This window comes from Gasterosteus aculeatus, chromosome Y, assembly GCF_964276395.1.
Source record: "Gasterosteus aculeatus chromosome Y, fGasAcu3.hap1.1, whole genome shotgun sequence".
Classification (NCBI taxonomy): domain Eukaryota; kingdom Metazoa; phylum Chordata; class Actinopteri; order Perciformes; family Gasterosteidae; genus Gasterosteus; species Gasterosteus aculeatus.
In genome coordinates this window covers 5,457,449-5,683,756 of record NC_135709.1, presented here as the reverse complement: position 1 = coordinate 5,683,756, position 226,308 = coordinate 5,457,449, and the positions used below count along the sequence as shown (strand labels likewise).

Sequence of the window (226,308 nt, the reverse complement as noted above, 5' to 3'; positions counted from 1 at the left end):
GGCGTTTCTGAGGCGTCCCCCACTCCATTTTGCCCGTCAGAGACGCCGGAGAAGACGCGGTAAACGCGGAGGCCTCTGGGTTAGACTGGAGGCCTATTTTAGGTCTGCTCGTGTGTTGGATTATGGCACTAATCTACACTTTCTGGATATTTCCCCTGCCCTGCGACTGCGACCGAGGAGGATTAGAATTCGATGGATCCGGCCGGTGCTCCCGTGCGTTGGCGTCTCTGACAGCGTCAGCTGTTCGGCGGACTCCGACCAGCTGTTGCTGCTTCCTACCAGCTGGCGTTTTCGGACCGGAAGTCGCGGCGTGGACCCTCGGAACCCCCGCACAATGGAACGTGCTTCACCTTCGAACACTTTTTTCCTCAAGTTGGCTTTGTTGAATGTGAGATCTGTCACCAACAAGACTTTTTTACTAAATGACTTTTTTACCTCACGCAAATTGGATTTTATGTTCTTAACTGAAAGCTGGCCCGCGAAGGTGATGCTTGCTCCTTTTTCGGAGCTCCTCCCTCCAGGATGTAGATTTTTTTAATCTAATTAAATGACTTAATCTCATGCAGTCTGTTTCGGAACCGACGCACGAAAAAGGCCATATTTTGGATCTTGTACTGTCATATGGACTGGATGTACAAATAACTGAAATATGCCACATTCCTCTTTCCGACCATCTACTTGTTTTATTTTCCCTCTCAATACCTGCGCCCCCCACCACAGACACTGCGCCCGCTCGCTGTCGCCGTGCTTTTAACTCCTCGACTCCTCTGCAGTTTTCTGCTGCCTGGGAAAACTATTCTCTAGAGGACTTTGCTGACTTCAATGTGGATGTTTGTATGAAGTTGTTTGATTCTCTCTGCACTAAGATCCTGGACTCCATTGCGCCTATGAGTTTAATGCGCTTTAAGCCACAGACTGAGCCTTGGCTGAATGAGTCCACTCGTGCACTCAGACGCGCATGCAGACAGGCAGAGAGGAAGTGGAAAAAAGACAATCTCCAGATATCTCGGGATCTCCTACGTGATCGCCTTTTTAATTGTCAACAGGCTGTTCAAGCTGCTAAAGCTGAATATTTTTCCTCACTTGTCTCCAAAAACGCTCACAAACCTCAGGTTCTTTTTAACGTATTTGACTCACTAGTGAACCCTAGTGACGCTGTCTCTGTTGAACCGTCTGCTTCTCTGTGTGAGGACTTTTTGCAATTCTTTGTCACTAAAATTTCTGCCCTTAGATCCTCACACCCCCAGCATGTGCAGGACCCCGCTAATCCTACAGCAAGCTCAGCTGTTTTTCACCAGTTTGAGCCTGTCTCACTTTCTGCACTTACTGAAATAGTTAATCACTTACGCCCTGCTAACTGCCCATCGGACAGCATTCCATCCCACTTGCTTAAGCAGGTCTTCAGCTCAGTTGGGCCTTTTATTTTGTTTCTTATAAATCTGTGTCTCAGCTCTGGACGTGTCCCAGCCTCCTTCAAACATGCCACAGTGCAGCCTCTTTTAAAAAGGAAAAATTTGGATCCTTTGGTTCTTTCTAATTTCAGGCCAATCTCTAAACTCTCGTTTATCTCCAAAGTCTTGAAGAAAGCTGTTTTTAACCAATTGCAATAATTCCTAGGTCGTGCAAACATTGGTGAACAGTTTCAGTCTGGTTTTAAGCCTCTTCACAGCACCGAAACAGCTCTTTTAAAAGTTTTTAATGATCTTCTTTTAAACCTTGATTCTGGTAACTGTGTGATGAGTTTTTTTAATGCTATTAGATCTCACAGCAGCATTCGACACAGTAGATCATAATATCCTCTTGTCCCGCCTCGAGCACTGTGTGGGCATTAGAGGTTCTGCTCTAGAGTGGTTTAAATCCTACCTTGCAGATAGATCCTTCTGTGTACAATTGGGGAAGTTTTTCTCCTCAGTGGCTCCTCTGACCTGCGGAGTCCCCCAGGGGTCAGTTCTAGGCCCTCTAGTGTTCTCCTTGTATATGCTACCCCTGGGATCGATATTTACGAAGCATTGAATCCCTTTGGTCGCCCTGACTTGGCCCAGGTCCTTGCCAGGTCCCTTGGCCCACTAGCACCTTACATAGGTTCCCAGGCCAGAAACCATGGTGTGATTATTGATGGGGCGTTTAAATTAGACAAGCAGGTCAGCTCTGTGGTTAAGGCTAGCTTCTTCCAGCTTCGGCTTCTAGCCAAAGTCAAACCCTATCTAAACAGGGCTGACCTCGAAAAAGTCATGCATGCTTTCATATCTTCGCACTTGGACTATTGCAACTCCCTGTATGTCGGTATTGGCAGATCAGAACTCAACCGCCTACAGCTTGTGCAGAATGCAGCAGCCCGTCTCCTAATCGGAACAAAGAAGCATGAGCACATAACGCCAGTGCTTTCCTCTCTCCACTGGCTTCCGGTTAGGTTCAGAATTGATTTTAAGAGATTAAGATTTTAATTGCTTTTATTTCTTTTTAAGTCTCTGCATGGACTGGTCCCAGAATATTTATCCAGCCTTATTAATGTGCATCAACCCTCCAGAGCCCTGAGGTCAGCTGACCAGCTGCTTCTGAACATTGGTCGTTCCTTAAAACAAAAGGAGATCGAGCCTTCGCAGTAGCGGCTCCCAGACTGTGGAATGCTTTGCCGTTTTCTGTGCGGTCAGCGACGAGCCTTTCCACTTTTAAAACTCGCCTTAAGACTCACTTGTTCACATTGGCCTTTGGCTGAGTTAAGTCACCTGCATTGATCTTTTATGTGTTTGCCTTTTACTGTTTTACTGTTTATTTTATTTTTTGCTTGCTTGTTTGTTTTACGTTTGCTTGTATTGTTTTTATCCTGTAAAGCACTTTGGCTGGCCACTGGCCTTTAAAAGTGCTGTATAAATAAAATTGACATTGACATTGTACAGCTGCATCTCCTGTCACCAGTCCGTCAAGCTCCTGAAGGGTCAACCACCCTCATTGGACTGATCTCCGGTGGGGATGAGTCCGCCTACACATGGGAGTCTGACCATCTGGTGTCGTTGTGCAGCCAGAATAACCTGGAGCTCAACGCTCTAAAGACAGTGGAGATGGTTGTGAATTTCCGGAGGAACAGAGCCCCACCTTCCCCCATTACTCTGCGACTCCCCGTCACTATTCCGTTCCGTTTCCTGGGCACCATCGTCAACCAGGACCTAAAGTTAAAAATGTTCTTATGGATGTCAACGGGGTGAGAAGTTCATACTATATGAGAAATATAGAGCAGATTAGATAAAGTATGGTCGAGTTAAAATATTACATTACATGTCATTTAGCTGACGCTTTTATCCAAAGCGACGTACAATAAGTGCATTCAACCATAGGGTACAAACTCAGGAGAACAAGAAACAAGAAAGTGCAATTTCCTCAAATAAGCCAATTTACAATTTGCTATAGATGAGTGACGTTACAAGTACAATTTAAGTGCTACAATTTGTTAGTCTTTAGTCGAGGTAGAGTCTGAAGAGGTGTGTCTTTAGTTTGCGGCGGAAGATGTGAAGGCTCTCTGCGGTCCTGATGTCTTCAGAGAGCTCGTTCCACCATTTCAGCGCAAGGACAGCGAAGAGTCGAGACCTAGTCGAGTGTTTTGCTCTCAGTGAGGGAGGGACGAGTAGTTTTGCAGATGCAGAGCGGAGAGTGCGGGTTGGGATGTAGGGTTTGACCATGTCCTGGATGTAAGCTGGACCCGATCCATTCACAGCATGGTACGTGAGCACCAATGTTTTGAACTGGATGCGGGCGGCCACCGGTAGCCAGTGAAGAGAGCAGAGGAGTGGAGTAGTGTGGGAGAATTTCGGAAGGTTGAAGACCAGTCGAGATGCTGCATTCTGAATGAGCTGCAGAGGTCGAATGGCGGTGGCAGGGAGACCAGCCAGGAGGGAGTTGCAGTAGTACAGGCGTGAGATGACAAGAGCCTGAATCAGTACCTGCGCTGCCTTCTGAGTGAGAAGGGGACGTATTCTCCTGATGTTGTAGAGCGTGTATCTGCAGGATCGCGTTGTCGCGGCGATGTTGGGAGTCAGGGAGAGTTGGCTGTCGAGTGTGACGCCGAGGTTCTTAGCGGTCAAAGTGGGCGTTAGTACGGAGTTCCCAAAGTTGACTGTCAGGTCCTGGGTAAGCGAATCTTTTCCGGGAAAGAGAAGTAGTTCAGTCTTGTCTGGGTTGATTTTCAGATGGTGGGTGGACATCCACTGAGAGATGTCAGTTAGACAGGCAGAGATCCGAGCCGCCACCTGGGTGTCCGAGTGAGGGAAGGAGAGAATTAGTTGGGTGTCATCGGCATAGCTGTGGTAAGAGAAGCCATGCGAGCGAATGACAGCGCCAAGAGAGTTGGTGTAAAGCGAAAACAGGAGGGGACCCAGCACGGAACCCTGAGGAACTCCAGTAGTAAGAGGACAAGGTTCCGACACAGATCCTCGCCAGGTTACCCGGTAGGTGCGGCCGTCGTGGTAGGACGAGAGAAGGGAGAGAGCAGAGCCTGTGACACCAAGTTCCTGAAGGGAGGAAATAAGGATCTGGTGGTTGACCGTGTCAAATGCAGCAGAGAGGTCCAGAAGGATGAGGACAGAGGAGAGAGAGGCGGCTCTAGCAGTGTGGAGTTGCTCTGAGACAGCAAGGAGAGCAGTCTCTGTGGAGTGGCCTGACTGGTGGAGGTCAAGGAGGTTGTTACAGTGGAGATAAGAGGAGAGTTGATTAAAGATAGCACGTTCAAGGGTTTTGGACAAAAAGGGAAGAAGAGAGACCGGTCTGTAGTTGTTTTCTTCAGAAGGGTTGAGGGTGGGTTTCTTCAGGAGAGGGTTGACTCTTGCCTCCTTCAGAGAATTGGGAAAACAGCCAGATGACAGAGCATTGTTGATGAGAAAGGTGAGGAACGGAAGAAGGTCAGGTGCGATAGATTGTAGAAGATGTGATGGAATGGGGTCAAGAGGGCAGGTGGTCGGACGGGCAGAGGTTACTAGGGTAAGAATTTGGTTAGGAGAGAGGGCGTTGAAAGAGGAAAGTGAGGGCGAAAGAGGTGAGGTCGGTGGGACGCGAGAAGTAGGAGGTGGGTTTGAGAAGGAGGAGCGTATGTCAGCTATTTTCTTGGTGAAGTAGTTGACAAAGTCTGCCGGAAGAAGGGGGGAGGGGGGAGGAGGGGTAGGAGGTTCGAGGAGATTGGAGAAGATCGAGAAGAGTTTTTTGGGGTTAGAGAATGAGGATTTGATTTTGGATTGGTAGAAAGAGCTTTTGGCAGCAGAGATAGAAGCAGAAAACGAGGAGAGGAGAGATTGAAATTCAAGCAGGTCGTCAGGTCGTTTATATTTACGCCATCTCCTTTCCGACGCTCGCATGGTGGCTCTCATGGCACGGACCGGTTGAGACAGCCACGGAGCCGGAGGGGATTTGCCAGTCCGTCGTGTCGTAAGAGGGCAGAGAGAGTCTAGAGAGGAGGAAAGAGTTGAGAGGAGAGTCTCTGCAGCAGCGTTCGGATGCAAGAGTGAGAAGGAGTCAGTTGAAGGGAGAGCTGATAGAACAGAGGATGCCAGCGAGGAGGGAGAGAGGGAGCGAATATTGCGACGAGCCGGTATAGAGTTAGTCAATGAGGGAGGTTTGTTAGTTATAGAGAGTGGAAGGGAGTAAGAGATGAAGAAGTGATCAGACACATGAAGTGGAGTTACAGAGAGGTTAGTGGTAGAGCAGTTTCTAGTAAAGATGTAGTCAAGGTGATTGCCGGCTTTGTGAGTAGGAGGAGAGGGACTGAGTGACAGAGCGAAGGAAGAAAGTAGGTGTAAGAGGTCAGATGACTTCTCTGTCTGGATGTTGTAGTCACCCAGGAGGATGAGCGGAAGTCCATTTTCGGGGAAATTAGACAGGAGAATGTCCAGTTCTTCCAAGAAATGACCTAAGGAGTCTGGCGGACGGTAGAGGACGATGATGGTTAATTGTACCGGGTGAGTGATTGTTACAGCATGGAATTCAAAGGACAATGGGGTGGATGGTGGTAGAGGGTAGAGAGAAAAGCTCCATTTGGGTGAAATGAGTAGACCTGTGCCACCACCTCTACCAGTGGGCCTGGGAGTGTGGCTGAAGGAGAAGGCGGAGGAGAGAGCGGCTGGGGTGGATGTGTTCTCAGGTGTGATCCAGGTCTCGGTGAGAGCGAGGAAGTCGAGTGACTGCTGGATCGCAAAGCCGGAGATGAAGTCAGCCTTGCGAGTCGCTGACTGGCAGTTCCAGAGACCTCCTGTGACGAGGTGCTGGACAAGTGTGGAGCGGGTGGGATAGGTGAGAGAGGAGAGGTTACGATAGAGAGCAGATCTAGCCCGAGGCCTGTAGTATCTGCGGGAAGAGATTTGAACAGGCACGGGTAAAGGGGTCAAACACATTATTAAAAATAGCAGAAGAAGGCGCCGCATTCAGCCGCCCCGAAGACTGCCACGAAAGACTCCCTTGTCTTTGTTCTGCTCGTCTTCGTGCTGCGAGGACAAGCTAACGCTGAAGCTAACGCTTCCCACGATTTCTAGTTAAATACTCCCTCGTTAGTGGAAGTCGGCTGCGGCTGCGCTGGCCACTCCCCCGTCGTTTAGGAGACAAAAGGTCGTTTGGCCTCGACAGAAACTCCTCAAAATGCAAAGCACCAATAGCTTGACACCCTAATCAGTGAACAAACACCATGTGGTGTTTTGACAAAATGAGAGTTTAAGGATACGAGTCTTATTTGCTTCAGAAAACAAGGCAAAAACAGACTTAGATCAGGTCAAAACCTAGCAGAGTTAGGAGGGCACACTGGCAGTTAACTTCATAGTAGAATCTAGAACACAAACTGGCACTAAAAGACTGAAAGAGCTTGAGCAAACTAGCAACCAAGATAACTTCAAACAAAGAGAACTGGTCGTGAGACGACAAAAACTAAAGCAAATCAGCAATCAAATTAACTTAAGACACTAGAATCAACAGCAAATTTAGCAGACTAGCTTGGTTTAAAGAAAGAGATACTTAGTCCGATTTCAGGTCGCCTGGATGTCTGGTGGCCTTGTAGAAGAGATGCACACTGGAAATACGGGCATGGGTTGGATCATGGGGAGCTTCTCTCTTCAAGGGACTGCTATGAGTGTTAGGGGGGGATCATTCTGTCTGTAATTGTTATAACCCTAATTGTAACTGTTTTTAAGATCTGTTTAAGGAAGGTTGTTAAGTTCAACACCAAAGTACCATTATGCAGTATCCGGTTCAGAAATGGACTCCACCTAGCTATCTGGATAGCCTTGACAATGACGACGAATGTGAAGATTGTGTGTAACTGAACAATATTTGATGTGTTGGTGGTTAGTAAATGTTCTCATGTACTTAGAGTTAATGATGTATGTTCTACGATTTTTTATGTTTAATTTTCATTCTTGGTTTTGATTGTTGTTTAGAGTTTCTGAAGTCGATTTCTTAGTTGTCCAAAATGACAAAAAGACAGGGATGTCGGGGGAGAATTTGTTGGGCTGCGCATTGTGAGTCTTTCACTGAATTCGTATGTGACCTTACTTCAGAAACTCGTGACCTAACCAAGTCCACGATGGCATCTGGTGGCCTTGTAGAAGAGATGCACACTGGCTAGTTCAGGTCTGGGAAGGGGAATTTAACCTCTGAACGGCTGCGCTGGCCGCTCCCCCGTCGTTTAGTCCACGATGGCATCGTGTTTGCCAGACAGGTGCCTGGACTGACCCATATCCTGTTCTTCTCTTCTTCCATCCATTTAGTCTGTCAAATATGATTGACTAGGTCCCATTAAGAGTTTACCACTAATCTGCCCTTGTAGGGGGCTGCTCGGGGGGCCTTCTGTTTTCCTCTTCCTCGATCCGCTCAGAGATGTATAAATGCTCCTGTACTCCCCCAGAAACTTGGTCGGATCTTCTAGCTCCTCTTGGGAGAAAGAACCAGCAAGGGTTTAGCCCTTGTGAGAAATCCACAATTTCCAGCACAGTTATGACTCTGCAAGCGTTCATTATTCAAGGATGTGCCTTGAAATGTGGCTCCACAGTCAAACACCACCCGGAGCGATCCCTTCCTCGGATGGTAAACGCCATGATGGGGAATGTACCACACCTTCCCTTTGCCACAATGCAATTGTTGCTGAGGTACTTGCTTTGCGTAGGCATTACTGATAAGTTTGTTCATGTACCCTACATACTACTGGTGAAAACGTGTGTTGTTAAGAAACCTTTTTCTCAAACTCTGAATTCTTTTTTGAGCCACAGCAATGTTATTGGGCAGACGGACCTCTTGATTCCTGAAGGGCAACTTCAGACAATTTTTCCCATCCTGAAGTACTGCTGAGCCCTCCATGATTTCCAAAAACATGGACATTTCCTTCTCAGTTTTTTCGTTGAACTCATGATTGTACTGGTTTGCCAGCATATTTTCTAATTTGCACACAGAGATTCTGTTCACTGTAGCAGAGGAAACCTCTGTTCTTGAAGAATCACTGGTTTTATTCAGCGGACCATTAACAACCCATCTCAACACTGTCCTGATAGCATATGGGCCATTCCCACGGCTATGAATGACCTCCCAAGGTTCTGTTGTGTTCAAAAACGAAGAAACGCCGGACGGACAGAGGTCATCGCTGATCAAAAGGTTCAAATCAAATGTATTTAATAAAGGAGATGGCGTTGTGGTAAAAAGAACATCTCAGCTGAGGAGCCACTGGTCTCAGCGACCAACAGGCCCCAGGTCAGTCCTTTTGACCATCCCTAGTGCCCGTCTGTCGCCTCCACCAGCGAACTCGAGAAACATGGTTCCTAAAGGTATTTATAACAATGCTTAAAAGGTGTGAAAGTCAGTGTCCACACCTCTGGGAGTGGTCTTCTGGTGAGTTCAATGTAACTCGGGATTTCGAATGGCCCATAGTCAATATCGGTTGTTGTGCAAGTACTACATGCATGCATTCCAGTTGATTACATTACATCAAATACAATCATAACTGCATTGGTATTATTCTATTACAGTTGCAGAATTACAGTGGTTTTACAATATTGTCATTACTTTATTGATTACAGTTTCAGAATCATGGCTGTATTCTGGTGTACACTATATGCATTTTTATTAATTTTATGAACCGGGTCGTCAATTTGTTTCTAATATCCTACAGTTCCAATATTTTAGGAGCATCGGTTCCAATCAACAGGTCCACGTTTGCCTCAATCTTTGAGATGTGTACTTTTGACAAATACGGCCAATTAGTGAGATCTTCCGGTGTCATGTCATCAGCAGTGACTGGCATTTTCTTATGCGCGAGCACATCGGGTAATGTATAAAATTGTTTGCTGTCTATGCCAGATATCTCCAAACCAGCCAACGCATATGCTGGCAGAACAGCTTCCTGTCCCATAGTCTGCAACAAGATGTTGGTTCTTTTGCCTGTAATATGCAGATTCTGCATTAGGTGTTCTGAGCAGAATGTGGCAGAACTACCGGGATCCAGGAAGGCGTATGTTTGGATGATGTGATTTCCTTTAGCAGCTTTCACCTTGACAGGGACGGTTGATAGAACAGAGCGGTCCTTACCGGCCCCTGTATGTCCACATGTTTCCAGTGAAGTCGGATGGTCATTATATGGTTCCTTAAACTGTTCCAGCGAAGATAACTGCCTCTCAATATGAAGCACAGTGGGGTGACCTTTACCACAAACTTTGCAAGACAAGCGCCTTTCACAGTCCCGACTCATATGACCAACACATAAACATGCAAAGCACACTCCTTGTTCCCTCAGGAAGTTTTTCCTTGTGGTTCCTTTTTCTCAGCCTTTCTATTTTCTGGTACTGTAAGAATACGTGTTCAAGAATTGGAGCCTGGTCGGGGTTATCAAAAATTCAGCCGAACGACTTCTCTCGTTCTGGGAAATTTATTTGTCAGATCACAGCTCAAGTATCAGCGCTGCGTTTGCAAAGGCAGGAGCAGTTCAGGCAGCACATGGGCCGGAAGAACAACTCACTAACATCAGCAAGAACATCATGTTTTATAACCCTTGAAAGACAGAGAAGGAAAGATTTCTATTGGCCCTAAACTGGCGTAGAGGAGGACCTTCCACCCCCAGCATCTAAAGATCCGGTCACATCCAATGTCCAGACTCCTGACTTAACGTAAACATCAGCAAACAGAGTGTGTATGTTGAATAGTGTTGGTGTGTCTCTAAACCCCCCTTTGGCTGGTAAATCTGCTAGTTGACCCGCAGACCTTGCATTCCTCAGCAAAGGACATAAACTGACTCCCCATCCTGTCAGACTCGTGTCTGCTTGCTCGGCACATCCTGCTTCCCCCCTTACCTAACTCTTAAATCAAGACAAGACAGCGAACACCCAACTAAGCCCATGAAAAGAACTTTTGATTATCACTCGTAACTGGCACTAAGAACTGTCTTCAAGTGTATAAAAACTCAGCGTTTTTACTGCTCGGAGACGCCATTCCCCAGAAAGCTGGAATACGTGCTGGTGTGTTTGACCTCCTGCTTGGAAGCAATAATTAGAGCTAGATATCTGCAGAGAATTGCTCATGTAATTTTTTTCTCTTCTAAATAAATGTTAACTTTTTAACTTTATTTGATCAACGTGCTGGATCATTCTCATCAACCTACTCGGGGGGATCGGAGACACACGCAAGAAAAGGGTATAGGCCTGAAGCGCTTTAACATCCTCCAATTTTATCATTTGCCATGCTAAAGCCTTTTCCATATATGCAGCTGCAATCTTATACTGGTTTCCAAAGTGTTCCTGTAGAAATCCCTTAGCAACTGCATAGCCACAGTCCGGATCCATATGCTGGCAACTTCGCACCAACTCTTTGGGCTGTCCAGCTGTAAACCGTTATAATATTAAAGCCAATCTACTCTTCCTGCCTTTGCCTCAACCCCTTGTTCAAAGGCCTTGTTAAACGCTCTGTACTGAAAAGGGTCTCCTTCAAATACAGGAATTTCACATGGAGGCAGAGATGATGAGTGCTGTTGATGCACAAAAGTATCAGTTATTTCATTTTGCCTGTGCATGATGGCAAGTATGTCTCCAGATGCGTCTAGATTGTTTCGATTGTAGGTTGTATAATGCCTTTCTTCCTCCTTTAACTGCAGAGTCCCTGATTGGTACTGCCCATGCTGCATTCCCAATATACTGTTCTCCTGCTGTTGGTCATTGGGGCTGCACTGATGTTGCGAAGAAGGTTTCAACCATTGCTCCGTTTCCTTTAGTCGGACATCCATAGACTGGTTTATCGGGTGGTACCAGGTATTTTGTAAAGTGGTGTTGTTTCTTATCCTCTTCTTTCTCTCTGCCATAGGGTTTAAGCAGTCCAATGATTGCCCTTCCCTTCCTTCAAAATAGGAAGCCATGCCATCTGTGGGTCCGTGTGAAACACTTCTTTGGTCTGAGGCCTGTAATACTGCCAGCATAGCGGTTGAAGCGGCTAATTCGGTATCCAGATCGAGCTGCTCTCTTTTTATCCTCAGCTGTTGCTCCTGCTCCCCCAAAGCATGCCTTTCCTTTAAGAATGATGCACGTACAACAAGTGCAGCTCTTTTTGCCTCCACCCTTAACTGTACAGAGGAGGTAATACTTGATTTACCGTGTCCAATTTAGCAGCAAGCACCTTTTCCGTTGGCTTAACCACCCGTTTCTGCGTTTCAACACCAGCAGACACTGCGGTCAACTCAGCCGACACTCGGATTTCCGTGGTCAACTCAAACGACGCTGGAATTTTAGTGCACTTGTATGCTGATATTTACGGTATTGAACAAGTAATCGGAATAAAAGCTGTTTAATCAAATATTCTAGACAATGACTAAAGTATGTGTGTTCATGACCATTCTGACTACTATTGTACAAAAAAAGAATACAACTACCGACAACTACCATGCTGAATTTGAAGCATTTTTACTGTGCAGTTTTGGCGATTTCTGCAAAGTAAAAGCCCTATTTTTGCTCGTTCAAAAACACTGAACTGCAACAAAAACAGATTGATCAATAGTTCCAGGCCAAGACCAATGTACCTGTGTTAAGGACCTCTCAGACTACTACCATGCTGAATTTGAAGCATTTTACTGTCCAGTTTCGAAGATTTCTGCAAAGTAAAAGCCCTACTTTTGCTTGTTCAAAAATAACAGTTTCTCCATGTTTGGACTGCCATAAAAAGAAACTTTTCAATAGTCCCAGGCCAAGACCAATGTACCTGTGTTAATGACCTCTCAGACTACTACCATGCTTAATTAAAAACATTTTTACTTTATAGTTTTGGAGATTTCTGCAAGGTAAAAGCCCTACTTTTGCTCGTTGAAAAACACCATTTCTCAAAGTTTGAACTGCAATAAAACAGATTGATCAATAGTTCCAGGCCAAGACCAATGCACCTATGTTGAGGACCTCTCTGACTACTAGCATGCTCAATTTGAAACATTTTACTGTTCAGATTTGGAGATTTCTGCAAAGTAAAAGCCCTAAAATTGCACATTCAAAAACACCATGTTTGAGCTGCAATACACCACATTTCCCAATACCTCCAGATAGGTCAATATCTGTTTCTATCTTACATTACATATTTTAAATTTGTATTTTTCAAATTAAATATTTTAGGTCCTGGAAATGTTATCATAAAAACAAATTGTTTGACGCAAAATAAAAAACAAAGATTTTGTCATGGATTTTTGCAAATCGGGTCGTCGGTAATCACCTACGTCCAAATGCCAGCACGACCAGGGTAAGTGTTTTGAGATTTATTAGATAAACAGCTTCATAAAGATGCCTCTGTATCAGTGTATTTGTAGAAAGTTACCACAATTATATAATGTTATTAATTATTATATTATTTAATCAGTTGTTGAATCGTTGCGGTCAACTCAGCGTGTAATATACGTTATGAAACGTGTATTACATTTTTACTTTTTAATCAATCCATTCAAAATTGAAGAAGAATGAAAGTCACTATCTGCCAACTACACATGATATTCTAATTAGGACTGGTCACGTCAATGAATTGTAAATATGTATCAATCTGTAAACTTTGAGCACTTTTCAATAATCAACGTTTGATTTTGAATCTCTACCAGACGCCGTAGTTGATAAAAGCTGAACTATTTGTAACCTTGCGAAGAAAAATTAACTTATGAATTCACGTGCAATCTCTGTCCGCATGACGCTTTTACCAGCGGACCGAGCGAGTGCGACCCCACCATCGCCGTATTATGGTGCGGGAAACACTGCACTCAAAGGCGTTACACAGCATTGACGCAGCCAACTAGCTAGCCAAACAAACACGTGAAGCCAAACATCGGCTGACTACTTTGGATGCGGTGTGCGAGAGAATTGTCGACAAACCATGTTAAAAGTTTATTTTGTCCTTGTATAACATCATCACTGAAAGTGTTTTTTTGTCTTTGAATGATATTCTCCAAAAGAAATCCACAGGCTTTACAGAGTAAAACTCCCCTGCACAGTAAATTCCAACTGTGCACCTACTTTTATGTGGTAGACCAATTCAGCTCACTCTAACAGGGACCCTTACTATTACAGAAATTGTTCATTCTGTTCCCTGATATAAGACCAATGTTTGTACCTGTTCAGAAAGAAAAATAAAACAGATTCATATACTGTATGTGAACTTGTTGTTCCTGCAAAAGTGCCTGTTATATTCTTCTCATTAAAAGTGTGGCATAACCTAATTTATAATTATTGAACTTTACGCATAATTCAAAATTATCACTGTTAATCACAGAACAATCATGGGATTAATAGAGTTACATTTTGCAATCCTTGCCCTGCACTTGTTATAATGTCAATCTCCTAAACCGTTACTGAATGCATTTAAAAATTAACTAATGTAAAAAAATGTGAAAGTGAAGGAAGTTGCATGAACAAATTTTTTATTCAAACAAAGATTGTATGTTTTATACAAGCAATGAATCCTCTAAACTCGAAGATGTTTTTTTTTTCGTGTTTTGGTCACTGTAGGGTCTTTGTTTTCCCTACCTTTGGAAAGGTGAGTGTTTTCTCACTATAATGAATTATAAATGTCATTTTTTTTACATGTCATGAAATGTGTTTTTGAAAAAGCTAATGAAACTTGTTTCGTTTTAAGTCCAGAACTATTTCAATAACAGCTGAAGATATTGTGCTGGTCATCGAGAAGTTTCATGCCTCAGCTTAACTCCATGCTACTACCACTGAAGAAAGTAATGATGACTCAACCTTTTGGGGTGAGGCGTGCCAGCATCTGGGCATTAATAATGTCAGTCTCAATAGGAAGAGGCTTAAAAGTGCCTTTAAGCGACACAAAAAGGTAACAATTTTAATTTTACCATCTTCATACAGCATATCTATTTAATGTAATTTAAAAATGTATAATTCTTCTGATGAGCAGATGAAAATTCAGAAGACGCCTCAAAAAGGACCAGCGCACCCACATTCTGACCGCCCGGCGACAACATCTCCGGCGGAAACCCCAGAGGTAAATATTGTAATAGATAACAAATAATACGGTAAATGTTTGCTAAATTAATGTTTCTTAGAAGTAGTAAAAAACCACAAGAGCTATAGTCTTCCAAAACAGCAAGAGTTATAAAATACAGTTTAACACAAAACAAATAAATGCATGTGTTGAGGTAAACGTTACATAAAATATGACCCGTGAAAACAGTTAAGATGCAAACAGTGGTATCGGGCAACTTGGAGAACTGTGCTCTCCAATGCAGATTATGTTTAATTTGGTTTTGCAGTTCCATTGTACTTCACCCCAAAATGACTCTGCATCATCATCATCGTCATCGTCATCGCCATCACCAGATGATGAGGAATACAAGGAACAATACTTCACCTACAAATTACCTGACCAACCCTGTTTTTTTTTCATTCTGGAAAATGACTGGAAGAAACTCAGGAAGACCCAACACAAACGGCAATTAAAAACACTGGACTGGAAAGCATCATTGCTAAAGGAATCCGGACTATCCATCCACATTGTAGCTTTGCTTTTAAGCACCACACTTTACAATCAATTGGGTCCACAAGGAGTTCATCATTATTTTTTGTAAAGGCTACTCGTCCTTTTGATGACTGCCCTGTCACAGTTACGGTCAAAGTCAGTGATGAGTGCTCACTCAAGGCATCAGTGACTTTTGGTGGAGACAGAGCGTGGCATCATTGTGAACAACTTAGAAGAAGGCCTGTGCGTGCTAGTGAAAGGGATGGGATAGCAGATGTCCTCACCACCAAACTTCCGCGGAGTCTATTCTTGGAGAACCTGGATAAGCTTGAAGAGAGTGTTGTGGCATCGGGATGCAGAGACGAAGTTCCGACAACCGGTGTCATGAAAACCATCACATACAACAGTCGGAAAAAAAGAAGACGGCACAAAAATGAAATGACAAGTCTCCAAATCACGCTGCAGGAAGAACAAGGGTCGGAGGATGCAGTAATCCAAAAAATAATAATGCACCTGTAGGATATTAGAAACAATATACGACCCGGTTCATAAAATTAATAAAAATGCATATAGTGTACACCAAAATACAGCCATAATTCTGAAACTGTGTAATCAATAAAGTAATGACAATATTGTAAAACCACTGTAATTCTGAAACTGTACTAGAATAATACCAATGTACAGGTATGATTGTATTTAATGTAATGTAATCAACTGGAATGCATGCATGTAATACTTGAACAACAACTGATATTGACTAAGGATCATTCGAAATCCGAGTTACATTGAACCGGTGAGAAGACCGGAAGTGGTCTTCTCACCAGAAGACCACTCCCAGAGGTGTGGACACTAACTTTCACACCTTTAAGCATTGTTATAAATACCTGTAGGAACCATTGTTCTCGAGTTCGCTGGTGGAGGCAACAGACGGGCACTAGGGATGGTCAAAAGGACTGACCTGGGGCCTGTTGGTCGCTGAGACCAGCGGCTCCTCAGCTGAGATGTTCTTTTTACCACAACGCCATCTCCTTTATTAAATAAAAAGAAATAAATCCGTCCGGCGTTTCTTCATTTTTGAACACAACAATTTGGTGACCCCGACGTGATGGAGAGCAACGTGATGGAGAGCACAACACACCCCAAAGGCGTTATGCTTTGGTGTGAAAAGACTTCAAACCTTTTCTATGAGCGATGCAAGGACGACATTGTCTACTTGGATGCGACTGGAAGTATTGTTCAGAAAGCAAAAGGACAAACAGCACCATTTTAAGTTTACGAAATGGTTGTAAGACATCCCTTGAAAGGCCACATACATTACATTACATTACATTACAGGTCATTTAGCAGATGCTTTTTATCCAAAGCGACTTACATTACACTTTAAACCCATGGCTTTTTCACATTTTTGCCTGGGGAGCAATTAGGGGTTAGGTGTCTTGCTCAGGGACACTTCAACATGGAACATGGGGCAGCCTGGAATCAATCCACCAACCTTGTGCTTCCCAGCACACCTTCTCTAACCCCTGCGCCACGACGACCCGACATACGTCACTATTGACCACACCACAGCATTTGCGTCGTATTTCTTGGGGGCATTCGTAACAGATTTAACTAGACTCCACGGACGACGAGTCAAGAAAAGACCATGTCCTTTTGCAATCGTTGTCCTACAATTTCTGTCGAATGAGCCTTCAGGAGCTGCTCTGCAGATATTATAATATTGTGGTTGGACAAGCACAGCAAGACTCCACTGGGATAACAATTCTGCATCGCTGCTTGAGCCATGTGATGAAGAACGCAAAAGACCTTTGTCGAAAACAGTGAGTACTTTCTGTTCTCAATGAACTTTTCCGATCTCTATAACAAGTTAAGTCTTTGTCATTCTAATTTTAAAAAATCTTGCAGTGCCTCTGGACACTACCACCTGGCCATGCATGTGCCTGGTCTGATGACACAGGCAACACCACTGAAAGGTTTGGACGAAGTTTTGAACAGTGCTGCTTGGGTTTTCTCCAGTTCCCACAGTGGCACTACTGTTGAAAAACATTTCCAAAATCTTCAACAATTGTTAACAAAAACGAAAACCTTTGGACATTGTGAGATGCATGTACTGCTAAAATATATTATAACATTGTTTTGTGCTAAAGCCGTGTCTCAAGTGTCCTGTATTTGACCCTGATGTGCAAAGAGCAGCATGATACAAAATGTTGCTTTGCACAGCTGTGTCCTGAGAAGGGAGGGCGGTCAACTCAAGCTCATAGACGCTTCAAAACAAAGGACTTCTGTTCATGGCCTTGGTTTATATCTTATTCGGTATGAAAGTTCCGGATCCACATTTTTTGCTCTATGTCAATTAATTATGAATTGCACCGGCCACTGAGGAGGATCTTGTGTGTGTGTGTGTGTGTGTGTGCTACCCTCAGCTTCACCTGGGTTCTTATCTCAACCTGCTTTGTAGCTTCTCATAACTGGCACTGCATGAAAAGTGAGATTTTCGTCCCCGTAAACGCCCGGAAATCTCCCTAATTTCTGACAATTTGCAACCCGCACACGTCGCGTTTGTCTGTGCCACAAATTGTCGGAAACGAACCATGACGTAGGTGGAGAGCTGGCGGAGGTGCGAATGGCGCAAATTACTATATGAATGCAGCGAAAGCGCGGGTGGCCGCGCCGAGCGGGCTTGAATATCCTTACTCCTTACTGGATGAAACCACAACTTACTAACAAATAAAATCACTCGTGATTGGCAGCAAAACCACACCTGGGCAAACCAGGCTCGAGTTTTCTTGATCATGATTGGATGAAACCACAACTTTCAGTCACTCGTGATTGGTTGGCAGATCTGTCGCTATTGGTCACCCGCCTCCTTTTATTTATATATATTTATATATTCTTATTATGCTGTATATTCATTTAATGGTTATCCTATGTAGGCTACTACACTATTATTAGGATACCAACCAGGACATCAATGAATTTATAGAGAAAATGAACATTTGCCACATGTTTATGCAAAGAAAGAGCTTTATTAACAACACACAAACAACAACTACATACAAAGTGAGGATCTGCCCACACTTCGGTAAAGGCGGTTTAAAAACTACAGCTCAGTAAACTGTCCGTTTGCCTCCTCGGGGTTGTAGACCGTCACTGGCACCGTGTTTTCCGAGGCAGGTCTGTTGTGCAGGCGCCTCATGTGCGGGGCGACCGTACAATCCACCCCGAGACCCCGCCAACAACGCCGTCCCCTCCGTCCGACGTGAGCTCTACGGTGGCGGATTTCCAGAGTTCCACCTCGTCATCAGTCAGCAGCTGTAAAAACAATAATGTATCAGTACTGTGCGATGCGTACGGACACAACACATCGATCAATGCACCTGAAAAAAGTCAGCAAATAAACTCTGACCCTCTTTCTTCTCGCTCGACTCTGCGCTGAATCCTTCGCAGCTTCTGCCCGCAATGAGTGTTCCGGCTGGAAAACCTGAAGCTCCTGCGCACCGCCTCAAAATATGTCTTACAAGCGTCTGGAAAACAATTAAATGAGTGTGATATGAATTTTAAAAAATCAAACGCAAGTCACAGTAACATTTAACAAGGAAGGAGAAACAGTAAACAGTGTTACTTACACACAATGACGTCGTCTAAATCTGGACTTTTCCCGGAGCAAATACGAGGTTACCGCCTCATTATGAGGCGAGATTAGTCTGTGAAAACAAAATGTACAGTTTTAATCGGTATCTATACGTATATATTTCCTTATACCGCAGAATGAAAGCATATTCTTTAAATCTTACCCTTGCTCTGGTTCGTGGCGCCTGTAGTTCGTCTCGGAGTTGTGAAGACGGCGCACCGCTTCCTGTAAACGACACGGCAAAGAAAACACACTTTAATAAAGCTGTTTCTGCTCACTTGTAAGGCTACTAGGCTACTCTTAGCTTTCGTTTGAGGCTATGCTACTTTTAGCTTAGCTTGCAGTCATCGAACGTATTCTTACCGCTATCTTGGGATTGTGCGCCCGTCTCCTCTTGTTTGAGTCAGTTCCTCTCCTCTATGGACAGAAACCCACAGAGTCCCGAACGCTCCAGTGGAGCGAACCGCTCGTTGATATCGGCAGTTTGTTGTTGGAGTGACGAGACGATCCACTGAGAGCATTCAGCAGCTTCTTCTCGTCTGTCTGCGGACTGGCCGAAAGTTGGTGACCGCGGAGAGGAGTTGAAGGCGAGTTGAAGGCGAGACGTCGTCCAGCCATTATTCACGAACCAGCAAAAACCAAACAAAGGAACTGGAGATACAGTTCTTCTGAATATAGTAACACACACGTGTCTGTTTGTATGCTCGTCTTGCAAGTACTGCTGTATCAGTCATGCCTATGACCTCACACGTGATTGGACGAGGAGTCTAAGGGTCCTCCAATCACATACAAGGTTATTGTTATACGGAAGGACCAGTATTTTAGGAAGACAAATGGTTGGGACTTTGAAACAGCTGATATGCTTTATGTAAATCAGTGTTTTGGTGTCAGCAGAATGACTTTCCCTAGAAAACTGTACAGTGGTGCCTCTTTCTCCATTCCACCAGACAATCTTGAGTCTGACATACATGCAATGTTGACAATGTATCATCAGATGTACCCTTGTGTCACTGAGGTTGAATGTTTTGCCATGACATTAAACGGGTAACATATATGAATGTAACTTACTCAATCGATAGATGCAGAGCATAAAGGTCAGCATATGTTCATGCTAAGTGGTGTGGAAACACTAACAGTTTTGAGGAACCCGTCCTTGACCCTCTAGCAGAACTACAACCAGCCATTATAAAGCAGTTTATAGTTGTTAATGTTGTGTCAAAGGGTACGGCATTTAAACATGTTCTTGCACAAGTTTCCTGGCTTCATCCCCACCCGGACAGACATTTTTATGGAAAGCCAATAGAAGTTTGGGGCTTGCAGGGAACAGACACGTCATACCCAGCATCATTTCTGCCAGTTGAGCGCATTGCTAGAAGATGTGTAGTTAATACATCCTCTGTGCATTTAAGTAAGACCAAAGAAAAGGTCACTGTAGTCCTGCCACTATGCACTGTAGTTGAGCTCTAGGAGACTGTGATCTCTGCAGACCATCATTCTGATTCAAAAGTTGTTTGCTCATTTTACCAAGTTATTTTGTGTATCTTTTTTACATAACATTTGCCATTGCTAATGGCGTACACAGTAATCTAGCATATTTGAATTAAATAAATCAATTCAAGCTCAAATGTAAGAGTCTATAATTAGGCTACTGAGCCTGATTTATTTGTACCAGAGATTTTCTTACCTTTTAAAAAAATGTCACCTGGGCTAAAACTCCCTCTGCGATCCTGATTTGCATTTGTATAGCTCACAGCATTTTCATTTACATGTCAAAGCCTCCCCTAGAATTAGGAGGAGGGTGGTCATGGGGGGACAACTGCCAAGGGAGGCCCACATCAATTTCTGACAATTTACGGCAGTTTTCGGCGTTGCCCGCAAATTGCCGCAAACCTGAAATTCCACGACAATTTACAGTGCCGCATACTGCCGAAAATCCCACTTTTCATGCAGTGTGGCATGGAGAATGTCCTTCACATGTGTATAAAAACTCAGCGTTTTTACTGCTCGGGGACGTCATTACACCGAGCGCTGAGATACGTGCTGGTGTGTTGGACCTCCTGCTTGCAAGCAATAGTTAGAGCCAGATATCTGCTGAGAATTGCTCATGTAATCTTTTTTTCTTCTAAATAAATGTTAACTTTTTGACTTTAATTGATCAACGTGCCGCGATTCTTCTCATCAACCAACTCGGGGGGATTGGAGATCCTGACAACATCAATGACCCAAACATTGTGGAGCAGGACTTTGTGGTATGTACCCTAATCATTGTGTAAAATGAAATATGTTTCTTATAATTATGAATGTACAACAATCCATAAGTGGTTACAGAGTTTACATTTGACATATAAGAATTAGGAAATAAAACAATAAACTTTTTTTAACGCTAGAACGATGTGGGACCAACACCATTTCAAGAACATTTTGGGGATATCCTGCAGCAGCAGGAGTTCGAGAAAACTGGGGATCCCAATGCATACTTCAGTCCCACATTTCTTCCACAGTTGTTGAAGTACTTTCTACCTCAAGCTGCTCTGTGGTCTGGCTTACTCTTGGGTTGGTCCCATTTTATGACTTTTGCTTCCATTGGCATTTCTTTTCTAACCTATTTCAGTAAATTAGAGAAAAATGTATCTTTTTGCAGGTGACCTGGGACGCCACGGTACAGGTCCTGTGTATGACAAACTTTCACGGATGTTCAAAAGAGCGGTATGTAAACCCACACAGGTATCATAAACTCATAATCTGGTACAAAACCACTAAAATTGCATTAATCCATCCTGGATATGACCGATATCAATCGCATTCAGGTTAATGAAGAACTGTTGTACATGTTTAACTCTGTTTAAGAATTACACGCAAGACAACAAAGCACGAGGAATTATGGAGAAAAGCCAGTGGGACATGAAAAAGATCCGCTTTCAACGGAGACAACTCACTAGGCTCGACGACTTTTTCTACACCTTCAAGACAACAGTGAACGCCTTTCTAAGAGAGTACAGTGACTCTCTGAAGGGGAAGTGTTACGGCCACAGCCTTCTGAGTTTGTTTTTGTGATTATTAATTGGTTTGGCCCTTCTGAGTGCAGGCTCCGCCCCTGCGCACCTGAGAGCGGTTGCGGTGATGGCTCAGGCTGAGCATATAGAGGGGAGAGCGACTGAGCGCCGGAAAAAGGAGGAGACCTGCGAGAGCGCCAGGCCCCGGCCTCAACACCAGGAGACCAGTGTTTTGTGTTCGAGCTACTATTGTGATATATTAATGTGTAAAACGGAGAGGCTGGAGGTTGGAAAACTATAAAAAGAACTTTGCATCGCTTCCTGCCTATCGCGTTTCTTTATGTGGCTGACCCCTCGGCTGAACGAGCCGTCACCTTATCGAGGGGTCCGTAACATAAATGGGGGCTCGTCCGGGATATCTGTGTCCGGATAGTAGCTAAGGAATTCGAGTGATCTAATTTAATTCGGGTGATCCACGTTCTCTGGTTAGACAGAGTAAGCCAGCGGGGCTGTGCTTAGCGCCAGTCCTGACAACGGTTTACTGTTTATTATTTTGCCTTTCTTATTTTAGTTTGTTATTTTTGGAGGTACTCCGGGGGAGAGAGCGATCTCTTAATCGGTACCCTCTGAAGACTAGAGAGGAAAAGTTAGCTTTATGGGTTAGGTAAGTAGGCCCAGAGAATGTTGGATTATCCTGATTATTTCTGCATATTGTTGTTTAAAAATGGCAACGTTTGAGTTAAGCCGATTTATAGATCAACCAAATGTTGAAGTTTTAGGGACATGTCGAAAAAGTGATTTGTCTCTTATTGCTCAACATTATGGGATTCCTTTTTCTAGAACACTAAGAAAAGCAGAGTTAAAAGATTGTTTAGTGGCTGGCTTGGTTAATAAAGGTGTTTTTTCGGCCATGGAGTCTAGTCCCACTGTAGCGGCGGAGTTGGAGGCACCAGCTGCTGCGGGAACTTCGCCTTTACGCGTATCGCGTGGTGGTCCAGTAACTCCCTTGGTGGGGGTTGGTGCGGAGGAAGGTTTAGCCTACTCGATGCCTAAATTTGAGCCTCTTTCTCTTTCCACAGAATCAACAGGGAGTCGCTCAGATGCACGTCTAAAACTACGTTTAGCACGGCTGCAGTTGGAGACCCAGGACCGAGCTCAGGCAAGGCAAGATGACTTGAAGCGTCAGATCGAAATGTATCGAATTGATGCTGATACCAAAGTACGACTGCGGGAGTTGGAGTTACAGGCTGCGCCCGAGGTACCAAAGAAATCTACTGTCAAAACATCTCTGGTCGAAGGTGATCCCGTTACGTCGCCTGGTCCATCACCGTCGGGAGGCGTTGACGAACCAGTTGGTACTGGTGGTGATTCGGTAGCGCCGTTTTCAACACATTTTGACGTGGCTAAAAACATCTCGATCGTTCCACCCTTCCGGGAAAAGGAAGTGGAAGCTTATTTTCAAGCTTTTGAACGAGTGGCGTTAGCTTTAGGATGGCCAAACGCGGTTTGGGCACTAATGTTGCAATGTAAACTCTCAGGTAAGGCGCAGGAGGTATGTGCATCTCTCTCGTTAGAGGAAAGCGTACAGTATGAAGCCGTGAAAGCTGCAATTTTACGGGCATACGAACTTGTTCCTGAGCATTACCGACAACGGTTCCGTACCTCGAAAAGGGGCACGTCGCAAACGTATGTTGAATTCGCTCGGGAAAAAGGCATCTTATTCGATCGCTGGACCAAGGCGTGCAAGGTAACTGACTATAACTCTTTGCGAGAGCTGTTGCTGATCGAAGAATTTAAGAACTGTGTTCCTGAACGTACTGCATTGTATCTGAACGAACAAAAAGTCAGCACTGTTCAGCAGGCTGCGGTGTTAGCTGACGAGTATGCTTTAATGCACAAAACGGTGTTTTATAAGCGTCCGTCTGATTCTGGGGGTTCCGCCGTGAAGGAGAACGAAAATCTTTCCGACTCGAGAAGTAAATGGAGTCCTCCCAGTCCGAAATCTAATCGAGAATGCAGTTACTGTCACAAAATGGGTCATAGTATGGCTGAGTGTCGTACGTTGAAACGTAAACAAGAACGACAAGATTCTTCATCTTTTCAACCGCGAGGCTCGGTGTTGGTGAAAACTTTGTCTCCGGCGGTTGCAGTGTCCCCCACGACCCCAGACAGCTGTTTCAAGCCGTTCATATTCCGCGGTTTTGTTTCAGTAGGTGAGAGGGGCGAGGATCGAAAACCGGTAAGAATTCTCCGGGATACAGGGGGGTCTCAGTCCTTCATATTAGCAGATGTTCTGGATTTTGGTGTTGATTCCGCGTGTAATACCAGCACGGTGGTGCAGGGTATTGAAATGGGTTTTGTGACTGTCCCGTTGCATCGGGTGCACGTTTCGTCTGAGTTGGCGTCTGGATGTTTTGAGGTGGCAGTGCGTCCCTCGCTACCTGTGAGAGGCGTTGACTTTATCATGGGTAACGATATAGCTGGGGGTAAAGTCATGCCGGTGGTGCAAGTGGTCGACGTCCCGCACAACGACTCTCAGGCGGATGTGCTTGCTAGAAACCTGCCAGGGGTGTTTAGCGCCGTGGTGACACGAGCCCAAGCAAAACATGACCTTCAGGAAAGTAATATACTCTGCGATTCTGTGTTTCCCAAGATTCTGGGAACTGACGTGCTGGCTGATCCTCCAGAGCCGCCCAAAACGACTCCAGGGTCAGCTAGGAGCTTTGATCTCATTACTAATTTGCTTGTTTCGCGCGAAACTCTGATTGAAGCGCAGCGAGAAGATTTATCTTTAACTCCATGTCGGGCGAGTGCTGAAAAGGGGAAAATATCGCTGCGTAATCACCAGTTTTACTGGCACGATAAGGTGCTAATGCGTCACTGGAGTCGATCGCTAAATCCTGGGCAGCAAGACGATTGGAATGTGGTGCATCAAATTGTGGTGCCCTCGAAGTTTCGATCACAGGTCTTAGAACTGGCCCATGACCATCCTTGGTCCGGACACCTCGGTATCACTAAAACCTATAACCGGGTGCTCCAGCATTTCTTTTGGCCAGGTTTAAAAACTGATGTTGCACAATACTGCAAAACCTGTCACATCTGTCAGGTCAATGGGAAGCCTAATCAAGTTGTGCCGCCGGCTCCCCTCTGTCCTATTCCTGCCGTCGGCGAACCATTCGAGCGCGTGCTAGTTGATTGTGTCGGTCCACTCCCTCGTGCTAAGTCCGGGTGCCAATACTTGTTAACAATCATGTGCGTCGCGACACGCTTTCCGGAAGCCATCCCGTTACGTAACATCACGGCCAAGACGGTAACTAAGGCACTAACAAAATTCTTTACCACCTTTGGGTTGCCGAAAACGGTCCAAACCGATCAGGGTTCAAACTTTATGTCTCGCGTTTTCCGTACGTCCTTAAAGGCTCTTGGAGTGGCTCATGTCGTCGCAAGTGCCTACCACCCTGAGTCGCAAGGAGCTTTAGAACGGTGGCATCAGACGTTAAAATCCGCACTTCGCAAGTATTGCACCGAGACTGGAAAGGAATGGGATGATGGGGTCCCGTTAGTTTTATTTGCAGTGCGTGAGGCAAGACAGGACTCTCTCGGGTTCAGTCCGGCTGAGCTCGTGTTCGGGCATGATGTCCGGGGTCCTTTAAAAATGCTAAAGGAAGAGTTTCTCGATAGAGGTTTGTCCGCGAAAACAAACGTTCTCGAGTTGGTCTCACGTACTCGGGAACGTTTGCGAGACGCCTGTAATACGGCGAAGGAAGCGCTTTCATTGTCGCAAAAGAAGATGAAGAAACGCTTTGATACAAAAGCGGTGGTGCGTCGTTTCCTGCCTGGAGATAAAGTTCTCGTGTTGTTCCCCATTCATGGGACCACTCTCTCGGCCCGTTTTTCGGGTCCGTACGTGATCAAGGGTAAGTGAATGAAACTAACTATATCTTGTACACTCCAGAACGGAGGCGAAAAACACGTGTATGTCACATAAATATGTTGAAACCCTATTTATGTCGTGTTGAACCGAAAGCGACCACCCCTGACGATCCGGTAGCTAAGGTACCCACCGAGCAGGTCTCATTGGTAACTTATGCTTTACCTGCCGACACTGAGGATGATGGGTTGCATGTCTCTATGGAAGTTTTAAACGGGGGGTGTTTCAAAAATTCGGAAGTCTTAACTTCACTCCCTTCTCAACTGGCCTATTTATCTCGCGAACAGCAACGGTACGTAATGGACCTGATAAAGGAGTTCCCAAATCTGTTCAATGACGTACCTCCCGGAACTAATGTCATCCAGCATGACATCGAAGTTGGCCGTGCAGGACCTTTCAAGCAACATGCTTACCGCTGTCCATTAACTAAGAGAGAGGCAATGAAAGCTGAGGTGCAATATTTACTAGAGAATGGGTTCGCTGTTCCGAGCAGTAGCCCCTGGAGCTCGCCGTGCATTCTGGTGCCGAAGGCTGATGGGTCCCTTCGTTTTTGTACCGATTTCCGAAAGGTCAATTCCGTCACCGTGGCGGATGCTTTTCCCTTACCACGTGTGGACGATTGTGTGGATAGTCTTGGGGGTGCAAACTACATCACCAAATTGGACCTATTGAAAGGTTATTGGCAGGTGCCCCTCACCGAGCGGGCTTCTAAAATCTCTGCGTTTGTAACCCCCGACGCTTTTCTGCAGTATACGCGTATGGCCTTCGGTCTCCGAAACGCGCCCGCAACATTTCAGCGGTTAATGTCCACAGTCTTAGGGGGGGTTCCTAACTGTACTGTTTATTTAGACGATGTTGTCGTTTACTCGTCTACGTGGGAGGAACACACGTTAACGTTGCATGACGTGTTTGGCCGATTGTCCGCTGCTTCCTTAACGTTAAATCTAAAAAAATGTGAATTTGTAAAAGCTTCTGTAACGTATCTAGGGAAGCAGGTGGGAAATGGTCAAGTGCGACCACGGGACGGAAAGGTGGCTGCTGTGCTCAACTACCCAACACCTACTACGAGGAGAGAACTACGTAGGTTCCTGGGAATGGTGGGGTACTATCGTTGTTTTTGCAAGAACTTCTCGACTGTTGTTGCGCCGTTAACAACACTGTGTAGTCCAAAAGTGGGTTTTCTTTGGACTAACGAATGCGAGCAGGCATTCCTGTCGGCAAAATCTCTCCTTTGCAGTGCACCGGTGCTGTCCGCCCCAGACCTGACTCGTCCGTTCCAGCTGGAGGTGGACGCCAGCGCGGTTGGAGTGGGAGCTGTCCTTCTCCAGGAGGGTGCTGACAACCTAGGCCACCCCGTATCATACTTCTCAGCTAAGTTCAACAGTCATCAGTTGAATTATTCAACCATTGAAAAAGAGACCTTAGCTCTGTTGCTAGCATTACAACAGTTTAACGTTTACGTGGGGGCTAGTGCGTCTCCTGTCGTTGTTTATACAGATCATAATCCACTTGTTTTTCTGAGCAAAATGTATAACCAAAATCAACGACTCATGCGTTGGGCCTTAATGGTTCAGCCGTACAATCTTGAGATCCGTCATAAAAGAGGCTCTGACAACGTAGTTGCAGATGCGTTGTCTCGCGGATTAATTTAGGAACAGGATTTTCTGTATGAACCCATGCAGAATCAGTTTTTCTTTTTCCCTCTAAGGAAGGAGGAAAAGAAAAAAAAAAAAAAATGATTCTTCCTCTAGGGGGGGAAGTGTTACGGCCACAGCCTTCTGAGTTTGTTTTTGTGATTATTAATTGGTTTGGCCCTTCTGAGTGCAGGCTCCGCCCCTGCGCACCTGAGAGCGGTTGCGGTGATGGCTCAGGCTGAGCATATAGAGGGGAGAGCGACTGAGCGCCGGAAAAAGGAGGAGACCTGCGAGAGCGCCAGGCCCCGGCCTCAACACCAGGAGACCAGTGTTTTGTGTTCGAGCTACTATTGTGATATATTAATGTGTAAAACGGAGAGGCTGGAGGTTGGAAAACTATAAAAAGAACTTTGCATCGCTTCCTGCCTATCGCGTTTCTTTATGTGGCTGACCCCTCGGCTGAACGAGCCGTCACCTTATCGAGGGGTCCGTAACAGGAAGGAAAAGAAGAAGGTAAACATTTTAAATTTGACATGAAATATTTAGTTGGTTGTATTGATGAATATTTTTTTGCGGTTAACCTAGCATTGCACACTGAGAAACAGAATTTTTTTTAACCATTACGGTTGTTGTTAAATTGCTTAGATGGATTTCCCCACAAAATGTATTTAATCGTATTACTCTTTTGATTTACTGTAGCCACATCTGGTTGATGTTGAGCGGTGGAAGCAAAGAAAGCAGAACAAGCGAGTGTGTCACCCCTAACCAAGCCATTTGCTTTCAAAAAGCACAACAAACAGGTAAAGTTTTTTTTTATAGATAATTGTTTTTCAATATGTGTAATTAACATAAAATGTAATAGATAACATGTTTGCTTTACATATTGTTCATTTTGAGCACACATATCAACATCGCACGAAAAAGCTCAAACCACACAAAATTAGTGGTGCAACGGATCATCATTGATCCGTGATCCTTTCGGATCAAAATCTTCGGTTCGGCACACAAGTGATCCGCGGATTGATTTCTGAAAAAAAAAAAAGTTGTGCGCATGTTCAGTCCACACGCAGTGTGGTCATGGCGAGCGGAGGAATGGAGGAGCTTGAACGCCCTGCGTCATTTAAATCCCCTGTATGGGAGCATTTTGGCTTCCCTGTCAAATATAATGATGAAGGAAAGAGGTTAGTGGATAAAACCGTGACATGACCCCGGTGTTTCACTGACAAGAGTGAAAACTAAAGCTGCTCAACAACCGCTTATTACCGCGGCCTTTAAGCAGCCCCTTGCTGCACAATCAGACCGGGCTAAAGCCATCACAAGCGCTATCGGTGTGTTTATAGGTGCAGACATGAGGCCATATTCGGTTGTGCAAAACGAGGGCTTTAAACACATGCTGAAAGTGCTTGAGCCACATTACGACATCCCGTCGCGCACCCACTTCAGCGAAAAGATTGTGCCAGATCTTTATGAGCAGGAGAAGAAAAAAGTTGTGGATGAACTATCCCGAGCATCCTCTGTTGCGCTCACGACAGACGGGTGAACGTCCAGGGGAACGGAGATCAATGTGACGATAACCGCTCACTTCATCACAGCAGACTGGGAGATGAGAACTCCGGTGCTGCAGACACGCCCCCTCTACGAGTCACACAAGCACTCGTCTTGCGCAGGTTCTGACACAAGCAGTGGAGGAATGGAAGATAAAGAGGCCCAGTACTAGTAATATCCCAGTCACAACTGATAATGCCAAAAATCAAATAAATGCAGTGAATGAGGCAGGACTGGGCCCACAGATTGGGTGCTTGGCACATGTAGTGAATTTGGCATCACAGAAGGCACTCATAAGCTCATACATGATGTCCCAACAAGGTGGAACTCCACTTATGATATGTTGGAGCGTTATCTGGAGCAGCAGGCAGCTATATACTCTGCAATGACCAAGAAGACCCTGAAGAAAAATGTCAAAGACATCATCACCCTGTCTGATGATGACATGAGAGTGGCAAATGAGGTCCTCCAGGTGCTTAAACCACTCAAAACTGTTACATCTCTGCTGAGCATTGAAACTTCACCATCTGTGTCAATGATCTGAAAACAAGGATTCTACAATCCATGGCTCCAAGTGTGGAAGACCGCACCATCACTCGAGATGTCAAGACTGCCATTAGAGAGGACCTGCAGGCCAGATACACTTCACCCCCTACTCTACAGGACTACCTTCACAGATCTACTGCCCTGGATCGGAGGTTCAGGTCCCTGTCTCACATGGACCCTGCCCTACGCCAGAGGACATACAGTGACTTCACCACTGAGATTGTGAGCAGTCTGGGCACTGAAGACTGTGATGAGGTAAAGAAAAATTATATTATTTAAAAATTATACATTTAAATCTAAATATTTTTTTTATTTTCAGTAATAATGGCTTTTATTAAATGTTATTGCCACATTTTTCATGTCTATGAAACATGAAAATAAATAATAGGTTTAATTAATCAACTAATTTTTTTCTGCAGGGTCAAGCTGCAGAGCCAACGGGAGCAAACTTGGACACATCTCCTCCACAAAAGAAGTCAGCGATGGCAGAGCTTTTAGGAGAGACCTTTGCCAGCAAAGACATGGACAGCATGACTCCTGCTGACATCATCAAAGAGGAGGTGGCTACCTGGTAGCAAGCAGCATTACTATACTATACAGTACAATTTGTACTATACAAATTACAGTGGATGGTGATCCACTGACATGATGGAAAAGCAATAAGTGTAAATACCCTCATATTGCCAAGATGGCAAGATGCTATCTCGCTGTGCCAGGCTCTTCAGTTCCTTCCGAGAGTGTTCTCAACAGCAGGGGACATAGTGACTGCAAAGAGGTCCACACTCTCCCCAGACAATGTAGACATCCTTGTCTTTTTGAAAAATAATTTGAAATTATAAACTCAGGTATGCTTTGCTTTCTTTCTTTCTTTTATTCTTCTGTGATGATGTGATTGTGGACATAGGCTTTATTTCACTATCCATGTTTTAAGGAAGATGATGTGCCTTATGTTGCACTTTAAGTTGTTTTTTATTAATGGTGGTCATTGGTCCATGTTTAAAGGAAGGAGATATGCCTTTTATGTTGCACTTTGTTGTTTTTCAATAATTATGTTAAAAAGAAGATACTATGCCTTGTGCACTTTAAGTTGATTTTATATACTGTATTTTAATTGAATAATTTAAAAGTCTTAATAAACAAAAAGACAAAACTTTTGTTTATTTGTCTTGTCTTTTTTTTTTTGCTGATCCGAAAAATGATCCGATCCGTGACTCTGATCCGAGAAACGATCCGAACAGTGAGTTTTTTGATCCGTTGCACCCCTACACATAATAATACTGACATTCAGGACAAGGCTGTTAAAGGGGTGTCAATAAGCTCTCAAGATCATGCGCCTTCTCAGGTAATCGTTATGGCATGATTACACAAAAGCTTGACCAGAACACTTATGTGTAGACCTATAAAGCAGAAAACTATTGTTGCATTTTGTTCGTAATACACTTGCATGATTTATGGAATTTACATAAAATACAATTTCCAATACATATTGGACAATGTCATTAGTATGACAATAAATGATTAAAAGCTTTACTGCAATTTCTATATCTAGAACACAACAGAGGACGATAAGGACGCACAGGAAAGCACAGTCGATGCTACATCACTGGTGAAGTTATTCATGTTTTGAGCAATACATCCAATGCAATTAATTTATCGATTATGAAAAAAATTAACCCAGGATCAATAAAGGATCTGTGTTTAAGAAAATGAATTAACATTAAATTCTAAGTGTATTAGTAAATCTAACCAAGGTACGGATTGTAAATATAAACAGCAAGGACACAAATTGTAAAATATTGAGAAAAACATGTTCAGGTTTGGAAGGAGTGATTGAATGATCACCTCAAAAATCATTTAAATGTTGTTTCCCATGTTTATGTCATAATGTGTTTAGTATTCTGTATTTATCTAAAAATAACATTACTTGTATGACCCTCAGCTCATGGAACTGTGGAAAAAAAGTGACACCGAAGTGGTTGTGTCTGTCATACCCTCGCAGATAAGAGGAAACAGCTTCATCATTCACCACAGTGAGCTACGAACACTTCAACCTCACAACTGGCTTGCAGGCGAGGTATGCATGTAGTTGTAAAGTAGAACAGATGAAAACATCAGAAAAACAAAACAATAAGGCAAACAAATGGCTCCACTACAAATTTACCCTTTTCATGCTGCTTTCATTGACCACTATAAATCAGGAATCAAGAAACATTTATTAGCCAAAATATGTCAAACATACAAGGAATTTGTCTTGGCGGTTAGTGCGCGACAGTAGACAGACAAGACAACAGTGCACAAGTAATAAAATAAAGTGGAATGAAATGCTAATGCAATGGGTTAGTAGAATAAGGCTAAGGCTATGGGTTAGTATAAAAGGGAATAAAGTTAAAAAATGTTAAATATTAAAAAGTTAAAAAGAAAAATATTAAGCATAAAGTGCAACGAACAAGTAACAGACAAGAGACAAAGTGACAAGTGACAAAGTGATGAATTGCAGTTAAAGTGGCATGTGCAGTATGAGGGGGAGTGACCGGTGGAATGTTATAGTCAGTCAGTGGGGGACCGGGCTCTGTTGATGAGCCCGACTGCCGACGGGAAGAAACTGTTCGTGTGGCGGGAGGTCTTAGTCCTGATGGACCTCAGCCTCCTGCCAGATGGAAGGGGCACAAACAGGACCAGATGGATTGTTGATTTCTTCAAATTATTGACGATTAGGTGGCTGTTTCAATGTATTGAAATTTGATCCATTTGATCAAGTAATACAGTACTTTTGAAAATGTAATTCCAAACTTGTGAACTTCTAAACCTGTGACAGACTATTTTGTTAATCTACTCTTTAAACAACAAACGTATAGTAAGCCATTCAATTGAGATTCTCTAAAACGTGACTTTTATTAATGGTGTTTAATAGACTCTCAATCTCTTAAGGTCATCAAGTGTCTCTTGCATCAGACTCTGAATGAGCTACATTTGGGGAGTTCTATTCTACCACGACCGGTATGATGCTCTTTGGGAAGAGAGATCTGGTCGAGAGGAACAGTTTGTCAAAGGTAACTTGCGAATCTGCCAGTGAGCCAATCAAAGGTTTGATAGCTGTTTATATGTTAGCTGTTTACTTGTCTATTACTGTGTTAATTTCAATGAAGCAGATTCAGTTTATTAGATCAACCTTTTTAACCATAAGAAAAAATGTATATGTATTTTTTGAACGTGTTACAGAACAACTTTGACGACTATGAAGCAATTGTGTCTTTTGTAAACATACAAAATACACACTGGAAGTTTCTGGTTAGTAGTGACTACATTTATTGTTATGGTCTTCCTTTCTTTGGGGATGTCATAAATATCTTTCTCAACCAGTGTTAATTTCGTCGACGAAAACTATGATTAAAAATTTTCGTTAACAACCTTTTTTTCCATGACTAAGACGAGACTAAGACGTGACAAAAACTATCTTAAAAAATAAAAACTATGACTAAATCTATTCTAACTAACGAGACAAACATGTTGGTGGTTGACGAAGTCACAATACTTTTCCCCCCTAAATTCTCACGCAGCTGACAGGCAAAGTACGGCGGATATTAACGCGTCATGATGACGTCATCCACGAACCCAGAACGCGCGCAGCGGTGGTTCTTGTGCACCGACTACGGACCGCGACGACTATTTTACGCTTCGGCGAGTTTGAACGTGGCTTCGTTAGTTTAGCTCAGCTGTCTCTGTTTAGCTGACTGTTAGCAGGCTGAAGCCGCGGTGCTTCACAGAAACACGAAGACCCGTTTAACAGCTCGAGGCTTTTAACACGTCTAACATAATAAACTCATTGCAGGTTCTGAAGCCTCAGGCATTTCAACAATAGTTCACACGCCACGTCGTGAGAAGACGCTGTTAAACCGTCTCGGCCACCGTACGCTCGTTACAAAGCAACATAGAGGCGTGCACATGTAACACCCTCAAAGACTGCACGTGGTATTTTCCTTGATCCACATTTATTTATTCGTGAAGGTCACTGCAAAACATGAAAACACACTCGTCAGGACAACAGTGCCAACCGTAGGTTTTTCTCCTGCTGAGAACTGGCTTAATCCCGTATTTGATCGGTCTGTAAAACAATACCCTCTGTGGTCACGTGACCGAACGCCGAGGGAAATACTATGAGCTAACGTTAATCACACTGGAACACAAGCTGGTTAGCTAACATACAGAGAACCTATTTTAAACCCATTGTCGCATCAAAGCTCACATTCTACGACACATAACATGTTATTTTAGGTTCATACACACATCTAATTACTACTGACACCAGCTCACCTGCAAAACATGAAAACACACTCGTCAGGACAACAGCGCCAACCGTAGCTTTTTCTCCTGCTGAGAACTGGCTTAATCCAGTTCCGGGCGCTGTCTTAGATAGAGCCGCCACCACTCGTAGCGCGCTGTTGCCGCCTAGTGGTAAAACTGGTGTACTGATCGTGAACGCTTCTCAACACGTTCTTCCCTTTCAGTCAATAATCTTGCGCTGAGGGCGCAACACTCAGGTGACAGGTGGATCCTTTTGATAGAACTGCGCAGTGCAGGTGAAGGACATGGCGGCACAGAGCAGGTGGAGGAAAACCCGCAGGACACAAGAGAGAAAATAAATAAATAAAATGGGACTAAAACTAATTACATTTTAGTCTAGTTTTTGTCGACTAAAACTAGACTAAAATTTTTTGAGTTTTTGTCGACGAAAACTAAACTAAAACTAAGAAGGATTAAAATGACTAAATGTGACTAAAACTAATATGCATTTTTCGTCTAAAGACTAAGACTAAATCAAAAATAGCTGCCAAAATTAACACTGTTCTCAACTTATGTATTTCTTCTATTTTCAGTACATCAGTGCTGCACAAAGTACCGTTTATTTGGTTGACCCAATTCCCACATCGACAGAGCTCGAAGACTCCAAACATGCAGCCAAAAAGTGGAGGTACTGATGAAATTTAAGCTTTTATGAAGAAATACATAAATTACATTCAGTCATATTTATCATTTAATTTACTAATTGTGGTCCAATCAATAAAAGAAACTCAAATGTGGTGGTGGTCTATGACGAATCGGCATGAAGTGAGACAACTCAAATTCATTTAAAATTGAATTGAACTAACAATTAAAAAAATGATGCTCAGGTTGTCTTTTGATACTTCTCTATGCACTGTTTTTATTGCAGTTCAAACTTGGAGAAATGGTATTTTTGAACTTGCAGAAATAGGGCTTTACTTTGCAGAAATCTCCAAAACTGTACAGTACAAATCCTCAAATTCAGCATGGTAGTAGTCAGAGAGGTCCCTAACACACGTGCATTGGTCTTGGCCTGGACCAATTGAGAAATTTCTTTTTATGGCAGTCCAAACATGGAGAAACTGTCTTTTTGAACAAGCAAAAGTAGGGCTTTTACTTTGCAGAAATCTCCAAAACTGTACAGTAAAAATGCTTCAAATGCTAGTATTCAGAGAAGTCCTTAACACACCTGCATTGGTCTTGGTCTGGAACCATTGATCAATCTGTTTTTATTGCAGTTCAAACTTTGAGAAATGGTATTTTTGAACAAGCAGAAATAGGGCTTTTACTTTGCAGAAATCTCCAAAACTGTAGAGTAAAAATCCTTTAAATTCAGCATGGTAGTAGTCTGAGAGGTCCTACTACCCATACCTCGTCGCGTCAGGCGCCGTGCGTTGGTCTGGGTCCGATGATTTACTGCGGTAGTATCAGTGACGTAGCTGCATCCTCCAAACTTGCCAAAAATCCAAACAGCTCGCGGCAGCTCTCCTCCGTTACTTTCCAAACGTGCCGAAGTTTCTCCCACGAAGTTCCAACTGGAGCAGCTGGGTTTTGACTAATGTTAAAGGAGCCTGGTCCCTTTACCTGGGCTACTGTGGTGCTGGATTACCCCGGATTAGTCTGTATGACGCGCAGTTCTTCCAGCCTTAATCACCCCTGCGTTCTCCTACTTGCAGACATAATCCACGACACGTTCTGAGTGTTGTTGATCTTTGTTTTATTTCTCCCATATAATTTCTGTTCCCAATGGAACCAACTCTCTCGTGTCGCGACAGCCATCAAAACCCTTTCGCTCTCCGGGTCCAACACCTGATATCAATTGTTACCTAATCAATTATATAGGTGCACACAGGACCAGTGGCGGATTTAAGAAATTTGGGGCCCAAGGCAAAGGCAGGCATGGGGCCCTCTGAAATGACATATCGTCTCTCTGCATTTGTATCGAATTAGATAACCCGTATAAATGAAATGAGAAGATTTTGGTTCATCTGATCGATAGCCGTCTGTGTCTGTACTTTCTGCAATAGGTTGCGCCAAGCATCCATATTTGCAATGTGCTTAGCAGACTTTTCATGCTGTCTCAGGCGGGATGAAATATTTTTCCAATCATTAAATCCATCCTCACTCAGCTGATTGCTCGTTTCTCTGTTTCCAAATAGGCGGCAGCAAAAACAAATAACACAGTCCTTCTTTTCACTGTAAACAAGCCATGATCTGCATATCTGTTCTCCATTTTTCATCTGCATGTAGTTGCTGCTGGTAATTCTGTGCCCGTCTTCATTCCTCGGGAAGATCCTGTCCTTCACCTGAAGTGGTCCTCTCTCCACTATTGAGCAGCGCGCACTATCTGACAGCTGTTTTGGCCAGAGTGCTGGATCATTTTAGATGTACAGTGGATGATGCTGGAGAGCTCTCACAGCCCATCCCTGTCTCATTCTGAAAACAAATACAAAACACAGCATAAGGCTTTTCCTAAGTGGTGAAATGTACAGTATATTTACTAATGTAGACATTTGAGGAATTCATGCAACTTCATTTTGTCTGCTCTGCTGTATCTCAGAGGCAAACACTGTACTTTAAACTCCACTACAGTACATTAAATGAAATGGCTGGTTACATATTTCAAACCTTTCCTGCCTCGTGAAAACCATGTATCCTCCAAATTAAATCCGATTTAATGCTAATATTTGTGATAAACTGAAAGGGTCTTCCTTTGTGGGGTGACTTTTAAAGTAAAAACTCAGTACATGAATTCATTCAAAATTAGCTCAATCTTAAATATCTACAGCAGTAAATGATAACACGCATTAAAACTATATTAATATGAAGTTATAACACTGAGGGATCATTTTTTTAATGCAGAGTGATAGTTTTTAATAACATACATAGTTTCTGATGTTTTTAATGCATAACTTTACACATTCAGGACGAAATCACCCGTGGACAGTTTTGATACTCACTTGTTCATTTGCACACGACGGAGCCTCCTCAACAGGTGTCCACGTCGGTTGAGCAGGTTGTGGGTTGCTGCTGCTGGCCGCTGCCGCAGGAGCAGTGAAGAAACTTGTCACTTTCTGCAACTTTGACGTAAATGTTTGGTTTTCTTCCTTCTTCCTCCTCTTTCAGCACCGCTGGGGTAGCTTCGCTTCATCCATGTGATACTCTCCTCTTACTGTCTTTTGCCACTTCGCGCCGTTAGGTTTTCGTTTTGGCCGTTTCTTGGATCCGTTCTGCACATGCGCAGTAAAGATGGACTGATCCAATGTAGTGGACACAGAAGAGGGGGCCGGCACACACATAATACTATACGCATTCCGCTGGCATTTTAGCGAGAGAATTTTAATCATAAATATAATTAATATGCCTAAATAAGTAATAACTTTATCAACCAGAAGTGTATGAGGATTTTTACGGGGCCCCTCAGGACCTTGGGGCCCTAGGCAACCTCCTAGTTTCGCCTAATGGTAAGTCCGCCCCTGCACAGGACCCAAGAACAGCGCCACCCAGTGTACAGAATAAAATAGACAATTGACGTAAACATTTGGCTCCTACAACCTTCAAAAATAAGTCTCAACATTATGTAAAATACACTATTTTTCTCCCGTGAACTATGAAAAGGTTGTCTGAGAACCCCTGTGGTGTATTGGATCTAGCACTCGGTGCTTGATTGTGTTTGACTGTCACTACGACGGAGTTCTGTGATTGTTTGTTCACGCCTGACAGTTGTTTGATTTGAGCCCCAGTAAATTACCTAACTTGTACTGCATCCTCGTCTCCGTGCATTTGTACCGAATTAGATAACCCACGTATAGTATACGACTATAACAGTGATTATATATGTAGCATAAAGTCACAACAACCCCCCTCCCGACAAAACCCATACGTTGAAAAGACGTTGCAAAATGGTTTAAAAGTGAATGTTTTTTCAACTTCTATCCGTAAACGTTGAAAAGACGTTCACGTTTACATCCGTTTTCAACGTGATTTTTTGATATCGGTGGTAAACTAAACAAATGTGGACGTTGTAAAAAATGTTAAAAAGACGTCTAATGTTTTGACAGTTCAACGTTATTTTTTTATAGGGTATTGTTTTATTGTCTACGTTGTGCTATATCATTATTTTAGAGGTTTAAGAGGAAACAACGTCCCCATTTGTTTAGTTAAACCATTTTGCAATGTCTTTCCAACGTCTGGCCATAGATGTCTTTTCAACCAAAAAATGCTCGCTGGGGCCATTTAAGAAGTAACTATAGACAAACTGTAGACGTCCTAAACAGATGCTACAACCGAGCCCCGTCCAAATTAATCGGTCCCTCCTCCTCCCAGTCGCTCCCCTCTAGAGTACACACACACTCTCTCTCTCCCCCCTACCTCACGCGCACACACGGACGCCTGGACGCTGCAGCGTTTTTTAACAGTGTTTCGAGCCCTGGATAGGAGGAAGGAGGAAAGAAGGCAAGGAGGAAGGCGACAATGTCCGAATCCTGACCGTATTAAAAAAAGAAACAGAAGCGAAACACAAGAAAGAGACGTATGCAAACCGGATGGATCGGCGCTAGAGCAGAGTGTCATGGGTCCTCGCGGTCTGCTCCTCGGGGACTGTTTCCTCTGTCGGTCCTTCGGTGCCGGGAATGGCGCTGTAATGCTGAGCGCGGAAGACGCAGCGGCCAGGGAATAAAGAAATATATGATCATCTGTGCTTTTCTTTGGGTTGGATTTTTAGTAGCGGTGGACAGTACCATGGTGAATTACCAGAAATACATTACTGTTATGCAGCTGGCTCTGGGGGTGACCGCCTCCAACAAAGAACACTGTCTCCCACCCAGGAAGCGTATGTGGTGAGTATGAATCTTGCTGCGGACGACGATGATGATGATGATGATGATGCAGGTTGGGAGAAAAAAAGGGGGGTGGAGGGCGCTACGATGAGCCGAGTGGTCGCCTCCCACATCTTGTCAAAGCCCCGGTGCGCCCGCACACTCTCAGAAAACAGTGTACAACATATAACATACATAACATCCCGTCCGGCCACCGCAGTTAGTCTGCACCATGGTCCGAGCATCACAACCCGGCCGTGGTTGATGCACTGCAATGTTAAATGTTAACTCAACATCAGCGATTCCCAAAGTGTGGGCCGCGAAGGTACTGCAGGTGGGCCGCGAGAGCTCACACTGCATGAAAAGTGAGATTTTCGTCCCCGTAAACGCCCAGAAATCTCCCTAATTTCCGACAGTTTCCGACAATTTGCAACCCGCGCACGTCGCGTTTGTCTGTGCCACAAATTGTCGGAAACGAACCATGACGTAGGTGGAGAGCTGAGCCGAGCGGGCTTGAATATCCTTACTCCTTATTGGATGAAACCACAACTTTCAAAAGTAAAATCACTCGTGATTGGCAGCAAAACCACACCTGGGCAGACCAGGCTTGAGTTTCCTTGTTCATGATTGGATGAAACCACAACTTTCCATCACTCGTGATTGGTTGGCAGATCTGTCGCTATTGGTCACCCGCCTCATTTTATTTATATATTTATATATTCATATTACGCTGTATATTAATTTCATTGTTATCCTATGTAGGCTACTACACTATTATTAGGATACCAACCAGGACATCAATGAATTTATAGAGAAAATGAACATTTGCCACATGTTTATGCAAAGAAAGAGCTTTATTAACAACACACAAACAACAACTACATACAAAGTGAGGATCTGCCCACACTTGGGTAACGCCGGTTTAAAAACTACAGCTCAGTAAACTGTCCGTTTGCCTCCTCGGGGTTGTAGACCGTCACTGGCGGCGTGTTTTCCGATGCAGGTCTGTTGTGCAGGCGCCTAGTGTGCGGGGCGACCGTACAATCCACCCCGAGACCCCGGCAACAACGCCGTCCCCTCCGTCCGACGTGAGCTCTACGGTGGCGGATATCCAGAGTTCCACCTCGTCATCAGCCAGCACACTTTGTCTCGATTCCAGCAGCTGTAAAAACAACAATGAATCAGTACTGTGCGATGCGTACGGACACAACACATCTATCAATGCACCTGAAACAAGTCAGCAAATAAACTCTGACCCTCTTTCTTCTCGCTCGACTCCGCGCTGAATCCTTCGCAGCTTCCGCCCGCAATGAGTGTTCCGGCTGGGAAAACCTGAAGCTCCTGCGCACCGTCTCACAATACGTCTCACAGGCGGCTGGAAAACAATTAACTGAGTGTGATATGAATTTTAAAAAATCAAACGCAAGTCACAGTAACATTTAACAAGGAAGAAGAAACAGTAAACAGGTCTAAATCTGGACCTTTCCCGGAGCAAATACGAGGTCACCGCCTCATTATGAGGCGAGATTAGTCTGTGAAAACAAAATGTACAGTTATGATCGGTATCCATCCTATGGTATCTATACGTATATATTTCCTTATACCGCAGAATGAAAGCATATTCTTTAAATCTTACCCTTGCTCCGGTTCGTGGCGCCTGTAGTTCGTCTCGGAGTTGTGAAGACGGCGCACCGCTTCCTGTAAACGACACGGCAAAGACTTTAATAAAGCTGTTTCTGCTCACTTGTAAGGCTACTAGGCTACTCTTAGCTTTCGTTGTAGGCTACGCTACTTTTAGCTTAGCTTGCAGTCATTGAACATATTCTTACCGCTATCTTGGGATTGTGCGACCGTCTCCTCTTCTTTGAGTCGGTTCCTCCAGAGCCGCCAACCTCTCCTCTATGGACAGAAACCTGGAGAGTCCCGAACGCTCCAGTGGAGCGAACCGCTCGTTGATATCGGCAGTTTGTTGTTGGAGTTGACGAGACGATCCACTGAGAGCTTTCAGCAGCTTCTTCTCGTCTGTCTGCGGACTGGCCGAAAGTTGGTGACCGCGGAGAGGAGTTGAAGGCGAGTTGAACGCGAGACGTCGTCCAGCCATTATTCACAAACCAGCAAAAACCAAACTAAGGAACTGGAGATACAGTTCTTCTGAATATAGTAACACACACGTGTCTGTGTGTATGCTCGTCTTGCAAGTACTGCTGTCTGAGTCATGCCTATGACCTCACACGTGATTGGACGAGGAGGAGTCTAAGGGTCCTCCAATCACATACGAGGTTATTGTTATACGGAAGGCCCAGTATTTTTGGAAGACAAATGGTTGGAACTTTGAAACAGATGATATGCTTTATGTAAAGCAGTGTTTTGGTCTCGACTTTCCCTAGAAAACTGTACAGTGGTGCCTCTTTCTCCATTCCACCAGATAATCTTGGATGAGTCTGACATACATGCAATGTTGACAATGTATCATCAGATGTACCCTTGTGTCACTGAGGTTGAGTGTTTTGCCATGACATGTAAACGGGTAACATATATGAATGTAACTTACTCAATCGATAGATGCAGAGCATAAAGGTCAGCATATGTTTATGCAAAACTTAGACACACTGCTAATCTAACAAATCTCATTCCTATTCTCTCCAGCTCAAAGTCAACTCCAAAGCCTGTGAATAACACCATCAGGATGGCTCTGCTTAATGTTAGGTCTCTTAATAACAAATTGTTTTTAGTCAATGATTTTATTACCACTTCTAAACTTGATTTTATGTTTTTAACTGAAATATCGCTAGAACAAAATAACAGTGCAAACATTCTGATTGAGGCAGCACCCCCCAACTATAACTATTGATGTATGTAGATCTGGAAAAAGAGGTGGAGGGGTTGCTGCTATATTTAAAAATATATTTCAGGGGAAACAGATGTCACTTAGTGATTTTCCATCATTCGAATATCTTTGTGTTGTATTGAAAGGTTCTCCCATATTCTCCCAGGTTTGCGTTCTTATTATACTGATAAAATTGAAGGCATCAGACGCGCCATTAATATCTCAAACAAAAATGTTGGATCAACACCCTATTTAGGCAAAAGTAACACAGCAATGATGACAAGCTTTAATGCCATAGACTCTCAAACTCTAGTGGAAACGGTGACAAATTTAAAACCATCCACCTGCTGTCTTGATGCTCTACCTACCAACTTCTTTAAGAATGTTTTTGACTGCCTAGCAACAGACGTATTGCAAATAGTTAATAACTCTATTCAGACAGGCCATTTCCCAAAAGCTTTCAAAACTGCAGTTATTAAACCTCTCCTAAAAAAGCAGAGCCTAGATGCTTCTATTATCAACAACTACAGACCAATTTCAAATCTACCTTTCATAAGTAAAATAATTGAGAAAGTTGTGCTACAACAACTTAATCACTTCCTGGCTTCAACTGGCTGCCACGACAATTTCCAGTCAGGATTTCGACCTCTTCATAGCACCGAGACGGCCCTTATTAAAGTTGTAAATGACATCCGTCTTAACACAGACTCTGGCAAAACTTCAATAGACCTCAGTGCTGCATTTGATACTGTCAACCACTCAATACTTTTGGACAGGTTGGAAAACTGGGTGGGGCTCTCAGGCACAGTCTTAAGCTGGTTCAGGTCATATCTAGAAGACAGGAACTATTTTGTTTCCATTGGTGACTTCGTATCAGAAACAACCGACGTAACGTGTGGAGTCCCCCAAGGTTCGATCTTAGGGCCGACTTTATTCAACATCTACATGCTCCCACTAGGACAAATCATGCAAAAAAATAAAATTGACCACCATTGCTATGCTGATGACACCCAAATCTATGTAGCGCTATCGCCAAACGACTATCGCCCCATAGATCTTCTGTGCCAGTGCATTGAGCAAATCAAAGACTGGATGTGTCAAAATTTCCTACAACTAAATGAAGACAAAACTGAGATCATTGTATTTGGTGCTAAAAAAGAAAGGTTTAAAGTAACCCAACACCTTCACTCTCTGTCCCTGAAAACATAAAAAAGCCAGAAATCTGGGGGTTATTATGGATTCAGATTTACACTTGGAGAGTCACATCAAATCAGTAACAAAATCGGCCTACTACCACCTCAAAAATGTAGCACGACTTAGAGGGCTCATGTCAGCTCAAGACTTAGAAACACTTGTACATGCTGTTATAACTAGTAGGCTAGACTATTGTAATGGTCTCCTTGCAGGACTCTGTCAGGCAGCTCCAGCTTGTTCAGAACGCTGCTGCTAGAGTTCTAACAAAGACCAAAAAATGTGAGCACATTACACCAATTCTTAAATCCTTACATTGGCTCCCAGTATGTCAGAGAAGTAATTTCAAAATCCTACTGCTCACATATAAATCACTACATGGTTTAGGGCCAACGTATATCACTGATATGCTTCCACTACATAAGCCTTCAAGATCACTAAGATCTTCTGACACCAATCTGTTAGTGATTCCCAGAGTAAATACAAATCATGGGAAAGCATCATTTAGTTACTACGCAACAAACAGCTGGAATAAACTTCCTGAAGATTTAAGACTTGCCCCAACTTTGACCACGTTTAAAACAAGACTGAAAACTTTTATGTTCAGCTTCGCCTTCTGCAAAATTTTACCTACATTGCACTTTTAACCTCTGCCTTTAATTAAACAATTTAATTTATAATTGTATTTGCTGTTTCAAATTGTCTTTTAATTCCTGCATTTTATTTCACTTTATTGTATGAAATATTATGATGCGAAGCACTTTGAGTCTGCCTTGTGTATGAAAAGCGCAATACAAATAAAATTGCCTTGCCCTTGCCTTGCCTAAGTGGTGTGGAAACACTAACAGTTTTGAGGAACCCGTCCTTGACCCTCTAGCAGAACTACGACCAGCCATTATAAAGCAGTTTATAGTTGTTAATGTTGTGTCAAAGGGTACTGCATTTAAACATGTTCTTGCACAAGTTTCCTGGCTTCATCCCCACCCGGACAGACATTTTTATGGAAAGCCAATAGAAGTTTGGGGCTTGCAGGGAACAAATACGCCATACCCAGCATAATTTCTGCCAATTGACCGCATTGCTAGAAGATGTGTGGTTAATACATCCTCTGTGCATTTAAGTAAGACCAAAGAAAAGGTCACTGTAGTCCTGCCACTATGCACTGTAGTGGAGCTCAAGGAGACTGTGATCTCTACAGACCCCTCATTCTGATTCAAATGTTGTTTGCATGGAATGCTCATTTTACCTTGATTAAAACTCATTTTTTAAAGAAGTAATTTTGTGTATCTTTTTTACATAACATTTGACATTGCTAATGGCATACACAGTAATCTAGCATATTTGAATTAAATGAATCAATTCAAGCTAAAATGTAAGAGTCTATAATTAGGCTACTGAGCCTGATCTATTTGTACCAGAGATTTTTTTTACCTTTTAAACAAATGTCACCTGGGCTAAAACTCCCTCTGCGACCCTGTTTTGCATTTGTATAGCTCACAGCATTTTCATTTACATGTCAAAGCCTCCCCTAGAATTAGGAAGAGGGGGGTCATGGGGGAACAACTGCCAAGGGAGGCCCACATCAATTTCTGACAATTTACGGCAGTTTTCGGCGTTGCCCGCAAATTGCCGTGAACAGCCGTAAACCTGAAATTCCACGACAATCTACAGTGCCGCATACTGACGAAAATCCCACTTTTCATGCAGTGTCATTTAAAATAAATAAATAAAATGGTTTTAATTTTCAATTTTGAAACGTTTGAAATTGATATAAAAATATTTAAATTATTTGAACAATTCTAGCTGCACATTAGTCATGTGAAACATTAATTGATGAAGCAAAAACAATTTAAACGAACAGATCAATAAAACAATGAGGCTCTCGCTCGAAACGGCTGCTCTTGTCTGCCTGTCGTTAGTCATCAAAAGGCGCCGCCAAACAAAACAAATGGGGCGCCGTCTTGTAGTATTAAAGTCAATAGATATGAGCTCCAGAGAAAATGGTATAACATACATTGTCGGTTAATACCTTTTTAATCGGTTAAATTCTTTTATTTCATTTAATCATCCCTGGTTTATGTTTTGATCAGAGTTGTGATTAAAGGTTTGGGTGGGCCACAAAAGATTTTCAGATTTCAAATTGGGCCGCGGCATTCTTTGGGAACTGCTGCTCTACATATCAGACTTGACGACTGAACATTACAATATTTAGAATATTTACGGTAATTCACCCAAGGCAAGCTGGCAAGTCAAAATGAATTAGCTCTTGTTACAGAGCAGGGGTGTCAAACTCATTTTAAGAGCCATCGCCGAGGATATGACCGCAACGGTGAAGCGGGAGGGGGGGGCACGGGCGCGGATGGGGGGGGGACATTTACATTTATATTTATACTTAACATTAATATTTACATTTAACATTTATATTATTTAACAACTTTGTGTTACTGCCAAACATTATCCTTGGAAAAGTTATTGCATAAATTTATGCAATAATATAATTTTATGAATTTCTCTCAAAATGTTTGAAAAAGTGACATATGAATATTGTCGTGCTTTTTTGTTCATATGATAATGCTAAATGTAGCAAAACTGCGCAGGATTTTAGAACGTGCGACATTTTACAAACGGCACCCCATAGTTAGTTCACACAAGATCAGGTTGTCTACCCAGAGCACTGCAGAAAGTACCGAGACATATAGGGAAAGTGACCAAATGACAAACAAACAAAAATTAAAGTAGTTAGTCCGCTCTTACATCTGTATCATACAGGGAACAAAATACAATGGACCAGGAATGTACTAACTACGGAAAACAAAATCAAAACTAATAAAGGCCAGCAGGTAGCGGGATGATGACTACAACACAAGGACTCTTCCCGATCCTGCCATGCAAAGTACTTTAAAATATGCAACCGTTCTGCAACACTCTGGCCACCCAACAGGAAACTGGCATTCCCTTCCCCTTTCATAGGGGCCCAGCCTTGAATTGAGAGCGCCACCCCATGGTGCCACCTGCTACATGTGCAAAGACCGGGAGAGAAAGTCGAGACGTTTATCAGGGCCTTGTACGAGCTAGCAGAGCATTGTGAGTTTGGCGCGAGCAGAGACGAAAATATCCGCGACCGGGTCGTGGTCGGTATACTCAACAAAGATGTCTCACAGAAGTTGCAGCTGACAAGGGACCTGATGCTAGCGCTGACATAGAGACGGTCAGGCAGTTGGAGGAGGTTGCTTCGCAAGTCAGCATGCACGGAGAGAAAGATTGATACAGGAAGTTTCGCACGAGCGCAGCAAATACCACTATGGTAAGCCAAAAGAGGGAAATAAAGGACAATGTGGACAGTGAGGAAAGCGTGGCACAGTAAAGATGAAAATTGCCCTGACAGAAAGTCCTCATGCAATACATGCAACAAAGTTGGTCATTGGAGCAGAGTGTGTAGGAGCAGGAGGGCAGTGAGTGAGTTGACCAAGCAAACAGAGCAGCAGCAATCATACTTTTTTGGGGCAGTGAGTAAAGCAGACGGGTCACCAGAGCAATGGGCTGTCGAGTTGCTGGTGGGCTCTACAGCAGTTGACTTCAAAATTGACACACGGACGGATGTTAGCATCATTCGTGAAGAGACTTACCACTCACTTATTCCCAAAAGACCACTGGAGCCAGCAGATATGCCATTAGAAAGCCCCGGCAGTGCATAAGACTGGTCCAGAGCACTGTGGCCTGAACACACAAGCAATGTCCCAATGGATGCGGTACGTCCAAGTGAAATCTGAGCTATCAGAACACAATAGTCTTGTCCTCATCGGAAACAGGATTGTTGTGCCTAGGGCGCTGAGAGGTGAGATCCTCCAGAAGATCCATGAAGGTCAAGTGTAGAGAGAGAGACTGTGCTCCTCTGTGTGGTGGCCCGGACTCTCTATGGAGATAAACAAACTTGTTACGTTCTGTCAGATGTGTCATAGCCTCATTATTGTCTTCTTGCCTCAAATTTCATGTGCCCCGACGTAGTATTGTGTCCTCCGCTGCTGCTGTCACCAAAAATGTCACCATCAAACTATCCATGTGGTCAAAGATCATCCTGCATCCTCAAATCCCTCTTTTAAACCCACTGCTGTGTGGTAATTAATTAATAAAATATGAAGCACGAAACATGATCCCCAGCTGTTTGTATTTCATGTGCTGCATCCTGGCATCTGTATACCTCTCATTGCCATGTTTATTAAACATTTTCAACCCATACTCTGGTCTCAGCATGTGTTTGTGTCTTGTATCCACCTCCTCTGTGTCGTCATTACTCTGTGTTTCTGTGTACTATACAGTACATTGCAGTGTCCAGCTGTCATTGTCTCTTTTTTTCTCCCCCGCCGGCCTCCCTCATTGGTTTACTCTAAGACAGACGGCCGTTTTATATCATATCGACCTCACACGTAACATGGTGATAGCAGAAAAATATCTAAAATACAAAATCTGGTTATATGGTATTAAGTTCATCCAGTTTGTGATCCACTGCTTTATAATTGTCAATAATACTGTGGGTAAAATGAATAGTTGTAGTTTTGGTTGTACTGTTAACAGTCATAGCTTCTACAGAATGTGGCTATATCTGAGTCAGTGATATTACATGTCTTTCTCATCCCTCTCAGCTGAATATTATACAAGGAAATTTGACTAAACACGAAATAGATATGCTCTAATGCAGCGATTCCCAAAGTGTGGAAGGTACTGCAGGTGGGCCGCGAGAGGTCATTTACAATAAATAAATAAACTGTTTTTAATTTTCAATTTTGAAAAGTGGGGGGGGGGGCGGGGGGAGCGGACGCACCTCGCTGCATCGATCGGACCATGAAAGCACCGTCTCCATCCATTATGTTGTATATCTAAAATAGGTCATTCATTGAAGGTGCGCCTTATTGTGCAGAAAACACGGCACATGAGCTCCGGAGAAAATGCTATACAAAACATACATTGTCGGTTAATAGATTTTTAGTCAGTTAAATTTTTAAGGTCATCCCTAGTTTATGTTTTGATCAGAGTTGTGATTAAAGGTTTGGGTGGGCCGCAAAAGATTTTCAGATTTCAAATTGGGCCGCGGCATTCTTGAGTTTGGGAACCGCTGTTCAAATACAATGGTATGTGGCAGAACGTGTCCTCATTTAATAGGCTTTGTTTTTTTGGACTTTTCCGTGCACATCAAAAAATACAGTATAGTGATGTTGTATCGTTATGTTAACACCTGTTTAATCATAAACACAAGGATAATAAGTAAATTTCAAGTTCCTTTCTTCTAATCAGACAAGTAATTAATGTCAAGCCACAACATTTTATAACGGTAAATAAACCGACAGCCCTGGGTTGCATCACTTTGCAGTGATTTTGAGCTTGAACTTTTGAACTACACATTGTTTATATACTTAAAAAATATATATAATAATAATAATCTATGGAAGTTATGATATTTGGAGAATTTCTTTCAAATCTTATGTTAAAGCTCCAAAATTATGTACACTCCAAAATTAGAGAATCTGCAGGTTTTGTCTTTAATGTTATTGTAAAATTAGTTAAAGTTGAATACATGTTTTTGAGCTCTGGTAACTTACAATAACCACTTATTCTTATTTTTTTTGCTTTCTAGAGCAAAGAAGAGTGTACACATCCCCAGGGTGTCACTCGGTGAGCAAAGAAACAATTATAAACGAGCAGCGTTGGACGGGTCCTCGCAACTCTGCACGTCGGGGCACAGGCCGGACGGCTAGATAAGCAGCCAAGAACTCCTGCGGCCGCCGGACAAAGCATACAAGAGTCAGTTGTCGTTAACCGCGTGGAGCAACGCGAAATGTCATAGATCACCAAACCTTCTCTTAAATCTCATTCACCAGCCTTAAAATCAATTTCAGATGGTATTTAAAAAGGAAACGACCAATAGCTACATGATAACTCCACTTTAGGTTCATAGTGCACATCCCTAAGGTGTCAATCAGGGATAAGCAAGACATTCTGATGTAATGAAAGCCTCTCAAAATACCATACATGAGCCAATTTCTTTCAAAATCCTTCATGAGACTACTTCTTGTCAAATTCGGGTTAAAAGCAAAAGGACACTATGAATAGTTACATGATTATTTCACTTCAGACTAATAGTACACATCCCCAGGGTGTCTGTTGTGTTTTCTGTGGAGTTTTTAATTCATGACGTTTTGTTATTTCGGATTTACATGTGTGATCAAATGTTTACCTGCCAGAGCTATATATGTAAATGCCAGTATTATATGGAGAAACTTTGAGGTAGCAGGGCAATAGTGTAGTGTCCCTTTAAGAGAGGAGTGTGCTGTGAGGTCACGTGACCAGTGTTTACTGAGTGAAAAGGAAGCGCGATTCACTTAGTTGGTAACGACTTCCAACCCGGTGTGCAGCCACTTGGTAAGCTCTCTTGATTTTCAATGTTGTCTTGTCTCCTTTATAATGTACGCTTCATGTTGTCTGATGTCACCTTAAATGTGTTGCTGCTGTGTTTACTTTCTTTGTGTTTCATACTTTAAACATATAAGCCAGACTGCTATGTGACGTGGGTACTTCCTGGTTTGCCGTGGGGCATTTTGGGAATTGTAGTTTCCTGCTAAGAAAAGACTGCATGCATGTGAATGTGGTGCATAATGATTGAATGTGTACATGCAAATAACGAAACTGATGATGGTGGATTATAGTATATTAATAATGTTTATTTGTATTTTTGAATAATGTTATTAAGATAAAGAACTGGGGAGCTGTGTTGGTTGTGGTGTGCACATGGACATTTAAGTATTGCATTTCTTATTATTCCAGGTTTTTTACCTGGTTCCCCTTTTAAGAAATAAACAAACAAATGAGGAATCTTGAGTAAAGTCCTATGTGTGCCGGGTTGCCCTTTCCGTGGGGAGAAAACGGAACAGTAAAAAACCAACGGTTCTGAGCACGTCAAGCTAAGTCCGCAACCGCCCTAGCAGCATTGACCAGCGAAGAAACTCCAAAGGAAGAGGAAAAGGCCGAATAGACCCCTCTGTGGAGCAGCGCCTCGGTCAGTGTCGGGAAAGGAAGATGGATTCAGCGGAATTAGTGGCTCTAAAAGGAAAGCGCTCAACAGCACAGGCGTGTTTCACCAAGAGAGCCAAAAAGCTGTCCCTCACTGAAGACCTCCTAGAAAAAAGGGTGCTGATCGACGAGATCAGAGCACTTGGTGTGGACTTTGGAAAGTTCCACGACACTGGTCTCGAATATGTTGATGCCCTAGGAGAAGTGGAAGGCGACGAAGAAAAATCAAGCAGAGAAGTGGCTCACGTAGAGGAGAAGATGGCGACGTGCCTTGCCACCTATACAGAAACGCTCCAGCTCGCGAAGGAGACATTATGGAACAAATTTGCTTATGTTGACCTTAAATTGTATGCTGATGGTGCAGAGGAGAAATGTGCTGAAATGGAGAACATTGAGGTGAAAGAGTTGCCGGAGGAAGACTTTCAAGTCCTGAGGGAGGGTCTGCTGGAGAGGATCAAAATGCTTGAGCTAAAAGCGCTTGAATGGGAAAGTCTTGTCTCTGGAGCCAAGATAACACTCTACAAGCAGCAGCTATACAAGCTGGTCAACAGACTACATGACTGGGCGCGGAGCTGGGAAAAGATGAAGCGGAAGGAAGAGGTTGAAGAAGGGAGTTCTGATGAAGAACGTAGCAAGTCCGGCACGCACCCCCAAAAGACCCCAAAAGCCCCCGAAGACCCCACTGTAACGCATGTGCCCACCAGAGCTCCTGTGGTTTCAAATGCTCCTCCACAAAGCACCCTTGGCGTGCATCCCGGGGCTTATGGCTTCAGACCACAGATCAGTCTTGAAAGAACGCGCCTGCCCACGTTCTCGGGAGACATGACTGACTATTATCGGTGGAAGGCTGAGTGGGAAGAGCTCGAACAGCTGGGGAACCCACAGAGGACTGCTGGTGTTACAAGGTTCCACCTCCTAGCAAGTCTCAGCGACAGGGTGAAGAGAGACTTGGTTCTGTCCAGCTGTGCGTCGGCAGATGAAATGTTCAGGCGCCTCGACAACCGCTTTGGGAACAAGCCGAAAATCGTTCTGAAGATCTCAGAAGAGGTTCAGGGCCTAACCCCTGTGAAGGGAGATAATCCTAGAAAAGCGATCGAGCTGATCCAAGCAGTGGAGCGGGCTCTTAGTAACCTTGTGATCCTGGGAGAAGAGGAGGTTCTAAGGAACCATTGGGTGGCACAGTCACTTGAAAGCAAGCTACCAAGCTGTCTGAAGGAGAAATGGATTAAGCACAAGACCAAGCCTGTGAGCAGTTTCGCTCCACATAACCACTTTGACTGCTTACTGCGCTTCCTGAAGAAGCAGGAAGCAATCCTGGAGGAGCTGGATCAGCTGGAGCCAAACCCAAGAGAAGGAAGCTCTTCAGTTAAAGGCCCAGCAGACAAGCCAGAAAGAGGAGTTAAGAAAGCATTCTCCAAAGCTACCTCAGGCCAAAGGGCGTCGTCTCAGTTAAAACCACGCTTGGACTCGTGTACAGCCTGTGCCGATGAGACACACGCTGGCAGGCTGTTTGCCTGCAAAGTCTTCAGGGAAATGGATCTCCAGAAGAGGAAAGCCCATCTGAAGACCCATGGAATATGCAATCGGTGCCTGTGCTTCCACTGGAAGGATGGCCGTTGCAACCCAAAGTTCCTCTGCAGTAAAATGGACTGCCGTAAAGAAGAGCCTCACCACTATCTGCTCTGCCCCAAGTGCATCGCTCAAGAAAAAGACGCTGGCCACGAGGAGCAAGGTACCAGAAGGATGGAGAGGAAAAGCCTCGGGCTGACCAGCAAGCAAGAGGAGCTCCTGGCGAAAGTCACTCCGGAACTAAGAGCAGAATTCAGGAAGGCATTTTCCAACAAAGCCTCAACCATAATCTGCACTGCTGGAGGTGGACTGAAAGAGTACCCAGTTATAATGATGTTACTGGAAGTGACGACGAACTCAGGCCAGCTAATAGGCACTCTTATCGACCTTGCCTCTGACACCAACTACATAACAAACAACGCTGCCCAGCGCCTTGGACTAATTGGTGAGAGCATCAAATTAATTGTCCACGGAATAGGAGGAATGACAACGACAGTCACAACCAAGAACTACTCTGCTACGGCCTAGAAAGTATTGCAGAGATAAGTCAGCCGGTCACTCCACAACAGCTGCAAAGGATCTTTCCTGACATCGCTGCAGAAGAGCTGGTCCGCCCTGAGCACATCGATCTTCTAATCAGCCACAGGGAAGGTCGTTTAGTTCCACAGCCGTTCAAGTTGGAGGGAGATCTAGTCCTCTGGGACGGCCCTTTGGGCAAAGCTGTTGGTGGTACTCACCCTGATCTCTTCGAGGTAGTAGACCTAACGCTGCATCAGTCGGAAACTCACTTCGCAAGATCTATGAGAACATCCTCAATGGTGTACAAGGAGGTTCTTGTGAACACCAAAGACCTGAGTGAGGACCCAATGAGGATGGGAGAAGTTACCCTCAGCAAAACCACCGCTACGAACAAGGAGGTGTTTGAGTGGTTTAAGTGGGATAGTATCGGGGCAGCGTGTGACCCAAAATGCGGGAGCTGCAAGTGCAGCAAGTGCCCTCCGGGAGGCAGAGAGATGACCCTTGGAGAAGAAAGGGACTTAGAAAAGATAAAGGACTGCCTCTCTTATGTGCTAGCGGACAAACACAGTGACGCCCCACACTGGGATGCGGCCTACCCGTGGAAAGTGAACCCTGCAATTCTGCCAGATAACCGCCGAGCAGTGGAGGCCACCTTCCGGAACACCGAGGCTCGGCTAGCAAGAGAACCTGTGTGGAAAGTGGCATATGGAGTGCAGATCCGCGAGATGGTATCAAGAGGGGCAGCCATCAAGCTCACAGAGGAAGAGATCAAACGGTGGGATGGCCCAATCTGGTACATCAGCCATTTGGTTGCCCCAAATCCTCATTCTAGCTCTACGCCAGTGAGGATAGTCTGGAACAGTAGCCAGGAGTTTAAAGGGTTGAGCCTGAATAACCTCCTGCAAAAAGGCCCTGATGTCCTCAACCCAATTCGAGGTGTCCTGCTAAGATTTAGGAGCAGACTGTATGCTGCTCTTGGCGATGTGAAGAAAATGTATAATTCTGTGTGGCTGAAGGACGAAGAGGTCCACCTCCATCGATTCCTCTGGAGGGATAACCCCGAAGATGAAATTGGTGTGTTTGCCATTGTCCGGGTCAACATCGGCGACAAGCCTGCTGGGTGCATCGCTCAGGTTGCCATGAGAGAAACGACAAACCTGCCCCAGTTTTCATCCATGGTTGAAGAGCGCCGAATCTTGACAGAGGACTGCTATGTGGACGATGTTCTAACATCGCATAATGATCTCCAAACTCTGGTTAGGATGACCGAAGGAGTGGAAGAAATCCTAAGAGCAGGTGGTTTCTCCCTCAAGCCCTGGGTCCTGACAGGCCAAAGTGGGAGGAGTGAGAAACCCACTGACCCCAGCAATGTCAGGTCAACAGAGCCCAAGACCCTGATACTACCCAACCAGATGCGGGATGAGGAGAATAAGGCATTGGGATTGGGATATGAACCTGAATCTGACAAACTCTGTGTGCTGACGTCTGTGAACTTCTCAAGGAGACGAGGAAAGATGAGGACCGGTCTGGATCTACGAGAGGATGAGGTCAGAGGCGGCACCCCCGACCCTCTCACTCGACGCATGCTGCTGAGTCAGATCGCGGGGCTCTATGACCCCATCGGCCTGGCTTCACCCGCCAAGCAACGAGGAGTGATGCTCGTAAGAGAATCCTTTCAGGAAGCAGGAATTGACCGTCAGTCCAAGGACACCTGGGACGACCCTCTTTCGCCACGTCTTCGAGAAGCTGCAATAAAACTTTTTGAGCAGAATGTGAGGCTTGGCCAACTCCGATTCAACAGGAGTCTCACACCTCATGGAGCCATAGGCCGGCCAATGGGAATCACATTTTCCGATGGTAGTGAAGCTTCCTACGGCGCCGTTCTTTATCTACGGTGGGAGACAGAAGATGCAGTCGCAGTTAAGCTGGTTGAATCAAAGGGCAAGCTCACTCTTCTAGACCAGAAAGGTGATGTCATTAAAGCAGAACTCTGCGGGGCTGTCTTTGCATCCCGCCTGAAGACATACTTCGAGAAGCACTGCTACATTAAGGTCGATCAGTGGATTCATTTTGTTGACAGTCAGACAATTTTGGGAGCTATCCAGAAGGATAGCTATGGCTATCAGACATTTTTTGCAAACCGGATTGGAGAAATCCAAAAGGCTGGATCAGTAGATAGCTGGAGGTGGGTCGAAGGTAGACTGAACATCGCCGACCTCATCACAAGGGGGGCATCCCCGGAGGAGCTTGCTGAAGGATCTGTCTGGCAGGAAGGCCCAGAATTTTTGAAGTTGCCTGAGTCAGAATGGCCGGTGAAAACTGCTAGAGAGATCAATCCCTTGGTTGCTGAGATCGGGGGACTTCGGAGGAAGGCATTCACAGGACTGGTCACAGTAGAAGCCCTGCCCAGGAAAGGGTCAGGCCCAACCAGTGTTGCAGTTGTCCGCCTTGTGGACCCCCAGCGGTTCAGCTCACTTGCACGGTTGTGTGGGACCATCGCCTGGGTGAGACAAGCAGTAGGAATCTGGCTGGGTAACAGCCAGGCTCCAGTTCGGTCAAAGTGGGAGGCAAGACCATGTCTGTCTGTGGAAGAACGAGTAACAGCTTTCAAAGATCTAGCTCTCGAAGCTCAGTGTGGGGTTGAGTTCCGCGACGCAACCCTGGATCGCCTGGTTGTCCAGGAAGAGGAAAAAACAGGACTCTTGCTCTGCGGAGGGAGAATCCAATGCTGGGATGAAGATCGAGTGGCTATACCGCTGATCCCATGCCAGTCGTGGCTTGCAACCCTACTGGCCAGGGAGGCACATGAAGAAAACCATGAAGGTGTTGCCTCTACCCTTCTACGGACAAGGAGGAAAGCCTGGATCATGCAGGGACGGAGAACAGTTAAGAAGGTGCTGAACAACTGTGTCACCTGCAGAAAGAAACGAGCAAAGACGTGTCAGCAAGTAATGAGTGATCTCCCTCAAGAGCGTACCAGTAGGGCAAGCCCGTTCGAAAATGCGACCCTCGACCTTTTTGGCCCCTTCGAGGTGAAAGACGCGGTTAAAAGAAGGACCAGCAAGAAGGTCTGGGGCATTGTTTTCTGTTGTATGGCCTCGAGAGCCGTCCATGCGGACCTCACCGATGACCAGTCGGCAGAAAGTTTCCTCCAAGCATACTCCCGCTTTGTTGCTCTGAGGGGGCATCCAGGAAAACTATGGTCCGACAGAGGCACCAACTTTATTGGGGCCAAGTCGGCTCTGCATGAGCTGCATAAACATCTGGCTTGCTTGCAGGCTGCGTCTATAGAAGATGTGGCTGCTAAGAACGGGACTGAATGGAAGTGGGATTTTCACCCTGCAGATGCACCCCACAGGAATGGAGCTGCGGAGGCAGCTGTGAAGCTTTTAAAGAAGGCGCTGATAAGCCTAGGAGGAACTACAGGGTCCCTCACATGGGGGGAGCTCCAAACTCTGTTCTATCAGGCAGCCAACCTGACAAACGAACGCCCAATTGATGCCAGAGCTCAAGAACAGGAGGACTCTGTTGAGTACTTAACGCCTAACTCCCTCATACTGGGTCGAGCATCGCTTGGAGGAGACACCAGCGGGCTGGACCTAGACACTCATCCCTGGCGTCGTCTGAGGGCTATTCAAATCGGAGTGGACCGGTTTTGGGCAAAGTGGAGGGAACTAGCTGGCCCAAATCTGTTCATTCGACACAAGTGGCACCGGACGGAGAGGAACGTCAAAGTCGGCGACCTCGTCTGGATTGCTGACCCAAATGCTTTGAGAGGGCAGTTTCGCCTGGGCCGGATTCTGACAGTTTATCCTGACAGTAAAGGGATTGTTAGGGACGCTGACATTGCAACGTGCGCTGGAATTCCTGTATCCCTGGCGGGTGGCCAAAAGAAGAGGAGTTCTTCGCTGCCCATGACGGTTATCAGGAGAGACGTGAGAAGACTGGTGGTCCTTCTCCCAGTGGAGGACAAAACTCATCCACCCAAACCGCCATGACATCGGCATCGTCCCAAACCCCTCTCATTCACCGGCCAAGCCCCTGTCACCCTGTTACCATCTTAGCCCTGTTGGCTGCGTGGTGCAAGCCTAGCGCTGCCACCAGGCCAATTACGTTGCACACACATGAAGAAGAGCACTCACATTCCATACCTCGCATACCCGGGCAGTACACTGCATACCTGCCAAAGGGATGTAATTGACTTGGACAGTGGACTAAACTGTTCCCCCGTCAGTCGTGCCTTCATCGGACGCTTACACATAGACATTGTGCACATTTAAGGGTTCTAGAAAAAATAAAAAATAAATAAATAAATAAATAAATAAAAAGGGTCTTTTTAAGTGAGTTAGTAAGTTCCCTGGATAACATCAGGAACTTAAGTGGGAGGTGTTGTGTTTTCTGTGGAGTTTTTAATTCATGACGTTTTGTTATTTCGGATTTATATGTGTGATCAAATGTTTACCTGCCAGAGCTATATATGTAAATGCCAGTATTATATGGAGAAACTTTGAGGTAGCAGGGCAATAGTGTAGTGTCCCTTTAAGAGAGGAGTGTGCTGTGAGGTCACGTGACCAGTGTTTACTGAGTGAAAAGGAAGCGCGATTCACTTAGTTGGTAACGACTTCCAACCCGGTGTGCAGCCACTTGGTAAGCTCTCTTGATTTTCAATGTTGTCTTGTCTCCTTTATAATGTACGCTTCATGTTGTCTGATGTCACCTTAAATGTGTTGCTGCTGTGTTTACTTTCTTTGTGTTTCATACTTTAAACATATAAGCCAGACTGCTATGTGACGTGGGTACTTCCTGGTTTGCCGTGGGGCATTTTGGGAATTGTAGTTTCCTGCTAAGAAAAGACTGCATGCATGTGAATGTGGTGCATAATGATTGAATGTGTACATGCAAATAACGAAACTGATGATGGTGGATTATAGTATATTAATAATGTTTATTTGTATTTTTGAATAATGTTATTAAGATAAAGAACTGGGGAGCTGTGTTGGTTGTGGTGTGCACATGGACATTTAAGTATTGCATTTCTTATTATTCCAGGTTTTTTACCTGGTTCCCCTTTTAAGAAATAAACAAACAAATGAGGAATCTTGAGTAAAGTCCTATGTGTGCCGGGTTGCCCTTTCCGTGGGGAGAAAACGGAACAGTGTCACTCTGTGACAACCAGGACATTCTGATGTACTTTTCCAAAATGAAAGCATCTCTTCAGGCCCAGAGTCTCATCAAACATGTGAAAATTGGAAAGAATCTGATGATGTGGAGTAGAGTTACAACGGTTTAGTTGTTCTTGGCAAAGGATCAACTTTGCCGATGCACCATCTCGCCGCCGGTAATCAGATTCTTATAATATTCACAGTGAAGAAATTTTGAGAGGAATCACATTAACCTTTGAGGAGCATAAGTGTAGAATAAAAAACATTAATCTTCCTGTTTTCCCCAGGTGGCGCTATGACTAAGGTTAAAAATGATCTCATGGATGTCTACAGGGTGAGAAGTTCATGCTTTATGAGAAATATGGAGCAGATTAGATAAAGTATGGTCAAGTTAAAATAACTTCAATTTTAATGGCGAATGGTGTTTTTCTGAAAATGCTCCCTACACAGAGTTTTGAATTTCTTCCGCCAAAATGCAATTTTTAGATCTTAGGTCCTTAAGATCAAAATGCACGAATTTGAAAAGATCTGGGTTTAATCCCTGGGAGGACTTCGGTCTTTTACAACTCAAGAAATCATGAAAATAGGTCAAAAATAGGCCAAAAAGGCAGATTTTCAACAATTAATAGCAGCGAACCTATTCTTCAAATATTCTCAAAAAATCAGGGTGTGCTCAGGGGTTCAACGTTCACATGTGGAACAAGTTTGGTAAGGGCAGGCCAAATTATCTGGAAGTTATGAGTCTTGCCAGATCAGGCCACACCCCTTGCAAAGTTCATTAGCCCATATCTTCTCAAAACCAGAAGATATTCAAAGATTCAAAGATTTTTATTGTCACTTACACAGGCCCTGTGTATTGAAATTCTTGTGCTTGCCTTTCCGGAAAGACGACCAATTTTAAAATTAAAATACAATATTTACATAGATGTACATGAAATAAAAAATAAAAATAAGGTACGGAGGAGGAAAAGTGCAAAACTGAGCAGGTTGTAAAAGAAAAAACTTAAATTAAATGAATGAGTGCAATATAAATTAACAGTACAGTAACAGTAAGTGAAATTCTAACAAACTAAAGTGCAGACCAGTTGTGAATTTGGTTATAGGTTATAGTCCTCTCTGCTGTTGATGGCTCTAATGGCAGTGGGGAAAAAAGAGTTTTTCAGTCTGGTGGTCCTGCATTTGGCACTTCTGTACCTCCTGCCTGAGGGTAGAAGCTTGAACAGTCCATGTTGGGTGTGGGTGGGATCTTTGAGAATGGAGGCCGCTCTCCTGTGAACCCTGCGGTGGCAGATGCTCTGCAGAGAGGGCAGTGGGGTCTTGATGATCTTTTCTGCTGTCCTCACCACTCTCTGCAGGCGTTTGCGGTCCATGGTGGATGTGCTGCCGTACTACACGGTGATGCAGCTGTAGAAGTTGCTGAGGATCTTGGGACATCCGAAACTTCCTCAGCCTCCTCAGGAAGTACAGCCGCTGTTGAGCCACAACATATCAACACGATTTCTATGGATCAGGGGCGCATAGACCCAATAAGTATCCACGGAAAATCTAGTTAGGTGCATTTGCATACCATGATTGACTTTTTTTTTTGCATGTCCAAGTGCACACGTGTGCCAAATTTCAAGTCAATTGGGATCGGGGGGGACATCTGGCCTATTATGGCCCTTTAGGGGGTGCTATAGGGACATTTCTGGGACATGATGCTCAAATGCGAGACCCCAAAATTATCAAATTTTTCACTAGTTCTGATATGCATGCCAAATTTAACAACTTTTTGAATATGATAAAGGCCTCAAAAAGGGAAAATTCCTTAGAGAAAATAATAATAATTCCATGAAATACAAAAGATTCCTCTACGACTAGTCGTAGCGAGGACCCTAACTACATTAGCAAAAATAAACACCTCAATAAAATCTACAGCTCACACAAAAAAACGGTGTATTTTGTATTGATTATTTATTAAATAACTATTTCATTAATTGTATTCCTTCTAAGGAACAACAAGTTTAAAAAAATGAACGGTATTGACCAAAAATGTTGTTTAGTGTTGGATGAAAATTAACCATGTGTGTAAGTGTGATATAATTTTAAAAAATCTATATTATAATAATATATTTGATAAAAATATTGTTTTAGCAGCAATTTGGCCCAAAGAATGATACATTTAAAATTTGGAATGTTTACTTGTTACACTCACAACACACCATACTACCGATAACACTGATATTGATACCGGACACCCATACCCCCTCAATAGGATAATTTCTCTCCAGTGAGGATGTGGAAACTGTTTATGTGTTTTCCAAGTTTAGTAAAGATTGGAGCATATTTACTCCCTCAAAAGCACCTTCATTTCGAATATGAATAACCAGTTGTCATGGAAACAGCGTAACACAAAAACAAAAAGGTTTTAATAACTTAATCACCGTGGGACCGTTTTGTCCAAATTTGAAAAGGATGTGACCAAGTCCCAGATAAATAATTCCTTGAAAAATAAGATTCTTCTACGACTAGTTGTAGCGAGGACCTCAACAAAAGCGAACAGATGGTGGGGTCACTGTGTAGCCATAACTCATTCAAGGTTTGCATTAATTTTGAATTTGTTTTATCGTGTCTCTACGTGATTCTGGCCAAGACCTCTGTCCTTGTTACTAAGTAATAGGCAAGATGGGAGGAATGAAGCGTAACATTGCCTATTGACCTGTTGATTAAGCAGTAGCCGTTATTGGTCAATCTAATCGTACTTGATGGCTCGAGGCCGACAGGGAACCGAGGAACAACATAATGTCCTGCGACTGATGTGTGTCTTCCTCATCCTTTCCTTTTAAAAGCATCAGGCATTTGCTCAATCTTCCCTTATCTGTGACCCAAAATTATTTTTCCTAATCCGGTCGGCTTTCCAGAAAAGGCAAGCATAAGAATTTCAATACACAGGGCGTGTGTATTTGACAATAAAAGTCTTTGAATCTTGAATCAAAGCTGCATCATGAACTGATCCACAACTAATTTTTATTTTATTAATCAACCATTTCTAAAGTAGTTATTTACAAACTTACAACTTTGTGTTTTGAAGCATCGGTGCTTCCTAAAGTGGCAACCAGCCCCCCTACAGGACCTTTGTGACATTAAATCCAATTATAGATTTCTTTAATTCCATTTTATCTAGCTGGGGGTGCTGGGCCTTTTTGCGAGCAGAAATGTGACCACTGTGTTCCTCCTCCTCCTCTTCAGTGGCACTGTCCTGCTGTGATACAGCCATGCTGGATTTGTACTTACTTGCCCTAATGTGGTGTCGTTGTTTTTCTTTGTCCTTCTTCCTCCCGCTTCACCTTTGCTGACCTCAGGATACACCCCAGCCCGACCGCTGGCTCCATCACAGCAGCCTCCTCAGTGAGCACCATTCAGGGCAAACCGTCACTCCGCCGCATCAAGGGCCGCATTTGCAGGAGCAAGAGCCTGGACAGCATTGATCTGCTTGACTCCAATGTAAGTGAAGCTGAATCACACAACCATAAACACTGTAACGTGTGAACAAAATATGCAGAAAAAATGAGTCACCATCCTGACATTGGGGAGATAAGCATGCCCTTCATGAATGTGTTTCAGTTGTCTCTTAGGACCTATTCAATTATTGTGCAGCTAAATTGACGTGTCTTTATCTGTGTATGATAAAGTGACTGAAAGAAACCACAGACAATGCATTGTTGAAATATATTCAACCTTACATTTAAATTTAACATCAAAAACCATTACCAATATAAACCAAGAATATATTTGTCTTGATTAAAAACATAAACACAAGGAAATAAACAACACTCAGAACACATACACATCACAAATGGTGTCAAATTTCACTAGTGATCGTCTGTTGCAACATTCATTGAGTCCTAATGAGCAGTTACATTCTCGTTGGCTGCAGCCGCAGAGTTTGTTTTGATGAGTGAAATGTGTCAACATCAAAGCAACAATACATTTACAGGTTCAAAATGATGGCAGTTCGCTTCCTTGCTGTTTGAAGCTGTCCTGAAATGCTTTAGTTGATTCTGTTGCACCGAATATGATTGATATTTGAGTTGTAGGAATCTGGTATCTACCTTGCTTGTTTTGTCATATGAATACGTTCCCTTAATTGTTGGAATGCGTTAAGCATTTCAAGTATTGTTCTTCTATTCTTTATTAGTTGGAATGCATTGAGATGCATTCCAAGTATTGTTCTTCGAATCTTTATTCTTCAACTTCATCTTCTTCTTCTATTTCTTCCGCGGCACCTTTCAACTCCTTCACACTTTCAGCTATTAAAACCGTTCAAATATTAAAATGTTCAGCTCCTTTCTGGCTTGAGGGCTATGACTTTTCAGCTTTCTACCTCTTATGCTTGAATTTATATAAATCAATAATCATTAATATTTTAACATGGTTTTCAAATGGAGTTTGCTTTCAAATCCTCCTAAACTTCTTCAACTTTCAGATTTTTCAGCTTTGCAAATCTTTCAGCTACAGACACCATTTCAACTCTCAAATGTTCACACAAGTCTCAACTATTTTATGAAAAAAACTGCTTCTTGATATCTATTGTACTTTTTTCATAATCACTGATTATGTTTCACTAGTTCTTCGCTCCGTTTCTGACTTTTACATGAGTGTGTATTGCGTCTGCTAGAGTGGAGAGCTCGAGGCTAGAGTGTGGGGCATCGCAGGAATCTGGTTAAAAAAATATGGAACTTTTGTCCTTGCAGCCAAAGTATACACTCTAGAGGCTTCATTTCTTCAGATTAATGAGGGTATGGTTGTGTTGATTGGATTAATGTGTTCATGGAATCCCAGAGTTCTTTAGTTTTGGCGCAAGGTGTGTTTGAGTGACACAACCTCTGCCAAAAGCCCCATAGGCTCCAATACAAATCTGCCGACATATTTCTCACAAAAATCCACAAGGTACACGTTTTGTCAACGGCCATAGGAGCCGTATTTATTACCGGACAGACATAAAAACACATCCACGCGTTCGGTAGAGTCTTGGGTCTCATACAAACGCCGTATTTTTTAGATAGCTGTTATAGTTTTGCGCTGGTTCCCATTTGTTTGAGGTGTGGATTCTGTGTAACTTGCTGCCATGTCTCTGTCTTTTGCAGCAGATCGTTAATGATCACAGGTGCGCCGTTGTCGTGGTTACGAGCACTCACATGCTGCAGGATCTGTCTGTGACTCACAGCTGCTCCTTGTGACCTGATTAGTGGAGTCACATGACGCAGCTATGCTTTCTGTCAACAGACCAATATGATAAAGACACTGCCCCCCCCTCCCCCCTCCACCCTGACCTCTGCTCACTGTTAATCACTCTCAGTCAGTATGTCTGTCTATTTCTCCTCTCCCTCTCTCTCCCTCTATCTCTTCCTCACCACCCCTCCCTTCCTCACCCTCTCACCCTCCCTCCCTCTATCTACTCCCCCCCACCCCACCCAATCCAATAATTTCAAAATAAAAGCCCCATGGAGGGAATTTTTACTGTAATGTCTGTGATGAGGCCTATTAATTAAAAACTTTTAAGTGTGAATAACAAACATTCTGTCTCCCACTACGAATATTACTCGTACTTCTAGTACTACAACTGATACTTCTACTACCATACTACTAGTATTTCTACTGCTATTAATACTACAACTACTACTAATGTTATTACAAATACTACTATGGCTAATAGTATTCCAGCTGTTTCTACTGCTATTGATACTAAACCTACTATTACTGCTTATACTGCTAGTACTACTAATACCACAATTATAACTAATACTACTACTAATATTACTACAAACAATTTTAAACAAATTTAAGCTCCTGCAACTTCTGTTTTTAGAAAATCTATTGAAATTCAGCTTCCCCACTTCCTGTATTTTCAGCAGTTCTTTAAAATAATTTCAGCTATTCTTATGCCTCTATCAACAGCAATTTTTTAATATTCATTTCTGTATTTTTTTGCAATATTTCAAATTTATTTCAGCTGTTTTCATTTCTGCTTTTTCAGCAAATCTATTGAAATTCCTTTCAGCTTCTCCCATTTCTGTATTTTCAGCAATTTCAAATTAATTTCAGCTTTTCTAATATCTGTAAGTTCAGATGTATTCAAATTCCCTTCAACTTTCTGTATTTTCAGCTATTTTTAAATATTCATTTCAGCTTTCAGCTTTTTGCATTCCAACGCATTTTCAGCAGGAAATGCATTTTCTAGTTTCAACTTATTCTTTTTGTTGGAATGCATTAAGCATTCCAAGTATTGTTCTTCTTTTCTTTATTGGAATGCATTTAGATGCATTCCAAGTATTGTTCTTCGAATCTTTAATCAACTTATTGTTGGAATGCATTAACGATGCATTCCAAGTATTGTTCTTCGAATCTTTATTTCAACTTCTTCTATTTCTTCCGCGGCACCTTTCAACTCCTTCACACTTTCAGCTATTAAAACCGTTCAAATATTAAAATGTTCAGCTCCTTTCTGGCTTGAGGGCTATGACTTTTCAGCTTTCTACCTCTTATGCTTGAATTTATATAAATCAATAATCATTAATATTTTAACATGGTTTTCAAATGGAGTTTGTATTCAAATCCTCCTAAACTTCTTCAACTTTCAGATTTTTCAGCTTCGCAAATCTTTCAGCTACAGACACCATTTAAACTTTCAAATGTTGACACAAGTCTTAACTATTTTATGAAAAAAACTGCTTCTTGATATCTATTGTACTTTTTTCATAATCACTGATTATGTTTCACTAGTTCTTCGCTCCGTTTCTGACTTTTACATGAGTGTGTATTGCGTCTGCTAGAGTGGAGAGCTCGACGGCTAGAGTGTGGGGCATCGCAGGAATCTGGTTAAAAAAAGATGGAACTTCTGTCCTTGCAGCCAAAGTATACACTCTAGAGGCTTCATTTCTTCAGATTAATGAGGGTATGGTTGTGCTGATTGGATTAATGTGTTCATGGAATCCCAGAGTTCTTTAGTTTTGGCGCAAGGAGTGTTTGAGTGACACAACCTCTGCCAAAAGCCCCATAGGCTCCAATACAAATCTGCCGACATATTTCTCACAAAAATCCACAAGGTACACGTTTTGTGAACGGCCATAGGAGCCGTATTTATTACCGGACAGACATAAAACACACATCCACGCGTTCGGTAGAGTCTTGGGTCTCATACAAACGTAGTATTTTTTAGATAGCTGTTATAGTTTTGCGCTGGTTCCCATTTGTTTGAGGTGTGGATTCTGTGTAACTCGCTGTCCTGTGTCTGCACTTTTGCAGCCGCACAGGTGCGCCGTTGTCGTGGTTACGAGCACTCACATGCTGCAGGATCTGTCTGTGGCTCACAGCTGCTCGCTCCTATGACCTGATTAGTGGAGTCACATGACGCAGCTATGCTTTCTGTCAACAGACCAATATGATAAAGACACTCGCCCCCCTCCCCCCTCCACCCTGACCTCTACTTACTGTTAATCACTGTCAGTCAGTCAGTCAGTCTAATTCTCCTCCCCTCTCCCTCTCTTCCTCACCACCATTCCCTTCCTCACCCTCTCACCCTCCCTCCCTCTATCTACACCCCCCCACCCCACCCAATCCAATAGGTGCGCCGTTGCCGTGGTTACTCGTAAACACGCTGCAGTATCTCTGTGTGACTCACAGCTGCTCCAATGACGTAATTAGTGGAGTCACATGACGCAGCTATGCTTTCTGTCAACAGACCAATATGATAAAGACACTAGCCCCCCCTCCCCCCTCCCCCCTGACCTCTACTTACTGTTAATCACTCTCAGTCAGTCAGTCAGTCTAATTCTCCTCCCCTCTCCCTCTCTTCCTCACCACCATTCCCTTCCTCACCCTCTCACCCTCCCTCCCTCTATCTACACCCCCCCACCCCACCCAATGCAATAGGTGCGCCGTTGCCGTGGTTACTCGTAAACACGCTGCAGTATCTCTGTGTGTGACTCACAGCTGCTCCAATGACGTGATTAGTGGAGTCACATGACGCAGCTATGCTTTCTGTCAACAGACCAATATGATAAAGACACTCGCCCCCCCTCCCCCCTCCACCCTGACCTCTTCTCACTGTTAATCACTCAGTCAGTCAGTATGTCTGTCTATTTCTCCTCCTCTCTCTCTCCCTCTATCTCTTCCTCACCACCCCTCCCTTCCTCACCCTCTCACCCTCCCTCCCTCTATCTACACCCCCCCAACCCACCCAATCCAATAATTTCAAAATAAAAGCCACATGGAGGGAATTTTTACTGTAATGTTTGTGATGAGGCCTATTAATTAAAAACTTCTTAGTTTGAATAACAAACATTCTGTCTCCCACTACAAATATTACTCGTACTTCTAGTACTACAACTGATACTTCTACTACCATACTACTAGTATTTCTACTGCTATTAATACTACAACTACTACTAATGTTATTACAAATACGACTATGGCTAATAGTATTACAGCTGTTTCTACTGCTATTGATACTAAACCTACTATTACTGCTAGTACTACTAATACCACAATTATAACTAATACTACTGCTAATATTACTACAAACAATTTTAAACAAATTTAAGCTCCTGCAACTTCTGTTTTTAGAAAATCTATTGAAATTCAGCTTCCCCACTTCCTGTATTTTCAGCAGTTCTTTAAAATAATTTCAGCTATTCTTATGCCTCTATCAACAGCAATTTTTCAATATTCATTTCTGTATTTTTTTGCAATATTTCAAATTTATTTCAGCTGTTTTCATTTCTGCTTTTTCAGCAAATCTATTGAAATTCCTTTCAGCTTCTCCCATTTCTGTATTTTCAGCAATTTCAAATTCATTTCAGCTTTTCTAATATCTATAATTTCAGCAAATGTATTCAAATTCCCTTCAACTTTCTGTATTTTCAGCTATTTTAAAAAGTTCATTTCAGCTTTCAGCTTTTTGCATTCCAACGCATTTTCAGCAGGAAATGCCTTTTCTAGTTCTTCTATTTCTTCCGTGGCACCTTTCAACTCCTTCACACTTTCAGCTATTAAAATCCTTCAAATATTAAAATGTTCAGCTCCTTTCTGGCTTGAGGGCTATGACTTTTCAGCTTTCTACCTCTTAAGCTTGAATTTATATAAATCAATAATTATTCATATTTTAACATGGTTTTCAAATGGAGTTTGTTTTCAAATCCTCCTAAACTTCTTCAACTTTCAGATGTTTCAGCTTCGCCAATCTTTCAGCTACAGACACCATTTAAACTTTCAAATGTTGACACAAGTCTCAACTATTTTATGAAAAAAACTGCTTGTTGATATCTATTGTACTTTTTTCATAATCACTGATTATGTTTCACTAGTTCTTCGCTCCGTTTCTGACTTTTACATGAGTGTGTATTGCGTCTGCTAGAGTGGGGACCTCGAGGGCTAGAGTGTGGGGCAGCGCCAGAATCTGGTTAAAAAAATATGGACCTTCTGTCCTTGCAGCCAAAGTATACACTCTAGAGGCTTCATTTCTTCAGATTAATGAGGGCATGGTTGTGCTGATTGGATTAATGCGTTCATGGAATCCCAGAGTTCTTTAGTTTTTGCTTAAGGAGTGTTAGAGTGACACAACCACTGCCAAAAGCCCCATAGGCTCCAATACAAATCTGCAGACATATTTCTCAAAAAATCAAGAAGGTACACGTTTTGTCAACGGCCATAGGAGCCGTATTTATTACCGGACAGACATAAAAAGCACATCCATGCGTTTGGTAGAGTCTTGGGTCTCGTCAAAACGCCGTATTTTTTAGATAGCTGTTATAGTTTTGCGCTGAATGTCATTTGTTTGAGGTGTGGATTCTGTGTAACTCGCTGTCCTGTCTCTGCCCTTTGCAGCAGCTCGTTAATGAGCACAGGTGCGTCGTTGTCGTGGTTACTCGCTCACACGCTGCAGGATCTGTCTGTGACTCACAGCTGCTCCTATGACCTGATTAGTGGAGTCACATGACGCAGCTATGCTTTCTGTCAACAGACCAATATGATAAAGAGACTCGCCCCCCCTCCCCCCTCCACCCTGACCTCTACTCACTGTTAATCACTCACTCAGTCAGTCTGTCTGTCTATTTCTCCTCCTCTCTCTCTCCCTCTATCTCTTTCTCACCACCCCTCTCTTCCTCACCCTCTCACCCTCCCTCCCTCTATCTACACCACCCCACCCCACCCAATCCAATACTTTCAAAATAAAAGCCCCATGGAGGGAATTTTTACTGTAATGTTTGTGATGAGGCCTATTAATTAAAAACTTTTAAGTGTGAATAACAAACATTCTGTCTCCCACTACGAATATTATTCGTACTTCTAGTACTACAACTGATACTTCTACTACCATACTACTAGTATTTCTACTGCTATTAATACTACAACTACTACTAATGTTATTACAAATACTACTATAGCCAATAGTATCAGTATTCCTGCTGTTTCTACTGCTATTGATACTAAACCAACTTCTACTGCTAGTACTACTAATACCACAATTACAACTATAACTAATACTACTACTACTATTACTACAAACAATTTTAAACCTCTTTTTATTCATCTCAGCTTTTGTTATTTCTGTACTTTTTAAAATTCATTTAAGCTCCTGCAACTTCTGTTTTGTTTTGCAATATTTCAATTTATTTCAGCTGTTTTCATTTCTGCTTTTTGAGCAAATCTATTGAAATTCCTTTCAGCTTCTCCCATTTCTGTATTTTCAGCAATTTCAAATTCATTTCAGCTTTTCTAATATCTTTTATTTCAGCAAATGTATTCAAATTCCCTTCAACTTTCAGTATTTTCAGCTATTTTAAAAAGTTAATTTCAGCTTTCAGTTTTTTGCATTCCAACGCATTTTCAGCAGGAAATGCATTTTCTAGTTCCGCATCTTCTTCTATTTCTTCCACTGCACCTTTCAACTCCTTCACACTTTCAGCTATTAAAACCGTTCAAATATTAAAATGTTCAGCTCATTCAGGAGAGGGGGGCTATGACTTTTCAGCTTTCTACCTTTTATGCTTGAATTTATATAAATCAATAATCATTCATATTTTAACATGGTTTTCCAATGGAGATCGTTTTTCAAATCCCCTTCAACTTCTTCAACTTTCAGATTCTTCAGCTTTGCCAATCTTTCAGCTACAGACACCATTTAAACTTTCAAATGTTGTCACAAATCTCAACTATTTTATAAAAGAAACTGCTTGTAGATATCTATTCTACTTTTTTCATAATCACTGATTATGTTTCACTAGTTCTTCGCTCCGTTGCGTTTCTTAGAGTGAGACCTGGAGATGCTAGAGTGTGGGGCAGCGTCAGAATCTGGTTAAAAAAATATGGAACTTCGGTCCTCAGAGCCAAAGTATACACTTTTGAGGCGTCATTTTTAGTTTAACGTGATGGCATGGTTGTTCTGCTTGTAGTCATGTGGCTATGGAATCCCAGAGTTCTTTAGTTTTTGCCTACGGAGACCAACAGTCACACAACCTCTGCTAAAAGCCCCATTAGGCTCCAATACAAATCTGCCGACATATTTCTCAAAAAATCCAGAAGGTACACGTTTTGTAAACTGCGTCAGGAGCCGTATTTATTACCGGACAGACATAAAAAAAACCGCATCCATGCGTTCGGTAGAGTCTTGGGTCTCGTAAAAACGTCGTATTTTTCAGATAGCTGTTATAGTTTTGCACTGGTGGACACTTGTTTGAGGTGTGGATTCTGTGTAACTCGCTGTCCTGTCTCTGCCCTTTGCAGCAGCTCGTTAATGAACCCAGGTGCGCCGTTGCCGTGGTTACTCACACACACGCTGCAGTATCTGTGACTCATAGCTGCTCCTATTATCTGATTAGTGGAGTAACATGACGCAGCTATGCTTTCGGTCAACAGACCAATATGATAAAGACACTTGCCCCCCCTACTCCCTCCCCACTGTTCACTGTTCTCAATCACTCACTCAGTCAGTCTGTTTGTCTATTTCTCCTCCCCTCTCCCTCTCTATCTCTTCCTCACCGCCCCTCCCTTCCTCACCCTCTCACCCTCCCTCCCTCTATCTACACCCCCCTACCCCACCTAATCCAATAGGTGCGCCGTTGCCGTGGATACTCACACACACGCTGCAGTATCTCTGTCTGTGACTCACAGCTGCTCCTATTACCTCATTAGTGGAGTCACATGACGCAACTATGCCTTCTGTCAACAGACCAACATGATAAAGACACTCGCCCCCCCTCCCCCCTCCACCCTGACCTCTTCTCACTGTTAATCACTCACTCAGTCAGTCTGTCTGTCTATTTCTCATCCTCTCTCTCTCCCTCTATCTCTTCCTCACCACCCCTCCCTTCCTCACCCTCCCTCTCTCTATCTACACCACCCCATCCAATCCAATAATTTCAAAATAAAAGCCCCATGGAGGGAATTCTTACTGTTATGTTTGTGATGAGGCCTATTCATTAAAAACTTCTTAGTTTGAATAACAAACATTCTGTCTCCCAACCCCCCCTCACCCAATTCCATCATTACAAAATAAAATGCCTCAATGATTATCTGTACCTTAATCATGAAGCTCAGAATGAAGCGGTTTCATTGAAATACGTATTGCTTTCGAATAGTACTACAACCACTACGAATATTACTAGTACTTCTAGTACTACAACTGATTCTTCTACCATACTACTAGTATTTCTACTGCTATTAATACTACAACTACTACTAATGTTATTACAAATACTATGGCTAATAGTGTTAGTATGACAGCTGTTTCTACTGCTATTGATACTAAACCTACTATTACTTCTTCTACTGCTAGTACTACGAATACCACAATTACAACTGTAACTAATACTACTACTAATATTACTACAAACAATTTAAAACCTCTTTTTATTCATCTCAGCTTTTTTTCAAGCTCCTGCAACTTCTGTATTTTTTAGAAAATCTATTGAAATTCTGCTTTCGCACTTCCTGTATTTTCAGCAGTTCTTTTTTATGCCTGTATTAACAGCAATGTTTTAATATTGATTTCTGTATTCTTATTTTGCAATATTTTACATTCATTTCAGCTGTTTTCATTTCTGCTTTTTCAGCAAATTTATTAAATCCTTTCAGCTTCTCCCATTTCTGTATTTTCAGCAATTTCAAATTAATTTCAGCTTTTCTAATATCTGTAATTTCAGCAAATGTATTAAAATTCCCTTCAACTTTCTGTATTTTCAGCAATTTTCTGAAGTTCATTTCAGCTTTCAGCTTTTTGCATTCCAACGCATTTTCAGCAGGAAATGCATTTTCTAGTTGAAACTAAAATCCTTTAAATAGCAAGCTACAGTCATTTTTCTAAATACAACAATATATGTACAATGGGTTAATTGGGAACTTAGAGGAACTGGAGGGCTGATTTTGTTCTGGTATTTTGCAAAATGTCGAACCATTCCTTTAGGGTGGGAAAAAGAAGTGTCACATTTAAATCAGGGTGGAACTCCTCTATTTTATCTCCCTGTAGGTTTGACTTGTCAACTGTTTCTAATCTGTTTTATTATTAACGCTTATTGTCAGTTGTATTATATTGACATATTTTTAAAATTCAAATTTTTATGTATTGTTTTCCAAAAACACATTTGGTTTGAGCCTCAAGGTTGCTATTTTATTCACAGACACACACACGCAAGCGCACGCACACACACACACACACACACACACCGTTCATCCATATCCACATTTAGAAAACAGGTGCCTCAATCTCTCAGCGGATCAAAATGTTCCCAACTGCTGGAGGTGAAACTCTTTGTTGTCTATTCTCACTAAATTATCATGAGTGTTAATGAAACAAAAGAAATGTTAATTCACAAATCAGTGTTTCAAGTTTCAGAGATCTGACGTGCTTGGATCGAAGCGGACGCAATTTGTATAAACACACACGTACTTTGTTGTTTCCAGGCAGAGCACACTGCTGGAGAGCCTCAGCCTGCACGGTTTTATTGTGTTGACAGCTTAGCTATGAGCCGACGGTGAATTCAGCCCAAACGCTCATATCTCTATGAAGGATGTCACAGAATGTTAGCTGCTTGAGTTATTGACATGGGCTTTCGAAAACTTGTTCACTCATTTAGCGCTCTATGACATCTGTTGATTTTTTTTTACATATATATATATATTTATATATATATGTGTATTACAGACTAAAATGATATAACTAAAGCCATGCAACTAGAAAGGCTCAACAAAATATAACAATTTGCATTGTTTCTTTAAAAAAAAAAAAAAAAATCAGCATTCAGTTCCCACCAGTACAATGGACAGTGGATACTTTTAGTATTAGTGGCCACACACAGCAATCTTTTATCTGAATGTTAATAGACAGTGCATAGGGTCCCTGGATTCTCATCTGCTCTGTTGCTCTGTATGTCACAGAGCGACTTACCACAACGGTGACATTTGTCTTAATGGCATGCCACTCGGAGGACACGTCACACCGCTCAAGAGGCCACTATCTCAACGGAGCGGGCATGCACAGCTAAGGGCTCTTGGCCTTTCCACTGTATATTTCTTTTGTGCTGGCTGTGTATGCAGTAGAGGAAAAATTTGCTGACTTGCTCGAACTCAAACGCCATACGGTGAGTGATGAGACTGCAGAATGCTGAGCTGAGGAGCAGTTTCCATTGCATCCTACTAAAATGTCAGACACGACGGTGCCTCTGAGCCATCGGGTGATCTGCGGTCATTCTCAAACAAAGAAATCATGCCTGATCGGCTGTTTCAACAGAAAACTGAAGCTATTGATCAAATGAGTGTAGAGCAAAATAATCAATAGAGTTTAAGACTATGTATATATCAATTGTTTCTTTTGATTGCCTTTCTCTCTTGATAGTCAGGGGAAGACTTTGGCGTGTTGCCCACTCCCACTGTCATTTGTGTTGGCAAGCATTGCACTTCACGGAAAGCTTGAATCAGATTTTAGTGCTACATTGGCAGAAAGCACCACAGGTATGGAGAGGAGGGGGGAAACTAAAGTATTTTATGCGCTTGTGTGTAAAGCGGGAGTAATTTTTCTCTGTTCATCAACGACACCTCATTCCATTTCATAGCAGCAGCGTTTTCAACATTTCTTGATGCTTTAGAGAAGCGCAACGGTTCATCTGTTGTAGTACCGAATTGTATTATCTTAATTTATCAAAACGACTAATAATATCCTGCTGTTCGATAAAAGACAGAAATTAAACTGTTACTGTTTATAAAGATCAATGTTAACTTGATTCCGAGCAAGCTGTTTATTTCATTAGGACAATGAGAAGAAAAAAAATGTTTTATACACAGAACCTACAGTAGTGTCCTTGGTGCAATGTAAAATGCTAAATGCTGCAAATGCTTGTTTCTGTTTCATGTGCCTCGATATATCATATAATATCTGTTTTTTCCTGCTCTCTCAGCTGTAGTTGAAGGATTATTTGCTGCAGAGACTATACAGGTGCGTTGCAGGCAAAGTAAAAGGTTATCAGCAAAAGCAGATGCAAGCACGTCGAAGATGAAAAGCTCAATTAAACGAATTACTCCATAACAAATCAAGATCAATCACCAACTGGCCCTTGAGCTTTGCAATAGTCAAAGTCATAATATCTTATTAGTTTTGCTCTCCCCATTCCACTTCTATAATCTCATCCTTGCCCGCAGTCTACCGTGGACAGAGACACTCCCCCCTAACCACCACCAAAAAGAAGCCCCAACGTAAGCGTTTATGGGCTGCTCAGTCTTTGTAAAGTGCTTGCAGATGCATTTATGGTGGGAGCAACTGCAGCGGAATTAACCTGCATCTGCATATTCAGTGCCTGTTAGAGGGAGATTGCTCCTGTGTGTTGAAGGCGTGGAGGTGGGAGTTGGCCGACTGAAAGTCAGGCGAAAGCCCTATTGTGTTTCGAAGAATTATTAGGGTCCTCGCAATGACTAGTCGTAGAGGAACCTATTGTATTTCAAGGAAATATTGAGTGTGGCCAGCGAAGCTGAGCCAAACTCCTTGTAATCTTCCATACTTATTGTTATGCTATATTATTCTCCTTCCGTACAAGAGTTTGGCACGCATCTCCTCCCACACCGTTGGTCGGAATTGCCTCAAAATAGTCTCAAACTGTCGGTACTGATCGGGAATCGTGTGCTATTATCTGAATAAGAGAATAGACTAAGAAAAGTCTCCATAGCGCCCCCTAGGAAGTTGAAAAGTATCACACTAGGCCAGTGTTTTCCCCCAATGCAACCCAATGATCGACTTGAAATTTGGCACACATGTGCTCTTGGACATGCTCTACAAAAAAGTCAATCATGGTATGCAAATGCACCTAACTATGTTCGATTGTCACGAAATATTCTGTGGATACTTATTGGGTCAATGCCCCCACGGATCCATAGAAATGGTGTTGATATATTCTTGTTTTGAGAAGATATGAGCTAATGAACGTCGCAAGGGGTGTGGCTTAATATAGTTAAGATAGTTTCGGCCTGCCCTCACCAAACTTGCTCCACATGTGAACATTGAACCCTGACCACACCCTGATTTTTTGAGAATATTTGAAGAATAGGGGGCGCTGCAATTAATCGTTGAATATCTGCCTTTTTTGGCCTATTTTCGTGATTTCCTAGAGTTGTAAAAGACCGAACTCCTCCCAGGGATTAAACCCGATTCTTTTCAAATTAGGTCAATGTGATCTCGAGGACCTTAGCTCTAAAAATTGCATTTTGCCGGAAGAAATTCCAAACTATGTGTGTAGGGAGCGTTTTCAAAAAATCACCATTCGGCATGAAAATCCAAGTTGTTTTAACTCGACAATACTTTATCTAATCTGCTCCATATTTCTCAAATAGCATGAACTTCTCACCCTGTAGACATCCATGAGATCAAGTCATAGCGCCACTTGGGAAAAACAGGAAGTTGAATGCTTTTTTATTTTACACCCTGCTCCTCACAGGATATGCCTCTCAGAGGTTAATCTGATTCCTCTCAAAATTTCCTAGCAGAAAGGTAAGACCTTAATAATGCTTCACTGTGAATATTATGAGAATCCGATAATCATTGGCGAGAGGGTGCATCGGCAAAGCTGATCATTCGCCTAGAAGCACTAAACCGTCGTAACTCTACTCCACATCATCGTATTTTTTCCAATTCACACAAAAAGTATAAAATGTTATAACTCCAAGCAACATTTTTATTTCTGGCCAAAGTTCCTCATTCATGATGCTACTAAAGACCTTCCATGCAGTGATTTTCAAAAAATTATAGCGCCACCTATTGGCAAAGGGAAATGAAAGGTTTTACACTTTGATAAGCTACTCCTAGCCCTTTCATCTAATCAACCTCAACCTTCTGCAGATAAGCCTAAGACTTTATTAATTGTTCATGGTGAATATTGGGAGTTTTTGATCAAATTTGTTGCTGTGAAAACACGGTCTTTGCATGATTGTTTAAGCAAACATTTGGGTGCCTTGGCAAACTCAAAAACTCTTGAAATGTTATGTCAGTGTCCTAGGTAATACAATTACTGTGCTGATGTGGAGTTTTGGAGCCCCCAGTGCCCTGTTTGACCTACATGAATGACGATTTTTGGACATATGTATAATAGGGAGACGTAAAGTCTCTTGGGACCATGCTCTAAAATGAATAGAAACTATTTTTGTGAATATTCCCCCTATTTTTTGCACTTTCTAGACGCTACAGCTCTTCCAAATGTCATTTTTGCTCGATAGTGCCCCCTACACATATTTATTTAAGCAGCTCCAGCAACTGTTTTGATCTAGGTTCACTCACCTGGAGGCCACAGCTTTGATACACCTGTGCCGATTCCTCCTGCATACCCCGACATGATTGGACCTCTGTCCATATCCTCACTGGAGAAAAAATATCCCATTGAGGGGGTATGGTGAGGTGTCCTGTAAACGCTGTGTCAGATTGAGACGAAATTTTCTGTGGATCATTATTCGTTCTATGCCCCCCCGATCCCTAAAAATTGTGTTGATATATTATAGTTGTGAGAAGATATGCGCTAATTAACTTTTCAAGGGGTGTGAAACAACAACTCCAAACACTCTGGCTTGGCACAGCCATTTAACCCCATGCCGATCAGCTGCAGGACACATACACACACACACATACACAGGCAAACACAAACACGGCACAAAACGCAGTATTCACCTTCTCCGTCACCAATACCTTTACCCCACGTTTGTTCAGGTCCCATGCGGCTTCATCGGCGCTCTCGTAAATCCGTAGTCCGCCGTCCCAGTACACTCGCATCTTAGTACAGGGCGTCTGGAACCGAATCCCTTTCTCCTTCACTGCCGCCTTGATGGGCCCGTACGCTTTGCATCTTTCCATTATGTCAGCTGCATAGTCGTTGTCGAAGAGCAGTCGTTTGCCTTCCAGTTCAATCTTCTGCTGCCACGCTTTCTTGAGTATCAGTTCTTTAACGCTAGGAAGTTGACTATTATTGATCTCGTGGTCGAGGTCGTAGCTGGCTTTGGGATCGGGGCTCTGTAGTCCGGCTGGACGAGGAGATCCATGTCGTCGGGAAGCGCAACATGACTTTTAAATAGCTCCGTTACAAAGTCGGAGACTGATACTCCTTCTTTACCTTCTGGGATCCCATATATACAAAGATTATTTCTCCCGGATCGGCTCTCCAGATCAACAATTTTGTTTGGAGTTTTGTTTCACTACAGTTAGTAGTGTGTCTTTAATCTCTAGGCAAGCGGATTCTAGGTTTGCTACACGGGTTTGTGCCTCAGCGATGTTTGCATGCTGATGTATAATTTTAGCTCTATTGTTTTCAGCAATATAATCCTCTAATATCTTTTATTCATTGCCATGTGATAAAGCCTGTTATTGGTATCAAATAGCAGAATACTGGTTTGATCAATTTATATTAGCTCAATTTATGGTCAAAGAAAACCCCTTTTTTAATCCTCATTTTTGACATGAAGCCAAAATGACTGTGTTTGAGAATGCATGAAAAGAAGTGTGTGTGCGTTGTGTATTTAGAAGTGTCAGTGGTATGTGTGTGTATCTGTGTGTGTGTGTGTGTGTGTACCACGCAGCCTGCTGTGTTGCTGGACATGTCTAATATGTGTGGATGCCCAGGGAGGCACCATATGCTATGTAGACTCAGGAGCACGCCATCAGGGCAGACACGTGGGTGAACAACCCCAGCTCCCTTTTAGTGTCTCCCTCCATCAGCTCACGCAAGTGTGACCAGGGCAACTGATGTGCCCGGCCGCAATGAAACAACGCCACTCAGGGACTTTCACCCAGAGAATACCACAAATGAATATTAGGTTCTTATATGTTTAAGAAAGGGAGCAGAGAGGTGAATTTCTAGTTTTCTTTTTAACAATGTCCAGTGTTATTTATAGATAGGCTTCATGTTGGTTAACAGTCTGTTTAAAAATATCTTCTATGCTAAAAAATGTCACTACACTGAGGTAGTGAACCACGACCTATAGACCTATGACCAGCCCACCTGTAATGACATTGAGGACCCCAGAGTAGGACCCACTCCAGTTGGTTTACTAGGGAAAAGAACAAAGAAACAACTAAACACCAACTTGTCTGGAGAGAAAACAAATTAACTAACAATGCATAATCAAAATACTGGATAAAACAAAGTAACCAGAAACCAGTTTCTTTGAGTTTGTTTATGACATGCCCATCTCAGGTGGGAAGAGATCAAAAGTTGTGGAACTTATTGCAAAGCTCCAGGCAGTGTTGTAAGTTGTGCCACCATGTACAGTTGTCCCAAATGCAAGAAATCCATTTCGAAACAAGTCAGGACACTTATTAGACATCTTAGGCAAGTTCATGCAATTTCAGATGGACAGGATTGTACAATTGTATGTAGTCAGAACCACTGTCAAAGAACTTACCATAACTTTAATTCTTATGCCAGACATCTAAACAGGGAACACACTCTGAACAAATTTTGAACAAATGGTCAATTTTGGTAATGGGTCAGAAGACGTTTCTACGTCATGCTCCAACGCAATGGACACTCTACAAACAGATTCGGAAACTTCAATGGATTGTCATGTTTCAGACCATCGTGAGACTGCAGCTTCATTTGTTGCCAAAATGTACTGTGCATCAAATGCCACCCTAACCGGTGTGCGAAAAAGCTTTGCTTGCACTAAAGAGCTACTGGACAAGACATTGGACGATTTAAAGGATAAAACTGCATCTGTAATTGATTGTTACTCTTTGTCAAAAGATGACGCTGTCAAATCTTTAATGCAGGATTTTGAAAATGCACGAAACATGTTTTCCGAGGTGGATACTCCCTACAAAATGTGCAAATATTTTTCTGAAAAACACTCTCTGGTGAAGGCCACAGAAATTTTCTTAGGGTACAGAGGCAACACGGCAAGAAAGCAGGGGAAATTGACTCAAGTACTGGCTGCAGACACTGCAGAGACTCTCTCAGCAATCTAAAAAAGGTGTTGATGGTAAAATGCATTATTATTGTTATGGCACACAGTTTGCACATCATGCATTACACAATAGATATCCTAATGCCCTACAAATCCAACTTTATTTTGATGACTTGGAAACGACTAATCCTTTAGGTTCAAAAACCAAAGTTCACAAAATGGGAGCAGTTTACTTTTGCCCGTGCAATTCAACTCATCCCTTGCAAACATTCACCTTTGTCTACTCTTCAATGCTATAGACAGAGAGGTATATGGCTTTGGCAAAATACTAGAGCCTTTGTTAGATGACATTCGATTTCTTGAAACAGAAGGGGTAGAGGTTGGAATTGCGGGTAAAGGTTCTAGGCTCCATGGTTCTATCTGCCTCTTGACTGCAGATCATCTTGCTTGCCATTCAATTGGAGGTTTTTTAGAAAGCTTTTCGGCCAACTAATTTTGCCATTTCTGTCTTACCAACAAACAAGCTGCCCAGAATGTGTTTGATAATGATCACCAGGAGTTTCGTAACAAAGTAAACTATAGAGAACATGTAATGATGGACAATCCAACCTTAACTGGAATCAAAGACGATTCCTGTTTAAACTCGCTCAACTACTTTCATGTGACCGAAAACATTTGTGTAGACATAATGCATGATCTTTTGGAGGGTGTGGCTCTAGTTGAAGTGAAATTGATGTTCAAACATTTCATCTATTTTGAAAAGCTTTTCACCTTAGAGCAATTCAATGACAGACTGTTAAGCTTTGATTACGGTTTTGTAAATGAGAAAAACAAACCTAGTCTTATTCTTGTATGTATTTACTGCATTTTGTCTATAAAAATGTTAGTTTGGAGTGGTCATTTGGGAAAAAATTCCGTGAACATCCGTCTAATGTTTTAATATGAAACTAATGAAATAAAATTGTGACCTAAATGTCTTACAGTTGTTTATTGTGAGTGTTTTAGATTTGTTTTAGCATATTTACAATGGAAAAATTACAAAAATGACATGCTTTTTAGAAAAAGTATAAATCTTATTTTTAACACATCTTTTGTGTTAAAATAACACATCCTTTTGGGTTATTTTAACACATTGTTATGTTGAAATATAGAACAAACAACGTGTGTTAAATTTGCTGACACACTGGCTGTGTTAAAAGCAACACAAAATGTGTTGTCCTTAACACAGATGTCTTAAAAAATAACACATGATGTGTTATTTTTAACACATCTGTTTTGAGAGTTTGTATAATCATGGTTATACAAATGTAATTGTAGTTACTAAGAGACATTTAAATAAGAAGTGGCAGAATTGTTGCTGTGATGACTCTTGACACGGATAATGTGGTCGGTGAAGTCAAGTAGGAAAACAAGGTTTAACCCCACACTCAATTAATGTACTACACCTTGCATTGCACTGTTCTCTCTGTTAAAAGAAAAATAACAGTTTTTTAAACCGTTTTATCAATGAGCCCCCTTGTAGTTGGGATGAAAATGTATTTCCAGTTGAATTAACATGAGTACGATTTATGGCATTGCCTGACTTCTTTTCCGCAGTGCGGTAAATTAAATATAAATAATGGTTGATAACATGTTTTAGAGAAGTGAGTCTCCAGTGACTTATGTGAGAAAAGCTGCGCAGCATTTGTGGTTAATTGCATATAATTAATCTGCCGTCAACATTTCCAGCTTTCACCAAAATCAAAATTGCATTGATCATTGAGTTCAGCTTCATGATCTAACACTGCGATTTGATTTTGTGTCTCCATGAGGAAAAATAACTCCTAATTGCCCTTTTTTTGTTGAAGACCTCTCTGTCATAGACATTAACTGATCGTTTGTCTTTATTGGCATTAGTGGTCCCCTCTTGAAATAAACATACTTACGTGATTGCTTCATCGCAACTGTACATGAGGCTGAAGTTTGATCCACAGAGGATTTGGATGTCAGTGGCCTGTTGTCACATGATCACCAGAGCCGGGAATTTCAAGTCACCTGAGTTCTCGACTGTTGGTGGGAAAAAATGGTATGGAGATTATAGGTTAATTTCGTAAATCTTGAAAATTATGTATTTCTTCCCTATACATGGGTTCTAATTTTATTTTATGAAGATATCAGTAATTCCAGATCAGTGCTTTCTCAATCACATTCTGTCCGCCCACAGTGTCACAGGACATTTGTCTCCTTTTGTTACTGCCTGTAGCTGCCTGTAACACCCACTTTTCATAAAACATCTACCTTGCAGCTTTTTTTACTGCAGCTAGAGTAGCACAGAGAGGCTGCAGCCAAAGTCTGTCTCCTGGCCGGTTCAGCTGCATTTTACTGCTGTGAATCCTCCACTGTGCCTCAGTGAGCTCAGGCCAAACTCCTCTATAAAGCAACTTCTGATAAGTGCCTTTTTTTCTAACTGCTGACTTTACAAAATATCTCATGGGTGCTACATCAGGGATCCCTGCTTCACCGCGAAATTGGAAGGTTTATTGACACCATTGGAAATAATTTATTTCCTGAACAAATGGGTTGGCTGTCAAGTCAGTGTACTGTATTCTCACGTTGGAGGTCAGCGATATAGAGGACAACGCGGACATCTCAGAAATACAAGCCTGTGTGCAGAAGCCGGCCTTACGAGATTATCTTGATGTACTCGAATTTGTAAAACTGAAGACTGAACAACAAGATGAGACACACAACATTTTGGGTATCATTTGCCAAAGCGGCAAGATGATGATACCCACGGCGTCACATAATATCATTCGTTCTTTCCCATTGAAGAAATGCATCTACTTCCCTCTGCTGCAGGGCTATGTTTAACGTCTGTCATGCCATTTGATAGCTGCAGTCATTAAAGTTCATGGATAACCACGACAACATTTGCTTAGTAGGCGTTTTCCCTGACCTGTGCAGCTGAGAGATGACTAACTCACCATCAGGAGCAGTGCAATCTAAAAGCCAACCTGCTGTGAATTTGTCATTTGCTTTCCCCCCCGCAGTTATACACTGGTTTGAATCCTGTCTATGTGCCTAAATGCGCTGATGGAGAGAGGGGCTGCATAATTCTGTTGCACGGCATCTGAAGCTCCCTCTGTGCTGTTTTAGCTGATGAAAACACTGTTGTAGCATTAACAGAGGGTATTTCAAGGGCTTCAACAGAGATTCATTATACAGCATAAGCTGACATTCAAGTCAATTCCAACACATGCAGAAAATGTTTACATGCATGCATTTCCGGAAGGGTTTCATAGCTTGAATATATTTCTGTTGCAATGCTTCAGCTAGTCTAAATCCATAGTGCATGATGGTGACTACTGATGGTGTCATCTAACTGTCATTCATGCTCAGTGAGTAGATGATGGTGGTACACTGCCAAAGGTTTGCATCCAAACACTATCAATTTGTATTTTACTATTACTATTCTTAGTTTTTGAGCAGTTTCTTTTGTAAGGTACTGTTAATCATATTTTGTTTTTCTACCGGCTATAAATGACTGCCCTTGCTTATTTAATTCTCCTGACCTTGTCCAACTTGCATTCTTCCATTCAAGATGCACCCGACCCCCCCTCCCGTCTCCTTCAAATCCTCCAATGGTATCTGCGGCAAGTCTCCCTACGTCAGCAACATTGCAGGACCTCTGTGTTCCTACAGCATTTCATTCAGGCTCTATCTTACTCATTAGTGCCAGAGGTAGAGGTGAAAAGAACGGTCATGTCATCTCAAAGTGATTAAATGCAAGACACAAGACAGAAGGTGCTGCAGAAAATTTGATAATTCTGGACAAGCCAGCACAAAACCCAGTGCATGCAATGAAGTCTCAAGAGTGGAGTTTGGTGCAGTGCACAATTTACATTCTACTGTATATTGATTAAATCTGTAAACCCCATGGGAAGGAGTATTGAGCATCGTGACTGTAGGTTAGATTTCAGTTCTATCCTCTGCATTTTAAATGGCTTTATGCAGCATGTCATTACTACTTAAGAAGCCTGCCTCAGCTTTCCCTGTGAAGACTTTATGTTTGCGGTAGTTAAAAGTGATATCCAAATGGATTCTTTCATAACGTTTTACGCATTCAAAATATGACATCAAAGTGAAATACATTCAACATTAAGGACCTCCAATCTCCATCCCCTGCAGCATATTTACGGAAAGCTATCATTCCAAAATAAATAGCCGTTATTCCTGACTTTGCATCAAACACAGACACACAAAAACCTGCATGCACACACTCACACAGACACACACAACCACACATTAAGTGACATGAGGGATTAACCATTTTGTCCTTGTCCAGTCCTTTGTTTCAAAAGATCAATCAAACCACCGGTTATTTCAAATTACATTTGTCCAATCAATCAGGCCTGCTTAACATAAGAAAATAATTTCATTCATTGGCATATTTGATATGAATCTGGAATTTAAGGTCTAGGTATATAGATTATAAAAGTAACAGGATAACTGTTAAATGATATACCAGACATAAAAAAGAAGTTGATTCACAGTTTTGAAACACAGCTCAGCAGCTGGTTGAACGGTATTGTGTCGTTAAGTTAGTTAGTTAGTTAGTTCAAATCAAGCTAGAATTATAATATGGTGGACAGTTTAAAACACGTTTCTCTCAAAGTGCCTGAGGGCAAATCAATCCTACGGAGAACAAAGCTCTCCATATCTCTCTCGTCTCACGCCGATTTGCGCTTTGTTTGATTAGGATGCTTTTTAAAAGCTCTTTAGGATAAATGATAATCCCCTAGTCACATGCGGCTGAGGAAAAACTTACAATGTTTTGTGTGCAAAAAGGTCCGTTAGGGGTTAGGGAAATAATATTACCTTTAAAAGAAAATGTATTTCAGTAGCTTAAGTTGAGTTAAGTTGAAACAGTGAATACGCGCTGCTGCAGAACCAGGTCCTCCAACCTTTAATATTTCTATTTTGTTAAACACGTACTCAAGACATTTTATCGCCTAAGTAAAATCAAAACTATTTTTGGAGATTTAGTTTTCTCATCTCATTCATTTAGAGGTTGTTATTGTCATGATTTGAATGACAGTTGTATAAAAAAATAAAGTAATTATACCCTGTAAAGCAGGGGTTCCCAAACTCAAGAATGCCGCGGCCCACTTTGAAATCTGAAAATCTTGTGCGGCCCACCCAAACCTTTAATCACAACTCTGATCAAAACATAATCATTAAATGACCTTAAGAATTTAACCAAAATCAAACATCCGCGAGCAAAAGTCTGTCTCGCGCGAGCAAAAGTTCGTCTCCGCGAGGTATTTGCTCGGTGACCCTTTACGCCTTAAATCTTCGGCTGCTTTTAGAATAACCTATTTTCCCCGTTAAGATGGTTGAGCTACTGTAGAGAAAAGGGCGCCGTCTCTCGCTCTTTAATCTCATGAAGTGCTCGGCGAGAACGACAGCTTTGTTTCTCCGACGCGCCCTGAAACAAGCTCCATATCTCGCCGTCGTAGACCGAGCTTTGGCATGTTTGGCAGAGCGCCTTGAGCGCCGCTCAGCATCTCGCCGTCGTAGACCGAGCTTTGGCATGTTTGGCGGAGCGCCTTGAGCGCCGCTCAGCATCTCGCCGTCGTAGACCGAGCTTTGGCATGTTTGGCAGAGCGCCTTGAGCGCCGTGAACAACCAGTATGGATCAACCGATTAACCAATTGATCCATATATATAAGGCGCTCCGGATTATAAGGCACTGTAATTTTTTGAGGAAATTAAAGCCTTTTACGTGCGCCTTGGAGTGCGGAAAATGCGGTATATTTACTTTACTACAAGAGGGCTCCCCGTTTGTTGAACAACGACAGGCGGACAAGAGCAGCCGTTTCGAGCGAGAGCCTTATTGTTTTATTAATCTGTCCTGTTGTAAAATGGTGCGGCCCCTTTAAGAGCAGCACGTAGCCTACGGAGTGGGTATGAGCGAGCAAGCGAGAGAGAAGGAGCGGGTTTTTGTTTATGTTTTGTGTGGACGTAGTGACCGGAGAAACCCATGTACCGTAACGGTGTTACTCAGTGTTACTCAGTGTTCATCAATAAAATCCTCAAAGAAAGCATGCAGCGCGCCTTTATTCACTAACCGGCAGGAGGAACGAAAGTGAAGGGAATTAACCCCAAAGTTACCAACAGGCAATACTTTGGCCCTGGAGCAGAGAACGAAGTCTCCCCTGCAGTCTCCAACTACGGTCAGAGACGGACAGGCAGGAAAGGTTAACACTGGCGACCACGAAGGGACTCAGAAATACAACAATATCCGCTGTGGTAAGCCCACTGAGAGATAACCGATAAACCGGAGCAGTTAGCAAAACAGTACTGTTTCCCATTTTATCTTAACGTTAGCCAAGATGGCTGCCTCCAGTCAGCACCCCCGTGGCCGAACGTACAACAAAGTGGAGAAGGGACCAGCCACTCCACCCGTCCGATGTCATTCACTTCAATAGAGGAAGTTAAAATAAAAACAGACTGTTTGCACTTGAGAAACGGATATGACTGGCTTGAGAAGCTTTTATCATGCGATGGACAGACCGATACCGTTTAAAGCTGACGTGGATAAAAACTTTGGGACTGATGTGAGATGTAAAGAACCACGTTCACACATTCATAAACATAGGGGTGACTCCCCAGCAGTGCCATTAATTGCCACTATTGCAACTCCCAACACTAACCCCTTTTCCGCAGCATAGGTCACATGCACGCCGGCCCCATTCCATACGCCACCAGGTTTCTTCGGAGAGTGAGGATGAGTATGACTCCAGGGAAAGAATACCCATCCTGCGTCCCGGCCAGTATGATGGCACTACCCCGTGGAGAGAATTCTTGCACCGGTTTGAGAGCTGTGCGAAGGCGAACCGCTGGACTGAAGAGACCAAGGGCATTCAGTTAAAATTCTGCCTGGTGGGTGCGGCAGGAGCCATTGTCCACAGGAACCCACGGCCAGTTCAGTGGGATTACGACCGCCTGATGGGGGAAGTCGAAATGGCCTATGGTCCATCCTCGGAACATGCCGCTGCAGTGGCTGTTGAGTTGAGACAGCGTGTCCGCAAACCAGGTGAATCTCTCCACCTGTTACGGGATGACATATATGAAAGAGTGTCTGTGGTCTACAGTGACAGGACTGAAAAAGAGCAAGATGCCATAGGTGTAGAGGTTTTCACTCATGCTATTGGGGATACACAGATTGTACAGAAGTTGTTGGAGAAGCGCCCCCACACACTAGCCCATGCCTACGACATTGCCCGCCATTATGAAACCACCAAGCGGGCAGCGTCACAGGTAACCAGCTTCACGTACACAGGGATACGTGGTTTGTCTGAGCAAAAGCCTCTTACAGCTGTGGTGAGGGAAAGAGTGGACGTGGATGTTGTAGAGGCTGCTCCGGAAGAGAGTTTCAAATCAGCCACGCCGGAACGCCAGCGTGTGCTGGTTGCCCGCGTTCTAGTGAATGTCCACCCCCCCCCAAAGGTGTGCCCCTCCTACCAATATCCTACCAATATCACAGCCGATGCCAAACCGTTGGAACACCCTATTGTTCCCCAGCACCTGCGAGAGCTGTACGATCAGAGTGCAGTTGAGCTTAACCAAGACAAACAGCTTCAGCTAGCTCAACTGTTGTACACCTATGGCAATGCTTTCTCCACTGGACCAGGGGATCCACACTAGCATGGTGCAACATGACATCATGACCCAGCCAGGAGCTCCAATCAAGCAACCTCCACGTCGGATGACACGAGAGAAGCAGCGGGATGCTGACCAAGTGCAGCAGAGCCTGGAAGTCGGGTTGGCCCGTTGCTCCAATAGCAGCTGGGCCTCGCCCATAGTGATGGTGCGTAAAAAGAATGTCGCTGACCGTCTCTGTGTGGATTACCATGCCCTGAATGACTGCACCATCAAGGACGCCTATCCATTGCCCCGAATCCAAGACACACTTGACACTCTCTCCAATGCTAAATGGTTCAGCACGCTGGACCTTGCCTCAGGATGTTGGCAGGTTGAACTGACCCCGCGGGCCCGTCGGGCAGCAGCTTTTTGCACTAGGAATGGCCTCTTTGAATGGAACGTCATGCCATTCGTTCTGTGCAACGCACCAGCGACGTTTCAAAGGCTGATGGACCGGGTGTTAGCCGGTCTGCAGTGGGAGACGTGCCTTGTGTACCTGGATGACATAATTGTGCTGAGCCATGATGTGCCAGAGATGTTGCATCGTCTAGGGCAGGGGTGTCAAAGTCAAATGGACGGAGGGCCAAATAAAAAATTTAGCTACAAGCCGAGGGCCGGACTGTTCGAATGTTCATTGAAAATTTTTTAAATGACGCATATAGTCTAGTGAACCTAATTGAACCTACTGAAAACCTAACAAATATATTCCAATATGATCAGATAAATAAAGCAATATTTTCTTATGGCTCTGTCAGTAATCTTTAATTTTCAACAGACACAAAAGACAAATTTCCTTTATATAAAAATCCCCATAACATGAACATTAAATGAAAGAAACCGGTATTCAAGGCACCATCAGTAGCCTATATTTTCTATTTTAGCAAAAGTGGGCTAAATTTACTTCAAAGAAAAAAACAATAATAGCAATTTTCTATCATCCACTCAACTGAAATATTTTTAAAATATAATTGGATTGAAATACAATAAAATAAAGTGCAAAAATCTATTAATCAAAAACAACACTTTGTTTAAGGAGAAGTAACATGCAGTGAAAACAAATATTAAACTTTAACTTTTAAACTTGAACTGAGTAAAAACTCTAAATATGTGATTGCACAGTAATGTTCACTTGTTTGAGGTTGAGGGTGATACTTGGTGGTGTCCCATCTTTTCCACAAGTTCATCAATGTTCGGGGTAAGGCTCTGAGCTGAGGAAATCCTCAGAATTGAGTGGAGGTGTTCAGCAGTAAGTCGACTTCTGTGTGATGTTTTGTTCAAGTTCATCAAAGAAAACAGTTGTTCACACAGGTATGTGCTGCCAAACATAGACAACGTTTGAGCAGCCTGGATGCGCAGCTGGGGCATTGTGTCGGGGAGGAAACGGGCGAACTCCGCAGCACCCACTGCCGCATATTTTGCCCTCAGTGCATCATTGCATTGGAGGTCAATCAACTCCATTTGGAGGTTTGGTGGTGAGCTTTCCACGTCAACAGCAAATGGGTTACCGAGCAGTTCCAACCTGCTTTTTTGTGCTTCAAAGTCAGCAAATCGGCGTCGAAAGTCAGCGGCAAGCATACCTATTTTATCAGCCAACTGTGTGCTCGGGAACGCACTGGTAGAGAGCTTCTCTTTCATGGTCTGGCAGCTGGGAAAGTGGCTCAAATTTTCTTTCCGCATCTGCGTCTCCCACAGAGTCAGTTTGGTTTTAAATGCCTTCACTGTACTGTACATATCAGAGATGACACGATCCCGACCCTGCAGCTGCAAGTTCATTGCATTCAGATGACTCGTAATGTCACACAGAAAAGCCATTTCACACAGAAACATTTCGTCTCGGAGTTGTGTTGTGTCTTTCCCTTTGCTGTCCAAGAACAGACAAATCTCCTCACGAAGCTCGAAACATCTTTGAAGCACCTTTCCCTGGCTTAGCCATCGCACCTCTGTGTGATAAGGCAAATCACCATGCTCCGTTTCTAACTCCGTCAGAAATGCCTTGAACTGGCGGTGATTCAAACCTTTGGCTCTGATAAAGTTAACTGTGCGCGTGATGATGCTCATTACATGCTCCATTTTCAAGGCTTTACCGCACAACGCTTCCTGGTGTATGATACAATGATAAGCTGTCAGCTCACCTGTCGCGTTTTCCTCTTGCATCTTTTCCCGTATCTTCGCCACCAGTCCGCTCCTGTGTCCACACATCGCAGGTGCTCCGTCGGTTGTCAAACCCACGAGTTTTTCCCAAGGCAGCTCCATCTCATTTACACATCTTGACACCTCTTCATACAAATCATGCCCCGTAGTTGTGCCATGCATAGGACGTAAAGCCAAAAACTCCTCTGTCACGCTTAGGCTGGAGTCCACTCCGCGGATGAAAATTGACAACTGGGCAATGTCAGAAATGTCGGTGCTCTCATCCACAGCCAAGGAATATGCAATGAAATCTTTTCCCTTTTTCACAAGCTGCTCTTTTAGATTGATGGACAACTGGTCTACTCTCTCGGCAATGGTGTTTCTGCTCAGACTCACATTTAAAAAGAGTTGCCTTTTTTCTGGGCAAACTTCGTCACAAACTTTAATCATGCAGTTTTTGATGAAATCCCCCTCCGTAAATGGCCGGGCTGATTTAGCGATCTCTTCTGCCAAAATAAAACTGGCCTTGACAGCAGCCTGGCCTTGTGATTTGGCTTTTTTGAACAGAGCCTGTCGAGATTTGAGGCCTCGTTTTAATTCCTCTGCCTTTTGTAGCCTTTGTTCCATGTCCATATTCTTGTTTTTGTCCGCGTGTTTCGTTTCATAATGTCGTCTCAGATTATACTCTTTCAGTACCGCCACACTTTCTCCACACAGAAGACACACAGGTTTTCCAGCTACCTCCGTGAACAAATACTCCGACTCCCACCTTGTTTGAAACCCCCGGTTCTCAGTGTCCACCTTCCGTTTTGCCATTTTTGATGGGTATCTGAAAGTTAATTTTACTGTGATGCTGACAACTGCTGTGCCAATAAATATTGAAATGAAGCAGCCTACTGCTCGGTGCGTCACCGTTGCATTGTGGGAAATGTAGTATTGGTGCGTGTAAAAGATCTGCGGGCTGCCGGCTTGCTGCGGTCTGCGGGCCGGTTCTAATAATAAATCAAGATCATCCCAGGGGCCGTAAAAAACCTTCTCGCGGGCCGGATGTGGCCCGCGGGCCTTGACTCTGACATATGTGGTCTAGGGGATGTTTTCAGTAGGTTGCAAATGCCAACCTAAAATTGAAGCCGGCAAAATGCTACCTTTTCCGCCGTCAGGTGGCCTATCTAGGCCACGTTGTCTCAGAGCGAGGAGTGACCACAGACCCTGCTAAAATACAGAAAGTGCAGGATTGGCCTACACCTACATCTATCCAGGAGGTCCGTCAGTTCATTGGTCTGGCCTCGTACTATCGACGATTTGTGAAAGACTTCGCCACAGTAGCTGAACCCCTCCACAACCTCACCAAGAAGTATGCCTGGTTCCAGTGGACCTCAGAATGCCAATAGGCGTTTGATGAGCTGAAACAAAGACTGATCACCACACCAGTCCTGGGATACCCATTGGATGCGGGAAACATGATACTGGACACTGATGCAAGCGACACAGGCATTGGAGCCGTGCTGTCCCAGGTTCACCAGGGCAAAGAGCGCGTATTGGCGTATGGAAGCCGTAAACTGTCCAAAACTGAACAGAATTATTGCACCACACGGCGAGAACTGCTGGCCGTAGTGGAGTTTGTGTCACAGTTCCGACAGTACCTCCTGGGACTGCATTTTACTGTGTGCACTGATCACAGCAGTCTCCGTTGGCTAACAAGAATGCGGGAACCAGAGGGTCAGCTTGCTAGGTGGCTGGAGAAGCTTGGTGAGTACGACTTTGAGATAATCCATCGACCAGGCCGGCTTCACAACAATGCCGACAGCCTCTCTAGACAGCCTTGTCGCAATCCTGCCCTTGTAGGCTTCCTGGCCCCGCCCCCACGCCTGGGAGTGTCTGTCACCAAGCTGTGCAGTGTGATTTGGACTCTGTTATCGGTGAGGAAACACTGAGTCCAGTGGGGATAGAGGTACAACTAGACCCAACAGTGGTATGTCCAGTGGGGGTAGCTCAGGAACAAATTCTTGTGGCTAAGACCGATGAACACGCACTTTTCTGTGGCTGGTCTCCAGAGGAATTACAGGAGGCCCAGAAGGCTGATATGGACATCACGCCGGGCATGGATGGAGGCCAGTGAAGAACGGCCCACGTGGACTACTGTTGCCCCATACAGTCCAGCCACAAAGACATACTGGAGCCAGTGGAGACGGCTCTACATCCGAGATGGTGTCCTGGTCAGACGGTTCTATTGTCTGGATGACATTCAGTATTATCCACAAATTGTGCTACCCCACGCCCATCAGCCTGCAGTCATGAAACAGATGCATGACGGACCAATCGGTGGACGTTTTGGAGTTGAGCGCACAGTGGCACGGCTCCAGACTAGATACTACTGGTACAGAATGAGAGAGAGTGTCGCCCTCTGGTTCAAACCTGCATTAGCTGTGCTTCCAAAGCCAGGCCCCGCAAGACTCCACAGGCACCGATGGGAACAGTCAGGGTGGGAGCCCCTATGGAGCGTGTCGCATTGGATATTATGGGGCAACTCAATGAGACAGAGAGACATAAGTCTTACATAATTGTGATACAGGACTACTTCACCAAATGGGTGGAAGCCTTTCCCTTGGCCAATGAAAAAGCGGAAACCGTGGCTGAAGTGCTTGCCTCAGAGTGGGTGTGTTGTTACGGGTCCCCGCAGGTCCTGCACAGCGACCAAGGCCGCAATTTTGAGTCTGAAGTCTTCCAGAAAATGTGCTCAATATTCGGCATCGAAAAGACACACAGCACATCATTCCGACCACAGTCGGACGGCCAAGTGGAACGATGCAATTCCACCTTGAAACAGATCCTCGCCACAACGGCTGAACGTTGCCACTGGGACTGGGATTTTATGATTCCTTACGCAGTCAGGGCCTACAGAGCAACCAGACACAGTGCTACTCACCTCTCCCCTAATTATATGATGTTCGGCCGGGAAGTAAGCAAGCCGGTCGACCTGGTGGCTGGCCTACCCCCTGACTCTGACACAGTCCCTACTGCACCGGAGTACGTCCAAAACCTCCGTCAACGGCTGGAGTTGGCACATCAGATAGCTGGAAACGTGCTTGGGAGTCGGTGAAACGTGCAAAGAGACAGTACGACAAGAATTGCTGCCGTACACAGTTCGAAGTTGGAGGGCACGCGGAAAGTCAAGAACAAAGTCAGGAAATTTCTTCCATCATATGAGGGGCCATTCTTCATCCTGGGAAAACTGGATAACCTGGTGTATCGGATCCAAAAAGGCCCAAAGACCAAAACAAAAGTGGTCCATCACGATCAGTTGAAGCCCTATCGCAGCCGTTAACCACTGGCTAAAACCTGGGCCATGGAGCTGGCCAGGGCCTGGGCACCGGCGGAGGTGCCAAACCCAGGACTCTGCAGACTTGGGGCTGTCTGGCCTGTTCTCCAGCACAGGCGGGGAAGGACCGGCTAGCGATTCTCCAGAGCCAGCAGGGGGCGCTACTGCTGCTGAAACCTTGCTTCCCCTCATTTCGCCTGAAATGTATTCCTCTTCTACTGAGGGCGCTCAGGACAGTGGGGGTGGCATGACAGAACAACCTCACCAGAGTTGTCATAGGCCGGGCCGCAGACCTAGACCTCCAGACAGGTTTGGTGAATGGGTGGCTCACTGAGTCCATTAGATTCATGGACTGTTCCAGTTAAGCCACGTATACAAGACACAGGTTAGCGTTATTTTTCTGTCGAGTTGTTCCAAAAAAAAAAATTGAGGGTTGTAAAAATGATGATTTTGGGGAATGTTTTCCTGTAAACTGGGATATTTTAGTTTGAGTTGCTCTTACATACTCTGGTTGAATAGGTGGTATTGTGACTAGTAAAGAACTTGTGTAATACATGGATGTCCTGCCAAGGATTGTAATGCCCCACGTTCTGTGCGCCCCGCACAACGGCCTGCAAATGTTCAATGTATAACGACTGTTGTACCCTCTGATAGACTGTGGAAGACGGTTGCCCAGACCACCTTTCCTTTCACTGCAAATGTGTGCTATCAAAAAAGAAGAGGGGCAAGGCTGAATTACATGCTGTTGTATGTTTGCTGGAGTGGCATTAAGTTAGGTAATTGCCATCCAGAGTGGGGGTAGTGTTGTAAAATGGTGCGGACCCTTTAAGAGCAGCACGTACGGAGCGGGTATGAGCGAGCGAGCGAGAGAGAAGGAGCAGGTTTTTGTTTATCTTTTGTGTGGATGTAGCGACCGGAGAAACCCATGGACTGTAACGGTGTTACTCAGTGTTCATCAATAAAATCCTCAAAGAAAGCATGCAGAGGGCCTTTATTCACTAACCGGCAGGAAGAACGAAAGTGAAGGGAATTAACCCCAAAGTTACCAACAGGCAATACTTTGGCCCCGGAGCAGAGAATGAAGTCTCCCCTGCAGTCTCCAACTACGGTCAGAGACTGACAGGCAGGAAAGGTTAACAGTCCGTTTAAATTGTTTGTGCTTCATCAACTAATGGTTTTACATAATTAATGTGCCGCATCATAAATAATTTTATATTAATTTCAAACTTGAAAATTGAAAATTAAAAAACTTTATTTATTTATTGTAAATGACCTCTCGCGGCCCACCTGCAGTACCTTCGCGGCCCACACTATGGGAATCGCTGCTGTAAAGGTAACCGTTGGTCTAAAAAAGTGTTTTTTAGAATGCCATTGGGACCTCGTATTGTTTTTGTTGATGTGGTTTTCGGGGTAAATTCCTAATAAATTGACGAGTCGCATCAAGGGCAACAGTTAAAGGAGGCATCGCATTGTTCACGTTCAACCCTCATCGACAACCGCTTTCTCTCACGCTGGCCAGCCTCTCTGCATCCCCATCCCACCCCCCTCGGACAAATCGGAATGGTTTCTTCCAGGCAAACACGTCACTGTCACCGCGGTGGTGACGGCAGCCGAAGTGAGCGAACAGAGAGCGGGGGGGGGGGGGCATTGGAGTGCGGCGGCTGCTGCTCTGGAGCCACACCGGGAAGACCTTCCCATTCATTTTCTGTACGACTTCCACAAGCCCGCAGTGAGGACCAATTGCTTTACCGAAAGGTGAATGTTTTTTTCTCCTTCCGTCCGTGAATGAGTTATTCGGAGGGGTGGGGGTGGGGAGTATTTCGCCGTAGCCGTGGGAGGGGACTGAATGTGTGTGCGCGCGCTCGCGTGTGTGTGTCCCTCTGCGGGCACCAGCGAACGATATAACGGTGCAAGCCGAGGTACCTCTCTGCTAGCGAACTGTATCTACGCACTATGCTAAGCGGTTAGCTTGTTGCCCAACGCGCTAACATTATCTTCCAGCGTGAATAACGGTGTCCACTGTCCCATTGCTGTGTGTGAGCTTGTATAACCCATAACGGCGAGCGACGAACCGCCTCGCGGTGGAGCTGTCATCGGACGGGCGGGCAGCTCGGGAGTCGAGCGCGCGCAGCGTCCAGGTAACGCTAGCTGATGGTCTAGCATAGCTGCCGGAACAAAATGTCGGCCAGCTCGGGGTTGATCTGACCAAGACGGTATAAAGGGGGCGCACAGGATTAATGAAGCGCTGAACTGCTAAATGCAAGTAGGGAGTGACAGCGTGAGGGCCGCCGTCGCAACCGTGACATCGGGTCTTCCGCTTGAAACGGAAGGTCACGCGGCGGCTCACCTTGTTGCGATGGGTCTTTGGTGAAGCTAGGTAGCAGTTTGCTCTCGATTTTTGGCTAGCTCATCTAACTGTTTACATTTCCACAACAAGGGGACAGCCTACTGCTAACATGATTCGAAGCACCACTTCTCAGCTACTGGATATTATAGATGCTGGACTGTTGACTGTAGTCATGACCGCAGCTTAAGCCAACATGGCCAACATATGTCCCAACTTCTAAAATGTTTGTAAACATCATTAATAGTGGCAAACCTTTATGTTGTCATTGTCGCCTACCACCTTTGGAGTATTCCCTTACCTTGTAGGCTGTGTGGGTAGATCGGTTGGTCCTGTCACAGAATATAGTTGTCTGATTTGGCTTTTTGTATAATGGATAACAGACTTTGGATTTAAAGCGAGGCTGTCAAAAGACTATTTACAGCATGCAGTAATATAACATTTCTTGCCGTACTATAATACATGTAGATTACCATCTCTAATTAGAATATCCATCGATGGGAGTGATTCATTACTGCACATCTGCGTGTATAGATGTCTACATGAAATAGCCGATCGGCAAGTCAATAGATTTTTAAACTGAAATGGGTGAGGCAGAGCACAGATGATATTTGTGGCAGCCATTAGATGTTTTATTGCCTAGTTAAACAGTTTTTATGGATACATTGGTGGTGTTATGTAAAGGATGATTTTGGCAAACTAGGAAGTAGAGAACATCCTGCTCCTCAAGGGCAGCCATACATGTTTGCCCTGTAAATCTTGTTGACCTAAGCCATATATGTCAAACTCATATCTGGCCCGGCATGCAATTATATCTGTCCCGCGAGATCATTTTATATTATTGTTACTAATGGCCCGACGATATGAAGCGCTGATAACAAAATAAACTACAGATCCCATAATGCAGCGCTTCAGCTCCCTTGCCGAGCGCTTTCAGTGGCGTTTCTGGCTGACATAACCGCACGTCTCAATGCCTTAAACCTCCAGCTCCATGGACGTGACCGCATGATCACTGACATGTATGACGCAGTGAAGGAATTTCAAGTGAAGCTGATTTTATGGGAGACACAAATGCACCAGTGCAACTTGCCCCACTTTCCCTGTTGCCAAGTAATGCGGCACAAAGGTGTTCCAAAATACGCACTTTGCTGATAAACTGAGCGCACTGCGCACAGAGTTCGCACGGCGCTTTGGTGATTTTGAGGAACAAAAAAATCATTTTGAGTTTTTTCGCAACCCATTACCCGTCGACGTGGAAACTGCACCTGTGCAGATTCAGATGGAGCTGATTGAGCTGCAGTGTAATGGGACACTAAAGACAAAGTACGACACTGTTTATTCACTCCATTCCCGCAGCAATGTCCCAGCTCCGTCTACATGCGGCTCGAACCTTGGTAGCACATATCTGTGTGAGAAGCTGTTCTCAGTGAAGACAAACAAAACAGCACACAGGAGTCGTCTCACTGATGAGCCCCTTCAGTCCATCCTGAGAGTCTCCACAACACGGGACCTCACGCCAAACATAAACCAACTTGATGCCAAAACAAGATGCCAAGCATCCAGCTCTGATGAAATGGCATAAGAGCAAAGAAAACTGAATGTTTTGCATCGTTATTTGTTATTTCTGAAAAGCACAAATTTTATTTATATTTCCAGGTTTTGTTTTGTTTTGCAGCATGTTCATATTTCTAACTTGTATAATTTTGACAGGAGATATTTTTATGGAGAGTAAAATCATTTGTGATATTTAAAATCTAAGGTTTTTTTTATATAAAATGACATAAGCAAAGAAACTCAAATGTTTTGATTTGTTATTTTAATGTTTACTTAAAGCACAAGCTGTCACAATTTTTATTTATTTTTTCAGGTTTTTTTGCAGCATGTTCATATTTCTAACTTGTATAATTTTGACTGGATATATTTAAGATATTTTAAGTTATTTGAAGTTTAAGTTTATTTATTGCAGAATAACATTCCTGTCTGTTTGTATTTATATTTATGTTAAAAGAAACATTTAGTTTTAGTGTGTTCAATAAATGTTTATTCTGTTCGGCCCGCGCGACCTGAAGTGTGTTTTGAATTTTGGCCCCCTGTGCAATTGAGTTTGACACCCCTGACCTAAGCTGTCATGGAAGCAGTAGTCATCTGAGTCATTGGGGTTTGGAACGATAGATGTATGTGATTTTTTTGTTTACCACCGTTAAGTTTTGTAGTGATTTTTATTGGACAGAGGTGGAAAGAGTACTGAAAATTTGTACTCAAGTACAAGTACTGTTACATTGCTTAAATTGTACTCACAAGTAAAATTACTATATTATTGCTTATATTACATCTTAGAATAATTGGCGCTGGCGCGATCTGACAGCCAATAAGGATGTGCACTAAAAAAAAAAATCTGACGGTTTGAATATTATTTTAAATTCTGGGCATACTCAACAGTAGGGCTGCAACTAACAATTATTTTGATAATCGATTAATTGGTCGATTATTTCTTCAACTTATCGATGAATCGGATAAAAAAAAGCATTAAAAAGCTTTAATTTCCAACCCTTTATCCTAAAACAGATGCAAAAATACTTCAGAAAGTACGAGTTGGTCCTTGAACATAATAATTTATGAAAAAATAAAGAAAATATCCATCAGAAAATGTAACAGGATATGTTTTAACAAACATGTTAGGGTCCTCGCTACAAGTAGAGGAACGTATTGTATTTCATAGAATTCTTATTAGGGCCTGAGCCAACTGAAAGTTGGGCGAAAGCCCTATTGTGTTTCGAAGAATTATTAGGGTCCTCGCAACGACCTTATTGTATTTCAAGGAATTCTTATTCTTATTATTTTTTTCTCGAAGGAATTTTCCCTTTTTGAGGCCTTTATCATATTCAAAAAGTTGTTCAATTTGGCATGCATATCAGAACTTGTGGTGAATTTGATATTTTGGGGGTTTCGCATTTGGGTACGAAGAAATGTGTCCATAGCGCCCCCTAGAAAGGTAAAAAAGTACCCCACTAGGCCAGTTTTCCCCCTCGATGTCCGATTGACTTGAGATTTGTCACACATGTGCTCTTGGACATGCTCTACAAAAAAGTCAATCATGGTATGCAAATGTGCCTAACTAGATTTTCCGCCATTTTGAATTTATTGAAAAACACGTTTTTTACCATTTCACCTATGTGATTTTCACAACATTTTCTGTGGATACTTATTGGGTATATGCCCCCCTGATCCATATAAATGGTGTTTTTATCTTCTTGTTTTAAAAATATATGGGCTAATTAACTTTGCAAGGGGTGTGGTTTGATCTGGCAAGACTCATAACTTCCAAATAATTGTTGGAATGCTTTAGGCAATCCAAGTATTGTTCTTCTATTCTTTTTCTATTTCTTCCGTGCAACCTTTCAACTCCTTCACACTTTCAGCTATTAAAACCGTTCAAATTTTAAAATATTCAGCTCATTCATGGGAGGGGGGCTATGACTTTTCAGCTTTCTACCTCTTATGCTTGAATTTATATAAATCAATAATCATGAATATTTCTTCTAATGGTTTTCCAATGGAGATTGTGTTCAAATCCTCTTAAACTTCTTCAACTTTCAGAATTTTCAGCTCCACCAATTTTTCAGCTACAGACACCATTTCAACTTTGAAATGTTGACACAAGTCACAAGTTTTATGAAAAAACTGCTGGTTGATATCTATTTTTCATAATCACTGATTATGTTTTACTAGTTCTTCGCTCCTTTTCCGAGTATTACATAAGTGCGTAATGCGTTTCTTAGAGTGAGTCCTGAAGGGCTAGAGTGTGGGGCAGCATCAGAATCTGGTTAAAAAAATATGGAACTTCTGTCCCTACAGCCAAAATATACACTTTTGAGGCTTCATTTTAGGTGAAAGTGATGGCTTGGTTGTGCTGCTTGTAGTCATGTGGCTATGGAATCCCAGAGTTTATAACCGGACAGACATAAAAACCACATGATGGCGTTTGGTAGAGTCTTGGGTCTCTCACAAACTTCTTATTTTCTAGATAGCTGTTATAGTTTTGTGCTAGAGGACACTTGTTTGAGGTGTGGTTTCTTGGTAAAATCCATTTACTCTGCGCGGCCTGTGATCCGCCCGTGAAAACAGCAGCTGCGCCGTCTCCATGACGACCACACAGGGTCGTTGACAGCACTCACTCTCCCTTCCCTACATAGTCTGACAGACACATAGACCTACATGGGTAGGAACGCTGACATGGCGCTAGCTAACATTGCACAATCAATAACAGTACCAAACGGTTGACAAGTGGCTCAAACAGCCAGTGAAAATCTCTCATGTCTTTAGATAGCTAGCTAGGCTGTCTTTGATTGCCTTTGTGGCACTGACTCATGCAGACATAATACTACTGGTATTTCTACTGCTATTAATACCTCAACAACTACTAATTTTACTACTACAACTAGTAGTACTACTACAAATGATACTATTTCTGTTGAAAGAAAGATTACCAAGAAAAGCTGGTCACTTTCCACGCATACTGCAGAAGAAGATCACTGAAAAGAAGATCCGGCAAGAGCACATCACCAACATGGACGAGGTTCCACTCACCTTTGATTTTGTGAACCGCACTGTGGAGAAAACGGGGAGCAGCTCGGTGTCTGTACGCACCACGGAATGAGAAGTCATCCTTTACTGTAGTTCTCGCCTGCCAGGCTAATGGCCAGAAACTTCCACCCATGGTTATTTTCAAGAGGAAGACCTTGCCAAAAGAAAACTTTCCAGCCAGCGTCATCATCAAAGTTAACCCGAAGGGATGGATAGATGAGGAAAAGATGAGTGAGTGAGTGAATGAGTGAGTGAAGAGAAATTTACGTCAAGAGACTGGGTGGCTTTTTCCACACAGCTCCGTCCCTATTGATCTACACCTCCATGCGCACCCATATCACCGATGCTGTCAAAAATTAGGTGAAGCAAACTAATTCGGAGCTTGCCGTCATTCCAGGTGGATTAACTAAAGAACTCCAGCCGTCAACAGGGCGTTCAAAGCTAGACTGCGAGCTGCGTGGGAGCAGTGGATGACAGAAGGTAAACACACGTTCACCAAGACGTGGGGGGAAAGCGCCGGGCGACTTACGCCACTATCTGCCAATAGATTGTGGATGCCTGGGCTGATATATCAGTCTCAACTGGGATTCGAGCTTTCACGAACTGTCAGGCAACAGCAGCGACACTGACTCGGATGATGACGAGAGGGAGCGGGGCAGGTTGGATGCCGTAGTCGCCCAACTGTTCAATTCGGCCACTAAAGAAGAAGAATTCGAGGGATTCGTGGATGGGGAATGAACTGAAAAAAGTGAGCTTTACATGTTGTACGTAACTGAACAATGTTGAGTATGCACTAACGTTTGATTCAGTGGTATCAGACTGTTTCTTTTACTACATGTTTACTGAATTAGGGAAAAGTTCCCCTCCATGTTTGGGAGAAGAGTGAGCAAGACTGGGAGATATTGTTAATATGCACATTAACGTTTGAACAACGTTACCATGGATGTGAGTTGTGAGTTGTCAGAACGCTTAATAAAGTTTGACTTTATCTGTCTGTTTTGTTGACATTCCCTTTAGCACATCTAGTGGATGCATAATGCAAACCCAGTCAAACGTTTTACTGCAGTATCTTATGCGCCTTATAATCCGGTGCGCCCTATATATGAAAAATGTTCTAAAATAGGTAATTCATTGAAGTCGCGCCTTATAATTCGGAGCGCCTTATAGTGCGGAAAATACGGTAGTTGAAGTTGTTGAACTATTTTCACCCTTGGCGGTCAGTTATTGTCTATGGGAGGCCACTGAGCACTCATACATAATTTAAACTCTCATTGCAGCACACCTGGGTGAGAAGGGCGTAACAATGTTCCACGTGCAAAGACAATTGATGAAAGTCCTATTCACTGCGGATGGATGTTCGTTGGTACAGAAGAGCCCTGTGTTGTAGTGGGACTGCAGATCCCACACAGATCGCTGCCAAGCCAAAGGAGATTTGCTTGGATCCCGAGCGTGTCATAGAGGAGCGTTGGACATTGCACAAACATTTGGAAGAGAGATGTTTATAAGAAAGCAGACCTTTCTATGGGCCCGAGGAAAGGGTAAGGTGCAGCTGTTGGGTGTGTTTCGATGATGTAACGGCAGTTAAGTTTTAGTTTCAGAACTGATGGGGCTCGTCTGGTCGCCTTCTTGTGCTGGTCGCTGGTCGCCATCACTTGTGCATTGCTGCGTCTCTCCCGTTATCCACGGACCAGTGTAACTATGTTGCATGGGCTCTTATCTCTCAGGGGGGATCCAACTGGTGCTACGGGCATGGGCCTTCATTAGCATTTGAATGTGTTCTCCGAAAGAGGGGAGATTTAGCAGTTGTCAGGACTCCCCAGAACATTGTTTTTAATTTCGAGACACACACGCACACACACACACACACACACACACACACACACACACAGCTGTATTACTGCACTGATGTGTGGATCTGTAGTTGTTGCTAATTTGGATAAGGATCTGAAGAGTGGTGACTTATCTCAAACTAACACAAGTAATAGAATTAATGAATATAAGCTGAATGGATGAAATGTAATGCACCGATTTTCCCATTTCAAGTTATTGAAAAGGGATTTTCCAAAGTTGGTTTTGTTTTAGCTAATCATCAGAATGTAGGGTTGTAACGATTCATTCACTGAAACGATTAATCGATTTATATTCCTGCGATCCAACTGAATCGATCTGTGCTCCGCAAATCGGCATTCCGGACGACATAAATTGATTACAAATCGATTGAAACTCCACATTGGATTTAAGCACAAAAACGGTGTGGATGCGTGTGTGTTTGTTTTTTAGCACTTTAGACACGTTAAACGTTACTTGATTCAGTCTGCCTGTCGGTGACGTCATCAATACGCGGCGGCAGCTGCGCGAAACTTTGAACAACAACAAAACACAGCGTGGAGGAGACGACTGCGAGCGAGACATTTACAAACCAACTTATCGATCCAGCGTGTGGAAACATTTTAGCTTTTGCAAACACGGAGGTGTTCTACATAAGTCGGTCGCTGTTTGTAGAATATGTAGAAGCCAAATAAAAAAACACGGAAACACGACGAATCTTTCCAGCCATCTACTAAGGCGCCGTGGGATTAAACAACGCCGACAGTCAGGCGCCTCTAGCAGCGTTACCGCTGCAGCAGCAGGAGGTAACTCCAGCTCTGCAGACACCTCAGGCCTCGCCAGCACCAAACTCAACATCATAGTAACAATTGCCAAGTTTATCTGTAAAGACATGCGACCCTACAATGAGGTTGAAAATCCGTAATATCCATAATTAATTAGAAACAACAGGGATCTCAGAAACTTTGCCATCACTGTCCAGTAAAGTTACTGAATCGATTTTAAGTCACTGAATCTAATCGAATCGTTCTAAATTAACCATGATCGTCCATGAATCGAATCGGCAACCATGAATCGCGATTTGAATCGAATCGTTGTTAAAATGAATCGTTACACCCCTATCAGAATGCAATGTTAAATTGGATGTGTTGTACCTGGTTGTATATCGTGAGTATCCAAGCATCAGTGTTAAACCTTCTGTATTCTAGCATCTCATTTGAATACCCACATCTTTCACGGCACCGTCAGCTAAGGGCTTTGTAAACATGATCTACCTCTTTTTTTTCCTCAGAGAGAGATAGTGAATGTGTTTTATGTCCTGTAATGCAGTGGTCCCCAACCTTTTTTACCTCACGGACCGGTTTCATGTCAGACAATATTTCGCGGACCGGTCGAGAAGGTCCGACGGGGGGGGTAGTAGTCGCCCGCTCTGTGTTCGCTGGCCGTGCACGGTAAAAGGACAAGAAAAACGCCTGGTGACGCGTTGGGAATATGTCAGAGGGTCGAGCGCACATAATTAGGAGAAAATCCGGTCAATTTTCAAAATAAAACCTTTTTCAGAAAAAAAAATATATAAGCTTTCTGTGGTGCGGCCCGGTACCAAACGGCCCACTGACCGGTACCGGTCCGCGGCCCGGTGGGTGGGGACCACTGCTGTAATGCATCACTTGCTCCAGTAAGTCCTTGGTATTTAAAACAACAGGAGGTTATGTTCTCCAGTGTTTTGTGCTGCTTTAAGTCAACAGAGTAATTTAAGTTTCCCTTAAATTACTCTGTTGCAGCATCACAACGGCAGAATTAATGAGGGTTATTTTTAGCCACTCTTGTCCCAGAGCGGTCAAACTTGAATACGGGTCTGCCTCACCTCCTAAACTACAGCACAAAATCTATTCTGAGTCAGATAATTGAACACCCCACCACATTGCCTCCATTCCCTCTTTGTAAGAAATATCATTTTGTTTTTCTGCTGATTAGTGAGTAGGGGAGCGAGCACTCATTCATTTAAATAACACCCCAAAGTGAATACTAAATGACTCCATCTTAGCTTCAAGGGTATGTTGAGGACTTGCTTGATTCGAGGATTCTTGTGTCCATGTCCATCTTCTTATTTTGTTTTGGTGCAGATCCTGTACATTATACAGAGGAGGGAATAATAAACTGAATGACTACTGTTAGGGTTCGGAAAGCCCTCGAGGGAGGCCGCACTCCTTTGTTCTCGTCCCGGCCGGAAACGAAGAATCAAAAGAGTCAATTTACTCAAATTTAAAAATCCAAAAAGTATTTAATAACTAAACAACGTTATAAGGAATACAATTACAAAGTGAGATAACAACAACATTAGGAGAAAGATGGCGAACGGAGAGCAAGGTGAAGCTACATCCCTCTACTATTTGTGCATGATGTTATTAGGAGTACAGCGAATGCGAATGGTGCTATTGGCTGATTTGATAACGGAGAGAAGACGCTGTCGCCGAAGGTACATGGAGAATTTAATTCTGACCAACAATATATTGTTGAACTCTGCCATTTTACCGCAAAGGTCTCGAAGAGCACTCTGGATGAAGAGCAGAAACAAAGTCTTCTGGGAGAGATGTTTTGACCGTATTTGATGACGAGGACCGGAAAGCGAACTTTCGCATGACTCTCTCCTTTCCACAAGTTGTGTGGAATTATGGAAGTAGTCATGAAGCCCGCAGAGGTGACTGTTCGAGCACCAATACCGTTGTCCTCCAAGGCGTAGTGGACGACATGTATCGGTAAGTTTGGGCCAAATACATTTAGTTGTCTGCACTGTGCAACGTGAATGCTTACTGATATGTTCAATTCACCGCGACCTCAGGCCTGCGTGTGCGTGTTTGTGTGTGTGTCCTGTGTCGCCTACATATATTCACGTGTGTGTTACAGTGTGTTGTGTGTGCCATTAAAACCTGACAAATTGTTCTCTTTAAGCTTCTGGAGCTTCAGCTGTAAGATGCTGTAATGCTAACGTGCTGAGGCAATCAACGTTGTTCAGCCAGGCACACCTGTTACCAAAAGTAAGTCGTACTCTGAGACATATTAATGTATGGATAAAATCAATAAGATCAATAAATGAGTTAAGCTACTGAAAGTTATTCATGCAGAAACTAGTGGAGCTACCACCAAGCTATTGAGATTTCTAGGTATGTTACAAGCTTAAAGTAGTATGTTTTATAGAGGCTTTATTATGTTTTTATGTATACTATGTTTTATTTATGCTGGGCCATTTAGTAAGCAAGTCCAACACTGGTAACCATTTCTGTTTCTCCTCCCAGGAACCAAGAGAAATCGATGATGTCTCAATCGGTCACTTCCTGTTGGGAGATCCAGCGTATCCTCTCATGGACTGGATCATGAAAGGCTACACTCATTCCCCAAACATCACCCCTGAGCAAGAGTTCTTCAATGTCTACTTAAGCTCTGCAAGGACCACGGTGGAGATTGCATTTGGGAGACTGAAGTCACGCTGGAGAGTTTTTATGAAGCGTAGTGACTTCCACTTTACATTCACCCCTTAAGTGATTGCTACCTGTTGTGCATTGCACAATTTCTGTGAGAATGAGAAGGAAGTTGTGAATCCCAACTGGTCAGTGGAAGCGGCTACACTTGCATCGAACCTGCCACAGCCAGGTGGTCGTGCCAACAATCACGCAGACGACACAAATGGACAGAGGATCAGAGCCGCCCTCACAGATTACCAGAGTGCAAACTTCCCCCTGAGCAGACCATACCTTTAGACGTACTCATTACATAATAGCCAGTTTGTCATAGGTTTGTAAATACAATTCTTGTACAGTTCATGCGTGTTTCATTCCACAAATAAAGAAACTCACAGAAGTTTTAGTTAAGTGTTTTATTTATAAGAAATATTAAGAAAAGTGAAACAAGGTATAAGAGCACACAAGAAAAACAAGGTATAAAAGCACACAAGTATAAAAGGTAAAACTTTAAATGTCACAAAAAAACAAATCTATATATATAAATTCTGATTGTGTAGGTGTATATATATATATATATATATATATATATATATATACACACACACACTGAGGTAGAGTGTAGAAATTGTGCTGTTTGAACGGTAAGGTGCTTTTCAGGCGGTAGTGCAAATAAGTAAGGCATTCATAACCATAATACGCATCTTGCGGTGGTTGATGTTGTGGTGGTGGTGAGAATGTGTTTGGTTGAGGTTGAATGTTATCCATTCTCTGCATCAGCTTCTCAACCATACTGTCAGTGCGGAGGATGCTGGCGATCAACAGTTCCTCCCGGGCCTCACTTCTTGCCATGTCCTCCTTCCATTGTTGAGACTTGCATCTGGTTTACCAGCACATCAACGTCTCTCATTTGCCTTGTTTGCTGGGTCCTTGTTCCTTTAAGAAATGGCAGGTATAAAGTCAGTTGTATTCCTACCGATTAGGCATGTGGTAGTAACCATCTTGACATCAGCTCTTTGTTAGACTACACAGGATGAGTGAAAGCATGGCATGAAGATTCTTTGTGATGCCCATATGTTGATGCAGTTATAATATTGCAGAACTTACCAGGTAGATCATCGGTAATTGTAGCACGCAGTGGAGTAGTTGAAGGTGGTGGAGTGAAGCTAGAGTCGACCTAACTGAGGAGGTAGCACGCAGTGGAGTAGAAGGTGGTGGAGTTGATTTAGGTGAGGAGGTTCCAGATGAGCCTCCGAGCAGCGTCTCTTCCGGGTCCATTGTAGTATCTATAAGATGGTACAGCACAAATAATAATAAAACGTTATTTATATAGCACCTTTGTGCACCTATGTGCAATAACGTGCACAAAGAAATTACATGCACATAAAAATAGACAAAGAAACATAAAAACTCATCTAGTGCAAAAACAAATGTAGAAAGTACAGTTTATGTAATGTACACTTTATTACGTTTGTAACTAGCTTTCATCCTAAATTGAATTCCTTGTTAGTGGGAAGGTCTACACGTTTCTCAAAGACTAAGGGCTAGCTAGCAAGTGGCACCCATGTTAGCTTCGAAAGTTACGGTTATCAAGTGGGACCCAGGTTAGCCTTACGTTTTATGATTGTACATTGTTTTCATTGTCGATTTAATTCCTCGCAAGTTAAGGGAAGGTACACATTTTTCAACACATATTAGCACTGCTAACACATCTCACGAACAGCATCAGCTAGCATCTGGAATCTAGCACTTGTTTTAGTGTGATGCAACTGAAATTAACTTACCCATGGTAGTTGGCAACTGCACACCCGAATCTACGCCGTTGTGCTCTACTATAGGGACTCTTGTGTTGTCCATAGCGTTGTTTGTTTGTTTTCTGCCAGCCAGGCTCCCAGCAGTCTCTTTCGACTTCCGGGAGGGAGGAGGGCGGCGGGATCTCAAGCATGCGCAAAGTCCAGTTCCTTATCCGATTCACCGTTACATGCCCGAATAGTCGGACTATCAACTGGATCGGATCAAGTTATCCAGGGGTGTTAATCGGATCGTAGTCGGACCGCACATAGTCGGACAAAGGCGTTTGCATGAAACGGATAATTCGATTTCAGTCCGACTAAGCCAGTTATTCGAATCCATGTAACCATGCTGAGTGTCTCCTCCTGGATTGTCCCTTTCACATCGAGGTGTGAAGCTGCAGCTGTAACCTGAAACCTTTCTGTCCTACACATTCAATGTAGATACATTTGGCTTTATGCCTCAGACCCCATGCAGACGGACTCTAGTTTGCCTGAACCCGGTGAACCTGTCTCCGGATAGCCCTATTGTGCAGACGAACGCACTGTATCCGCTCTCACTCGAATCGGGGGTCCAAAGTGAGTAAACAGCTGTTGGTGTTGGTCTGCACGCTATCCGCATACCTAATCGGATTGCCCCACGTGATTGCATGCAATCCAACCCGGTCGTCGTCTTCTTCTTCTGTGGAGTTTTTGTTTGTATACGGCGCGCATGTCTTATACGCATGCTCCTGTCTTCTCCTTCCGTTTTCTTCAGTTGTCTGTAGCACCTTAAAGCACCACCAACAGGCATGGGGGATGCACTACAGCGGAGTCAATCGGATTCACTGGGTTCATGTGCACGCGATTTAAAAAGTGGGTAGGTGTGAAAAATGAACCCGGGTTCAGGCCAACTAGAGTCCGACTGCACGGGGTCTAAATGAGTGAATATAACAAAGCATGCATAGTTTAAGTCTTCATCTTCTAACTAGTACACTTTAATTACAACACATCATTAATGATCACAGTTCATCACACTACTTCATGAGATCTAAAACAGTTCATGTGGTCCGATTCTCAAGACATTTGCCTCAGTCGTCTGTCTTACATTCGGTTGCTCATCTACTACCTGACAGGAGAAAAAACTCCCAAAAAACCCTCTTTGGGGATAAAATTGGGAGAAATCCATAAAGGACGGCAATTAGCATCCGTCCCCAGGTTTTAACATCACATTGTGACAGAATGTTAATGTGTACAGTGTTTATATGATTAACATGACTATAACTTGTGTTTGATTTATATTGTATTCACTTCATCTAACATGCTAATGTAATAACTAATATCTAATAACACACAAACTACAATTCTAATACTAAACATTATTACCCCCTTTATAATTTCCACCACTAGGGGTGCACTTCTTGCTTAAATCCCTAACACTACTTTTAACATAGCAAAGCAGTTGCCACCAGTTATTTTGAGGTGGGGTTTTCTGTTTTTGTGGAAGCTACAGTACATAATCTGTAAAGAAAAGGAATAGATGCACTGAAAAGAGAGCATGATAACCCATTTGTTCCAATGTCTTATTTCATATAGTTGTTAACTGAACATATTGAAGTTTGAGCTGTTGGAAAAAATTGTAGATCACTAGATCATTAGATTTCAGACCAAATTATTAATGGAGTTAGGGTCTAAGCAATAATTATATTAAGTTTTTAAGAAATATTGTCTTTTTGCAAACCCTCTAGTGAAAAAGCCAACAGTGTTTAGTTTGCCGTCATACACAGGACTTATTTACACCTCAGCCAACTTTTGGGCGAAACATAACATAACATAACTCATCAAACTCAATAAATTTCAATTGATTGAATATTTGATACGGATTCTACTCCGCAATAAAATAAAATCACCAGGCGAAGCCCTAAATTGACTCTCGTGCTGATATTTGAAGGCATAGCTCAAGGTCTATTAAATAATTGTGCCGTTTACCCTTTACATATTGACATAGTCCATCTTGCCCTCAGCTCTTCTTTCTCCACTCTGCTGTGTGTGATCCATCTGTGTTGGAGTGCTAGATCTCAAATTGCCTTGTTGTAATCCCCCAAGCCTGGCCCAACCAACTGGTGCGGCTGTCAGCTCTGGCTTGTGGCTACAAGCTTCTCTTGGCACCAGTTGTTTGTGGCCGTAGGACGCACACAGCGGTGCCACAAAAACGCATCAGTCACTGGACACTGAAGAAATTTTAGTAAAAAGATTGTACACAGGAGGCATGGAGAGTCCACTCAAACATTTCCCTTCTTGTACTTTTAGGTTTACTTGAACCTTTGAGATTAGTGTCTCTGCCTCAGAATTGGGACCTGAGATGTTCAGTTTTGAGATACAGAATGCCATGAAGTGGCTTTGGGTTTTATTGGACTCCACGTTTGAGGGAACAAGTCTGTTATCAGTTAAGAGTGTTGAGAGACACTAGCAATTTTATTAAATTCAGCGGTTTCTTTTTTTAAAACCTCCCACAGTTCAGAGGAACCTTCAGACACGGTCTGAAAATGTCAAGCCACTTCACTTATAGTGCGCTCACCTGTGCCCAGGTGAGCGCACTATAAGTGTCAGAGGTGTCAAAGAAACTACCGGCAAAGCAGGATGAAAAATGTGTGATGGTCTCACCTATTACGGCCACACTCTTTGGATCAATTTACATGACGAATAGGGGTTACTACATTAGGCGCTGCGATGTAGGTTGTCATTTGCCCCAAATGGTTGAACCTTGCAGCTGCCGTGAGGAGGTTTTGGGAGCCAGTAAAGAAGGAGCCATATGCCGTACTCGTCTTCCTTTTGGAGATGGTTTTCAGTTACCTTGTGTTTTCCTTCATTTAATATCCTTTTTTTGCCGTTGGTCCAGATCTCCCAAGTTTATTATTTTAACTTGTTTACGTCCTCCACCCCTAGACTCTTTAGGGACGTAGCAAGGTGAGTGTGTGGATGTGCCTGGTCTGTTTAGCAGTGTGCGAGTGCACTCCAGACACAACACGGTTCTAGCTGCACCACTGTAAATGTAACATTTAAGCAAACTCAAGAGCCTGCTGGCTACAGCCCTGTGTGTTTAGTATGTTCTGTTTGTATCACTATTAGATTTTGCCTATAAAGAGCCCACTGAGACGGCTTCCCTCTTTTACTAGAAAACTGTACACATGGAGGGCCTGAAGTGGAAATGGACTTTAGTCAAATGCTATTAGTGTATTTTATAATGGACTTTTGTCCTCTGAATTTGCCAATTGGATGCTAGTATTGTTCGGTTCTTTTTTTATGCAACAAATTCTACTGTAGGCTATTTATTTTCTCAACTGAAGATTATGATAAGTATTTTTTTATCTTGGAGCTAAAGGATACACATGTGACAATAGTTAGCTAAATTGTGCTGATAACAGCCATATTATTCCAAAGAAAGAAAAAAAGAGCAAATTTTGTGACTTTTTTTGTGAAAAATCCGGATGTGGTCTGCTGATGGCTTAATGAAACATTTAGATTTCTCCCTTTCTTTTGACTTTCTGTGGGTGTGTGTTGTGTACTAAGATGATCAAGCTAACAACAGCGTTGTGTTTCTGTCTTCCAGAGTGCCGCGATGGAGGAAACTGTCATCTGGGAACAGCACACAGTAACACTGCACAGGGTAGGTACCTGTTATCCCCCCTCACATGTTTTTTTTATCTTTGCCTCCCATAGCTGCTTTTTCTTCCCTCGTATTTCCAGGATTACATCATGTAGAAAGTATGCTTACTGTGTACACAGTTGCAGGTGCAACAAAAAAAACATCACAGGGATTTTCTTCTGCCTAATACTCTCACACATTTTTGGCCACAGAGCCGGAATACCACTCACTAAACTGCCTTCTTTTTGAATGCTTTTGCATGCTGATGTATGTTGTTTGTATGTTGATGTGCTTGCTGTCAGTGAAAAATATCTATAATATGTCCTTTTTTTGATGATGTAGATTAGGTTTACCGTCTAATAAAACCGTTCAGGGGCATATGTTAATATATACTTTTTGCAAATGTACATATATGCATTTGTCAGCTCTTCCTATCTTTATCCAGACTTTTACATCATGTTCAGTATTTTCGTCTACACAGAACGCTAAACTCACATCCTAATCTGTATTTCTCTGTATGCAGGCACCAGGGTTTGGCTTCGGAATAGCCATTTCAGGAGGTCGGGATAACCCTCATTTTCAGAGTGGCGAGACCTCCATTGTCATCTCGGATGTATTGAAAGGAGGCCCAGCAGAAAGCCTACTGCGGTAGGTACTTGTTCTGTCTTTGGCATCCAATGCAAACTGCAAATAATTAGTATTAAATGACCCATCTTCCTACAGGGAGACTTCAGCATGTCTCATATCTTTGTGCCCCCTCTCTAGGGAAAATGACAGAGTTGTTATGGTCAATGCTGTCTCCATGGACAATGTGGAGCACGCGTACGCCGTTCAGCAGCTTCGTAAAAGTGGGAAAATTGCCAAAATTGTGAGTCAACAGCCCATTATGAATTCTATCTGAAAAATGTTTATATTATATCAATATTTGTTTAATCAATTTGTCTGTCATTGAGATATGTTGTGGATTTTTCAATTGACCGCTAGGAGAAATGCACACAATCGAGGGATTCATTGAGTCATCTTACTCCAACTGATCGTATTTCCTTTTCCCAGACAATCAGACGGAAGAGAAAGGTGCATGTCCCTATGGGCCGCCTAGGGGAGAGGGAAACTATGTCGGAGCATGACGAGGAGGAGGACAGTTACGACGAAGAGATCTACGAGACACAAAGCGGACGCAGCCCCACTTACAGCGGTGTGGGCGGGGCCATGGGCAGGCGCAGTGGCCGGAGCAGCATGCAAAAGGACAGGCAACGCGAACGCAGTGGCTCGCGGGAAAGAAGTCTCTCACCGCGTTCAGACCGCCGCTCACACAACCTGCCCCCACGTCCCGCAAAAGTCACGCTTGTCAAATCCCGCAAAAATGAAGGTGAGACTCACAAAGTCAGGGATGAAAAAAAGGAGGACAGAAAGAGAGAGTTTTGTCAAGTAATCCAGGAAATCGGCTGTCAATGTATTCATCTAACTATTAATTGCCAGACTTCAAGAAGAGAATAAGACCTCCAAATCAGCACTGGTCAACTACCAGAGTAAAAAAAAACAACTTGCCAGATGCAGCAAAATCCAAGTTCACCAGTTCCGTAAATCTAAGTAAAAGAGGAATTAATCTTCTTTAATCAGTACTGTTAATCCCAGCGGGAGCGGCGGCTTGACTGCAGAGTGCGTTCTGTGCAGTGTGGCCACGTGCTAACGTGCTCTGTGTTGCTGTCGTTCACTTTGGAAGCAGAATATGGCCTTCGTCTGGCCAGCCACATCTTTGTCAAGGACATTTCCCCCGAGAGCCTGGCAGCTAGAGACGGCAACATCCAGGAAGGAGATGTTGTTCTAAAGGTGAGGCATACGACCTCATGAAGCCTGGTGAACGTTTGATGGTGATGTAATCTTGATTACACACATTGTTCGGATGGAAAGAAGGATTAATACTGTGCTTTAATTGCCCAGTACTCTGTACTGCTGTATTGGTTTCTTTTTCTATATACCTAGAGTTGCATATCAGCATTGGCAGTTGCGGCTTACTCTGCATGATGTTATATCATTTTCACTACACATATTTAAGAAATAAATTTAAAAAAAGTTCCACATGCAAAACAGGTGCTTTTTAACTGTAGCTGTTCTGAATTTATTGCCTCTCACATTCAGACTCCACTTTAGTCTTTTTGAATGCTAGCACTTGAAACCAATGAAAGATTCATGAAATAATTAGGGAAAGAAAAAGGAATTGTCAAAGTAATTGTAATCCTAGTTAATACCACATAGCCCAAAATGTAGACAATGATTTGACCCTGACAAACATAATTTGTGTTGCACCTAATCTGCCTCCAATTTTGTGCCTTTTTTTAGACGATGCAATTGTAACCTGAACTTAGCTTTTCATGTGATAACTGTACTGTAAAAGGAAAAGGATGAAAAAAAGACTCTTTATTACATTTTTTTCTATACTTTGACGTCGCGGCTAATCGCTTCCCTCCCTGATTTTCCACAGATCAATGGCACAGTGACAGAAAACCTCTCCTTGATAGACGCCAAGAAGCTGATAGAAAGGTCAAAGGGCAAGCTAAAAATGGTTGTGCAGAGGGACGACAGGGCGACCCTGCTGAATATCCCTGACCTCGATGACAGCATTCCTTCAGCCAACGCCTCCGACCGAGATGGTGAGGCCGGTGTAAAGTGTCGGATTCGGCTGAAACGCGGCGCAGCTGAAAAGAGAGACGCGTTCTTGTGTGTTTCAGACGGTCGTTGAACAGTCGCTTTTGTTTTAATCAGATATCCATTCTATGGGATCCGACCATTCCAATCGATCGCATGGCAGACATCGTAGCAGCCGCTCGCGCTCTCCGGACAGGATATCTGAACCCTCAGACCACTCCAGACACTTTCCCCTGCAATCCAGCAATGGCAGGTAAAGACCCCCCATCCACAGCTTTGTATTTTTTACTTTAAACGAAACATTGACGCCATAACTTGCCATTATCATACAGCTTCAGTTTTCTACTTTTATTTCTCTCTCCGGTTGTAAAACTGCAGAAGCAGTAGCAACGATACTTGCGGTTAATAAAATAATACGTAATAATAGCAGTGACTTATTGCATCTAAATGCAGATCTGAAACAATAAATCCATTAGTCCTCAACAGAAAAATAATATCTGTTAGTTTGAGTATTTTCTTTTCAAACATTTTTTTCAAACAACATTTGCTCCAGCTTCTCAACTCATTTTTGTTGTCCAATTAGATAGTAAATCGATTATTTAGAGGCTTTTTTGTGTTTTTTAGGTCTAGTAATAAAAGCAATTCAATGACATCACCATAGGATTTTAGAAAAGTGTAGTAATGCCCAGTGTTTAGTTTAGAAAATAATGGGCATGTTAATCAATAGTCAAAACAATAATTCAGCCCTGTATTCATATGTAGAAAGTGCTTATGTAACTAATTAACTTTCATCTGTCAATATTTATTAAAACAGACTTGTTTGTTCATTGGTTTTGTTGGCTGTGAAGGACTCTCGATTTTTTGTTTGAGTTAATACCAGCATCAAGCCATTCAGCACTTGTGACTGTAACCTTGTTTGAAAGTACCTCAATAACTTTCGACTCAATAGAGCACCAGAGTTCCCCTTTCACATTGCTTATTGACCTGAGGACTTGAGGGAAGTCAACCGTTACGCTACAGAAGAGAAGAATAGTAGAAATGTTAGTTTTCTGTATGATTTACTTATGCAGATAAGCCTTAGGACTTTGATGATTGTTCACGGTGAATATTGGTTTTTGAAAAGCTTTGTTGCCGTGAGAACAAGGTCTTCAAGGTCAAAACAGAGGTGCTTTTGACTAAATATTCTCCAATCTTAACTAAACTAGGCACACACATTTACAGTTAAAGGTGTCGTTACTTCATATGATTTGGAAAATATATTTGCCAGACCTCTACTCAATCAGAAAGGTGTGTGGTTCACAGGATAATACTTCTCTGTGGAGCAGAAGTTGTGTGATTTTCACCCGTTCTTTCCCATAACTGAATAGAGGTGATCCTACATATTTTACGGACTTTTTTGTTGTGTTAGTACATCAGGGCCAGTGGACTCGTGGTTAGGTCTTTTGGTTATCAAGCCAGAGACTGAAGTTTTAGTATGTGATTGACTGAGTTTCTTCGGCAGTTTTGGTGGCAGGGAGGCTACGGTTTGAGCATACTCTTCTCAAGGCAGTCTATTCCTTTTCTTTAAATCACAGTATTTGCAGGAAACGAGCCATCACATAAATATGTGGAAACGAAAGGGCAGAAACTCTCCAGGGTGAGAGTGCTCCTGCTCTCCACATCCTCACTCAAGAGAAATTATCCTTTCAATAAAAGCAGAGGTCTTTGCTGTTACTTGACCACAGATCTGCTCTCTTCAGAAAGCCGCCCACCTTGTCATACATTGTGTGTAGTTCACAAGTTATTATATCCATGTTGTCCTATTAGTTTAAATATTGGTAACTGCATTCTGCAGAGACATATTCAGTGTGTTAAGTTCGTAACATATATCTACCAGACCTCTACTAAATCACAAAGGTGTGTGGTTGAAGTTAATACCTCTTTGTGGATCAGAAGTTGTGGGATTAGCCCCTGTTCTCTGCCTTGACTGAATAGAGGTGATCCTAAATATTTTATTTAAGTTTTGAATAGCAGGGTCGGTATTCCAGAGGTAATGCACTGCAGTTACAACACTGGAGACCTGGGTTCAAAACCCACATGTGCCAATTTTTCTTTCTTCTTTTTTCTTTTTTATTGCAAGTCTACTTCTACTTAATGAGAATGGTGTGTGTCACATGTAAATTTCTAAAATCCAGTTGAGAATTCTCCCTAGAGGAGTAGCACATTTCTATCTCCACCAGAAGATACGTGTGATCAGCTCTTGTTTTCTGCCATGACTGTATGGATGACATCTTAAATTATTTAAGAAAGGGTGTGGGGGTTCTGGGTTCAAATCCCATCGTCAACAAACTTTTTTTTTTAAATGTGCTTTTTCATTACGACACCGTGTCCGTCCGTCCGTCCTAACTAGATTTTCCGCCATTTTGAATTTTGTCCAAAACACGTTTTTGACCATTTCTCCTAAATTCTGTGGCTGATTGTCACAAAATATTCTGTGAATTGTTATTGGTTCAATGTCCCCCTGATCCATAACATTTGTGTTGATCTTATTGTTTTGAGAACATATGGGCTAATGAACTTTGCAAGGGGTGTGGCTTAATATGGCAAGACTCAAAACTTCCATAAAATTATTACATATGTAAACATTGAACCCATGAACACACCCTACTTTTTGAGAATATTTGAAGAATAGGGGGCGCTGCAATTAATCGAAAACTATTAAACTATTTTTCATGATTTCTTAGAGTTGTAAAAGACCGAACTACTCCCAGGAATTAATCTTGATTCTTTTCAAATTTGCGCAGTGTGATCTTGAGGACCTAGGCTCTAAAAATGTAATTTTTCTGGAAGAAATTCCAAACTATGTGTGTAGGGAGCATTTTCAAAAAAACACCATTCGCCATGAAAATTTGTTGTTTTAACTCAACCATACTTTATCTAATCTGCTCCATTTATCTAATAGCAAGAACTATAACTATTGATTTCTTCCTTTTAAATCTAATCCGACATTGACCAGAAGTAGTCTTGTGGTAGAGACTGAAGGAAATTGGCTAATGCATGATATTTTGAGAGGCTTTAGTTTTGGAATGGTTATTCCTGAGCGACACCTTGGGGATGTGCACTATCAATATGAAGTGAAATTATCATGTAACTATTGAGCATTTCCTTTTAAATCTAATCTGAAATTGACCAAAAGTTGTCTCGTGAAGGATTTTGAAGGGAATTGGCCCATGTATGGTATTCTGAGAGGCTTTCATTTTGGAATAGTACATCAGAATGTCCTTGTTATCTCTGAGTCAAACCATGGGGATGTGTACTATCAATCTGAAGTGAAATTATCATGTACAATACCGTCCAACGCTGTTCGCAGCTTTAATTTTATATTGGTACTCCCAGTTAAAGTCTTTAAGGTGATGGTTTCTGCCAAACAGAAAATATTCACTAGCAAAAAAACAGCAATGCTTGTTTGATGCATATGCAGTCTCACCAACTGTCACGACCTGGCTCTTTGGGCCATGACAAGATTGGAGTTGGATGACAGGAGTTACTTTTCATAACCACAATATTATTAACCCTGCTCACTACAATTCAGACCATTTAACCACAGGGGTACAAGAAAAAGCATCTGCCATTATGTTGTCCCTGCCTTTAATGTGTCTGATATCTAAATTATGACTTTGCAGAAACAAAGTCCACCGCATCAGACGCTGGTTTGGGCAGTGCAGCGAACTCACAAATGTCAAAGGGTTATGATCGGTATATACAACTACTGGTTTTCCCCCAGTACCGACATAAACTTCAAAATGCTCAGCACCCAAATAAGCGCCAGTTCTTCCTTCTCTATTGTCGAATATGAATTAAACTTCTTTGAGAAGTAACACACAGGTTTATCGATTCCCCCTCCTCCTGCAACAATACGGCCCCTGCGCCCACTTGACTGGCATCTGTCACGATCTTAAACGGCCCAAACATGGTGCAGCCAGGACTGGAGCCAAGCACAAGAGGGATTTCACATTCTGAAATGCACTTTGACAGAGAGGAGACCACACAAATTTCACCTTGCCCTTCAACAGATCGGTTAGTGGTGAGACTACCGTCGAAAAGTTTTTACAAAAGCTCCTATAATAGCCGACCAAGCCAAGGAACCGCATCAACTCCTTTTTCGTACTTGGAGCAGGAAACTGCACCACAGCTCTGATTTATTTTAGTCTACCAAACATCACAGGGTCATCAGGTGGTCGAACATCCACCTCCTCCCTGTCCACCATACCCGGAGCCTGCAAAGCTGAAGACACAGAACCAATAGTAAGTACCGGACTGACACCCAAGCTCTGTACGCTGGACTCAGGCGCAACAGAAACATCACATGAATAATAAGGCTTCAACAAGTTGACATGACAGAGGCGAGTGGACTTCCTACGCTTTGGAGTGGAAATGAAATAATTCTGCTCTGACACTCGTCGCTCTACAGTGTACGGGCCTGAGAACTTTGCTTTAAACAATGAACTTACAACTGGAGTGAGAGCCAACACCTGGTCTCCAGGACTAAACTTACGATGCTCTGCCCGGCGGTCATAGACAGTTTTTATTTTAGACGAAGCCACTTCCAAATTTTCACACGCCTTTTCAGCAGCTGTATATAAACGATGACAGAAACCATTTACATAGTCTATTAAATTCTTGGGTGGGTCAGCGTCACCCAAGCCATCCCGCAAAACTGCCAAGGGATCACGCACTGTATGCCCAAAAACAATGTAATTGGGACTAAACCCAGTGCTCTCCTGAACAACTTCTCGGGCTGACAACATCAACCAAGGTAGGCCTTCCTCCCAATCTCTCCCTACCTCTGGGCAGTACGCACGCACCAAGGACTTAAATGTCCGGTGAAACCGTTCCAATGCTCCCTGATTCTGCGCATGATAAGCAGATGCACGGTTATGCTTCACCTTAAACTGTTTCAACACCTGTCCAAACAAGTGCGATGTAAAGTTAGAACCTTGGTCGCTCTGAATCACACGCGGAACGCCAAAAATGGAAAAGAATTGTGTCAACGCCTTGACTATTGATCTTTCAGAAATTGAACGCAAAGGATATACTGCAGGATATCTTGTTGTCTGGCACATCACAGACAGCAGATAAAAACAGCCAGACTTTGAGGTTGGCAAAGGCTCCGCACAATCTATAATCAAATGCTCAGATGGTTGACTGATCGCTGGAATGGCACAGAGAGGTGCTGGCTTGATTGACTGACTCTGCTTACCTGTAAGTTGACATGTATGACATGATTTTATGTAATTGGAGACATCACGCTTTAACTTTGGCCAAAAGAAATATCGCAAAACGCGGTCAGAAGTTTTTCTCACACCCAAATGACCGGATTCGTCATGTGCAATCTTTAATACTGTGACACAGAATTTTTCAGGTACAACAATTTGAAACACTGGCACACCAACAAAATCACCCTTACAAGGCACCCATTTCCTCACAAGCAACTCATCCTGGAGAAGAGCCACATTTCCAACCTCACTTTCAGGCAAAACACTGGTCAACAAACCAGACAAAGACGGATCAACCTGCTGACATTTAACCCATTCCGGCTGAGGGACGGATGGGGGAAGATCAGGTAAAGGAATCACCACTTTCTCGCTTTGCTCTCCACTAACGTCTGAAAGTCTTAGCACACTGCGCACGGGTCACGGTGCAGGCTGGAAACACATCTGGATATCTCTGACCACAGTCATCCGGCCCAGCAATCACCATTAACTCTAGAGCAACCACAGGATCGAATCCAACGAATCCAACCCGCACAGACTCAGAGAAAGTTTCCTCTACCATACTCTGTGACAGCTTACCGCCACAAATCAAACTCAATTTATACTGCTGCAAGCCTAGTTTCATTTTTTCTGTTTGCTGCCGAACCTTTTCGATTTGAATTTGCCGCTCAGTTTCCACGTTTAACCGGATTCTCTCCTGCTCAAACTGCAACATCAGCAGCTCCTTCTGCTGCTCAAAAGTCAGCCCCGACATGAGTGCAGACACATATGTTGCCACAGCTGCAACGTCTGACAAACGCTCCTCCGTCCTCAAAACGCCACTTTCCTCTAAAGCGGAAAGAACAACAGCTTTCACCTCAGCCTTGAGTTTTATATTAGTCACATCGATTGTATAATGCTCGGCTATCTGTAGCAACTGTTCTTTAGTACAGCTATAAATGAAAACCTCAGAGGGCGCATAAAAAAAAACCGACAAGGAAGCCATAGCAGCCCAAACAGAACGCAACGTATTACCCCCCAAACGCACACAAACGAAGGCAACTTGCCCCGCGGAGTATTCCCCCAACTGCCTAGTTCAAACTCTTACTAAACTCACCTTGTCTTCATGCAGCTTGCGGTGGGTAATTACGCAATGGAAACCAGCAGGTCTGAGAAGTCACCCACAAGTCCACAACCCAGGATCCCACTGACGTGCTCCCGAGACAACCATCCATAGACAGCTGACACTAACCACGTTGCCACAACACTACAAAAAAAACTGACCTAACCCAAAGGGGAGACGCCACTATAACCTGACAGGGAAACTCCAAACACAGCGCGTCAGGGCGGCAACACGTACATGCTCTATGGACCACGCACAATCGACTTCGCGAAAACAAAAAAACTCCACAACTAATCCAAACGCTTCCACAAATGCCAAACCTTCAAATTCCAGTACGACTCCCAAACTTCCCGCAACACGGAGACAAACCGGCGCTCACCACCAAACCAAACGCGCACCAACCGCTCAACAGCTGATCAACACGTAAACAAAGACACGCGCACAAAATCTACACACTTGATCATCAAACAAATCACTGACCAGAACTGGACGACCTGGCTCTTTGGGCCATGACAAGAGTGGAGTTGCACTGGTTTACGAGGTTTAACATATTCTTTATTTAACATAAGACAATGAAAAATCCACAAACATACCAGGTGAGATGTGAACGTTAGTATTATCAGTAGTGTAGGATGTGCATGAGGGTAGAGTGTAAAAGATGGGTGTTGTAAAGGGCATCTAACTAAAAGCAAACAGGATTCAACACGGCGGCTGCCCTACCACACCATGGTGTCTGCTGGAGAGAGAAGAGAGAGAGAATGAACTAATCTCAGGGCACCGGGCCCAGGTGCCTTCAATCACCAAACCCCGCTCACAAACCTAAAGCCCACTGGAAGGCTGCTGCCTCCACAGCAGGGGTCGCCACACCAACACTCATTTAATGTGCATTGTCTGCACTTTTTATTCCCTTAATAAGACTCAACAGCTGGAGAATACCATACGTTTTTCACCTTTACACGTGTGAGTCGTTCATAATAGTGCTAGTCAATCTTAAATAGCTTTATGGTAGATTAATAGATAACCCTTAACCACTCCTTACAATGCACAGATTTCTCTGGAACAAGTTCATTACTCTATTGGAAAGATGACTAACAGCAAATTATTACTCAAAGGAAAGTGCTGACGTGAAGTTATACCACATACATTTTTCAGTGAGGCTTCTTATTTTGACTTGAGATGATGGAAGCAAATGATCCTCCTGTCTCTTGAATGTTTGTATATATATATATATATATATATATCTGTGAACGTTTGGTCTGATTATTTGTTGTTTTTGTTTTTTGTGCAATAATCTCAATTATGTATTTGTCAAACCAACAATCTGTTGTATTAGTTTTAATACGAAACATCTATGCTACTGGAGATCAAGTCATTTAAGTATTTCAATTGGCAGGGAGAAGATGCTGGGACAGGATATTACTGTTTATCTGAACCTGGATCCGTGACCTTTCACCTTTCCTCACACTTGAGAAAATTGTCAGTTTGGAGGGCCTCTTCCTGGATGGATTAAAGGAGAGGTTTATTCCTCCAGCCAGTTCAAAACAAGTCCTGCATGCTACTTGCTCATTTAGCCTGTGAATAGAGCATCATTATGCCACTAAAGTTTTTCTAGTGAGCGACCATGTGACCGGGAGTTTGGAAAAGGAACCATGATGCCTCTTTTGCATTTGAAACACTTCAACAAAACAAACTGGTAATTGAGCACAGGCCACTGTGTATCAGTTAAGGCAGCCCAACTGTTTTAAAACTGACTTTGCAGTCAAACCTTTGCCGGTCCACAGTCAGTGTCACACTGTGAAATTCACCTGGAGCACACAATCCACTCTGACACCTTAGACAAGCTGCCCTAAAAATAGTGGGCAAAAAAGTGATGACAGGGCAAAAAAAGACTCCAAGGCGTTCTTTCGCCCTGTCTTTCCTTCCTCGGCCGGCGCGTGCCCACTCCCACTTTTCTACACTAAAGTTTTATGTTGATTCGTGTGCGGCCTCGGTATTTTTTTGTGTCTTGAAGATGTAGTAGCCACAAAGCTCCCATGTTACCTCCGAGCGCTACATCTTAAGAATGCATTATTTATAATGTCACGCATTTCTTTGCTAAAGACAAATTGTGCATGAAAATGTATTTTTGTGCGCAGTCACAGAAGTCGTGATGACGAATGGATCTCAAAGCCGGCTTCAACTCCAGTGAAGCTACCCGATGAGCTTCCCCTCCCCAAACCGAAGGAGTCTGCCACTTCTAGAGAGGAGAAACAGCTCCCACCACTCCCAGGTAGTAATAAAACTGTTGTGCATTAAACCTGAATATTGTGTCTACATCTCAAACAAGTTTTCTAATTCAGAAGTGTGACTGGTACCTGTATGCAAATAAGTGGGAGGAGGCGTCGAGTTTTCCCGTTTACCATAAGCAGTTATTTAAATTGCTTTATTGAATGATTTCATGATAAAAGGTAATTTGAACTAGTAATTTTAGCATTTCTTTCTTCTTCTTTTTAGAGCATAACTCCATAAAAAAATATTGGAAATAAAATTCTATGCAGACACCTGCTGAGCCAGGCTGAGTTTGTCTGGAGTCAAATGAAAATAGACCACATGAGTTAATCGAGTGTGATGTTCCTCCCCAGGCTACAGCCCTCTGCTGCCTTTCTGTTTGACCTCCCTCTTTTGGACACTGTGTGCTTTCAATGTGTGTGTGTGTGTGTGTGTGTGTGTGTGTGTGTGTGTGTGTGTGTGTGTGCGTGCGTGCGCACACACACGAGCATCTGTGATGGCACTTTGCCGGTGTGTGTATTTTAACATTTGAGCTTTTCATTAGCACTATTATACCTAGTTTAACAAATGTGTCCGTGGTGTTGTTAAGTTGCGGATATGTTTGAAAGAGTGTTTTGAAAATTACTTAGTGCTCATGTCTGCATTAATAACCTAACGTTGTATTTTGGTGCAGAGCCCAAGCCTGTGTACGCTCAGCCTGGACAGCCAGATGTAGACCTGCCAGTCAGTCCCTCCGATGCCCCGGTGCCGAGTGCTGCCCATAACGAAAGCATCCTACGGTAATATTAACAGTGTGACATCAAATTATTATGTTAAATGAATTCATATGTTCTCCATCGCAATGCCTCTCTATTTCTACAGACATTTTTTTCCTTGGCTTCATAAGCCCAGTCAAGAGAAAATAGTCTCAGCAAAAGAGAGAACCCGGCTTGCATCCAAGAGTCACGCATCTATTCATATATTTTCTCTGGAGAGACGGAAATGCCATCAAAGGGTGTCATGTCAAAGATAAGAAAATCCTCCTAACAATATTCTTACCCGTCCTCAGGCCAAGCATGAAGCTTGTGAAGTTCAGGAAGGTAGAGAGTGTGGGGCTGCAGCTGGCCGGGGGGAATGATGTGGGCATCTTTGTAGCCGGAGTGCTTGAGGACAGCCCAGCTTCCAAGGAGGGCCTGGAGGAGGGTGACCAAATTCTCAGGGTGAGATGCTTCTTTGTTGTTAACATGACAAGTGTATAACCTGACAACTTAAGAGTTGTTGAAAAACTTAAGAGTTGTTGAAAAAGTTGAATGTCCAAAACTTAGAGTGGTTATTCTATGTCATATTTTTTTTTCTTTTCTTCGTTTTAAAAACGGGTACCTAAGGTGTCTGTAAACAACCATGTTTTATGTTTTTATATTCATATTCATGGTCTGACACACTGCCTGCTCCAGAATTATTGTACCTCCATCGTGGTCTCTTAGCAAAGGCCTCAAGGGAGCACACACAAAAAAAGCTGTGTTTACCCTAGGTGTGTTTGTTCCATTTCCTCAAAGCCATATATCTCCCTGTTTGTACCTCCTCGTCCTTTCTTTTAGTATAAAGACGAATGACTTGTTGAGTTGTCATAGTGCATCAAAATCTGAAGATACTCAGACAATACTGAGAAAGGCCAGATGTTCTATGCAAAGATTGGTATTTAAATTGAGGTTTACACCTCCTCTCACACACGTTCTGAACAATGAAGCCTACTACTTAACTACAATCTCTGTGTTCCCCGATTCCAGATAAATAATGTAGATTTCGCAAACATAATCCGAGAGGAGGCAGTGCTGTTCCTCCTTGACCTTCCTAAGGGGGAAGAGGTCACTATTCTTGCCCAGAAAAAGAAAGATGGTAAGTGAAGTGAGTAAGGAAATGAGATGAGAGATTAATGTTTATCAATCACACAAGCCCAATGTTTCTGACTTGCTCTCTGCTTCTCAGTGTATCGGCGGATTGTGGAGTCCGACGTTGGTGACTCCTTCTACATCCGGACCCACTTTGAGCATGAGAAAGAATCTCCGTATGGGTTAAGCTTCAACAAGGGCGAGGTGTTCCGTGTCGTGGACACCCTCTACAACGGGAAGCTGGGCTCCTGGCTGGCTATTCGCATCGGCAAGAATCACCAGGAGGTGGAGAGGGGCATCATCCCCAACAAGAACAGGTGACCTGTGTTTCATTTTTATTATTAGGGTCCTCGCTACGACTAGTCGTAGAGAAACCTGTTGTATTTCAAGGAATTATCCTTCTTATTCTCTCTAAGGAATTTTTGCTTTTGGGGGGATTTTATCATATTCAAAAAGTTGTTAAATTTGGCATGCAGATCAGAACTGGTGAATTTGAAAAGTACCCCACTAGGCCAGTTTTTCTCCCTGATGCCCAATTAACTTGAAATTTGTCACACCTGTGCTCTTGGACATCCTCTACAAAAAAGTCAATCATTGTATGCAAATGCACCTAACTAGATTTTCCGCCAATTTGGAATTTAGTGAAAAACACGTTTTTCTCACGGTCCTTTCTCCTAAACGCCTGATTGTCTGATTGTCACAATATTTTCTGTGGAAATTATCTATGGGTCTATGCCCCCCTGATCACTAAATTTGTAACACATTAAACCCCTGAACACACCCTAATTTTTGAGAATATTTGAAAAATAGGGGGTGCTGCAATTAATCGTTGTAGAGATCCATATGATCATTTTTAACCTTAGTCATAGCTTTCAATACGAACATGGTGAGAAAGCAGGAATGTTACTAGCACACCAACTTAAAGTCAAGTCTACCTCTCAACAAATATCACAAATCAAAATGAAATTAATGAGTTTTACTCCTATACCAATCTGAAAGCCCACCCAATGATACAGACATGGAAAAGTTTCTGGAGGGCTTTATATTCCCGAATATTGATAATGTCCAGGAAAAGAATCTAGACCAACCACTAAACACAAGGGAGATACTAGGTTCGATCAAAGCTATCCAAAGCGGCAAAGCACCTGGGCCAGATGGTTTCACTATTGAATTTTTCAAGGTATTCTATGATAGATTATTGCCACTCTTGGTTGATATGTTCAATGACTTTTTAATAGGGGTGTAACCAGGGCTGTAGTGGAGGGTAAACGCACGTAAACACCGTTTACGCACCTCTAGAATTTTGGAAATAGCGTATACGCACTTATAAATAGCGTTTACGCACCTATAAATAGCGTTTACGCACCTCTAAGTGGCGTTTACGCACCTCAAAGTTCCCTGCGCCTTGCATTCTTCCGTTGGAATAATCCGAAATAAACTTGGTGTAATTTTAAAACAGCTAAGACTACGTTTCCTATTGTTGAACATATAAACGCCGTAGTCTGAATCATGTTCATCTGCGCTGTATTGTGGTCTGTGAGCATCCAATCAGTGCCTTGCGGCTGCAGCAGCGACACCAATCAGGATCCAGGAGGTGTGTAAACACATACACGTTGTGGATCAGCCCAGTGGTCCCCAACCTTTTTTACCTCACGGACCGGTTTCATGTCAGACAATATTTCGCGGACCGGTCGCGCACTCTGTGTTCGCTCGTGGTGAACGGTAAAAGGACAAGAAAAACGCCTGGTGACGCGTAGATTAGAAAACAAGTCAGTTCTCAATGTGAAAAAAACATGCTGTATGGGCTATTTATGATGACATAGGTAGTACATGAGTGTTCCTTTAACTTATGTTGTCAGTGTAATTGACAGGCTGCTTAACTGGTTAACTCTTAAATTCAACATATTTTTTAAGGCAGAGAGAGGACAGGCAATGATGCAGAGAGCACAGGGAGAGGAGAAACACCAGGTCGAATAGAGAGAGAGAAGCACAGAGGAGCCATGAACCCCAGAACGCGTGTTCTAGGGTTCATGGCTCCTCTGTGCAAGGCAGGGCCTGACGTGGAGGACAAGGAGGCCCTCTGGGCACTACTGTAAAAAGGAGACTCCATATGTAGATAGTTCTTAATCTGCAATTGTGTTGTTGTGTTGTGTTGACATACTTTTCTTTACGGTTTTCTTAAATTTAATAAACTACAAACTACTAACACATGTATTCATTGTCATTGATTGTATATGACTTTTACTGATAACATAATGCAATATAGCCAGGACAGCCTTACAAGAGTCGCGACGCTTTGTGTTGCGTTGCTTCGCATCGCGTCGAGGTCTGTATGATCACAAAGTTTACCCACCTCTAATTTTACCACTACAGCACTGGGTGTAACGATTCATTCACTGAATCAATTAATCGATTCATATTCCTGCGATCCAACTGAATCGATCTGTGCTCCGCAAATCGGCATTCCGGACGACATATATCGATTTCAAATCGATTTAAATGGTACATAATCGATTGTATCAATACTTGGAAACTGCACATTGGATTTAACCACAAAAACGGTATGGATGTGTGTTTGTTTGTTTGTTTTTTAGCACTTTAGACACATTAAACGTTACTCGATTCAGTCAGCCTGTCTGTGACGTCATCATTACGCAGCGGCAGCCGCGCGAAACTCAGAACAACAACAAAACACAGCGTGGAGGAGACGACTGCGAGCAAGACACTTATCGATCCAGCGCGTGGAAACATTTTGGCTTTTGCAAACACGGAGGTGTTCTAAATAAGTCGGTCGCTGTTTGTAGAATATGTAGAAGCCAAATAAAAAAACACGGAAACACGACGAATCTTTCCGGCCATCTACCAAGGCGCCGTGGGATTAAACAACGCAGTCAGGCACCTCTAGCAGCGTTACCGCTGCAGCAGGTAACTCCAGCTCTGCAGACACCTCAGGCCTCGCCAGCACCAAACTCAACATCACAGTAACAATTGCCAAGTTTATCTGTAAAGACATGCAATGCTACAATGTGGTTGAAAATCCGGGGTTCTGTGAATCGATCCAAACATTGTGTAATTATTGTGTAATGTTTACATTGAAAATGGCACTTGATTCAAATAAAAGGTTAATACATTTGCCATTAATTGTTGTTTGCTTGTTTATAATATCCATAATTAATCTAAACCTGATTTCCTTACAAGAAACAGGGATCTCAGAAACTTTGACTGCACTGTACAGTAAAGTTACTGAATCAATTTTAAGTCACTGAATCAAATCGAATCGAATCGTTCTAAATTAACACAGATCGTCCATGAATCGAATCGGCAACCATGAATCGTGATTCGAATCGAATTGTTGTTAAAATGAATCGTTACACCCCTACTTTTTAACCCAAGACGCTCTGCCACAAACCCTGACAAATGCACCAATTACTCTCAAAAGATGCAAAGGAATGTGGATATTACCAACCAATATCCCTTCTAAATGCAGATTACAAAATTCTGGCAAAGACCCTAGCTATGCGTCTGAAACCAGTTGTCCACAAAGTAATCTCTGAAGACCAAACTGGCTTTATAAGGAATCGCCACTCTTTGTGTAATATCCGCCGCCTGTTCAACATTAGCTGTTCCCCAGTGTCTGGAGAGACCCCAGAGATGGTTGTCTCGCTAGATGCTGAAAAGGCATTTGATAGGGTGGAATGGCCATATCTCTTCAGGATTTTGGAAAAGTTTGGTTTTGGTCCTAGATTTGTGGCATGGGTAAAACTCCTCACCCAGGTTCTCTGTCGTCACCAATAGGTCAAACCGAATATATTCTCAGAATATTTCAATTTATACCCAGGTACCCGCCAAGGCTGCCCCTTAAGTCCTCTATTATTTGACTTAGCTATCGAACCACTATCCATTGCTCTTAAAGCATCCCTTAACAATAAAGGGATTCACAGATGGGGCTCTGAGCATAGAGTATCGCTATATGCTGATGACTTATTAGTCTATATTTCGGATCCGGTGAAATCTGCCCCTGCACTAATTGAGATTCTAAAACAATTTGGGACATTCTCAGGATATAAATTAAATTTCTCTAAAAGTGAATACATTCCTCTGAACAATATGGCCATACGTACAGGAATGCAACTGGCTTTTCACAAGTGTGTCTCTGAATTTAAATATTTGGGCATCTACATCACTCGTAAATTTGAAAACTCATACAACAGAAACTTCATTAATCACCAAGATGAAGACTGACTTTGATAGATGGAAAACCATCTATGCTTCATTAACGATTAATGACGCAAAGACATCTCCAGGTGGACTCTCTTTTCCAAATTTTCAATATTATTAATGGCATGCGAATATACAGAAAATAATATACTGGATCAAGCTTCCTCAAACAAGCTGGTGTCTAAACAAAGCCAAATCTTGCCCATCGTCGTCTCTTTTAGCATTGGTACCCTCTGGGCTACCTTTCTACCCAAGAAAACACTCATCCAACCCGATTGTGTCTACGACATTAAAAATTCTGGCACAGTTTCGCACACATTTTCAACTCACCGATTTACCCACCATAACCCCTATTCACTACAATTTCCTCTTTCCTCCATCAAGATTAGACTGTGCATTCTCACTACGGCTTAAAAATGGCATTTCTAAAATTGGTCATTGTACACGGGAGGGCTATTTGGAAGCTCAGAGGATATAATATCCCTCCCCTCCTGGGGATCAGGTTGATTGGTGACTCTAAATTGGCCGTAGGTGTGTGAATGTTAGTGTGAATGGTTGTATGTCTCTCAGTGTGTTTACATGATGGTATAATTTGAATCTTTGCTTAGTCGGACTATGCTCTCTTTCGGGGAGAGGTGCTATTATCCCAATAAACATGGCAGTGAATAAATCGAATCATTGGCCGAAAGCACGTCATATCCGATACGATAGGTGGCGCTGTTTTCATTACAACTAGTTGTGATACAGCCATTTCCGCTTGACCTCTTCACCACTACCAACAACAACCAACAACAACAACATTACGAGAAAGATGTTGAACGGAGAGCAAGGTGAAGCTACATCCCTCTACTATTTGTGCATGATGTTAATAGGAGTACAGCGAATGCGAATGGCGCTATTGGCTGATTTGATAACGGAGAGAAGACGCTGTCGCCGAAGGTACATGGAGAATTTAATTCTGACCAACAATATATTGTTGAACTCTGCCATTGTACCGCAAAGGTCTCGAAGAGCACTCTGGATGAAGAGCAGAAACAAAGTCTTCTGGGAGAGAGATGTTTTGACCGTATTTGATGACGAGGACTGGAAAGCGAACTTTCGCATGACTCTCTCCTTTCCACAAGTTGTGTGGAATTATGGAAGTAGTCATGAAGCCTGCAGAGGTGACTGTTCGAGCACCAATACCGCACCAATACCGCTTCTGGAGCATCAGCTGTAAGATGCTGTATGACGCTAACGTGCTGAGGCAATCAACGTTGTTCAGCCAGGCACACCTGTTACCAAAAGTAAGTCGTACTCTGAAGACATATTAATGTATGGATAAAATCAATGAGATCAATAAATGAGTTAAGCTACTGAAAGTTATTCATGCAGAAACTAGTGGAGCTACTACCAAGCTATTGAGATTTCTAGGTATGTTACAAGCTTAAAGTAGTTTGATGTTTTATAGAGGCTTTATTATGTTTTTATGTATACTATGTTTTATTTATGCTGGGCCATTTAGTAAGCAAGTCCAACACTGGTAACCATTTCTGTTTCTCCTCCCGGGAACCAAGAGAAATCGATGGTATCTCAATCGGTCACTTCCTGTTGGGAGATCCAGCGTATCCTCTCATGGACTGGATCATGAAAGGCTACACCCATTCCTCAAACATCACCCCTGAGCAAGAGTTCTTCAATGTCTACTTAAGCTCTGCAAGGACCACGGTGGAGATTGCATTTGGGAGACTGAAGTCACGCTGGAGAGTTTTTATGAAGCGTAGTGACTTCCACTTTACATTCACCCCTAAAGTGATTGCTACCTGTTGTGCATTGCACAATTTCTGTGAGAATGAGAAGGAAGTTGTGAATCCCAACTGGTCAGTGGAAGCGGCTACACTTGCATCGAACCTGCCACAGCCAGATGGTCGTGCCAACAATCACGCAGACGACACAAATGGACAGAGGATCAGATTACCTGAGTGCAAACTTCCCCCTGAGCAGACCATACCTTTAGACGTACTCATTACATAATTGCCAGTTTGTCATAGGTTTGTAAATACAATTCTTGTACAGTTCATGCGTGTTTCATTCCACAAATAAAGAAACTCACAGAAGTTTTAGTTAAGTGTTTTATTTATAAGAAATATTAAGAAAAGTGAAACAAGGTATAAGAGCACACAAGAAAAACAAGGTATAAAAGCACACAAGTATAAAAGGTAAAACCTTGAATGTCACAAAAAAACAAATCTTTATATATATAAATTCTGATTGTGTAGGTGTATATATATATATATGTATATATATATATACTTACACAATCAGAATGTATATATATATATACACACACACACACACACACTGAGGTACAGTGTAGAAATTGTGCTGTATGAACGGTAAGGTGCTTTTCAGGCGGTAGTGCAAATAAGTAAGGCATTCATAACCATAATACGCATCTTGCGGTGGTTGATGTTGTGGTGGTGGTGAGAATGTGTTTGGTTGAGGTGGAATGTTATCCATTCTCTGCATCAGCTTCTCAACCATACATTCGCCTTGTTTGCTGGGTCCTTGTTCCTTTAAGAAATGGCAGGTATAAAGTCAGTTGTATCCTTACCGATTAGGCATGTGGTAGTAACCATCTTGACATCAGCTGTTAGTTAGACTACACAGGATGAGTGAAAGCATGGCATGAAGATTCTTTGTGATGCCCATATGTTGATGCAGTTATAATATTGCAGAACTTAACAGGTAGATTATCGGTAGCAGCGTCTCTTCCGGGTCCAATGTAGTATCTATAAGATGGTACAACACAAATAATAATAAAACGTTATTTATATAGCACCTTTCATGCAAAAGACTGCAGCTCAAAGTGCTTTACAGCAAATATATGTGCAATAACGTGCACAAAGAAATTACATGCACATAAAAATAGACAAAGAAACATAAAAACTCAACTATAGTGCAAAAACAAATGTAGAAAGTACAGTTTATGTAATGTACACTTTATTACGTTTGTAACTAGCTTTCATCCTAAATTGAATTCCTTGCAAGTTAGTGGGAAGGTCTACACGTTTCTCAAAGACAAAGGGCTAGCTAGCAAGTGGCACCCATGTTAGCTTCGAAAGTTACGATTATCAAGTGGGACCCAGGTTAGCCTTACGTTTTATGATTGTACATTGTTTTCATCGTCGATTTAATTCCTCGCAAGTTAAGGGAAGGTACACATTTTTCAACACATATTAGCACTGCTAACACATCTCACGAACAGCATCAGCTAGCATCTGGAATCTAGCACTTGTTTTAGTGTGATGCAACTGAAATTAACTTACCCATGGTAGTTGGCAACTGCACACCCGAATCTACGCCGTTGTGCTCTACTATAGGGACTCTTGTGTTGTCCATAGCGTTGTTTGTTTGTTTTCTGCCGGCCAGGCTCCCAGCAGTCTCTTTCGACTTCCGGGAGGGAGGAGGGCGGCGGGATCTCAAGCATGCGCAAAGTCCAGTTCCTTATCCGATTCACCGTTACATGCCCGAATAGTCGGACTATCAACTGGATCGGATCGAGATATCCAGGGGTGTTAATCGGATCGCAGTCGGACCGCACATAGTCGGACAAAGGTGTTTACATGAAACGGATAATTCGATTTCAGTCCGACTAAGCCATGTATCCAATCCATGTCTGTGTAGCCCTGTGATTGGCTGGGATAGACTCCAGCCCCCCTGCGACCCTGTGTGCAGGATAAGCGGTTTGCATTTGTTTCTTACTTTGCTACCGCCGCCAGCAGTAAAAGGATTTATATCCTGAATATATCTAATTATCAACTCAACTACTGAAACAAGTAGAGTGGGAAAAACAACTTACCATGAAAATGCCTGATTCAGTTTGGAACCAGGCCCTGGCTAGAGTGAATAACAGCTCTTTGTGTGCACGGTTGAATGTACTACAATTCAAAGTACTGCACTGCTTACACTACTCTAACTCTAAACTCTCAAAAATGTACTTTAATGTAAAGGATATCTGCAATAGATGACAAAACTCACCAGCAGATCTTACACACATGTTCTGGTCCTGCCCTCGATTGACAAGTTAATGGGTGGCAATATTCAAGTCCTATCAGAATCCCTTCCTCTTAACCTTGTGCCCAGTGCTTTGATGTGCATCTTTGGTGTTCAGGGGAATGACAACCAAACTTTAACTTTGAAGAAACATGAAACCATAATTGCTTTCTCAACCCTCTTGGCACAAAGGAGAATCCTATTGGACTGGAAGTCACCTCGCCCTCCCAACTCCTCCTTGTGGTTAAAGGACCTGGTGTCCTTTTTAAAGTTGGAAAAAATCAAGGTCTCTCTGTGGTCTGTCTATACTTTAGCTACTTATACTGTAATGTGCTTTTTTGGGAAATGAGGCTGCGCAATTTGTTTGGGTTTGGGGGTAGGGACTAAAATGTATGTGTGGAGGGGGGAGAAAATGTAAAATGTGTAAAAGTGTAATGTATAACTACACTCTGCTTTTGATAATAAACATAATTTACAAAGAAAAATCTCTTTTCTTTCTGCTGTTTGTCAACAGAGCGGAGCAGCTGTCCAGCGTGCAATACACTCTCCCCAAAACAGCGGGGGGTGACAGGGCCGACTTCTGGAGGTTCCGTGGTCTTCGGAGCTCAAAGAGGAACCTGAGGAAGAGCAGAGAGGATCTCTCTTCCCAGCCAGTCCAGACAAAGTTCCCAGCTTATGAAAGAGTTGTACTAAGAGAGGGTGAGGACCCTGACGGTGTCTGCTAGCCTGAGGCCTATATTTCTGGTTCTTAATGTGTTTTTCATATTTCTGTGCAGCCGGGTTTCTGAGACCAGTGGTGATATTTGGGCCGATCGCTGATGTTGCTCGAGGAAAACTCTCCAGAGAAGAGACAGATCTTTTTGAGCTTGCAAGTATGTTTGTAAACATTCTACCGCACATATATTATAGACGTCATCAATGACAGTAAATGTATTAGTGTTTAAGATTATTTTCTTTATTAATCCCTCAAACCTGTTTTCCAGAGAGTGAACCGAGAGATGCAGGAACAGACCAGCGTAGTTCAGGAATCATTCGTCTTCACACCATCAAGCAGATCATTGACAAAGTGAATATGCTTCTTTGTTTAATATTAACAGCGTTTGAGGTTCTTTGATTATTTCTTCACAGATTATTTTTTTCATTCTTTCCTCCCCTGAAGGACAAGCATGCTGTCCTGGACATCACCCCAAATGCTGTGGACAGGCTGAATTACGCTCAGTGGTACCCGATTGTAGTCTTCCTAAATCCCGATACTAAGCAGGGGGTGAAGAACATGAGGACCAGACTGTGTTCAGAGTCTAGGAAGAGTGCCAGGAAGCTCTATGAGAGAGCCATCAAACTGAGGAAGAATAACCACCACCTGTTCACCAGTGAGTGTGCTTAGTGTGTATTCCCCCCTTACGTGTTTTAGAATTCTTGAAGTGATGGTCACCAAAATAATGACTCTCTTTTAGCCATTATCAACATGAACAATATGAATGATGGCTGGTACGGAGCTCTGAAGGAGACAATCCAGCAACAGCAGAACCAGTTGGTGTGGGTGTCAGAGGGCAAGGTGAGAGGCCACTGTGTCATTTCTTCTCCCTCAACAACGCGATTGATGCCTGTTCGTCTCACCGAGCGACATGTGAAATTATCTCTCCACCCGCTCAGGCGGACGGCAACACGGAGGATGACCTGGACATCCATGACGACCGCCTGTCCTACCTGTCTGCGCCAGGAAGTGAGTACTCCATGTACAGCACGGACAGCCGCCACACCTCTGACTATGAGGATACGGACACGGATGGCGGGGCGTACACAGACCACGAACTGGACGAGACCCTGAACGACGAGGTGGGCCTGCCCACGGAGCCCGCCATCACCCGCTCTTCCGAGCCGGTGCGAGAGGACCCACCCGTGATTCCGGACAACCCTGGTTACCCCGGTTACCAGCACCCTGTGCAGCCCGACCTGGCCGGCCGCATCGACCCCGCTGGGTTCAAGATGGCCGCTCCGCAACAGGTAACGTTCATGCTGAGCTTTGCGGGCTTCACGCGCCAGGTATGGGTGGGGGCTGAAAGTACCGCCCCCACTGCCTTTTGTCTTCTGTGTTGTGTCCTGACATTTTTGTTGAGAGGAAATGCTTCCTCTCCTAAGTAATAAACATGTTTTAGAAGCTACTGATGTGTTATCTATTCTAATCACATTCTCTTGCTGGTGTAAAACTGATTCAGTGTCAGGAAGAAGATGGTGTTGGGGGTGAGCTGTACTTTGTGTGCCCTCGGCAGGCTGTGTTATAAATGTCTCCTAACGATACTTCACAGCGAGATGAGGCGGTGGTAGCGCCCCCTGCCATTGAGCGGCCTGTACAGCTTGAGGGTTTGCACCTAGAGGAGACGCCTGCTGCTGCAGCCGCAGCTCCTCCTATGGCCGACTCACTTAGCAGCCCCAGCCCTGCCCCTGAGCTTATTCATCCCCCGCCACCACCACTTGAACCCCACCCGTCTGGACCATTTGGTCCAGAACCAAAGGTACCCGCTGTTTCGACAGCCACTCGGACCGGGCCTGGGCCACAGCCTGCTGTTTATACTGCCTGTCTACTAGCACATGCTTTCCACTCGCTCTCTGCATGACACGCCTACACTGTGTGACCCACTGAGCCCACTATGTGTCTCGCTCCCACAGCTGTGAGAGATGTGCAACAAACTGCTCCACATGCACCTCAGTGGGCTGGGAGACCAGGAGGACTGGTGCATCTGAGTCTTTGACCAGGATGAAAATATCCACAACTAGCCCTAACTGGCCCTTTTGCTTCCTTTGCATGGCCCCTGGTGTTTATTGGGTTCCTTTCAGCTTTAACTCTCTGTAGATGAACGATAGAAGCACTTGCAGGCATTGTAGTGGTAGATATGTCGTTCTTTGTAGTGTCAGTAGTTTGACTTCGCATTAGATGCAAACTGAATGTTGGTTGCATGATGAAAGCTAACCTGCAGACAGTACTCTTGGTAATGATTTAGAATCAAGCAATATCTAAAACCACTGCACACGGCATCGTGTCTAAGGTTTACTATTTTTGTTCCGCGTAGATGACAACAAATTAACCTTCCTCCGTTGGAAGTACTTGGAAGCAGTCTATGGGACTGTTTTTGAATAATGGACAACGGTTTGCTTGCTTGATTTCACTTTAAATAGATTTTTGTTAAATTGGGACCGTTTCTAATGATTTTTGTGTATTGGGTTTATATTTTCAAGGTTTCCAATTGAATTATTATTCTCAATGTAGTGTTCGGAAGGTGTTTTTCCCCGGCTGCTTTCTGTCCTCCAGCATATTGATGATGATGTAACAGATTAGTTAATTTGGTGTTGTTTCTTCACAGATGTACAAGAAAGATCTGTACAATATGGAGGAGCCGGTGCCAATCCACCACGGCCTGAAGCAGTCTTTGAGCTACTGTCACCAGCCGCCGTACCAGGACAAACAGCCATACCTTGAATACGACCACCCGCCTTACGGATACGACGGAGCCGGCTTCACCGACCCAAAGCGCCACAACACCGACACACACCTGCACTACGACAACCGTGTGCCTCATTACAACGAGCAGTGGGCCCACTATGACCAGCAGACCTCGTCCTCCCAGCCCGCAGGGTACCAGCAGGGCCACCAGCAACCCGTGGGCTACAACACCCGGTCGCCCTACGACGACGGGCCGGGCAGGGACTACAGCCCCACTCAGCCGTGCTACGATGAGCCCCCCCCGGTGGGCTATGACGGCAGACGATGGCACAGTAAAGCAGGGCCCATTCGTTACGATGAGCCCCCGCCTCCGGCCGGCTACGAGGCCCGCTCCCCTCACGAGGCAGAGCCTCATGGCTTCGCCGTTAGTTCACCTCGATCGCCGGAGCCGCCAAAGCAGTATCACAGTGAGTCCGGTCCGAGGCCCACCTTCATTCCTGGGCCTGCAAACCGGGGCTTTAAGCAAGGGATGCACGACTCCATGATGAACTCTGAACACACAATTCCCCCTCATAAACCAGAGAGCCTGCCCTCCCCCGGCGAGCCAGCGACCACTCCGGTCTCCAAATCCCTCCCTCCGCCTCCACGGGAAGACCTGGACGACGACCCGGCCATGAAGCCACAGTCGGTGCTCAACAGAGTAAAGATGTTTGAGAATAAACGGTCTGTTTCTGTGGACAAGGCTAAAGAAAGAGGAGAATCGGCTCTCAGAGTGAGTTCTTCACAGAGGTGTACAGCTGTCGCCTCAACGGGGCAAACATACGCTGTGAATGCTGCTGGTGGGACTCGCCTGGTCGACCTTTTTATGTGAACACCTTATCCTTTGGCATTTCATCCTCTAAAATAATAATAATTCTGTAGTAAAGAATTGCAGACACCCAAGGTGGGTCATGTTGAGCAAACTTTGAATGGAGCCTTCATTAGCCCAATAAAATTGTTTAGTAATTGGTACTTGAATATGCAAGTGTTGTTGCTTATCTTGCTTTGAGCAATTAGTTAAATTTAAATTACAATCCGTTCGTACAGAAATGTGTATTAAATGCAAGAAGCCTCGAAGAGACATTTTTCCCTTTTGCCTTTCAGCCTGCAGATGTTCCCAAACCTGTGATTGCACCTGGACCAGTCCTCAAAGCCAATTCCCTGTGCAACCTGGAGCAGGAGAAATCCAACTTTCGGTATGTAGCCCTCACAGAACCCTGGGCTGCAAAGTAGGTGGGTGAAGGACAACTCTGAGATAGTTGCAGAGGAAATTTTAAATTATATGTAGGATGCTCGAGCTCAAGCTCCACCCAAACTCTGACGCGTTTTATGTCTTTGCACACGACACCCACTCCAGATTGATTTCATGTCATTGACTTCAAATTAATCCATTTTACTTGCATCAAGGCTTATATGACAGTCTGGGCATTTTCTTTCAAAACTTGAAAGCACGGTCTTCCCCAGCCGTTTTGCGGCAGCTGTTTTATTCACATCTTTTTGCTTTCTCTGCAGGGCCCTTGAGCCACAAAAGCCCCATTCTAAACCCCTGGATGATATAATGCGTTCTAATCGCTATGACCCAGATGAGGATGAAGAGTACTACAGAAAACAGTTGTCCTACTTTGACCGGCGTAGCTTCGACAGCAAGGCCATGGGTCAACCCAATCCCGGCAATCTGCCCAAACCAGCTCAGCTGTCCTACTTGAACAACAGGTACGACTACGACTCATTCAGCACAGTTCAAAACCACTAAGCCTTGTAGCTCCACCGGCTGCACAATCATAATTGTTTTGTTAACCGTAACAATGTTTGTGTACTGCAGAGTGGAGTCCGTAGAGAAAGGTCCAGTGGAAAAGAGAGCGTCCGCCATCACACCCAATGCACTACTCAGGCTCAGCCCCAATGCCGGTAAGCTCTATTTTCTAAAGTGCGAGAATACGAGAGTTCCACAAAGACACCGTTTAAGTGATTGTGTCTCCCTTCAACCGCTTCCAGCGAACTCCATACCCGAGCCATTGAGTTCCCCCAATCCGAAACCCGAGCTGCCGGCCCTCAGGCCAGCCAGCAGAGACGAACCCAGTGGCTACTTGCCCCTAAGGGGCCTCCCCAAGAAGTCCCCGGTCAACGGCACTGACGCTGCACCGCCAAAGACGCTGGCCGCCCCCCCTCCAGCGAGCTATAACCGCTACGTCCCCAAGCTGTACACCAGCTCAGCCCGGCCCTTTGAGCGCAAGTTTGAGAGTCCCAAGTTCAACCACAACCTGCTGCCCAACAACACAAAGGTGAAGACAGAGCTCATCAGTAAGCCCGGTGTGGTGAGCAACAGCAGTGGGAGGCCTACGCTGTCACCACAGCCCCTAGACCACGACAGTGGTCTGGACGCCTTCACACGCACCATGGACAACAGGCCAAAATACCAGCACAATAACATCAACGCCATTCCGAAGGCCGTCCCTGTAAGGTGAGCAACTCCTTCTCACATCGGATGGCAGCAGGAAGCTCTCTAAGAGTAATTACCGAACTTCTGAAAGACACATTGGGTTTGTTCCTGTGTCCTCTGCCGTGCCACTTCTCACTCTCCGCCTCCCCGGTGTTGACTGATGATGCTGTCTTTTGTGTTTTGTCTCTCAGCCCCAGCACGCTGGACGACGAGGACGAGGACGAAGGGCACACGGTGGTGGCCACCGCCCGGGGGACCTTTAACTGTAACGGAGGGGTCCTGAGCTCCATCGAGACGGGCGTCAGCATCATCATCCCCCAAGGCGCCATCCCCGAGAGCGTGGAGCAGGAGATTTACTTCAAGGTGTGCCGGGACAACAGTATCCTGCCACCCCTCGACAAGGAGAAAGGTCAGTCCTTTCCTTATGTCTAGATGATGTCGAGGAACAAACGATACGACACTGGAAGTTATGCAATATCCAGAGAAAAAAGAAAAAATTGTGGTTGATTAGTAATTGAGCCAGAATGCCTTTTAATTAGGGGTGTAACGATTCATTTTAACAACGATTCGATTCGAATCACGATTCATGGTTGCCGATTCGATTCATGGACGATCTGTGTTAATTTAGAACGATTCGATTCAGCGACTTAAAATCGATTCAGTAACTTTACTGGACAGTGCAGGCAAAGTTTCTGAGATCCCTGTTTCTTGTAAGGAAATCAGGTTTAAATGAATGATGGATATTATAAACAAGCAAACAACAATTAATGGCAAATGTATTAACCTTTTATTTGAATCAAGTGCCATTTTCAATGTAAACATTACACAATAATTACACAATGTTTGGATGAATTTACAGAACCCCGGATTTTCAACCACATTGTGGGGTCGCATGTCTTTACAGATAAACTTGGCAATTGTTACTGTGATGTTGAGTTTCGTGCTGGCGAGGCCTGAGGTGTCTGCAGAGCTGGCGTTACCTGCTGCTGCAGCGGTAACGCTGCTAGAGGTCCTGACTGTCGGCGTTGTTTAATCCCACAGCGCTTTAGTAGATGGCCGGAAAGATTCTTTAATTATCATTGACCATGAAGGCCTGACTTCATTTTTCAGGAGAAACGCTGCTAAGTCCGCTGGTGATGTGCGGCCCGCATGGACTCAAGTTCCTGAAGCCGGTGGAGCTGCGCTTACCTCACTGTGCGTCTATGTCCCCTGATGGTTGGTCTTTTGCTCTAAAATCCTCCGACTCCTTGTCGGGTACGCTGTCCTCTGTCCTTTTGGGGTCTGGGCTGGCTTTTGTGATTTAGGTGTTTCCCCTCATTTCTTTTTCATGCCTGTGCTGTTTGGGGATATTATTTTTTCTAAATTAGGCCCGCGCCATCAGTGTAATAAACAGAAACACCTCAAATGTTGTGTCATTTGTGACATGACACAACATTTATGGTGTTTCTGTTTGCATCCCACCACCTGAAGATATAATAATATGATCATTTGGCAGGATAAGAATTAACATTCAATTGACATTCATTCAATTTGAATAATCCATCAAACATGAACTAATCACATAATTGAAAACATTACATCTTTTTGTTTTTGAGCATCTGTGGTGTTTTTGTGGAGGATGATAACGTGTTTTCACAGGACTAAAAAGGTTTGAACGGTGCATCCTCTGAATAATTTTTTCCTGTATTTTAAAGAGGAAATGAGGAGCTTCAGCAGTTGACATGTCTCTTCTTTTCTGCAGGTGATCCTAAAATCTGGCAGAACAAGTCTCCCTCAGGAGACCCAAACTACCTGGTGGGTGCAAACTGTGTGTCTGTGCTCATCGACCACTTCTGAAGAGGGCGACAGCTGGGCTGTTACTGAATGTGATAAACAGGGGACCTTCGCCACCCTGCCGGGCACACTCCACCGTGGCGGCGCGCACGACGATACGCCAAGTAAGGAACTGAAGTTGGAATTCATGACCGGTGCCACAGACTGAATGATCTCGTTTAGACTTTTGTAGGTAATTTTTTAAAAGGTCACAGCGGTGCAGAAAAAAGGAGAATTTTGGACGTCATTTAATATTACAATGGCATTTTTGCGAACTGTAAAAAAAAGAAAAAAACAACTCAGAAATAGCAAATTTGGTATATGCTAAATTTTTGTTTGTGAGTTTTGTGGTCATGGGTTTCACTCGTGAAGGATCCCTTGAGGAATTGAGAAATGCTGAGCGGATCTCACGAAGGAAGACGTAGGCATCATAAAGATTTTTTAAAATTCTGAATGAAGGTTAAGTATTATTATCAGATGCCCATATGTTCTGACGGGGCTCCGTCTCTGTTTAAAACTGATGTTTTGGAGCAATGTTTTACCGTAAATAAATATACTGACTTGACGTTACAAACTCCTGCTGTCTAGAGATCTATGCATGTGCTATGACTCAGGTCCAGAAGCCTGCTACCACTTGGTTCAACACATGAAAATCCCATCGTACACTGCAAGCAGTGATGCCTTATCTGCATATTAACTTTTCAGTGAAACTTCAAAACATCTGTTCCTTCAGTTATAGCGATCACTACGGGAGAAAAAGTCGTCTCTGCATTTTGTCATAAACTGTGAACTTGGATTCAGCACACGAGAATAGTTGAGGCTGATGAAAAGGTATGCTTTCTTTTACTGCTATGCATATGAAGTCTGTGGAAATACAAAAAGATAGAAGATGATTCAATCGTTGCTATAAATATTGCTAGTATATGGCCTTAGTTCTGCGTAAATTAACTTTTGTACATCAGTGTTATTTTGTATAAAAGATAAAATATTTGTTTAAAAAGAGAAAGCGGTTACATTGGTTATGTTTCTATTCTGGTTATACCCCTGAGCCTTGGAACTGACATAAGCAGTAATAAGAGAAGAGTGGTCCCTCCCTTTATTTGTGATACTGGATGCTGTATTGTGTGCCCTGAAATGTATTTTTGTACTAATAGACAATTTATTATGGCACATTGGTACTATTTTCTTTTGATATAACACCACTTCAACCCAACACTGGTTCATTTTCTTGTGTGGCTGATATTTTTGGTTCAACTTTTATTTCTCATTCTGCACATTTCTACTTATTCAACTACATTAATGAATAAATTCATTTTGAAAGTACCTACTGCTTGTATCGGTGTCTTGTGTTGCTCTAAGCCTCCAGATGTTTTACCTGTCGACACACCCAAATGCTCCCAGGATTCCTCTGCAGTTTGTGTAGTTGACTTAATTCAAGTTTTCTGTCATTCACAGCTGCTTCCCAATTAGGGCTGCAACAACGAATTGATGAAATCGATACATTTCGATTATTAAAAGCGTTTGCAACAAATTTCATTATCGATTCGTTGTGTCACGCGATTATTACGTCACTGTTGGAGAGATGTGCGTGGAGCAAAAATAATAAATGAAAGCCCCGAGCCGACGTAGAGGAAAGAGCACCAAGCAGCGCTGGAAAATTGTTGTCACATGATGCAGACAGAGACGTCTGTTCGACTAGTCGTCCAAGGTCTGCGAGTGTAGCCGGCGCGGTCTGTGCCTCGCCGACTACTGCGTTGTGTTCAGGTGCATCGATAACAGGACGCTGACATTCTCTTAGGCACTTTATTCTGCAGAAATCAAATAAAAACATGGACGTGATTCTTCTCCATACACAACCAGTAACCTCCCCTCAGTCACCGGTGAGCAGACTGACAGTTGAATTACAGTCATTCAAAAGCATAAAACAAAATACAACAAATAAAAATAACTATGGAGAATAAATGTCCGCATCAAACTGTTTTCTCTCCAATCACATTGCATGTTCTCCTTAGGAAATATATCTTCTATTCACACATAGACTACAACATAAATACCTACAGGATTACACCACAATTGTCAGACTTCCTAACGTAATACATATAAATGAACATCACATTTGCTGAACATGGTAATAAAATAAAATAGAATAAAAGTACATACCTGCAGAAATCAAATAAAAACATGGACGGGATTCTTCTCCATACACAACCAGTAACCTATACAAAAAAAAGAAACACTGGAACATATAGGCTACCCGCATGGAGACAAAATGGCGAAAGCTAACGACGCACGCACGCATAGCGCAAGGTGGTTAGCTAGCTATTGCAACGTCCCATTATTCACCTCAAATATACACATGTGTATATATGTGTTAAAAGAACACAAAACCACTCGTCCCATATGCCCTTACAATATTACACATAAAGAAATGATTGAGTGTACCTAAACAGACAGTGAAATACATTAATTCGGTCTTAATGTTCACGTTGCGTACACTACGTACCTCCCCTCAGTCACCGGTGAGCAGACTGACGAGTAGTGATGTGTCGTTCGTGAACAATTCGTTCATTTTGAACGAATCCTTACAAGGACTCGAGAGTAACGAGTCCTCTCAAAAAAAAGATTCGTTCATTTTACTGAACGGTCGGTTATATCCCCCCCCCCCCCCACCCCCGCCAACAAATGACTCGAAGAAAGATTCGTTCGTTCATCCTTCGTTCACAGCCCCGCCGTAGTCCCACCCTTTCGCCGTCTATTGTCCCTCTCCCGCCGCTAATGTCAGCTAGACTTGCATTAAACAATAAAAAATAAAAAAACACATTGGCACGTGTGGGAACCAAACCACAGTCCCCCACATTCAAAGTGTTGTTAGACGAGTGGTAAGGTCTAACAACACAGCCTTACATGAGCAGAGTAAACAGGGCTTTTATATTATATAATTGGGTGTTATATAATATAACACCCATATACATTGTACTCCATTCATTCCAATGGAGCACGAGACAACTTTTAATCAACAATTAATTGCAGCGCCACCTATTCTTCAAATATTCTCAAAGAATTAGGGTATGTTCAAGGGTTCAATGTTCACATGTGTTACAAGTTTGGTGAGGGCAGGCCAAATCATTTGGAAGTTTACGAGTCCATCTATAGCGCTCGTACAGGACGTCATCACGGCTAAACAGGTCTTTGTGATCTCAGGACAGCGAGTTACACAGAATCCACACCTCAAAAAAGTGTCCTCTAGCGCAAAACTATAAGAGCTATCTAAAAAATAAGACGTTTTTGCGAGACCCAAGACTCTACCGAACGCAACGAGGTGTTTTTTATGTCTGTCCGGTAATAAATACGGATCCTGTCGCAGTTTACAAAACGTGTATGTGGCGTAATGGTTTCTTATCCTGCCCACAATGCCAAGTGTGACATAATGGTTTCTTATCCTGCCGACCACGCCACTTGGGATAGGCCCAAGATCTTTTAAAGCACACAGGTTTGTTCCACTCAGTAGGCAAGGGCTCGTGGTTCCCAGTTTACAAAAGCATTTTTATTCAATAAAGATACACTACCATAAAATCTAACATTCATCACAAAACAAGAAAAGAAAACTAATCGCTAAGGCTTAATGGTGAGAAGCGCCAGTGAAGGAGAAGGAAAATTAATAAAACGAACTTAGAGAAAACAAACCAGAGTTCACCCAGTGATAGCACAAAAATCCAATGGGACACGACACACGAGGAAGACCACCACCACCCACGCCATCGGCGCCACCACCAGCCTACAGCCGCTAGGAAGGATAACCAAAAAAAGAAGGTTACAAGAGAATTAAACCAAAAATGTACAACACGAAACAGAAAAAGAAAATAGTTCACATAAAAATCCTCCTAATCAAATAATTCACGTAATCCAAACAAAAAGAAAATAAGGGAAACAAATCAAAAGAAATACAAACTAAAAGATTAACTACTCAGTTAGTCAGCTAGAATCAAAGAACTACACAGGTCCAAGTCTGGTGCCGGCAATAGGCAAGGCAAGGCAAGGCAATTTTATTTGTATAGTGCTTTTCATACACAAGGCAGACTCAAAGTGCTTCACATCATAACATTTCATACAATAAAGTGTAATAAAACGCAGGAATTAAAAGACAATTAAAAACAGCAAATACAATTATAAATTAAAATCTTATTTAAATTGTTTAATTAAAAGCAGAGGTTAAAAGTGCAATGTAGGTAAAATTTTGCAGAAAGCGAAGCTGAACATAAACGTTTTCAGTCTTGTTTTAAACGTGGTCAGAGTTGGGGCAAGTCTTAAATCTTCAGGAAGTCAGCTGTTTGTTGGTAGTAGCTAAATGATGCTTTCCCATGATTTGTATTTACTCTGGGAATCACTAACAGATTGGTGTCAGAAGATCTTAGTGATCTTGAAGGCTTATGTAGTGGAAGCATATCAGTGATATACTTTGGCCCTAAACCATGTAGTGATTTATATGTGAGCAGTAGGATTTTGAAATGAATTCTCTGACATACTGGGATGTAAGGATTTAAGAATTGGTGTAATGTGCTCACATTTTTTGGTCTTTGTTAGAACTCTAGCAGCAGCGTTCTGGACAAGCTGGAGCTGCCTGACAGTTTTTTTGGGAAGACCTGCAAGGAGACCATTACAATAGTCTAGCCTACTAGTTATAAAGGCATGTACAAGTGTTTCTAAGTCTTGAGCTGACATGAGCCCTCTAAGTCGTGCTACATTTTTGTTGTGGTAGTAGGCCAATTTTGTTACTGATTTGATGTGACTCTCCAAGTGTAAATCTGAATCCATAATAACCCCCAGATTTCTGGCTTTATTCGATGTTTTCAGGGACAGAGAGTGAAGGTGTTGGGTTACTTTAAACCTTTATTTTTTAGCACCAAATACAATGATCTCAGTTTTGTCTTCATTTAGTTGTAGGAAATTTTGATCTGTGATTTGCTCAATGCACTGGCACAGAAGATCTAAGGGGCGATAGTCGTTTGGTGATAGCGCTACATAGATTTGAGTGTCATCAGCGTAGCAATGGTAGCAAATTTTTGCATGATTTGTCCTAGTGGGAGCATGTAGATGTTGAATAAAGTCGGCCCTAAGATCGAACCTTGGGGGACTCCACACGTTACGTCAGTTGTTTCTGATACGAAGTCACCAATGGAAACAAAATAGTTCCTGTCTTGTAGATATGACCTGAACCAGCTTAAGACTGTGCCTGAGAGCCCCACCCAGTTTTCCAACCTGTCCAAAAGTATTGAGTGGTCGACAGGATCAAATGCAGCACTGAGGTCTAATAGCATTAATATTGAAGTTTTGCCAGAGTCTGTATTAAGACAGATGTCATTTATAACTTTAATAAGGGCCGTCTCGGTGCTATGAAGAGGTCGAAATCCTGACTGGAAATTGTCGTGGCAGCCAGTTGAAGCTAGGAAGTGATTAAGTTGTTGTAGGACAACTTTCTCAATTATTTTACTTATGAAAGGTAGATTTGAAATTGGTCTGTAGTTGTTGATAATAGAGGCATCTAGGCTCCACTTTTTTAGGAGAGGTTTAATAACTGCAGTTTTGAAAGCTTTTGGGAAATGGCCTGTCTGAATAGAGTTATTAACTATTTGCAATACGTCTGTTGCTAGGCAGCCAAAAACATTCTTAAAGAAGTTGGTAGTGTTGTGTTCAAAACTGAAGAAACGCCGGAGGGACAGAGGTCATCGCTGATCAAAAGGTTAAAATCAAATGTATTTAATAAAGGAGATGGCGTTGCGGTAAAAAGAACATCTCAGCTGAGGAGCCGCTGGTCTCAACCAACAGGCCCCAGGTCAGTCCTTTTGACCATCCCTAGTGCCCGTCTGTAGCCTCCACCAGCGAACTCGAGAACAATGGTTCCTACAGGTATTTATAACATTGCTTAAAGGTGTGAAAGTTAGTGTCCACACCTCTGGGAGTGGTCTTCTGGTGAGTTCAATGTAACTCGGATTTCGAATGATCCTTAGTCAATATCAGTTGTTGTTCAAGTATTACATGCGTGCATTCCAGTTGATTACATTACATCAAATACAATCATAAAATTGGTATTATTCTACTACAGTGCAGAATTACAGTGGTTTTACAATATTCTCATTGCTTTATTGATTACACAGTTTCAGAATCATGGCTGTATTCTGGTGTACACTATATGCATTTTTATAAATTTTATGAACCGGATCGTCAATTTGTTTCTAATATCCTACAATTCATCCCTTTACACCAATTTTGGTGTAAAAACCATTCAGAGGGATCGGTTCATCAAATTCCTCAGTTTTGTCAGATGTGTTGTCTCTATTTGTTTAGCATAACGTTCGATCCAATATGATACGCTTGATCCTACACATTCTAATCATAAGATGTGCATCTGGACACACCTTGTTAACTTGTACCTGGCACAGAACAAAAACTCCCTCGAAAACCCTTTTTGGGAATAAAACGAGGAAGAAATCTGTCGGAGAGATTGAAAGATCTTCTCCCAGGATTTAACATTTCATCACGGATGTCATGTGTACAGTATAAATTGATACAGGACACGTTAATTTAATAAAACCTTATGGCATCATGGGGCTGGTCTTCTTGGATGATTCTAATGATAAGAGTCCTGATGCAGAGGATGCAACAGCATGCATTCAATGGAATAGAATGCCGGCCATAATGGAGACTGTTATCACAAAAATAAACAATTGTTTGTATTTACTAAATCATGAGTCCAATAAATCTGAGAAGCGGTTGTCCATGTCACTGTTCTCTGCTGGTTCTTCAGTAAGAGCTCTCAGCAGTGGTTCACCTCCATTTGTGTGTGAGGGTGTTTTCTCGATCATTCTCAAGATCTCTTATGCTAAATGGTTGTTGTTGTTGTCCATGGGGCAGTGTTTGTAGAGGGGCTTGGAAACGTGGAAGTGTCTGTACTGGAAATCGATGGCTCTGATGTGACCCGTGGGTCTGATGTTATGCCTGTGCTGGGCTGTCCCCGGAGTGGGAAGACGAAGGGTTGCTGGAACGGCCGTGTCCCTCAAAAGGGAGACCCAGGGGTTTCTTGGACCCTTTCTGAATCGCTCCTAGTCTTGCTTCTGGTCCGGCTCTGCGGTGCTGGTTCTGCTGTGGTCGGTCCTGATGCCTCCTCCTGGTCCTGCACGGTGGTCAAGCAGACTCTGGGCTGAGGAAGTCCTTCCTCTCAGCGAGATGACGGTTGTTTGGTCACTGCTCACGGTTCCTTTGGCGCCGCTCAGGTTGTTGACAGGTGGTCTCTCCTGTTCTGTGTCATCCCTCTCTGCGTCTTCTAGATCCTGTGTGTGACTTGAAACTCATTAGACACCCCCCAGGTATTCCCATAGCTTCCATTCTACTGATGTGGGTTTTAGGTTAATGTAGTTTATCAATTATTGGTGATGCATTCCTTTCTGTTGTTCACTGTGTCTATAGTTATGTTTTGTTTAATCTGGACAATACTGTTATCTTAATAAGTACGACTCAACGGAAAGGTGAATCTCTTTCATCGTCCGACCAGATGTTCAATGTGAATATGTCTATCTGCTGTATAGTTCTATATCAGGGAAATGTTTGGACATTATCAATCAAGAACCTTGATCTCTTGTTCTCACAATAATATCAACCGTGTGTATTTGCTTGTATATCTCAATAATTTTAGCTTGGATTTAAATGAGGGGTTTCTGTCCCTTTCCTTAATTAATTACTTGAAGTTGTGTGGTAATAACTTGTACAAAAACTAAAGTGTTTGTGGGATTATGCATGAGTGTATACTTCCTCTTGTTATCAAAGGCTTGGTCAGGCGACGCGTAGTGGTCGTCATTGACGTGTGATTGAGATCCACTCTCTTCTTGATCCTGAGAAACTCGCAGGTCCTGTGACCAGACTGATCGGGGGATCCGAGGTGTTGGAAGATCAGGATTCCCTGGTCAGCTGTTGAATAGAGAAGCACAATGGGGTTCCTGTGTGTGTGTGTGTGTGTGTGTGTGTGTGTGTGTGTGTTGGTGCTCTTCCCAGGTGTTCCTCCTCCGGTATCTAAATCTTTCTTTTAGTAATTTCTTTTGTTAAGTTTTCCCATCGTTCAAGTTGGAAAAATATTTCTATATCTACATCCCTCCTGTTGAGGCATGTGTTATTTTAACACATGTCTCAAAATAAATGTGTCATAATCAGCATCAGGTCAGCTTCAGACTTCTTTGCATTGTCTCAAAGTTCGACGCCGGCTGGCGAGCTCTTCCTTTAAATTGAAAAAACAGAAATTAAGAAAACAACAGTCCCTTTGCAGTGATAGAGAAAAATGATTAAAGCATGATACACAGAATATTTGCATTCAAACAGTGTGTGTGGTTTTCGAATTCTGATCCGGGACTCTAAGACCACGTTACTCTCAACAGAACCCCTGTAAAAAATAGTTATGCTTATCCCGTTTGTTGTTGTATTGGGAGACCTGCTAAGTCCCTCCTGTTGATCAGCTGTCTGCACCCTTTTACCTCTGCATCTTACCAGTCCGTTCGCTGCTTCCTCCTCTTCTCCTCGCAGCCTCTCTGGGCTCCAGGATGTGTGTGATGCAGTTTACCATTGCCTTGTGACTTTCCATCACAATTGGACTTGCTTTTGCATTCTCAGTCGTCAGGGCTGCAGCCGCTTTCGGGGGTTACAGCAACACTTAATGTTACCTGCGTTCTCTACCTGTGAACTCAAAACTCAACTCATGGTTTGTTAGTGATCTAGAACATTCATGCATTCCTAATGAAAATGATATCAATATATAATATGTAGTTACATGTGTGTATGGTTTGTTGATAAAATCATTACAGGATGATGGTCTGTAACAAAGTTTCTGTTCTGTACTGCCTTTTACTAATGTTATCCTATGACCTAAAATTTGCTTCCGTCATTAAGATGCTGTATGAGATGTACCGTGCACTGTACATCTCATATCCACACTCAACAACTTGCAGCAGAGAAAATAACAAATTATTACAACAAGGTCTACAGATTTGGCTCAAATCACATTATTTCCCACTCATTTAAACGTCTCCCTCTGTGCTAACTATTTACATATATTCACCCACTGGACTGTTGACCGTCTCTACGTCCCTATGGGTCGCACCTCTCTCGGAAAGACTCCCTTTTGTCTTACCAGACCGGCTCCACAGACAGCGTCCTGTCCTTTGTCTCTTGCCCAAGTCCCAAGGGTGTGTGTGCTAATGTGCATGCTAATGTGCATCTTCAGGTGTGCTGCTGTGTGTGTCTGTGTGTGATGTGTTGCAGACTCTGATCAGACTCAGTAATTGTAAAAATGGTTAAACAATAAATGGGAAAATTGTGTTAATATAAGCAGAGAACAATTATATAAACGTTAAAACATAAAGAATCGCATAGAGCCTAGAAAAAGTCGATAGACCGTTTGTAATGCAAGCAAAAATCACATGGTCCTAAGAATGGAGGAAGAAAAAAATGTTAGAATCATTTGGAAATGGAGGCAGGGGAGGTGGGCTTTTAACGGTCGCCGGCTGCCATTTTGGAGATCTCCAAAACACATGTTCTCCACCCCCAGTAGTGATGGATAACAAGTCATTGTTATCCCCTCTGTAGACCGTGCTGAGAATTTCTTTTTCAGCCATCTTTTAACCATTTTCTCTATTTATCTCCGTCCGCCATCTTGTAATTTTCCAAAAACACGCGTGCTCCGTTTTCCCCAAGACCAGGCCCCAATCAAATCCTTAATCCGTCTTCATTCTTTTCGAAACATGCAACATACAATTATATACAAGTTCGCAACGTTTTCAACTGATCTATATTTATTGTAACAATTTATCCAGTAATTTATTATTTTCGGGTCTTGGCAGACGGCCGTGGCACTATCCTCACCTTTTTCAAATTTAAATTGGAACTCCAGCCTTGAGGGTCTTGGCGCTCTGGTTCGTAACACTGTCCTCACCTGCAAGGCGAGTTATATGATGACCTATTTCTTATCTTATTATTTTTACGGCGCGTGGCTCTGTCCTCACAAGTTCCAAATTTTTTTAATCTTGGTATCTAGCCTCATTGGCGTCGTCTAGTTCATATTTTGCCGCCTAACAGAGTCTAAGAGAGCTTACGGAGACAACGAAGAACCGCCATTACAACGCGAACCTCTTCCACTCAATTACTGCTGGTAACACGACTCTGGTTCCAACAGGCCTTGTGGACTTAACTCTGCTAGCACGTTATACACAGTGCATTACGTATGCAGTCTATAAATTGCTATACGTTTATCCCCAACCGGTTAGAGGCCTATACTAGGTATCCATTCATTCTATGACTGATCAGTTAAATAACGTCGCCCATTCACTTAACGTTAACGCTACACAACCGAGCTTTGTCGGTAACACACACAGAGACGTCCAAACAAACACTATATACAATGTGCTTTTTATCACAACGGCCATTCCAGCTAAGAGAAAACATTTTTTCTCTAAAATGTAGTTTACCTCAAAACATCGTATCTTGTCCACTCACACCTAAATGTTCTATGATAAACTATACAGCATTTCGGTTTTAAAACAACTGGTTGCCGGTTACCTTTTCGATGGCGCCGTGTGAGTGAAGAAAATCGATTGCTGGGCTTTGCTCAGATCAGCTGTTCCTCTGTCCGTCCATTGGTCCTCATCACGTCGGGGTCACCAAATTGTTGTGTTCAAAAATGAAGAAACGCCGGACGGACAGAGGTCATCGCTGATCAAAAGGTTAAAATCAAATGTATTTAATAAAGGAGATGGCGTTGTGGTAAAAAGAACATCTCAGCTGAGGAGCCGCTGGTCTCAGCAACCAACGGGCCCCAGGTCAGTCCTTTTGACCATCCCTAGTGCCCATCTGTAGCCTCCACCAGCGAACTCGAGAACAATGGTTCCTACAAGTATTTATAACAATGCTTAAAGGTGTGAAAGTTAGTGTCCACACCTCTGGGAGTGGTCTTCTGGTGAGTTCAATGTAACTCGGATTTCGAATGATCCTTAGTCAATATCAGTTGTTGTTCAAGTATTACATGCAAGCATTCCAGTTGATTACATTACATCAAATACAATCATAACTGCATTGGTATTATTCTACTACAGTGCAGAATTACAGTGGTTTTACAATATTGTCATTACTTTATTGATTACACAGTTTCAGAATCATGGCAGTATTCTGTTGTACACTATATGCATTTTTATAAATTTTATGAACCAGATCGTCAATTCGTTTCTAATATCCTACAGTAGGTAGAGCGTCAAGACAGCAGGTGGATGGTTTTAAATTTGTCACCGTTTCCACTAGAGTTTGAGAGTCTATGGCATTAAAGCTTGTCATCATTGCTGTGTTACTTTTGCCTAAATAGGGTGGTGATCCAACATTTTTGTTTGAGATATTAATGGCGCGTCTGATGCCTTCAATTTTATCTGTATAAAAGAACGCAAACTCATTGCATTTCTGTGTGGAATGGAGTTCAGGTGGTATTTGTGTTGGGGGGTTGGTCAGTCTGTCAACAGTTTCAAATAGGATTTTTGCCTTATTAGTGTTGTTGTTAATGATGTTGGAGAAGAATGTTTCCCTAGCACTTTTTAAGTCTAAATTGTAGGCCCGGAGGCGCTCTTTATAGATGTCATGGGGAATATGAAGTTTTGTATTCCACCAGATTCGTTCAGCCTTCCTGCACTCTCTTCTCTGGGCTGTTACAACAGCATCTTTTCTCCAGGGTGCCTTTTGCTTACTAGAACTGGTTTTAACCGTAACAGCTGCAATGTCATCTATAACATTCAAAATTTTGGAATTAAAGTTGTTTACAAGATTATCAACATGACATGGGATTAGAGGTGGTAACGAGGAGATTACATTTTTAAAGAGTACATTAGTATGTTCATTGATGTACCGTTTTTTGACAGTATATGATTTTGATTGTGTGCCAGGAATTAAAGAAAGATTAAGGAAAACACAGAAGTGGTGAGACAATGAGGGATCAGTCACAAAAACATCCAAAACAATGAGACCTTTTGTGATAATCAGGTCCAGGGTGTGTCCCTTACAATGAGTAGCCTCTTTCACATGTTGAGACAGTATCAAATCGTCAGTATGAAAATTAAAGTCACCAGTTAAAACTAGACAGTCAAAGTCGGTAGAGATGCTAGACAATAATTCATATTTAGGTGGCCTGTAAATAATTAACAGGAGAACTCTGGGAGAACCTTTCAATACAACACCAAGATATTCGAATGATGGAAAATCACTAAGTGACATCTGTTTCCCCTGAAATACATTTTTAAATATAGCAGCAACTCCTCCACCTCTTTTTCCAGATCTACATACATCAATAAAGTTATAGTTGGGGGGTGCTGCCTCAATCAGAATGCTTGCACTGTTATTTTGTTCTAGCCATGTTTCAGTTAAAAACATGAAATCAAGTTTAAAAGTGGTAATAAAATCATTGACTAAAAACGATTGGTTATCAAGAGACCTAACATTAAGCAGTTATTCACAGGTTTTGGGGTTGACTTTGAGCTGGAGAGAATAGGAATGAGATTAGTTAGATTAGCAGTGTGTCTAAGTTTCGCAATGTTCACTCTCTTGGTGGTCACAACAGGAATGCAGAAGGTGCCTTTTTTTGATGTAGGTGACCTTGGGTCCAGCTGATACTGCGGTCTATTGCTGAACCCTTTTCTATCTCAGTAATATTCAGGGCTGCTGTCAGAAGGAGGAGGGGGTGGGCCTAAGTGGGGGGAGTGAGCAGCGTCGCAGCTGGGATGGATTGTGGAGCACGTCTTCGTAGAGGTGGGGGGGGGCAGATCGCCGTGAGATGGCGTCACCGCTGAGATGAGCTGGTGCAGGTGGACGCTGGGGGGGAGGGCGCTGTGGTCAATCTAAGGGAGTAAAAATAGGAGTAGGGCGGGGGGTAAGTGGGGGTAACTCCAAAGGGGAGGAGAGGGGAGAAAGGTTTACTGAAGGGAGGGAGAAAAAGGGAGACGTGGACCTGGATGGGGGATCTGGGGGGGTGGGAGAGGGATCCTCACACGTAATGGAAGGAGAGTTAGAGGGGGATGGCAATGGCGGTCCTCCTTCGACGTTTCTGAAAAGCTGTGTTTTCTCTTCCTTCTTTGTGGGCTCCTCTTCTTGTCTCGTGTCCTTGGCAGTGGGGACAGATGGATGACGCATGATGTAAAACATGTTGGTAATGAAAAGCTTTGCTCCTATCTTATTCAGGCAAAGTCCATTTGTCTTAAAAAGATGCCTGCGGTCCCAGAAAAAGCTAAAATTGTTGATAGAATGCATTGAACGAACTGCACATGCAGTTAAGAGCCATTTGTTGAGCCAAAACAATCTACTGAATCTCTCAGCTCAGCTCCTCTCCCGGTCGGGGGCAGAGGACCACTGATGAACACCTCAGCATTCACAGAGCTGACTGTTTCTAAGAGATTATCGAAGTGCTCTTTCAACTTTTCTGATTGTTGTTTTTCAATGTCATTAGAGCCAATGTGCAGAATAAAAATTTTCACAGTTGGGTGTTCAGCCACAATTTCCAAAATTCTTTCTTCCAAGTCAGACACCATATCCTTCGGAAAGCAGAGTACTTTGGTGTCGTTACTACTTTTCATATCTTTTACAGAAAAATCACCCACAATCAGAAAGCAGCAGGCAAAGCAGCAGTTAGCAGCAGGCAAAGTTGCATTTAGCAGCAGTCAAATTAGTCAAAGCAGGCAAAGTTGCATTTAGCAGCAGTCAAAGCAGCAGTGGCCCTAATCAACTGATAGTGCTGTCACATCAATCACCACCTGTGGATTTCGGCCAGCTGATGAGCATTCCCTGTCAAAGAACATAAAGTTAGCATTGCCAAGCTACATGTCAAAGCTTTTTGGAAGCTAGTTTTAGTCACGTACCTATTTCCCAGGTCAAACCTGTACAGGGAGAGGGAGGGAGAGAAAGACCCACACGGCAGGAAGACATCTACCTGTGACCACACTAACATTAGCTACAGAATATTGTTCGGTCTAACACGGAGAGAGAGAACGAGAGGACACTTACCACCGGTTGAGAGGACCAAAGAGCAAAAAGGAGCACGGTGCACGGAGCACTCTGTCACTACTCTGTGCAGACAGACACCTGACCCGGAAATGATGCATCAGTGGGGCGCGAGAAGGGGGGTAGCCTTTATATACTACCGCCGCCCTAGTGGTCGGCAGGCGCAGTTAACTGTAGCAGGACAATCCTATTTACATACTGCTACATGTAACTTCTGGATTTTTTGAGAAATATGTCGCCAGATTTGTATTGGAGCCTATGGGGCTTTTGGCAGAGGTTGTGTCACTTTAACACTCCGGAAGCCAAAACTAAAGAACTCTGGGATTCCATGAACACATTATTCAATCAGCACAACCATGCCATCATTAATCCAAAGATATGAAGCCTCAAAAGTGTATACTTTGGCTCTGAGGACTGAAGTTTCATATTTTTTAAACCAGATTCTGACGCTGCTCTACACTCTAGCGTCTCCAGCTGTCCCTCTAAGAAACGCAATACACACTCATGTAAAACTCAGAAACTGAGCGAAAAACTACTAACGACTTGTGTCAACATTTGAAAGTTGAAACGTTGTCTGTAGCTGAAAGATTGGCAAAGCTGAATATTGCACCTTTAATAGCTGAAAGTGTGAAGGAGTTGAAAGGTGCGGCGGAATAAATAGAATAAGAATAAGTCGGAATAAAGAATAGAAGAACAATACTTGGAATGCTTAATGCATTCCAACAATTACAAGAAATTGGTGGAAATACAGAAATGGAAGAATCTGAAATGGATTAAAAAAATATTGGAATAAAAAACACTAGACAAGACATTTATAAATTTAAATATTGCTGAAAATTCAGAAATGACAAAAGCTGAGTTGAGTCTTAAAAAATGTATTTTTTGTAGTAATATTAGTAATAATTGTGATTTTGGCAGTGATAATATTAGCATTAGAATACGTAGTAGTTTTAGTATTAATAGCAGTAGAAAAACTAGAACAGTGTTAGTAGTACTACTAGCTTTATCATCTGTAGTATTCATACTGTTAGTCATTGTAGTATTTGTAGTAAAATGAGTAGTAGTTGTGGTATTAATAGCAGTATAAATACTGGTAGTATGTTTTCTTATAGTAGTAAGAGTAGTAATATGAGTTGCTGGGTCACTGATACTGGTAGAACTAGTATTTTTAGTACAACTACTATTAGTAGTAGTAGTAGTAAGAGTCATTTAGCATTAATACCATTTGAAATACTAGTAGTAGTATTAGTAATGGTGGTAGCACCCAGTAATGGGTGTGGGATTTGAACGGGTCTGTGGCTTCATGAACAGAATACCACACCAGTAGGCTACTTGCTTTGCTGTGCAAAGACCTGCAAAAAGTCATTGAAATATGTAGGATCACCTCCATTCCGGAGCCAGTACAGAGAAGCTATACTCACAGCACTGTTGTGGGCTACCTCTTAGTCCCAAGAGACTTTCTTTTACGTCTCCCTATTATACATATGTCCAAAAATTGTCTTTCATGTAGGTCAAACAGGGCGCTGGGGCTACTACATTGAAAACTGGGGGGCGCTATGGAGGCGATTGAGCATTTTTTGAGCAAGTATCTGCTTGAACTTTCATGCGAAGACAGTGTCGTCACGGCAACACGGTTTTCAAAAACTCCCAATATTCACTGTGAACTATCATCAAAGCCTTAAGGCTTATATGCAAGGATTTGCGGTTGATCGGATTAAATGGCTAGGAGATACACATTAAAGTGTAAAACTTTTGCATTTAGCTAAGCCAATAGGTGACGCTATAATTTTTTGAAAATCACTACATGGGAATACTTTAAGGCGTACAATAGCATCATGAATTACAAATTTCGGCCACAAATAAAAATGTTCCCTGGAGTTATAACATTTTAAGTTTTCAAGAAAATCGACCGAAATCGACCAAAATGGACGTGAGGTCACGCCCTGGTAGTTTCACGAAAACTCTTGATTTTAATAACTTTTGACCATCCATTTGTAAGGATCCATTTTCCCAAAAATGAAGTGGATCGGGTTTAAACTCTCGGAGGAGTTTGTTCGTTTGTAAATCCAAAATACGATGGAAATCGCAAAAAACGAGCAAAAGTTCAGAGAACGATTGCAGCGCCCCCTAAAGTTGACCATTTCCTGGATGTAGACTTGAATCGATCCTTTCACAGCACGTTACGTGAGATAAAATGTTTTGAAGTGGATGCGGGCAACCACTGGTAGCCAGTGAAGAGAGCGGAGTAGTGTGGGAGAATTTAGGCAGGTTAAAGACCAGTCGAGCTGCTGCATGCTGCATGAACTGCAGAGGTCGTAGAGCTGTAGGAGGGAGACCTTCCAGGAGAGAGTTTATGAATAAGTGTAGGGGGCAGTATCAAGCCAAAACGCAGTTTGGAAACATTGAAATCACATGAAGTAACTACATCTTTAACTGTAAATGTGTTTTCAAATTTTAGTAAAGATTGGAGCATATTTAGTCCCTCAAAAGGACTTCTGCTTTGACCTTGAATATTAGGTTCCCACAGCAACAGCGTAACACGAAAAGGTTTTAATAACTTTTAATCACCAAGGCCTTAAGATTGTTTTGTCAAAATTTGAAGTGGCTGTGACAAAGTCGCAGAGAGGAGGTCTTCAAAAGTATAGCTTCTATTATATGCGGAAAATAGAGGGAATATTCAAACAAAAGAATTATAACTGCCTTCCTGTTCATTTTAGAGCATGGTCCCAAGAGACTTTCTTTTACGTCTCCCTATTATAGATATGTCGAAAAATTGTCTTTCATGTAGGTCCAACAGGGCGCTGGGTCTACTTCATTGAAAAGTTGAAAACTGCCAGGAGACTCTATGGAGGCGATTGAGCATTTTTGAGCCAAAACTTCACATCAGCTCTTTAATGTCATCATATAGGACATTGACAGAAGTTTTCAAGAGTTTTTGAGTTTGCCAAGGCACCGAAGTATCTGCTTGAACTTTCATGCAAAAACAGTGTCGTCACAGCAACACGGTTTTTCAAAAACTCCCAATATTCACTGTGAATTATCATCAACGTCATTTTCCCGAAAATGAAGTGGATCGGGTTTAAACTCTCTGAGGAGTTTGTTCGTTTGTGGCAGTGAGCCAATAATGATTTCCTGAACGTTTCGTGAAAATCACAGCCAGCATCTAGGAGGAGTTCGCAAAAACGGGTTTTTCAAAAAATTCAAAATGGCAGAAAATCTAGTTAGGTGCATTTGCATACCATGATTGACTTTTTTGTCAATTTTTCTAAGAGCACCTGTGTGCAAACTTTCAAGTCAATCAGTGAAACTGGGGAAAAAAATTCCCCAGAGGGAGCACTTCCAGGGGGCGCTAGAGAGCCAGAAATACTTCTGATTCGCAAGCCAAATTTCAAGAGTTTTTGAATATGTTAAAGGCCTCAAAAGTGCAATTTAGCGCAAGAAATAATAATAATAACTCTTCGAAACACAATAGGGCTTTCGCCCGACTTGCAGTCGGCTCAGGCCCTAACAACACCCCCCTGTTGCTCTCAGCTGTCTGAGTTAAGCATTTCTTTGACAGCTATTGAGCCAAGCCCTCTCTGGATTAAAAAAATAAGCTTTTAGGATAACAGACAAGAAGGGAAACGAGACAAAGCAGCTACAGTGGCACAATAATTCCTTTGTACAGGTCTGATGTTGTGATATCAACCCTTTGAATTTCAACGAGAGGAACAAAGGCTTTTTGGGGCAAAATGACTACCTCCTTGTGTTGGCCGCAAACATTCTCCCAAACTTCTCTCCCCGAGCAAGGTGCAATGAAAGACACAATGATTGATCCGGCAAAGGTCACCTACTCAGTAACGATTTGCTCCAAAAGTACTCACCAGTTGAACGTAATTGATTCTTTTGTCCCTAAAGCGCTCGAGCGCTGCGATTGCGTCTTTGTGAACGGGGAAGGCCACTCCCTGCAGAGTCTGCTGCTTGGTGTCCACGCTGATGCCCGTCTGCACCTGAACACACCACAGGACACGAGGCACTTTAACCTTGCATCACTGACACGCTCCTGAGGTCCTGTGCTTGTGTCCGCTGCGAAATGATGGGGAGGAGAAGGGGGGATTACACTGGTGGATTGTTGTTATCTATATGATGGATCTATTTTAGAGCCCTGTTTCACACAAAATGAAATGCTGTGCAGACATGATTGAGCTTCAGATGTTGCTACCCCGCATACCAAAAGGGATTGCGGCCCTTTCATCCATCTGCTCAGTAAAAGTCAGCCAGCTTCAAGACACGACAATGATACATATTCCAAAGCTTCTTTCTCATCTCGGCGGTACAGATTAATGGTATAATATCTTCTTTCAACAGCTGGTCAAGTGGGACAAGCACAAACCTCACTTCTTATTTCCTTTGCTGCTGCTTTTAATTGTGCATAACTCAAAGCACTTCAAGGTAAGACAGACATGGCGTGTTTGTCTGCTGCAGGCTGGGAGAGCCGCAATTACAAAAAATGGTTTCTCAAATGCGAAGAACGGTTCACTTGTGATTAATTTCTGGGAGCAGCTCTACAAAGCATAAAAAAGTGAAAACTTCAGATGCTGTTTTTTTTCTGCCCTCCTTTACGGTATTTCATTATCTCATCACTGCAGACAACCACGGCAAGGCACCATCACTGGATCATTTGCATATAGCTCTCCCAACATGGTGCATAGCTTGTCTTTCACCACTTCAGAATTGAGAATTATGACTGTAAACAAGGATTGTTATGGCACTGTGGGTGTGTGCCGTCTGAGCCCAATGGATTCATAACTGCCCACATCCTGCTGTTCTAATGCATCTGCATCTTTGCGCTTTGTCGATACTGCCGGGCAAGCATGTTCACACTTGCACCACTTCTGACCTTGTGCTGTACGCAGGGATGCATTGCTGCCCTTCATTGATACTCTAAACTGTTTCTGACAGGATTTTGATCGTACACACAAGATATGTGATTCAGAAACAGAGCGGAGGTGAGATATTTTTAAGCACCCAATAGCGACATAGTGTCGTCTCTTTTCGGAGCTGTAAGAACCTATGCCACGCCCATCTCGGAACAGACTCGAGCCCCCCAAATGATGGAAAATGCTGAGTGACTAAATAAAATGAAAATGTCTTGTTTCTGTGTTCATGTGGTGTGAGTGTGTTTTTACCTCGTTTAGCTTAATCTTTCGCAGTTCCTCCTCTGCTGCAGTGAGAGGCAGGGGAGCAGCATGCGAGCTGAGATATTTCCTGTATCCCACAAGAATCATTTCATCCTGGAAGAAAAGATTACAACCACACATCATACAGCAAAATGGACTGACACCGTAGTACAAAATCTCAGCTGCCATGAAAATAAATATGATTAAAGCTGAACTTTTGGCTTCTGGAGGTTTGGGGCTGATGCTTGAGGCCAAAAGAGCGCTTTCTACAGTCTTTCATGTGTTGCCGCTGTAAGACCAACCTTTGAGGTACCGAAGATCTCGTCCTTAATGTGCCCCCCTCCAAACTCTTTCTTCACCGTGGTTCTGGTAGCAGCATATGACATTTTATGTCGCACCTGTGGAAAATAAAAAAATTTTTTGGAGAATTGTTTAAATAATAGTAGGTGTCCACTACGTAGATGAATCACTGTGTTATGTTTCTTCATGCAAACATCCGAAACTCAAGATGCAACGGGTTTACAGCTTCTCCTTTGCTGCTGCCTTGCTACGCTTATTAACACATTACTGCTGGTCGAAAACACCACGAGGGACCTTTCAATACCCCCTGAAACATGTTTGACTCAACTCCAATGAGCTGCAGGTACTGGTTGTGAAAGAATTTTGTAACTTCCAGGCAAGCCTCAACCTGATGCACAATGCTCTGAGTGCGAGGGCAGGAATGTTCTGCACCGTTATGGCTTCGAGAAAATGGATTAAAATTTGATTCCAACATGCAGTTTGACTACCGAAAATACACTGCATGGCGCTTTGTTTTGGCCCAGAGCTGTCAGAGGTATAGCAATGCTCCAGAAACATTTCTATTTCCTGTGGCTATTTTAATCGCAGCGAAACTATCCCATAAGTGATTCAAATTTCAATGAAACCAAATCCTAAAGACTTAGGGGACATTGTGTGAGAACTTGATAAACAAATAGTAAAGACCCCAGCGAGCTACGCTTACCTCACCCAAAAATCCTGAGAGAGTGATTTTTCGCGAATGTCGCGATGGAAGAAACTATAAGCTGATGTCTATGGAATGCCGTTTTAGTCTAAATTAAATAAATGAATAAATACATAAATACATGAAATATGCATTTGAAATACATTATGAAATAAATAAATGAGGCAATAAATACATAAATATTAAATGCATTTAATTATTTCATGGTACTTTTATTTCATAATGCCACTTTTCATTTCATGGTACTTTTATTTCATAATGCCACTTTTTATTTCCAGAGTCTTTTATTTCATAATGCCGTTTTTCATTTCCAGAGACTTATTTCATAATGCCATTTTACATTTCACGTTCTTATATGCAAAGTAAAAAGCCTCTGGATATTCCTGGCGACAAGCTGGCTAACTTTGTGTTGTCCGGTCTATCAACCCGAGAAATCGCAGATCTGTTTGGTGTGTGTGAGATGCATATACTGGTAAAATATATTAGAACATTGTTTTGTGCTACAGCCGGGTCTCAAGTGTCCTGTATTTGACCCTGACGTGCAAAGAGCAGCATGATACAAAATGTTGCTTTGCAGCTGTGCCCTGAGAAGGGAGGGCGGTTAACTCGATCTCATAGACGCTTCAAAACAAAGGACTTCTGTTCATGGCCTTGGTTCATATCTTATTCGGTACGAAAGTTCCGGAGTAACGTTTTTACTTTTATGTCAATTAATTATGATTTGTACCGGCCACTGAGGAGGATCATGTGTGTGCGTGTGCTACCCTCAGCTTCACCTGGGTACTTATCTCAACCTGCTTTGCAGCTTCTCGTAGCTGGCACGGAGAATGTCCTTCACATGTGTATAAAAACTCAGCGTTTTTACTGCTCGGAGACGCCATTACACCGAGCGCTGAGATATGTACTGGTGTGTTGGACCTCCTGCTTGCAAGCAATAGTTAGAGCCAGATATCTGCGGAGAATTGCTCATGTAATCTTTTTCTCTTCTAAATAAATGTTAACTTTTTGACTTTAATTGATCAACGTGCTGTGATTCTTCTCATCAACCAACTCGGGGGGATTGGAGATGCTGCCATGTGTCATCCAGCACGATTCAGAGGAGATTGGCCGAAGAAGGCCTTAGGTAAGTTAACTTACTTATTGAGCTAAAGAGGACGCTAAGGTTGGCAATAACATTTATAATACTAGCTCTTTTTGTCCCCCTTTACGGGCTGTGGATCCTGGACTTTATACTTTCCCATATACTCTAAAACCTTTAAACATCCTTAAATATTTGCACATACTGCACACTGCCCACGACATTATGAAATAAAAGTCTCTGGAAATGTAAAACGGCATTATGAAATAAAAGACTCTGGAAATGAAAAGTGGCATTATGAAATAAAAGTACCATAAAATAATGAAATGTATTTAATATTTATGTATTTATTGCCTAATTTATTTATTTCATGATGTATTTCAAATGCATATTTCATGTATTTATGTATTTATTCATTTATTTCATTTTGACTAAAACGGCATTCCATAGATGTCAGGACTCTGGGCAACTGCTTACCAGCGTCAATGACAATCTTTAAGACTCGATATTGGTCGCCGTTCCGGGCACTGGCGAAGACATCTTTCACATCGTTACCCGCTGTGAGAGAAGAGGAGAGAAACATGGTCAGCCTCCGACCATATCAAACTGAAAACTCTTGCTAACATAGGCACTTTTCCGCCTTGGAAAGCAAGGTCCACCACAAAGGTTGTGAATTTTACAAACTTGTTAACACACATTATACAGTAACACCAGATCATTGTCATGTTTAGCAGTTCTGTATTTCCTCGGTCCTGTAATAGAAACATTATACTGCACTCTCAGAAAAATAATCAAGTCAAATTAAGAATACACATCTGCAAGCAACATGAGGCGGGTGATCGTATTAACATGGTTAATATCATAATACATGAAAACATTAGAAGCAGTTTTAGTCACAGAAGCCTCGTCCTTTTGGGATTGACTGATCTATTTTCTACATGTATATTCTACATACTACATGTGTCCCTGATTTGGGGTGGGGAGAGTCGGTTGTTGATAAGTCACTGCACGAAAATGTAACCAATGAAAGTACTTATTTGGACACACATTTTTAGCCAATACGTATTAAACTAACGATGTTATGTTTCAAAAGGTGGACCTTTTTAATTATTTTCTCAAAAGGAGGACAAACAAGTGTCCGGCTTAAGGCTGCGCCAGCAGCCGGACGGGGCATTTAAAAGCTGGACTGTCCGGCCTAAAGCCGGACGAATGGCCACCCTAGCCTGTCTGTCACTAACTCACGTAATCTGCACGCCGTTTTACCTCAAAAGTGTCACGCCCTACCGTAGTCCATTTCTATGAGCAACACAGAGCCGGTGTCACCGGTGATGTTCATATGCATATAAATATAGACAAGTTTCCTGAGTGAAATAAGCGGGCCGCCATTGGCCTTTCACTCTGCCAACGACTTCCGGTTGTGTCTGCAAAGCACTTCCGGTTAGCGAGTTAGCGTCTTTTACGGTCTTTGGTTAGCGTGCAGAAAAAGTAAACCATGGATGGTGTTACACGCCGACACGGCTCCGGGACATATTGTGCTGTTCACTGTTGTGTAGGATATTAGAAACAAATTGACGATCCGGTTCATAAAATTTATAAAAATGCATATAGTGTACACCAGAATACGGCCATGATTCTGAAACTGTAATCAATAAAGTAATGACAATATTGTAAAACTACTGTAATTCTGCAACTGTAATAGAATAATACCAATGCAGTTATGATTGTATTTGATGTAATGTAATCAACTGGAATGCATGCATGTAATACTTGAACAACAACTGATATTGACTATGGATCATTCGAAATCCGAGTTACATTGAACTCACCAGAAGACCACTCCCAGAGGTGTGGACACTGACTTTCACACCTTTAAGCGTTGTTATAAATACTTGTAGGAACCATTGTTCTCGAGTTCACTTGTGGAGGCGACAGACGGGCACTAGGGATGGTCAAAAGGACTGACCTGGGGCCTGTTGGTTGCTGAGACCAGCGGCTCCTCAGCTGAGATGTTCTTTTCTAACACAACGCCATCTCTTTTATTAAATACATTTGATTTTAACCTTTTGATCACCGATGACCTCTGTCCGTCCGGCGTTTCTTCATTTTTGAACACACCAAGTTGCAAGAACTCGTGGCGATTGCTGAATGTTTGGTCGGAAGGAGAATGTTTCGACCATCAACCATCTACAAGTGAGTAAAATGCTATAGATTTGCACTCAAATACGGAAGGCGTATCATTCGCGGAAGTCAACACAGTCTACTAATTATTACGCAGACGAATGTCAGCTTTTTCATAGAAAAAAAAGTAAGTTAATACCTTTATCCATTCCGAAGCTATTAATAGATATGTCACTGACGCTCGTCAGTCGACTTTAAAGGGTTAAAGCATGTTTAGTGCAGGCAGGCTAGAGGGGATTACTTTTTCTTTTTCTTTCTCTTCGTGTTCTGTTATATATTAACACATGGATACATACAAACATCTTAATACAAGCATAAGATGGGCTAACGTACCCTCCAAAGCACGGCGGCTGCATGGCTACAGGTACAGCCTGCAGTCTCCACATCTCCCGTCTTGGTAATCAAAACCCAGGCGTTATGCGCTGAATTGTTAACGGACTGGCTTGGTTGAACATCGGCCTTTATATGCCCATATCGTGTAAAAGTACACAGCCCACTTTGTCAGAATGGAGGTACTGAAATGCCTCTGAGCTTTTCAGGTTATTAATTGCATTCCCATCCACCGCCATGGAATCAATAAAATAAGAAAAGATCTTGGATGTTGTGATGCTGGGCCATATCGACATGTTGTCCGCCCATGATGTTGCCTTACTTGGATGCGGAATGGTCACAACACCATTTTTAACAAGATTTTCGGTCGAATGTTGCCATTCCAAAGCCATTTTTACACCACTACTCAGCCTGCGCCGGAAGTTCTTGGCAGAAACAGGAAGTAAACCGGAAGTGCCCGGGAAACTTGTCTATACGACAGTATGTTCATCCTCATAGAAGGCGAAACTAGCTACGATATTCCACGCTACTGTCACTGTTCGGAAACATACGCAAAGCAGCCATGATTCAAGAAGACCAGAAACGAGTGGCTAAATTATCAGGGATTAAACCTCACTGTCCTCAAAGTGGTGATTACACGCACACACACACACACACGCGCGCGGTAGCTCGGAGCTAGCTAGGAGCGGCTAGCTAACGCCTCTTTGCAGATAAACTTTTGCAGCTCGCCCGGGAATCACGCAAACACGCACAGACAACGACAAACACACAAACAAAGACAGAAGCAGCACCACACATAGAGACGCGGACAGTGGAAGCAGAGGAACGTGTGTACCTTGAATACCCGTTTGATGTGACATTGTGTCTCTTTGTCGGCTAAAGGGCTGATGCAGCTGTTCGGTAGAGACCAGGGAAGAAAAGCAGGAAGTGGACTACACTGACGTCACCCGCCCAACTGTTTCTTTACTTTTTATTCTATAAATATACAGTCGGCATTTCTAGATAATAACGTGTTTAGTTGACGTGTCGTGGCTCACAATTAAAAACAATGTAGCAGAAGTATGATCATGAGAATATCTATCTAAAGTATTGTAACGCTCACCCCAGTGCTGCAGCGTAAATAAGGAGGCGATGACTGGCTTGCAACTTCGGTGCATTTATTTAGGGAACTGAGCTTAACTCCGGTGACTGTTGGCTGAGACCACGCCGTACAAAAAACGCTTCCGCACACACAGCCCCTGGAACTCGCATTGTCTCGCAAGACAATCCCCCCACCTTTATAGGTCTCATATAACAACATTGACCTCTGCTGGTAACATTAGTGCATAACGGCAACACATGCAACATCTGCATAACTGAAGAACTCATAATAACAGGGACACATTAACTCAGCTCATTACACAGCTCCCCCCCAACAAAGTCCCTCGTCCCAAGGGACTACACAAGGTCTCTGAGATGGCCCGGCCGACGTCTCTGTCTCCGCGGCCGTTAACGAGTGGGGGACGCAGGCGCCCCTGCCTGGCGTGGGGGGCTACTGTGCAGCGAAAGGTGCGTGTGGTGGGAAGGGGGAAGGAGAGTGTGAACAGGGGGGGTCAGTCACTGTGTCTGGGTAATTAGGTGCAGAGGGGACGGGGCTCTGTCAGGGCTCGTGCGTGTGTCTGTGTGTAGTGATTGTGCCATCGCCCCTCCGCGCAGGCGTTCAGGAAGGGAGGGAGTCTCCTCTGTACGGGGCCAATCTGTCTCTGTGGAGTGCGACCTTCTTCCTTTTTCCCGGCAGCTGGACTCGGTACACCACTTTACCCAGCCGTTTCACGACCAGACACGGCCCCACCCAATGACAGTCCAGTTTAGGGCACCGTCCCTTCTTCCTACGTGGGCTGTATACCCAAACCAGTTATTCGGCTTGGAAGTGTCTCCCCTTTGACCTCATGTCATAGTTCCTTTTCTGTCTCATGCCCGCTTTCTCCAGCTGGTCTCGGGCAAAGACGTCGGCGGACTCCATCCGGTCCTGGCGTACTCTCTCCCTCGGGGAACAGCAGGGGTGTCAGGTGGTTTGCCCAGGGCCACGTCCACTGGTGTCCTCAGCTCCCTCCCCAGCATGACGAGGGCAGGCGTGCATGAGTTGGACTCCTGAACAGCAGACCTGTAGGCCATGAGGACAAGGGGCAGGTGCGTGTCCCAGTGACGTTGATGCTCTGCAGTAAGGATTGCCAGCTGCTTTTCCAGGGTCCTGTTGAACCTCTCAACGAGGCCATCGCTCTGGGGGTGCAGCGCCGTGGTCCGGGTCTTATGCATGCCCATATGCTCACACATGGTGGCAAAGACCTGTGATTCAAAATTCCTCCCTTGGTTGCTGTGGATGGTTTCTGCCACCCCAAACCTTCTGAATATGCACTCTACCAGAGCCGGCGGAGTGTTTTGGCTACTCCAAAGTGCCCCGCCCCTGTGTTCCCATGGGATACTTTCAGCACAGCGTCTCTCATTGAGCTGGGGACTATCACCTTCCACCTCTCCTCTCCCGTGGCAGGCTCCTTCCAGGCTCTCTGCAGTACCCCATCCTTCACTCTCAGCGCATCAAACACTGACCACAGTCCTTTTGTTGCAGTGGGGCTCCCTGTGACCTCTTCCCAGGGTGGTCTCTGCCCAACTTCCACCCACTGTCGCACTGGTTGTATGTCTCTGTCCTGCTCCTGTTGTATCTGCCACTCAGCCACGTCAACCATCCGCGTACCCTGGCAGACTGGTCCGGCCCCTTCGTGCATGGGGCATGTCTCCTCCTCGATACGGAGCTCCCTCTCACGCGCTTCTCTCCGCTCGCAGTATCGGCACCCGCCCAGGGTGCAGGGGCGGCGGGACAGGGCATCTGCATTGGCATGGCTGGTTCCGGCCCTGTGTTCCACTGTGAAAACATAGGACTGCAGCATTTCAATCCATAGTGCGACTTGGCCCTCTGGTTCTCTGAAAGATATCAGCCACTGCAGCGCTGAGTTATCCGTCCTGACAGTGAAGGGGCAGCCACCCAGATAGTACTTGAAGTGCTTTATCGCCGCGACCATGGCGAGGAGCTCTCAGCGTGTGACGCAGTAGCGGCGCTCAGCCTTGTTGAAGGTTTTACTGAAATACGCCACCACTCTCTCTCCTTCTGGCCCTGCCTGAGCCAGCACTGCACCCATGCCCATGTCGCTGGCGTCCGTGTCCAGAATGAATGGCAACATGAGGTCAGGGGGGGTGAGTATGGGGGCCTCTGTCAGTGCCTTCTGGAGGGAGTTGAAGGCTTGCTGGCACTGTGGCGTCCAGGTGAAGCCCCTGCCCTTCTGCAGCAGGTGGTACAGGGGGGCTTCTGTGCAGGAGAAACCTCGCACAAACTTCCTGTAATATGAGGCCAGGCCAAGGAAGCTCTTCAGTTGTCGTTAGTCTGTGGGTGTGGGCCAGTCTCTCGCTGCCTGCACTTTCTCTTCCAGTGTGCTGATGCCTTCTTCCCCCAGCCTGTGACCCCAAAACACCACCTCTTTCCTCATGAAGCGGCACTTTTGTGGGTGTAATTTCAGGCCCGCCGCAGACACTCTCTGCAGCACCAGCCTCAGCGACTCCAAGGCCATTTTGAAGGAGCTCCCATGGGCCAGGATGTTGTCCAAATACACCAGACATCTCTGACGGGAATGCCAGCCAGCACCCGGTCCATGAGTCTTTCAAAGGTGGCCGGGGCGTTGCACAGGCCAAAGCTGAGGACCTGGAACTGCCACAACCCCCTGTCCATACAGAAGGCCGTCTTTGGTCTCGCTTCAGGGCTGAGTGGCACCTGCCAGTATCCGCTTCGCAGGTCGAGTGAAGAGAACCAGGAGGAGCCAGACACCAAGTCCAGTGACTCTTCGACCCTGGGTAATGGATATGCGTCCTTCTTGGTTACACTGTTCAGCGGTCTGTAGTCCACGCAGAATCTCATCTTGGGGCTCCTTTTTTTTGACACCATCACCACCCCCGAGGCCCATGGACTGTCTGACGGTTCGATAATGACAGCTTTTTGCACCTCTTCTCTTCCACCGCTCTGTCTGCAGCCTCACGGTGAGCCATGGGGAGGCGCCGGGGACGCGTCTTGATGGGTTGTGCATCCCCCGTGTCTATTTCGTGTTGCACCAGGTGTGTCAGGCCCACTTCGTCGTCTGCAAAAATGTCTGTAAAGTCAGATAACACCTCCCACAGCTCCTCCTCCTGCCATTGCTCCAACTTGTCACAATTCTGTCTCCATATCTCCCTTACCACAGCCAGCCTGTCCGTCCCCTCCACCGTAGTCGTGTCGGCTGGGTGAGGTGAGCCGGAATGTGCCGAGCTGGGCTGGACGTTGCTGAGGGCATGGGGCACCAGAGGCAGGGCACTACGGATTGGGGAGTTGTCGCTCTCGTCTGGGGTCTTTGTGCCATTGCAGTGTGTCTCCACGGCTGTCCTGACCAGGGGGGTGGCTTTGAGGACCCTGTAGGCGGTATCATTCTGACAGTGGGGCCCCCGGGGAAGGTCAATGTGTTCTCCCCTAGATCCAGCAGGCAGCACGCAGACCTCAAAAAGTCCAGCCCCAGTATACACAGGTCCTGCACATGCGCCACCCAAACTGAAAAATGTGTCGCTCGACCACCCACATTCAACATCACCTTCCCCCTACCAAGCATAGGGGCCAGCTCACCACTGTCCTGAGCTGCACTGTAGTCTGCTCCAACTGCGTACCCTCTGGAACCAACTCTGGCCGCATCAGTGAACCCGTGTCCACAAGGGCGGTACATGAGGCCCCACATATGTTGACAGGGACGTGGCAGAAATTCCCAGCATGAGTTCAGCCCACCACCATCGTGGTCTCATCTGTTTCAGGGGGGAGAGGAGCCCCTCTCCCCGTCTGTGCTGTTTGGCTCCGCCTCCTCCTGACGATGCGTCATGGGACATAATGCCAGGGGTCCGTACCGTCCCAACTATACGAGCCCTGGTCCGTTTCCCTGGTTGTCGGAATGCTTGGGGCACTGTCTGAGGAGATGGCCATCCCCAGCAAACCAGGGGGCGGTGGCGCGGGCGTGTGGCACTTTGTGGCAAATGCGTGGACACAGCCCGGATCAGTTCGGCCATTTCAGCCGCCCATGCAGGCTTTACTTGGGCCGCGTCAGTGCATGCAGCGGCTCTCACCGTAGGACCTGAAATGACTGCCAGTCCGCCTTACCGGACTGGCACTCCCGGACCGTACTATGGTATTTTACATTGGGCCCGGTAAGCATAGGCACCGCCATTTTGCCATACCTGCTGCGCGTTCACTCTGGCAGTAATGCCGTGGTGGATCCGACGTGCGAGTGAGGACACCTTCCTCATGTCCCCCGCTCTGTCGGGGGTCAGCAGAGCCCATTCCCGCGTTTCTTGGCCGTGCTCCTTTCTCGTGCGGCATGTCCATCGACCATACACACAGCGGCTCCGCTCGGCAAGTCCGCTAGCCGGCTAGGCTAACACCGGAGAAGAAACCAGTCCGTCACTTTTAGACTTCTGTCACCAGTGTAACGCTCACCCCAGTGCTGCAGCGTAAATAAGGAAGCGATGACTAGCTTGCAACTTAGGTGCATTTATTTAGGGAACACAGCTTAACTCCGGTCACTATTGGCCGAGACCACGCCATACAAAAGGCTTCCGCACACACAGCCCCCGGAACTAGCATTGTCTCGCGAGACAATCCCCCCACCTCAATAGGTCTCATATAACATTGACCTCTGCTGGTAACATTAGTGCATAACGGCAACAAATGCAACATGTGCATAACTGAAGAACTCATAATAGGGACACATTAACTCAGCTCATTACAGTATGAACATAAAAATATATACTTAGTATGCTGCAGAATGACACATAAGAGCTGATTTCTATATACAAATGCAAGCAGCATTTTTTTTTTGTGTAGCCCTTGGTCGAAGAGGGGCCCTGTTAAAAAGGATCCAAATACAAAATTAAAGCTGCGAGCAGCGTTGCACGTGTCCTCGCTAGTCCGCATGTCGGGGCATTGGCCGGACGGCTAGAAATGCAGCAAAGAACTCCTGCAGCCGCCGGACAAAGAGTCCGAGAGTCAGTTGTCGTTAACCGCGTGGAGCGACGCCAGGATTGTCTCTTTGCAAACTTCATCTTTAACATTATTAGGGTCTTAGGTCTTTTCTGAACACATTTGAGAGGGCTCTGATTAATTGCCGAGTACACGGGTATCAATCAATAGTAATAGCACTTCAAAATACCATACATGAGCCAATTTCCTTCAAAATCTAAATCACAAGAACACATTGGGTCAATTTTAGAGTAGATTTAAGAGGAAGAAATCAATATTTACACAGTATTTCCTCAGGCAGAGAGTATACATCCCCAAGGTGTCCCTCGGGGATAACCAGGACATTCTGATGTACCATTTTAGAAATTAAAGCCTCTCAAAATGACACCCTCGTTTTTAATTGGACACTAGAAAATTTGACGTCTTGTTACCAGTAGGTGGCGCTATGACTTGTTTCAACTTTACATCACAACTTTACATGACTTTACATCACTAAAGGAGTGTCATCAAACATGCGTAAATTGGAAAGAATCCGATGATGTCCAGTAGATTTACAACGGTTTAGTTGTTCTTGGTGAAGGATCAGCTTTGCAGATGCACCTCGCTACCGATTATCGGATTCTTATAATATTCACAGTGAAGCGTTATCAAGGTCTTACCTCAGTGCTGAGAAATTTTGAAAGGGATTAGATTAACCTGTGTGGAGCATAACCAGTGAGGAGCAGGTATAAAATTAAAAAAACATTCAACATTCAACAGTGAAGCATTAACAAGGTCTTAGCTCTCTGCTAGGAAATTTTGAGAGGGATCAGATTGACCTTTGAGGAGCATAACCTGTGAGGAGCAGGGGGTAAAATAAAAAAAATAAACTTCCTGTTTTCCCCAGGTGGCGCTATTACTAAGGTTAAAAATGATCATATGGATGTCTACAGGGTGAGAAGTTCATGCTATATGAGAAATATGGAGCAGATTAGATAAAGTATGGTCAAGTTAAAACAACTTCAATTTTCATGGCAAATGGTGTTTTTTTGAAAGAAATTCCAAACTATGTGAACTATTTTTGGTTCAGCATTAGCATTAGCTAGCTAGTCTGCAGTAACAAATGACTGTCGTAATTGACAGATATTGCAATCACGCCTGTCGCTCCTGAGACGCGTTACGACGGACACGTGATCGGTTTACCTGGTGTCCTGACCCACCTGAACACCCGTCATTGGCGGATGTAAAGGACACGCGGATGGCCTCTGATTCACGGAGGGAGATCTCCACAAACGTTGGTTTGCCGGTCGAGGGGAACAAAGTTGTGGAGGAAAATACGGGACAAATGTGTCCTTGATCAAAAGCAGCAGTGGCGATGCACGGGGCAATAAAGTCTATGGCACATAAATAAACAAACCAACGACTTCCACACACAAAGACGTGACTCTCTAGGTCGTCTTCAACAAAAACCCATTACTCCACCTGTTGTTTTGGCGGTGAATTGCTCTGCAACACACGCAAGACTTTAGAACCATGAATTGAAACGAGTGCGTCGACGCAACAACGCAGAAGCAGAAGCATGCGCCAGCCTTTATAAAGTGTTCTTTCAGTAGTGAATCAGACTGCAGGTCAATGAGTTCAAGCTGAACATCAGTGGGTGAGGACGCAGAAGCATGCGCCAGCCTTTAGGCTGCATACGTGCCTCCATACAAAGTGCTGTGTTATATCAAGGACTGATCATAAGGCTATTAGTAACGATAAAACAGACCTGAATAACAACACACTTTTACAATTTTTCATTACAATCATTGATCAGTGTTTAAAACTTTACTTTTTACTATGAACTAATTCAATATAAATGAATCCCAGACTGAAACAAATACATTACATCATTCTGTATTTAAAGGATCAGTTATTTATTTTACCCGTTGGTTTCTTGTTTTAAGATCGTAGTAGATAGTAAATGTTTTATATCAAACTCTCTGAAACTCAAAGATGTACATTAACAAGAAGGAACACAACCTTAAAAGGTATTTGATGTGCTGTTAACTTTTATTCTGAAGCCTTAAAGCCACCATGTATTTACTTATACTTATATATGTATACCCATACAAGTATAGTAGTCTATGTGTCCTTAGTACACTAAAGTACTTTGAAGGTAGATGAGGTAGGTACACCTGTACTTGATTAATGGGTAAAACATGTTTTAGGTGTAATAATATCTATACTGGGTGATAACATCTGGATTAAGGCACAATAACATCTGGACATAAGCAGCTTGACTACGGTATAGTAACATCTGAACTCAAAGAACATAGATATGATTGTATTATGGAAGGAAGATCTGGATTAATAATCTGGCCCCGGGGAACTGTGGAACAGTTTATTAGAAAAATGCAAACACCATCAGCTACAGAAGATTTTAATCCCAAATAAAAGAAATGTGAAAAAGAATAAGGAATGTTAATTGTATTTTCTTTATTATCAGGAAACACATTAAGGACAATTTTTTAATTTATTCTTCACATATATTGTGACTGTGAAGGTGATTTTACAAAGTTCATTGGAAACTTGTTATTCATTAATTACTTGTTTCTCTAATTTAACTCTTTAATTTATTTATTGACAGGTATGAAAGTTCACTGTATTTTGTGTGGAGATAAAAACAATGAATGGTTGTTCTTAAAAATGTTTAATAATTGTCCTTTGCCGGTTTATGCAAACAAAGAAACAACAGCTTCACTTTCAATTTTAATTCCAGAACCACAGAAATAAAGTGGGAATCTAACAGAGCCAGTGACCCATGACCTGTGACCATTCTGCTACCCAGAAACCACCACACAAGCAGAACAGGCATGTTAACAGCCAATTAGCAGGGGAGGGAACTTTTCAGAATGAGTGGTGAGTTGGAAGAGATTATTCTGATTACCGTATTTTCCGCACTATAAGGCGCACTTAAAAGCCTTTAATTTTCTCAAAAAACGACAGTGCGTTTTATAATCCGGAGCGCCTTATATATGGATCAATTGGTTGATCCACACTGGTTGTACACGGCGCTCAAGGCGCTCTGTCAAAACGTTTCAGTATGAAAAACAAATAATAATAAATATGTTTCGGTACGACTGGTAAACTAGTGCTTGCAGCATTACGACTACCGTAGTCAGTAACCACCGATACTGTGCTCACTTAGAGTTAGGGTGACCAGACGTCTTTTCCCGGGAAAATCGTCCGGCAGGGATTCCAAAGACGTCCGGGATTTGGCTTCGTCGTATATTTGTGTTTCTCTGGGTCTTTCACACACTAGTTATTCCACCCTTAAGTGTTGGAAATGGTGTCTCCCTTACGTTCCACCTTCTTGCGCTCAAAATGGTCGTATTTGGAGGATAATTATCGTGTATCTGGCAACATTGAGATCGGTCGACCAATGACTGTTCTTTCTACAGTCTGAGCTCACGCAAGAAGGTAGAACGTAAGGGAGACACCATTTCCAACACTTAAGGGCGGAATAACTAGTTTGTGAAAGACCCAGAGAAACACAAATATACGACGAAGCAAAATCCTGGACGTTTTTGGAATCCCTGCCGGACGCATTTTTTAGGTCTCAAAAAGAGGACATGTCCGGGGAAAAGAGGACGTTTGGTCACCCTAGCATAACGCAAACCCAGGTAAAACGTTTGACTGCAGTATTTTATGCGTGTTATAATCCGGTGCATGTATAAAAAATGTTCTGAAATAGGTCTTTCATTGAAGGAGCGCCTTTTAATCCGGTGCACCGTATAGTGCGGAAAATACGGTATGCATTGTTGCTTTTCTTTATCTGTTGAGTAAAAACACTAACCATCCCAATCTGACCCTTCCAGAAGTGAAACATTGTCTAGGAACAGTTGTTAAAGAGAAAGCCAAGAGCTGACAAAGAGGACAGTTCTTGGCTCTCGGGACCCCCCCCAATAAAGCTATGTGTCAGTGAAACAGAACGTCGAGTTTCAAGAAGAGCTAGGAAAAACTAGGACATTTATACATTATTGGAACTTATTCAGAGATGTTGAGTCACCTGTCCTCAGCGCTCGTGACAAATGTACAACAAGAAGACGTCTTCATCATTTCAGTCAACAGAAGAGAAGTCCTCAGGGAGACTACGCCGACACCTTGCTGTCCTTCTGGAACAAAAGACAGACCGTGTTCTCAAAAAGACTTCAGGTTTTATATCTTTTCCGATAACATTTACATGAGTTGTACAGTATTATGTGTATTCAACTCACGTTCTAGTACGATGATAAGTACATATGATAAACATGCGTGATGAGAATTAAACCATGTGACCAGTGGGCTCACCCTGTATGCCGATAGGTCGGCAAACTCCCGGCCAGCCGGGTTTCCTCGGTAACCTCCTCTGAAGCCCCCCCCCACTTGTGGTGGTCCGAAGGAGCCCCGGCTGGTGGAGCGCCCCCGCCCTCCTCTGAAGCCCATCCCTCCTCGTCCCCGGTTGTGGCGGAGAGGGAGGCCGAAGGTCTCCGCGTTCATCCTTCTCTCCTCTGCCCAGGTCTGCCTCCGCTCCCTGCAGGAGGTGAAGAGGAGGTGACGTACTAGGAACACTAGAACTTCTGAAGCTTCTGGACCAGAACCATTTACCTGGGGAACCCGGAGACTCCGGACTTCTCATTCCTTTTCCTGAAGAGACAAGAGACAAAGGACCAAAGAGACGGGTCATGGGAATTAACACCTCACGCATGGAGTCTGGTGAGGACATGGAACCAGAGGACAGAGGGTACCTGCTGTCATCACAGGAGATGTTGTCAAAGAAGGACTTGGACTTGTCGTAGTAAACGTTGGGGCCCAGTGTGTCCTCCTCCTCAGCCGGTCCTTCGCTGGTCTGGTTCTCCACTCCGGAGTCAACCTTCTCTTCTCCGTTCACCACTTTCTCCGTCTTCTCATCTGACAGATCAGGGGAGGAAATGGGATGAAGCTACAAGCATTAGCAGCACCGCTAACAGCTAACCAAGGAGGAGGATTACTTCAGACTGACTACCATTACCCCCCCCCTCAAAGTTGTAAATCTAGGGTAAACACGGTCACTAGAATAACTTAATATGAAATAGATATCAAGCCTAGTTATGATTATGTTCTGCGTTTTCAAAGCGATGCAAGGACATGCAGACGCAAGAGCCCTTTGCGTGTCCCTTGCGTGTCTTTTCACATCTCCTTGCGTCCTTGCATGCGTCGACCCATTTGCCCACTTGCGTTGCAAGCCTCCCGCAGCGCACCAGGCTGCGATTGGTCCGCAAGTCTCAAATTTCCGTTTTCATAGCACAATGCCGCCCATTATTAAAACGAAGAATGTTTACGAGAGAACGGATCAGATTGAAGAACTTTTGTCGGAAGAAATGTAAATATGACCACTTCTGCAACCCGTCATTGGCGCATGTTAAGGACGCGCGGATGGCCTCTGACTCACGGAGGGAGATCTCCACAAACGTCGGTTTGCCGGTCGAGGGGAACAAAGTTGTGGAGGAAAATACGGGACAAATGTGTCCTTGATGAAAAGCAGCAGTGGCGATGCACGGGCAATAAAGTCTATGATACATAAATAAACAAACCAACGACTTCCACACACAAAGACGTGACTCTCTATGTGGTCTTCCACAAAACACGTTACTCCACCTGTTGTTCTGGCGGTGAATTGCTCTGCAACACACGCAAGACTTTTAGAACCATGAATTGAAACGAGTGCGTTGACGCAGACGCACAAGCAGAAGCATGCGCCAGCCTTTAGAGATGATTATAATACACCATTAAATATAAGGACAATAAAAACGCAATACTGGTCTGTACTCTCGTCCTGTAATGGCTGAGGCGTTTCCATGGAGACCTCCAGCAGACCTCTAGCTACCTTTCAGCTTCAGTTTGCTGTGGAAATCCCGGCCGATCTCCTCCTTGTTGAACTGCGCGTTGGCACTCTCAAAGTCAAAGTCCTTCTCAAACTTCATGGGTCCGTGCCGTTGGACATTGAAGCGTCCTCTGCCGTGGTGTCCGGCCCCGCGACCGTGGCGGTTAGCTGGTACGCCGGCAATCGCTGAAAACGCAGAAGAAAGAAAAGAAACCATCAGACACCAGAATCAGAAACTCAAAAAACTCAAAAGTCAAGAAATGTCCATCAGGAGGCTGTGAAGAACCAGCTATTAGCTTCAGAGTCCAGAAGTCACATCAACCAATCATCTTCTCAGGATATCACATTGACAAGGACACCCCCCCCCCCACTCTCCTCCAAATCCCCTGAACCCCTTAAAACCCCTTCTAAAAAGGGTTCATAGTCTTTCAGTCTCCAAACAAGTCCTTTAATGGTCGGACCTTTGGAACCAAATGGAAACATCACACTAAAGATCTGAACCCAACTCCTGAGGCACCCGGTCATCTCCTCATCAACACGTGTTCAGCTTGGAGGTCCAATGGGTCCTGGGAGGAGGGGACTCTCACCTGGGCGGCTGAAGACCGAGTGGCTGAGTCCTGCAGGAGGAGCCCTGTCCATAGCGCTTATGTGGGAGGAGGAGATGGTTCTGGGTGCAGACCAGCCGTGATTGGTGCCGTGGCCCCCCGTGACGCTCTCACCCATCCTAAGACCCATGCTGTCTTGGTGCGGGAGCTTCTGAGGGGGGGGGGGCGTGCGAGCGTGGGCAGGGGTTTTGCGTCCCAGCCCTGGGGCCGGGGCTGTGGCCGTGGGAGCCAAGGGAGCGCTCTGGACCACCTGCTCCAGGGTCGGGCTCTTCCTTAGAGGGTCCAGGCTTGGGGTGCTGCGTCCTAGGCGAGAGGGGGTAACCAGAGGCAGGGACGTTAACTAACGTTGGATTTTTCAAACCCAAAAACCCTCCAAACAGACACAGCTCAGTTGTGTTGGTGCATTTCTGCTCTTCTCTGTGTTTTCATGTAGCGACAGAGTTTCTTTTTGTTGTGATAGCGGGTGTAGGATATTAGAAACAAATATACGACCCGGTTCATAAAATTAATAAAAATGCATATAGTGTACATCAGAATACAGCCATGATTCTGAAACTGTGTAATCAATAAAGTAATGACAATATTGTAAAACCACTGTAATTCTGCAACTGTAATAGAATAATACCAATGTACAGTTATGATTGTATTTGATGTAATGTAATCAACTGGAATGCATGCATGTAATACTTGCACAACAACTGATATTGACTAAGGATCATTCGAAATCCAAGTTACATTGAACTCACCAGAAGACCACTCCCAGAGGTGTGGACACTGACTTTCACACCTTTAAGCATTGTTATAAATACCTGTGGGAACCATTGTTCTCGAGTTCGCTGGTGGAGGCTACAGACGGGCACTAGGGATGGTCAAAAGGACTGACCTGGGGCCTGTTGGTTGCTGAGACCAGCGGCTCCTCAGCTGAGATGTTCTTTTTACCACAACGCCATCTCCTTTATTAAATACATTTGATTTGAACCTTTTGATCAGCGATGACCTCTGTCCGTCCGGCGTTTCTTCATTTTTGAACACAACACGGGCAAGCTGTACCCAGAATGCAGTTTGGTTGTTGTAATTAGGGTTCTCGCAACGACTAGTCGTAGAGGAACCTATTGTATTTCAAGAAATTATTGAGTGTGGCCAGCGGAGCCAAACTCCTTGTAATCTCCCATACTTATTATTATTGAGTGTGGCCAGCGGAGCTGAGCCAAACTCAAAATCCAGAAGGTACACGTTTTGTAAATTGCGACAGGAGCTGTATTTATTACCAGACAGACATACAAAAAAATCTCCCTGCGTTCGGTAGAGTCTTATGTCTCGCACAAACTTCTTATTTTTTAGATAGCTGTTATAGTTTTGCGCTAGAGGACACTTGTTTTAGGTGTGGTTTCTTGGTAAAATCCGTTCACTCTGCGCGGTCTGTGATCAGCCTGCGAAAACCGCAGCTGCGCCGTCTCCATGACGACCACACAGGCTCGTGCCAGCACTCACTCTCCCTCTCCTACGTAGTGTGACAGACACACAGACCTACGTGGTGTGAACATGGCGCTAGCTAACACGGCGCTAGCTAGTAGTGATGTGTTGGTCGCGAACGAAACGGCTCTGAGAGCCGGCTCTTTGACGTGAACGACGAGAGCCGGCTCCTGATTGGGAGTCGCTTTGTTTTTGTTTTTTGTTTCTCTCTCTCTCTCTCTCTCTCTCAAGCTGCATTTTATCGGTCAATATGTGTGGTGGCGTCTCTGTGCCGGGACTTACACACACAGCAGCACAGCACACAGCAAGCACACAAACAGGGAGGCGAGTCACAAGAGAGAAAGAGAGCAACGGACTGGAAATGTAAAAAAAAGAAAGTTAAAAAAATGAGTGTCAACAGGAAACCCAGCAAAATCTGGCCACATTTCAATTACATTGACCTAAGGCAGAATGTAGAGTCTGCAAGACTAAAATCTCCGCACCCCACCCCAATCGAGCTGGCTAAAACAGCGCGCCAGCACTCATTCTCCCTCCCCTACGTAGTCTGACAAACACACAGGCCTACGTGGGAGGGAACATGGAGCTAGCAAACATTGCGCTAACATGGCGCTAGCTAGCATTGCACAATTAATAACAGTACCCAACGGCTGACAAGTGGCTCAAACAGCCAGTGAAAATCTCTCATGTCTTTAGACATCTAGCTAGGCTGTCTTTGATTGCCTTTGTGGCACTGACTCATGCAGACATAATACTACCGGCATTTCTACTGCTATTAATGCTTCAACAACTACTAATTTTACTACTACAACTAGTGGTATTACTACAAATGATACTATTACTATCACTACTACTACTAGTATTTCTAGTGCTATTAAAATGACTAAAATACTACTTATTCTAGTAGTGACTCTGCAACTGACATGACTAGAGAAAAGTACTACTAGTATTTCTACCGGTATTAATACTACAATTACTACTAATGTTACTACAAACACTATGACTAATAATATTAGTATTCCAGCTGTTTCTACTGCTATTGATACTTAACCTACTATTACTACTTCTACTGCTAGTACTAATACCACAATTACAACTAATACTACTACTAATATTACTACAAACAACTTAAAACCTCTTTTTAGTCATCTCAGTTTTTGTTATTTCTGAACTTTCATTCAAAGTTCAGAATTCATTTAAACTCCTGCAACTTCTGTATTTTTTAGAAAATCTATTGAATTCAGCTTCCCCACTTCCTGTATTTTCAGAAGTTCTTTAAAATAATTTCAGCTTTTCTTGTGTCTGTATTAACAGCAATGTTTTAATATTAATTTCTGTATTTATTTGCAATTTTTCAAATTTGTTTCAGCTGTTTTCAGCAAATCTATTGAAATTCCTTTCAGCTTCTCCCATTTCTGTATTTTCAGCAATTTCAAATTAATTTCATCTTTTCTAATATCTGTAATTTCATCAAATGTATTAAAATTCCCTTCAACTTTCTGTAATTTCAGCAATTTTCTCAAGTTCCTTTCAGCTTTTTGCATCCCAACACATTTTCAGCAGGAAATGCATTTTCTAGTTATTGTTCTTCGAATCTTTATCGCAACATCTTATTATTCTATTTCTTCTGCCACACCTTTCAACTCCTTCACACTTTCAGCTATTAAAACCATTCTACAAACAATATAAAACCTCTTTTTACTCATCTCAGCTTTTGTCATTTCTGTATTTTTTAAATTCATTTAAGCTCCTGCAACTTCTGTATTTTTTAGAAAATCTATTGAAATTCAGCTTCTCCCATTTCTGTATTTTCACCAGTTCTTTCAAATAATTTCAGCTTTTATTATGCCTGTATTAACACCAATGTTTTAATATTGATTTCTGTATTTTTTTGCAATATTTCACATTCATTTCAGCTGTTTTCATTTCTGCTTTTTCAGCAAATCAATTAAATCCTTTCAGCTTCTCCCATTTATGTATTTTCATCAATTTCAAATTAATTCCATCTTTTCTAATATTTGTAATTTCAGCAAATGTATTAAAATTCCCTTCAACTTTCTGTAATTTCAGCAGTTTTCTGAAGTTCAGTTCAGCTTTCAGCTTTTTGCATTCCAATGCATTTTCAGCAGGAAATGCTTTTTCTTGTTGAGTGTGGCCAGCGCAGCTCAGCCATACTCTTTATAATCTCCCATACTTATTGTTGGAATGCATTAAGCATTCCAAGTATTGTTCTTCTATTCTTTATTGTTGGAATGCATTAAGCATTCCAAGTATTGTTCTTCGAATCTTTATTCCGCCTTCTTCTTCTTCTTCTTCTTCTATTTCTTCCGTCCTTTCAACTCCTTCACACTTTCAGCTATTAAAACCGTTCAAATATTAAAGTATTCAGCTTCTTTCCGGCTTCCGGGCTATGACTTTTCAGCTTCATGCCTCTTAAGCTTGAATTTATATAAATCAATAATCATTAATATTTTAACGTGGTTTTCAAATGGAGTTTGTTTTCCAAATCCTCTTAAATTTCTTCAACTTTCAGATTTTCCAGCTTCGCAAATTTTTCAGCTACAGACACCATTTAAACTTTCAAATGTTGACACAAGTCTCAACTATTTTATGAAAAAACTGCTTGTTGATATCTATTCTACTTTTTTCATAATCACTGATTATGTTTCACTAGTTCTTTGCTCCATTGCGTTTCTTGAGTAAGACCTCGAGGGCTAGAGTGTGGGGCAGCGTCAGTTGTTTAAAAAAATATGGAACTTCGGTCCTTCCAGCCAAAGTATACACTGTAGAGGCTTCATTTCTTTGGATTAATGATGGCATGGTTGTGCTGATTGGATTATGTGTTCATGGAATCCCAGAGTTCTTTATTTTTGGATTCCTGAGTGTTAGAGTGACACAACCTCTGCCAAGATCCCCTTAGGCTCGAATACAAATCTGGTGACATATTTCTCAAAGAAATCCAGAAGGTACACGTTTTGTAAACTGCGACAGGAGCCGTATTTATTACCGGACAGACATAAAAACCGCATCCATGCGTTTGATAAGAGTCTTGGGTCTCGTAAAAACGTCGTATTTTTTAGATAGCTGTTATAGTTTTGCGCTAAAGGACACTTGTTTTTAGGTGTGGATTCTGTGTAACTCGCTGTCCTGTCTCTGCCCTTTTCAGCAGCTTGTTAATGAGCCCAGGTGCACCGTTGCCATGGATACTCACACACACGCTACAGCAGGGGTATTCAACTAAAATGTTAAGAGGTCCAGTTAGAGAAATTTTCTTGAAGCAAAGTTCCAGAAGATCATAATGTCTAACTATTCAGTGTGATATATATTTAAGTAGCCTGGTAGTTATATAAACATCTGCATATAATCAATACCTTTCAAATCAAAGGAATTCGGTACGATTAAAACACTTTTTAACAATATTTATTATGATGTAACATAGAACTGGACGTATGTGTGACTGCAGATATGTATAATGCTCTCTCATGAACTAAATAAAAGTAGGGCTGCATTTTTAAAATAAAATTAATACAAAATGAAAATGGTGCATGTAATAATAAATAATAATAATCAAATAGAGTGCTTAACTTCAGAAAAATTAAATAAAGGGAGGAAAAGCTTAAATGTCCCCGTTTCTGTTTCAGTCTCAAACGATTTTACAGATAATAAATCTTAACACATCTTAACAATTTAACAGTTTTAGAGCATTAGTCTTGCATCCCACTTCCCCACTTTGTTGGTCAGTGGGAGAATTGAGCTCTAGCTTGTCCTGCCAGGACTTTAAACCTGGGCTTGAATGGAGTCAGGGCCATCCGCATGCACATGTGGAGGTGCTCATTGGTGAGCCTCGAACAATATTTATTTTTGATGATATCCATCGTGGAGAAAGCTGCCTCGCAGTTGTAGGTGGAGCCAAACATGGTCAAGATGTATATGGCAACATTCCTCAGACCTGGAAAAGCTGTCCGACCGTTTGGAGACAGAAAGTGGAAGGGTCAGTTCTTAGAAACTGCTCTCTCAGGGACACATCTGCTTGGAGATCAACCAGTTGCATCTGGAGAGGCCCAGGATTTACCCATTTAAAGTGCTGTGTGACTTCCTCTGAGAACCCCCTGACATCCGTGATGATAAATGGGTTCTGAATGAACATGGTGAGCTGCTGTCCAAAGCTGAAGCTGTCAAAACGGTTGAAGTTTACGATCAGCTTATCAATGAAGTCAACAAAAGAAGACACATCTCTCTGTCCCTGTACCTGTTCCTGCACTGCTGGGAGGTGTGCACAGTCTTCCTGCAGGTCTTCCTTGAACAACTCAAGTTTCTTTTGAAAGGAGCGGACAGCGGTCATCAGTTCACAAATTGAATTGTCCTTGCCCTGTAGCCTCAAATTCAGTTCATTCAGATGTGCAGTGATATCAACCAAAAAGGCCACATTATCCATCTGTTTCTCATTTCCTAAAAAGAGAGAAAACTGCGTTGCCTTCTGATGTCTTAGCTCTGCCAAAAAAGATGCTACTTCCCTCCTGATGGACCAAAAGCGCGCTAAGACCTTCCCTTTGCTGAGCCATCTCACATTATTGTGCAGCAAAAGATCATCAGCATTGGCATCAACTTCTCTGAGGAATTCCCGCAGCATGCGATGCTGGGTGGAAGAGGATGCCCTGAGAAAATTGATCATTTTCATCATTGTATTCATCACTTCAGCATGCTCATCTGACAGGGAGGCACAGAGGACAGATTGGTGAATGATGCAATGGAAGCTACGAGCTCTGGATTGTCCTCTTTCAGTCTTGCTCCAGCTCCTTTCTCTCTCCCTATCATAGCAGGGGCTCCATCTGTGGCTATTGAAACCACTTGTGTTGGCTCTATTCCTCTCTTCGTTAACATCTCCTTAATGGCCAGGTAGATATCTTCTCCTCTTGTACTGGTTTGAAGGGGAGTGACACCTAACAGGTCTTCACAGAATGCTTTCTGGTCTGTGTTGAAAAACCTGACATACACTAACAGCTGAGCATTGTCACAGATGTCAGTGGACTCATCCACAGCTAAGCCTACACATGGTGCCTTATGTATGGCTTCATTTAGCTGGGTTAGCACATCCTGAGTTAATATTTCACCTTTCTTTGTGGCAGATGATGCTGACATGGGTATTTGCTTTATCTTATCACAAAGCTCTTGTTTTGGTTTTCCGTCAAGTAATGTTTCAGCGACGACACTCATGCATTCTTTGACAAGCCCTCCATCAGTAAATGGCTTTTTGTGTTGCCCCAAAATCCAAGCAACTCTGAGGGAACACTCATGAGCACGTTGTTGGGCAGTGAACGTGTGGCTCAGGATCCTGGTTGACTGTTCATATTGGGCTGTGAGGCCACTTGTTTTCTGTGATCTCACTTCGGATTTGAGTGGGTATGTTTGTTCAAAACCTTTATGTTTTGTCTCATAATGGCGTTTCACATTGCCACTTTTAATAAGTGCCACGGTTTCTGAACATATAAGACACACTGGTTTTGTGCTCCCTGTGGGAAGTATGAACAGAAATGAGTCTGTCCATTCCGGATTATATGCTCTATTTTCGCTGTCAACTTTTCTTTTTTTGGAGAGCGACATTTGTTCCTTATGTTTCTCTCCCTTTGCTGTCTCAATCGACTTGTCCTCAACTTTCTCCGGCACAGTCGTCCGTTTCTCTCCCTTTGTTTTTCTAAATGTGTCGCTATCTTTCTTTTTCTTTCTCTAACTTTCTCATCTCTCAGCGCGGCCGCAGCGCTGTCTTGAGACGTAATGTTTACCGCCGAGAATGCATAGATTTGATTGGCTGAGTGGTATCACGTGGGATGGCTTAACTCGCATGCAATTGGTCTGTGCGTTTCCTCATCCGCTAAACCACTACCGTAAATACTGCAAAAGCCGCGCCGCCGGGTAAAAAAAATAAAAACGCCGTCAGGTTTTAATTCACAACCTTCTGTTTTGGCTGGCGGTCCGGGTCCGGATGGGACGGCCTCTGGGTCCGGACCCGGACCGTGGTCCGCCAGTTAGTGACCTATGCGCTACAGTACCTCTGTCTGTGACTCACAGCTGCTCCTATGACCTGATTAGTGGAGTCACATGATGCAGCTATGCTTTCTGTCAACAGACCAATATGATAAAGACACTCGCCCCCCCCTCCACCCTGACCTCTACTCACTCTTAATCATAGACTGTCTGTCTATTTCTCCTCCTCTCTCTCTTCCTCACCACCCCTCTCTGTATCTACACCCCCCACCCCACCCAGTACAATAATTTCTAAATAAAAGCCCCATGGAGGGAATTCTTACTGTAATGTTTGTGATGAGGCCTATTAATTAAAAACTTCTTAGTTTGAATAACAAACATTCTGTCTCCCAACCCCCCCTCACCCAATTCCATCATTACAAAATAAAAGCCTCAATGATTATCTGTACCTTAACCATGAAGCTCAGAATGAAGCGGTTTCGTTGAAATACGTTTTGCTCTTTCAAATACTACTATAACCACTACGAATATTACTATTACTTTTAGTAGTACTACTACAATTGATACTTCTACTACCATACTACTAGTATTTCTACTGCCATTAATACTACAACTACTAATGTTATTACAAATACTACTATGGCTAATAGTATTAGGGCGAGTGTCTTTATCATCATGGTCTGTTGACAGAAAGCATAGCTGCGTCATGTGACTCAAACAAGTGTTCACCAGCGCAAACATCTAAAAAATACGACGTTTTTACGAGACCCAAGACTTTCCGTACTTTTCTTTTTATGTCTGTCCCGGTAATAAATACGGCTCCTGTCGCGGTTTACAAAACGTGTACCTTCTGGATTTCTTTGAGCAATATGTCACCAGATTTGTATTTGAGCCTAAGGGGCTTTTGGCAGAGGTTGTGTCACTATAAGTTCCATATTTCTTTAACCAGATTCTGACGCTAACCCACACTCTAGCATTTCCAGGTCTCACTCTAAGAAACGCAACGGAGCGAAGAACTACTGAAACATAATCAGTGATTATGAAAAAAGTAGAATAGATATCAACAAGAAGTTTTTTTTTTTGTGAAATAGTTGAGACTTGTGTCAACGTTTGAAAGTTTAAATGGTGTCTGTAGCTGAAAGATTGGCGAAGCAGAAAAATCTGAAAGTTGAAGGAGTTTAAGAGGATTTGAAATCGATCTCCATTGGAAATCCATGTTAAAATATTGATGATTATTGATTTATATAAATTCTAGCATAAGAGGTAGAAAGCTGAAATGTCATAGCAGGAAAGTCGGAAAGGAGCTGAATATTTTAATATTTTAACAGTTTTAATAGCTGAAAGTGTGAAGGAGTTGAAACGTGTGGCAGAAGAAATAGAAGAATAAGAATAAGTCGGAATAAAGATTCGAAGAACAATACTTAGAATGCTTAATGCATTCCAACAATAATAAGTTGAATAAAGATTCGAAGAACAATACTTGGAATGCTTAATGCATTCCAACAATAATAAGTTGAAATAAAAAATAGAAGAACAATACTTGGAATGCTTAATGCATTCCAACAACTAGCTGAAAATGCGTTGGAAGGCAAAAAGCTGAAAGCTGAAATGAATTTTTAAAAATAGCTGAAAATACAGAAAGTTGAAGAATTTGAATACATTTGCTGAAATTACAGATATTAGAAAAGCTGAAATTATTTGAAATTGCTGAAAATACAGATACGGGAGAAGCTGCATGGAATTTCAATAAATTTGCTGAAAAAGCAGAAATGAAAACAGCTGAAATAAATGTGAAATATTGCAAAAAAATACAGAAATTAAAATTAAAACATTGTAATACAGGCATAAGAAAAGCTGAAATTGTTTTAAAGAACTGCTGAAAATATAGGAAGTGGGAAAGCTAAATTTCAATAGAACTTCGAAAAAATTCAGAAGTTGCTGGAGCTTGAATGAATTTAGAAAAATACAGAAATAACAAAAGCTGAGATGAATAAAAAGAGGTTTTAAATTGTTTGTAGTAGTATTAGTTATAGTTGTAATCGTGGTATTAGTGCGGAGTTGCGAGGACCCGTCCAACGCTGCTCGCAGCTTTAATTAGGATCCTTGCAAAGACTAGTCGTAGAGGAACTTATTGTATTTCGAAGAATTATTATTATTATTATTCTCACGCAACGATTGCCTTTTTGGGGATTTTATCATATTCAAAAAGTTGTTAAATTTGTCACGCATATCAGAACTGGTGGAAAATATGATAATTTGGGGGTCTCGCATTTGGGTAGAAAGAATTGTCTCCATAGCGCCCCCTAGAAATTTGAAAAGTTTCCCACTAGGCCAGTTTTTTCCACCGATGCCTGATTAACTTGAAATTTGAAACATGCTCTACAAAAAGGTCAATCATGGTATGCAAATGCGCCAGCTAGATTTTCCGCCATTTTGAATTTGGTGAAAAACACGTTTTCGGCCATTTCTCCGAAACGCTATGTCCGATTGTCCCCTTCATAATCTTCTTGTTCTCCATCCTTCCCCTTTCCATACTCATGCTCCGTAGTGCGCTCTTTCGGCACAGAGGACCGCCCCACTGATCGGCCCATACCCCCCCGCGATGACACCTTTTGAGTACATCATCTTCCGGGGCAGCGACATCAAGGACCTGACTGTGTGTGAACCACCCAAACCTGTCTGTTGATCATTATTGGATCAATGTGTGTGGCTTAATCTTGCAAGAGTCATAACTTCCAAATGAGTTGGCCTGCCCTCACCAAACTTATAACACATGTGAACATTGAACCCCTGAACACACCCTGATTTAAGAATATTTGAAGAATAGGGGGCGCTGCTATTACTCGTTGAAAATCTGCCCTTTTGGCCTATTTTTGCCCTATTTTTGTGATTTCCTTGAGTTGTAAAAGACCCAACTCCTCCCAGGGATTAAACCCTATTATTTTCAAATTCGCGCAGTGTGATCTTGAGGATCTAGGCTCTAAGAATTGCATTTTGCCGGAAGAAATTCCAAACTATGTGTGTAGGGAGCATTTTTGAAAAACCACCATTTGGCATGAAAATTGAAGTTGTTTTAACTTGACCATACTTTATCTAATCTGCTCCATATTTCTCATATAGTATGAACTTCTCACCCTGTAGACATCCATATGATCATTTTTAACCTTTGTCATAGCGCCACCTGAGGAAAACAGGAAGTTTATTTTTTTTATTTTACCCCCTGCTCCTCACAGGTTATGCTCCTCAAAGGTCAATCTGATCCCTCTCAAAATTTCCTAGCAGAGAGCTAAGACCTTGTTAATGCTTCACTGTGAATATTGTAAGAAGCCGATAATCGGTGGCGAGAGGGTGCATCGGAAAAGCTGATCCTTCGCCAAGAACAACTAAACCGTTGTAAATCTACTCCACATCATCGGATTTATTCCAATTCACACATGTTTAAAGTAAAGTAAAACACGTAACGTTGAATTAAGTCATAGCGCCACCTAATGGTAACAGGAAGTCAAATTTGGTCACCTTGGATGTGTATTATCATTCTGAAGTGAAATGATCATGTAACTATTGATAGTTTCCTTTTAACTCTAACCTGAAATTGACCAGAGGTTAGCTGGGGAGTGGCGTAAGACCTTAATAATGTTAAAGATCAAATTTGCAAAGCGGGATTCCTGGCGTCACTCCACACGGTTATTGACGACTGACTCTCAGACGCTTTTCCGACGGCCGCAGGGGTTCTTGGCTGCGTATCTAATTTTATAAATGTAATTTTATAAATGTACAATTGTTATTATTAATGTTACAAATTATTTATGTAATTGGTATACCGCACAGAGATCCTGGTAAGACCCAGGACTCGCTGGGGGGATTAAATGTCCCAGCTGGCATGGACGCCCCAAAATTAGTGTTAATTAATGTTGGGGGTGGGAGGAGTTCTGGGTCAAACTGCTGGACCGGCCGTCACCACGACAAAAAAAGGCAAAACAAGCGTTAAACAGACAAATAATAACAACAAATAAATTCTGTCACATGGTAGAAAAACGATGCAGCTCTTGTTGTTGCACCTACTGCAACAGATATTCACGTGACTCTGCCCCTCCTCCATCGCTAGGAGCTTACCTAAGCCCCCGGGTCCAAACTGGGGGGAGACCAGCGGGCTGCTGTTGAACTGGTCGTAGGCAGGGGCCCGGTTGAAGAGCCCGTAGGACCCAGCGGACTGGAATGGGGTCGGAGCAACAGCAGCAGACGAGCTGGAGCTAATGGAGGACTGAAGAAGGAGATGGTTAGTGTCACTCTGAGAAGATGCAGGTACTCTGTTAGGTGCTCAGGTGGAGGTCTACCTGCACGATGGCCGGGTCATGAGGGAGAGAACACGGAGGTTTGGGTGGTTCACACACAGTCAGGTCCTTGATGTCGCTGCCCCGGAAGATGATGTACTCAAAGGTGTCATCGCGGGGGGGTATGGGCCGATCAGTGGGGCGGTCCTCTGTGCCGAAAGAGCGCACTACGGAGGATGAGTATGGAAAGGGGGAGGAGGGAGAACAAGAAGATTATGAAGGGGAAGACAGAGCTCAATCGGAATACTGCAGGTTTACTTAAGCCTTATCCTTCTGCGTTTTCAGAGAGACGCAAGGACGCGCAGATGCAAGAGCCCCTTGCGTGTCTTTTCACCCCTCTTTGCGTGTGTCATTGAGTCCCTAAGCATATCCTGATTTTTTCTGAATATTTGAACTTTAGGTCAGTGGTCCCCAACCACCGGGCCGCGGACCGGTACCGGTCCGTGGGCCGTTTAGTACCGGGCCTCACCACAGAAAGCTTATATATTTTTTTTTCTTCTGAAAAATGTTTTATTTTGAAAATTGACCGGATTTTCTCCTAATAATGTGCGCTCGTCCCTCTGCCAGATTCCCTACGCGTCACCAGGCGTTTTTCTTGTCCTTTTACTGTGCACGGCAGTTTCGCCGATCTAGAGAGTCACGTCTATTTATTTATTTGTTAATTTATGTATCATAGACTTTATTGCCCCGTGCATCGCCACTGCTGCTTTTCATCGCGGACACATTTGCCCCGTATTTTCCTCCACAACTTTGTTCCTCTCGACCGGCAAACCGGCGTTTGCGGAGCTCTCCCTCCGTGAATCCAACCCGCTTCTACAACCCGCCAATGACGGCTTGTATAAGCGGTCATATTTACGCATTTCTTCCGACAAAAGTTCTTAAATCTGCTCCGTTCTCTCGTAAACATCCATCGTTTTAATAATGGCGGTATCGGGCTATGAAAGCGGAAAATGTGAGACTCCGTAGACCAGTGTTTTTCAACCTTTTTTGCGTCACGGCACACTTAAGACACAGAAAAAATCTCACGGCACACCAACAACTGGAAATGCTATGAAAATCAATCCCAAACATAGTTTCAGCATGAGCATAATATACTCTAAGAAATCAGGGAAACGCGTGTTCTATTTGTTGTTTTATTAAACTTAACATCATCCTAATGCCAAGATGGCACAGGCTTTATGCACAGGTATCTCTTAAGCCTGGTTTATGCTTCTGCGTTTTCCCTAGCGTCACTTTTCACACCTCCTTGCGTCCTTGCGTGTTTCGAGCCATTTTTTTAGGCTTGCGCACCAGGCTGCGATTGGTCCGCTAACTACGTCCTTTACAGAGTCTCACATTTCCGCTTTCATAGCCCGATACCGCCATTATTAAAACGATGGATGTTTACGAGAGAACGGAGCAGATTTAAGAACTTTTAAATATGACCGCTTCTACAAGTCGTCACTGGCGGGTTGTAGAAGCGGGTTGGATTCACGGAGGGAGATCTCCGCAAACGCCGGTTTGCCGGTCGAGAGGAACAAAGTTGTGGAGGAAAATACGGGACAAATGTGTCTGCGATGAAAAGCAGCAGTGGCGATGCACGGGGCAATAAAGTCGGAAATGATAAATAAATAAACAAATAAATAAATAGACGTGACTCTCTAGGTCGTCTTCAACAAAAACACGTTACTCCGCCTGTTGTTCTGGCGGTGAATTGCTCTGCAACACACGCAGAACCATGAATTGAAACCAGTGCGTCGACGCAACGACGCAAACGCAGAAGCATGCGCCGGCCTTAAATCTCACTTTTTTAAATTGTCGCCTCAGCAAATCTGCCTATTAATTACGCTGCGTACCGCCACCCACAGGCAGAGGGGAGTATTGAGCCTTCATACCACCAACAGCGCGACGACACTCACACACAAACACACAAGTTGGCTCTTTTTTTTCACCAATGAAGTGACAGTATGTAAAAAAAAAAATTCACGGCACAGTTGACAGCCTCTCGTGCCGCGGCACACTGGATGAAAAACACTGCCGTAGAGGATGCAGTTAGCGGACCAATCGCAGCCTGGTGCGTTGCGGGAGGCTCCTCTCCCCAGGTGTGAAAAGGCACGCAAGGGGGGCTTGCGTCTGCGTCGCTCTGAAAACGCAGAAGCATAAACTAGGCTTAACCTCGCGAGCGAGGAAATATCTCGCGCGAGACGGACTTTTTTTTAAATTCCGATTATTAACTTTTCTGAATCGAGACAGAATCGTTCTAGAGAGAGCTTTATGGTGACCATAAAAGGACTTGTTTGGAGACTGAAAGAATTCTTAGATTACATTCTAAAACACACATCTAAGTCATTATTTTATGATTCAAGATCAATTCTCACAACAGAGTTCTATTCAGAGTGTAAAATGACTACACCATTACACGTTGTATATTACTTAATAACCTTGAATAAACCCTAAAACATTTTACCACTTCTACTATCCATAAGGTACAATACATCAGATCAAAGTAAAACTCGTTGTCAATCAAATCTGACAGCATTCACGTTAATAAATAAGGAAAAGTAGAGCTGGCCAACATGCTAATGCTAGCTGTTGCTGTTGTATAGCTGACTCACGTTGCAAACAGATTAAGGTGTATTTTACATATATTACACGCTTATTTACAAGATGATCAGACCTGTTTAATGGCGTCATTGCTTCGTTACCATTTACTTCTCATGCTATAGCATCCTAGCGTTGTCTAGTTGATAACGCTGACATTTGATAGCTTTAGCTCAGCTAACGCTAGCAGTCTGGGTTGTATCGCTAACGTTAATTGACAACGTTAAACTCGTCGACTCCAGATGGATACACGTCGGTCTGACACTGAACCCCACAGAGGGGGGGGGGGGGGGGGGGGGGGGCATTTAAATAACAATAGTAAATAACAACACCCGCTTAAGAGTGCACCAGCAGCTGTCGTTAGCATTAGCCGAATGCTACCTTTAGCCAGAGCCACGGTGGAGTTCTCGGTGTCGATGGTGTACAGGATTCCTTCGTAGCGGATGGCGGCTTTGGAGATCAAGCTGATCTTGCTGCCCAAGTAGGGCGTCCCGCCGCTCATGGTGTCCACTCCGGGGTCGGAAGTCCGAACGGAATGGACGGCCCTCCGAGCCGTGTGGTCGGCGGTAACGGATCTGCGGCAAGTTTCTCCGGGTTGCACTGATCTCTCTACCGTCACCGCTACAACAACATGGCTGCCTTATCCGCCATCGGAGGACTGTGAGCGCGGGGGCTAACGAGAAGACCGTAATATCGCGCGATTACGCTGCGCCGTGAGATCCAGATTTTTTGTGGGTAGAAGAGCAATGCATAAGAAACATTTCTTAGTACATTCATTGTATTACATAAAAATACATTCATCCAGTTCGTTCTCTCTTATCTAATAAAGATCATTGACAAATTAACGTAACGTTTCGTAAATAAAATGATATTTTGTTCCCGATATTGATTGTCTTTAATTTTGTGACTTTTTGCTTCAATGTTGTGTAACTGTGCTCAGTTCATCCAGCACAACACATTCAGGTCAAAGCATTTGGATCATTTTATATTTATCATGTACTTAATGGAGAAAAATGTTGTAATGTAAATGTAAATATAAATGTATTTTTAATGTATTAAATATGCTTACTCTACTGTATTTAGCTTTTTTTCGGTTAATTTGATCAACTGTAAGTTTCTTTTAAATGTACCCTTTATATTTTGATCAACTCGTAAGTTATTATTTTATCATTCTGAACAAGTCTGTAGTACACGCACCAAATCGCAATGTCAACATCGAACACGGATAATCTATTCCTCCCAGTTCTATGCTGGAAAAAGCCTCAGATCCTCCGCGCATGCGCATATTCTAAAATACGATTTGCACAACGGTCCGATATCAAAGATGGCGGGAGCCTCCGACCCGCTGGAGGACATGCTCTTCAATGAGGTGGACGAGAAAGCTGTTAGCGACTTAGTTGGCTCTCTGGAATCACAGCTCGGAGACAGAGAAGCTCCCGCCGCTTCGTATCCTGCCGGTAAACCGGAGGGAGCTTCGCCAACCACCGGTCAGTTCTCAGGGAAAGTGCGCGATCTGGCGGGTCCGTTGGAGCAGCCCCAACAAGGGCAACCAGAACCGGAACCCGTTAAAGTGCTTCCCTCCTCCGTAACCGCCGCGTCCGTGGTAACCGCCGGAGCCACAGCACCCACCACTATCTCCCCGTTACCGGGACCCGTAACTTTGACCACTCGGTCCGCCGCTTTTGCCTTCCACCGGGCAGCTCCCGGCGGCGGCCCCGTGGTGGAGGCGAACCGAACCGCTTCCCCCGGAAGTTTAAATGATGCCGTGAAGTTGGTGAACTCGGTCCCCGCAGCAACGGCAGTGTCGGCACCGGGGACCGGCTCGGTAATCAGCGCCGTCAGCACCGCGGGATCCACGATCATTGCCTCCATGGCCGCTCAGCCTCACTTCCCTCAGTCTCCCGGTGTGCCGCTGCAGAGTCTCCCGGTGCCGGTGGCTGGTGTGGCCCTGAATCAAGTTGATGCCAAGGGCGCGGTCCCATCCGCCTCCGCCCCCCCGGTGGTGAACCACGGCGCCCCCCTGATTCAGGCCAAGCTGCTGGTTCCCAGTCAGCCCGTCTCCGGGAACTCCGTCATTCTCACCGGAACCCCCCAACCCGCCGTGACCGGGCCCGGCACAGCCGCCGTCGTCCTGAAGCCGGCGGTGAATGGAGTGGGTCAGCTCACCATGGCTCGGCCGCCGGGGACCCCCGTGATGACCACGTCCATCCAGCAGCAGAGACCCGGCCTGGTAGCGAGTTCCCCCCGAGCCGCCGCTCCTCAGCTGGCCGTCCGGCCTCAACAGCAGACCACCATCCAGCTGCCCCCCGGCTTCTCCATGCCACCAGGTGAGCACACCTGAGCCCTCACCTGGTGTCCCATCACGGACAGGTGGTGTAGAGACACGGACAGGTTGTGTAGAGACAGACAGGTTTGAGTGTCACTTGTTGGTAGAACATAAACATAAAATGCGGTTTGTCCTAGTTTATTAAAATGTTTGAAGTTGTCATGACGACGTCCACTTTTAATAAACCCATCAAAGTCACTAAAAAGACTTTCACAGCCGTAAGAGAACCGAAAGGAACAAATGTCTGTTGACAATCTCATTACTACAATAACATAATATCTCCTGAAGGGATTCCGACCCATCAATAACATCACATGTCTCCATCAGGAGTGACCATGATGCTTCCTGTCTTCCTCAGGTATGGTTTTGGTCCGTACTGAGACGGGTCAGCTGGTTATGGTCCCTCAGCAGGTACTGGCTCAGGCCAAGAGCCAAGTGGGGGCCAACATCATCCAGAGACCCCCCACCCCAAACGCTGCCAACGCCATCCGGGTCAGCCTCCCCGCCACGGTACAAGTGAACCCGTCAGGGTCAATGGTCATAGACAAACTGGAAACCACAAACACACCTAAAAATATAAGCCCCTCCTCTTCCTCCTTGTCATCTTCAGGCTCCTCAGACCGTCCGCCTGGCCACCCCAAACCAGACCAGAATGGTTCAGTCTCCGTCCTCCACAACTGTACAGGTGTGTCTTCTGTCCTCTCCCTTTATCAGCTCTGTCCTCACCCTCCGTACTACCTACTCTATGTCCATTGTTGCTTCCTGTGTCCTCACCCTGTTCACATCAATGATGGAAACCTGTATCCATGTGACGTGTTTCAGGACATCATCACGGTGTCCCCAGCCGGTGCAGGGGTGTCAGTAAAGATGCCCCCGGCTCAGAAGGCACAGACAGTGATCACAGCAGGGGGGACTCCGGTGTCGAAGCCTGTCTGCGTCCCGTCCAGCACCACGCACACCCCCGCCCCCACTCCGACTAACAGAGTCACCGTGGTGTCCCAGGTCTGTCTTCCGCCCTCCTCCTTGGTCCTCTAAATGCAGACAGGGCACCTGAGTAGCCACTTGCTGTTCTTTGTTACCATGCCAACAGGAGATGCAGGAAAACGTGAAGAAGTGTAAAAACTTCCTGGCAACACTGATCAAGCTGGCGTCTCACAACTCTCCCTCACCGGACACCTCCAAGAATGTGAAGGCCCTTGTGCAGGACCTTCTTGTAAGATTTCTATTTATTAATATACAATTAATGTAATGTGCATTTCTACCTAACATCCATGGTATTATTACTATAGATCATTTGTGGAGGCCTTGGTGCTGAACTGATACATGTACACACACTGCTGCATATACAAAGTGCTTGCATATACAAACATATTTATGGGCATGTAGGGGTGTGGAAAAATGGGGGGGGGAGGTGCTTCCTGATATAATGGTATATAATATATATATATTATATACATATATTTTGAAATTATAATGTATAATATATATAATGTGTGTATGCACATAGCAGGGCTGTCAATAAACTAACGAGAAATCACTTTAGAACGCGTGTATTTTAGACACTGTTAATTGTATTTTAAACACAAACTTTACACATGTGATCATGTTGGATGTGGAACATGTTGAATTAGTGACTCTGCCGGTTGTCCTCGTGCACTTTGCTCTCAACTCTCCCATCATTTGACATATTTAAAGTGCCAACAATGTCCCCACATTTAGCCAGGACGTTTTCAAGCCACTGTCCTTTAGGAACACAGTGGTGGTCCTCTGCAGATAGATGTTGACATGGAAGTAGCCTAGCAGCTAGTTTTGCCTAGTGGCGCTTTAGGGCTCTTCCAGCATCTTTTCACCTGTTCTGCATCTCAAAAATGTTCTTCTGTCTGATCCAAACACCTCAAACTTCGATTCGTCTGTCCATAACACTTTTTTCCAATCTTCCTCTGTCCAATGTCTGTGTTGTTTTGCCCATATCCATCTTTTCTTTTTCTTTGCCACTCAGCATCACTGAGTCATTGTCTTCACTGTACACGTTTACACTGCCGTTTTGTGGGAACCATTTAAAGAAGCTGCCAGTTAAGGACCTGTGAGGCGTCTATTTCTCAGACTAGACACCCTAATGTACTTGTCCTCTTGCTGAATTGTGCACCGGGGCTCCCACTTCTTCTTCTACTCTGGTTAGAGCCCGTCTGTGCTGTTCTCTGACGGGAGTAGTTCACACCGCTGTAGGAAATATTCAGTTTCTTTGCAATTTCTATGTAATATAATGTAATATACTTCACTTCTAAGAACAGGGATAGACTGGGGAGTTTCTATACACCTATGTAGATATTTCATTAAAAAACGGATCATTTACCACTTGAACAATGAATGGAGTGTACATCTAATTCATCTAATTTAATCTTCATTGAAAAAAACAGTACTTTTCATTGAAACATATGGAAATTTCTAAGTGACCCCAAACTTTTGAACTATACTGTATGTGTGTATATATATATGTGTGTATATACATATATGTGTCATTGTGTCATTGTATTTTTTATATTTACTGGGGTTATGTGTTTATTCAGGATGCAAAAATCGAGCCTGAAGAATTCACAAGTCGACTGCAGGCTGAGCTAAAGTCTTCTCCTCAACCCTACCTAATCCCCTTTCTCAAGGTACTACTACTACTACTATTTTACTGGTACGATACTATTACCACAGAATTATATTTTGATGCCAGTTATTGTACACTTATACTATATAATTATGCCTAAATGTCTATGTATTTGTTCTCTGTAATTGGCAAAAGTGACGTAGTTGACATTGTTGAAGACGTTTTTGTTTTTGAGGTTTTTATTGCTGTTGTTGACATTGTTACTATTGTTGTTGTTGTTGATGTTGTTGTTGACTTTGTTGCTGTAAGGTTTTTTGATGTTCACGTTTTTGTAACTGCTGTTGATTGATGTTGTTGTTGTCCCTCAGAAAAGCCTCCCCGCCCTACGTCAGTCTCTCCTCAGCAGCCAGCAGTCCATTGTGACCCCTGGTACCTCGGCCCCCCACCTGGTAGCCTCCGGCTCAGTCACCACTATCAGGTCCCGTATGCCCATTAGCCCGGTGGGGGGCAACGTCAGGATGAATCCCCCCCTCACCAACACCATGGTAGGTCCGCCAGGCTTTGTGGTTCTGTTGTTTCCTTGGTTGACGGCCCTGTTCCTCGTGCGTGGCTAACTGAGTTAGCTGGATCATCGTCAGGATAAGATTACATAGATCTGGCTTTTTGGTCCCACCAAGCAAGTTTGTCAAAATCACCATAGCAACACATCGAAAAACTTGAATCTGCTCCAGAGCTGGTTAACTTAAGTGTAGTGACAGATTTTCGTAAGCCACTCTGCAAGGTGCAGGAGAAGATCCTGTTCCTCACTCGCTCACACAGAGATTCCAGTTTTTTTGTTTCTTTGGGTGAAGTTCCCGTTTATCCATTTTAATACTTTATATCACACTACTGTATATGCATTTGGGTTTCTCAATGTGCGTCCTGGGTAGCGGTAAAAACCGTGCAATCTCCCCGTTGCCCATGCATCATTACTTGGCTCAATTGCACCTGTCAGGGCCCTATGCTAACGTTTTCTGCAAGAAGTACATGTGCTCCTAAATGAAAAAATGTAGGAGCACACAAAGAAATTTAGGATGTCGGGGGGATAACGCGCGACTTCAAGCTTACGGAGGAGATGGCAGCAATGCGGGCAATGAAAGGAACCACAACGGGGAGTGATCTGTTCACCGAGGTAAACGCATGCATAGACAAACTGGGACTCCAATGGGACAGACTGGCAGGTGTCACCACGGATGGATGTCTGAATTTGACTGGGAAGAATTTTGGGCTTTTGAAAAGAATGCAAGATAAAGTGAGTGAACTCACCGCAGAGCAGAAATTGGTGTTCATACATTGTGTTATTCATCAGCAAGCGTTGTGTAAGTCAGTGCTTAAACTTAGGCATGTGGTTGATGTTGTTACTACAACAGTTAATTTCATCGGAGCGCGAGCATTAAATCACAGGCCGTTTGTTTCACTATTGTAGGAGCAAGAGAGCGAACATGGTGATGTCCGGTACCACACAGATGTCACATGGCTCAGTCTGGGCAAAGTGCTAAAAAGGTTTTGAGTTCTGAAATCAGAGATAAAAGAGTTTAGTGAGATGAAAGACAAAACCATCCCAGAGCTGTCTGATAAGGACTGGATGGCAGATTGAACATTTGCTGTTGATGTGACTGCAGTGATGAATGAACTGATTACACAACTGCTGGGCAAAGGCCTTTTTGCTCATGAAATGCATATCCATGTGAAAGCCTTCATGACAAAGTTGCAACTAATTTAGATTAAACTAGGCAGCAACAAGCTCGAACACATGAAAACCCTGAAAGAAGTCAAACCATTATCTGATCACCGGCACAGGTACTCATCCATGTTAGCAGCACTGCGTGATAAATTTTCAAGGCGTTTTCAAGATTTCAAAAAGGTTGAGGATGAAATGCAGCTGGTTTCCTCTCCCTTTACCTGCAGTGTTGATAGTGCACCCACTGATGTTCAGCTTGAACTCATTGACCTGCAGTCTGATTCACTACTGAAAGAGCACTTTATAAAGGCCAGCGCATGCTTCTGCGTCTGTGTCGTTGCGTAGACGCACTCGTTTCACTTCATGGTTCTAAAGTCTTGCGTGTGTTGCAGAGCAATTCACCGCCAGAACAACAGGCGGAGTGACGTGTTTTGTTGAAGACGACCTCGAGAGTCACGTCTATTTATTTATTTATTTATTTATCAATTTATCATAGACTTTATTGCCCCGTGCATCGCCACTGCTGCTTTTCATCGCGGACACATTTGTCCCGTATTTTTCTGCACAACTTTGTGCACCTCTCGACCGACAAACCGGCGTTTGCGGCGATCTCCCTCCGTGAATCCAACCCGCTTCTACAACCCGCCAATGACGGCTTGTATAAGCGGTCATATTTACGCATTTCTTCCGACAAAAGTTCTTAAATCTGCTCCGTTCTCTCGTAAACATTCTTCGTTTTAATAATGGCGGTATCGGGCTATGAAAATGTGAGAATGCTATGAAAATGCTATGAAAATGTGAGACTCCGTAAAGGACGTAGTTAGCGGACCAATCGCAGTCTGGTGCGCTGCGGGAGGCTTGCGTTGCTTGCGTCACTTTCGACGAAAGTTAGAATAGATTTATTTTTTATTTTTTAAGATCGTTTTCGTCACGTCTTAGTCTCGTCTTAGTCATGAAAAAAAGGTTTGTTAATGAACATTTTTCATCATAGTTTTCGTCAACGAAATTAACACTGCCTTATAACTCGCTGTGAGTCACGGCTGCCTGTTGCATGTGTGAGAGCTGCGCAGTCAATGCGTGCTGGCAGCCTGACAGGAAACAAACAGTGAGCTCGCTCTGATTGTGTGCTTTTTTTAAAGTACCGGTGACTGCCGTGACTTACGTGTGTTCGCGGGCCAAGCAGTAGTCAGGACCAGGGTCCAGACGGAACTACGATCTACGGAGACCTGCGAGGTGAGAAAGCACAAAAAACTCTGGGAAAGAAACTGAATTTTTCTTCTGCATTAATAAAATGCAGATTATTGTCGAAAGAGAGTGAAAGAGGAGCTCGGTGTGTCCTAAGAATAACAATGGAAGTTTATGCAGTGTTTTCTGATAACGTCGCCCAAAAGGAAGCATATACAGGATAAATGAAATTGGTCCAAGTACAGAACCTCGTGGGACTCAACATTGGTGGTCTTCGAGGATTCACCGTTTACAAGCACAAACTGGGATCGATCCGATAATTAGGATTTAAACCAGCTGAGTGCAGTTCCTTTAATAGCAATCAAATGTTCTAGTCTCTGCAACAGGATACAATGACCAATGGTGTCAAATGCAGCACTGAGGTCCAGCAAGAAAAGAAAAGTGATGAGTCCTTGGTCCGATGCCAGTAGAAGATTATTCGCAATTTTCACCAGTGCCGTTACTGTGCTATGATGCACTCGAAATCCTGACTGGAAATCCTTGAACGTCACATAATTGACATAATTGATAAAGGATCTTAGAGAGGAAGAAAAGATTAGAGATAGTAGCCAACACCTGTGGAGTTTTAATTACAGGCATCCAAGTAGGTATCAGGGCGAGGGCTGTCAAGGAATAATCTATATTTGAATATATACTCAAATAGTTGTTAAACATTTGAAACATTTGAATGTGAAAATTAATACTCTAATGTAAAAAAATAAATATATTTTAAAAAACGGCTGCGCAACTATCTGCTTTGCAGATGGGCGCGCGTCTGACTACTGACTGTGTATTGCATGAATAAAATAGACTACTAATAGGCTACAGTTTCATGCACTGGTTTAATTCCTTGCCGTTTCATGCCAAGCAAAAGTTCCATGTTTACCAAAGCACAGCCCGCTTGGAGCGTTCATTGTGAAACTTCAATAATGTTAATGACATTTGTCTGAATCACTGAATGAAGCTTGCCACATTTGGTACAAGAATCACAACCATAAATTGCTTGCACAAAACTCTTGATCAGCACTCAGCATTTGTTTTATTGTTGTCGTTCATTTAAACCGCTATATGGCAAGCGCAATGGTGCGAGAGAGAGAGAGAGATCTGCGGTGGCACATATGGGGGCACAGGTGCAATTAGCCAGGGTAATGCATGGGTGAAAGGGAAATCGCACGGTTTTTACCGCTCCCAAGATGCGCAGCGAGATCACGAACCAAATATAAATGCAGTTGTGTTTTATAAAGTATAAAACTAATGAATGGCAACTTCACCCAAAGAGAAACACAAAGGCTTGTAATCTCTGTGTGAGCGAGTGAGGAACAGGATCTTCTCCCGCACCCTGCCGAGTGGCTAAAGAAAATCTGTCACTACACAAGTAAAAACCCTATCTCACTTGGAGAATCGAGATCATCTTAAATACACACCTGGAAGACAGCGCTGCCAAGGCGATCTGCACGAACTTCGAAACGAGCATGGATTGATCGTCACCACGTAAAGGAAGAAAGAATCACAGATGCTGGGCGAAGCACACTCCCCCGGTTAGTACTCCGGTATGGATTAATGTTGCTTGTTTGAAAGGGCATCGCACATGCGACATTAGACTGCTTTGAGGATTATGCTGTATTGCAGCGGTTCCCAAACTCAAGAATGCCGCGGCCCACTTTGAAATCTAAAAATCTTTCGCGGCCCACCCAAACCTTTAATCACAACTCAAAAACATAATGATTAAATGACCTTAATAATTTAACCAAAATCAAACATCTGCGAGCAAAAGTCTGTCTCGCGCGAGAAAAAGTTTGTCTCCGCGAGGTATTTGTTCGCTTGCGAAACGTGAACTTTGTTGCTCGCGAGGAGAATCTCTGCTCGCGCTCGAAAAAGTTTTCTACGCGCTCGCTGTTGTTCTTTTTGACAGTAAGGTGGAGATCGATGCCGCGAAGTGCGTCCGCTCACGCCGCCCCCTCGCCATCCACGCTTTAAATCTTCGGCTGCTTTTAGAATAACTTATTTTCCCCGTTAAGATGGTTCAGCTACTGTAGAGAAAAAGGCACCATCTCTCGCTCTTTAATCTCATTAAATGCTCGGCAAGAACAACAGCTTTGTTTCTCCGACGCGCCTTGAAACAAGCTCCATATCTCACGCGCTTGAGCGCCGCTCAGCATCTCGCCGTCGTAGACCGAGCTTTGGCTTGTTTGGCGGAGCGCCTTGAGCGCCGTGTACAACCAGTATGGATCAACCGATGAACCAATTGATCCATATATATAAGGCGCTCCGGATTATAAGGCACCGTCGTTTTTTGAGAAAATTAAAGCCTTTTACGTGCGCCTTGGAGTGCGGAAAATGCGGCATATTTACTTTAATACTACAAGAGGGCGCCGCATTTATTGAACAAACGACAGGCGGACAAGAGCAGCCGTTTCGAGCGAGAGCCTTATTGTTTTATTAATCTGTCCGTTTAAATTGTTTGTGCTTCATCAACTAATGTTTCACATAACTAATGTGCCGCATCATAAATAATTTTATATTAATTTCAAACTTTTTAAAATGAAAAGTTAAAAAACTAATTATACCTCTCGCTGCCCACCTGCAGTACCTTCGGCCGCGGCCCACACTTTGGGAATCGCTGCTGTATTGCATTCAGGACAATATCAATTCTGTGGATGTTCTATGAGTGCATGTACATCGAAGGAAAAATATTGCGCTGCATGTCACGTGATCACGAGTGGATTGGGTGGACAAGCTGTGCCATGCTTTCAACATAGCGACTGTCAATAAACAATTTGTGGAGAATGGATGATGTGCATCATGATACTGTTGAAAAGGAACCCGCAGAAATAAAATGTGATGTGATTTTGTAGAAGCAGGCAAAATAAAAGCTGCAAGCAGCGTTGGACGTCGCGTGTACGTTTAGTAGTTTGAGTGAGGAATACAACTTCCTTAAGTGTAGGGCTTACAGCTACAAGGGCGAGTCGTATTATGCCTATTTCTTAAGTCGTGCGTTTCTATGTTTATGCCAGCAGCGGAACTACTTTATAGTCACTGTGTAACTTATCGTTGTTAGCGTCAAGATATCGATTATATTCCTTAGGTTTTTGGAGATAACTCGGATTTGTTCGGTACACACAGTATTGCTTATCTTCCCCCAATATCTAATGCGGATGATGGTGAAGCAGGTTAGTTAAGACGATACCTTTTTACTTTTTTGATTTAAGTTCTCACCCGGGGACCTGTTTGACTTATAACTTTGCCCCTCCGACGAGTGAGCTTGTCCTTACATACTGATTAGATCCCTAATGCCCTCGGTGTATGACTGTTACCTCTACGTATCAAGATAAGGGCACTCACCGTGTCTGCAGCTTTCGAAGCGGTGTTCTTGTCATTCAGCTCCTTGGAATGAATCTGATGATGTGGTTTAGTTGTTCTTGGCAAAGGATCAACTTTGCCGATGCACCATCTCGCCGCCAATTATAGGATTCTTATCATTTTCACACTGTCTTAAGTCTCTGCTGAGGGTGTAAAATAAAAAACATTCATCTTCCTGTTGTCACCAGGTGGCGCTATGACTAAGGTTAAAAATGATTATATGGATGTCTACAGGGTAAGAAGGTCATGGTATATGAGAAATATGGAGCAGATTAGATAAATTATGGTGAGAGAGTGGTAAATTATGGATTTCAACGATTAATTGCAGAGCCCCTTATTCTTCAAATATTCTCAAAATATTGGGGTCTGTTCAGGGGTTCAATGTCCACATATGTTACAAGTTTAGTGAGGGCAGGCCAAATCATTTGGAAGTTATGAGTCCTGCCAGATCTGTTCTGATATGCATGCCAAATTTAACAACTTTTTGAATATGATAAAGGCCTCAAAAAGGGAAAATTCCTTAGAGAAAATAAGAAGAAGAATTCCTTGAAATACAATAGGTTCCTCTACGACTAGTCGTAGGGAGGACAAAAATGAATTTGTATCCATTTTTTGGTGATATTTCCGATGCACAACCAAACACCTTAATAACGGCTATAAATAGGAGCAAACCCCTACCCAGGAATAACATCAAAGGAAGCAGCTTTGCAACTGTCACCACAGAGACACCAAAGCAGCCTGTAACAGCTAAGGATTCATCCTCAGAATCCTGCCTTTATTGTGAAGAGTCACATCCATTGTTCAGGTGTTCAAAGCTGACGGAAGTTTCTCAATGGGAGAAAATAGAATTCTTGAAAGGGAAAGGAATCTGTTTTGGATGTAGGCTGGCCACATGAGCAAGGAGTGCAAAAGTTGTCTAACCTGTAAACAATTTAATCTTGAACACCCAACTATTTTACATATCCAGGACGAGGACAAAATTAACAAACCGCAGGACATCCCATTAAATAGTGCGCTTGTGTCTTTTCAGGCACGTAGTTGTACAGGGGCTGGAGATCATGACTGTACCCTGTCAATTGTACCAGTACAGGTAAAGTCTAAAAAAGGAGACGAGGTGCGCAGACCTACGCAAAATTGGATGATGATAAATTCTGTGACAATATATGCCAATAGGATATCCATTGTCAGACTAGAAGCGCTGTTAGTGTCCCCGTACAATCAGGATTTCTCGGGGGTAACCAGGCATCACTTGTCGCTGTGCACCTTCACTCACAGGTTACGCACGGACATACGTCCATAAATAACACTTTTCAAAACTAGAAAATGCATTTCCTTCTGAAAATGCGTTGGAATGCAAAAAGCTGAAAGCTGAAATGAACTTCAGAAAATTGCTGAAAATAAAGAAAGTTGGAGGGAATTTTAATACATTTGCTTAAATTACCGATATTAGAAAAGCTGAAATTAATTTGAAATTGCTGAAAATACAGAAATGGGAGTAGCTGAAAGGAATTTCAATAGATTTGCTGAAAACAGCTTAAACAAATTTGAGAAATTGCTGATTACCGATTATCAGATTCTTATAATATTCACAGTGAAGCATTATCAAGGTCTTACCTCTTTGCTAGGAAATTTTGAGAGGGATCCGATTGACCTTTGATGAGCAAAACCTGTGAGGAACAGGGTGTAAACCAAAAAAAAAATCAACTTCCTGTTTTCCCCAGGTGGCGCTATGACTATCCCTGGGAGGAGTTCGGTCTGTTACAACTCTAGAAAATCACGAAAATAGGCCAAAAATAGGCCAAAAGGGCAGACTTTCAACGATTAATTAATTTGAATAGATTTTCTAAAAAATACAGAAGTTGAAGGAGCTCAAATGAATTAAAAAGTACAGAAATAACAAAAGCTGAGATGACTAAAACAAGGTTTTAAATTGTATTGTTTAATTGTTTGTAGTAATATTAGTAGTAGTAGTAGTAGTAGTTACAGTTTTAATTGTGGTATTCGTAGTACTAGCAGTAGAAGAAGTAATAGTAGGTTTAGTATCAATAGCAGTAGAAACAGCTGTAATACTAATACTATTAGCCATAGTAGTATTTGTAATAACATTAGTAGTAGTTGTAGTATTAATAGCAGTAGAAATACTAGTAGTATGGTAGTAGAAGTATGAGTTGTAGTACTACTAGAAGTACTAGTAATATTCGTAGTGGTTGTAGTATTTGAAAGAGCAATACGTATTTCAACGAAACCGCCTTCATTCTGAGCTTCATGGTTAAGGTACAGATAATCATTGAGGCTTTTATTTTGTAATGATGGAATTGGGTGAGGGGGGGTTGAGACAGAATGTTTGTTACTCAAACTAAGACGTTTTTAATTAATAGGCCTCATCACAAACATTACAGTAAGAATTCCCTGCATGGGGCTTTTATTTTGAAATTATTGGGGTGGGGTGGTGTAGATAGAGGGAGGGAGGGTGAGGAAGGGAGGGGTGGTGAGGAAGAGAAATAGACAGACAGACAGACTGACTGTCTATGATTAACAGTGAGTAGAGGTCAGGGGGGAGGGGAGCGTCTTTATCATCATGGTCTGTTGACAGAAAGCATAGCTGCATCATGTGACTCCACTAATGAGGTCATAGGAGCAGCTGTGAGTCACAGACAAAGATACTGCAGCGTGTGTGCGAGTATCCACGGCAACAGCGCACCTTTTGGATTGGGTGGGGTGGGGGGGTGTAGATAGAGGGAGGTAGGGTGAGAGGGTGAGGAAGGGAGGTTTGGTGAGGAAGAGATAGAGGGAGAGAGAGAGGAGGAGAAATAGACCGACAGACTGACTGAGTGAGTGATTAACAGTTAGAAGAGGTCAGGGTGGAGGGGGGGCGAGCGTCTTTATCATAATGGTCTGTTGACAGAAAGCATAGCTGCGTCATGTGACTCCACTAATCAGGTAATAGGAGCAGCTGTGAGTTGCAGACAGATACTGCAGCGTGTGTGTGCGAGTAACCACGGCAACGGCACCTGGGCTCATTAAAGAGCTGCTGAAAAGGGCAGACACAGGACAGCGAGTTACACAGAATCCACACCTCAAACAAATGGCCACCAGCGCAAAACTATAACAGCTATCTAAAAAATACAACGTTTTTACGAGACCCAAGACTCTACCGAACGCATGGATGCCTTTTTTTATGTCTGTCCGGTAATAAACACGGCTCCTGTCGTAGTTTACAAAACGTGTACCTTCTGGATTTTTTGAGAAAATGTCGGCAGATTTGTATTGCAGCCTATGGGGCTTTTGGCAGAGGTTGTGTCACTCTAACACTCCTTAAGCCAAAACTAAAGAACTCTGGGATTCTATGAACACATTAATCCAATCACCACAACCATGCCCTCATTAATCTGAAGAAATGAAGCCTCAAAAGCGTATACGCTGCAAGGACAGAAGTTCCATATTTTTTTAACCAGATTCTGACGCTGCCCCACACTCTTAAGATCCCCGGGTCTCACTCTAGCAGACGCAATACACACTCATGTAAAAGTCAGAAACGGAGCAAAGAACTAGTGAAACATAATCAGTGATTATGAAAAAAGTAGAATAGATATCAACAATGGTAGTAGAAGTATCAGTTGTGGTACTAGAAGTACTAGTAATATTCGGAGTGGTTGTAGTAGTATTTGAAAGAGCAATACATATTTCAACGAAACCGCTTCATTCTGAGCTTCATGGTTAAGGTACAGATAATCATTGAGGCTTTTATTTTGTAATGATGAAATTGGGTGAGGGGGGGTTGGGAGACGGAATGTTTGTTATTCAAACTAAGGCCCATGAAAAAAGTACAATAGATATCAACAAGCAGTTTTTTTCATAAAATAGTTGAGACTTGTGTCAACATTTGAAAGTTGAAATGGTGTCTGTAGCTGAAATATTGGCGAAGCTGAAAAATCTGAAAGTTGAAGAGGTTTAAGAGGATTTGAAAACAAACTCCATTTGAAAACCATGTTAAAATATTAATGATTATTGATTTATATGAATTCAAGCATAAGAGGTAGAAAGCTGAAAAGTCATAGTATGAAAGCCGGAAAGGAGCTAAACATTTTAATAGTTGAAGGATTTTAATAGCTGAAAGTGTGAAGGAGTTGAAAGGTGCCACGGAAGAAATAGAAGAAGAATAATAAGTAATAAGAACAATACTTGGAATGCTTAATGCAAAGGTTACTGGAGGAGAAGCAGGAGATGTCAGTAGAGGACCTAATGTTCATGGAGATCTTGGAGAAGTCTACTCGTATGTAGGAAGGTCATTACTGCATGGAAGTGGATGACATCACCATGCCAAACAACAGGGGCATAGTTGAACAGCGCATTCAAAGCCTCAAAAGAAAATCTGAAAAGAATAAGACTTATCAAGAGAAGTATACAGCGTTTGTTAGTGAGATGATTAACAGTAAATACGCAGAAGTGGTGCCTAAAGACGAGTTGCACTGTAGGGATGGCAGTGTGTGGTATCTCCCGCATCACAGGTTGTATCACCCAAAGAAGAAAACCCTGAGAGTGGTTTTTGTCTGTGGGGCAAAGTTTGAAGGAACTGTCAACTCTTGCAAGGTCCTGACCTTACCAACTCTCTCCTTGGTGTTTTAAGAAGGTTTAGGCAGAAGAATGTTGCTCTGATGTCCGATGTCAAGGCTATGTTTCATCAATTAAAGGGGTCAGACAAGCACATGGATTTTCTTTGTTTCCAATGGTGGCCCATGACAGACACGTCACAGAACCCAATAGAGCAATACCCAATAAAGCGGTCCAAGACAACCAGGCAACTGCACTTGGAACAAAACAGCCTGCCTGTGGAGATGGCTCTGGGATTGAATTGATGCGCCCAAAGTGACACTTTCACATTCAAGCCTTCAGTGGAGACACGACCACATACAAGACGTGGTATTTTTTAAATTGTCAGTTCCATCTACGACCCGTTAGGATTCTTGTCACCATTCACCATGCTACCAAAACTGCTGTTTCAAGAAATGTGCAGCATGGCAACAATGGACAGCATGGCTGCTGGATCTGGAAAAGGTGACTGAACTTGGACCGCTGCATCAAACCAAAGGATTTCAGAGGACCCATAAATGCCCAGCTGCATCACTTTGCAGATGCCAGTGACCATGGCTATGGCACGGTGTCCTATTTACGGTTGGACAACCATTGTAAGAACGTACATCTTGCATTCATGTTGGGCAAAGCTAGAGAAGCACCATTAAAGCAGACCACAATTCCTCGCCTTGAACTCACTGCTGCTGTGTTTGCCGTAAAAGTTGACAAATGCTGAGGAAGGAATTGTCACATGAGTTGGAGAAGTCTTGCTTCTGGAGCGACAGTCAGACCGTGCTGAAGTATATCAGTAACGAAACCAAGCGCTTTTACACCTTTGTCGCGAATAGAGCTTCTATCAGGCAAGCAACAAATGTTGTTCAGTGGAAGTATATCAGCTCAAAGAACAATCCTGCTGACAAAGCCTCCAGAAGTCTCACAGCGGATAACTTCCTAGCATGTCAGAGGTGGATATCGGGCCCAGACTTTCTTTTCGAAAAGCAGAGTTGGATTGGCCAATACCCTTACATCCACATCCCATTTCCTCAGAAGATCCAGAGGTCAAACGGGACCTAATGGCAAACATCATCATCACAGATTCTAAGGGTGCAGCCACCAAACTCATTAACTACTTTTCTTGCTGGAATGAACTAAGGACCTCAATTGCCTTGTTCCTTAAGCTCAAAACTATTCTGCTGGGTCTAAGGAGAAAAGGGAATGAAGTTATTGCTTCTTTAACTGTTGCCGGCGCAGCCACACAACCAGAAAAAGTGGAAATGGAAATGGGAAAGGTCAGAGATGCAGTCATTAGTCAGTCACTCTCCGTAATGGATATCTACAGACCAGAATCTGCCATTATTCGCTTCAGCCAGCAAGCGACATTCAAAGAAGAAATGTCTTCATTGGAAGGTGGATCATCTGGTGTAAGGAAAACCAGTGATATCTACAGATTGGACCCTGTGTTGGAAGATTTGTTATAGATTTGTTATAAATTTGTTAGAGAGTGGGTGGATGACTCAGCCGTGCTGCTTTGCCCGAGGAGCTGAAGCATCCTGCAATACTCCCCAGAGGTCAGCAAGTAGCCAATCTCATTTTGAAAAACATTCATCAGCGTCTTGGATATGCTCTCAATTTTGCGGCGTAAATATTGGATCACAAGTGGAAACTTGGCCTGCCGAAAGATAATATCTGACTGTGTGGTCTGTCGACGACATCGAGGACAGCCAAGTGAAGAGAAAATGGCTTACGTGCCGAAAGAAAGAAGTCCAGATTTGCCTCCCTTCACCAAGGTGGGAGTGGACTATTTCGGATCCATAGAGGTCAAGAGAGGATGTGCTATGGTCAAAAGGTATTAGGGCTGTCAAAATTGCTCAAAAAGGACGTTTGAATATTCGCTTTAAAAAAAGACAGATATTCTAATATATTTGGTTGCGCATTAGGCACGTCAATAACAGGACAAATTAATACAACGAGACATAACTACTAGTATAGGTAATTTATTTAAATTTAAACCTATTTAACAACATATTACCAGCACAAAAATAAATAAATTAACTAGACAGTCAGTCAGTAGTCAGGCGCGTTTTTACCTGCGTGGCTAGCAGAGCCGTACATTTGGAGATTGCCTACTCTCTGAATACCGACTACTGCATTAATTCAATAAGAAGGTTCATATGTCGCAGAGGCCAAGTGCGTCATTTTAGGTCAGACAACGGCACAAATTTTGTTGGAGAAGAGCGAGAGTTAAGAGAGGCCTTAGGTACCATAGACCATAGCAGGATTAAAAACACCCTCTTGCGAAAGACTGGGCTTTCATTCCTCTTGCTGCATCCCACCATGGCGGCGTTTGGGAGCGCCTCATTACAATGGTCAGAAAGATCTTGTTTTCTGTGCTTCAACAATAATCTTTAGACCATGAAATCCTTCATACAATTTTGTGTGAAGTAGAGGCCATTCTCATTGACTGCCCCCTAACCAAGGTTTCTGATGACGTCAATGACTTTGAAGCTCTCACTCCAAATCATATCCTTTTGCTCAAAGGAAAACCTATTATCGCCCCAGGACTTTTTGAAGAAAATGATCTTTACATCAGGAGACGATGGAGACAAATTCAGTACCTGTCAGATCTGTTCTAGAAAAGATGGACACGAGATTACTTGCCGCTACTGCAGGAATGACAAAAGTGGACAAAGCCGCAGAGAAGTTTCGCAGCTGGTGATATTGTCATAATCATGGCAATGATGCTCCTCGTGGGTCACGGATCATGGGAAGACATACCCAGATAAAAAAGGATTTGTACGTGCAGTACAGTTACAGACAAAGACTGGAAAATTGGAGCGGCCTATATCCAAGATTTTTCTGCTTCAAGAAGCAGTGTAAAGGTCATGACCTAACATTGCTGGTGTTGGTAACACCTGCCGAAGAAGGAAGGAAATAAATCTGACTTTTTATTTTTTATGACTCCTCTGGGTTTAAATTAATGTTATTGGGCATACTTTCCCCAATTAGGGGCCAGTGTGTTGGAGCCATTCGGGATGTTTGTGTACCATTTGGTGTTGGGAGCCAATCTCAGGTTGGCTACAGGTGGCAGTGTGACAGAGTCTACATATGGGGGCACAGGTGCGATTAGCCAGGGTAATGATGCATGGGTGATGGGGAAATCACATGGTTTTTACCGCTATCAAGATGCGCAGCGAGATCACGAACCAAATGTAGATGCCGCTGTGTTTTATAAAGTATAAAACTTATTAAAGCTGCAAGCAGCGATGAACGGGCCTTCGCCTCCCCTTGCATGTCTGGGGGCAACGCTCAGCCGGGAACGCAGTAAAAAAGACAAAAAAATCAGTGATGGGTGTGGGATTTGAACGGGTCTGTGGCTTCATAAACAGAAGACCACACCAATAGGCTACTTGCCTTGCTGTGCAAAAACCTGCAAAAAATTTTAATATGAAGGATCACCTCCATTCAGTCAAGGGGGAGAACGAGAGCTAATCACACTTCTCCACCACAGATAAGTATTAACTTTTGCATTTTCCTTTGCCAATAGCTGGCGCAATCGGGTTAAAACCGAGGAGTTTGTAAATCGAAAAGTCTATGGAAATTCGAAGCACAAGCAAATATTAAGCGAATGAGAGCAGCGCCTCCTAAAGTTAAAATATTCTGAAAAAATCAGGGTGTATTCAGGGACTCAATGTGAACATATAATAAGAACCTAATATAATAGCTAGCCTAGCTTAGCCTAGAAGCTACCTATCAGGCCCTATCAGTGCTAAATACGTGGATAAATTCCTCTGCACAGTTCTCCGCTGTATGTCGCGCCTGTTGGTTTTACTTCCGATGCCAAAAGCTCTCTCCATCTTCAACTGCTGTGTTGTAATAACGGAAGTTAACGGAAGTTGTGTTAACTGTAGTGAAACGTTAATTTTGCTCTCGATAAAGTAAAAAAATAACTTTAGATTGATTAACTTTACTTAACGTTACATTATTAAGCCATCGTATGCGCAACCTACCTTGCGTTTATTAAAAAGTATCCGATGGTCAAACAAAACCTTTCCACGTCATTCCCACATGTTTACACTAAGCTAAACTGTAACATTTTCCTTAATAAAGAGCCGCAGAAACATTGAGAGACAAGCCTGTTAGCTCAGATAATAGTCCTTCCACTGCTTTCCATTTAGCGCATTAAACACGTGTAGTTGACTCACGTTGTAGGGACGGGTGTCTCTCTGTGAGATGTCCGGTAGACACGAATCACGAGTCCGTTCCACTTGGTTACACAAAGCTAACCTATTTTGTATTGATTATTTATTAAATAACAATTTCATTAATTGTATAACGAACAACAAGGTTAAAAAAATGAACAGTATTGACCTAAATGTTTGGTGTTAGATGAAAATGAACCATGTGTGGAAGTGTGATATAATGTTTTTAAATCTATATTATCATAATATATTTAATAAAAATATTATTTTAACATCTACTTGGACCAAAGAATTACACATTTAATATTTGAAATGTTTACTTTGTCACACTCACACAACACACCATACTACCGATAACACTGATATTGATACAGGACACCCCCCTCAGTATCTGCTTGAATTTTCATGCGAAGACAGTGTCGTCGCGGCAACAAGGTTTTTCAAAAACTGCCGATATTCAGTGTGAACTATCATACAAGCCTTAAGGCTTATATTCAAGGATTTGAGGTTGATCAGATTAAATGGCTAGGAGATACACATTAAAGTGTAAAACTTTTGCATTTAACTAAGCCTATAGGTGGCGCTATCATTTTTTGAAAATCACTGCATGGGAATACTTCAAGGCGTACAATAGCATCATGAATTAGAAATTTCAGCCAGAAATAAAAATGTTTGGCTTGGAGTTACAACATTTTCTATTTTCAAGAAAATCGACCAAAATGGACGCCAGGCCACGCCCTGGTAGTTGCACGAAAACTCTTGATTTTAATAATTTTTGTCCTCACAGGTGTCAGGATCAATTTTCCCGAACATGAAGTCGATCGGGTTTAAACTCTCGGAGGAGTTTGTTCGTTGGTAAATCCAAAATGGAAATTCCAAAAAACAAGCTAAATTTCAGAGAACGACTGCAGTGCCCCCTAGAGTTCAAATATTCTGAAGAATCAGGGTATGCTCAGGGACTCAATGTGAACATGTCCTAGAGATTTGGTGAGACAAATACTTTTAAAGTTATAGGTCTTTCACTTTTAGGCCACACCCCCTACAATCTTCATTGGTCTATAACTTCGAAACCCAATGAGATATCAACAAGCTTTTTCCTGAAATTTTTGTGAGAATCGGAGCCAGCGTCTGGTAAGAGTTCGTAAAAGATTCCGCGGAAAATCTTGCTAGATCTTGGTTCTGTCCACTAGGTGCTTTCCTCCTATTCTTGTTTAAAGGACCCATCGTATGCCCATTTTTCCACAAGTTGATATGGTTCCTTGGGGTTTCAATGAAATGTCTGTAACATATTTTGGTCAAAATACCACAAGAATCATTTCAAACAGAACCCTTTTTACCCTTTCAAAAACACCTCCCCACAGATTGACCTGTTTTGAGTTCCTGTTCCTTTAAATGCTAATGAGCCAGCTCCCTCCTCCCCCCTCTCGCCTCCCCCCTCCTTTGGCAATAGCTGGCAAAGGAGGGGGGTAGGCAGACTCCCTACATGGGCGTGCTTCAAAATCTACGTAGACGTTGGTGGTGATCCCATTTGTTTCTGAAACCACAACACAACACCACACCACAACAAGCCGCATGAGTTGTTTTTTTCAAGCGTTTTTTGTGTTGGGAGACATGCCAGATACCCAATTTAATGTATGGAAGCACTAAAAAAGTGGAATTTTCATAATATGGCCCCTTTAAATGTTATTTCCATTTCTTCAGGCTGTGGGCAGAACAAACATCCAGAGCAGAACACCTGTAGTCTTCAGTCAGACGCTCAGACCTCAAGGTGAATTCATTGTATTATTCTGTTATTGATCTGTTATTATTATATGTGATTATTATTATTAATGTATAACATTCTCCTCAGCTACACTTGATAGAGGACGGACAACCATAATCGGTAAAGGTCCTCTGAACTTGGCCGCTCAAGCCAATCAGATGAAGCTGAGCGACCCAGGGGGCGGGACATTCAGGTAGGGTCGAATCTCATTGGCCAGCAGGAGGTCACACTAACACCACCTTTAGTGTTCACCTGAGACCTTACCTCTCATCTCTGCACTGTGCTCATCCTCAGAGATGACGACGACATTAACGACGTGGCGTCCATGGCCGGCGTCAACCTTAATGAGGAGAACGCCCGTATCCTAGCAACCAGCTCGGACTTTGTGGGCACGAAAATCCGCTCCTGCAAGGACGAAGCCTTCCTGCCCATCGCCCTGCTGCACCGCCGTATCCTGGACACAGGTGCTGTCACCTGTCCTGTCACTTTTTACCTGTCACCTGTCCTGTCACTTTTTACCTGTCACCTGTCCTGTCATTTTTTACCTGTCACCTGTCCTGTCACTTCTTACCTGTCACCTGTCCTCTGTCACTTCTTACCTGTCACCTGTCCTCTGTCCTCTCTTACCCGTCACTTGTCCTCTGTCACTTCTTACCTGTCACCTGTCCTCTGTCCTCTCTTACCCGTCACTTGTCCTCTGTCACTTAGTGACCCGGTGTCTCTAATAGGGGCTACCAATAGATGTCAGTAGAGAAGAAGTCCATCTTGTTGCTACTCTCATCCTCAGCTAAGAAGCTGGGAGTCACTGAGGTTCCTCTGGAGGTGGTGAACCTGGTGTCTCATGCCACTCAGTCCAGACTACGTTCCCTCCTGGAGAAGGTCTCGGTCGTTGCGCAACATCGGATGGACGGAGGGAAGGCAAGGACTGTTTGTCTCATTCTTTGTGTCGCTCTGATCCACAGACACGTGTTCATGATTCTAAAGCTGTTGATGTTTTCTCCGCTATACTAGGATGAAGAGCAACACGAATATACGTCAGACGTTCGCTCTCAGCTTCGCTTCTTTGAGCAGCTGGAACAGATGGAGAAGCAGAGGAAGGACGAGCAGGAGAGGGAGATCCTGCTGAAGGCCGCCAAGGTACATATGTGTGTACGTACGTCTATGTATGTGTATATATTCGGGCTGTCAATAGATTTAGAAAAAGAACTAATTAATCTCACATTTTGAAATTCATTAATCTTTAATTAAAAATTTGATATATGTGTATAGATGTATGTACATACATATATATACAGGCATGTGCACAGATAGACCCCTAGTAAAGCAATAAGGTACGAGTGCATATAAACCGCATCAGGTCCCGCACCATATTCATTCACATCGCTGATAACGTCCACCTTGATTGTCCGGTTGCGAAAGCATTGCCGGAAACTGATCATTTGTGGGATTTCCGTTATTTTTTCGGCGATCGCCACTGAGCTAAAAGCTAAAACGGTTAACTAACATGTTAGCGCAAAAGCTAACATGTTGCTTGGAGTGCGCAGTGATATGGAGCGCTTGGGTCAATGTGAACAGCAACTGTACATTATCGGTCAATAATGCACCCCTCGTGACTCACTCTCAACCAATCAGAACTCTGGATTAAATCTACCCTTATTATAATGGTAAATTAACCACAACATTAGCGGAGTTAATTTAAAACATTACTTTGCAACTGATCAAAGGTGTCCTAAAAAAATAAACAAACAAAAAAGTCACAAAATCCGTGATTTCAAAGTCTTGACCAGCTGTTTACTGACTTTTATCATGTTTAATGAAGTGAGAGAGAGATAGATGCAGGCAGGCAGAGAATTTTATTTTATTTTATTTTATTGTTCTACAAATTAGACACGATCACTAGTTTACTAGTTTTGTTTAATATACAATTGTTGAAATGAACGGTCTTAAGTTGAGCTACATGACAGTCTGGTGAGGTATGTTGTGGTATATTATTAGTGTAATGCTGCTTATGCTTCAACAGAAAACAGTACAAAAAATGCTGATTCTGAGCTTTTGATTATTATGCACAACATTGTTTATCCCATTTACAAAATTTGTGGTTCAATCTGATGGTGGTTGTCCCTGCAGTGGTCCGGCCGTACACCTGGCTTACTCACAATTATTTGAATCATTTCTGTTTTAGGAATTGAATGTATTGTACATATTTTACATTCATGGTTCATTCTGTACACATGACATCCATTGTAGTCTGTCCATCAGGAGAGGAATTGTCCTCTGATGTTCTCCCTAAGATTTCTTCCCTTTTTCCCCCATAGAAGGGTTTTTCATTTTTTTGGGAGTTTTTTCCGTGCTGATGTGTGGGTTTCGGGACAGAGGATGTCGCATGTGTACAGACTGTAAAGCACTTGGAGGCAAATTTATAATTTGCGATTTTGGGCTATACAAGATAAAATGAATTGAATTGAATCGAATGTCAAGAAAAGAGAGAGGACAGGGAAATTATTCTACTGTGTTTTTTATTTATTTATTTTATTATTAGTAATTTTAATTTCATGATTAAATGATGATCCAAGATGGCGCCGTTGATGGCTGCCACGGTGCTTTGGTGCGCTTCGTTTTTTGTGGTTTTTGTAGTTAAATATGTTTCCTGCTGCAATTCCCGGAGCTCTTTCACCAGAGATGAGCTCTTGAACATCCGTGGAACAACTCCAGCGGGTTACTTCCAACTTTCCTGCTTTCTTCCGTGGAATTACTGGACATTCTAGTCAAAGGTGCGCTCACCTTTCGTCACGCGGTGAGACGCCGTAGGCGAGGAAAGCGGGGCGGCTCGCTGGTGAGACTCCGCAAGCGTGGTTCTCGCACTCCGCTGCCAGGCATCTTTCTCTCCAACGTGCGCTCACTGTGCAACAAACAGGACGAAATTCAGCTGCTGGTGAGGAGAGACAGAGACTTTTCTACATCCTCCATTTTGTGCTTCACGGAGACGTGGCTCTGCGGATTGATATCGGACTCCGCGCTCCAGCTGGCGGGCTTCCAGCTGCTCCGAGCAGACCGCGTCACGGAGCTCTTACTTTAACAACAGCTGGTGCAACGACGTAACGGTGATCCTAAAACACTGTTCTCCTGATCTGAAAACTTTCTTCATCAACTGCAAACCCTTTTATTCCCCCCGTGAGTTTGCTTCATTCATCCTGGTCGGTGTTTACATGCACAAGCACGAGGCACAGCGGACACTCGCCTACCAGATACGGCGTGTGGAGCGGACCAACCCGGACTCTTTAGTTATTGTTCTCGGGGACTTTAACAAAGGAAATCTCACCCATGAACTTCCTAAATATAGACAGTTTATTAAATGTCCCACCAGAGAGGAGAACACTGTGGATTACTGTTACACCACAGTAAGCAGGGCTTATCACGCGTCCCTCGTGCTGCACTGGGACACTCTGACCACGTCATGGTCCATCTGATTCCTGCATACAGGCAGAAACTAAAGCTCTGCAAACCTGTGGTGAGAGAATTCAAGAAGTGGACCAGTGAGGCGCTGGAGGATCTTCGGGCGTGCTTTGACTGCACAGACTGGGAGTCTGTGAGATGTTTTCAGGACTGCTACTGACAGTCTGGATGAGTTCACAGAGGCTGTAACTTCCTACACCGGCTTCTGTGAGGACAGCTGTGTACCATCATGCACCAGGGTGAGTTACAACAACGACAAACCCTGGTTCACAGCAGAACTCAGAACACTACGTCTGCAGAAGGATCAGGCATTTAGGAGTGGGGACAAAGACTTGTACACAGAGGCAAAATACAAGTTTAGCAAGGCGGTGAGAGATGCTAAACGACTGTACTCTGAGAAACTCCAACAACAGTTCTCAGCAAGTGACTCTGCTTCGGTTTGGAGAGGCCTCAAACACCTCACCAACTACAAGCCAAAAACCCCCCACTCCATGAATGACCTCCGCCTGGCAGGCGAGCTGAATGAGTTCTACTGCAGATTCGAAGGAGACAATGTCCTGATCCCATCCCCCACAGCTCCACCAACCTGCTGCAGCCCCTCACCCCTCCCTCCCCCAGCCCATCAGGTGCTCACGCCTCTTCATCTTTATCACCTTCCCCTCCCCCACCAGCAACGACCCTGTGAGGAGGTCACAACCGAGGGAATCCTGGAATTAGGAGGCAGGCAAGCAAGACTTGGTCCAGGTAAAAAATATGTTTTCTTTATTTGTAAAAAATAAGGAAGTTTCCTTTACAGGTCTGATTAAAACAGATAAACAAAACCAAACTGAAGAAACCTAATCATCACCTCATCTGACATCAGCCCTCAGCTACACATGTTCTACCATCTCTCCCCAACAGTCAATGTCCTCCACCTTTATAGCGCCGTCAATCAATCCACCCGATGATGTCACTGCTGACATCATCCCCTGCAGAAACACTAGGCCTCACTGCCTGCCCTCTCTAGCCTCCAGCACACCTGCAGAGCATGGCAAGCATTCAGCCCACATACCATCATGGGGACAAAGGTGAGTTGTCACCCACTTTGTCACAGACCCTCTCTATTCCGGAGAGAGACGTTAACCGTCTCTTTAAAAGACAAGATTCCCGTAAGGCAGCCGGTCCGGACTCTGTTTCCCCTCACACCCTGAAGCATTGTGCTGACCAGCTGTCTCCGGTGTTCACTGACACCTCCCTGGAGACATGCCACGTACCAGCCTGCTTCAAGGCCTCCACCATCATCCCTGTTCCCAAGAAGCCCAGGATCACAGGACTCAATGACTACAAGCCGGTCGCCCTGACCTCTGTAGTCATGAAGTCTTTTGAACGGCTAGTCTTGACCCACCTGAAGTCCCTCACCGACCCCCTCCTGGACCCCCTGCAGTTCGCCTACAGAGTAGGGCTGCAACAACGAATCGATAAAATCGATTAAAATTGATTATTAAAAGCGGCAACAAATTTCATTATCAATTCGTTGTGTCGCGTGGTTATTACGTCACTCAATGAGTTGCGGAGATGCGCGCAGAGCAAAAATAAAAATAAAGGCACCGAGCCGAGAGGAAAGAGCAGCCGGCAGTTGTTGTGAGTCACATGACGCAGGGAGAGACGTCTGTTCGACTAGTCGTCTAAGGTGTGCGAGCGTGGGGGGGCCCGGTCCACGTTGTCCCGTTTTGACGCCTCCTGTTTACTCGTCATCCAGCTGATCAAGCTAGCGTTAGCTCGCTAATAACAGCAGTAAAGCAGTTAGCAAGACTAAGACACGTTTTTATTTACTCTGCTCTTTTGGACCATTCATTTTTCAATGTGGCGTCTGATATTTTGTGCTTTGTCCCATATCGGTTATTGTTGACAAATATATTTGTGTGTGTTGTACTTTTTAATGCTGTCATATCCGGTAGTCCAGTGCGCTTGCGCATATACTGTGGGTTATACGGTAGTTGATGTTATGCCTGTAAAGGGAGAAACATGGTGATCCATTAAATCAACTAAGAAGCCTCTAATGCATTTATTTACAAATGCCATTTAAAATTCATCTCATAGCACTTTTTTATGCATTTACTTAACTTGCACTACAATGATGGTAATAATTTAATGAATATGCTTCAAGTGAACATGAGGGTGTGTTTGTGAGTGTAGTATAGAGAACTAGTTCTGACGAATTTGAGGTTCTGTTTTAGAATTAAAGGGTTGGAAATTAAAGCTTTTTAATGCTGTTTTTTTTTAAATCCGATTCATCGATTAATTGAAGAAATAATCGAACGATTAATCGATTATCAAAATAATCGTTAATTGCAGCCCTACTACAGATCCAACAGGTCTGTGGACGATGCTGTCAACATGGCCCTCCACTACATTCTCCAGCATCTGGACTCCCTAAGAACCTACACCAGAATCCTGTTTGTGGACTTCAGCTCTGCTTTCAACACCATCATACCGTCTCTGCTGCAGGACAAACTCTCCCAGCTGCACGTGCCCCACTCCACCTGCAAGTGGATCACAGACTTCCTCTCTGACAGGAAACAGCACGTGAAGCTGGGGAAACATGTCTCAGCCTCTCGGACCATCAGCACCGGTTCCCCCCAAGGCTGCGTTTTTTCCCCTCTGCTCTTCTCCCTGTACACCAACAGCTGCACCTCCAGTCACCAGTCCGTCAAGCTCCTGAAGTGCGGATGACACCACCCTCATTGGACTGATCTCTGGTGGAGATGAGTCCGCCCACAGGTGGGAGTCTGACCATCTGGTGTCGTGGTGCAGCCAGAACAACCTGGAGCTCAACGCTCTAAAGACAGTGGAGACGGTTGTGGATTTCTGGCCCCCATTCCCCTGTGTGACTCCCCCGTCACTATTGTGGACTCCTTCCGTTTCCTGGGCTCCATCATCACCCAGGACCTCAAGTGGGAGCTGAACATCAGCTCCATCTCCAAGAAGGCTCAGCAGAGGTTGTTCTTCCTGAGGCAGCTGAAGAAATTCAACTTGCCAAAGACGATGATGGTCCACTTCTACACGGCCATAATCGAGTCCATTCTCTGCTCCTCCATCACCGTCTGGTACGCTGCAGCCACAGCCAAGGACAAGGACAAGCTGCAGCGTGTCATCCGCTCTGCAGAGAGGGTGATCGGCTGCAATCTGCCGTCCCTGGAGGGCTTCCAGGTCTCTGAAGTGAGCTAAAAAGATCGTAGCCGACCCCTCTCACCCCGGACAAAAACGGTTTGTGCCCCTTCCATCTGGCAGGAGGCTGAGGTCCATCAGGACTAAGACCTCCCGCCACACGAACAGTTTCTTCCCGTCGGCAGTCGGGCTCATCAACAGAGCCCGGTCCCCCACTGACTGACTATAACATTCCACCGGTCACTCCCATTCACACTGCATATGTCACTTTAACTGTAATTTTTCACTTTGTCGTCACTCGTCACTTTGTTACTTGTTCACTAGTGCACTTTATGCTTAATATTTTTTTACTTTTTTAATATTTTAAATTTTTAACTCTAACTTTATTCTCTTGTTTTATACTAACCCATAGCCTTATTCTACTAATCCATTTCATTTTACTTTATTTTATTTTATTACTTGTGCACTGCTGTCTTGTTGTCTATTGTTACACTGTCTAATGTCACGCACCAACCGCCAAGACAAATTCCTTGTATGTTTGACATATTTTGGCAATAAATGTTTCCTGATTTCTGATTCATTTTGGCGATGGATTGCCTTTTGTTTTGGTTTGAGCACCTGCCCCCGAAAAAATGTCTGTGCCCGTGCCGGCACATATATCAAATATCCCTCTTTCACAGCACTTACTGAGTAAACCGACTCGATACTTCAGGGACCTTGAATCGGTTATTATTAAAGTTTATTTTTCTCTTTCAGAGTCGAGCGAGACAAGAAGATCCTGAACAAGCTCGTCTGAAGCAGAAAGCTAAAGAGGTAAACCAGATGCCCAAATATGGTCATTACTGTTTTTTAAGAGCCCAACAATTGGACCAACTCCCAGAACTAACCTGCGTCATCATGACGACCACATCTCATCTTCAGCCCCAAACAGTCCTCACAAGTATAGACAGACATGCTTCAGATGTGACCTTTAGTCCACGAGACACTACGAGGCATTCTTACCATTAATAAAATTATAATACAGGTGGAAGCAATAGGGTTACAACTTCAGGGAGGGGGGGGGTAGTAGTTGGGAAAGTGGTCTGGGCAGGCGGTGGGGTAGTACACTGGGTTTGGCTTACCGGGGAGCGGTGATGTATTATTTGGCCCAAAAGCTAGTAGTCGGGCAAATGGTTCAGCGGGGGGGGGGTTGTGGCGTATTAGTTGTCTCTGCCTCACTGCTGCGAGCACCATGCAGACTTATTCGCAACATATTAATGTCAGTGTGGAACTGCCATCCATGGAAAAAGAACAAGCAAAAAATTGTACATTTTGGGGGGGGGGCTGTTATAATGGTAGGGGAAACACTGGGGTGCACGGTTATTGAGCCAGAATGTACAGTTGCTGTTTATGTTGACCTGAGCGATCCAGATCACTGCGCACTCAAAATAACCTGTTTGGTGGCTACAACAATTTTGTGCTGAAAGGCAACTATTTACATCCTATTTATAAGGTTGCTGCGCATCTGGCCTAACAACATCCTCCAACTGTAACATTATTGGACGATGAAGTACAGGCTCTCGTATCTTATTGCTTACTTATCAATGGTTATTATCATTGTTATCATTTGATCACTTAGACAGAAACTGATCTTAGATGACACCAAATGGAAACTCGTTGTGCTTCCTGTAGTTCCTCCCCTTTGGTGCATGAATGTATGTTAACAATAGATGTGTCGTCCACAGATGCAGCAGCAGGAACTGGCTCAGATGAGACAACGAGACGCAAACCTCACGGCGCTCGCCGCCATTGGTCCACGCAGGAAACGCCGGATGGACTCAACGGGAGGCTCATCGTTTGGACCCGAGGTGATACTGCAGGATAAACACTGATGTTACTTCTTCTACTTATCTTTCATTTGATGACAAACTCTGTGTGTCTGTATTGTGTGCGCGTGTGTGTGTGTGTGTGTGTGTGTGTGTGTTTGTGTGTGTGTGTGAGTCATGTAAGTGTGTCTGTATTGTGTGCGTGTGAGTGTGTCTGTTCAGTGTGAGTGAGTGTGAGTCTGTATGTTGGGTCTAGAATGTAGAAATCATGTGTAAATGAGATAAACAACAGGAGATTGGTAAAGTTGAATTAAAGATGTTATAAGGGGTTCTTCACTAAAGGCACCTTCAAGAACCATCTGGACCCTCCAGTCTAGAGGAGGGATGTTGCTTTGAGGGTTGCTGTACTGTAAAACCAGATAAAACCTCAACGCCCTGTTAGATGCATATTTCATTTGTTCTATGAATTTTTTAGTTATTTAAAAGGCTTCTTTATAGAGGGAATACTTCTGTTAAAAGCATCTTATTTGTTAAGGTGCATAAACAAAAGTGTGCAATGCGCTACTTTTGAATTCACTATTGATATTATAGACAACACCAACAAATGGACGTATTATATTATAAATATATCCTCTACACATATATATATAATATGGAAAAATAAAAACCGCTCTACTAAAGCACCTCATATGCACCCCCACATTACTCCCTTTGTCTGGCAATGCTGGCAGGGTGTGGGGGGGGCCTCCCCACCAAAGCCCTAACCCCACTGAGATCCCCCTAAGCTCCACCCACAACACATAGCTGCAGGCAGACAGTATTGACCAGAGGTGGGTTCACACACTCACACACACTCACACTCAACGGCTCACAATGGATCCTGCTTTAGAGCTGTAGTTCCATAATACTGTCAACCCCCCACGCTAACGCTGCCCCGACTCCTCCCACAGGTGACCTCCTGCTCCAGTCCAGGCTCCACCCCCGGCTCCTCCTCCTTCTCCCGCCAGCAGCTCCGTCAGCGCATCATACGAGTCAACCTCAGGGACTTTATCTTCTGCCTGGAACAGGACCGCTCCACTTCCCGCTCCATGACGCTCTACAAGGCTCTACTGAAGTGAGGGAGAAGTGGGAGAAGTCCCACTTATCTCCCCCTTGCCTGCCAGCTCCAGATCAGAGATAAATGAAACAGTATCAAAGGTGACGCAATAAAAGCCAGAGCCACATGTTCACATGGGAACATGTGGGACTTGGATGTAACGATCACTTTCTACTTTTAACAGTGTGAACAGTGTGAACTCAAGGCTTCAGAACCGCTTTTTCTCTAGAGGAAACCGACTCTTAAGTCGGACCAGTGGAACCACATCCTCATCCTACATTACCCACAATGCACTGTATCTACTCAGCTCCCTTTTTATCCCTTATGTTAAAGTGTATCGTTAATATAAAACGTGTGTGTGTGATCTAAAGTCCCCAGATTCCAGCCTCTGGTTAGCTTAGCATAAAGACTACATCAGAAGGTGGCGGATACGGTCTTAATGCTAAACTACTAGATGCGGGAGGATTTAAATGTTGCACTGTTCCTTTAACCCAAGTGATTGACAGTCTTTAGTAAATCTCCACAGGGAGCTGGTTCTCCAGTTAGAAGTCACTCAGGCTAACAGATAAACATTCCTCTAGCTCCTCCTTTCATGTGATTTTACTTTTAGCGCAGCAGTAGAACGCAAATCATCGACCTTGTACTGTTGAACAGTTTCATCTGTGAATTATTAAAATACAGTTTTGCTGTTGAAAGTTTGTAAGGAGGCTTTTTGGAAAGTGTGTTTTGTTTATTGGAGGTTTTTAAGGCTTTAAATGTCTCTGTCCTTATATCAGGCATTTGGTTCGTTTGGTCCAAAGCTCTAAAGGAGGTTCAGCCGACTCATCCTTAAGGACACAATATTTGCAACTATTTATATTTCCTAAATTCTGAATTCAACCCTGGCACATTTCAGGCAATTTTACAGTTGTTTGTAACTTTGTTGTTTGTACATTTGCTAAAAAAATGAAATAAAGAAAATGAAAATGAAAAAGAAGCCAGAAGTCAGATTTTATCTGTTACTTTTTTTATCAATTGACCATCTGACATACATTTTTTTTAAAGTTTTATAAAAAAAGGTTATAAAATTGATCTTTCCATTCATTTTTATTAGTTTGACTTATGTTGCATCATCATCAAACGGAAACGATGCAGAGGTCAAAGGTCTAATCCAGAGGTTCCTGTTTGATCCGGATTGGCCAGCTGACGGACTCGCAGGGCCGGCGGTCCCGACCCAAGACGTATTGCTGAACTGGGATGAGACAATGCCCCACAGGCTGAAGCAGAGTCCCCAGCACCTACAGACGTGTACGAGTGTAGTACAGGTGTAGTCGTTTCAGAAAGAACAATCTGCCCCTTTTCAGTTGAATTGTAGTCATTTGACTTCTGTCTATCTATACTTACGACTTGTGTTGATGATTTCTGTATTCTTTATCATGTTTTCTATATTCTAGTTAGTAATAAATACTTAATCACAAAGCGAGTTCAAGATAATCCAAAAATTTCCACCACAAACTTAGCGACGAGGATGGGATGGACGTGTGATCTGGACGGATGGACAGAAGGCCATATAGTATAGGACCTATAAAAGTCAAAGCTTCCCACTTCACTTTGCAGCTGAAACTCCAGATTCTCCGCGATGTCCTCCACCCTCCTCGTCACGGTGCGGCAGGGCAGCAGGATGTTTTCAAACGCTTCTTTTTTCTCTGGGCACAGCAGTGCTGCAGACTCGACCACGCACTCTTTCACAAACTGCCCCTCAGAGAATGGCTTACTGTTGTGGGCGATTTTGTGGCCTATCACAAAGCTGGTTCTGGTCGCTGCATCTCTCGCTGCATGCAGCTTTGTAAAGCAGCCTTGTTGTTTATCCAGTAAATCCGTTGATGTGCGCACTTGTTCAGCATCAGTCAAGTTTTTTTATATTTATCGCCATGTTTCGCCTCGTAATGCTGTTTCAAATTGAAACTTAAACATGGCGACATGCTCCCCACAATACAAACAGGTGTCAAGCAAAAAATTGTACATTTTGTGGGGGGGTGGAGGGGGGCTGTTATAATGGTAGGGGAAACACTGGGGTGCACGGTATTGAGCCATAATGTACAATAGCTGTTTATGTTGACCTGAGCGATCCAGATCACTGCGCACTCAAAATAGCAGTTTGGTGGCTACAACAATTTTGTGCTGAAAGGCAGCTATTTACATCCTATTTATAAGGTCGCTGCGCATCTGGCCTAACAACATCCTCCAACTGTATTATTGGACGATGAAGTAAAGGCTCTCGTATCTTATTGCTTACTTATTAATGGTTATTATCATTGTTATCATTTGATCACTGAGACAGAAGCTGATCTCAGATGACACCAAAAAGAAAATTCGTTGTGCTTCCTGTAGTTCTTCCCCTTTGGTGCATGAATGTATCTTAACAATAGATGTGTCGTCCACAGATACAGCAGCAGGAACTGGCTCAGATGAGACAATGAGACGCAAACCTCACGGCGCTCGCCGCCATTGGTCCACGCAGGAAACGCCGGATGGACTCAACGGGAGGCTCATCGTCTGGACCCGAGGTGATACTGCAGGATAAACACTGATGTTACTTCTTCTTCTACAAACTGTGTGTGTATGTGAGTCATGTAAGTGTGTCTGTATTGTGTGCGTGTATGTGTGTGTGTTTGTAGCGACATGCTCCCCACAAACCAAATACACAGGTTAACACTTCAGTAAAGAAAAAATTAGTAGTCCATATTTGTTTGAAAGTTCTGTTTTCGGCATCTACTTTCCTCCTTTTGGCATGAGCTGACATTTTCGCATTTTTCAGGGGTAACACGGAAGGAAGACTGGTTGTCCATCACACGCATTTCACGTGCACTGTGAGAATAAATGGGCTTCAAAATAAAAGCAATACGGTTTTAGTCCACCCATAAGATAATTAGAAAGTATGTTTTATTCTCTAACTATCATGTAATCTTTCGCGGGCCGGTCAGAATCAACCCGCGGGCCGTACAATGCCCAGGTCTGGTATAGGCGATTCCTCTCTGAAGGTGAGAAGTTGCCGTCCCGACGTGACCCGTATTGCCGATCCATCGAGTTCAAGAAAAGAAACGAAGAAGAAAGAAACGAACACACGGTGAGAGATCAAAAATAATTTAAGGCCGACCGAGTCATGACAAAAGGGTTTTAGGCCTATCTCACAACGAGTGTAATGTAGACAGACGTGTCTGGGTCACCTGTGGTATTTGTCACCGAGTTGCAACATCCTGTGTCTGAAGTTCACAGGCGCGACTTTGGATCAATGCAGTACTAAGGCTGACTTGCCTTAGTTGGAATTGTACTTATAATGGCTATTATCTATCTGTACTTTCTTGTTCTTCTGGGTTTGTTTTGTTATGGTTGAAATGCACTGTTATAAGTCAGGAGTCAGGAATCAGGAATCATTTATTTCCTTAATATGTCAGACATACAAGGGATTTGACTTGGCGGCCGGTGCATAACAGCAGACAGTACGTCAATGGACGACAAGTTAGTTTAAAAATAAAAGAATACTTAAAAAGTTAAAAATATTTAAAAAATTTAAAATAAAGTGCACCAGCGAACAAAAAGTGAAAGTGACGTGTGCAGTGTGAAAGAAAGTCACCGGTGGAATGAGTCGGTCGGTCGGGCACCGGGCTCTGCTGATGAGCCCGACTGCCAACAGGAAGAACTTGTTCGTGTGGCAGGAGGTCTTAGTCCTGACGGACCTCAGCCTCCTGCCAGATGGAAGGGGCACAAACACGTTTTGTTCAGGGTGAGTGGGGTCGGCTACGATCTTGTTAGCTCGCTTCAGGTTCCTAGAAGCGAACAAATCCTGGAGAGACGACAGAATGCAGCCGATCACCCTCTCTGCAGAGCGGATGACACGCTGCAGCCTGCCCTTGTCCTTGGCTGTGGCTGCAGCATACCAGACGGTGATGGAGGCGCAGAGGATGGACTCGATGATGGCCGTGTAGAAGTGCACCATCATCGTTCTTCAGCTGTCTCAGGAACAACAACCTCTTCTGAGCCTTCTTGGAGATGGAGCTGATGTTTAGCTTCCCATCGGAGGTCCTGGATGAGTGATGGAGCCCAGGAAACGGAAGGAATCCACAGTGGGAAGGTGGGGCTCCGTTTTTCCTGAAATCCACAACCTTTAGAGCGTTGAGCTCTAGGTTGTTCTGGCTGCACCACGACACCAGATGGTCAGACTCCCACCTGTAGGCGGACTCATCTCCACCAGAGATCAGTCCAATGAGGGTGGTGTCACCCGCAAACTTCAGGAGCTTGATGCACTGGTGAGTGGAGGTGCAGCTGTACAGGGAGAAGAGCAGAGGGGAAAGAACGCAGCCTTGGGGGGAACCGGTGCTGATGGTCCGAGAGGCTGAGACATGTTTCCCCAGCTTCACGTGCTGCTTCCTGTCAGACAGGAAGTCTGTGGAATGAAGGCTGGTACGTGGCATGTCTCCAAGAAGGTGTTGAAGATGTCAGTGAACACCGCAGACAGCTGGTCAGCACAATGCTTCAGTGAGGGGAAACGGAGTCCGGGCCAGCTGCCTTACGGGGGTTTTGCATTGTAAAGAGCCAGTTAACGTCTCTCTCCAGAACAGAATAGAGAGGGTCGTTGCTGGTGGGGGGTGGGGGGGGTGGCAGGAGGGGATCAGGACATTGTCGAATCTGCAGTAGAACTCATTCAGCTCGTCTGACGGAGGTCATTCATGGAGTGGGTTTTTTTCGGCTTTTTTTCGGCCTCCCCAAACTGAAGCAGAGTCACTTGCTGAGAACTGTTGTTGGAGTTTCTCAGAGTACAGTCGTTTAGCATCTCTCACCGCCTTGCTAAACTTGTATTTTGACTCTGTGTACAAGTCTTTGTCCCCACTCCTAAATGCCTGATCCTTCTGCAGACGTAGTGTTCTGAGTTCCGCTGTGAACCAGTGTTTGTCGTTGTTGAAACTCTACCTGGTGCATGATAGAACACATCTGTCCTCACAGATGCCGATGTAAGAAGTTACAGCCTCTGTGAACTCATCCAGACTGTTAGTAGCAGTTGTGAAACAGAAGATCCTCCAGCGCCTCACTGGTCCAGTTCTTGAATTCCCTCACCACTGGTTTGCAGAGCTTTTGTTTCTGCCTGTATGCAGGAATCAAGTGGACCATGACGTGGTCCCAGTGAAGCACGAGTGATGGGGTGATAAGCCCTGCTTACTGTCATGTAACAGTGATCCAGCGTATTCTCCTCTCTGGTGGGGCATTTAATAAACTGTGTATTTAGGAAGTACATGGGTGAGATTACCTTTGTTGAGGACACTCACCGAGGATAATAACTAAGGAGTCCGGGTTGGTCCACAAAAACGGAAGATGTAGAAAAGGGTCTGTCTCTCCTCACCAGCGGCTGAAGTTCGTCCTGTTTCTTGCACAGTGAGCGCACGTTGAAGAGAAAGATGCCTGGCAACGGTGTGCGAGAACCACGCTTGCGGAGTTGCACTAGCCGGCCTGCTTTCCTCTCCTACAGCGTCTCACTGCGTGACAAATGGTGAGTGCACATTTTACTAGAATATCCAGTAATTCTACAGAAGGAAGAAGAAAAGTTGGTCTTTGCTAGGAAATTTTGAGAGGGATCAGATTGACCTTTGAGGAGCAAAACCTGTGAGGAACAGGGTGTAAACCCAAAAAACAATTCAAATTCCTGTTTTCCCCAGGTGGCGCTATGACTATCCCTGGGAGGAGTTTGGTCTGTTACAACTCTAGCAAATCACAAAAATAGGCAAAAAATAGGCAAAAAAAGCAGACTTTCAACGATTAATTAATTTCAATAGATTTTCTAAAAAATACAGAAGTTGAAGGAGCTTAAATTAATTTTAAAAAGTACAGAAATAACAAAAGCTGAGTTGAATAAAAAGAGGTTTTAAATTGTTTGTAGTAATATTAGTAGTAGTATTAGTTATAGTTGTAATCGTGGTATTAGTAGTACTAGCAGTATAAGTCGATTTAGTATCCATAGCAGTAGAAACAGCTGTAATACTAATACTATTATATGACCACTACTATTATACTATAATACTATTATATAATAGCAGTAGAAATACTAGTAGTATGGTAGTAGACGTATCAGTTGTAGTACTAGAAGTACTAGTAATATTTGTAGTAGTTGTAGTGGTATTTGAAAGAGCAATACGTATTTAAATGAAACCGCTTCATGATTAAGGTACAGATAATCATTGAGGCTTTTATTTTGAAATGATGTAACTGGGTGAGGGTTGGATGGGAGACATAATGTTTGTTATTCAAACTAAGAAGTTTTCAATTAATAGGCCTCATCACAAACATTACAGTAAGAATTCCCTCCATGGGGCTTTTATTTTGAAATGATTGGATTGGGTGTGGTGGGGGGTGTAGATAGAGGGAGGGAGGGTGAGAGGGTGAGGAAGGGAGGGGTGTTGAGGAAGAGATAGAGGGAGAGAGAGAGGGAGGGCGAGCGTCTTTATCATATTGGTCTGTTGACAGAAAGCATAGCTGCGTCATGTGACTCCACTAATCAGGTAATAGGAGCAGGTGTGAGTCACAGACAGAGCTACTGCAGCGTGTGTGAGTAACCACGGCAACGGCGCACCTGGGCTCATTACTGATTTATATAAATTCAAGCTTAAGAGGTAGAAAGCTGGAAAGTCATAGCCCCCCACCCGGGAAAGAGCTGAATATTTTAACATTTGAACAGTTTTAATAGCTGAAAGTGTGAAGGAGATGAAAGGTGGCGTGAAAGAAATAGAAAAAGATGTTGGAATAAAGATTCGAAGAACAATAGTTAACTTAATAATAACAATAAGTTGAACTAGAAAATGCGGTCGTCATGGAGAAGGCGCAGCTGCTGTTTTCGCGGTAGTGATGGGAATTACGGCTCTTTTTAGAGAACCAGCTCTTGGCTTGGCTCACTAAAAAGAGCCGGCTCTATCGGCCCTCAAATGGCTCTTCTGATATTTTGGTGCTTAAATTCATTTATCACCAACAATAATGTAAAATTATGTGCAATATGAATTACTAATGTAAAAAACACTATCAAATGTGTATTATATAATTTTTTTTATATAAATCACTTTTATTTATACACTCTACAGAGTGATAAATAAATTAGAAAGTAACTCACTTTTTAACTATTAACTATTTTAAACTTCAATTGCATACTATGGATTCAGTGTATGAATAAACCTTCTGAATCCTTTGTCATCCATAACTGAAAATCAGTTGCAATCACATACAATCATTTTGGCCAGTTTTTCATCAATTGTCTTCTGTCTTGAGGAGCCAGATCGATTGGGCTGGGGTGCGGAGATTTTAGTCTTGCAGACTCTACATTCTGTCTTAGGTCAATGTAATAGACCCTGTTCACGTGACGTCACGCAACTTC

At 43.4% G+C, this 226,308-nt stretch overlaps 4 protein-coding genes, 4 long non-coding RNA genes and 2 pseudogenes across 45 annotated transcripts; 5 read left to right on the top strand and 5 right to left on the bottom strand.

The window, feature by feature from the left end:
- Positions 1-17,940: 17,940 nt before the first annotated feature.
- Positions 17,941-21,894, bottom strand: LOC144390923 (uncharacterized). The gene is made up of 5 exons (XR_013454749.1): positions 18,929-21,894; positions 18,729-18,790; positions 18,561-18,638; positions 18,341-18,458; positions 17,941-18,246 (listed from the first exon to the last, which is right to left on the bottom strand). It is a non-coding gene; the product is annotated as an uncharacterized LOC144390923 (long non-coding RNA).
- A 3,427-nt stretch (positions 21,895-25,321) lies between these two features.
- LOC144390924 (uncharacterized) lies at positions 25,322-27,542 on the top strand. The gene is made up of 3 exons (XR_013454750.1): positions 25,322-25,475; positions 26,477-26,569; positions 26,695-27,542. It is a non-coding gene; the product is annotated as an uncharacterized LOC144390924 (long non-coding RNA).
- A 10,366-nt stretch (positions 27,543-37,908) lies between these two features.
- LOC120812329 (tight junction protein 1-like) lies at positions 37,909-138,286 on the top strand. Of its 25 annotated transcripts, XM_078097405.1 has the most exons (30): positions 37,909-38,372; positions 60,023-60,164; positions 107,809-107,865; positions 108,368-108,492; positions 108,610-108,712; positions 108,898-109,213; positions 109,568-109,674; positions 110,327-110,495; positions 110,608-110,743; positions 118,980-119,113; positions 119,786-119,891; positions 120,161-120,311; positions 120,879-120,987; positions 121,078-121,297; positions 129,748-129,932; positions 130,010-130,105; positions 130,217-130,299; positions 130,393-130,603; positions 130,688-130,788; positions 130,887-131,237; positions 131,540-131,746; positions 132,593-133,139; positions 133,254-133,444; positions 133,816-133,907; positions 134,224-134,424; positions 134,534-134,619; positions 134,707-135,172; positions 135,343-135,560; positions 136,262-136,405; positions 136,893-138,286. In XM_078097405.1, the coding sequence occupies exons 1-30, from the start codon at positions 38,068-38,070 to the stop codon at positions 136,985-136,987; spliced, it is 5,454 nt and encodes a 1,817-aa protein (XP_077953531.1). In that variant the 5' UTR covers positions 37,909-38,067; the 3' UTR covers positions 136,988-138,286. The 25 variants fall into 25 exon arrangements, with proteins under 25 accessions (XP_077953531.1, XP_040024134.2, XP_077953527.1 ...); XM_040168200.2 differs by having other exon boundaries at positions 109,571-109,674; positions 132,593-133,444; positions 136,262-136,345; XM_078097401.1 differs by having other exon boundaries at positions 109,571-109,674; positions 132,593-133,444.
- Positions 39,187-40,049, bottom strand: LOC144390926 (uncharacterized). Its single transcript, XR_013454751.1, has 2 exons — positions 39,608-40,049; positions 39,187-39,513 (listed from the first exon to the last, which is right to left on the bottom strand). It is a non-coding gene; the product is annotated as an uncharacterized LOC144390926 (long non-coding RNA).
- On the bottom strand, positions 85,506-87,981 carry LOC144390922 (general transcription factor II-I repeat domain-containing protein 2 pseudogene; annotated as a pseudogene). The gene has a single exon (XR_013454747.1). The product of XR_013454747.1 is annotated as a general transcription factor II-I repeat domain-containing protein 2 pseudogene (transcript).
- LOC144390927 (uncharacterized) lies at positions 101,594-102,859 on the top strand. Its single transcript, XR_013454752.1, has 3 exons — positions 101,594-101,730; positions 101,924-102,009; positions 102,268-102,859. It is a non-coding gene; the product is annotated as an uncharacterized LOC144390927 (long non-coding RNA).
- Positions 138,287-148,105: 9,819 nt separating the features above from the next.
- On the bottom strand, positions 148,106-162,009 carry LOC120812345 (twinfilin-1-like). 12 transcript variants are annotated; one of them, XR_013454742.1, is made up of 7 exons: positions 161,608-161,746; positions 158,742-158,822; positions 156,486-156,581; positions 156,193-156,297; positions 154,888-155,089; positions 149,979-150,130; positions 148,106-149,868 (listed from the first exon to the last, which is right to left on the bottom strand). XR_013454742.1 is itself a non-coding variant. In XM_078097398.1 (6 exons), the coding sequence occupies exons 3-6, from the start codon at positions 156,567-156,569 to the stop codon at positions 149,864-149,866; spliced, it is 582 nt and encodes a 193-aa protein (XP_077953524.1). In that variant the 5' UTR covers positions 156,570-156,581; positions 158,742-158,822; positions 161,875-162,009; the 3' UTR covers positions 148,106-149,863. The 12 variants fall into 12 exon arrangements, 5 of the variants coding, with proteins under 5 accessions (XP_077953524.1, XP_077953523.1, XP_040024176.2 ...); XR_013454738.1 differs by lacking the exons at positions 158,742-158,822; positions 161,608-161,746 and adding exons at positions 150,883-150,953; positions 151,028-151,105 and having other exon boundaries at positions 149,979-150,808; positions 154,888-155,013; positions 156,486-156,805; XR_013454739.1 differs by lacking the exons at positions 158,742-158,822; positions 161,608-161,746 and adding exons at positions 150,883-150,953; positions 151,028-151,105 and having other exon boundaries at positions 154,888-155,013; positions 156,486-156,805.
- A 7,260-nt stretch (positions 162,010-169,269) lies between these two features.
- Positions 169,270-188,365, bottom strand: LOC120812337 (protein LSM14 homolog). Of its 2 annotated transcripts, none has more exons than XM_078097396.1 (9): positions 188,040-188,365; positions 185,082-185,245; positions 184,861-185,008; positions 173,278-173,598; positions 172,694-172,876; positions 171,576-171,738; positions 171,436-171,474; positions 171,139-171,361; positions 169,270-170,960 (listed from the first exon to the last, which is right to left on the bottom strand). In XM_078097396.1, the coding sequence occupies exons 1-9, from the start codon at positions 188,158-188,160 to the stop codon at positions 170,940-170,942; spliced, it is 1,383 nt and encodes a 460-aa protein (XP_077953522.1). In that variant the 5' UTR covers positions 188,161-188,365; the 3' UTR covers positions 169,270-170,939. The 2 variants fall into 2 exon arrangements, with proteins under 2 accessions (XP_077953522.1, XP_040024161.2); XM_040168227.2 differs by having other exon boundaries at positions 169,270-170,963; positions 188,040-188,327.
- Positions 188,366-188,940: 575 nt separating this feature from the next.
- On the top strand, positions 188,941-219,891 carry LOC120812334 (transcription initiation factor TFIID subunit 4-like). The gene is made up of 15 exons (XM_040168219.2): positions 188,941-189,985; positions 190,343-190,494; positions 190,595-190,669; positions 190,807-190,986; positions 191,075-191,197; positions 192,552-192,641; positions 192,949-193,125; positions 209,357-209,423; positions 209,505-209,610; positions 209,712-209,881; positions 210,205-210,335; positions 210,429-210,554; positions 216,774-216,830; positions 217,742-217,864; positions 218,773-219,891. The coding sequence occupies exons 1-15, from the start codon at positions 188,983-188,985 to the stop codon at positions 218,938-218,940; spliced, it is 2,748 nt and encodes a 915-aa protein (XP_040024153.2). The 5' UTR covers positions 188,941-188,982; the 3' UTR covers positions 218,941-219,891.
- On the top strand, positions 193,567-194,786 carry LOC144390915 (general transcription factor II-I repeat domain-containing protein 2B-like; annotated as a pseudogene).
- Positions 219,892-226,308: the final 6,417 nt, after the last annotated feature.

Bases quoted from the DNA above. Each gene is read 5' to 3' on its own strand.
- LOC120812329 (XM_078097399.1), top strand. From the start codon at position 38,068: ATGCAAACCGGATGGATCGGCGCTAGAGCAGAGTGTCATGGGTCCTCG. The intron at 121,298-129,747 runs GTGACCTGTGTT...GTTTGTCAACAG, and splicing joins ATCATCCCCAACAAGAACAG to AGCGGAGCAGCTGTCCAGCG. The intron at 130,789-130,886 runs GTGAGAGGCCAC...CCACCCGCTCAG, and splicing joins TGTGGGTGTCAGAGGGCAAG to GCGGACGGCAACACGGAGGA.
- LOC120812345 (XM_040168240.2), bottom strand. From the start codon at position 156,671: ATGAAGAAACATAACACAGTGATTCATCTACGTAGTGGACACCTACTA. The intron at 155,014-156,192 runs GTAAAAACACAC...TGGTGTGTTCAG, and splicing joins GAAAGATTAAGCTAAACGAG to GTGCAGACGGGCATCAGCGT. The intron at 150,131-154,887 runs GTGAGTACTTTT...CCCACTGCCAAG, and splicing joins GAATCAATTACGTTCAACTG to GACACGAGACAAGAAGAGGA.
- LOC120812337 (XM_040168227.2), bottom strand. From the start codon at position 188,160: ATGAGCGGCGGGACGCCCTACTTGGGCAGCAAGATCAGCTTGATCTCC. The intron at 172,877-173,277 runs GTGAGAGTCCCC...CTGCGTTTTCAG, and splicing joins CTCGGTCTTCAGCCGCCCAG to CGATTGCCGGCGTACCAGCT. The intron at 171,475-171,575 runs GTACCCTCTGTC...TTGTCTCTTCAG, and splicing joins ATCTCCTGTGATGACAGCAG to GAAAAGGAATGAGAAGTCCG.
- LOC120812334 (XM_040168219.2), top strand. From the start codon at position 188,983: ATGGCGGGAGCCTCCGACCCGCTGGAGGACATGCTCTTCAATGAGGTG. The intron at 190,495-190,594 runs GTACAAGTGAAC...TGTCATCTTCAG, and splicing joins GGGTCAGCCTCCCCGCCACG to GCTCCTCAGACCGTCCGCCT. The intron at 192,642-192,948 runs GTACTACTACTA...GTTGTCCCTCAG, and splicing joins ACCTAATCCCCTTTCTCAAG to AAAAGCCTCCCCGCCCTACG.